A 288,358-nucleotide genomic window follows, 5' to 3' on the forward strand; every position below is an offset into this window, starting at 1 on the left:
CAGACAGCTGGGCTTTAGAAAAAGGGGGAAAGCAGAAAAAATTAGATCTTTATTCTGTACTTAGGCAAATTCATATGATGGGAATCATCTCCCATTCTCGCTGCAGTTCACTTTACTCTCTATAGACTCTGAATACATTCACTCATCAAGGCATATTGAGTAGCTGCTTATTAGCACAAGTTCAGTTCCCTTTCTGCATCCCTCAGACACACACACAAATACTAGTCCTCAGTGCAGCCCATCTGGAGTAATTCTGTAGCTTTCTCTTGTCTTGGGGAAGCACAAGATCATATTTCTGGAGCATTAAATTTGGTCTGATAAAGGCTTTTAAATTTTTTAGTTTCTATTACACATATATATTATATATTTAAAAAAATATTCTCACATATTTTTATAACCTTCTTTCATGCTGTCATGTCTCAAAGCTGGGAAATTTGCACTGCCCTGTGGTAAACCTTCTGGTGAATGTAAAAGGGCTCTGCTAAGATTCTAATGAAGGTAGTTCCAATCAAATCAAATCACAGCACTGAGGAAACAAAAAAAAAACATTCTGTCATTTGGCTCCTGATTTATCAGCTCCTACAAAGTATCTGCCTCATCAGTGGGATGTTTCCGTCGTGTAAAAAATAACCTGGAGCACAGCGACCTTTGTTTTCATCTCTCTTTTAGACAATAAAATCTGTCTTCCCCTTGAATAGGTGAATAATATTGAAAAAAGAGCTTACACTGAAACAGTGTAACAGTGCCATCTTCGGGGACCAGAGGCCCATACAATGCCATCATTGATGGAGGCATTTCACCTTGCTGCCTTTTCCCTTTTCTGTTCGTTTGGGTGGGGTGTTTTTGTGTTTTTTTTTTTTTTTTTTTTTTTTTTGTTTTGTTTTGTTTTGTTTTGTTTTGTTTTTTGTTTTGTTTTGGTTTTTTTTGTTTTGTTTGTTTGTTTGTTTTTTTTTAGTTTTTTTTTTTCTGTTGAATAGTACTGCTGCATAGAACGAGCTACAACCAGATACTTCCCTTCCCAAGCTGTACTCAGGTTTTCCAATTTTACAGGGATCATCGGGATACTTACCTGGCTTTTTAAAGTCTTATTTTTACACCCAAGCCTGCTTCCAGTGATCAGGCTTTATCTGTTTTGTTTCTCCCCCGCCCCTTTTCAGCAGTATTGGGATGTGACTGTCCTCAGACCGAAGCTTGTGAAACCCCGGGGTGCTTAAATCTCCTCTATCACAAAGACATAAATAACAGCACTTCGAAATAAGCTGAGTATATCAAGCGAAAGATCTGGCTTCAAGTGCCAAGAGGACTCACAGTATCCCTGGCTGGTACCTGGGGGTCTCAGCCCATCATTACAGGAATGCTTCTGTTCCTGATGAAGCTGATCTGTTTATCAGCTGCTTATCAGTTACAGTGATGAGGATCTCTGGAGCATGGATAATAAACTAGCACGAGGCAGGGCTCTTTTCTGCCCTTGTACCCTCTGCAGCCCAAGTCTGGATCTGAATGAGCTCTCTTGCCATAATTTATTAAGTTTCTGACCAGGGCTCTGGCTTTGCAGCTATTGCTGTCAGCCTTTTGTCTTTCTAATTATGCTAACAGCAGCACTTGAATGCTAATTGCCTTCCCGGATGAAGCAATCACACAAATTGGGGGTTCTAGGGAGGGATGGACAGTACTCGAGGGCTTTGATCCTGGCTGCAGGGGATGCAAATGCAGAGGCCAAGGATTCAGAGTCTCTTTGGCTGCTGCATAAAATGAGAGGCAATGAAGCACACCTTGCAGGGATGGGAGAGGGATGAAGCTTTTGCAGGACTGATTTCTGTGCCCTGAAGCAACTATTCATGTTGATTTGGGACACTGCACCTCTAGCACTCCCCTCCCGAGGGACAGCCCAATTTTTCCTCTGCCAGAGCCAACAATATTTCCCTACACAGGATATTTACAATTGTTTTATTTGTTCATTTTATTTGATTGTTTTCTCTGGGATATGTGAAGTTGTTGCTACAAAAAGATTTTGTCTGTACAAACCTGTTCTCTAAACCCTGGGTTTCAAAGGGATGAAAGGACCACTCATGCTTCCCTTTCCCCTCTCTGGGCCAAGGGAAGGGCTCACATGGGCATGTTCAAGACCTGAAGTCACTCAAACCCAGGTTTTAGCAGCTGCTGAGCAAGCCAGTCCATGTGTAGAGCTCAGTGTGCACTCAGCTGCTCACAAACTCTGACTGTGAAACCCTGGTTTTCCACTCCAAAATACTAAAATCCCCCAAAAGGGCCACTGCTTCCAAGTCAAATAAACATATTATTTTCCCACCTGGCCATCATGGATTGACCTTTAGGTCTGTGAGTGACTTTCAAGCCCAAAAGCAACGGCCACACCAGGATGAAAGCCATGCCTATGGCTCCCCTCCATCTAATTTCTCCTAATTTCTTGCCAAACACATGTTCCCAGCCATTTTATCCAGTCCATTCAATCTGTCCTTCCCTGCTTTGATGGCTGGTGACTGCCCAGTGAGATGGAACTTGGAGAATTTTAGCACTAGTGAGAACACACATCCCATCTGCAGCCACTACACTACATCCTGCAGCTAGGAACACTAATGAAGGCCAAATCCTTCCCAGTGTCACACCTTGATGATCTCTGTCTATCCCCCTGGCCTGGCTGAAAACAATTTTTTCAGCCCAGTCCAGTTTTACTCCTGGACTATTTGCTGCCATTCACCATTTATTAGCCATGCCCTGATTCTTGTCTTAATTAAGAGATTATCACCCAGTGCTTCTGCATGTGTGTGCACACATAGCCATGCATCTCTCTATATGTATCTCCATACATATATATATGCGTCCTTCTCCCTCCTCCTCCAATAACGGGGTCCAACCACGAATCTTATGCCATTTAAAAGATATTAGCAAGCCCTGAGGAAGTCCTGAGCTCCTACACATCTCATGGAAAGGGACCACAGGATGCCACTTTCACAGCATTTTGCCCACTGGATGGGAGACTGCTCCCTATATATTGTTTTTTAATTTCCATAAAGTTTCCCTACCTTCCTTTTTTTCTCCCAGTGAAATACTTTTATCTTGCATGCCCTTCTTCTCAGTGGCTCCACACACTGTGTTTCTTGAGGAGTAAGTAATTAAATTTTAGAGCCTGGAGTTTCATGTTTAAATGTCAAGCTTGAAACACAGACCTCAGAAAGAGAAATCTGTAGGATTTCTATTTTCTTGTAATAAATATGGTTTTTACTTGGAGCAAACCAAGAAAACAGCAGGAAGCGTATCTCACAGTTTTTCTGTTTTTTTTTTTTTTTTTTTTTTTTTTGGTTTTTTTTTTTTTTTGTTTTTGTTTTTTTTTTGTTTTTTTTTTTTTTTTGTTTGTTTTTGTTTTTGTTTTTGTTTTTGTTTTTGTTGTTTTTTTGTTGTTTGTTTTTTGGGTTTTTTTTTTTCAGCTTGGAAGATTTTTCTTTTGGTTTTGTAGTTAAAAAAAAAAGCTTTGAGAGAAATAAGTAATCTTGCACAAATGCATCCAGTGGCCATTTAAGGGGGAGCTTGAAGAGTTCTGGGGTCAAAGAAACCTGGTTAGAGCTTTTAATGGGTTATGAAAGCAGCACACCAGTGTAAGAAAGCACCTCCTTTTCTTACACTCAATTTGCTGAATAAAACTATAGCTGATGCTCTGAGTAACTGAGCTGATCCCAGCTAGAGGTGTGGAAATGAAGGCATAAGAATATCACCTACATGGGTGCTTCATTCTCCTACATGGCTGGCTCATAGGACTTTCTGGGAAGAAAATAATTAGCTATATGTTAATGGGTTCTCAAAGGTTACTGTTGGGGCCTGCAGCCACCAATATCCAGTGGCTCCCAAAGAAATTGCACCAGATGCTCCCACTGGCACTCATATTATAGAGACAATGGGTGTGTTCAGTAAGCATCACACACTTCACACCTGTTTCTCCAGGGCTTTTTGCCTCTGGAAACCCTATGCTGGCCACGGGTGGCTGGAAATGGGTGGCTCCCATTTCCTACCCAATCTCAGCCTGGGATTATTTTGATACCTGTCTTCATGTACATGACATCTACTCTCTATCAGCAGATACATTATTAAAATTGCACACCTGCTGAGGGAACTGCAATAGAGAACACCATGTTTTCAGCACTCACCCCTGCACAGAGTTTTCCAGTGGCATCCTCTTTTTCCAGTGTTACCTCACTCTGAGCTGTCTCTCTGAGCCCCAGTGTCATTCACTTTCTACACTGACCTGTTTGCTGGTGCAAGCAGCATCAAGTTGATGCTGGTCCTAGCATGTCAGTAAGTCCCACACCACATCCGAGGCATCGTGGATAAGGTGGTTTCTCTCCTGCCACCCACTCATTTTACCAAGCTGAATGAAGTGTGCCCTTCTCCCTTCCTCAAGATCCATGTCCCTTCGTGTCAGCAAAGATGAATTGTTCTGGGATGAGGTTGTGCTGTTTTGGCTGCTTCTTAATGTACCTGAGGGTGACTTTGAGCAGGCCCTGTTGACTTGAATAAATCCATCTCATTCTTTCATCTCTTCTTCTGCTTGCTGGTCACCCTTTTTTTTTTTTTTTGGTGGAAGTATCCAGTCACAGTTGCATGCTATTCATGCAGTTCAGCCCATGAAAAATACATGAAGAATCCTTCACTTTTTCTCCCCACAGCTTCATAAATCTTGCATTACTTTCTGCATGGCAGCTCAGCTTCATGGGGTGATGGGGAGCAGCCTCCCCGCTGCTCCTGCTCTGGGGCCACAGCATCCTCTGGAGATTCTGGTGAATTATAAGCTTGAACCATTCCAGGTTGGAAGAGGAGAGGAGAGATTCAGAGCCCCCTCAGTCTAATTTTTATATTATTGGTTAGGAAAGTAAGTCCTAGTTACTATTTAGCTGTCCTGCAATGTCTCCAGCACAGCCGTCATCTTGCTTTGCAGTTTGTTTCAGTTTTACTGAAAACAAGAGTGATGCAGAGAATATTTCCCTGAGCACAGCTTGTTGAGCATTCACAAAAACTGGTGCTTGTTACCTGAGATACTTTTTCAGGGACCAGACAGAGGTTGTACAGAAGAGCCACCCAAAAACCAAGTCAGGAATGTGCTTAAGGGCCCACTTTGAAGGTAAAGCACCTTACCTTTCTGTGCAGGTAAATTTACTAGCTGATGCCCACGAAGCACAAGTGCCTTTTCCACTCTGAGCCCAGGAAAATAACAGGCAGACACTGATTTGTGATTTGTTTAAGAGCTGATCCTAGGCCAATCTGAGCACAAAGGTTCATGGAAATTGCCTAATTCCTTAGTTCTCACTTAAGATGGAACATCGTGGAAGGAGTTTGCAGCCAGCTCTACTTTTTAATGCAAGTTTCCCCATGCTTGTATTTTCCCCTTAGCAGGCTCTCTGCCTCCAAGAATCTAATAAGGATGCTGTCTATATGGGCAAATTAACAGTTCTTCCCTCTGTCCTCAGAGCACCTCAGATTCCTTGCAGTGTCTGCCACCATCGTGATCCAGCAGCAGACAACCTCGACCTGAACAAGAAAACACTGACTGGGGACTAGCATATCAATCCAGAGAGATTTTACCCAAGCTGCTGACAACCTCAGTTTGCTAACCCAATTGATCTTGTGCTCCCTTTAATGTGTAAGGCAGCATACTCCTGCTGTTCCAGCCTATCATGCCTTTCCCTGCCACGGTGTAAGTGTACCACTAGCCATCATCTGCCACAGCTTCCTGTCATGTCAGGAGAAACAATACCTGTATCTCCACCTTTTCCCTTTGTCCTCTAGCAGTGGACAAGAAGATGGTGGCTGCCCACCACCACCTTCATTAAGACCTTTCTCAGGTCAGTCTTTTCCCCCTTGGCCCTTGGCCTTTCCCACCTATGGCTTTTCTCACCTCTCTTTAAGGCTGACCCATGCCCCTCTGCAGCATGTGGCTGCCCCCAGATCCATAGAGCAGGAGATGTGGTGGTAAGTACTCCGGCTGGTCTTGAGTTTGCTGGGGTCCCTTCCAAAAAAATTCAGAGAAAATCCTATCTTGGGAGGAAAAAAAATCACAGAAAAATTATATTTCTGAGGCATATATGGTGAGGGACTGATTTGGGGCTTGGTTGGTTTGGCAGGCCCTTTGCCCCAGAAACTGGACTGAAAAACCATACTTCCCCCCCAAAACAGAGAAAAGTGGGAACAGCCTGTAACAAGGCCAGATGCATTCACGTGGGTCTACATGTCTCATTCATCCCAAAGGCCTCTCTTTCCTTCAGGGACCACAAGAGTAGCACTAAATATGCTTTTAGGAGATAAAAAATGCAGAGAATTTATTTCCATTCCAAGGGGGAAATCCTGATGCTTTGTGGCAAGACAAGGGGTTAAGCATGTGTGATCCACAACTGGATGTTGCTGTTAGTCAAAGGCTTTTATTTTAATGAAAAAATAGAAAATTTTGTACCTTACACTACAAAAAAAAAACCCCTGTATGCAAACAAAATGTACAGAGAGCATCCAAAGAGGGGGAAAGGGGAGGAATAAATACAGCAATGCTACAGTCTCCTATGTGTTAATACCCTGATGCAAGGAACTGAGACAGAACTGTGGCAGTGCTGGATGCACCAGCTCTTGCTCTAAGGAATTACAATAAAAGATTGGCAGCTAAGTATTAATCTCAAGACTGCTTCTGATGTATTTTACATCTGCCTTAACATCTAATTTCAAGTCCACAGCAGCACAAGGAGTCACAATTTCTTGAGCACTGCGACTTTCTATATTATATTCAACACTGAATAGACAAAAAAAATTTACCTTCATTTTTTATACTTCTCCCTATTAACAAATAGGAGGAATAAAGAAAATTTTAAACTAATTTTCCCCTTTTATATCAGTCTTCCTTTTTAATGCTAAAGTAGTTTTTCCAAGTGGTAGCTACACAATGAAAGGGCGTCAGTCTACACAAGCCATTCTTGGGGACACTTCCTTCTCCCAAAATGAAAAACTGTATCAAAAAAAGCCTTTCCACCTTTTGGATCCTTTGAAATACCTCCATCTCAATTATCAGCAAAATGTACTGGAAAAACCAGAATCTGTTGGCTCAGCTGCAGCTGTAGCGAACTGGAAAAGCAAAGCACTTGGACCTACCATGGGCAGGAAACCTACCTACAGCCCGTTCCAGGAACATAACCAGCCAAATGTTGCTGTCATTTTGTTCTGCTGCACGCCAACACACATAATCACGCCCAACACACAAAGTTCTTGCAGTTCTTAGACAGGAGCTGAAAACCTCCTTTATCTCTGGAATTTGCTCCTGGATATAGAAGCTGTAACCTCTGGACCCTATACATTAAAAAAAGGTTTTGTTTTATTTTTAGCCCAAAGATAAAGTCTATTAATACAGAGATCTGTAGCAAGAATAGCACTTGAAATAAATAGAAAAGGTTATTTATTTATTTATTGGAGAAAGCAAGAAGAGGTGCCCTATTTACAAATGCAGTCTGGCTTAAAAACAGTTTTGTTTTCCACTGGTTCATCATTTTGAAGGTAACTCCAGCATCTGGTAGTATCCCAGCAATACGAATGATGAAAAGGGGATTTTGCTTTTAAGAGCCCATGAAAAAAAAGACCAAATTCAGCTCCTCCCCCAGAGTCAACAGGAAAGGAATGAGTGGAGATGATGGGCAGAAAGTGCTACATATTTGCTAATAGCATCTCAGTGCCACCAATGGATGCAGGCAAACAAATGATTCCTCCTGATGAAATGAGTTGTTTCTGTCTTCCTACATGTATTTTCCCAAGTGTTGCAGACAGGGAGGCACAAATAATCTCAAGACTCTTCTGCTGACAGCTCTAATAATCTTATTTATTATTTGACAAATCTCTTTTCTGTGCTGAAATTGTTATGTCTTGATACCCTCTTCCTCTTTTCTGGTCCAGTGGCTGCCAGAATGAAACAATAGGATGAGAAACGACGCTATCAAGATTTGTTAGGCCTTGCTGTGGCTTCTTTCCCTCCTATTTCTCCTGATCCTGAGGAACTCAGCAGCCGCTTACAGAGGCAGAGGGGGCCATTTCAGAACAGGCAAATAAAACATTCAGCCTCTTCTAGATGCTTCGCTTCTTAAAAAAAAAGCCATTCTGTGTATCAAATCTCACCCAAAGGCTGGGAGAAATGAAAGAAAGACTTTTAAACAGCTTCAGGTGCCTTGCAACACCTGTTTCTGCAAGACATGGACACAGGCCTCCTTTTGGCAGTTTGAGCTCTTTGGGCTTGGCTCTGCAGCACTGGGATAAAGGAAGCTATAGCAACTCCATATATTGATGTTATTGCTAAGGAAGGATGCCACAAGATGCTACCCAAACTCCAAGGATGCAATACATTTACAGAAACAAGAAACCCTTGCAATCCACTGAGTTGATTTAAAATCCTTATCAAAGTCTTCACAAAATAAAAGCCCAAACTATGTATACCAAATTAACTGTGCTGTTTAATCTATCTACAATAAAAAGTGGAGGAAAACCCCAAAATATTTCTTGGTGTGATTCCCAGGGGATTGGGTTGCCCTCAGGCCCCTCTAAAAATACCAGTCATGGGCTTTAATGGATGCACTGAACTCTAGCTACAACAAAGTCCTGATCTGAGGTGTGCTAGCCCCAAACAAATGGCATTTCCTTGCCCTCAGGATGCCATCGCTGTGACCACGTTGGGCTACTCTGCTCTTCCCTCCCCTCTGTGCTCTGTCACAAAGTGGACAGGTCCACAGCAAACCTAGAATGCCAAGAGACAGCTTGGGACAGTACTGTTCTAAAAATAATCCCACTCCCACCACTATGGGAGAAATACTACAAAATCTCCACACTGGATGGCCACAGGCTCATTTCTACACTGTGCCTCAGGACTTAAGCCACATCAGAAAAGGAACAACAAAATTCCTTCCATCCAGCTAAAACCACCTCGTGCTTTCTCTCCTGGAACAGAGGAGATGGCTGCACTCGCAACAGCTACTGGGCTAAAGCATCTATGGAAAGGCAATCTTATGCTGTCTTTGGCCACACAGAAAAACTGATGCCACGTTGTTACTGGAGGCTATCAAGAACCAGATATTTTACTTCTCTTCTTCTGGATGTTCTCAACCCATAATCAAAACTCCTGAAGCCTCTATGTGTTGCTCAAACCAAACTGCAGCAAAAATACAAAGAAGCACAGGGGTAACATGAAAGTGAGACTGATAAAAGAGGGAGGAAAGATGGAACAAACCAAAGAAAGAGCCCCAATCTTGTACCTGATGCGTAACAAACTGTACAGTATATACATCTTCATCATCTATTATCCTCCCCAAAGAGCAAATAAAAAGAACTTGGTAACACAGAAGGAGGAAAACAAAATATACACCCTATATTGTATTTGCCATGGAGCAAGCGACATATTTATAGGCTAGTCTCTATAACTTAATGCTGTGTAACAGCATTTTTTTTCTTTTAATTTACAAAACAAAATATTTATCGAGAAATCATCTAATCATATTGCTCTTCAATACACTTCTGTAGACAAGTAAGACTCAAAGTTAACTTCAGCAAACTGCAGCTATTGAGAGTCCATGAATGGCCACAAAAATCCTCAATTCAAGTCAGTCCTTGGAAGCATTACCACGTGCTGCTGTAGTTCAGTATATAAAGGTGCTATAGATATATGTACCTCCCATGTACAGACAACATGTGGTGGAAGGCTTGTCATCACTTCTGAAGCTTAAGAGACTGGTTAACCTCATGTACATCAGATTCATTTCCATGTTCCATGCATCTTACATTGACTTCATGAAAATGAGGACACAAATAGGAAGAAGAGCAAAACTTTAGTCAAACACTGCTTTAGAAATGCTGCAGCAGAGGCCAATGTCCTCCAGTTATAGAAACCACTGAATTTCCCTTTTTATCTTTTCTTGGTTGTTTTTTTAGTCAAAATAAATCTCAGGGCTAGAGTACAAAGTGCAGGACCGACCCACTTGAGGAAACAACTTTAAAAACTGTGTTACAACGGCACCATCCCATTCACCAACGGGACCTTCATGTCTTGAAGGCTGTTCATTATCTTCTTCTGGTGACCAACAAGTGTCACGCCCAGACGTCTCAAATCCCTGTGGGAGAAAACAGACGTTGGTTCCATGGACCTCTTAGGCACACGTCACCATGCATACCACGCACTGCATGCACTGCTGCTGCTGCCAGTGCCTACCTGTTATCACTGGCAGCTCTCAGAGCCAAATTGGCACATTTTATTTTCCCCATTTGTGAATTTTTTTTTTTTTTTTTTTTTTTTTTTTTTAAATGGCTGACAGTATCTCAGAGAAGTGATGTGATTTGAATGAGATCACCTTGCTGGCCAAGGAGAAAGGCCAGACAGCAAACTGTTAGCATCATCTCTGGCCAAGGATTCTGCTAGGTGTGTAAAGTCCTATTTCCAAGAGAAAAGCCATGTAAGAAAGCCCATGCTGCTGTTTCCTCTTCTCATGGGAGAGGCTGGTATTTGATCTTGGATATGAGCAGTGAGGAGTGAGGTCAACTGTGGACACACACATTTAAAGAGCTAGGAAATTGCAGCTTGGCAATTCCTCTCAGGCCTGGATTTCTTCTGTCTCTCAGGTCCATTCCCAGGCTGACAAGCTGACTACAGCTTCAGTCAAGGGAGGTAGTCTCCCAGAGTGATAACTTGGTGAAAAACAGAAGGGAATTCATAATAAAGATTAACACCTGGTGTCTTTCCCATGGGACATCCGGACATGCTGTCCCAGGGGATGTTTGTCCCAATCGTCCAGTGAACTACTGTCCTGTCCTAGCTGCACGTAACACACTTTAAATACGGGATGTCCGTACAATAAGGTTGGCCTTTTTTCCCCAAAAGAGGTCTGTGTGTGTTGCTGTCCTTTCTCTCTCTTTGCAGTGCAGTAACCATAGTCAACCTGCGCTTTCTTCCTCTTCAGATGAGGGAAAGCCAAATAAACACAAATGGCAAAAGCCTTGAGCATGGCCACCATCCCAATGACTCCTTAAAGTCAACAAGAATTACGAAACAGCTCCCCTTTGGGTCTTTGCAAATCTTCCCATAAACCCACATTTGGTTTTGCTTTGGGGAGGTGAGTTCTAGAAGCCAAGGGCATTTGTGTTGATTCTGCCTACTGGGCTACCATTACAGGAAAGCTGTAAAATAAGACAGTTAATGTAAAAGACAGGATCAGGAGGAAACATTGTCATCAACTCCATCCTCCAAAATTCAGGTGTATAGATGAAAGTAATCACTTTCATGTGATTCATGTGAATGGCATAAAAGAGGTACATGAATAGCACCAGGGTACAATTTATCCCATCCAAAGACAGGAGTGGGACAAATCATCTCCTGGAGATATCACAGCAGGATGTTGGGTTATCAGATTCAATGACACCTCTAAAGCCAGGTAACGCCATCAGTTATGGTAGAGTGTAATTGTAGAGATTTCTTATTGGGTAGAAAAGTGTTAACAAAGAAATTGTAGGAATAAAAGCTCAGCAGAAATATCAAGACAGTTACATATATGTTTCCAGCACAAGATACAGAATCTGTTAGAGAAGCAGGTTGAATATAAGAGATGTGCTGTTTTGTCTGAAGACTTCCACTATGAAAGTATCAGTCCCTCACTTTCTACCTCCAGACTGGAATGAATTAAGGAAGTTTCTGCATTGTGCCCTACGGTCCTGCTGATACACTTGTGAATCCCCAAGCTGCAGACACCCTGTGTGCAAGTCTTTTAGGAGAAAGTTCTCCAGCAAAAGGCACTGAGATGTGACAGCTTCCTTTTGGAAACCATGCTGCCACATTCATGCAAAGACTGGGAATCCCCAGCAACACCTGGGAGCCCAACCATCACCTGAGACATAATTGCAATCCTGGCCTACAGTTCACAATAGGGCTGTGTGCTGGACTGCGGGTGAACAGGTGCAAGGAACACCAAAACATTTTCACATGAGCTACCCATGTGTGTCTCTCTCAGCAGCTTCACATTCTGCATAGAAACTCCTGTGCAAGTACAGCCAACCATCCATGTCCACAAATTGCAGGTGAACGCTGCTTTGAATAAAAAGCAGTCTTGAGTGAAGGCTAATACATTAACACATAAACTAGTTGAAGCCAAAAGCTATATTTGTACTTCTCCAAGGACTGTCATGTTTTCTGCCTTTTGATTTGGAAAATATCAAATTTTTTACTTTGGGCTAAACACATAATTTCATTAATGTACCCTTTTTCAGCAATGCTTCTTGATGATGCAAAGGGAAATCATAACATAGGGGGCACAGAGCAAAGGAGGTCAATGAGACACATCAGCAGTGCTCCTTGCCTGGCAGAGAAAAGGCTGCAGCACCTGAAAAAGGTGTCTACCTTCTCAGGGGGACATGCTTTCATTTCTGCCTCCACTGAATTGTGAAACTAGTTCATCAAGCCATCTTAATAATGAAGGAAAATGAAATAATGCTATTGTTACATGCAATTTATTTTATGTACACAGCACAGTTGGGAGTTCACACCAGAGATTAAAAAAACCACCAAAACCAAAAAACAAACCAAACCCCAAAACCAACACAGTATAGGACCTGATTTTTAAAAGAGACAACATCCATCCTCCCCCTGCTGAGTCCTGCTCTGCTGGCACATTTTGAAAAATCAGCCTTTTTTTTTCCAGGTATCTAAAGTGCAAGCTGAGCTCTTTTGAAAATCCAGTACCATATATTTCATAGATGTATAATTTCACGTTATGCCGGAAGAAAACAGCCGGAAACTCAGAGAAAAGGATGCATATCTTGCCCTTTCACACACAGCCTCATCAGTCCAATAAATCTCAGACCCAGTTCACTATATAGCCTTTTTGTCCCCCATATAGTATCCCCTTAACTCAATATCCTTGAGGACTGTCTCATTGATTTACAAGGGAGAAAGAAGGAAAAAGAATTTCTGGTTTCAATACATTAACTTCTCTCCAGAGGATCCAGTCAGTATTTTTTTTTCTTTATATTAAATCCTCTCAAATGTGAAGCCACCAGCCAAAAGCATGGGGGACTCCTCAGAGAGAGGAAAAACACTACTGTGGGGTCTTTCACCTCAGCAATGATGAACCAGAAGACACAGCTCCTCTACCAGATGCTCACCAAGTATAAAAATCAGCAGCTTTATTCAAAAGCCACCTTGCACATAGCAGACAACAACAAAACTTTCTAAAAACTGCTTAGAGAATGTAGGAGCTTTAATTCTGATGTTTCAAGAATGACTTACAGCACATTGCATGTTCCCATGCATCCAGTGCTGAAGGACTTAAAGCAGTGTAAGGTAGAAGACAATTTTGAACAGAATTTGGTGCACAAACCAGCTCCTTTGGAGACAGGAAAACCCCAACAACTCTTGTGCCAAAGGACTGCAAAAACAACTGCCTTTAAGCTCCAGTCCAAAGCTGCCTGGCTTATTTTACTGCGGCCAAGTGGACATTTCACTGTGCTCAGCTCTGCAGAGGAGATGTGTGCAGACATCCACTGGGGCTTTACAATAAAAATGTGCATTCCCTGCAGGAAAAAGCACAACTGAGACCCACAGGCAAACAACACCTGCAATCAGGATCCACTTCCTTGCCATCGAAGTCACCTGACCCCTGGTGTTTTGTGTGTGACTCTGCAGTGGAGATTTATGCACCCATGTGCTGGGTGGTCTCCCTGCTTCAAAATACTTGGCCTTCCCAGCCATGAGACAACTTTTATTCTTATTTAGGGAGGAAGTTTATCTTTTCACTTCTTTCATTCACGCAGGGCTGGAAATGAAAGCAGGCAGGGAATTTGAATCAGTTGTCAACAAGGTATTAAAAGGCTTACCTAACTTGACCAAAAAGCCAAGGAAATAAAGGGGAAAATTGGTGTCAGTTCATCCCAAGCAGCCTGTAAACAGCTGCATGTATGCTGCTCTCTTACCACTGCCTTGCATGGAAGCCCAGCTGCAACACACCAGTGACAACACAGTATCCCCTTCCCTGAAATAGCCTCCATTTGCAGGGGTTGAATTCACAGTCTCCATGTTATAGGAAATAGATTTAAAACATTTTATTTACAAATATAACTACTTATACACCATGGACCAGTTTGCCAAACGCAGTGTAGACTAGGACTGGATTGCCACATGCCACAGCCCCCTCACCAGCTGGTTTAGTCATACAGGCGAAAGGGCCACAGTCCTGAAAGATCTCTGTGGTCAGCAGCTGTCAGCCTACCACAGGTATTTTGTATTTCATCTCCCATCCAGGGCAGATCTCACCACTGTTCTGCATGTGGTGCAACTACAGTTGCTCATGCAGACAGGGAATTCTCACGGAGTTAGTTGGTTGTCAGCCTGAATGTGGGTAAACAAGAAGAACCTCAAAGACCTTCAGACGATGCTAAAGAGAGAGGAATCTGCTTGCTAGGGACATTTGCATGAAATGAGGACTTAAAAATTTTGTTTTAAGAGTTCATCTGCTCTTACTCATAATTCCCATTCTACTTGATTACAAGATGAGAATTTGTTCAGAAGCAGATACAGCATAACAATCCCAGGACAGAGATTTCAGGTTAAGCATAAGCATCTAGAGCAGGTGAACTCTTAAATGTTCTTCATCCAGTATAACTTTTAATAAATAATTTATTTTATTTTAGAAGAAAAATATATACAATGCAAAGGAACACAACACATATTATTACAAATATTCAGAGCTCTTCATCTAATAACAAACAACAGGGTGTCCTGAGATTCAGTGAGTACAGATCTTTCAAAAGGTGAAAATATGTAGTCCACGTGGTTAGTAATTGGTCCAGTTAAGGGTCAGACTGAAACTCATGCCATGGATCTACCTATTCTTGAATATTGTCCTGGTAAAGTTATTCTTGCAGTGGATTGAAAGAGCTCCAGACACACTCAAAGTCACTAGGTGGTCCACAAGTTTAAAGAGCAGGTCTGGTCCACTGGAAAGGTTCCTTTCAAGTCTGATATCCAGTTGGAAAGAGAGGGTGGAGGGTGAGGCTCCACTTTTCACAAGATGATTCATCCCTTTGCAAGAATTAGAGCTAAATGTAGAAATCATTCTTTGTTTGAAAACATACATTTTCAGGTCTTTGCTTAAGTAGGCAGAGCTTAGGACTTGGGGTGATATTCATCGATCTTAAGATTTTTAATCTTTTGCTTTCAGAAATTTGTCACTAATACTACTCTTTTCTGGAATAAATGCATCAAGCCTTCAGTTTGAAAGAACTAGAATAGTAATCAGGATTTTGCTTTTCATGCCAGGGGAGAGAGGTATTAAAAAAAAAAAAGCTGAACATTAACTACCTCAACCAGATCCTATAAAGAAGTCACAAGCTGGGCACCCATAATTACCAGTCCTGTCAGTGTTATAGCCAGCTCCTCCTACAGCACTTGTAGTTTTTTTCAGCAGATTTTAGAAATTCTTGATAGTTATCATATGTTTTTTTCCTGCTTTTTCTGGCAGCAGTTATCTACCTAATTTCTACATCTGTCTCCTGTACGGTTTGAATTTGGTGAGCACCATTTTGGGTGGTATTTGAAGGCAATCTCTTAAATTGTAAAGACTGTTTAACTGATGTCATTTGGGGAAAGCAAGCTACTTTCAGATGTTCAGATCATCTTTTCACCTGATCCCCCCAAGTCCCAGCTCTGGAATATACAGAACAGTTGCCTCTATTAAAAATGACAAGGAACATTAAATCTGAATTCTCCTTTGTAGAGTACAAAATGTTTTGTTGCTTCCTTTTACAGGGATTAAAAAAATTAAAACCTCCAGAAAACCAACCCCTTTCAGTATATCAACCTTTAAATAACTTTGCATGTTCTGGTGTTTATTTTCTGGAGAACCCATGAGAGTCTCAGCTGAGCCCACCAGGAGTCATTTTTCTCCCTTACTTTATTTTTTAAGGGTAATCTGCCAGTTTACATCAGCCTGAGTTCGGGACTTCAGTAAATGACACTTTTCCTCTTAAGCTGCTATGATGGTTTCTCTTTTTTCAATGAAAATGTCTCCTTCAAGTTAGAAAAAAAAACAAACCCAAAAGCTCCCCCAGGCTGCCAAGTATCAGCTCCTTTGCACTGCTCTGCTGTTCTAAAAGCTCAGAAGAAAGCTGAAGCTGAGCAGCTCAGACTGGGACCAGTAGGATAACATTTGTGCTATAGAGGACATCCTAGGACCTGGTGAGGGGCCTTCAAGGAGGTTTGCAGCTGGTGAGAGTCAGAGCATCTTTGGCAGCTATAATCTTATTTAAAGACTTTCAAACCAACTTGCCTTTCTGGCTAGAACTGTGCAGGTAATAGGTTTCTGGGTTCATTGACATCTGGTTAATTTTAAAGCTCTTTTTGCATCACCTGGAAATATTTTTGGGAACATTTTTGAAATTTCTGGAATACCAAAGAGTAAACATAGGGAAATAGTTACATTTTAAAGTCAAATTGAGGATCTTATTTCATAATTGGAAATGTTGCACTTTAGGAATTTGGAGGTTAGAAATCCTTTTGTCAGCAGCATGGGATGCTAAGATGGTGTAGGAGGGATAGTAAGATTGTTTAGAGTTACACAAGTAAGTAAACTTCTAATTTGCAGTTGAAAACACCCACTAAGTTGGGTTTCAAGTCGACATATTCTGTGACCCAAACAAAACCATTTTACTTCTGAGCATTTCGTGTAGAGCTCTTGAAACTTCAGAAAATTCCAAAGCTAAAAGCCTGATTTTCTTCTTTGATATGACTAATTAAGCCACACAGCAATAAATCTGTGATGGATTTTAGACAACTGGCATTTTCTACCAGAAGTTGCTTTGGTTATCAGATTGGGGTGGTACTGTGGAGGGGAATGCTCCAATGTTTCAGTTTTCTCATAAATTACTGCTTCATCCTATCCCCTTTCTTCCCACTCAGCCTCTGGCTAGCTATTTCTGCTATGTGGACTATGACCAGTCTGGGATGGATGCCTTCCTTCTTCCTTGGTCAATGTTTGTAGATTATCAGTCTAAAGTGTGGAGTCCTCAAAAGCCCAAGTAACATGACACATATTTCCAGGACAAGGCTGGGAAACAACATGTAGGGGTCTCAGGAGCTCAGAAGACGATCCAGGTAAGAATCCATGCACCCTGATTTCCCAGACAGTTGCTGGAGAGGACTTCATCCCTAGATCAGGGTTTTCATGTGAATGGCTGAAAAAAGACGGGATGAGTCCAGGTGTAAGGGGCAAATATTGATGATGTGAGTGGAGAGAATAAAATCAAAGTGAGAGCACATATGCTCCTCCACTCCCTCCATGTATGTAATGGAAATCTGAACTCCTTGGAGATGTCACCGACCTGAATCACACTCCTGTGCTGTACAGTGAGTTCCACAGCAAGCACTGTAGCAGACAGGAGGAAATGCTGCAGTTCTGTGGGATGGGGGGATTTTTCTTGGTTTATTCTTAATCCTCAGAAGCAATTCTGTATGTGCAGTGACAATCTGCATGTGGTCAGAGGAGACACAACTTCCTCCAAAGCAGCGTACAATTTTTCCCATTTTGCCTTAATGCCTACAGTTAACTAAGCTTGAATTAACCCAGCTAGAAAGGCAGGCTTTGAGTTTGAGACAGCACAGGCAGCAGCAGGAAAGTACTGACATAATTATACAAGCAAGGCAGGCAATCAAAGGTGGAGCTCAGCAAATTAGCAGCCCTGAGACATTTACCAAGTTATTTGAAGGCTGTTGCCTCAACTGCAGTCACACTGGTACAAAAACCATGGGCACATTCAGAAGAATGGATCTCATTCAGGAAGCCTGTCCTCTAGAGCTGTGGGTTGCTGATGCTCTTGCATTGGCATCAGCTCTTATCTCTTTCTGTAAATGCTGAATACCATTTCCACACCTTACTGGGCTTCACTGTTCACTTGGTTATATCCAGATCAGCCGTGAAACCAGCTCATCTGCTGTGAAGCCAGGATGTCTCAGCAGGGACTCTAGCATCTATACATTTACTAGTAAGGTAGAGGGTGGGTTTATTTTCCTGGTAACTCCAAATAATCAACTGCTATTGTGTCAAGAGAATGGCCTAGCAATTACAGAAACTCATGCATTAATTTCTGTGACTAAAGGAGACAAAGTACTGGCTGTCAATGTAGTGATTGTACATTTTAATCTTGCCTGAATTTATCAATAGAGATGCTATAAGGGAAACTGCTGACTGCAAACACAGGATGATGTTTTCCCTTTCTGCAAACTCATCCTTGCATATTTTTGAATGCTTTGTCTTTCTCCTCTCTCCTCCCTTTGCAATTCCATGAAATGAGGTGAAAATGATCTGGACACTACTCACTCTAGGGTCACCTGAGCCACTGCATCCATTGAACTGTATCCATTCTCCATGAAGATTTCTGTGTATCGGCCCATTTTGATGGCTTCCAGCCACTCACTCACGGACCTGTAGGCACCGCTCCCGACTGGACTGTGCTCTACCAACAGATTTGATGCTCTAAAGACAAGCAAAAACAAAGAAGCAAACATAATTAGTATTGAGCTATACACAACATGACTCAAGTTGCTTGCATTTTTTTTTGGTAAAGATGATTCTTTCTTTCAGTGATTGCTGCAGCTTAAATCCTCCTATCAGGCTTGATATGCAATGTATGAAACACAGCACTTCACCTGCAATTTCACCCATTCTTGAATTAGGTCCTGCCATTTCTGATCTGCACCACAAGCAGAAAGAGGAGGAGAGGAGTGGCATCCATCCCAGTTACCTCTTTGTCATATGTAGGCGCCCCCAGTCACTCCTACTTCAAAATCTTCCCTTTGATGACTCCTGCTTTCCTCTCTTCCTCCACTTTTAAAGCTCATAATTAACTTAAGACAGCGCAGAGCCTGGAAGCTGAAACCCAAATTACATTTCCCAGCAGCAGCCATCAATGGCAGGCAGCTGTAAACAGTCCAGGGAGCATTAACAGTCCAGGGGCTGCTCCTGCAAAGTCACGGGGTGGGGGGAAGCGGGGGGGTGGGGGGAAGAAGGGGGTGGGGGGATGGGTTTGGGACGCCGACAGCATCCAACGAGACTGCAGAGAGCAGCAGTGCTCCAGCCACGCTCCGGTCCTGCAAACAGAGGTACACTCCTGCTCCCACACCCTCACTCCAGACCCTGCCACGGCAACTGCTCCCTGCTCAACTACACCATGCACTGAAGAAGCAATAAAAAATAACCCTTCACCTCGACTGGTGCACCGATACAGTACCTGGCACAAGCAGGGTCCACCACCCACTAAAGAGGTGCAGAGAGCAAAGAGGACTTGTCCAAGGTAAGCCAGGAAATAGACCAGACCTGTTCCCTGCTTTGTAGAAAGGGACACACAGCTAACACAAGCCTTACCTAAAGATTATTACCCACAGGTAAAAAAAAAGTAATTTCTGGTCAGCCTCTGATGGTGACTATTACACTTAAAAGACTTTCAACTGGAAGGAGAGCTGGGGTATTATATTATTATAGCACTTCAGGAATCTTCATATATTTTATGAGTACATTAGTATTATTTGTTTATTTAATAGCAATGCTGACGGGTCTAATAAAATGTGAATACTTGCAGTGCCAAGAACATAATGGCTTCCCATAACATTTTATACACATGAGAAATTCCCAACTTCTAAGTAATCATAATGAGAAGTGGATTTTCGTGACTGTCAGGAGGTACCTAGTGATATCATAGCACACGCTGTAGTGTAGAGAGTGACTTTCCTCCCTTATTTGCATTAATGAGAATTTCCATAAAGAACACATCAGATATATTTAAAAAATCCTTTACAGCTGCTCTATATTGAAATTATGATTCATTTGGAATTACTATGGTCTGGACACAACAATCTATGAGAACAGAAACACAGCCCCAAAGCCTGACTATTCAGGTGCTCCATCCATATCAAAAATATCCACAGCAGCTCTTGAAAGGAGATGTTTGGAATTGCTTGGATCCATTCATGGATTAAAACATCAGCAAAGTGCTTAGCAGCTCAAGGAAATGGTTTTCTGCTAATTTTCCTCATCTGGCATAACAGTTTGGTATAAAAGAGTGCTGGAAACACCACGCAACAGGCCTGGAAAATAACTGTTTTGAGTTGGAAATAAAAGAGAAACCTCACATATTTTATGCAGTCATAAACATTTTCCTGCAGGTTTGCTGGCACTGACATTACATCTAATTGCTAATGAGAATAAATTCTTCAGATCGTAAATTGTACATGTAAAATAGCCCAAGGAACTAGATGTATCTCATACTTAAAAATTAACAGAAATTTAATGTTCTTATCTTTCAGTGCATGAAATGCCATGCACAGGGACATGCCACCATGGGGATGTCCAGTTGCAGCAGGTGAGATGTGCCATATCCTGCTGTACAAGGTTCACTTGGAAGGCATGGGCACAAATGACTATAAGCTCACAGCAGTGTATCTGTTTTGGCCCATACCACCATTCTAACCGAATCTTATCTCCCTTGTTCCTGTTTAAAGAAAACAACATATCTTATTTTTGTCTCTCCTCTGAGGATAAACTTTTCTGAAGAGCCTTTTCCATTGTTAATCTGGAGAACTCCACTGCCATCAGTGAAACAGCAATAATATACATATACACATACACATACACATACACATACACATACACATACACATACACATACACATACACATACACATACACATACACATACACATACACACATATATATATATATGTATAAAAAACTTCTTTATGACCTTGCAAGGACCTGCGTAATTAACAATACTGATGGCTCAAAAGTAAATGTGTGCTGTACTGGTTTGAAAACAAAACCAGTGAGAGACTCCAAGTTAGAAATACAATTTAATAGGAAAAAATGAGAAAAAATAAAATACATGCAATAGTATAAAAGAAAACTACTGACAGTGTCAGAATACAACCTGACACCCCGTCAGTCAGGGTCAGGGTCAGTCAGGGATTAAATGGTGGCTGCAGTCCTCCTGGAGTAACAGATGCTTCAATTGAAGCAGTGGTCCTGTAGAAGAGTGCAGTTTTCTTCCAAAGGTCCAGTGATAATGTGCAAAGGTATGATTTTCCTCTGGGATCCAGTGGAAAGGGCTGCTCTGATGTTCCAAATCTCAGTTTTTATCTAGGAAGGAAAGGCTTGGCTCCTCCCCCTGGCTGGAGCATCTCCCAATGGGATGATGCAATTTTATCAATCATGCAGTGGGACTCAATGGCCCATTAACAGAAAATATCCTCCTGGAGGAAGGATGGGTTGTGGAAGAGATAAAGAACACTGCCCCACCTCGTTTCAACAGATGGTGATAGAATACATACTTTTGGGCACATCTTTACATTGTAACCCAGGACATGTGCTTACATAGTAAAAGTATGAAAAAAGTGAAAACAGAAAAAGCCTCTCCAAGACTATTTAGCTCTTTCTCCCTGCATAATAAAGTGAAGATTTATTTCTTGATTGTGTTTACCTTACTTGTAGCTGTGTAGCTATTCAGATTCATGTTTAAATACAAACTGGCTGCTCTATTCACTTAATGTGGTCTCAGCAAAGGGGTTGTGAACAGCACTTTGGGAACCAGAGACTTCCTCCTGCAATTACCAAGACTCTCATGACTTGCAGTGGTGGCTTGCATGCCGGGGAATAGTTGGGGAAGGATGTACCTGGACATCTATGAGCTTTGCATATCCTAAGAGTTTCCCCAGGAGACACTCTTTGTTTGTATTACAAAGATAAAGTCAAGAGGCAGATAACTGGAGCAGTATTTACTATCTACCTCATGCACTCAAGTCTCGCCTTCTCTAGCAGGTAGTTTTGTCACAAAGTACTGCTGAAACTCCTGTTTGTGAAAGACAGACCACGTTAATTTTTTGTGGCAGCACTGCATTAGAGTGAATGAATTGCTCACTTGGCTGACAACTGCAACAGAAAAAGTTGATATGAGACAACTCCCCTGGACATTACAAAATTGAAAGAACATTCACCCAAGAACACGTGCAGGCTAAATAATCAGAGGGAATCTAACCTGGGTATTTAGACAAGGAACTTGCTCTGAGAAATGGTTCTGGGCTGAGTCTGTACCTGCTTGATGCATTAACCAATGTCTTCAGGCTGCTCGGGTTACGGATGAGCTTGTCCAACATGCTGACAATTTCGTCAAACTTGGGCCTGCTGTTGCGGTCTTTCTGCCAACAGTCCAGCATTAGTTGGTAGAGAGCAGCAGGGCAGTCCATGGGACTTGGCAGGCGATAGCCTTCCTCCACAGCTTTAATCACCTACAGGACAAAAAACACAAGGCTTTTCTTCCCCTCATCTTTTTCTCAAATGCAAATTGACTTTAACATAGAACTTTGGGATCAGCAATATGCTCACAAAAAATCCTGCCAGCTCCAACTCTGCACACAAGAGGCAAACTCAGTAAGCCTCTCTATCTTTTATATTTTCTGTGGGATGGGTTGACTAACTCTACTTTTAATCATTGCAAAATTAATCTAGAAAGCCAATGCACTGCTGCAACCAGGGGCCCAGATTGCCTGGTTGCATTTGTTCAAAGCTCAGTTGTGGTCTCTATGTTATATACCAGGAAACTCTTGCAGCCTATGCTAAATCCATGAAAAAGAGCCTTCAGGGCTTTCTGGCATCTTCTTAGAGTGCAGTGATTTTGTTTATTCAGATGTTGGGCTCTTTTTAAATGAAAAGGCATGTGCTAGACCACAAATTTGTATTACAGTAATAAAAGTCTGACTGTATTTCAAAAGAGACTTTGAATGCTAATTGATGGATGGATTCAAGGCAGAGGCAGAACAACCATCTCATATATCATTCAATACTGTCTGGGTCTAGCAGTTTCTTAGTGTGGCCACATTTCTGCCAGGAATTTACAATGTCAGCCCAAGAGTATGTAAATTAAAACCAAGGGAGCTGTTGCACTGATTTCAAATACAAACCATCTATGATTTTATATTTAAAACAAGTGGTATGCATATGTGTTGCCTGCCCTCTCAAAAGGCAGAAATTAATAAATGAGGGCAGAATTGAAGAATGCAACTTGTTTTCCCCAGTTTGGGGCAATTTTGTGGCAGGGCTTTGAGCCCAACAGTTCCCATTTTGAACTATTACAATTTTCAGGAGAATGTAGCTCATGTTTCAAGCCACAGGGTTCTGTATCTGTGCCAAGGGAGTCATGGCAGCCCATCTTCATGCCCTCCACTCCTAACATTCCTTGATGAAAAGGAGCTGGAAGCAGGTATTTGCTATGTCCACATAAAAACCACATGTGCTTCACTGTCCGTTCCCAAGACTACCTCAAATGCTATTCATTCTAGGCACTGTCTCACAATTTGAAAACATCCTGTGTTGAAAAAGAAGCCTCTGTGGTTAGCCTGGAAGTTGTTATCTTGGTCTTTAGTTACTAAATAAGTAGTACTGGATGAGCTGTGTCAGGCTAGCACTGCATTTCAGAAGGCTTCAAAATTCAGGAGTGCATGGATTGTTTTTAAACTGTCCTTCATCATAAAGCTTTTTGTTAAGTGTAAGAGTAGCAGGAATGAGCCAGGCCAACTGAGCAGCAGTAGTGGGAACCTCAAACTCTCTGAGGATGTGCATAGCAGAGAAGCAGTTAGGTGAGGCTTTATGATCTCCAAGGGTAAAAAGCACATCAGATCTGGGCCGCAACATGTGCAGTCCCTTTGTGCCCATCTGAGATTCAATCTGTCAGTGGAGCAGTTGCACCACTCTCCACCCAATCTGCACTTGCAAAGCAATCTCTTCTATTGCCTGGTTGCTGCTCCCAGGTCCATCACACTGTGCTATTTATACTTTCTGTTCTTCACACCATGCTTTTCAGCTAGTTCCTGATTCCAAATTTGCAGTTGTCCTATAAAGAAAAAGCTTCAGTGTGGCACAGCCATGAGAATGTTATTTGCTGTGTCCACGTCTGTATTTATAACAAAAATGGGTCATCCTCCAACTGTAGCAGAAAGAAAATAGTAGCAAGACAGAGAGCAGACCATCTGGCACCAGATCAGAATATCTGAACTATATCTGCAATGGGGTTATGTATGCTGGATATTCCTGGCAGTAACATCACAATCAATAGCATTAACTCAATTTACAGGACGTCATTTGTCCTGGTGATACAATGTAAATGGTATCAAAATACTGCAAGAAGCTAGGATGCTGAAATACACTCTTGCATTTGAAGGTGCCTTCAGGCATCTAGCAGTAAGAGGAGCAAAAAAACCGAAACAACAAAGACTGAGTCACTTGCAGCCACCACAGTGATTAAAAATAAGAAAATGGGACATTTGCTGCTCCATTCATTGGTGTGTGCTGCTTTGTAAGACTTGAAAATTCAGAATTTGCACCTAAGGAGGCATTTTTGTCTCTCTTCCTCTTCTGGACAAGCACTATTCAGTTACGGATCGGGGTGACTGAACTGGATGTTTAGGATAGGACAATTTGGGATAGTCTATTCCAGTAAACCAAAGCAACACGCAGTAGAGTTTTCATATATTCACCAGTCTGAACATTAAAAGTCAACTACCGCTATTATTTACCTTATCAACCTGTGCAACACAGGTCACAATATTCCTCTCAATAATTCTGCATCAAAGCCTTATCTTGTGGTCAATCCAAAGCATATTTTTAGAAGGCCATCCAGAAACCAGCATGACTTTAAAACGTGATTTATAGCCTTAAAACATTTCCTGCCCTATTGCACTTCACCTCCTTTAAAGCAAAGCATCTGTAACATGGTGAGAATAATTTTGCTCATCATCAGCTGTGCTTGAAAATGATGTGCTTTAAATACAAGTCATTCAACAAGAAACTTGTGCAAGAGAGTCCAAAATTTATGTGACCCTTTTCCTCTGCACAAAAGCCAATGCTGTATCTAACACCACTGACTCTTCTGTCAACACAAGTAGAGGAGGAAAGGAGGCCTTCAGTAGCTGAAGGAGGAAGAATTGCATGAGAAATGTGCCACAGCACTGAATTAAGTTCCTATGCCACCACCATCCAGGTATTTACCACCTGCATAAAGGGCAGAGGCAAGTAACACAGAGGTTATACAAGCAAAGGTTAAGCAGGAACTGATGCTCATAAACATCTCACTAATCCTTTGTTTTCTGCTTTCACTCCAGGTAAGTCTGTGCCCCATAGGACACGGAGGCATTTGGGCTTTTTGGAACAGTTCTGTAAAGTGTAGACGCTCATAGTGTTATGATTCAGACAAGGGACTCCCTATGTCACAGAAGATCAGTACACTGGCACCAGCCTCAGTCTTAGCCTGGCATTTACTGAACAACATCTGTGCTATGCCAGTGCATCAGCATTAAAAATAGTTACAGTGTGAATGAAAAAGCTTGGCTCTCAACTGCTGCATTCTCTGCACAGACTATGGAAGCAAGTCCCTGTATTTGATTAAGATAAATCCCTGTGTAGGTATATGCTGCTTTACTGAACTTCCTGCAAATGTGACAGCCTCAGCAATACAGGAGCAGTGGGGCATTCATGCCAAACAGTGTGTTCAGGTCCCTGGTAAGAAACATGGCATGACCATCTCAAAGGTACCACTTGTTTCCACACTTGGACTCAAAGTGAGATGAGACAGCTGCTCAGCATGACAAGTAGTAACATCTACTAATGGTAAAGCCTTGCTAACAAAACTCAGGAAGAGCAGAATGTTCAGCCAGAGTCCTTGCCTCCAGTAAAAAAGCAGAAAAGTAGTTGGAATAGGAATGCTGCTCAAAAAATCAGAAAGGATGAATCACCAAGTATTGTGACCAGAGGAAACCCATCCAGCAGTAGGATTTCCACAGGTAGCAAGGCTGTCCCACATACCCCATGGCGAATCTGACCTCGTGACTAGCTGGCATTCTCAGAGACCTTTACAAATCATAGTTCTCAGAGATGTGAAGAAGAAGGAGGGATCTAGAAAATCTGGCTACCCCAGGCTTAAATTTTTTTAGCCTTAGACAAGGACATATGTTGATGGTGAGATCAGGGTAGAATGCAGCCCTGCAGTAGGATCAAGATATCCTTACCCAGGCTGGGATTGGAGCTGCAGCCAGGTGGGAGAGAATACTCCCAGGCATCTCACTGTTGGGTGAGGGTGGCCTCAAGATCAGAGGCTTTAGAGGGCACAGAAACCCAGGAGCAAGGGGACACAACTCGAAGAGTACTGTACAATTGAATGAGAACTTGTGTAAGCAGAGACTTACAAGATGGTCACAACCAGAGCAAAACTATTCTCTTGAGATCAGCAATACAAGAACAACCAAGATGCAGCTCTGTGGACTGCTATCACTAGATCAAATCATTCAGCTTTTCTGCTAGGAAAAAAAGCCCTGACCATGACTCTCTTGAGTTTCTGCTTTATGTGGCAGCAGGGGTTTGAATACACAACTGAAATACTGCAGTTTATCTGCATCTATCCCCTGGCAGGCCTTTGTCATTAAGCAGAGGATGAACAGGCTCCAGCTCTAACATCATTAATGAAGCTCCAGAGGTCTGCTGGGGGAAGCAGGCTTGCCTCCGTGCAGACACATTTCCCCCTGAATACAGCCCGTTCTGGCTTGCTGCGAAAAAAAGAACATCAAATGGGAGGATCATTTCTGTCTGGCATGGGGGAGCAAAACCATTTTTACAGCAGCACTCCTCCTCTTGTCCCCATTGTGCCTCTCTGATAGCAGAATGAATGCTGAGCCCTCAAAGTCCCATCACACAGCTGCTCCAGCACGTGCTTACATCTTGGTTTGTCATTTCCCAGTAAGGTCTCTCGCCATAGGACATCACCTCCCACATTACAATGCCGTAGCTCCAGACATCGCTGGCAGATGTGAATTTGCGGAAGGCAATTGCTTCAGGCGCTGTCCATCGAATGGGGATCTTCCCTCCCTAAATGGAAAAGAAATTGAGAAAAATCCCAAAAAATGGATTGCAGAGGAGGGCAGAGAGCATGCAAAAGAAGTTGAAACAGCTCTTCTCAGAGCACCAAGGGATGTTATTTTCTCTCTGGAAAGAGACATCGAATTTTAAAGTAAATCTATTTGACAGCATGGGGCCCCTTTCCACATTATCTCAGCCCATAAGCATTTGTAGACTGCCAACTAATTGGCTGTCCTGAAGGTCTGTGGTTTGAATGTTGTTTGAATGCTGGGACATGTATAGGATCAACATCTCAATTATGTTGCACGGGTTGGTTAGGGAATACAGTTCCTCCATTTCTGAGAGCAAGCAGGGGCAGAACAGACAGGTCTGAAGCTGAGGAAGACTTTGATCTAACGAGGGCTTCATGCAAATTGTTGTGGAAGTAATTCCCTTTTTTTTTTTTTTTTTTTTTTTTTTAATGCAATCTTGGTTCTGCAGAGAGATCTGTGTAGCAGGCATGGAAATCTGTGTGCACAAAGACCAGGCTGCTTGGCCTCTGCTGTGGGACTGAAAATGATGCCACAGCTGTCAAATGTGCTTTGTTGTTTCATTTTCTCCTTTCTATCATTTAAAAATCAAACTTCAGATCAGCTCTGAAAAGGGAAAGGGGAGAGAAAGGAGAGTCTGGATTAAGGAATACTTTTCTCATTGGGTTTAAAGAGTTGTCTCTCTTGATTTATATAAAAAAATATTTTGCTGTGAAGTCCCTTCCTCTCTATGTTGAGCTAAATATTGGAAAGTCTCCCTGAATGCCCCCTAACAGTGTTTGTTATTGGAAAAAGACAGGATTTGGAACACATTTTCAAAGCAACTTTTGAAAAGTCTCTTCTTTCCATAATTACTTATTCACAAGCTCAGCAGCACACGCCTTAAGTGAAGGGCCAGATTCTCAGCAGTGCCAATTAGCATACGGCAAAACATGGGAGCTGCAGCAGGGCTGGCCAAGCCTTCCTTGCAGGGAAGAGCCAGTCCAGCTGTGTACTGAGTCCCATCACAGGGCCATAACTGACAAAAGCTGAAAGGCCCTTTCAAGATGTCCACAGGAACAGGGAACATGACTCAAGACAGCTCCCACCACTCACAAAACAATATCCTTGGAAAAACACATAAGACATGTCCAAGGTGTGCCAATCACTGCCATTAATACTGCAGGCTGTCTCCAAGTCTGTGCTGTTGAAGGTGGGTCCTGTCTAGCCCCTCTCTTCAATGCCAGTGCCATGTGGGCAGAGCAGGGACAGAGCACTGAGGTTGGAAAAGCTCTTTCTTGGGTTGGGAGAAGTTACTCTCAACTGGATAATGCTGAGGGCAATGTGCATTATTTGCAGTGGGCATTCATTACACACTTACTAATGTTTTAAAAGGGTCAAATTGTTCAGAAGACCATGGCTTACACCACAGGATGGGTGCCTGGCAAAGCAACTGCTCTTTCTTCCCTTTGGTATTCACCAAAGAGGACAGAGTAGAGCTTGGAAGCATGGCAACTATTTGATTCGTGTACCCAACTTAAAACTTCAGAGCTATTAGTTAGCCTCTGTGTTATTTGGCCATCCCCACTATAAAGGCATTTGCAAAATTAATCTGGTGATGATTAACTGTTATCACTTGATCTAACCCTCCTGCACAGTTTAGAGGCTCTGAGATTGTAGAAACTCTTTGCTAGAGAGCCTGCACACCAAAATGTGGCAAGAAATATGTTTCTCTTAAGCTCAATCAGTTTGGTATCCCCATAACTCACCCTGGTTGTGTATGCTGCTTCAGGGTCATCTTCTAGGACTCTGGAGAGGCCAAAATCTGACACTTTGCAGACCAAGTTGCTGTTGATCAGGATATTCCTGGCGGCCAGATCTCTGTGCACATAACCCATGTCAGACAGGTACTTCATTCCTGATGCGATGCCTCGTAGCATCCCAACCAGCTGGATGACGGTGAACTGCCCATCGTTCTTCTGCAAAAGGAAGGAGACATTTGACGAGTTGAGAGCCTCTGCACCCTCAGCATTAGTGTGTGCATGAATAAAAACGCAAAGGCGAGTCTCCAAAGAAGGAAACCAGGAAAATAAATAATTCATTATTTTCATGCTCTGACCACAAATCTTTTCTAAGTTTCACTGTTTAGATTAGGATCTCTAGAGACAAAGCTAAGGAAATGTCGTTCTTTAAATTTGAGATCAAGGAGTGAGCTGCATCTAGTGGTAACTGATGAAGAGACTGCGCCGGGGAGTGAACATGTGTATAAGGGCACCAGGCTGGGCTGTTTCTCAGTAAGGCAACTGAATGGCATCAAGTTGGATGGAAATCCTACCTTTAGGGGTTCATGAACACTTGAGGGGGTAAGGGCTTCTCCCCATGTTGCCACATTGCATTTCTAACCATTTCCCCACTCTCCTTTCTCTAGCTCTTAGATTTCATAGAAAAGCTCTGACAAGTCTGGGATTTGTTATGCTGCAGTATGGATCTGCTCTTGAACAACACCACATTTTGCAGGATAAGTTAATACTTCCACTGCCTTCTAAAATAATTGTAATATCCTCCAATTTATTCTTACCTGTTTCTATCATTGCATGCACCAGATCCTTCATGACGCTGTGTAAATGCAGATCGAAGAGACAACTGAGCTACTCCTGCCTCCAGACAGCACCAACACTCAGAAATAATTTTCACTGACATTAACCATCTACAAAGAATCCAAACCTTAACCAAGTCCCCAGGTCCCCCTGGAAAAAAGATCTAAGTAATACCTTTAAAAATGTATCCAGAGAGCCATTCTCCATGTATTCAGTCACTATCATTACTGGCTTGCCTGGAAAAGAAAAAGTGCATGAGTTTGTTAGGAATTTATCTAAAAAACATGAGCAATAAAAAAGTCTTTTAATACTGTCTCTGCATCTGGATATACAGCCATGCAACAGCAAATATAAACCAAGACGTCTGTCCCAGCAAGATGACAAAAGTTGTTCCCAGAATATATAGAGAAATTGAGGATATATATATTAGGTTATAAATTATATAGGAAATTGAGGAGGAGGGGATGAAAAAGTAATACCACATTGTGGATGGGGTACCAAGCCCTAGACTATTTAGATGAAGATTAAGAAGGATGTAGCAAGCTGAACCCAGGCAGCCTTGTTCTTGTCTCTACCAACAAGCTGAAAGCTTGCAGAGGCAAACTGCACACAGCAAAGTCTTTGGACCCTTCCCTCAAGCTTCAACACCCTGAAGTAAAAACAGGAACCCAAAAAGAGCAACAAGGATGATTTGAAGCTTGGGCTTGGTAGCCACCAAAACCAAGACTAGGCAAGGACTGGACTTCATTCCATAAACACATCTGGACATAAGAAAAGGAATATTACACTGCAGAACAAAAGCTCATTAATTGTGGAATGAGTGCAGGCTAAATCAAAGTAAAAGTTCTTAACCAAAGACCTGGTCTCCTAATGTTGACAGAAATAACAAAGTTTTTCCAAATCTGTTTGATTAATTTTCATGCCCGAGTCATTTTAATGATAATTATATCTAGTTTTTGCTCAGTTTTTATCTAATTTCTCACTAGCTTGCCACAATGGTGTAGCAATAATTAATGTGGTGTGCCCCAGCCCTTGTAAATTCAATGAAATCTTACACGAACATGTAAATTATTTTTTATTTTAATCAATATTCATTTGTTAGCATGAAGCACAGACAAAAGAGGAGCTGTCAGTTATTTGTAAAGTGCATTATAAATGTCTTTTATAGAAATGACAATGAGAGCTGCCATGTGTCATAACATGCACATAAAGGTAAATACTAAAAATCAGCACGTCCTACCTTTAGATAGATCTCAATTTTCCCATTTTCGATTACATTAACTATTTTGCCTAATTTACTGCTTAATTATGTACATAGCAAAGGTAATTGTGAACTTGTCAATCAAATACTCATTGCTGTGTAAACACTACCTTTGCAGCATGAAGAACCTGTGCTGCTTCAATTCTTTTAAGTTACTCTCACAGCTGTTGCCCAAGCTTGAAACTTGCCCAAAATATTACTTTTGATATGAGAAATGCACCTTGGGACCATGAAAAATATTGCTGAATACCAAATGAAACAATGGGCCCCATCTTTAAGAATGACAGCCATCTGTCTATGCACAACACAGGCTGAATGTAGGAGGATGGAGAGATCTCTGGACCCCCTGCCATTGGATGGCAAACATGCCTGTGGCTTTGCAGGGAAGAAAAATCCAGCGATATCTCAAATGTTAAAATTTTTGTTTGATTTTAAAAGCTAAACACCCAACTGTAGCATGGGGTCCCTTATCTCTGACACTTCAAGGCAGTGCTGCAGTGAGAATGATATGTTGTGCCACCGCCCTGGGGAACCTCCTCCACACTCCTGCCTTTGGATGCTGTCAGAGAAAAAAAAGTTAAGATTTCTGGCTCTTATGTTTCATTATCTGACTGCTACAGGTTGGCAGCAATCATGGAACAAATGAACCCCATATCCAAGAGCATGGAAATAAAGACAAAATAGGTAACTTTCAACAAATTAAATTAAAAGTAAACATCAGCCCTTTTAAAGTGCTGGGTTGATTCTCTGTGTCATCAGGGCTTCCTCCTGCTGGCATTACATGGTCATAAAATATATGTGGATGACACTCATGTCAGTGGTGTGCACCTTAATGCAGTGTGCACACCATCAGTACAATGAAATGGGATGCAAATGAAAACTGTCACTACCTTTGTAAAGCTGAGGGTTTGTCTGCACGGGGCCAATGATTAGTCAGAATTAACCAATGTGTGCATTTGAACTATATTAGTTAAATACAATGATATTCTCATTCAGAATTAAAAATGGCCTAATTCAATTAAACTTAATTTACTTCCAAATTAAATAATGATGCAGTAAAGACATTTTACCTGAAAGATCTGACTCTATGAAAGGCCAATGACTGAGATACTGAAGAGTAAAAGAAGTTAAATACTTTGAGAGAGCAGAATACTTTGCAATTCATAAAGGTTGCTTTCGTCCATGCAAAAGAAAAACCTATGAAGATGCTACAGATGTCTGCTGGAAAAAAAATTTGAGTGCAGTAAACAAACATATACTGAGCTAATGAGAAGCTCTGGGTGTGTACATCCCCCTGAATCCAAACTCCAGTTGCTCCAAGTCCAATTAAGAAGCAGAGCTCCCTGTGTTCCCACAGCCTTTGGAGCAGACACCCACTTTATATAAAAGGCAGCTTGCTAAGGAGGCACATTTTCACTACAAGTGAAATGGGATTTCCAACCATCCCCATAGGCCCCAGCAACCAGAAAGACTCAGGCCCATGCCAGCAGCAGCTTTCATGGATGTATAATCATCACTCGCTCCCTGCTCAATATTCCACATCCCTGCAGGGCTAGAAATTGGAGCTCTTACACAGGGTGTCCCCAAGAGACTTTGATATTTATTAAAATTTTGGGAGAAATCCATTTTGGTTATCTTTTTCTTAAAAGTTTTAGGAAATGCAATTTCAAGGAAAAATGTGAAAAAATCTGTTGGTTACAAAACAGCATTGATTTTGTGGATATTACAAGGACAAACAGCTGAAGCCTCTGTACTTTTTCTATTGCAGCTTTGAAAAAGAACTAATGTTGGATGCACTTCCTCTGAGGAATGTACTGAGTACTGAGAGCAGCACATGGCCCCAAATGCCATCATCTGAACAGTAGCAGCTAAGCAAGCTCTGACATTGCCAAACATGAAGGCAGGAGGGGAGACAATAATTCACACCTGTGAGGCTGATGCTTCTTCACTTAAAATACATCTTAAAATAAAGAAGTAGCTATTTTCAACAAAGTAATCCTTGATGCAAATAATGTAGATCCTCCAAGGCTCTAAAATGGATGAGTAACAAAATCTCTACATATTCTCCACGGCCTCAGCACAGCATCACCAGTCTTGTCCTGGGCACATTTGGATGTGCTGTCTCTTTCCCCACCCTTATCTTTAGTGCATATTGTAATTTGGAGAACTGAGCTGAAAAAGTTATAGAGGGCTGTTTTGCTAACTGAGCAGTCAGACATCAGTAACTCTCATGCTGGGATGCCTTCAATCCTTCCCATACACCAGCACTATGGACAATTATTATCAGGGGCATCTCTAGCAGATCCCAGAGGGAGCTTACTTTAATTGTGGTTTTATATATTCCTGTCATCTTCACCTACAGTCCTGCTCTTTTTCCTTGCTTCTGGAAAGCAAAACTTTTTTCTGGAAATTATGAAAAGTGTATTCAGAACAGGCATCACCTAAATCTTCCTCTCTTAATCAACTCTCCCATCAGACAGAATTCACAGAGAGCAGTCCACAGCATGTTGTACCTACTTTTTGTGACGACACCTTCCAGGTGGATGATGTTGGGGTGGTCAAACTGCCCCATGATGCTTGCTTCTCCCAAGAAATCTCTTCTCTGTTTCTCTGTGTACCCCACCTTCAGGGTTTTGATAGCCACTGGAAACTCCCGCTTTCCCTGCAGCTTCAGCCGCCCACTGCAGACTTCTCCAAATTCACCTTCAGAAGAAAATGCAGAAGAATGGGATCACACCACATCAAGGGAACACATGATGTGCCCCTGTCTACATGATGCAGCACAGCCTTGGCTAATGAAAAGCACAAAGGGCTGCCCTGCGTCCATGGATATGAACTGCTGAACATGGCAGTGATGACTACCTCAAACAGCCACTGTACCACAAGCCAAGTAATTTATAAGCACAAGAAAACTTTGAGTAAAAATGTAATTTTCTTATATTTAAAGAGCTATGCTTTATATTCCACTGGGCTTTTTTATAATTTGTATCATTTTTGTCTACTACATGAAAGAGTCCTCTCATATCCTATATCACTGTTCTGTGTGGATAGCTGTAAAACTCAAACCACTTGCTTCTTAACCTTCATTTGGTAAGTTACATAGATGGAAAGCTGTCAGCCTTTCACAGTAACTTATCTTTTTATAGACTATAAACTCTTTACAATTTTATGACTACCTTTCCCAAAAAGTAACCTAAATGGATTTTTTTCTGATGAACACTAAATTACGTCCAAACCCACAATTTCAGAGGATAGAAAATACTCCTAAGGTTGGATGCAAGTTGAAACAAACAACTTTATTGGAAACAAAATGGGAGTTTCTTCTTTTAACCAAAGAAGTTTAAAGCTTTGGACTTTCGCTTGTGCTTTTTTAATGTCTCAGGTGACCTCTTATTTTTAATTTTTGCTTCAAGACTGACCTTAATGTTGGGGGATAAAAAGGTTCAAATGCTAAAAAGAATGTGAAATTTACGTGACTCCTTTCCCTTAGCATCCATTGAAACAGCTCAGCTGACCATTTGGGACCATTTTCTGACATAGTTCAGCTCCTGAATTTCAAAACTGCAGACAATGACAGGTCTGTCTCAAACTTCAGCTGGGACATGCTCACTTTCACTTGCAGGGTATCTAAGAGTTCAAATATTTATCGGCCCTTCCCAGATCTCTCATGTTAAGAAAGCCAACCCTTCACATTGCTAAGGGTCGTGGAATGTATTTCCATACCAGCTCCAATAACTCTTTCAATGGTTATGCATGAAGCTTCAATTTCCTTAGCAAACTCATGAACAGCTTGATTAGGGTCCTCGTAGGTGTGGGGGTCAACATAGGTCCTCACTCCAGGCAGCTTAACTGCAAACATAAATTAAGCACATTTAATGGCACAAGACATCACAGAAAACGGGCATTACACACGTCTGTCCCTTGCACTCTGCTCTGCTGGAAATTTATTTCTATGATGAAAATGAGTATCATTCTTGAAAAAAGACAGTTAGTTTATATGTGACATACGTGCAACTTCAGCATATTTAGAAAAGCACAATAGTGCTCAGCTGGAATGATGTGCAGCTAAAAATCTCTTTTGGTGCTGTGCAATGGGTTGGTGTGGTATCTGGTAGCAAAGAAGCCCTTTCTGGAACTAGAGAGGGCACACCAGGAGGAAAAGTACAAATAGCAAAATGCTACAGTAGGAACTTGCATAGCAAGCTGGATGGACGGCGGTTGATGGAGAGCTGAAATAAATTATGCCCTACCAGTCACACATCAGCTAATCAATCACCCACATTATTTCAGACAGAGTTACTGAGATGTAAAGGAACTGCATATTTGCAGTTGTTCAAAGCTTGTGGGTTCTATCAGTATAAATATAATCAATAGCAGGCTTTTTCTCCGGGACTTGAGAGGGAGAAGTATTTTCATTATCCATATTATAAGTTTGTTTTGACAATCATTAAGGCTACTCACATGAAGAATTGTTCATCAGTCTAATGAGACAGCTACATTACACTGTGGCTCTTAATTGATTTGCGTCCTGCTGCCTTCATTACATAGCACTAATGGAAATTTGACTTTCACTCATGATGTGTTTGCCTTTTCCATCCCAAAAGGCAGCTCACCGTTACCTATCTCCAGATTCCACAGCTCTTGATGAAGGAAGAACTGATAGCAACCATGAGATTTACTTTCTGGCATGACCGCATAGGGGTTTTCTATACAAGGGCATTAACACAGCATTTCTGAAAGCTCCCTAGGTGCAGGAAATAGGTGTTCCTCACACCTCTGCAGAGACATCCAAGTTGAAGAACTGCAGTGGGCTTGGCCCTCACAGCTGGATGGGGTGAAGCAAAGGTTTCAAACAGGTATTTTGGACTGATGCATCCAGACCACGAAAATGTTGAGTATGTTATGTGCTGAGTAGAAAAAATTAATAATATCTTGGTTCACACAGCAAAGATGGAGGAACAAATCAAAAATGGCTCACTAAAAAGATCTGGTGCAAACATACAGGTGTGAATAGCTCAGCACATATAAGGACTGTTCAAATCTTCAGTTCTCTGTGGGGATTGCAGCAGGTGCAGGTGGGGACTGCTTGCACAAAAAACCCTTTTGTGAATTACCAGCAAAAACAGATTTTTCTTTTTTTTTTCAGGAAACTACCTCTCAGTTGAATTTCTCATTACCACAGAAAGCCAAAACCTCATATATGTTTGCTCTTTACTCACTGTGGCCATTATGAAAATGCATCTTTTCTTCTTCTGGATCTTGCTTAGCCTTGCTATAACCACATCGCCTGGAGAAATAAAACAAAAACCACACACAACAGAAGGGTATTTTTGTCTCTGGTATGGCAGAACTCCTTTCTTTACTTTGAATCACACAATGCACAAAAAACCAGAGCAGTGACAAACCCAACCTCTCTAGCAGCTCTATTGCTGCTGTCCCAGTTTTAGCTCATCAAACTAGCTGCAATTTCCCTAATGGGATTTAGGGCTCAAGGCCCATAGATTTTCAATTGGACTTTTGTTTCCAAATCCCACAGATGCTTCTGAGCAACTCCACTCTACCTGACATTTAATGCAGCTATTATTAAGAAGAAAAGAAAGCAGGAACAGGAAGGACAATGAAAGGGAAATGGGATGAAACATTAGAATTAGGTGATAGTTTTGCATTAGCATTAACTGTCTGCTTTGGTGGCATTTCTGAGATCTGCTTCACTTAGACAACCACATGGAAGCCCCAGGATAACTGCATAGGCAAGAAAAATTGCCCCACACACACACACACACTCACACACTTACACACACGCATATTTAAAAATATGGGATGAGGTATGTAGGATGCCTCTCTTTCCAAGGACCTGATAACGTAACTGGATAAGGGAAGTGGAACATCCTTATAGCAAACTGCATGAACATGAGACTGAAGGACACTGCTTTGTTGAATGAAAAACCTGGAACAGACACCTGCAAGCCAGCCAGCATGCAGTGGAATCACTAGCTGGCACACCTCAAAGAAAGCCCCAGGCCACTAAGAAGCCACTTAAAGCTGAGAAACCTCTCTTCCATTGCTTCCATGATTTTTGAGCTAGGGGCATGTGAGCACTCCAGCACCACTCACAGCAAGGAGAAGCATATGATTAGCAGGAACAAAACTGCAATTAGGAGGAGGCAGTAACAGGCATCTGCATGAAACATGCCCTCAGCATGAAGTCCTATTACAGGGAACTGCTGTCTGCCCAGATGCAAAGGGCCAAGCAGCCTTTCGGCTGTAGGATTCTGGCACTGGGTTTGTGATATGATCACAGTTACAGACAAAAGCCCAGACACGATGAGACCCCACCATTGAGCTGGACTCAGCAGAGCTGGACGCTGAACAGTTGAGGAGAGGAAAAGCAACATGAGCCTCTGGGGCTATTCCGGGGAAGAGGAAGCTTACCTTGGGGACAAAGGGACACTGGTGCTATAGGGAGAGGAAGGAAAAAGAGATTGCAAAGGTTGTGCAAGTGCAGGGGAATGGATCAAAAAGACAAGGGAAGGCTGGTAGGCAGTCTGGGGATGCAGGCAGGGAGATAATCAGGTTGCACTTGATAAACAGCCAGGCTATACATGCAGGGCATGATCTCAGTAGCAGCAACCAAGCTGAGACTGTAACACTTGGAATGCAAACCCCACAAAACCAGCACTGATGTGCCCAGAGTCGTAGCTCAGCATGTCGGTGATCATTGCCTTGCTCTAAAAGCAGCAGTGCCATTTCCTGAGAGGGAGTCTGGCATTATTAACTCAAAACCTAACCACTAGGTGTACATGGAGACCCTGGGAGTAAGGGTCATTTCAAAGCACATTCTGGTGTTCACAAACCCTTGGTGAGAATGGATTCTTCTTCTCCATCATATGACCTCCCCTTTAACTAAATAAAGAGATGAGTCTCAGTATCAAGTCTCACTTCTGGCAACCCCAATTTTTTCTGCTGCAAGTTGCCAAAGTTACATCAGTTTTCTGCAGAAGTAATTTTTCTGGATGGAGCCATATGATTCAATTTGCCTTTTAAAAATACACAAATATGTCAATTCATCCTTCCACCAAATGCATGTATCTGATACTTCTTCTGCTTTGCCTTTTGGAGCAAATGCCCTTATCTCTTCTTCAGGTTTGGAGCACTTTGCCTGTAAAAATGCTTTGCTATCATCATCCTTTCTATGACCTGCATCACCCGATTCCTTGACCATAAATATGGAGGAGACAGAAAGACGCCATCTCCTGCATACAGTGATCCAAGCACACCTTGATGCACAATGGTCCATGTTTTACTGCCCATGGATACACTCCAAGGGCCAATGCAAACCAGTTGGCTGCAGCTGCCCCCTTCTCTCAGCTAGGTAACACATACAGCAGCACATCACATTAGCACATGAAATTAGGCTATGGGATGCCTGAAGCATCATTAAAACAAGCCTTGACAAGACATGTCAAAGTGAAATGGCAGCTAGTGGACTGAGACTGTCAAGCAACAGTTGGGTGTCACTAATAAAGCTTGCTGCAAAACCTGCCATCACTTGTGCCCTTCACACACTTTCTCAAACTACCTAGAGTCCACACTGACTGGGGCCAAACAGTGATTCTTCCATTCTTGACCCTCAGATGCTTTAAATAACACACACAAGCATTTCTTCTCCTTTCTTCCCCAACTAAATCCCACGAAAATCTGCAATTTTGGGTTAACAGTCTAGTGTCACTTTGTGAATCTTACTGGCAGATCAAAGAATCTAAATATTGATGCTTTGCAATATGTTTTGGGAGAAAAAAAAGCTCTCAATTGTTTGTGAAATAATCAATTTCTGCATGTGCATTTGCTCTTAATATTTATTGGCTAAGCTGTGAGTCAAAAGCTCTGATGGAAGACTTGTTCTCTAATTTATTATCACTGTACAAACCATAGATTTCCTATATCTTTTCTCTACCACGCACAGCAAAAGCATAAAAATCCTGACACTCACTTCATCTCCCACTGAGCTGGAGACACTCAGCCAAAGAGTTAACGTAATTCAGCAGCACACCTGAATCTCAGTTCATTTACTCCTGTTGTGGGGTTTGTCCCAGTTTCTCTAGGTGGAAGGCAGATGTCTTCCTTGCACAGCTCTGTATTTTTCAATAAAAGTCTTCCTTGCACAGCTCTGTGTTTTTCAATAAAAGTATCAGAGGTAAAAAAGAAAAGTGAGACTTTAAATATTCTTAAGGCATCATGTCTTATTTAAAAACTACTTGCAGATTGGCAGGCAGCTCGTAATATATTTATGGAGTAGATTATAAAAGTGAAGTTGTAAAATGATCCCTATATAGGTTTATAAAATATAAAATGGACAGGTAGAAAGATGAAGAATCCAGCTGGGAAACCAATGCCCACTACCTTGCATAACAGAAACCAATTCACAAAGAAAAAAAAATCCGTCACGAAGTGAGGCAAAAAGATGCTTGCTCTCCCTGGACTGATGGAGATTCTTTTGTTTCTGCCCTGTGCTTCAGGATACCTGTGTTGGGTTGTGTGTGGCCCTTTAGCCACTTAAGGCATTCCCCTGAAAACCACATAATCCCCAACAGAGAGAGTTTTCATCTCCCTAGCTAGGGCCACAATTCTGGTCACAACCCATGCAAGACACAGCCAGGGGACTGTGAACCTGGACCTCGTATGTCAAGCCCTAGGTGGTGATGTGAAAAAATCTTTATATAGTTTTTTTTACAGGCATAGGCCAAAGCATTTCAGCACACAGACAAGGCATTACTGGAAATGCAAGTGGGGACAGCACTGAGACATCCCTGATGAGGAAAGGAACTTCACCCTGCCTGGTGCAGTCAGTAGCATTGAACAAGTTGTGAGCTGTAGCAGCATGCAATCTTCCATCCCAGTCTTGCAGAGACTTACACATGAATTTAATATCTTAAACATGAGATAAAACTAAGCATATGCACTTCTCTGAAACAGAGACAAAACACGTTTTTTTTCAGGGGTGACACCTTCACTCAGAAGCATGTCTTTTACAATAAATCAACTTAGAGGAATGCTTCCAATCCATCTCAAGCTGTCACTTTACAGGGGGTTTGCAAGGACTGCAAAGTTGTTGTTTACAAGGAGCTAGTGCTTATTTCAGACTGTTTGTTCCAAGATGTTAAAGCAATAAAGCCCCATACGTGTTGCAGGGCAGGATTGTGTTCCATGCAGAGAAACAAACATGGATCTCTCCATCTGGTCAAGATCCTGTTGCCTCAGCTCATGTGTGGAGAAAATAACTTGTTCAGTAAATAGCTTTATCCTTCTTAAAAAACACTGATCCTGACAGCCAAAGGCAAAAGTGATGTTAGAATACCACTAGAGATGTTAGTCTGGGCTCAGCATTTGCCTTTGCTGCTTGCAATCCTAGGATAAATTCAGTATCAAAAAACTAGGGAATACTCAAGGGACTGGTGTAAACTAAGCAACTTCTATATTGGAAGTTGCTTTCGTTTTTCTGTTCACTTTTCTCTTGTATAGGATCAAAAGAGCAGTAAAAGGTCTGGTGATGACAAGTAAAGACCTTTAGCTCAGTTCAGGAGATACAGAAAATGGCTGGCCTGAGAGGAACGGGGCAGATTCTCTTCCTAAGGGCTGCAGGCTCACAATCTTTTCAGCTGCTTTCCCAGCACTGCTGTCCCCCTCTACACTGTGTGACCCTGTCTTTGACCTCTGATTAACTTGGATGCCTTACAAAGGAAGCTTCAGAAATCCAGCAGTGGTATTTTTAGCCTTTAGTCTTTCCTTGCCTTTGTACTGAATGACTCCCCACTTTCCTAAACCACCACCAGAACAATTAAAAATAAATCAAACATGATACTGTTTTCCTCTCTTGCAGGAAGCTCCCTCTGAAGTGATTTCCATAAATCTCTGTAAAGAGGTTGTTGTGCCTTCCCATAGTACAGCCAATGGCATCTGTGTCTTAAAGTAACTTTTTCCATTTCTGCTTCCTAACCTGCTGCCACATTAGTCCCCCTGCACCTTAAGAGGAAACTTGCAGAGGGTGTTTTCCAGGTCAGCTAAGTTTTCCTTATGCATCTCTCTTCTTCATAGCCATTCAGTCCAATCCTGGTCTTCTCCGAGAACTATTTTCCACTGCTGTCACACTCTGGTTGGGGGCCTTGCTGAGGGCATTTGAAGCATGTCTTGCAGCAAGGGACTGCTCGCACACTGGTGCCACAGGCATGACAGACAATAGAAGTACTGTAAGGTTTTCTTTCAGAGCAATCATTGCCAAAACAGTGGTCCACATACCAGAAAAACGTTTTACAGACACACACTTAGAGCTGAGCATCCTCGCTTGCTAAATCTACTCTTAAGCACTGAAAAATCACAAAAGACCAAGTATAAAATGCTCTACCAGGAAGAATAACCAAAACCAAAACTCAAACTCCTCCTTTATCAAAAAAACCCCACAGCACCAGAGGACCCAAAAATGGTCTGCCTTAGTGACTGCTGTGCCCCACAGCAAGGGACTACACCAAGGGACTGACCCAACTACTACCCATGCAAAGCCTCAGCATCCCCCAGAAAATACAGCAGAAGAGTTTCACACTTCTAACCAGCTATGCTGAGAAAACTTCCCAGCTTAACAATGCATATGGAATGTCTCAGAAATTCTGTGGTCTCAAGCAGCTATCTGATGGGGATGGTGATTACATGCAACTCTTAGGAGACTTAGGAAGATCTCTGCCCACACAAATATTACAGTTGATTCTTCTTTGGGAAGCAACTCAACTTGCATCTAGTCAAACCAACAGAAATTAAAATCACCCCTCCTTTGATTAGTCAGAAAAGAGGGGAGAGTATAAGAGAACAGAAAGTGTTGAGGCAGACCAGATGGTGGCAGAACAGGATGGCATGCAGCATGGACATGCACCTCAGGACACCTGCAGAGATATGTCCAATGCTGCTGGAGCATATTGTGCGCAAGCAGCACCATGTCATTGGTGTGTATGTCATACATTGACATGTATGTCCATGACATATACTTAATTCCACTGACATGCATATCACATGCCACTAAATAAATACCTTTCCGCTCTTGCCTACCCCCTGCCTTCTCTGGGGGCACATTACCTCCCCCCTGGCCCCTTTGGATGACAAGAAGCAGAACTTGATGGGTGTCCAGCATACATGGTGTTTTAGACACTTGCTGCAGTATCTGGATTGATCATGGCATAACACAGCGAGTTTTTGCCCCTGAGATCCCTGCTCTTGCTGAAGATACACTCTGCTTCAGGTCACGCTATTTCCAGTTGTTGAAATAGACAAGCTGGGTACAGAGATCAGATGAGAGAGTGATTTCCAGGCCAATAGAAGAAAGGAAGGGAGAGGCAGACTATGCACAAAAACATGGACAGAGGACACGAAGTAGGAGCCAGCACAGGTGGGAACACTGACCATGTTAGGCTCGGATAGGCAACAGCACGCAGAGAAGAAGCCCACCCATAGCCATGATCGCAGCAACTGAAAAGCAAACAAAAAGGCCCAGGATAAGGAATAATCCCGCCACCCTGGCAAGGTGCAAATACATTCACAACATTTTTATATGTATTTCTTCTTTCTTACTGCAATTATTACTTGGACCTGAATACCCTGGGCTGCAAAAATTTCATGGCATATGCTATTGTTGGTGAAACATGCCTTGGGGAGAGTGTCTAGATCCTGGTGCTGTAAAGCAATTAACTATGTGTTTCCTGTACCACCATCAGGATTAATGGGGCCACCCATGTGCTTAAACTTAAGCACCTGCCTTGAAGCAGGAAAAGTGATTTTTTCCACAAGCGTTCATGTGGTACAATTACAATTGCCTTTAAAAAAGGAAAAGCACTGGATGAATATGAGCCCTGCTTTTGCAGATCCTTATGCATGTACTCACAGAGCCCTTTCTGCATCTCCTTGTATCTGTGAAGCTTTGGACACGTCAGGTATCTGCAGAAGCAGGACTTTGTGAGAGCATTCAGCCTAAATAGATTCAAAATATGGTGACCTGAAAGGCACTCCACGCACCCAGAGCCTTTGAAGGCTGCTCAGCCATTACTTTCATCAGACTATGAGTTTGCCTGGCATCAGTTCTCAACCCAATGCTGGCTGCACCTCAGTAATTGGCCTTTTTCCTTGTCAGAGAACTTGCACAGACAATTCTTCTGTTACCAAATCTATTAAGGTAGTTCACCCTAGAAAAAAACATAGTGCAGAAGAAAAAACAGGAAGGACTTCAGTACAAGCAGGAGCCCAGTGGTGCAGGTATACTCCAGTTAAATTCAGCTGAAGATCTCTTCATTTCTCCTCAGCCATCGCAACGAATCATTCTTGAAAAAAAACCCTGTGCATGTCAGATTTTTATACAGTATGACTTACAATGCCTAAATACATTAAAGTAGTTTATTTAGACAAAATTAACACTCTGCAATTGCATTGCCTTAAATTATGATGCAAAATAACTTCAGGCATGCAATGATTTACAGAATTATACACTGGATTATGTGCTTACTTAAATTAAAACTGGTGAAGAATGTCTTCTAAGCTCCTTTTGCATCAGCAAAACAACTTGTTAACATATCTCTAACTATAATTGACAATACTTTCTATTTTCATGATGCTCCAGCTTGTTCAGTCATACTAATATGGAAGCAGATCTGCCTTCACTAAACCACTCCATAGATCCAAGTTAACATCAGAGATCCAAAACTCAAAGGCACACAAAGGGAATGCAAGCACAGCACTATATATCTTGAGTCAATTTTACCATTTTCTTCTTTTAACCTTGCAGGATTTGAGTGCAGGGAACTGGTGCATCTCCAGAAGATCAGTCTGGCTGTGACCCTTTAGATTATTTTTCAGCTAGGAGGCCCTTTTCCCCCAAGCATTTTCCAATGGTTGCTGCCACCAGACCTTCCCACATCTCCATACCACTCGGCATGCAAAGTCAAAGTTTTCCAAACCACTGTTCAATTAACCTGAAAAACTTCCTTAAAAAGAAAAGAGCTCAATGTTTCCCTGAACAAAGAAAACTCTTTGAGACCTCAAAAGCAACAGGGCTGCTCTGAGACAAAATCATTTCCCTGCACTGAATCCAGAGCACTTCAGATCTCACTCTCTTTATATGGAGTAAAAAAAAATTAAAGGCGCAAGAGAAATGTACTTCAGTGGAGCCTTGCTCCTACAAACCCATCAGCTGTGCACTTATGGTCAAAATACTCTGAGGTTTAGCATTAGGGGAAGTCTAAAGTGCTTAGAAACAAACTAAACTGGATCAACAGACAATAAAATTCACTTTCCGGTCCAAGGAGTACCTGGATAGGTAAGTGAACTCACTAATTGGTCTGAACAGTCATGACAAAGGAAGCTTTATTACTACGTGTGTTAAAACAATGGCTTGATTTGGCAGATAAACTTCAAAATATAAAAATCTTGAGGCAAATAAAACCAATGTTCAACTCAAGCAAAGCCATCATGCATCTTGTGGCCATCGGATTTGGGTGCCTAATGGCTTCTAGGAAAGGCTCAGTTCCCATCTCCTCATTTCCTGCATGGCTTTCTTAGTCTAGAAACTGAGGAGCTGAATGCAGACAAGATCAAATGCTATGGGTAAGATTAAAAAGCTGTTTAATGAAATACAGCCAGACCTCTTCAGGGTTTTAGATCTTTAGCCAGCAAGCTGACCTACTGGAGAGCAGAGTTGAATCAAGCACTACATAAATCAATTTTATATGCAAAGTCTCCAACCTCACTGAATCTATCAGCAAACTATGAGGAGAGCTAGTGGGGGCTGCTACTGCTCAGAGATCCTCTTATCTGCTGCAGGATAACAGATGACATGTCCATGTAACAGCAAAAGTTACTGAGAAAACACCTGCAGCATTCAATCCCCTGGGAAAGAATAGGCTCTGAGGTGACATCATCTCCAAAAGCCAAGTTTGCTTGAAACAATATGTGATACCTGCTTCTAGCCCTGGCTTCAAGGAAAGGGCTGCATATGGGAAAAAAAATGTAGAGGAGCCTAAAGCTGCAGTGACACCTCTAGGACCTCTGTGGCCTGCTGGCACTGCCCTGTTCCTTGGCCAGCCCAACTCTGCTGCTTTCAGTTATCTCAGGCACACAGAGACAACACTCCTCCAGTTCTAGCTAACGTGACCCCCACAAAGCTAATGTGGTTTGCAAACCCAACTGTCCAGAGAGCAAACTTTAATAAACCTGTCTGAGTAGCACTTATCAACACCCTTGCATTGTTTCAGACCCTGGACTTGGTTAATAAAATGTATATATATCATGGGCCCCAGCAACTGTGCCTGCAATTAATGTAATTGATTTACCTGAAGTCTGCAGACCCAGAGAACATTTGGAATTAAACTACATTTTTAATGTCTAGATAGGATTCAGAGAGACTCTGCTGTATATAGACGTAGCTTTTAAGAGTTATAAGCTGAAGTCTTGGAATCATGATAAATGAAAGTCTTGTTTGTTGCTTTCAATAAGCTATTCTAATGGGATGTTCTTCAGAGGCTTGCAACTAGAGACTTAAGTACTTGAGGGTGCCTGGGAAGATTTTTCTAATCCTTCATAGCCTTGAGTGATGGTAATGATGGCTTCCTGCATCTCCAGGTCAGGAGGCCAGCGCTACACCTAGCAATTCCTGAGTCAACATGCTTGCTCTAAACATCAGAGAAGTAGCATTACACACTGTGAGCTGCTAGGAATACATCTCTACTTTGTCCCAAAATACACGAATGTTTAAGGAGTCACCTGCTCTTCCTGCTGAAGTTCATACGTTAAAGCACGTCTCTGCACTGTTCGAGAACAACTGAGAATGGAGAAGGCCTAGCAGATAGCTATGCAGTCACTATGGGGAAGGAAAGCAATGCCCTCAGAGAAAGGGACTGCACTTGGAAAGACCTCTGGCATTATACTTATAAATCTAAGACTTAAGAAAGCAGAGATAACCTTTTTTCTAGGTAAGAGGCCAAGTGCTGCTACATGGCAAAGCCCCAGGAGAGGTCACACTCCTGATTTCAAAACAAGGTGAAACATCCACATATTCAGAAGTGCAGAAAGACAAGAATCTGACTTCTTCATTCTCTACCCGCTCCACAGTCAAGAGAAGACATTGTAAAATCCCACCTTCAAAGACTACATACACGAGGGGTGTTCAGCAGGAGCCTCAAGCTGCTACAAATTCCAGCTTGTGGAAATAGGACTTGCACAATACCATCAAACAAATCATCTGCAAGAAGGCAAGGAGGTTTCACCACTTACTGCTTCACTACCCCCCATTTTCCTGGCTCAGACAAAGCCTAAGCCGGTTACTTATCTGTTCATCACAGTCCTTCCAGCCCATTCCCTTGGCCACTGCCAGAAGAACTCAGAAATAACTTGGAGCTTAATTACAGATTTGGTCAACTCTCACCTTCTGTCTGGGCCAAAGTCATCCGAAGATTAACCTGGGTCCTTAAACCTGTCTCGAAACTGCAGAGCACAGACTACCTTGAGGAGCCCGGTGAGTTTGCATTAAGCCAGAAAGTGTTTAGAATAGAAAAGGAATGAGGTGTTGGAGCAGCCAAATTTGACAAGCTGATCTTGACAGGATGTTAGAGATGGGTGCTATGGGCAGCAGATTTCCACATGGGCCCTAGGAAGGTATGACCCTGTGCAGAAGGGTGCACTGGAGCACTCTCTCTCAGAGAGCAGTGCTGCTCCTCTCTGGGAAAATGTACCAGCAACGAGACTGTTAACAGGACGGAAGTAGTAAAAACCTTGACCCCAACAGAAGCAAGACCACACCCTGCCTGCTCTTGGTGAATGGGAATTTTGACTTGGCAGAGCAGTAGCTTCCTCAACAAAATCCTTTTGTCAGGTGAATCATGGGGAATATTTGGCAGTAGGACAGCATAATAAAGTGGCTATAAATCACAGGAGACAAAGTCCTGCAGGAAGAAGGAAGAGCAGGCAAGAATGTAGAGATAAAAATCCTTTAAAAAGTCCCAAATAACAAAAATTGTGAATCATGCTGGAAAAATTCTTAATGAAAACCATTATCTATAGACTGTCTCCCATTTCCTACGGAAATGTTGAAAAAGCAAATTATTTTATTTTAAGCCCTGACACAACTTGGAAAATAGGATGGGGGAGGCTGTGGAAAAATTCATCCCGTTTGACCTTCCACATCACAGAAGGTTGTAAACACTGTCTCAGGACCTGGAATATACACCACAATCTTTCACTCTCTCTATTCCCTGAAAGTCACTTTTTAACATCATGCACATATTTGTGTCCAGAAAGTAGCCCTCTACCACCACAGGCATGGATATTTAAAAGTCTGAATCACCTAAGGTCAAAGATGGATACACTAGTGTAAGAGCCTCTAATTGCCAATACCCAGGTGGCAAGATTTGTCTTTGCTTTGTCTTTCAGAGGCTAGCTCCTTGCCAGAAGGAGACTTTTTCTATATGCATGACACAAGGTAAGGGGCAGTTTTTTGTTGCTTCTATTTTTTTCCTAAGTTCTATGAAAAACTCCGATTCTTTGGAAGATCACTTGAGATAGAAAGGTCATCCATAATGGGTAGTTTGCTATAAATGCAGAAGGCACAGCTGACTTGGCTATTTTGAACAGCTTTTGCAAACATGCACAGCATTGACCTAATATCCTCCCCACTTTACTCTGTAAAAGCCCATGCTTTTGTTTAGTGCTACAAAGTTTGAAAAGCTTGGAGGACTGGAGGGACCAGTCTCTTAACATTCATCCTATGACCTTGTCTGTTTTGCAAAGAGGGATGGGTTTGAAGGACAAAAGAGAGGTACTGCTCTGGAGCAGTTGGTCTCCTCCCCAGACTGCTGAAAACCTGGCTCCTTACCTCAGTTTGTAGGGAGAAAGAGACTGATGCCACACAACAATAACTGAGGGCTTTACTGTTCCCTGAGATGGAGCACAAAGATCTTTGTCACTGGATTGCCCGACACAGACTTTAAAACAATAGTCAATACTGATTTTAGATTAACACATATTTAAATCAGGAACAATAATGGTAATGGACATCTAATTCACACATTGCTAGGAAAGCAAAATCTATAGCTTTGTTCTATCTGTAAAATGAACTGTGCTTCTGAGAACACTTAATCCTAACAAAACAAAGATAATAACAATTCTGTGTTCTTTAATTCAATACCTGTAGCTGTTTAAATAAAAGATTTTCAATCCACTTCTCTTTTTTATGCCAAGACAACTACAGCCGGATTTAGTGAATCTCTTTGATTTGTAATCCTGATTTTTATATTATTAATATACCCTTGATGCAAAGAGCAGGATAACTTAAAAAATGATCAGCTATTTGGCTTGGCATTTATGACTTTGGTCAGAGGACGTATTATGTACAGGAAGTTTTCTGGACCATCTGCAAGTAAATCAGCTCTGAAATGCAGCTTAGTTGTTTAGGGCAAAGCACATTCAGTTTCAAATTCCTAGGAATCTCCAGCTTCAGATGCAAAGTGCATTTCCACAGATGGACACTGACATGTGGAAATGCCACCACAACTACCGTTCAACTGACCTTTGGTTTAGGGCCAGCTGCCAACGGGAAATGCCAAGCTATTACTTATATTCATTCAAAAGAAGCAAGAAAACTGAAGAGGCTTGAAAGCAAAAAAAAAGGAAGAGGTGTGGTCCTGCCTTTAGGAACCTAGCAAAAAGTAGAAAGCCTGCAGACTCCAGCAAACTCCTCAGCCCTATGACTGGAAACTCCTTTCAGAACTACCAAGAGCAGGACGACATTCACTTTGCACTGCAGAACTGCTCTCAACCCTCTGTTTGCTGCAGCTTGGAACTTGGGAGGATAGGTGCAAAGAGGTACCATACAGAATCACAGGAAGGAATATCTTGAGGTGTCCAGGGCCTCTCAGGGACCTGGGAGCACCCTGAAGCCAGCGTAAAGTAGCCTATTTGCAAGAGCTGGCTAGGCTACATCCTCAGTGGCACAGAGCAAGATGGTTTTTCTTCTCCTGCTTGCTTACATCAACAGACAAGACAGAGCCTGGGCTTTTCACAGCTTGCTTGGTGTGACAAGCAGTAGTGATTCCAGCTGGAATTCAACATAGCTGTTTTCCTAATAGCAGATACAGGAAATAATTAGAAAAGAAAATGCAATCCCCCTGGAACCAGGCACTGGAACAACATAACCACTCTAGAGGCTAAATAGGAAAGCATCTTCCAGAAACAGGTTAACTGCTTCAGAAAGGGTTTATCCCATGACTTGGAACACGTTTATTTTCCCTACTGTCACAGCAGGAGAGTTACTCCACAAATTGTCTTGAATCCATATCAAAGGCAAAGCAGCATGAGTAACACATCTCCCTGGTATCTCTGCTTTCTTCCAAACCAGAGCAATTTCTTTGTTTTGCTTTGTTTAATTTCAAATTGTCTGTCATCTTTCTGGATTTTTGGGGTTTATTCTGCTGTTCTCATGAGTTACTCGATATACTAGATGGGCTTTAAAATTCATGGGAAATCAAATTGGTGGAGAAGCCCTGTGGTTTTGAAGGCAATTTTCTAATAATGGACCAAACCTTGGTGCAGGAGACTTCTCCAGCGGCTCCAAATGAGGGACTACGGTCTTTAGTTAGGGGAAGGGTTGAAAACATAAAAATGGATTAAGAGCTCAGCTCCCTGTGCCTGCTCTTCCAAGACGTCCAGCATGGCACCAGCAATAGAGAAGGTCCCAGAAACCTGCAGCTGCCCTGGGGTTCACAGAGGGAAGTGTGAGTACAAGGCAGGAGGATTAAGGTAGCAGCAGAGGTGGCAATAAAACTCTAGCCAAAGGAGACAAGGGCTTTTATAAGTATGTCAAGAGATAAAGAGCTAAGAGGAAGCACATCCTGGAAAGCACATTAGGCAAGAGGACAGAAAGACGTGACTAATGAGAACTGCTGACAAATGGCTCAGGATTTGCAACTACTTGCTGAGACTAGAGAGAGTAGCCGTGAAAAGGAGACCTGCAAGGGTACATCCTCCTCAGAGGTGTACTAGCCCTTGCCAGCCCTTGCCTGTGGAAAGAGCAGGAGCTACTGGCAGCCACACAGTTGTGATTACCTATGGCCACAGAGGGATATACATTCCTTCACTTGCCATTCACCGCCCAGACTCTTCCTTGCAGAGGTGCTAGGTTACATCCATAGCTTCCCTATAGTCACACATGCATTCTCCTGTTTGCACCAATATAAGCACACATCTAGGCTGGAGGAAGCCAAGGTTCACATCCACTTGCTCTGATTGAAGAGGAATTTTATCATAACCTCTAGCCTTTAAGGGAGACTTGAATCCTGTCTAGAGTGTTCAGTCAAGTCTTTTGACTACAGCTTTCCTGTATACCCTGGTGTGAATTGTCTGTAGCCATTGACTCACCCCCCCCATTCCTCTCTCCTGCTGCATGCTTCTCATGGACACAGGAGCATTTACTTTTCCATTTTTAAGCCCAACAAGTCATTCAAAGCAGACAACAGGAGCTCAAACAACTGAACTGGAAGAGACTGTCAGTCTCTGAACTTGACTGGAGATGAGTCTGGCAGCACACTTACCTTTCAAGACAGGAAATAACTTTGTCCGTGTCCTTCCACAGATGCCTTATGCCTAGGGACAGAGTTGCTCAGCCTGGCAGGATTTCACTGCTCTGCATTTGCAGACTGATACCTTACGTCCTCAACCAAGACCCTCAACCAACAATTCAGTGCAGTTCCTCTGCGTCTGTAGTATCTCCTCATGCTTACAGTATCCTGTAATTTACAGCCACCTTGCTAGACCTGAGCTTAAGACAGACCTGTATCATAAAAGCAACCATGGGCTGATGGGTACCTTAGAAGCATAAATGTTTATTTTGCACTGAAAACAAATTCAGCCTTATCAGTAGATGTACTTCACATTGCTTTGTGGAGTACCTCACATTGCTTGGTGTACTTCACATATGCATGAAGGATATTGCATTGTTTGACTGCTGCCACTGAAAAATGTACTAATATACATGTAGAATATAAAAAAAGTGCCTTCCGTGCTGGCTGCCAAACAAGTTTAATGTTGCACTACAAACCTTTCCCGATACAAGCCAGATTTTGACCCAGTACCACAATCTCTTGTTCATCAAAAAATTCCATCAACTTCCATTAGAGCTGTCAAAGATGGTATAGCCCAGGCTTTCATCACTTGCCTATGTTTAAGCACATGAGAAGTCAATGGGATGGTTTGAAGCAGAGTGTCTCCCTCTGTGGGGGAAGCTCTCTGTATGATTTACTAACACTTGGGGAACACATTAGTACTCTACACATGAGAAATGAAATCCAGCTCAGAACGAAATGTGGGACATTTAGCCATTTCGGTGGGTTTATTCTCATTTTCTATGGAAATGTTTTCCTGAAGTCAAGTTTTCTTCATGAGCAAAGTCCATTGCAAGCTCTGAGTTCAAATATATGGGGGTGAAGATATTTTACCTCTAATAACATGTTCTACTTATTTTTAAAGGTATGTGAACACTCTTCTGAGAATCAAGTCAAATAATCAGAGCCAGCCTATAGACTGATGAAAATGAACTACATCTGTGAGTGTCTTTGTCATTCCTGCTTGTCCAAACAGATCAATCAGCTCACCCTCGTGCTGTTTTACAGTGCTACCGCTTGACAGCTTTGTTCACATGCTGCTTTTGCCTAGATCACACTAAACAGCTGGTCAGATAAAAGTTATTACAAAAGTTGCAGAAGTATAAATACACAGCTGCTTCTCTTACCTTCCGCTGAGAAGGAAACCGATAACAACAGCCAGCAGAATGACTCCCACTGTTACAGACACAACAATTACAGGAATCTGGCTATCATCACTGGATGCAGCTACTGCTGAGATGAGAAACAGAAAATGGAGATTCGGGTTAAAATGACAGTCAGCACTCATATAAGTATTTCTAGTGAGGCTGCCAGTGAGGTTTCAAGTCTTACCAGTTCATTTCTTCTTTTATGGTTTGTATTTTCTCCCTTTTTCTATCTGTTTCTAGTTTGGAATGGATATGGGTGGACCGGAAACAAAACCACATGCAACACTAAGCCAAAAACTCAACAAGATTGCATCTCATTGCTGAATTCAGAAACCAAAGCTTTCCAGAATGCAGCCTTTAAGTTTGTGAACTCAAGTTTTTCTCTCTGACTTAGTTGCATTAGAAATCAGAGATAAAAGATGAAAACCCAATAGGCACTCATTTAGATGAAGACCCAACACTCAGAGAGAATATTTATGGAATGTTATTGCTAACAGACATAAGCAAAACCTACAAGATAAAAATAATTACCTTCACTTCAAGAAGCTATAAACAATTATAAACTTGTGGCATCTCTATCACATGGCCATAAGGCACCCTCTGTAAAACAGGAACTTGCTAAGACACATACACTGGTTGAATTTTTTATTGGCCAAAACTCGGGGAAGCAAAACTCTTCCAGTCTGTGCCTTGTAAGGAGCCCTCTTACAAAAAGGCAGGTGATAAAGATGCCAGCAGAAAGGTATCCTGGTTTAGGACAAATTTGGGAGGAATGAGGTTTTTTCTTGAAAAAGGTCAGGAGAGCTGCTTGACAACTGAGCTTTGACACAGGTCAAATAAGAGCAGGTGAGCAAGTTCCTGTAGGCTGTAAAATGGAAATGGTAATAACACTTGTATCTTGTTTATCTGCCCTACACGGCAGGAGGAGGAATCCATTTTCTCGCAGGGGTTTGTATGTGGGGTTCCCCAAGCAGCAACCAAAGTCTCCTCACCTTGCCCTCTTTCCTGCCAGCTTATTTAGCTGCATGTATATAACCACCCCAGGGTACAAATCTCACATCCTCCCTGCAAAACCAGCTCCCTGGCACAGGCACCACTGCTCTGTGGGGGAAAACCTCATTATAGCTCTTAATCTTGTGCCAGCCCAGGATGAAGCTTCATCCACCCCAGAGAGCAGCAGGAATTGATTGCATACTGAAGAAGCCTTTAACTAAATGATTGAACTAAAAAAGAGTCCTTAGCACAGGATTAACGTCATGAAGGCTATAAAATAACTGAATATAGTCCCATATTAATTGTTAAGAAAGACAGAAAGGTATGGCATTAAACATTGATGTGCACTGGGCTTCAAGTAGCTCTTCATACAGGAGCTCTCTGGTGCTTAACCACAAGTGGGGTGGACCACTACAGCAGTGTAAGTGATTTCAGAAGGATTGGTCCTGATACATTTAAATATTTAATTTTAACTGCTCCAAACTCCTTCCATCATCCAGAGATTTTATTGGCCTCACAAAGTTATGGGGGCTCCTTAAGATGGCGTTTTACTGCTTTCTTGACAAAGTAATTAAAAAGAAAAACATTTAAAGGATAACATTAAGCAGTGATTAGTGTTTTTTTGCACAGCTCAAGGGATGGGGAAATGAGATAAATTCTGCTGTCATCTATGGCAGATGAAAAGCCTAAATTCATAAGCTAAGCTGGGACTTGCTGCTTTTCAAAGTCAGGGACACACACACACACACACACACACACACACACCCACACACACCCACCTTCATTACCCTTTCTCAGCTTGGTGATATGTTCCTACTCCCGCCGAGCAGACTAGCTAGATTAGCTCACCAATCCAGCAAAAACCCGGCTCTTGGCAAGTTTAGTTTTTGGGGCTAGACGACCTTGGTGGCATTTGAAAAGGATAAGGCAACAAGTGGATACACCCAGCAACACCTTCTGCTCAAATAAAAAAAAATTCACTGAAAATTGAAGCCCTGGCTGCTTCATGGTGCTTTGCAGAATTGCACAAGCAGGGAGAAGTATTCAAAAATTCCTAAAATCTGGAAAAAGAAGGAAGTCCAAAACAGCTTACAGCTTTCCTCCATTGCATTTCTCAGGCTATTGTTGCAAAATTCCTCCAAATGTACTAAAGATAACTAAAGAAACCTTGCAAACTGGAAACAAAACCTGTTGTTCACTCCAAACAACTTTGAGAGCGTTTTTGTTTCAAGGCACAGACACTGAAAGTTTTTCATCTCTGCTTGAATAAAAATAAAAATAATTTGCTTTGGCTCTAACAAAAAGTCAGATATGAGTTCCCTGATGTAGCAGTGAGATTTTGATTTGTACTTGTTTTCAAAATCTCTAGGATGTGTAAGAAAGCAGTGGGAGTCTGGTCACGCTCCTGACACTAATATTGACTTTATATAGGGCTTTGGGGGAAAAAAATGCCTTTTATAAGGTTTTAAATGTCAAACAGAGCTGCATTTTGCAAGATACTGAGGCTTACATTGTATTTAAATAGTACTAAGTCTTAAAGTATCTGGTTAAGTCTGGCCTCAGCCAGAGCTTGAGTCCAACAGATCAACAATTCCCAATTCCCAAACTGGGGACCATGCAGTAGGTATTCCTCTGACTATGCCAGAACTCCTTAATATCAGAGAAGTACCTATTCCTCTGCCTTTAAAATGTGAAAAAGACTGGGATGTGGGTATGACTAAATGACCCACAGAATTTCTAGTGTTTAAAAATATTTCCATGTGATGTCCTCTAAAATTCCTAAATTAACATAGATACTTACATGACGGGCTTTATGAAAGTGCCAATATTTTTGGACCAGGATCATAGATAATAGATCAAATGTGCATATATTTAATTTGTTACTCATAAATACACCAGAACACTGTTACTCAAACAACTCTAAGCTTGAAACTTTCCAACTGAGAAAAACTATACAGAACAATTTTTTGGCATAACATGATTTGTTGCTACTTATAGGGAACAATTAATGGTTAATATAATAAGAAATACATTAAATAGACTGTCCTTACTGCATTAATGTTTGCATAGTGATGCAATTTTCACTGTATTAGCTTAATCACTGGCTCCACAGCTACGTTTGCACATGTATAATGATGCCTTGAAAATCTATTATGAGTTAAAAGGTAGCATGCATGAAAAGACAACTCAGCATCTTCTTCTCAAAGATGATGAATTTTAAAAAAACTGGAGTAACAGTAATCAAAGTATTGATGAATTTAAATGTCCAAGGAAAACACAGAAAATAGTCTTCCACAGGAATGATCAGAGTATTTCCACCATAAAATTCCTCCTCCGTGCACACAGTATAAAATAATAAATGACAGCTGTACAAACTAAAAGAGAGAAGACATTTTTCTGGTGGACAAAACTGTATTTGACACCTTGGCAAAATTCTGTATTTGGGACAAAAAGCATTTCCCTACAGCTGTGCCTAAACACAGAAGAAAGAGCAGCTGAGCCTCTGTGTGCCTCAGGAGTTCACCTTGTCACAGAAACTGTTCCAGAATCCAGCCCTGGATAATCAGATTTGTTTAGAAAAAAAAAATTAAAGAAAATTTAAAACCCCACAAATGTAACAGGCCAAGAAATCCTGCACCTGCAGTGCACATTTGTTTCCATTTCTGATTACAAGTCAACCTCCTTTTCTTGAGGCTGTGGCATTGGCAGCCAACAGAAGAAATCATTTAACTCAACAGGAACTTTCCCCAAAAAACTCAGAAGACACTAATGCTAGTTCAACTCTTCCCTTGCAGAGAGGCACTGTTTCAGGGTTTTTTTACCCCAGATGCAGATATTTAAGAGAGCTCAGCATCCTCTGCAGACAGTCTTTTTAAGGAGCAGGTCCCATCCCCTTTGTCTGTCCTGAGAGGAAAGACTCTCTTACAGCAGGCTCCTATAAATACAGGATTTTTCTAAGCATGGAATGCCATGAATTTCTGAAGCCTGAAGATCTCCTGCCTCACAGTGAGGAAGCAAAGGACAGATATGTCAAGTTCAGAGTCATGATGTGCACGATGTTTCCAAAGTCAAGGGATGAAGCCAATAAAAGGAAGTGCTTCCTGCAAAGGTATCGATCCCCTGACTTGTTTCTGGTAAGCGCTGCAGAGACAAGGGCTGACAGTAATTAAAAAGACTTACACAGTGGGCTGGTTTCGAACTCGAATCTTTGGCTGAAGCCCCCATAGCCGGCAGCTGTCCGGGCTCGGATCTGGAAGATGTATGCTGAGCCTGGCTTCAAACCATCTGCCGTAATCGTCGTCTCTTTGGACTTGATGATGGTGTAGCTCGTCTCTTGGTCCTTTTCCCAACACCCCCACAAAAACCACAAAGTTCAAATACACACAGAGTGGCTCCCAGAGAAGACATACTCTTAACAAACCCCAGAGAAACATTACAGAAGATGACTGAAGCATGCATTTTTAAGGATTTCTTCCTCAAAACCCCCTTTCTGAAGGTCCTTTCTGCAATATAAAATGTGATGTGATTTTCTCTTTTATAATCAACGATTCTAGGAGACATGCCACTGGCATTTGCAGTAGAAGCAGCTTTCCACTGCTCAGGATGAACATGGCCTGGGGCAATGGAAAGGATTATCATACAAAGATCAATCCCAAAGCATAGGGAAGATAAAACCAGTCCTATCACCTTAAAAAGGGATTTTGATTTACACCAAAATGGCTTCCCAGTAATGTAAGTAAGCCTAAATGAGAATAATATATTACACACTGTACAACTTTATGCCTGCATTTCTAGAACAACGAATTGGACCTTGGGAAGGGAATGATAAACCAAAACTCCAGGAAAATACCTAATTTTTGCATTGTTCTTCTGAAGCAATGAAGTTGAAGAAAAAGTGTGGTAATAAATCTTCATCTACATCAGTTTCTACTGTGAAACACTTCCTGTCCTGTGATTAAAATTTTGTTGAAATGCTAAGTAATTACCCTTAGAATTATTTACTGTAACACATAATCTAGACAAGCTCATAAATTAAGGTCTACAAATTTGGAAACTGCTTTTTATTCACCATATCTCTCAGATCCAAATTATTATGAGTTAAATCAGACTTTTTAGTAGTTCCTGACCAAGATTTCTGGATAGCTCTTAGATTCTGAGCTAATTTTTCCCTTTTCTTTTTAATTTAATGGTCAGCTTCCCATAGACAACAATATGTTTGGCTAAAGTGCTGGGAATTTCCTAAATGTAAGATTACAAAATTTCTCAGTTGAAGCCTGCTTTGGAGAAATGTGTACAGAGACATACACACACACACACACAAACATACATACATATATATATGTGCCCTTTTTTTCTTATTAAGGAGTGACCCCTCTTACAGGAATGCAATCTGACAAAACTTAGTTTTCCCAAACATTTAATATAAATCATTCCTATCCCTTGGAAATGAATGTGAATCTACCCTTATGAAGGGCTGAAAATTGAGAGAATATAAATTATAGTAGCAACAAAAGAAAAAGGATTAAGGGCAACATCCCCAGCCTATCTCAACTATTGGTTAAAAAGAACTAAGTGAATATTAGGTCACATCTTTGCTTGTATGTCAGACAATTAACTTTTCAATACACTGTTGACTTCTGTAAACATTTGGACTCTTGAGCTTTTCTACAGAAAACACTAAGCTTCATTCTCAGCCTGAAGAAAATAAATCAAGACAAAATGAACTTGGACTGGCTGGAGCTACCCCTCCACAAAGGACTCACTCTTGAAGAACTATTTGCTGAATCTATTTGACACTAGCCCTGGACTACAAATACAACATTTTAAGCACCCTCTCCTGCCAATTTGTTTGAAAACAAACTAAGGAAAATGAACAAATACACCAATTTTTTCACTTTAATTATTTTCTTTACCGTTTTTGTTTTCTAAAAGCTATTCTTCCCAAGCCATTCCGTGGTAAGGATTCAAACACCCCAACAGTTATTCAAACAAGTTAATAAAATAATTAGTAATGGATTATTTCCAGCAACAACATAACCTTGTTCTTGCTGTGTACTTTAATCTTCAGCCCTATTTAAGCAACTCACAAATCTATTTCACAAGCTCCCTCATCTGCAAAAATAACATTGATTTTATTTTGATGGAGAAGATCTATTAAATTCTTTTCCCTGTTTGCATGGACTGCTTGAGCAGGTCCTTCCCATACTCAGACAAAGAGGACAGAAGGAGTAAGGATCTAGTCCTGGTCCATGTTGAGCAATTTCACCTGGATCACAGATAGAGCTAATGGAATATCTTTCTCGAAATAGAAATTTAATTCCCCTAAAAAAAGTGAATTATCACTTAATTTCATTATTTTCCTCTTGTTTTATGTAGAAAGCCTGGATGTTTCCAAGGAAAAAAGAACACCTTACAATTCCAGATAAGGCAAAAAAATTGCTAACCAGCCAAATTCTGAAAACTTGATTTTTGGAAATTTAAGATTTCCAGAGATTTAAGGCAGTATCACTCAAAATACACTACTCTGATAAACTGCATTTATAACCATTTTCATTTAAAAGACATTAATTTTGCCGGAAGAGAACAAGTCACCATTTGAAATGAAGACTAGGAGAGGCAAGTTTTGTTGAGAGACTGCTTCCCTTTAAATCGAGAGAAAGAGCTGGAAAACCCAGGAAGTTTTAAGCCAATATGCCCTTTTCATATCAGAGCACATACAAATTCTCTCCACAACCCCCTTCTCTTCTCCTTTTACAGTGGATAGAAAAGCAAGTGAGAAATAGAAATACCAAAGGCAAGGGATTGCTTGATGTTTCTGGGAGGAGACAGGTGCTCAGTCCCCAACCCCTTCTATTTTTAACAAATGAGCAGGCTCTATCTTAATGTGATGAGGCTGGAGAGGAATTTGACACACAGATTTAATCTATTTGTTTGAGACAAGTGGCACACTAATGGAAAACAACACCCTCATATCAAGTATTCCTAATCATTTACTGCAAAATCAATCTGACATTGATTTACACATAAAGACTCTGCATTCCCTTCCATGACTCAAATAATAATAACTAAAAGAAGAAAACTATAAAGAGAAGGTACTTGGGAAGGTCAGCAATCAGTCCATCACACCTTTTCAAAATATTTGATTTCGTATTCCAGGATGATGCCATTCGGTTGATCTGGCTCCTGCCAGGAAAGAGAGATGCTATTTTTAGTTATCTTCCCTTTCTTCACAGTACTGACTGGAGAAGGTGCTGCAAGACAGGAGAAAAACAGATGAAAGCTATTGTTAGTAAGATGGTCTGCCTCAACCGAAGTTAGACACATCAGCACATCCTCAAATGCAAGACAATCCTTTGCTACTGCAGATCAGTGAGGTCTGTTTTTACCTTGGTGGTATTTTCCCATTTTTAACAATTGGACTCGCACAGATTTGCATCAACCCTGTCTTTTCAAGGAATTTTCAAACACATCAACTCCACAACTTCTCTTTTCAAATGTGTCAGGGGTCTACACTATCCGAATTACATATGGATTATGTTTTGCTTTCTTTTGCCTGCTTTCAAGGCATATATTTTTCAGAAGACCTCAGATTACACGGGCTCCTTAAATATTTTTGGATTTTAAGTAGTTTAAGCCTAGGCATCCTTTCAGCCCCCTCCTTCCAGAAGCAAGGAATATTACAAACTTTATAATTCAACTGCTCTCCATAAATGTCACTGGGGTGTTACAGCTCACATGGTGATGCTAATTCCTTGCAAATGGCAAAAGATTTTAATGGCCATCATAGTTCTGAAGTTTGCAGTGTGCTTGGGGAAGCCACAGCATGAGAGCAGCCATACCAGCTCTGCTCATTATTTTAAGATGCAGCCCTGAAAGATTATCTGCCCTTTGTAGCACATGTGCATCAGAAACAGGCCTGATCCTTTTTATTCACTCCAATGTCTGCAGAGACATTTAAAGTTGTGGTTGATGCCACCCCTGCCAGCTCTCTAGCAAAAGTTGCTACGGGCAATGCAACACTAACACCACAGGTATTTCATGCCAACGATTAAAAAACAACACCGAGTGAAAAGAGAAGGGGATGGGAGATATTCATAGTCTCTCATTTGCAGGGCCAAGAGCAGCTTCCTTAGAAATAAAAACAGGCCATGCCTGGATGAGGGACTTCAACTCACCCTCCACAGAGGCCAGCTCCTGCAAAGATGACAGGGGGCCTGAGAAGACCTATGGCAAAGACTTTTGTGGCCATATGGGGAATGGAATGCAAAGAGCAGCAGCAAACAACCACATTTCATTTTCCAAAATGTATGTGGAACTACAGAAAAAATTTCTTCTATATGCAGGACTAGCTAATTATCTTAACACTATAAAAAAGCCCAACCTATTAAGCAAAATGAAGATAACAAATACATTAATTTTTCCAAGTCTGATTTTAAGCCAAAAAGTAAGGGAAGAGCTCTAGACAATTATTCTTGGACTGAAGGCTAACAGCAAGACTTCTCTGTTATAGCAAGTTCTTACATCTCAGTCTTGCTTCAGCCGTAGTTTTTTACACTCCTGTTTACTTTCCCCACTTGGCTCTTGAAGGATCCTGAAAGGTGTTGGTTATTTCCATACTGTTTTCTGCTGGAGAGCTGGCATCAAGATGTACAGTATTTTTGCATTTTAACTATGCACCCACCACTGTGCTCTCACCACAGTTGTACTAGCAACTGCTCCACTGAGCGAGTAAAAACCATCTTGATTTGAATGATGATCATATTATTTATGCAGGCACTGCATGGTGATCACCAAAAATTTTTCATCTGCAAAAGTCACCTTACCCCTCTCTGACTGACGTCCTCTACAAGTTTTTGAGCTATGTGAAGGCAAATAACAACCTAAATACAAAATGCTAGTCTGGTAAAAGAATTTCTGTCCATCAACCCAGGTGCCCAAATATGCACTGTGCATACATGTGCACAGCAAGCTGAGTTGTGCATATGAGATACATGATCCGTGCTCATATGTATGGTCAGATATATTAGCTCAGAGAAGATAGAGTGAGTAGTGAACTCCATTAAAACAGAATAAAGCCCCTTCTGATGCAAGGAAGCTACATAGTTTTTAGGGGCATTAGATAACAAGCCTTGCTGTGTGGTGATGGTACAAAGTAAAAGGAGATTTTACAATCCTCATTAAATAGATTATACTGATCACTTACCATGAGTCACTCATATGCTACCATGTACAGGGAGGAGCCACCAAAGTACTCAAAAAAAAGGAACCCATGCCCTCTGGGACTGATCTCCAATGCCCCCAAATCCCTGCAATGCCTAGAACTGGCAGCAGAGGTCTGGCAGGATAGAGGACATCAGTGCTGAGCATTAAACCATTTTAAACTCCTACTAGCAAAAGTAAACTTGAGAAGAGCAGTGAAGGGACACCTCAGCCCTCCCTGGTATTGAATGCTTCTCAGGAAGGTGAAAATCATGCAATTCCCAGTATCAAAATCTCCTGATCAAATAGTGATTTTTCATCTACTTTATTGAGGTTTCCGAAGTGTTTATAGGACTGAGGTTTACAAGTGCTTTACAGCCAAGAAAACAATGTAAGCGCTTGCAAACTCTGCTGCAAAACCTTTCCCTAGGAGGTTCAGGGCAGTTTAGCTCTCCTTTACGTGCACCTGCACTGTACAACACAAAATGCACCACCAGCCACTCGAACACATCCATTAAATTTCTTACACCCCTAAACCAGAGCATTCCCTTTTAAAAGCGTGTGCAAAAAGCTTGCCTAGTGAGTAGCTTCGTGGACTTCAATCTCTGGGTGTGCAAGTCTCTAAAATGTTCAACTGTGACTCATAGAATGCTCTGCTCTACTGGGAAATGGATGGAAGATAAGAAAATGAGTAACCCAACTCTCGAAGTAAATTAGAAGAGGAGTAACCACATCCTTTTTGAATCTCCTTCCAAAGAAGTGTTAAAGTGTAACTGTGAGATAAAGGCCAATTAAGTAAATTCAATAAATCCCAGCGGTGCTCGTATGATACAGCAACTATTCTGCATCCTCAATGCACAGAGATTACGACGCTCTGAAATGAAGGAAGGAAGGTTTAAGTATTTTAGAGTTTTCTTTGTAAAAAAAAAGTAATCCAATCCAGGCAAATGGACAAAGTCTGCAATCATTCCATCTTAAAAGCCTGCAACTGGATACTGTGCTATATGATCTCAGAAAAATTAAAGGGTTACTTAAGACTTGCTTTTCAAAGGTCACTGCTTCTGCAAGGGCAGCATCCTCTTAATAGAAAGAAGTCAAACCACAGAGCCTTTCCATTTGGAGTACAACATGTAAAGAAACACACGTAAGAGTCAAGATACTTAAAGGTGTAATAGCTCACGTTTCTTTTGTAAGCAGACAGAAGTCTTCAAATCCCTGCCTTGACACAACAAAAGGTGGCTGTACATTGTGAATTGTTCATGTTCTGCATATATGCATTAATTTCTCAGCCACACAGTCAAGATCAAAGAGGGTTATTACATCATTTATGTTAATGTTTGCCATCTATGAAAGCAACCATGCATGTGATGAAAGCAAACAGAAGACGTAACAAGGTGTGAAATTGCCAATATACATTTCTTTTTTCCTGAGACCAAAAATTTATCAGGAAGCAAAGAAAAGCATAGAAAACTGATTCTTCCTTTTTTTGTGTGTGTGGGGGTTTTTTTGTGTGTTTTTTTTTGTTTGGGGTTTTTTTGTTTTTTTTTCTGTTTCTAATATTTCCTAAGAAGGGGACATACCAAATAAATAAATTAAAGTTTCTGCAGAAGACCCACAATTAGTCACATCTGAATAACTACAGAAAATTATTTCATGAGGAACAGACATTTTAGGACATTGTTCCTCTGCAACCTTTGATAATGACACTAGCACTGAATTAGCCATCTGGGCACCAAACGCCATATTTACTACACACTGTGCTGTGTCCCACTAATATCTAACATACAAAAATGCTTAGTGGAATAAAATGCTAATTATGTTTTAAGAGAAACTAATGTTATCAGGTGAACAACCACTGTACCAAGACAAAACAAACCAAGTTTCTACTTTTCATGGCCTATCTAATGCTCTCTCCAGGCCAATTACTTTTGCCTTGGTATTTTTCACTCTGGCAGAAACAACAGCAAATGGCTCCCCATCTCAGTCCCAAAGCCATAACTTTTATCTGTTATCATATAACCAAACAGTTATGTTATAATTAATGCACTTAATAAATCCAGGTATAATTGAAGAAAATAAAACTCGTATTAGAAGAGTAACCACAAGACAAGTAACTCTGGTTCTACTTCAAAAGCTTGATATATTGTAATTTTTCACTCAGTTTCTAATTTTTTTTCTCAGGCTTTTGATGACTTCAGAGTTTGAAGCAAGACTTGCCTTATTCACCAAGTCACACTAAATGCATTGCAAAATTGCAGGTGGCTTCAAGCAGTAGGTGAATTAAAAAAAGACATATTCGTTGAAATAGAAATATTGCATGGGGAAGGGGAAAAATGTTTTCACTGTATTATCTCTTTACATTTGTACATAGGAACTTTTAGGGCACCTTAACACCCAGTAGCTCCCTTAAGGATACTTTTACTGTGAATATTACACCTGGGTCAGAACTTAGGATTTAAGTCATAACGTGTCTTTTGTGCTGCAATTTTTCATATCCCAAAGTGTACTCAAGTTTGTCTGATAATGGATTCCAAAACTCTTTGTCCCTTGAGAACAAAGAGCAGCAAACCACATCTGGCTAGTTAAGCAAACAGGCTGGGCCCCAAGTTTGCAGGTGCTTGAAAATGTTTTTGAAAACTGAGTCTAGGGAATGAAAGGTCATTGTATGAAGCAGCATTAAATGTAATTTCTATTCTATCTGAGGTCTTTCATGGGATTCCAATCCTGCACTGGTCCTAAATAAGGCAAAGAAGTAAATTTTAGCCCCAAGATTAGATTAAATCCAAACACCTTGACAAGTAGGAGCCAAATCCTAAAACATCATTCATAGATGGAGATCATCTTCTTCTGAATGATTCTTCAAGGTATCTCTTGTGTAGATGGGGGACTTCATGCTAGTTCTTTTCATGCATCAAATATCAAAATGAGAACACAATCTTCAAATTGCTTTGGCAATGAATATATAGTATTTCTTCACAACTTCTATGTCCCAAGATGAAGCCCTGAGGTGCCAGGTCTTAGATCTCTTTGCAGTCTGAATGGACATTTTGAATGCCTCTGAAACCTGAGATGCCCTTATCTATACCTTGAAACAAAATAGGTCAAACAAGAAAGGGGAATCCAGCTGAAGCACTCCATGGTCCTGACAGAAGGCAGGGCCCCATTTTTGTAATATGAATCCATGACTAACCCTAGCAACCAGATCTATCTCATTTGAAAAGGGGTGATCTTTCAGGTGGCTCCCATCCTGGGTCCAGTAAGATTCAACACAGCTCTTTAAGCTCGACACCAGGACATGACTTGACACCTAAGCTAGTCATGGCCAAGGTGCTCCCAAGAACTTGCTGCCTCCCAGCTGGACAGAAGGTTGGGTTCGTGAAAAGTGAAACCCCAATTGGTGCCTAATTGTGTTGAAGAGCCCATTCTTTCTTTGACAAAGCTCTTCTCAGATAACGTCTCTCTAGGCTTCTAATCCTTGGGCCTAAGATACCAGAAAAGGACTTTTGCTAAAGGCAAAGAGAGCAGTAGGGATGCTGTGGTTTTATGGACACTATTAACCCAATGCTTTTAATTACCAGCACTCTTACTACAGAGAAGTAATCTTGTCTTGGCAAACACAAACAAAAAAAAATCACCTTCAATTCATATTCACATTAGAGAAATAACAGAAGTAATCTGCATGCAATTCGCATTAGCATAGGGATGATGGTTCATCTTTTACTTCTGATGTCTGTAACAGCTCAGGAGATCTGCCTGGCTATGCACCAATGTGGTCTAAAGCCTCAAGATTTACTGTGCCCCAATACTCTGTGTTCTTGCAGTAACTGAAGTATGTTTAGGGGAAGGAGAGGTGTGTGCACACTAAATTCAGTAATTCAAAGCTTTCTTTTCTCTGAGTATCTCCTAAAGGAGCTTGCAAGAGAATCAGCAAAGAGAGAAAACAGAGGAAACCAAAACAACAGTCTAATGTCAACTGACCCACTCATAAGGACCTTCTGCTTCTTATTGTAAATCTTTAGGTGAACACTCAGTGATATCTTGCTACTCCTGTAAAATGGTATTCAAAGAATAGCAACAAACGTCTTGCGGCATGTGAAAAATCATTACTGAAATCCTTCCTGCAATAACTTATGTTATAAAAATGTGTCTGTAAAATATTCTTTGTTATTGAGATCAAGTACTAATTATTGATATATAAATTGTGAAAACAAATCCATAGCTTTAAATGTTTGTATGTAGTCTTTTCCTTTTAATCAAAATATATTGTTAATTGTGAGACAGCAGGACTCAACACATATTCCTTGAAGGACAGAGAATGCAACCAATGAAAGTTTTGCCATTCACAAAATATTTTGCCTTAACAAAATATTGCTAAGATTCACCTACCTAAGTGCCTACCCTTGTGGAGGCAACCCAAGAAAGCATAGAAACATCTCACCTCTGGCACTCCTTTCTCTTAGCGACTGCATGAAAGTTTCCAAAATTCACCACTTACACTAAAAAGCAAGCAATTAATTTCTAAAAAATCTACCATAAGGAAGTTACTTTGTGTCGGGGCTATCATATATTAGAACTGCAACAGGATTACAAGCAAAGTCTAAAGACACCACAAAAATCTAGACACTAAACCATAGAGCCTTTGGGATGCCTTGTCATTCCTCATGTGCACACCATCCCATATAGAATAGAGCCAGAATATTTAATGATGCCTAAAGTGTATCACTGCCATCTCAAAGAAACACATAACCTTTGGCAAAGCATTTAGAAGCACATGGTTTCAAAAAATAAATTGGATTCTTGCCATTTGTCTTCTGTTTACAGAGTTGCACAGACATGCTCTCGGCTCCTGCCTATCATGGATGAGAGATGCATACTCTTAAAGAATGGAAGCTGTCTGCAGATCCAAAAAACTTGAAGGTACGAGGCCTGAGGACAAGATGACCAGATATCACAAGAGAAAATTGTGTTAATATTGAGCGCACTCATCTCAAAGCAGGGAAAGTATTACCTCCAGCTTGTTCATCAACAAACACATTCAAGTCCTTAGCAGGAATATTGGTATACAAAGTTTAAAGGAATTTTAAGGACTCTGTATAATGAAGGCTTCAAAGGTCACAATCTGCAATGTCAATCAAGGTAATTTTTTTCTCTTGAAACCTGGAAGCTTGCAAACACCAGTATTTTGCAGGTGCAAAGTCCCCTTCATACAGCTACAGGCTGTTTAGGGGAAAAAAAAAATTAAAAAGTGGCCTGGCAAGACTGGCCCTGACCATAGCTCACTGTTTGAGAAACATTTTTTCAATTGCCAGGCCTAACATACATTCATTACAGCAGCATAGCCCTGTGTCCTGTAAAGCCAGCTCCTATTAAGCTGCAATTTATTGTGATCCTCAGAAGTGAGAGAGAGACATCACAGGATGCCTAGGCTCAGAAAAAAGAGGCATCCCTGATGTCCCTAGCAGATACTGGCACTCAAAGCCAATGTGTATTTGAGACAAATATTTGTTGGAGCAGGGAAGAAAGACATAAAGAAATATCTTCCTAGAGGGTGCACCTCCACAGGAAATTCCAATACTTGATGTTGTTTTTCTAGCACCTCTGGAAATCAAGATAGTAAGTTTTTCTGAAAGCTGGGGAACGGTTTGTGGTTAAGACCAGACCCAGATTTCTTCACACCACAGAAAAGGTGTAATTTCCCTATATTCCATGAGTGGTTTAGTTGTGAAGCCTAAGAATAAATATTATTGAATTACAAGACTCTCATAAATTTACTCCTAGCAAGGCGATAAGGACTCCAGCTTTGATCCACCAAAGCATTTTTGGAAAATGCTTAATTTTAAGCGCATGAACACTACCACTACAGTTAGCATTTTGCTGGATCGTAACCACAGGGCTCAGCATTTTGCCATAGAATTCTCATTATTGAGTACATTTATCAGACTAGCTTCCACCATGCTTACCAAGGAGTGCCTTCCCTATTTTTAGTAACTTAACATCTGATTTGCATTTAAGCAAAAACTTCCTTTTAAAAAACCACATACTATTAAGAACAAAACAAAGCCAAACCACAGCTACTGAACTAAATGTAAAGTGTGCATGTTCCTGCTCCCTACCACCATACCTTCTTAATTCCTAAATTGGCTCCTTTCTTTGCACAAGACTTGCTGTGTCCTTTTTCTAGCTGCTATCATAGTCTAAATCCTGCAAATTCATGGACCTTTTTTAAACTGCATGGGAAATTTCCTTCTCTGCCAAGCCTGACACTCTGTATGATAGAGCAATCAGTCTTGTTGATGAATTCTAACATTAAAGCCAAATTACTAAACACTCTAGTGAAATCAGGGGCAGGCAAATTAATTCCTTACATTTCCACTTGAAGAACAACTACTGAATGGTGCATCAGGTCAGAGGGAAGAACAGGGAAAGTTCTTAACTCCCACTGTAGCTTGTTTTGGATTTCCTGCGGTATTTGGTCCCTCTGAATACCACCACTGTTCTTATCTCACCTCCAATTCAGAAATGGGAGAAAAGCGTGAGCCCACCACTTGTCACAGGACCTTGAGCTGGTTACAGCTTTGCAGAACCACAATCTAGACCTCTTCCATAAGTGAGCTCCCCCATGAAGACTGGAAGGCTTGAAATAAAATTCTTAAAAACAAATAATAATGTATTGAACAGGCAATACTAGATCAAATCCCTATATCAAAATTACTAGAGCTGAAATGGAAATGTTTATGTACCTGTGATTATAGAAAACCCTCGGTTTGAGACTGACAGTGGACTTTCTGGATCAGAGCAAAGGCTACCCAGACTCCTACTGTTTTTAAGGGAAATGGCAGACAAATAAAAATATCTAATAGATCTCATCTTTGCTGCCAACTCAGTTATTGTACCAAATCTTTTAGCACTTAAGTGTGACTATGGGCACTGTTAGTCCTAAAATCTCAGGTTCCAAACACTGAGATGAAGCTAAGTACCAAAGTCAGCAGAAATCAAAGTTTTACTACAAGCGCTTGGGAAAACACCTCTTGGTACAATCAAGGGAAATTTGTGTACCTTCAGCTTCCTAAAGAGTAACATTTGCAGTGTGAAATATGGGAGCATGCAATGCCCCTTTGGAAGGGAGGAAGAAGATGCAGCTTCACAGAATCATAAAATAATCTGAATGGGAATAGACCTTAAAGATCATCTAGTTCCAGCCCTGATGCCATGGGCAGGGACACCTTCCAATAGACTGGGTTACTTAGAGCCTCATCAAGCCAAGCCTTGAACACTTCTAGGAAGGTCACAACCACAACTTCTCTGGGCAGCCTGTGCCAGGCACCTCAACACCCTCATTGTAAAAAAATTTTTTCCTTATATAAAGTCTGAATCTACCCTCTTATAGTCTAAAGCCATTACCCCTTGTCCTATCCTTATAGGCCCTTGTGAAAGTCCCTCTCCAGCTTTCTTGTAGGTCCCCTTTGGGCACTGGATGGTGCTGTAAGGTCTTCCCAGAGGTCTTGTCTTGCTGGCTCCATCAAACTGGTAGGAATGGGATGAACTGAATTTCTTCTGCCCTTCAAGTCAGCAGACTGTGGCCTCCCTGTGCACCCTCCCATATAAACAGTCATGGCATGCCCCGTTTCCCCTCCTGTTCATTCACAGCTCTCCCTGAGGCTGCTCTTTTTGGCAGTGGGTACTCCTAGTCCTGCCTGCTCATCAGACACTCCTGTACAAGCTGTGGGCTTCTGGTGGGTCTTAGCAATCCTTAGGGGTGTCCCTGGCTCAGTAAATCTTTCTATATGTCTTGATGCCCTGCTTGGTACGGAATGCACCGTGTCCATGCTGTTTGCTTCGGCAAGTCATCAACCCATGGCTTCCCAGTAGGCAAAGTGATTTATCACGTCCTTGGGGAGAAGGAAGAAGCACTTGGGGGGATCTCCATACTGTGCCTGTTTTGAATGTCAGGAAAAACACAGTGCACTTTTATGGAATCCAAGAGGGAATTGGAGAAATCCCACAAGTTAAGAAAGCTATGAACAGAGACTGTTGTGTCCTGGGCAAAAGGAGACTGAAAGAGAAAATGAGTCTCCAAATAAGTAAAAGGCTGCTGTCCCTGGAGCAAGACAAGCACGGTTTTAAATTTAGGAGCAGCTTTCTAGGAACAAAAAGAATGAAGCACTAGAAAAAAAAACACCCAGTGAACCTGTGGCACGTGTGGAGGATTTAAAGCAGGTTAGATGAGCACATCCTGAGATCCTTCCAGACACACAGCTCTACACAGACACATGGCTATCACAAGATAAGTGATAAAAAGAAAAAAGATCTTGAAAGGCAAAGGTCCAAGAGACATTTATTTAGTGCCATTTACCAGTTGGCTTGTTTGCGCCAGGAGACATTATGGAAAAATCTAAATTACTGAAAGTGGCTAGTCACACAAAAGGATGGCACAGGGACAAAAACATCAGACCAGAGGAAACAATAGTCTGCTTTCTGGTTCTGCCAGAGACTCCCAGCATGACTACGGGCAAGTCACTTCATCTTTCCATGCTGTTATCTGTGCAATGAAGATAACAATAATTCCTTTATCTGTATAGACTTGACGGGCAGGAACTAACTATTCAGGTGCTGCCAGCACAATCTTTGCTTTGGCCCACAGGCACTGCTGTAAGGCAAATAAAGAAAAGAAGGAATACCTGCAAGCATTACTCCTGACAGCTGGCTTCTTCTATTTAAATCACAAGAAACTTGCGATATCACACTGAGCTCAAACATGGAATAAAACCCCCATGTGAGTGACAAAGAGGAAAATTGTGGGGAAATTTGTGGCAAAGGCTTCTTTTCATAATTTAATAACTCTCTCCAACTTCTGTTTCCAAGTAGAAGCACTAGTTCTGTGCTTAAAGACAAGCACTGAGCAAAATTGCTTTGCTGAGGCAAAACTGCAGAGATCACGATTGAGCAACACAAGCTTAGGATGAACATCAACCTTTCAAACAGGATAAATGCAACTACATATGAAAGCTTGGCTTTTGACTCTCCCACCCTGCAGAGGTATCACTTTTCTGCAGGAACCAAATACAGACTCTTCTGACAAAATATAGCAGGCTTTTTCAGTTATTTTCTGAAGGTGTTGATAAGGATTTAGAGAAAAACTCAAGAATATACCAGAACATTTCTGACATGAAAATCCAATTTATGGATCATACAGGGACTCTCTAGTCCAATTTTTCCCCTTACTGCTGAGAGGATATGTCCAAAGCCCTGCATCACCACAGGCTCTGGTGGTCAGGGTAATGCTATGGTACTAGGTGTACAGCCTGAACATCTAAAGGTGGGATTGCCATCCAGAAGCTAATGGTCCCAACAGAGATTTTAGCTGTTTCAAATGGTAGCTGCACATGCACTCTAGTCCGTCCAACTCTCTCATCTTCATCTTTATTGAGCGTGTGGACTAGATCACTTTACTGAGGAATTAAAATACATATATGTATGTTTTCATGGATGCAATACATAAAACACTTCCCTGTTTGGTATCACCCTGCACATTTGTCACTCTCCTTTGACCAACCCTAATGCTGCAAGTGCATCTAGTGGCTGGCTGAAATTTTGCCTTGAAGACGTCTGAAAGTAGTCCAAACAGCAGATGACAGGATGAGGGGTGCTACTAGAGCTCATTGCACAAATACTGGCTGCTCACAGCCATTTGCCTGTATCCTTCACAGGTCCGTGATGATGTCCACTTGCTCCTGGAATAAAACAGTGTATACCACCACTGAGAACTACCCACCCAGTACAGATGAAGGTTTTCCTTCAGATGTTGCCTTGAGTCATCCACAGGGGTATCATCTCAGTATCAGACACATACAACAGTTTGCATGGGCTCAGGCTGCTTAGATTGAAGAGACAGAAATCAAACCATATGGGTTATCCACTATTCTGTTCCCAGATAGTTGCCTATTAGCATGACTCTCTCTCCCTAAATGTTCCCTGCATAAATGCGAAATTATAACAGCAAGTAGCATTAAAAAAGTGAACGATACTTCAGAGAGGATGATTAAATAACTATGTGTAGATTCTGGGGCATATTAGCTTCTCTGCCTTCTGACATGATAATTGATCATTCCTAATCTATAGCAGAAACAAAATCGAGATTACCTCCTCCCAAACAACTCAGCTTCTATTCTCCTTCGTTCATTCCCTCTTCCTCTCCCTCACACAAAGGGGAAGCCCATTAACTAGCTCTGACTTGTTTTAATTTTTTAATTCTGTGGTATCGAAAATGGGATCCTAGCAATGCAGGAAATCGATGCCATTTCACAGGACTGCCTTCCAAGGAGCAGCAAAGGTGAAGCATTCACATTATCAAGGTCACTGCAGTGAATGCAAGAATAACAAAGACTTGGATTTGCATTAGGAATCAATTACAGTGAAGTATACAAATGTTGCTAGACTGCCCCTCCAAAATGAGTACTCTAAGAGAGCTAAAAACAGCAAAGCAGAATTAATAAAAAGAACAATATTTAAAATGGCTTTGTTAAAACCCTATACAAATACAGTGGACTCAAATAGAATGTGTTTTATGTTAATTTAGCTTGAATTTGTAAATTTATAGGCAGCAGGTAAAGCCAGATAATTTAAAATCAATATATCTAGGTCTTAAGGCTAAAAGAGATCATTTAGCCCTCTCACAAAACACCAGTGACTTTTCATCTTCCTTTACATCAATAACAATTTACTTCTGAGGGCAGATTACCCAACTTCACCATGCAGTGACTTGCCCTATTGTGCCACTTGGTTAAAAATATAAAACATTTTAAGAGATAACTGAACTTTGTTCTAGAAATAAGTACTGAAGAAAAAAAGTTAAAAAAAATCAATACAGCACTTATGATCTGAGAGCATGAAAAACAAGAGAAAAGGACACTTTTAAATATAGATATACAGACATGCACACTTCCATAAGCCACACAGAAAAAAGAAGAGCCTTAAGTAAGGATGTATGCTTCAAGTATAATTTTAAAAGCTGAATGTCCCTTGAAGATTGTGAGTAAATTTCCAAGCAATTTGGCAACATTTATCAGTTCATAAAAATTACAAATACAGCCCGATTTTAAAAGGCCTGCAGATAATGTACTATCACATCTGATCAGTGAGAACTGCCCACATGCATTTCTATGCTGTACAGCACTGCAGTGTACAGAATTCAGCTCTGTGGATTAACCTCCTATGGGCCTGTTTCTGTCAGTGGAGAATGCATCTAAGGAAAGAAATAAATTTTGCCCAGTGTTATCTACTTGAACTTATCATACAGCTAAGAAAACTTCCGTCCAGTCATTCAATTTCCAAGCAACTGCTTGTAGAGACTGCTTACTTTGTGTGGTATTCAATCACTTCATTTACAGTACTCCAACCAAAATTACTCAAGTGATTAATGCCTAACTTCTTGTGCATCACTCTGATAAGAACTTCATATTACTTCCTTCCTTCTGCTGCTAAATTAAATGAATGCTGATCACATAGGCACATCTTACCTTGTATCTCAAGAAAGACACTGCTATCATCCTTGCATGGTTTCCAGTGGCTGCTTAGTCTGGTATCTGCTGCATAAGTATGGACCACAGGCTCCCTCTGGATCACCAGGATGCTGCTCACTTTAAAGCTGCTTGAGCTAGTTGCATTCTCTTTTGTTTATTCTAAGACTATGGCCTTTAAAGTCTGGATGTGACATTTAAAAGGCCCAGTAAATGCCATATCCTCTCTCAACCACGAGTCTTGTCTAACACAGCAGTATATCATGTTCTCAGTGATCTAATTCTCAAGATCATCTCTTTACTAACAAGACCCAGGATGGGCACTATGATAAAGCCCTGGGAACTCAAAAAATATGTCAGTCAGTGACTCAATAATAAATCTGGTGTTTTCTGCTTCATCTTTTCCTCAGTAAGGCATGTCAAATCATATACTACAACTATATACTAAATGACCTGGGCAAAAGGATTTTCAGAACATGGGGAAGACGCTGTATTGATAAAATAACAAAAATCAAAATGATGGTATTTCCGTGAACAAGATAATCTTGCTTCCTCAATACCCTGGGGAAAAAAATTATGTTTAGAGCCAACATTTCTAGAGCCCAAGCAGAAACACAAGAGCAGGTGTGAAGACATCCAGAGAAGTAAGCGTGATGATCAAATCTACCTGACACATCAGTCCCTTCCTTGCATTGTCTACATGAGAGGCTACTCACCGTCTTCATCAAAAGTAGCTTCCATACAAGCAAGACAAGAATCTGATCCACTATGGAAAGACAAAATATAATATATCCCTCCAGGTACTGAATTAGCCAAAGCAATGAATGAAACAGAGACCACTTGCACCTATGGTCAGCTGCAGGATAACACAGAGAAAATCTGCCCTTCCATTTTGGAAGAGATCCTATTTAGGTCTTGTAATTCAGGCCTTCATCAGGAAAGACTCAGATGTACACCAACAGTCAGTCCCTAACCCTGTATTCCTGTGTTAGAGCTCTAAAAAGCAGTCAAGAAACATGGGGACTAAAGGAAGGACACAAATAAATAAGTTACTTTTATGTCTCCACCTTGAATCCAGTGAAGTGCAGTGCCACTAGACCCTGGTGAGTTTTGGTCTCTTCCTGGCCCTGCTTATGAACTTGGGAGAAATCACTTCACTCTTCTTTGCAGCCTATAAATGCAAAGGCAGGAGGGACACTCCCTCACAAAGCACTACGATGTTTGCAGTAACATTTACTGCAGCATGTACATCCTCATCTTTGGTGGTAGCCTTAGGCCTGTGGCTGAAATGATCTCTGCCCTGAGATCTTATTTGCCCATCCCTTCCCAAACACACTTAATTAAAAAGCCCTAAGTGATGAATTTCTAGCTATGATCTTTTACTGAAAATCATCTTCTCTTGGCAAGTTGCTCCTATCTTGTTCCTAGACACAACTTCCAGACTTGCTTATTTCTGCAACATGCTACTTCTACCTATACTTTCTTTGATGGGCTGACAAGGGAACATGTTTAATTCCCAAAAACAATTTTTTTCATTCAAGGTGGCAGAGCCCTGTGCCTGTGACATGTATCTGGGATTACTTCAGGCCTTTGCTCAGAGTCAAGAGTCAAGGTTTCTCTCCTCCAATGCTGGCATGCAGAAATACCCTGCACAACAGAGCACAAATGAACACTCCTTCCTCCTGGACCTGACCACTTTATTTTTTTTTTTAATGTGTGTAAATAAAACAGGCAGAGGTGAATATTGCAGCCAGCAACAGGCAAACCTCTGGAAATGCACGAATATCTGGAACCCACAATATTATTGCAGCAGGGCTATGGAAACAATCTGGTGCCTCTCTAAGTGCTCTCCTACCACCTGATGTTACAAATGCTTAGATGATGGAAGCATATCTGACAGGCTCTTAAGTCTCCTAAACTAGATTAATCTATATGCAGCATACAGCAAAACTACAGATAATTCCTAACGGTCTGAAGTGACAACTTCCATGATAAATATATGCATCCTATGTGCAATTATGCCTGTATCTTAATAGCACTGAGATTGCTGCAAGATACTAATTACCAAATAAGAATTTGGTAATTATACTCCATCTTACCTTCTGCCTGACATAGTTACTTTTAAATAAATAAGGATTTGTTTTCAACATCGCCAAAGAAAGAGGAGTTTTCTCCTTTGCTTTGTACTAGCTTACCAAGTGTGATCATGGAATTAAAATTAAAGAAGCGAAAAAAATCCCATTTGCTGAAGTACTGCCACTGCTTCACTGAAGCCATTTCACTGCTGTTTAAGAAACATTGTTAACCCTTTAAATAATCAGGGGAAGGAACAATGTTACCTGAAACAAAAGCAGGTATTCTGGCTATTCTCCAGCCAGAATTTCAGTGTTTGTCATGAACTGAATGACAAACATCTGCAGACTTACCTTTACTTGAATTACCAATACCACAAGATCCAAAGTATTGCCCGTTCGTCTAACACCGATGTTGAAAGACAAAACCTCTTACCTGCATCATCTGTGGAGATACTGGCAAACAGCTTACACCACAAGTAAAGAGTACAGAGAAGCTTCTTTCTGAGGCATGTGAGAGGGATGTAATGAGAGAATTGTGCCAGTGCCACCCAGACATAGAGGCACTGTCCTTGCAGTGCAGTCAGTGGCAAAGTCCCTGGTTTACTACAGTGCAGAGGGAATTAAGCCAGTGCTGAGCAACTGATACATCTCCCCTTTGAGTGTTACCTCCTGACATAAAAATAAATGGGCATCATGGTCATCGACATAAGAAGCTGGTTATGTGAGATTATAGCAAGGATAATGCAAACCAGTCCAAACCATTATTCTAAACGTGAGAATCCACAGCAATGTGAAAGGATGTGCTGATGACAGCAATATTTTTCCACTATTCATGCAGCATAGAGACAAATGTTATGATCTGTCTCTGTCTGCCTTTTCTGGAGTGCCATTTTATGATACAGTTAACGAATTAGCAAAAAAAAAAAAAAAAAAAAAAAAAGAAAAAGGAAAAAAAAATTATCAGCCCTGTATCACACCAATTGCAAATCATCTTTGGAAGAGCAGTAACAGAGACCTGTGTTTGACCCCTTTCTATGCATTTTGCTTATGACAGGGGGAGGTGGAAGGGAACTTGGAATAAATATCTAAAAATGTAAGGGTGCAAATGATGCCATGATGTATGACTATCTTATTTACCATAGTCCTTAGCCATAGATTTATCACCGTGCTCTTAACACATGCTGTACATCTCTTCATTCATCTTCTCACCCCTACTTTCCCTTCTAATTGAAACTCAGTCTGAAATGTAATTAAAGCTCTCATAAATACTGCCAGCAAGTGCACCCTTTTTCATCCAAGTAACTACTAACGTCTTGGATGAGACATCATCAACCTCTGATAGAATACAGACTAATGTATCTTCTTACACACCCGACTCAGGATGGGGAAGTCAATCTTCCCACCTTCCACATAATTAAAGTCATCCACATTATGTACTTTTCCTTCACCACTCCCTTCCCTTCTCTGATACATCTATTACCCTGTCATCATCTCCTTTCCTTTCATCTAATTTATTCTGTTTCTAATCACTGAGCAAAATCCAGTACTTTCAAGAAGACCTGGAGCAATCCTAGGCATCAGTTCAGTACCACGTTTCTTATATTAGAAGACAGGACTTTCAACTCTCCTTTAAGAGGGATTATTTCCTGCAATTTACATAGTTTATTCATACCTGGGAGTAAAAAAAATACACTTTTCCATTCAAAGTAAATGACTGTGACATAAACAATGAAATTCAATGGTACTTCAAAGACTCCTATGGGCCCTAAAGGTTGTACAAGGCAGCTTAGGGACTGAACAAAGCCCAGTTAACTCAACAGGTGGTTTCATTTGCTCTGTGAAAAATAGCTGCTGCTTCTCTTGGAGAGGAAAACACTCCTAGACTCAGCCAAATGGCAGCTGTAAAATTGTCTGACTTGCAGCATCTCTAAAGTTTTCAAGCACCCTTCATGGCAAAGGGAGAAGGTGGCTGTGCATGCCAAAGTTCTCCTGCTAAGGCAAAGTGCACAGAACTTCCATGATCCACCAGTTCATGAGCCATGTGTATGCCTTGTCCCCAGAATCATTACTTCTATGAGGCAGAGTAGCTGGAGATGGAGACAGGGAGGCAGGAGACGTGATAGTTCCATACTTCAGATATATGGATATTCTCCCATTCAACCCCTGGTGCAGCCCCTTGGGAACCTGAGGCTTTTCCTGGCCCTTAAAATGGGGTCTTCACCCTTTCCTCCGGTCTAGCTCAACTGTTAGGGTGAAGCCTCCCGGGCCCTAGCCACAGGACGTAAATAAGATAACAAAAGAAGCTCTTTCCCCTGATGAAGTTGCAGGGTTTATTTCTTGTGGGTAGCGAGGAAAAGAGCGCGAGGAAAGAGCAAGAGGTCAGGGGGGCACAGATCTTTTCTAGGGTCTGAAAAGGGGGGCGGGGAGAAATTGGATCCCAGCCAGCCCTGTATGGCCAGGAGGGGAGAGGGACCAAGCTACAGGGCATAGCAGGGGTCAAGGAAAATACCATTTACAATGTATCTAGGGAGATGCAACAGGAACCTGCCTGAGGCTCAGCCATGAGGACCAAGGAGCAGAGGGCTGTGTGATCCCAGAACTTGACAAAGCCCTGTGCAGTGATTGCCCCTGACTAGGAGGCAGCCACCTCACCAGTCCCTGGCAGATGGGCTCATGATCCAGGTCAAAAAGTTGAAGAGTGGCAGAGAAACTGGGAGGAGACCTTGAAATCTTTGCTAAAGTGCTCAAGCGGATAAACACGGTGACAGTGTCTCTAGCAGTTTATTACTGCTATCACTTGATTTTGTTAAGTGTTTTTTTTATCATCAGTGAACAGTTGCCAAGCCACTCTAAAATACTGTTACTGTCAGAGGCCAAATAAAACTCAACTGAATTTACCGAACAGGTAGCAATTGCTCTCTTGCTAGATACCAAATCAAAATAATCGGGATTTTAGCTACATTTAATTACCTGGGCACTGGAATTTGTAACAGCTTGGAATGGACACTATCACATTATTAAGAGCTCCCTTTCTAGCAGACAAAGCACAGTTCACCAACCAGATGAATGGAAGGCAACACTTTGCACTCAGCTGGACTTGGATCAAAGGCCGTCTCTCCTGACAGAAGGTGCAAAAGAGGAAAGGAGGAAATTTTCACTATTGCAAGCAATTAAGACTGGGAGCAAATGGGCCCCCGTCACACTTTTCACCGAGCTATTCAGCACACTTTAGCTCACTAAAATGCTTTGGACTGTTGACTGACATTTCTATCTTTAAAACTGCAGTGAAACTGAAACCTCAATTATACTGAAACCAATTCAGAAAAAGCAACCCCAAACCCAACAGCCCATCTCCAGTGGACTCTGGCAAGCCTCTCTTTTCTGCTCTTAAGTTAGTCTGGCAAACAGGTTAGGAAACATTTCCAATGCATCTTAGGGCTCCAGCCCTATGGGAAGAGTTCAGCAGGGCCAAGGAGCAGTAAAAAGAGTCTTAGTCCTAATGTGTGTCCTCTAGCCTGTCACACCACACCTCCATGCCTCAGTTCCCCCATCAATGAACTCGATGCCTGAAAAACCTCCCCGATGAAGGCAATGTGTAAAGTTTTAGGCATTGAAATAGCAATTTACTGACAATAGGTATCCCTTGCAATGATGCTGTATCTATCAGATCAGACAGAAGAAAGCTGAGCCAATTTACATTTATTTGCATAACGACCACGTATTGAACGTTCCAATTTTGTCCTAAATGAAGAACTAGACACTGTACAAACCGAATTTAAATAGCAGTTCTCATTCACTGACCAGTATCAGAAGATAGAGGAAGAGTGCAAGGCCACAAGAGATGCACAATTGTTACTAGAGCACAAACAATATTATCAACTGACTACTTTATGGGGGACTTGTTTTGCTATATAGAGATGTTCTGCAGGGGTTGCAAATAGCACTCAAAGCCCTCAGGGCTATTTAACTCTAGTGAAGTCCCCCTTGAAGCTTCAGCCAACATTTTTCAGAGGGTTTGGTGCAACACCTCTGTGGAAGGTACCAGGCATTTTGTCCTTCATGCATGCCCAGCTTTGCTAGTTGCTGTCTGAAGTTTTGGAAAAGACAGAGATGGGTCTGTGCTCTCATGTGCATCCTTACCCAGTCAACCTCCAGTTCCTTTCCATGTCCTTGCAGGGGCTGAGCTGCACCTGGGTCAGAGTGATGCACAATAAATTAAATAACCCAGTCATTTCTGCAGTGATAGTCTTCCAGTTTACTGAATTGGGTGAGTGTATCTCTCTGTGGAAACTGTCCTTGCATGGCCAGGTGTTTAAAGGCTCAGACCATAAGTTTCCAGCAAGGTCAGCAAACAATTTCATTCTCTTGGTGCCACCCCTCAGGAGAACAAGGCAGAACCACGGAGATTCATGGCTTAATGATCCAAGGCAGGAGCCCACTGTGGGGAAGGTAGAGCTCTGGAGATGACAGGATAATGGTGTGGTGCAGATCAGCCCCCCTGCTGAGCTCGGTCTAATAAGCCACACTAATGCTGAAATGTGTGGAAGGCAACTCAGGAAACAGAATAATTAATAATCTACTTGGCTGAGCAGAACTTTTGCTCCTTGGATTGAGGCAGACTGCTGAAAGTGGGAAATAAGCTATTAAGAAATGGCATAAAGGATCCCATAAACTCTTGCAAACCAAAGGAGGGAGGGCAAGTCCAGTTTTCTGTTTTTACTTGATTCAACTTTGCTTCCTTTTATCTCATGTAGGGGCAGAGAGCAAAGATGTATAAGTTTTGCACAGCAGGATGCAGAAGCATGTTGGGCAATTGCGCTGTGTATTCCTGGGAAGGCAATAAGCAGTGCTAGCGCCCTCCACTGGCATTTTCTACCTAATTTTCCAAATTTGCTTTTGAGGCATTTTTCTCTCTCTGCAAAGCCCAGGGGCCAGATGCAAAAGGTCCCTTGTACCACTTGGCATACCCACCACCCTTGGCCAAAACCCATGGGGCAAATTTTGTCAAATGTACAAGAGAATTTCCTATTTTTTCCATCCATTTCCCCAGAGCAGTGCTCTCTCCAAGGCTTGCCAAAGCACTTAGAGGGTCAGTCCAGTGTGGTCGGCCCCTCTGCACAAAGAGCAGTGACTCGCCCCAGTTTGCTTCATTGCAGCAGAAAAACCTTCACCCAGCACCACCATAGCAGCGGGTACCAGTGGGCACATTGATTTGTACAGGGCCTTTTGATTAGAGCCTGTATTTTTAGAAATTGTCAAGCCAGAAGAAATAGGAAAATAAATAATACTTTCCTTCTGGTGATTTCTATTGTACTGATCTAACTGGAAATCCCATTAGCTACTTACTTTGATCAGGGCTGTTCCTCCAAGACCAGGAGATGCAGTAAGCATTCCATCATGACGGCAAAAGAGCACATCTGAAATGTGTTTTAATTAAAACCTTACAACTCTTGAGCTTTTTGTAGTATTTGCATGTAGCTGACCTTTGGCCCAGCTGCTGTGGAAGAAATATCATTTACTGTTGGGTTGTCTGTCACCTTAGTGCTACTCTTGTCTCTTCAGATCCGAGAGCTCCCCCCTCCCTGTCCCCATGTTCCCCCCACAGTAGGGAAAGAAAGAACAGCAAGCTGGGAAAAAGTACTAGCCAGCCCTAATACTTCTATTACATTAGTCCTTTGAAAGAAATACAAGTGCCAGAAGTAGCATTTTGGAAATCTTTCAAGGAATGAGCAAGAGGTTTGCTGTTGAAATATTTCGTAACAGCAACCACAACAGAAAATGTGGAAAAACATTCTGAGCTTCACTGAAACACCACTTCTTCAATGAGAAGCAATCCAAGGGAGAAAAACATTTCAGCCTGATACTGTAAAATAAAAACTGGTAACCTGTAATTCATGCACATTGAGAGCTGGAGCTCAGTTCTGATACAGCAAAATCCGTCCTGGGATACAGAAGCCAGTCTGCTGTGTGGGTGCAGACACCAGGCACAAAAGCAACCAAGGACAAAAAAATCTGGCCATATGAACAAATAAATATTACAAACTGCTTATTAAAGAAGGCTCATGCTCATGGCAAAAGAAAATAGACAGAAGGAAAAAGGGATGAGGTGGCCTTGCAGCACAGAGAGCCACCCTCTTCAGATGTGGGCCCAGTTAGGCAGGAATTTGGCACTAGGACACGAAGAGTGAAAGGCACCCGAACTGAATGAGCTTTACCAAGCTGTCACAGATACCCATATAAAACAAGGGTGGGTAACCTCTATGCTCTGTCCAGCACGTGTCCTGCATGTTCATACACACATAAATGCACACAGAATCACTAGGTTGCAAGAGACCTTCAAGATCATCGAGTCTAATCCATGTCCTAACACCTCAACTAAACCATGGCACACACACTGCCATGTATGTACTTACACCTTCACATTCCTACAAATTCATTTTATTAGTGTGATGGGTGCCTGGGAAAGGAGAAATGCCCTGTGAAGCTGCTATATCCTGAGCAGTGTCTCTATAGCACAGCTCTCTGAATGCACAACTACTGAAATGCAAATGTTCAAACTTCTCTGTTTCCTCCACTGTCATATTTAACTTTTGAGGGAGATTAATACAAAGAGCTTACTTGGTTTGGTAAAGAAACTGTAGCCAGAGAACAAGTGGGTTGTTTATTAAATGCCTGCAAGTCCACTGCTATTTCTCTAACAGCACTGGAAGTATTTTTACATTCTTTTTTGGCTCTTTTGGAGTCCTGATGTCTTAAGAGTACTCTCAGAAGTATCATTTATGCAGACTCTTAAAAATGTAAAACTCCTTTTAATGTTAAAATCAGAGAAATTACATATCAGGCAATGGAATTATCAGCTTGCAGACTGAGATTAAAGAGCTGAATGGGACTTTATCAGCAGTGAAATTCAAACGCAACATTGGGAGCTGGGGGGAATCTATAAATTGATGTCATTTGGGCAATGAAACCATTTCAGATGCTTTACTTTTGCTCTCTGCCAGGTACTGTGCTCAGCACAATACAAAGATAACTCCTTGGCCTTGAAGACTGTTTTTAAGGGAATTAAAATTAGATTAATATAAGACTACTTGGCAATCCTTTAAAAAATATACCAGCAAAATGAGAAATAAGATTTTTAACCATCTCTATGACTCTTGTAATGTAACATGAGTAATGCCCTGCAAAAACACAAGTTTCTTAAAGCTCTGACCTCATGCAGCTCTTACTACACCTGCTCTATGTTTTTTGGAAAAAAAATCAGTATTTGCTACCCATGCACCTATAAAAACCTGGATTCAGATTGCCCAATTATCTGCTACTTTATCCCAAGCCTAAGGTGATGTTGCTGGTGGGGATTCTGGTGGCTTGGGGATGTTACAGTCCAGTGTCAATCCTGCTGGTTGCAGCATCTCAAGCCAAATATTTGGGCATCTCTTTCTCCCTCACACCCATCTGCATGGCACCATGTGGGTGCAGTTCATGAATTCATTTTCCCCAGGTATAACCCAGCATTTACTTTTTGCACCTCATGTCTCATGAGTAGCACACTTTGAAGAAAACTAATTGCTTCACCATAAAGACGTTTGTCTCACTGCCACTGATGGTAAATGGCAGATGGTAAAAACTGCACCCTACTGTACAACACACAATGGTTGTCATCAGCTGAATCTCATAATGGAATCTTCAGCATCTTTCTTTTTCCCTTTTTCAGGAGGCAGGCGGATGCAGACCACTATTTCTTGTTATTTTTATTTTCATCTATAAATAAAATGTTTTCATTTCATGTCAGAATTGAAAGGTCTGTCTGTAGATGCAGGAAAATGGTTTTTATTTCATCTTTTAATGTCCTTATATATCAACCATGGGGCTGTCTCACATACTTAGAGAAAAAAAATACCTCTAACTAAATATGATATTGTAATTTGTGGATCTTTTTTTCATATTCCAAAGACCTGTCTCAGTATTCAAGCATGTATTTCTAATATGTGAAGTACAACAAAAAGACTTATAACAAACCATGAAAAAGTAGCAATTACTGATAGGGGAGTTATAAATAAAACTGTAAAATATTAATTTCATCCATAAGTCATTTGGTACTAGACACCCAGCCATCTGGGCTGGAGTGAACTCATGACTCTGGAATAGGACACTGGATGAAGATTTTGCATTCCGTATAAATTCAGCCATCACCAAAAAACAACAAAAAAATTCAAACAATAAACCTTTTGTAGAACACTGGCTTTCAGGTTTACTTTGCCAGTGTGCTTGCTTTTTACAACCTGCGATTGCATGCTCTGATTGCATGAGACCATGCTTCAAAAATATACCAAAATACTTCTTGAAGCTGATTATCAGCATATGCATGGAGCCTCACAAATGAAATTATTCTCTTTCTGGTTGAACCTTCACTGGCAGCTCAACGCTAATTTTCATCTCCCTTGACATGAAGGGTGCTCACAGCCAGCAGAAAGATCCTGCAGCTAGGGGCGGTGCACTCAGTTTTAAATAAAGACTATGGTCTTCGAGGCAGTACAGTTTACCTGTGCATATTAAAATACCCCTGTATTCACCCATCCTGGTATGGAAGACATTATTTTTTTTAAGAGTACTTTGTTCTTGGTTAAATGCTGCAATACCAGGGTTAACAAATTGGAAGCCAGTTACGCATCTCTAAATGGAAGTGCTTTCCACAGAGATGGGTAATTGCAAACTTTAAAACATCTATTTATGCCACTGATAGCTCCTCTCCGGCCAGTGTGAATCTAAAGAAGAGTTTAAACTCCCTGACATACCAAATTTATAAAGGATTGCCTGCAGCCATTAGAATTTTCTTAGAGTCCATAAAATAATTAGATAAATTCATGCGAGAAAAATCCATTAAGGGCTATAAATCAAAAAGAGGTGCTCCCCGGAGGTTGGAGAGCACTCTAAGTAAGCACTGGAATGTATCTGCTTCCTGGTCTTAGTCCTTTCATGGTATCTAGTGATCGCTGCTAGGAAAGGGATGCAGCCCAGTGGCTCAAGTATGGTTACAACAGATGTTTGAAGGCAAGCCCTGCATAACATGCTGGCTGTGGAAAGGCAGTTTTCCAGAAGTAAGCATCTGCCTAAGCTTTTGTAGACCCTGGGCCAGCAGTTCTGGCTGAAAAGCAGCAAGACCAGTCTTGCTTCTTGCGTGAGATGCTGGAACATGCTGCCTCTACTGGAGCATCCCCTTGGAAATTTTCTGTTATTCCTGAAGAAAATAAGTAAACTGCTCCCTTTCCCATGCCAAACCAAAGAAACCTGTGAAGACTTCAAAGCTGGAAGAATGAGATTCTGAATGTTACAGCACTTGAACCTATCAGTTCCCAAACGCAATCTCTGAAAATGTGGTTCCCATCTCTTGCCTCATTCTCTGATGTCTTCTTCCCAGACTGTGCAGGACTGCAGTCTCTTGGTTTCAAGAGCATGCAGATATTGATGTAAGATTGCGGCAAGCTCTGCTTTGCAGATTTCCCTTTCCAGATCACCCTTGGCTGCTTTTCAAAGCCGGTACACATCCTGACTTCTAAGGAAAATACCTTCTCCATTGCTCCCCTCCACTGCAGCATCCCAGCCTGTGCAATTAGTGAAGACCATGGTTTTCAGCATACTTCCCTGCTCCATGAGCCTTCTAGCTGCTCCAAGCATCCAGTGGTTTTTAGTCAAGTAAGAACCTAGCCATGCCTTCCAGACCACACTACAGGTTCTCTCCTCCAAAACCTTTGCTTAAAAAGCACTGCTGCTCCACAGGAAGCAACTTCTATCTCTGGTTTGGCCTCAGGCACATAGACTCCTTGAGGCATTAGACACATTAATTCCTCCTCCGTTAGCAAGCACATCTGTATCTTTCTCCTCCTTGCCCAGAAGGCCCAAAAACATCATACAGGTCACAGAAGGGGATTGAACATTGGCTTCTGACTTTTCAAACAGAAAACAGGCAGGGGGTTTATCTAAAAACACACACACAGAAGGTTTTTAAGTGCAAAGGAGTCTGTGGCATTTGGGATGCCAGCAGGACAACTGCCTCATTCTCATACCCCCCACCTCCGGGCCAGTTCCGTGCCTGAAGCTATACTCAGCATGGGACTTGCTGACATCAAAAGCAAAAAAAAATTGCTTGGCTGTTTAGGCTGGCTTAAAGTGAATACTCCTGGCAGGTTTTAAGCCTAGAAAGGTTTCAAACATTGCATCTTTCCAGCATGCTCCTACAATGATACAACGGGTGTGTAGGCAACCATGAATCAAAACTGCTTGCTCCCTATGGACCCATTACAAGACACGTCTCTGTCCAGGATGTCATGGGATGTGTTTTCTGTATACAGAGCAGATAAGATGAAGGACCTCAAGGGAAATGCACATCTCTGTCCAGAGTGACAGCATACCTTAATCATCCGGCTTGGTGAAAGCACTGAGAATAAAAGGACAAGTTGCCACTTGAAAAGCAAACTTCAATATTAGCAGTACACAAAGACTGCCCTCTGGAAACTGTTTAAATACGTGGAGATTTCAAATATATGAAAACTTGAGCAAAACTATGAGCAAGTGAAGGATGGCTAACTCAATCATCACTGCAATTTATGAATTATTCACTGTGCTCCAGCCCGCATGCATGAGGCACACTTTTTAACACACTGTGAGACTACATTAAAGATGGCTCCCTTTCGTCTGTGCTGAGAAGTCCCTTGGACACATATTTTGCAGTAATGCTACTGGGAAAAAACATGCTTGGGTCAACTCCTGTGCCTACAAAGGGAAGGTGGTCCCCTATCTGCCTGCTGCAGCTCTAGGGTAGCCACAATGGAAGCCAGCACAATTTCTATCTCTCATGGCTTGTGGCATTGCTCACCCTTTCTAGACACATGTTTTCCAGCAGAAAAACACCAGCAAAATCCCCCAGAAACAACAGAGGTTTGCCGATTGCAAGACGGTTACAGGAAAACTAGTCCTGTATTGGAGCCTAGGGCCACTGCGTCCTGCATGGATCAGCCCCACCCTACGTACTGTGAGGTCTCCAAGGACTGAGAGAACAGAAGAATGCTGTGGTCACCAATGGAGATCAGCAATCAGCCTCTTCTTGTGCATAAAAGTTTACTGTTTCCTCTCTGTATTTCCAGATCTGACTTTAAAAGTTCAGAGGAAAATTACATCACTTTGAAAATGCCAGATGGATTGATAGCACCAATTCTTTTACTCATTATTTAAACAGAGGAGAGAGGAAGAGGGACAAATTATTTTGGCGAAAACCACTATTTCTTTCTCAGGAAGTAATCCCTTTGAGAGTTTCACCCAGAGGTAGTTTCTGCTGCCAAAAGCTGCCATGCCCAGAAGAGGTGCTGCACATGAGGACTTACTGCCTGCACATTCTTTGCAGTTCTGAAATGACCACGGTCTTCTTGGGATGGACAAAAGCCAAACTAACAAAACAGACCCTAGCATTTCTTTGCAGTGCTGGGTTACTGCATATGTGCCAGCACGACTCCAGCAGCCAGATCTATCCCATGGCATGTATTTTTTCAATTTCCTGCAGCCAACAGATCTTGCAGCAGGATTTCTCCTACTGCTGCAGTTGGCCATGTGTCACTGATTCAACTTCATTAACCAGCCTCTGTGAAAATATAATCACCATCAGAAAACCTGTGCAAGGGAAAAGATGAGACTTAAGAGCTGCACCTCTTGGAGGTAATTCCAGGAGGAAGGTGGGTGGCCTGAGACTCCCTGAAGCCACATGAGCCCTGCCTACTCTTACTTGAAAACGGACTGTTGAAGCGAGTCTTTATATCCAGAATCACTGGGCATAGACCACTCCATTACTTGCCTCAAAGGACATTTTTTGTAGGCACCTTAAAAAAAACAGATACTCACTTTCCAAGTTTGGCAGTTAGTCTGACTTGCCAAGTCCCTCTTTCTGTCTGCTTTATTTCTGGCATGGGCAAACTGACGATGGCCCAGGGGAGTGCTGAAAGAGTACATTACTGGGAAGCCCATTTGATGCTACAGCTCCAGAAGACAGGCCTGGCTCACCTCACAAATGCATGGTGGGACCAGCCAGAGAGACAATGAAACACAGTCACCACTGCTTTCCTTATACAGCAGTTTGATTGAACCACCTGTTGAATGCCTGTTGAATCAACCACAAGAGAAATGTCAACACCACACAGTTATTAAACACCCATGGCTTGATCCACTAGTATCTCCCATGATTGTGGCTCCACTAAGATAAACAGGGAGACTTAACCAGAAGCTAAACTTACCCACTTGTCCTTAGCACGAGACGCATTTGTCACAGGTTTCCCATCTCCTGTAAGAGACCTTCCAATACTAAGCTGCAAGTGATAACTGTGCAAGGGGGTTATTCTTGGCCTGAAGCACAGAAAGGCAGCTATGTGGATAAACTCTGCTGCAGCTATGGAGAGTTTGGGATATAAGTCACAAATCAGGACTTTTTCCTCACCATCTGCATTGATCAGCAAGGTATCATCTCCTCATGCACAGCTACATTTACTGAGATTTATGTGGATTTAACACCACACATCAGGGAAAATCCAGTGGCAGCAGTGAAATACCAATGCTAACCCACTAACAGGAAAATATACTTCCAACAGCAGAGTTTCTGGCAGGAGCCTTCACAACAGGAAAACAATAAACAGCATTAGGACTGTGACATCCACTGATCTGCAGTGGGTGATCTGATCTGAGGTGCCTTCAACGGTGTCATACTGCTGTCCTCTAATATTCCTCCATCAGATTCCATGCCACATCTATCAGCAGCATTCCCAGCATGCCTTTATTTCCTCTCCTCAAGAAGCATACAAACGATCTGTCCAACACTTCAACAATCCAGTTTAATTACCAGCACTTCCTTGCTGCTGGCTGCCAAGCCTGTACGCATACACGTGGGTAGCAGGAATGAGACGCAGCCCTGCTCCAACTAGTGAGGATCTGCCAATCTACATCCAGCTGTCACACTGATTTGCTCACTGGGTTTCCTGGCTGAACCTTGTCTGGAGAAGGTGGGGGGTGGCCCCAGTGATCTGGCAGCAGAGTCCTCACAGTCTTAAATGTCACCTGTTTACAGTCCTGGAACAGCTTTACAGTGGATAAATGCCTCTGGGGAGCCCTGAATTAAATGGCAGGAAGTAAGCCAGATAGGAAAAGGGAGAGACCCTGAAACACAAAGCATGAGAGACAAGAGAAGGACAGATCAGTCTCCATCTCCAGGGCTTTACAGAAGCTGTGTGATGTGCCTGATGTGTTGATGCACACGGAAGGAGATGTAATCATGTTCTTGCCTCCTATCATACCTCCAAGTGACAGCGGACAATGGCAACTCCACACCTGTGTCCAAAGTAACAGGTCATTTCAACTTTTGAGCAAAGGAAGGGCAGACATATCAGAGCCCTGGACTAAAGGAATAAACCAGTCTACATGATCTCTATCTGTACAGTGCAAAACCAAGAATAACACAGCATGAGTGAAATCCCAGCCCTATTTTGTTGGAGAAGCAGTGACAACGTACCACCTCATCAGCCTGAGCCCAGTCACTTTAGCATCACAATGTAGAAGAGGGATTAAATTTCCCAAAGTCACTAGAAACAATTTTCTTAGGGTAACTGTTTGTAAAGTCAAGATGTTTTAGCCATTTTTAATCAAAATGGACTCTTAGAAATTTCCCTTTCCCAACAGGAAAGACAGCCTTTTTTTTCCTGGTTTAGTGGATGCATACACCAATATGCAAATAAGTGGAGGTACCTCCAAATAGCTTAGTGTAAAAGGAAGAAGTCACAAATCCTAAAAATGTGTCCTGCTGAAAGGAAACATATGGATGACTGCAGTAATTATAACCTATAAGACAAGCACTGCCCACCTCCCAGCCCCCATATTCAAAGAGGCTATAATCCAGCCTTCCATGCTGGAGACTTCCATCCATTCCAAAGGGAGCTCTGTACTGGGTCTCATTGGTTCAGTCTCCCACCCCAGACATTCCCCCAGGTTGAAGATCCACTTACCTGCCTGGTTTGTCGTTACATTTACAGACACAAACTGCCGTGCTCCAGGGCTCTGGTCGGACACTCCATTCACTGCCTCAATTTCAAAGGTATAGTTTGTATGAGCAAGCAGATCCACCATCATGACAGAGGTGTTTTTCAGGCCGGTTTGCTGGGGGAGGTACCTGACATGACCACCACATGCCTCACACAGACCCGAGTGTGAGCTGCACTTCTTGCATGCAATATAATAAGATACATCTTGCCTTCCACCAGTATCAGCAGGGGGAATCCATTCCAGAAAGACACTAGTCTCGTTAATATTTGAGATGGCACTCCGAGGAGCAGAGGGGGGTCCTGGTTTGTAAAGTGAGAAAAACACATAGTAAAAACAGTATCATCAGTCATCCTGCTCACTACTGCTCTCTAGACTGAAAAGAGATGCCCTGTTGCTCATGTGTCAGAAAGTACACAGGGATCATTTGCAACAACACCTGAAGAACCAGGAAAACAAGAATTTGATTTTAGCACTCTCACCTCACTCAAGAGATTTGTGTTGGGATGCAGTCACCTATGTGGCAGGACAGGACACAGGGCTGTCTCAAACCCAAGAGGAGGAGTACTGCACCCTGGGGCATTGTCTCTGATGCTCTCCTTGCTCTTCCTGTGAAGGGATTAGCAAGTCTTTGCCTTGTCCAAGTCACTGTTGGCTTCACCAACAAGAGGCAAGATTCCTCCTCCTCACCCCGTTGCCCCTTAGTGGTATCAATACCACAAAGTCCTAAAAAAAAGACACATACTGGGGTTTTCACACCACCCAGGTACTCAACTCAGACACCAACTCTTTCCTCTGTATGCACCCGCCTCTTCCCATCAGTCATTTGGCAGCAATGAAACCAAAGCTTAGGTATCCAAATCACACTTAAGAGAGACACTTGATGTAGCCCAAAGCAGATGGTGATCTACATGGGCCACTGGAAACATGGCTGTATCCAGCCACTCCATGACAGCCCTCCTGGTCTCCACCAGGCTGTAGAACAGCTGGTTACTCATACAGCACTTGCTTACTTTGCCAAGCCTCTCTGTTCAGGATGCCAGCCTGGCACTGGCAAGGCTATCCAAGGAGAAACAGCTGCTGCAGAGGTACCAGAGCACCTGCAAAAAGTGGGCTGCTTCTCTTCATCCTGGTGGGAAAGGCCATGACTGGGCAAGCAAAGCCCACCTGGAGGCACCTTCAAGACTCGCTTCCTTGCAGAAGGTGCTGCAAGGCTTTTGTTTTTAACAGGCTTGTGTTGCAGATGAAGGGCAAGCTGAAGACAATGAAGGACAAGAAGGAGTCTCATGCAAGATATCCTCATGTTAATACTCAGGGAATGCTAACGAATGAAGTAGAAAGAGGAAATTTATCGAAGCAAGCCAGGATGGATTTTAGTCACAGCACCACCAGAAACTATACAGCAAAGGCTGGGATTTTTGCAAGGGAAGGCAACACAACATACTCCTCTTCAGTTTGAATTAAGTTGTCAAAACCCATGGGCAGTTCCTTGAAAAGAGTCCAACAAGCAGCTTCACTAGGTAGACATCCATACGAATCTAACAGGCTGACTTAGACTGTCATCTTCTCGTTTTGTTGTGATAACTAAACTTCATTCGTTATTTAAAACAGGCAGTGTTGTAAAAATGAAATCACCTTATAAACCAGAAGCATTCTCCTCCATGTCCTTTTTCTATTCCTCTCTCTGAATCTATAAAATTTGTAACACTGCTGAACTGAAATATGTCATGCTTTTGACTCAAGCTCTTCTGATTCAATGAGAAACTCATTGCCAGAGGAAATACATAATCCTGATGTGTTTTTTTTATTTTTTCAGAGGAAAAGGAGAAGAAAAAAGCTAAGTTAGCTTAGGAAATGCCAGATCATCTTTGTTTTGTTCTGTGATCTCTTCAGATCCCTACTTACAGGGAGCAATCCACTCCCAAGCTGCACTCCAGGGATCCAGCACTATATAGCTAATGACATCAACATACAGTCCAAGTCAGGACTATTTTCTGCAGTGTCATACTTGTACTGATATAATGGAAACTATGGAATTCATCACCGGAGCTGAATGGAGTTATATGTATTACACTTGAGGATTTTTTATATGTTTGTTACTGCTTAAATTGCCCTATTTTTTCTTCCACTGGATGAATGCCCTTTTGCTGATGCCAGTACTCTTGGAAGAAAGAAAGAACTCAGGCACAAGAAACACTTACTGGGCAATGTGTCTTTAATGGGGGATAAATCATTACTTTAGTAATGTCACCAGAGATTTTTACTTGCTTTGTACAGAAAAGTCAGCTAAGCTTCTTGAAGGCTTAAAAACATCAGCTTCAGTGATTTAAAACTGTGGGACTTATAACCTATAAAATTAGCATTCTCACAGGGCCTCACAGAAAGGCCTTTAGTATTCTACAGATATCTAACAAGACCTACTTGAAGAATCCTGCAACTGTACCTGAATAAAACTTGGCTAAACCCCAGCTGGGAGAACAAAAAGGTGTTTTACCTTCAGAATAGGGGGCCCTAGATCTGCTAAGGTGGTCTGCTTTAATTTCCAAACCCCCATTGTCAAAGGCACAGATATTAGTCTACAGACTTTTAAAAAGATATATATAGTTTCTGAATTTGCTACTTTATACCCTAAGATTCACCCCTTTCACATCACTGTTTTCTGACAACAGGCAAATACTTTCTGAAAACAAAGATATCGGTGTTTTTCTTGATGGATAGCAAACCTGTTGTTTATGATGCACATATTTTAGAAATATAACCTAAGAGAGAAATTACTCTCAAGATATAAATATATGCATAAAACCACTCAAAGTTAACTGTGAACTTTTTGCAAGTATACTATTACAGTAAATATAATAAAGTCTTAAATTTGTCCCATGTGTCATAAAACTACAAATATTTCCCCAACATGCTCTGAACAACAATAAGGCTACTTCTTAGACACATGAGGAGAAAAGAAAAAGGTGCAATTGTTTTGGTTTTAAAGAAATGTTGTGCAAGGAACTGAAGCTAGGATTACTTAGTTAAGAAGAGAAAAAATGCAATTACTTCATGGAAGATACATAATAATATCAAGAGAATTCTCAAACGTCTATCAGGACCAAAATTTTTTCTTTTTTGTCTGAGAGCACTAATTATTTCAGACTGTATCACAGTACTATTAATTTCAAAATTACCAGTCATTACTTATAAAACATACTTAATGATCTGGAAAAATTGAACAGAAATGTATTCCTCCCTCGCCCTGTATTTAACTGAGCAAGTGACAGTGATATAGCAGCTAGTTTTCTTCAGTGATACTGCTGGTGGTGGTGAAGATTCATGAAGCTTGGAACTGAAAAACACTCACTTTAAATTAGGAAAATGTGATTTTACAGCTATACTGAGTGGCAAGGGGACTTTGCAGGTGTAGACCTGAAAAGAGACATTGATGTATTCTCTAAAATTAACTGCATTTCTTATTGAAGAAATCCTATGAATATTATTAATTTCTGTGACAATAAATAATAAAAACATTTTAAAAAGCCCCTTGCAGTATTTTTCTACCACTCATGACTCAAGTCTCTCTCACTTGTGTTCTAGTTCATGAAGCTGTTGCCTTCCAGATGTAACTGGACTGATTTGAAACACCAGTGTCACTACCTATCTTTACTGCCCCGACAAAATTTTCTACCCCAGCTGCTGAGCTAGTGCATCACCTTCAGCACAAATACAGCAGTATTAGAAAATCCTAAGAAAAGATGCATAGGGAAAGTGAGGTTGACAGAAGCACATGGAGAAGGCTCAGATATTCCACCCTGCTTTTGGAGTGATAGGCGTGAATGCTAGCAGAGGTGCTGCAATGTCCTCAAGTGTGGCTCTAGGGTTTGCAGAAACAGAAGCTGAGCTGTGCTTTGATCAGTATTAAACTTCTCATCTGCCCCAGAAGGACTCAGTACTCTGCCAAGCCATATCCTAACACAGCTTCAGGCACCATGTCTGGGCTTTAAACTAGCTTACCATAAGCTCTCAAAACAAAAGTAAAACCCACCCTGAAAGAAAACCACCCAATGAGTAAAAGCCAGCAAACTTAGACAGTGACCACCAATAAATAAGCACAAAAACCCCAAACAAACATAAAAAAGAAAATCCCATGGCATTTGTGGAGTCGGAAATTACAGCCTTCACTAGAGAGTTTGAACTGCGCTATAAGCCTGGGACAGACAGCCTCCTGAACTTCATTTGTTTTTAACAAGAGTTGTTCACCTCACTTGCTTGTGCCTCTCTGAACCCTGCTGATGCTGCTCAGGCCATAGGCATGCATAAACATCTTCCTCTGGGATGGCAGTTCCTTCCCTGCTCTAATGCAGCAGGCGAGATTGGATGTGTACCCTTCCATTCTGAGAAGAGCAGAGAGCAACGTCATTGATGGTGGGCAGGAGGCACAGTAGTCTGGCTTAACTCTCTCTCAGTTGTTGGTTTTGTTTCTGTCTGCACAGAAAAGCCTTTATGAGTGTTCCCAGAGCTCAGTGTGTTTTCCAATACCATGCCGGACCACATTTATCTGAGTTTTTAAAGTCAGGCTAAGTGGCAAAATGAACATCAAGAAATGCTGATATCAGTTTTTTCATGCCAAAACTCACTCCGGCTACGTCTCCAAAAGACTCCGGCATACCTATTTAATAAAACTGGGAAGTGCTTGCATGACTCACCCCCCGCCCAGACCTCTTTGATCTGACAGCACCAGTGACTCCAATGCTGCCTAAGGCTACCTTCTCCTTCCCTGCAGCTGCATCCCTGCAGCTTCCAACAGTCACGCTCCTTTGCCTGGTGAAAATCGAAGGCAGAGTTCAAGGGGCCTGATTCTGCTCCAAGTGCTTCCTGCAGGCAAGGCTGTGAGCTGCCAAGGGCAATTTTCTTTGAGAGAGTGTGTCTCCAACAGGAACAGACCTTTTCTTTCTCTTTTTGAAGTGCAAACTTTGGAAGCTAGGAAGGACATCTGTATTAACTGGGAAACGCACTAAAACTGCTGCCATCCCTACATGATGCAAAATACTTCCTTACAGTATGGAAGTCACCACTGCACCATCATCCAGTAGCTCTGAAAATGTATGGAGTAATTTTCCTCCATTGCTTAAGTTTTTCATACTTTCTCCCTCCATTGCTTAAGTTTCTTGGAAGCTCCAAATGGTCCTGCACCAGTAGTTCAGCTCCATTTCAGTAATTTTCAACTACTTCTGCACTACAAAAATTACATTTGGAGTATGACAGTCCCAGCTCAGATCTGCGCTATACTCAGCAGGACTAGCTGGAGGCATGGAAATTGTGGTGTTAAATAAACTGAGCAAGGGACTTACAAGGTACAGCTGAAAGGACAGCTCATGGATGCAAGGAGAAAGCTAAAATTAGTGATTCTGATTACACCAACTCCACTCTGGACTCCCTGTAACCCAATGTGCCTGTTATACTGCGTGCCTCTGACACCCAGGGGATAAGTTCTACATTTTGGAGAAGCAGTTTCCATCACAGAGTTTTGAGAAGAGTGACCATCTCCAGGCAGACGGGAAAGACAGGGCTCTCTCTCAGCTTGTTTACTGAAAATGAAATACAAGATGACACCAAGCAGGACCATGGAGATTCTAGCCATGCCTATTGCTGGCAAGGACTACCTGTTGTTTATTCCGTGTGTGTGCACCACGCTAGTACCCATGCACACACTGACACGGATATCTGATGCCATGCTGCTGGCTGAGTCCACCCAGGAGTGAAGGGGGGACAGATTGAGCATTTGCTCATTACAAAAACTCTTTCTGACTTGGTTGCCAGCTTTCAAAGCAAAAAGCACCAAAAAGTCCCTTCTTGTGTAGTCAGAAGTACAGTAGACAAAGACAGTAGCATTACAAGTGTATCAAGACTAATTCAGACTCCAGAGCCTGAAAAAGAACATTAGTAAGTATCACAATGTCTAGTCACAGTACAGGAACAGCTTGAAAGGATTAAAAACAACCCTATAAGCACACGCTTACTTGTACAGGCCATTGTAGGTGGGTCTGATTCCTTCCTAAAATAGTGTTCTTCACACAGGCAAGACGTGGATGCTTCATCAAGTGTGTAGCTGTGAGGGGGGCATTTGCTGCAGGATGGACTGTGGGGTGAAGCTTTGAAGAACCCAGGTCTGCATACTGTGAAAAGAAGAACCACAGGCTAAGCTCTCCCATCATAAAATTAGTCTCTTCACATTTCCTTTTAAAAAAACCCCATATCTTCAGCTATAAAACTGACAAATATTCACGAGCTGTTTAGTTCACATATTTTAAAACAGTCTATGCCACTAACAGATAGTGCATACTTAAATATCTGCATGCAAAGAGAATGTGAATTTGTTGATTATTTCTTTTGCCTAGCCTCTGCCATTGCTGGGTATTTATTTTTCTTGTTGAATGCATTAGAAGTAACATCATCTGGGCTCTGCTTTAGAAAACATTACTGTGATTTTTTTTCCTTTTTTTTTTTGTTCAGTCTTAGCAAAACAGGTAGAATGCGTTTAATGTTTTTTGTTTAAGATGTTCTACACCCAGAAGTCAATGTCTCAGCAAGCAAATAACAACACAGTCGTGGAGGGGATCTCAAGATCGACATCTTTAAGACATTGTGATAAGGCTACTTCCCTAGGGTCTTCCCCCATGCAAACCTGTGATGAATTTTAAAGTGCTCCATATGACAGGCTATTCTGGGTATAGTCTGAACCAGGCATGCTCACCACACAAGACATTTCTTCCAGCTCTAATACATATGCATGACGAGGCACAAGGACTTGATCTGAGATACTTTTTTTCTTATAACGGCTTACCCATGGCTTTTCTTACCCATAGCTATGGGTAGTTTGGGAATTTTTTTTAAGTAGTTTGAGATTAATACAGTAATATCTTGTTTCCATCCTCCTGAAACAAGTGCTTTTTCACCTATGCAAAGCTCTCTGCACTTCACCTGTGTGTGCAAACTCAGCCAGAAGCAGTGACAGCCACAGGTTTGCAAGTGCTTTATTTTTAGGGAAAAAACCCATCTGGCTCTGTATAACATTATATATAGAATTACAAACGCACTGTTAACAAAAGGAGGAAATGCCGATTTTCTGTTTGTCTCAAAAAGCACAGACACAGAGACATGTTAAAGCAGCTCTAAAGTGCTGTTACCTTTCTTCCTTCTGAATTGCTTTAAAATATTTCTGCTTACTAGGATATTAATCATCTTGTATTAGACTTGAAGAAGTTACCTGGAAATTTCAGAGCCTTTCCACCTGCATTCAACAACTCTCCCAGTTGTAATTAGCTTGCAAAGAAAATGGGTTCACGGCAAAAGCATTAATATTATCCCATCAGGTATGTCCCAGACAATCACGTTTTAGCATGTGCTAAAACTCAGCAAGTGATGACAGAATTCATCTTCACGGTAGGTAAAAGTACAGGTTTTTACTAGTGATGCCTTTCCTCCGATGGACCAACTAGGACAACTATTTCTAAGGTTGGCTCTGCTTTCTGCAGTTTCAGAAAAACTCCCTTGGCATCTTCTCTTTTATGTCAGTAGTTTCTTCACCGAAGGTGAGACACTCGCATATCAATTCCCAACTCCCAGAGCTGAACAGAAGTCTTTGGTGATGAAGATCACTCATGCATCGAATGTGTGATTCAAGAGCATCCAACAGACCTCCACCGGGCCCCACCTCCACAGCCTTTCCCAGATTACACACCTCTCACAGCAGGCACCACACAGCCCTGAAGCAGGTCCCAAGCTCAGCACAGGCTGCCAGGTCACCATCATGGATCTGCAGCCTCTCTACCCTGCTGTAGGGGGTGATCATCCACTCTACCTCCCCAAACCAAGCATCCTCCCACACTCTTCTACAGCTTTCCTTTCTTCCCACAAGATAGGCAGAGAACAACTGGTTGGACTGGAGGGATTTACAGGTTTTAAAAACCCATTTTCCAAGATTGCTCATCATCCTACTAGTGTTCCATTCCTAGGCTGTGGTATCCATCTGCAGGATGCAGTTGTTCTGCTTTGTGCCCAGACACCAGGACCAGTGAACAGATCTAAGGCTGAATCTGTTCTTGATGGCTTTTAGCAGACATGCCACAAGATGCCCTCATGCTTGATGGCACATCCCTCAGTTTCCAGCATATACTTAAGTTCTTTTATTTACTTTATGTTGGGGGTTGAATGCTTCCCTTTTCTTTCTGTGGAATTTCTCCCATTGTTATGCTAAGTAGTTGTGGCTACACCTTAAAACGATAGATAATGTTCTCTAGTAGGGGCTCCGATCTGGCATCTCCCCCTGCCATCCCAGCACTGAGATCCACGCTCCCTGCCGTTGGACATCGCTCTGCTGCTCTCCGACCTCACCCTACTATCTCCGGACACTCTGCTGAGCACCACGACCTACACCGTGAGGGGGAGTCACTTTCCCATCCCTCTCACCCCTGGGCCGCTGCCGCCATCACCCAGCCCTCTTCGACTGCGCGGGACCTGCCCTGCCCCCACAGCACCGGTAACTGAGCGCAGGGAGACGGCCTGCGGCCAGAAGGGACTGGAGCTGAGCTATACTGTTCTGTTCTGTTGTCAATTTTTATAGCTGTTGTTTTTTTTCTGCCTTGTTGGATATCAGTAAAGAACTGTTACCCTTATCCCCGCATCTCCTGCCTGAAGGCCTCTGATTTGGACCTAAAATAATTAAAAGGGAGGGGGTTGCATTCCGCATCTCAGGAAGGGGGCTCTTGCCTTTCCTTAGATCATACCTGTCTTTCAAACCAAAACACTTTACAATCACCTTCAAATGCTGCCCTACCTACAGCAAGGACTGTTATATAGTCTCTGGAGAGTCTTCTGGGATAGCAGACCACCAAATGGTTCCTCTCAAGCCTACAATTTGTATTTCAAAGCCAAATCAAACACCTTGCACATGCAGAAAACAGAGATGGGGAAATGAAAGCATGAAAATGTGCAACATGTAACGACAGCAGCGCACATCTAGCGTGCACTCAATGTAATTAGCCCTCAAAAAAAGGACCAGAATTTATCTCATTATGTTCTATCAAGACAGACAGAAAATCATTACAGCACAAGCGTTTACTGTGCTTCTATTTGTGCAGCAAATGCAAAATAAGTCAGTTTTTCTTGACAGATTTTAAATGAGGTGCAGCTTGTTGATGATGGTATGATACGCAGCTCAGCTCAAAAGGAATGTGTGGTTTTCATGAATAAATATGGAGCCAAGAGTTGCACAAGGCAAATAATCCGTGTTTTAATGAGAGATGTGAAATAGAACTGACTAATTTTTACATAAACCGCAGGCTCTCATGTGTCAGGTAAGTCCCATTTCTATTCAAAAAGTATTAGGAGGAATACTCAAGAACATTACATTAAACTGAAGATTTCAGCATGAGTCCTCAAAACAAACAGACAGCGGAGCAGCATCCTGCTGGACCAAGGTGAAATATTCCAGTTAGAAAGGAAGAATTCAGGGACAGGAGATGGAAAACGCAGAAAAGGGGAGTATAGAAAATAAAAATAAATGCATGAAATGCCACATGAATGGTGTTGGCTGAATCCACACACCCGCAGCAGATGCTTTGGGGACGACAGGGGGATTTGCAGGGTTCCCCCAGCACAATCTTCCAGGCTCTCGTGAACAGCTGCTCCTGATGGAAACCACACTTGCACTAACCATGCTCAAGAACAGAAGCAGCTGTAGCTGCATGGGTGTCTCAGGCACAAGTTATATCTATTACAACACTTCCCTCTGTATCCTTTCCTGTGTTTGTTTTGTGCACAACACAAAGGAGAGGACAGCCTGTGAAATGGTTCAAGCAGCAACTGTCCAACAGACAGAGAAGCCGTGATGAAACGGACCCTGTTTAGATGAAAGCTAACCCAGGAGCACCCTACCCTCCACACTGCAGAGCAAGTATCACAGTAGGTGGATGAGCTCACTTTGGCTGAGCTGAACAGCCAAAAGCAGGAGCTGGTACCCTGTCCGTTTTCTGCCACTGGTGGTAATGTCTCAGACATTTTGCAAATTTGTTTCAGAGCAGAACAGGGCCAAAACCAACTTACCTTGCAGGTATCTTGGGTTTTGGTCTCTATCTTACCATTCCTCTTCTGACAGTCAATCTTATAATCTCTTAATGAAGTATACATGACTTTAAAATTATATGGGTGTCTGGTGTTTAATTCCTAATTAAATCTTATTTTAGTTTTCTTATATTTTTCTCTCAGTATTTCCAATTCATCAGCTGTTGAAAGGATACATAGAACTGGGACAGTACAGTCATACAGATAATGTTACTATCTCTCTTTTAAAGGGGATAGGAAAGAAGGAGAAATAAAATGAGCTTAAGACTCCCCATAATCTGCTGCAAACCAGCTGAAAAGAAATGAAGTCAAGTTTGAAGCTGTTGAAGAGATCTGTTTCTTTCTTCTTAATATTAAAACTGTTTAACTGAGTAACAGCCAGTGGTGTGTGAAAACAGACTTTAAATTAAATTGGTCTCTAGAAAAAAAAAATTATTTTTAGAGACAGCAAATATGCCATAAACAGCCTGCTAGTGTCAGGTACAAGTGGGATGTGTTTCTGTTAGTAGCACATCCATTATTAGCAAATAAATTTCACTCATTTTTAATAGTAACCACAAAATGTGGCATGCACAGAGCATTAACATCTCTGTACCCTCTTGCTGCACACTTTAAAAGGACCAGAGAGAGATACCATGGGGAAGGATGGCAGCAAGAGCATCTTGGGATTGCAATGGCATGATCTCTTAAACCAACAGCAATTGGATTAGAAACTGTCTTTGTACCTTGTAGAGGGAAGTCCACAAGAGCCATGCTGAAAGACACTGGAAGGAATGTGGGTGGATGAAAGTAGGACCACTGGTCCTCTTACACTGAAAACTGGCCTCTGCAAACAACATGCTGAATGTGCTAATACCAGTAGTAGAAACAGTGAGTACCAGTGAGGAGACAAAGCAAAAAGAGGGGAGAACAAGCCAGTAACACCAACCACCTGGGACTACTTGCCAGATTATTTTCTGCAAGCCTTAACATCAAATGATTTGCGGCTGCATCCCTGTAACCATCACTTCCCTGAGCTTTGACTGAAGACTGCAGCCAACAGGCAGGGCTACTCTCCTCTCCAGCTGTCCCATGCCTTTGCTGCACACTTACCCAAGGCAAAACATGCTGGAAGCAAGGACCAGATCTGAAACTTTCCATACTGACATGACCATGTCAGTAAAACCATCCAACTATCACAGAATCACTAAGGCTGGAAAAGACCTCCAATATCATCTAGTCCAACCTTTGACTGAACACTGCCATGTCAACTAAACCATAGCACCAAGTGCCACATCCAGTCATTTCTTGAGCACTCCTAGAGATGGTGACTCCACCACTTCCCTGGGAAGCCTGTTTTAATGTTTGAAAACCCTTTCAGTGAAGAAATTCTTCCTTATGTCCAACCAGAATCTCACCTGATGCCACCTGAAGCCTTTTCCTCTCATCCTGTCACCAGTTGTCAGGGAGATGATTTCCCTCCTAAAGTATGTCCAGCCTTCCTGGACCCATTTGTCATTAAGGACTGTATCTGAACCAGTGTCCTGAACAGGCCACAAGTCCAAGGCAGGTTTTGTAGACCCCTTTCCTTACTTCACCAAGAATCGAAACTTTGTAATTCCTCAGTCACAATGCTCAAGGTGGCCTCTGACCACATCTCCCACCAGCCCTACTCTCTTCCTAAGCAACAGGTCTAGCAGGGCACTGCCTGGTAGGCTCACTCACCAGGCGTGTTGGGAAGTTAATCCATATACTCCAGGAACCTCCTAGACAGCCTCCTCTCCACTGTGCTGAGTTTCTACCAGACATCCGGGAAGCTGAAGTGTCCCACAAGAACAAGGAATAATGTGAAACGTCAGCCAGCTGCTTGTAGAATACTCTTATCAGTCTCTTAATCCCATAATTAGTATTAGTGGGAATTCCAGTTTTGTCCCTGTAGAGAGAGAAGCTAGGAAATAGGGCCCTATAAGCCTTGAAACCCCAGGAGATACAAAAAAGGTCCAACTTATTACTCTCTTTGCAATCTCATGATGCTGGGAGGATAAGCTCACACTACTTAAATGCTTAGGATCAGTAAAGTGACCTTTCATATGTCCCAGAGCATAAAACTCAAACAGGAATTACACTGTCTCCCTTGCAGAGCATCAAATTAAGTCTCCACACTAATCAGAAACCACAAATATAACTCATAAAGTAGTACCACTAATCCATAAGTAAAGCCAAAGTACTAAATCTAATGAAAATTAATGAGGATAAGGATGCCTACCCTAGATGGAGCACAGGTTATCCAGCTGAACCTGAGGTTTCCTCCCCAGCCTGGAAAGCCCCTTTGCTTCTCCTTCACATCCTCAGTCCCATTTACTTTTCCAGAGTGCCAACTTCTTCAGACAGGGACACACAGCTCAAATTGTCACAGCTTTTAAAATAACCACAGTGTAAAACTCTCTGCCCCATGGACGGATCCAGAGTCCACAATGAGACAGCTCTCAGCTGAAACACAAGGAGGATATGGAGGGATGTGCATATGTGTGTGTTTTCGTGTGTGTTTTCAGCTCTGTAGCTCATCAGCGCTGCTTTCATTAGCACATTGCTCTGGTGCAGGGAATATGCCTTGAGATTTGAAAGACCTGAGCAAAAACAAACTACAAATAAATCAACCCCTCTTCTCCAGAGCTGCCATGCCCTGAAGTGTTTGCTGCCTCTTAGATGCGTCCAAAAGCTATAAAAGGATTTAGCGAGGTACAGCCTTTACAATGTAGTATCAATTAAAATGCTGAGAGGCTTCAAGCCTCAGCTTGTGCTCCTGACACGCTCTTTTACTTACAAGAAGACACAAAACAGAAAACCACAACTGTCTTCGTGTCTCCCAACAAGCATAAACATATGAATGCCAAGTTCTTCTAAGAAGTATTTCAAGAACTACAGCAACCCACCACAGAGCATCTTTCTGCAGAATTGACAAGCAGGCTCCCAAGAGCTAATCCAGCCCTGTCTATAAGCTTTCCTGAACTGCAGGCTGACACTGAAATTGCTGCCAAAGCTACAAAGCTACAGAAAAATGTGTAAAATGTCCCAATTATATCTCTTTTAGGCTTGGTCTCTTCTATCTGCAATCCTTCTATGTTGCTTCCTGTCACATGCTCTGGGGATTTAAAGGGAATTAAATAAATACCCACTAATAAAACACTGTAATTCGAAGCTGCCGGTTCGCTTCAGTTCAGTAAACTTGCCAGCATCTTTCAGGAAGTCCAGCACCCAATGCTGCAGTCCAAGACCTGATAAAGGTCCTTTTAAATGATGTCCTGGAGCTTGCTGGACAAGTGAGGCATCTACAGGCTCTGCACTTCAAAAAGAAAAAAAAGGCTTGGCCCCCAGCTTGGATCTAAACCAATTCATGCATATCAAATGGGAAATATTATTTTTAGCTTTTTTTCTTTTGTTCTAAGAAAACGTTGCCTTTTGATGCTGTCCTGCCCAACCCCACACCAACTCAGGCTGAATTATTTCCACTCTGCACTGAAATCAGCTCTAGCTCTGAATATAAAAAACAACCTTAAAAAGTAGAATATAAATAGTACTTTCAGTTCTTTTCTCTGAAATACCACTTTCTTCTATCATGTGGCTCACTAAATTGTCACACAACAATTTATGACATAACGGTAGTTGCTAGAAAACTAAGAATTAACTGCCACTAATGACATTAATGCCTTTCTTCTAAATGGTATAAAGCTTCATCACATGGCATCACTCTGAAAAATTCATCAAATTTCCAAGTAAACTACATTTTCAAGACATCAAAATACCTAGAACACAACACATTTGAAAATGCTCATGCTTACATTAGTATCTTAATGGGCTATATTTCTGCACATTCTGACTTTGCTCTAAAGAAGATTTTAAAGCAATCAATGAGGCAAAACCTGAGCCAAGCCTAAACTCTCAGCAGTGTGATGGAGGAGCAGGGAAAGAGATTTATCCTAGCATAGGCAAACTCACACTATCATTTGGATTTGATTTTGCAGAAGGAAAGCAAGCTATGGAAAATAAATGCTCTTAGGGGAAACAGATTTTTCAAATGCACTTAGCACTGTGCAGGCTTGCTCTCTCAGGCTGTGTCAACTGCATGGCTAGATGGCTGTGCTTTTGATTTTGTGGCGTCTTCCTTTCTACCAAACTTTCCTGTCCAAAAAAAAAAAACCTGACAGAAGCTGGTACATTTCTAGAGAAAGCACTTAAGATGAAGTGACATTTCCTAGCAAGCCCAAAATTTCTGTGACCAGCAGCTGCATGGTCTTGCAAGCATGTAAAAGGGCTCCTTCAGCTCTCAGCATAGGCAGCACCTGCCCTTGCTCTCTGACTACAAGGGATAAATCCAGGCTGATCTCACTGAACCCCAACTATCTTACAATAAAAAAAGGAAGTCCACATCCTGTTGCTACAACTTTTCTGCCTATTATATTTATAAATTATGTATCTTCACAAATCTCTATTTCTGTAAAAATCTGTGTATCTTCACTTTGTTTTCCGAGATCTGTGCAAAGATGCACTTAAATTACTCCTAAATTAATGTCTTTGGTTTTTTAACGAAGACAAACTGAAATCATTTTACTCCCTTAAACAGAGGAAGCCATGATTTACAACGCTGCACCTAAAGGTAAAATACAATTTAAGACACAGCAGGCAGCAGAGACACATTTGTTTCCACACACTTGTAAACATAACTCAGGATGCCCGTCTCCACACATAATCCAAGAGGCACAGGAGTCTATTTTGGGGGTTTCTGCACACAAAGACACCACCCGGGTTATCCTTTGTTATGCGAACTGCGACTTAAACATTCAAGCTGCATTGTCGTGCTAAGCGAGTGGAGGATTGATGGACAAGCCACAGAACTCCCTCGAGTTCGACAGTAGCATTGACTGAACAGCAGTAGCAAGCATTGTCCCTAATGGCAGCTGGGGGACAGGATAAACCTGAAAATGATGCAGCCAAAACCCCCGTGTCCATCTGTATACACCTATTACAGACAGTAGTGCCAAGATCAGTTGGCAAAATCTCCTGGAAAACAGGGCTCTACAAAGCTACATGCTTGCTAGCACAATACTTTAATGAAAGAGTTTCAGACTTTTGGTTCAGTACACCCATAGGGATCTGGAGCCCAACCAGCAAAGAAAGAAACATTCTTTAATTATGTTTAATTATGTGGTTTGGACAACTGCAAGCCATTGTGGTTAAGAAATATGACGACTGGGAGGATTTATTTTGATGATTTATGCCATGTGTGTTTACCAACATTTTAAGGTTTTACCCTGAACTAATGAACTGTACATTTGCAGACAGTAAATAGAATTAAAAATTCTCAAAATATTTCCCTCCAGTTGGCTCTACCTTGCTTAACTTCGTTTGTGTGTGCAAAATTTCTTGCTGGTATAAAATCAGCCCTTCCTATGCTGACTATTTCATCCAAAATAGGCAGCATCCCACCAATCTACACTGATGCTAACACCTACTCAAAATAATTCTTTCAAAGCTGGCGTCAAATGTTTAAGGGCTTGTTTGCTTCTAGCTTTATGACCATCTGTCTCAGGAGGTGGATTCGACAGGATTGGCTGTAGACAATTTGTTTTAAAATTGTTCCTCTGAAATGTATGGCTGAACATATGTCACTTCAGACACATCTATTCAAATTCCATCAGAGAGCAATGGAGATGGATCTTTTACAGTTCTGACAAAAAAAAGATAGGAAGGATTTATCCAGGGTTGACAGAACTAAGTGTGCTAAATGGGTTTATGCAGAAAACAATGATCCTGGGGAAGTGATGTTTCTTGGAGTGTGGTTTTTGTTGGGGTATTTTGTTGTCACTGCAAATTTAAGGTACAGGAGATGCTAGCAAATTTTCCCGTGGACAGGCAGCTGAGAGGTGCACAGAAAGAAGCACAGCCGTATCTCTTGGGGAATACCTCCCTTCAGCCTCCTTCCACAGAAGCTCATGGGTTTTTGCACCGGAGCACACTTGTTGGAGTTAACAGATGGAGGTCGCACAGAGCTAAATTCTATATGCCAATATGCATACCACAAGATGCTCCGGCTTGTTAGAAGGCCACAAATCAAGGACTGTGTGCAAGAAAGACATGCTAAATATTAATACCCTGAGAAATGTAACCAGGAAAGCTGAGCAAGCTCTAAACACACAACCAAGTACAGAAACATCAAGCAGTTATCCTGTCACATGCAGATAGAATGCTTCATCATTTCAGTTTAATTAACCAGACATAAAAATACTGAGATTATTTGTTAAGGTGATTTAACTACCTCTTTGGGTCAAATGAACACTACAACATTTTACATTATCTGCCTTGCCAATTAACTCCATCAAACAGCTACTCTTTACGAACAAGTTCAACAAAGGGCAACCTCAAGCATTGGTGGCTCTTCCCATGCCAGCCTGACAATACTGGGAGCTTTTCTTCTGTGTTGCAATCGGTCAGATAATTTATTTCAGTACTAGCTCTCCTGTTTCTGGAGGAAAACTTGCTGCATATAAAAAATGCTCAAACACAAGATAAAACAATGTAACTTGACACTTTAAACCTCCTGGTTTTGAAGCCAATCTCAATACTATTTGGGCAGGGATCCTCCTGGCTTTTGGATCCTGGAGTTGGGTCATCCTTGCCATGATCTAGGTAGAACTTTCATGACTCCAGCCCAGTCACAAAAACCCCAAAACCCCAGAGGAAAGAAAAACGCAGTTATATCCCAAGGAGATGTTTTATCAGACATATAAACATTACTTTCCATATAACATAAACATTACTTTGCATAGAAACAGTACTTTTCTGAGACAAAAGCATCTATTGGGAGGGGACATCCTGCTAACAACCCTGTCCACTGCCTCTTCTCCCAGAAATGGCTGTTTGACATATGCAACCATTCCAGAAATTCATATATGAAGCAAAAAGTAAAGCAAAGCAAAGCAAACAGTGCCTTCCCTCTTGGTACACGAAGCCTTACCTTGATGTCCTTCCAGCCAAATCTATTTCCCCATACCGTAAAGTACTAGCCTGAAGCACACTTTGCAGCAGCAATGCTGGCATTCTCACAGGCTTTTTATTTAAGTTTGTGAGCTGCCAAAACTTGATTTAAGGAGATTTAATTCTCAAGCTATTATAAAGGAATACTGTTGCTCACATGTAGGTCACAGCTACAGGCTCTTCAGCTACATCTAAAGAAATAAGCACTGCCTTTATGAGCTTGTTTACCCTGGAAACACAGCACTGCCTTTATTTGTAATTTTTGCTGCATCTCTGCACCCTTGCATTGCATCAACTTTAACACTCCTTCTAAGGCAGCCTGGGGGAAAAACCAAACCTAACCTTCTGCTTTACAGATACCATTAATGTTAGATTTCTTCAAGGGAAGACTGGAAGACAACAAGAGGAGAGAAAAGGGAGCAGCTGGCATGGGCTCAAGGGCACTGCACCCTTGGTTTGGCATACCTGTGACTTGCAAGAAAAAAGATTGTAAATTGCTTGTCTTATGTCTCAAACACAACCACCCTCAACAGCTTGCCACTCCTCACTGCTGGCTCCAATTCCAGACCTTGTTTTCAAAGCCTTGTCAAGTGCTGTGGCATCTCTCCTGTGATACTCAGAAAGTAAGGGTGGTACAGGAAGATACTGCCTGTCCTCTCAGCACCCCTGAGATGTAGACACTGCAGGAGAATATGAAGATTCAATCTTGCCATGAGGAAGAGAAGGCCCAAAAACACCTGAGAGGGAAAAAGAGGTTACTGGCCCTTTTGAGAGGAAAGTCTGCAAATGAGAATATCAGCAGCAAAGCCAGCAGAAGGCAAATGTAAAACATCCAGTATTAATTATTTTCTTTGAAGAGGTACACTTTGCACTGAAAGACCAAACTGGAGTTTCTGGACTAAGAATGGACTGGTAATATTTTCCTCCCTGTCATTCCTTTGCCTCCCCAATATCTAGCATCCATTACATATGGATGCACTTTTGGATGTTGGTTTCTTTTCTGTTGCATTAGGGAGTATCTAGAAACTTCTTTGGTTCTGACACTTAGTCCAAGTACCATTTACAATTTATTTTTTGCAAATCTGTGCAAGTGGTAAAAATACAAGGTTCATTATTCAATGCAGAAATTCCCTCACCATCCAGTCAACTTTAAAAATAAATACTTGCAATTAAATGCTACATCATTCACGTAGATGCATTCAATTTGCAGAAAGCTGCTATAAAAATACTCCCCATTCAATCCATGGAAAATTTATTGTACTTTTATTGTATATTTTCTTCTCCCTGCTCAAATGTATGTTGCTCCCTGCCTTTTTTTCACCCATGTTACTTAACACATTATTTTCCAGCCACTGTTTCTCCTACATTTGTCTTGAAAGAATGGGAGATGTAATCTAAATCCAAATGTTTCTTGATTATTTGCGAACAAGGCTGCTAAATGATTACTAGACGGATAATTTCAGTATTTCCCTTGCAATCAAGCACCACTCCTTATCTCTGCATTTGGCTCTTACAGCTGTTGGGTAAATGATATGCACCAAGGCTGCCCAAGGTTTCTGAGTGCCTATTAATTCTATCAGAAACTCCAGACACTCCAGAGAATTGCTAATTTAACGACAGACTGCAAAATTATTTTTACTTTCTTTATTAATTGCTGTGCTATTTGAAAGTGACTTCACTGCCCTGCCTGTATTTGGCATGAAGAACAGGGAGTATTTAATCATGTGAGGAAATAACTGAAAGCTTTCTCACCAGCAGTCCTGTATTCATAACCAAATATAAATATGTGAAAAAACTGCTAATAAAAACGGGTAAACTTGCTGCAGGTGTTCCTCTGTCAATTTAGCCAGGTGATATTAGCAAAATCTGACAGGGAAGCACAGCGATACATTTCATTTGTGCCTTGACATTTTGATTCTGTTTGTTAGTGAGTATGTGCAGGGATCTGGCTTTTTCTCCAAGACCTCTATAGCTGTCAGTCTGTACAAAGAGGATTTGACAAGATGTCCATTTAACAGGATGGGAGGGCAAAGGAAAAAAAAGAGATGGAAAGACCAGGTATCTGGGTAAAGTTGCACTACAGTGCAAAAAAGGATGCTTTTCACACACAAAACAACTCAAAAAAAATAGAGTAGCTTGATATGCAGGATCTGAGACAGTTTGCGTACTTTAATCAATAGCTCCTTTGAGAAAGGTGGCCAAGAATAACATAAATAGATGGTAGAAGAGAAAGAAGACAAAAGCAAGAGCTGGAGAAGGCATAGGATCACTGTACACTCATCCATAGAAAGATTTTGGGTGAGTCTTAATTATTTTTTTAAGAAAGAGATAAAAAAGGGATACTTTCATTTGTTCGAGAGAAATCAGATTTAAGAATAAATCTAAATGGGAAGCTTTGCTTTCCAAGTCTGCCTTTTTCCAGCCTGATGAAAGAAGCAGAAGGTGATGAAGCTGTCTCTTCCAGGAATAATGCAGGAATTTAGAAGCCTTCAGCTTGTTTCTCCCTGCAAAGAACTTTGGACCAGAAGCAAGCAAATGATTTACAATGAAACAGAGTACAAAATAGCTACGAAGATGAAACAATAGAAAATGAATGCAGCATTAAACCAGACAATAACTAGAGTTTAGAGATTTATGGTTACTGGCTGGTGTATAAAGATAAGAAAGAGATTCTGATAGTCTGAGTGATTCCTGCATCTCTGCAAGCATGGTTTAAAAGCAAGACTAAATACACAGCTGTGGTGGTTTGCATAAATTTCCTGAAATAGTTCCCTGCCAGGACCTGGGTAGTTTCCTTTGGACCTGACAAGGACCAATTGGTATCTGATTTTTAATACTGACATATTGCTGCATCAATGAGAATGTGGTCTGAAATACTCCACCCCAACTACTCCAGCTGCTGCCTGCGCAAGATACTAATTCTTGCACTGTCCAGAATGAAACTTGCAGACACTTTGTTCTCTCTCCTGAGGGAAAGAAAAGGACCAAGATGAAGATATGCACAGAAGCAGCATGAAATGACTGAGGTCAGACAAAAGGAAGAAGTCAAGGTCCCAGATGCAAGGGACTGTTGGAGATGCCTCATTCTTCAACTGAGATTTCTCTTTTTTTAAGCTATGGAGAAGAGTCTTGTTTCCCTGTAACTCACAGAAATGCATTATGGGGTGGATGAAATGTTCTAACTATAGATATGAGCAGAGGCATTGGTGCTGAAGTAAGCAAATGTTGAAATGGCCGTGATCTTATAAGTTTGAATAAAGAGAAGAGATGAAGATCCCTGCTGCTCCCAGGGAAAAGAAGTAGAAAGGCCTCTGTTTACAAAGATGAAAAGAGCTTTTGTTTGAACTGTTATAATCCTTAAAGTATGTCCCATAAGTTTATATGGTCCTTAATAACAGTTATGAGAAGACTGTTAGTCGAGGAAGGGATTTTTACACAGTGATCAGATTTCCATTCTACCGGGCAGCTGACTCACTGAGACATCGAGGCCATGAGAAAATTGTTTCTTGTGGAGAGATCTCCATAGACTGAAGAGAAGTCTCCTCTCCTAAGTAATTGGTGAAAGACTATTTTTTAGAGATGGTAATCTGACTGATTTGTTTCTGTATGTTGTCAGTGTGAAAGAAAAGAAGTTGTGGGAGAGGAGAAGTGTTCTGAAAGTTTTATTCTGAGTTTTATTATTTCTTTTCTTGTAGTTTCTGGTAATAAAGGTTTTCTTTTAACCCTTTAATTTGGAGTCTGTTTTCCTTCCTCCTAATCCTATCCCACAGCAGGAAATGAGTAAATAATTCTAGTGAGTGCACTGGTGATTTGGCCAACTCTAAACTGATGACATAAATCAGTGCGTTGGCTGGGAAATCTCTAATTGGTGAACGAAAACCACTACACTAAATGATGGTGTTTCTGTCTGGTTGAACCAAAACCACGATCTAGTTAAAATTCAGAAAAAAAGTATTAATTAGTAGGGTTTTAACCATACCTTACCTTTCAAAATGTGCCTGTACAGAGCATCAGCCACACCAGTGCTGCCTGCAGGCTGCACGACCAGGCAAGGGCTTGCCTCTTCCTCCTCCAGAATGCATAACAGCTGTTCCTGCCACATCTACACCAGGCTGCAGAGAGGCATCTTCCTCTTGCCCTCTCCTCTCAAGGTCACGTAGCTGAACACACAGTTTTCATGTTCCAACACATATGACAGATCACAGGACGAGTCCAGCATCCAGCCACTCCTCAGCTCACATGAGACCACATGGGTGCTGTCTGATGGATAGGAGAGCTGGTCATCCCATGGCTACAGGAGGTCACATACCATACTACCACACACACATCAACCTACAGCTCAGCCTGGGAGCAGGACCAAATCAAAACACCCACAGCTGGGCCAGAGACCTCCAGATATCAGGCAGGTCTGCAAATGACCTGTCAGTCCCCAAAAAGGGAAGGCTTGAAATAAGTTTGTGTCAAAAAGAACCCGTGACAGATGTCCCTGAGCAGTTTTGCACCTTCACAGCACTCCTATATATCATCTCTGGCACAAAGTGCTGAAAGATCTCTGTTGATCAGAGCCAGCCGTGTCCTCCTTACCTTGCTGCTCCACTGAGGTAGAAAATATGTATTAGTGAAGCCATAAAGTGCTTACAATTATGGCTGCAAACCCAGTACTCTCCACTGATGTAGGTAAATTGCTGACCTCTCCATCACTGTTTACTTTAGATGCAAAAAAAACCTTGGGTTTTCTCGGCAGCTTAATAAAACCTGTGGGGAATTGGCACAAAGTTTTCATTCCTTATAGCCAGCCTTTAATGCAGAAATCCAGATTTCCTGGAGGGGAACTGAATAGTTTAGAATTAGTCATTTACATATAGAGCTGTCAACTAAGATACATGCTATTAAGTTACCATGATGAAGGGTTCCACCTTCTCAGTTGCTACATTGGGCTTGATTTTATTTTAAAATTCTGTATTTTAATTCTGCTCACATTCTGCAATCGCTAGTAAAGTGGCCTGAAGCAGACAGCAAGAGGAGAGCACTAAATTGAAGGCTTAAATCACTTCTTCCTCAGTTCCCCCTGGCAGATTTAAAGAGCAACCTGGCACTAATGCTTTCAAATAATATACTGTTGGACCTGACACAGCAGAGAAACCCTGCTTCAAATCACACAATGGTCCAGATGACCATGCAATTACAATTAACCTCCTGCCTGCTGTGCCTAATGACAAATGATCATGATCATGAATGATAGACTCAGGAAGAGACTCAGGTATCAAAAAAATTATTTCTGATTCTTACATATTTAAAAAGCCATTTTCAGTTAGGAAAAAGCCAAGGGACACTAATTTTAGTTTTGCATCCAAAAGAAATTAATAACCCTTGATAATACACATGCAGGCATAAGCACAGGCTGTCAGCCTTCTAGCAGCAGGAGGGACGCATGGAAGCTTCTTTCCGCCAGAGTGCTGTAATCGGAAAAGTACTAATATACTCCACGGATATAAATCTCAGCCCAGACCACAGAGCATGAATTTTGTCCTCGCTGGATAAAACAAGGTAATATAACTTCAAAGTAGCAAGTTTTTTGGGACACTTTCTGGGCCCATCGGGTTCGCATTACAAGGTCACTAAGTAGGGAATTATCCTATGTTGTTCTGTCAGGTTTTGTGCTTCTGTTTTACATTCCTCATCTCCTACTTACCTCGAGACCTCTCTTTTTCAGGGAGCAGCCTCCTCTCTCTGCTCACATAGCATCTTCAGAAGAAAGCAGAGCTACGTTCCAGTCTGCTCCCTCTGCAGAACAGGGAAGCACAAAGATCACACCGTCCTGGGAAGTGCTGGGGACACCTGTTTCCTTTCCTGTACTCAGCTTTAAGAGTAAGAGTTTATTTGCCCCCGTGGTGCTCCTGGTCAGAAGATCTGTCAGCAGAGCACTTGAAGTGATCTCTCCCTCACTTGCTTCAGTGAAGCAAGCTCATTAATTTAAATAATTTTTTAAGGTTTTTGAGAAGTCACTCATTCTAATTAGTGTCCAGACCTGATGGGGAAGAAACCTCCAGCTCAGGAGGAGCAGGGCATGTGTGTGTATACATATCTTTTACATTGATATGCATAGGACATGCTTACGCAAATTCTATCTCCCTTTGTTCCTAAATATGGCATTTTCTACATCTCCCAAGAATGACAGAAACAATATAGATATGGCCACTCATCACTTTCACCTGAAAGCATCAAATCACTTGTAGGCATTGCCAAGACCTCTTCTGAAGCAGAAGCAAGTCTTTAGGTCCTCCTTGCTCCAGAGTCAAAGGATGCAGCACCACCAAACACCTAGGGGCTATACCCCCAGCCAAGATAAATGGGCAGCACCATGCTTGGGCAGGCCCCTCTTGTAGAGCCTGTTATGGTTATTTATGAAGTTGTATGCTGAGCTGTTTCGTAGAAGCCAATCGCAGGCATAACACAATTAGGAGATAAGTCTTGTAATGCAGAACACTATGTATAAGGGTTTCTACATGTATTTATAGCACCTGTTTCAGCATGTCTTCAGACAGAGTCTTCTCATGTAAAAGAAATATACTGTACCCTGGCAATTTATTCTGATAGTTGATTAGGGTTCTATTGCTTCATGAATTCTAATCCTTGACATTTCCACTAATCTTTCCATTTAAACAGCACAGAATTGAATGTCTTTCATATCTCCATGCTTATCATTTTCAAGCTGAGTATATTATCTGCTTGTCTCTGGATTTACTCGATAGCTCTAAAAAAAGCTAAAACAGACCACCACAGTCTGTGAAACTTATGTGTGGCTTACTCAGAGAGCTGTATGCCATTCCAAAGATGAACAAATGTCTAAAATATGCAAAATATATAAAAAACCCAGATTGCTATCTGTTATTTCCCTTCAATGAGACTGCGGCTTGAAAGGCTACAAACAATTATGTCTTTGCTTTTGCAGAAGGCTATGCATTAAACTTCTCATATTGCCTTGCAGGGATCAAATAGAGGCTGTTTGTTGTTAGATTTCTTAAGCTTGCTCTTCTGCCCCGCTCCCCAGTGCAACAGCTACCACTGCTCTCCCTACCAGTCTGTCCCTGGGAGACCTCATCTGCAGCACCCCTCCTTCTCATCCCCAACCCCGCAGGCATTTTAAAACCTAAACAAATAGTCAGGAGTTCCTCAGCTGTAGTTTCCAAGTTATAGATTTAATTTTGTGTTGCTTGTAAGGTCCCTCAGCAGCGTGAGCCGTTCTTGTGTGCCACAATACCTTGTCCCCTCACGGTTTTACCTAGTACTGCTCTCTGATCACTGAGCATCATATGGACCTATAATCTAGGACACAGCCCATCAATTCATGAGGGGATTAAACTTGACCCGAAGATGTGTCCTGGGAGTGCACTGTTGCTCACAGCGCCTGCTCCAGGTTTTTTGAAAGGGCCAAGCTACACCCAGCACAAAACAGGGGCCTTGAAAGATTCACAGCACTTTGCTTCAGCCTATGAATCCATTCTCAAGACATCATCCCACCTGCTAATGCAGAAATAGCCTCTGCTATCATTAACTAAAGCAATCATGCCTTTTGTTCAGCCATAATACACACCTATAGCAGCCTTTATTATATATTCAGACCCAACCTGTCTTTGGAATTTGCTTTCCCAATAGCTGTCATGCTCCAACACTTGTCAGTTGACTCAGATAACAAAATATTACCCTGATATTCACAGCACAATTTACAAATTCCCTACACAAACTACAGGGAATTCTGTCAGTTCTGAGATAAATTAACTGCTTATCAAAGGCAAAACTGACAAGAGTTGTCGGTTTGGGTTTTTTTTTTTCATGAATCCATGGTTTATTACTTCCCAGCCCTGTAACGCTGCTTAGCTTTTTCATGATCCATGCACGAAGACATTTAGATATATCACCTCGGATTAATAAAAACACAATTACAACCAGTTAATGTGTTTAAGGGAACAGTCTCAGCTTAATTTCCGGTAGGAGCATGCTCTGTTAGCAAGTCAAAAACAATCAGCCTGCGCTCAAACTTTCCTTTAGCTGCTTAGCCAAAAACTTCCCTGTCCACCAGCATCAGGGTAAGACTTAGTCCCTGATCCCAGCTCCTCAGGGCAAAGTCCAAATGGCTCCTTTCAGTTGACTGCAGCTCTTCCTCTTCTCACACTCAAATTTATACCACCACAGCTCCTCCTCCTGACATTATGCTAAACTCTGTAAGAGCTTCTTTCTTTTTCCTCATGAAATCAGCCTTCTGGGTCACATTTTGGAGGTTATATCTAAAAAGCCCTAAATTGACCCTGGCAGCAATTGAGTCCCAAGTCCCAGAGTTTTCTCAGGACTTAAACGCCTGAACCATGTATTGCCAATTAAATGCCAAAGCATTTTGGCTTCCCATGTCCCGGGAAAAGAAACTTACTCCAGAAACCTCATGGGCACAAAGATGCCAAGTCCTCTTGGCCTGAAGGATGTAGAAAGCTACCAGAAGGTTACCAAAATCATCCCTACACATACAGCAGCCCAGGCTTGTGCTCAGCAGCCTGCCTAGAGAGAAGCTGGCACCCCACCACTAAATAACCCATTCCTCTCTGCCATACATAGACCATTATCCTTCCAACCAACTTCCAAACCTCTCTTTCTGGGGTGTGTGTGGGGAAAAGTATAATGCTTCCAACATGGAACAAAAGGGTGGGCATATTGCAGTCTCAGAGCAGAACTGATACTGCCCACACAACCTGAGGTTTGGAAATAATGTATTTATAGAAGTACATTAAGACCAATTTAGAAAAGGTTGATTAGATAAAGTAATGCTCATTCAGGCAAGCCTAAACAATTTTCTTATTTCATTGAATCAGCAATAATGTACTCCTACAAATGCAATGAATAGATATCTAATCACCTCCTCCTTCAGTAACTTCTCCCCTTGTTCCTTTCAGTTGGCAGCATTTGGTTTGGGTTGTTTTCAGAAAGGGAAAAAAACCCCAGTAACTCATTTATAAAACCTTCCCTTCCTGGTAATTTTATTTTATCTCTGTAGCATAAGGCAATCTAGCAGAAGTAAATATTGTTTACTTGTTAATACCAAGCCAGAACTCTTAAAGAGAGTCGATGAGACCACAGAGGAAAACTATTGTTTTCTTTGCTATTCTGCTGGAAGACCTGCAGCAACACGTCAGATATTGGTAGATTCTTTTGGGGAAAATGCAAAGAGTTCCTCTGTTTTCATCCATATGCATGGGAAATCGTGCTGGTCTACAAGCACTGGAAGATTTTGTGTTGCTGATCCAGCTACATCTTCTCACACCATAAGAACACTTGCTTTAAAGAAAAATTCACTGCAATTTCTAATTCAGAAATCAACGTATTTTTAAAATCCTGACTGTTTGATTGTTTTACTGACTCTACTGATTATCATAAGGTACATCTCAAGACATACACAGTGCTAACTGCAAACCAGGCTTCTGTGCCTGAGTCCCGGCACCCCACAGCCTCTGGGTGAGCCCCAAAACCAGGATCCAACCCACTGGCACTCAGATGAACTGAGAATTTGAGGAGCTGTAAGCAAGTGATGGTCCTAGCCAGACCTATGCATACAAAATCCTTTTGTTTTTGTTGTGTGGTGACATCATCTGCTATAGAGCACTGGCTGTTTACCTGGGGTTCCATGCTTTCTGTCTTAAGAGTGCCTTCAGCTCAGAACCACATTTGGATCTCAGACTCCCTCCTAGCCTCTCCCTTCTCTTTTCATTAATTACCCTCTACCCTCTCCATTATTTTCCTCTAGCTCTAGGAAGAATTAATATTTCTTTAAAGCAACCTGAGAGGAAGAACTGTTTGTTACCTCCTTTCTATGCAAGCATTTGCTGTTGAGGTATAAGGGCACATATATGTTCCTTCAATGACTTCATGAAAGATACACAGAGAAATTTCTGCTGCTGGGCAGAATTTTTGCAGCTGTGTTTATGCCCAAACTAAATTCCCAAGCATACACTCTGTATAAAGCCTCTATCCACCACCAGCACAGAGAATTGACTCATCAAGTATACCCCTTATGAAGAGAGACTTTTTTTTATCCCATACTACAAATTGAAATTTAATCAAGGGTACTGCTTAAGCAGGCTTTTCATTTTCCATAACCAAGTCCAGAAAATTTTTCTATATCACTTTTGATTCAGTGAGAGGATGTTATTGGGCTGCTACCAGAGCTCACTCCCTCCTAGCCAGAAAATGGAATATTTGGCCCATAAAAACAAAAAAAAAGTTTCAATTTAGTTAAAACTTAGCATCCTTTGCAAACAATAATCTACTCCAGCAAGATGCTAGGTAAAAACTTTCAAAGCCGGAACTGGGTTTTTAAAAGTCCTGTGTTGTACACTCGTAAAAGCCCAATCTTTTAACAATTTGGTGAGCAACGTCTAAATCACTCCCAGTACCACTAACTTTTTGAAAAGTCTTACACTTAAGCAAGAAATGCATGTGGGGTTTTGTCTTGTGCTGTAAGTGTAAGTGCCTAGTCTCTCCTGGGGACTTAATAAATGCTCTCAGAAAACCAGGAATGATTAAAGCCTCACCAGTAGCTTCAATGGGATTGAGGTTTTACTTCACATCTTTCACTTATGTGCCTGGATATAGGTTTAATTTGCTTCTCTTGGAAATCTAACTCTAAAAATTCAAAACAACCAACAAGAACTTAATGAGGAAAACAAAATTAGTCAGACTTGCACAGCTATAGAGCAATAGACAGCTGAGCAGCTACTTCTAAAGAGTCAGCATGAAAGCCTGGAAGATGATTTGCTGGTTTAAGGCTTGCACTATAATTTTGATTGACTCAGGATTAATTCTGCTCAAAACCGAATTGAAGAAAAATGAATATTTACATTCTTTGTGCTACAGCCAACACCCAAAGCAAGCAGTACATTTGCTCAGCTCATCCTGAGTGTGGTATGGATGTAGCTCAAAGACTCTGCTTGTGGTATTCAGCAACATGGAAAATAACCTGTTCTTTAATTTTTCCAGCAATGAAAAGCAGGGAAGTAAACAAAATCCTACTGATAAGAGAGGTTCAGTCAGGAAAAGTTTAGCTGATCCTCCAACTACAGCCCCAAGAATAATTACCATTGAAAAGGTCTGGATGTATTTTCTTTACATAGTTGCATCATTTTTCTGAACCATCCCTGGTAAGCTTTTCTCCACTATGTATACTTTACATCCTACGGGGAATACCCTTTCCTTGATGTTTTCCCCTGGAGCATCACCCCATCCTGAGCAACAACGCTCAGCATTCCCACCTTTGATGTGACCAGGACAAGAGTCAGCTATGGTACTCACGGGCAAGGAGCCACTGCAGAGAGCAAAAGAATCCATAGTGAGAGAGAATGAAAATCATGATGAAAAGGTGTGAAACTTTTGCTGGAGAGAGTCAAAAGAACTTTCCACAGAGAAAACTAAGGAAAAAAATTAAGCGGAGAACAAAAAGAATGTAGGGCCAGGAACTTGCTGGTAGTGCTGCTCTCTAGAACTCTGCTGGCTTTCTCAGACAAATTAAGATATTTATGCTTACTACCTAGCGTTTTCCCCCTGCTTTTTAAGGATTCTCTTACAATAATAACCCCGCAATACCTTGCAGCATTCACTCTTCACATGCATGCACAGATTAGGTCTAATATAATGCACTTCCCATTACTGAGCGAAGGTGTGAGTGCACCTGCTCTGCATTGCTTCAGGCAGACAATTGCCCTGTCCTAATCCCTTCTGCAGCCAATATGGCAAGCAATTTATCACCATCATCTAACTTCATTCACTTCCCTGCTGAGTGACAGCCATCAAAAGTCTCATTATTGGCTTGCTACTATGTGGCAAGGCAATCATATCACCTAACAAGGTCTTAAAAAGGACAGAAACTTCCCAAATCCCATTACCTAGCGGCCCTGCCTCCCTCAAGATGAAGATTTGAGCGTGTTTGTACCACAGATGTCAAATACATTTCTGACCCTTTTTAATCTTTCAACCTTGCTTCCAGGTAAATAAAGCAGAAGAGTCCTCCTGCAGATGCATGGATTTGCTTTGCGGAGCTTAAAACCATCAACAGTTGAATTTGCTGGATGTTTTCAAGGCAAATCCACCTACCTGACTAGTAAGTAAGCCTTCTGGGCAGAGAAAAGTCAGGCAGAGATTTATCCTTGGCAACTCCAGCACAGTGCTAGGAGTCTATTTCTCTACAATGCAGGAGGACTATTTTCGTGTATTTGAGCCTATTATTAGAAGCAAAGACAAAACCCTTCCAAAACTACCTATTCTATTAATTTCTGTGAGTGAAACGGCAAGGGACACTTGTGACAATGGAAATCACAAAATCTGAAATAAGATTAACAATGACAACAGTGACAATCAGCAGTCTGTAACTCAGTGGCTCACATCATCGGGCAATGCTACCAAGTGTGGTGAGGCAACAGCTGCTGCCAGCCACAGCTCAGCACGAGTCATTCTGGGTTCATTGCATGGTTCTGCTGCGGCCATGTCAGTCTGAAACACCACCTGCAGATTCCTCTTGACTTCTCCATGGTAGGGACTGGAAGGGGGGGCTGTGCTTTTTAACAGCTGCACATCAGGGAGAGACAAGACAGAGACAACAAACCAAAGCAAACAAATTCAAGACATCAGTTTTTGGCTAGCTCCCATTAGTGCAATGCAGTAAGAAAGGCTGGCTTAGTCCCTTAAGCCTATGTAGTTCAGCTGCCAGTCTGAATGCCAATATATGGTCCACCTCTGTATCACACTTGCATTGAACAGGGTCCTGTTGAGTAGGTCAAACACCTCCTGGCCTTTAGCGTACACTGCTTACAGGACATCTCTGCCTTTGAAATAAATACATTTACCTTTCAGGAGCAAGCAGACATGCCTACACCTAAAGGCAAGCTGCAGTTTGCATGCATCCTGCACATCTCCAAACATCAGGACTCAGACTTACTGATTATTTCACTTGCTATCACAAACCGGAGGCTTTTTTGACGCTGTTCACATGTGGGAAGATGTGAGCAACAGTCCCTGTGAACATGAGAGCAGCAATTGCTCTCTGCCATGGGCTGGAAAAACTGTCCGCTTTGGCACCAGAAATGTGCATCCTGGTATCTTGGGTATCCAAAGGAGAGGTGCTGAAGTATTTTCATGCTGGGACTATTTAAAAATATTTTTATTTTCTCTCTGCTTTGTTTTTCTTTGAGTTTAGAATGGAGTAGTCTGGTGCACTATGCTGACTCCACAAAGCAAAAGCATTACTTTCAAACTTGAGGCCTTATAACGCAGATTTATGTTAAGACAGACTCAGCTAGTCCAATGGACGAGAAAAAAACCTCAAAAAATCCTGTTCTGTTTTTTTTCCAGTGTTCATTTGACCTTCAGGATTCCTCCCTTTGAAAATCAGAATACCCACACAAATGCACAAGTGTGCATACATGTATATATACACATGTTAAAAAATATGCAACAGATACCACTCCTTTCCCATTCAAGATGTTAGTCACATCTTTCTGTATCTCAGTGCACTGGAAGAGTAGATGGTTTTGTTTCCTGCTTTTTGTTCTTGGCTTTGGTACAAGAAACTCAGACTGACTATTTTTCATGATGCAACACATGGAAAAAAAGGACCTGCTTAGCACAGAAGGGCTTTCCATGTGTGGAAAAGACAGGCATAAAATGGTCTCCAATGTATCTGCAAAATTTCTAGACTTATTTTAAAGAGTTACTAGAACCCATGAGTTTATTTTGCCGAGAGGAACAATGGGCACTGAGGGAACTTGGACACACTTCAGTTACTCATCATCTGGATTCCTTTACAGCAAAACAGTTTGATGCACCTATAATTATAGCTGCTAAAATTTTTTCACTGGAAACCATTTTTTTCTAAATGATCTTTCCTCTAAGAATGAGTAGATAATTAACATGTTTAAATAACTTCCACTTCTTGTCCAAAGCTCAGGTATTTTCATTCTGCAAAAGGTTATCTTAGTCAGTTATGAGAAGAATTTTAAAACGTTCTAATTCCATTCAGAAACATTCATGGAAAACACTTAGTTGTTGCTGTAATAACTACGTCCACAGCATTAAGCCTTGCTGATGAAGCACGTACTTCATATACTCTCAAACCATTTAGTTACATTCTTCCCATACAGCACCAGCAACCTCTTTAGGCAAATTTATAGCAACATTTGGGACTTTCAGTCAAAATGCCTCTGGGGAACAGATGGAAGAATTGGATAAGGCCTGAAACAAAGCCATATCATAAGAACAGCTTACAAGGTGTAAATTAACCTTTTTTCTTCACCAAAAACACAACATCCTCCAATTGACTCTGCTACAACTGGTCATCAAACTGCAGTAGATACCAGGGCAAATTAATGATTCTTTATTTTTGTGCAAGCCTGCTAATAAAGTTCACTCCCATTGTTAGCCAACATGATCTAAGCTGAGACTGGTAGATTTTTCTCCTTTAGTCCAGAGAGGTTTCATGCCAGTTGGGCCTGCAGAAATGGCCAAAAGAACAGAAAATGTATGCCAGTACAGGAATCCACTATATTTTCACCTCAGGTCTGAAATCCCTCTCTTCTATCCACAGTACTAAATCCACAGCACACCTGCAGAGCACTGCTGCACAATACCTGTTTATCAACCAGGTATTTAGATCTTCATGTCCTTGCCTAGTTATGAAACATTATTCAGAGGTCATATCTTAAATATATACCAGACAGCTTCACAGACTCACACATACCTAAACACACATCCATCCAGAGCCCAAATGTGTTGGGATATTTTTGTAGGGTTTGTTGTTTTTTGTTTTGTTTTTTTTTTGTGGCCTGTTTTGGTGGCGTTTTTTCAAGAATATTCAAAGTTTAGCTTCTGCCAATTCATTATTTTATGTCTCTCTTTTTTTTTTATCAAACTGCATTTCAAGTACAGATCATTTCTACACGAGTCAGTTCTTATTATTGGTGGACTTCTTAATTAATGTTCACCCTGTCTTTTTCTGTTGCTATATTGAATTTGAGTGCATATGGCTTAATAGATACACCAGATGCTGCTTCCCTAGATTGTTTAGGAGCTAATACTTCATCATTTGAAGGTTTCATAAAAAAGAGATGCTTGTTATTTAGTAAATTAGCCATCAGTTCAGAAGAGGAGAGAACCTGGAGGAACTACCTTGCCTGGCTGGAAACTGAAGTCCTGACCTTAGGAGGTCTGCTGCTGCTTCACTGGAGAAGGAAGTGGGCACCCTGGGCGCCTTCCTTTTTTCAAAGCCTACTGACAGCGAAATAATGTCTTCCAGAAATAGCATAATTTCCTCCCTGCCTTCTGCAACCAGGTAAAGGCTGAACCCAATGGACGCTGGAGACTTCTGCTCCAATCATTTACTTCCCATTTCACCCTTCCTTATCGTTTAGGTGGAGATAAAAAACCACTCCCTTTAACAGCTGCCTTGCCACCCACAGAGATACCAGCAGTCAGCCATCAGTGACATCTCAGACTTGGGCACGTGACAGATTGAAGCATCGACTATGGTGATGCCTACCCCAACTCTCCTCCCCCTTGACCCAAACAGGTCAGGTAGAAATGAAAGCAATTCCTGCTCTCTATTACTGATAATCCCAGAAGTATCTCCCATGTGTCACTTTAAATGTATGAAGTCACATGTATTAGCTTAGGAAGAAGACAGGTTGGAGTCCAAATATCTCTGGCTGCAAGAAACATGGGTGATGCAGTAAAACACGTGAATGAAGGGTTAAAGTTTATAAAAAGTTTTATAAACCAGAATTACATCGGTAAATACATATAGGCAATCAGAAAAAAGCTTGCAGTACATGTTGGTAGACATGGTTTTAAGTATACAGTCAGACAACCTACTTGTGAAATGCATTGAAACAACAACAGCCTTTGTAGCATCTTTAGGCTGAGCCAACTCTAAACAATTTGTATGTTTGAGAAGATAAATATGGAGGATCTGACAAATTTACATCCAATGTGGTCATATATTACAACTACAATAGAGCCTCATTGCAAACACTATCACTAACCTTGTGTTGGATTAAAAAAAAAAAAAAAAAAAAAAAAAAAAAAAAAAAAAAAAAAAGAAAAGGAACAAAGAACCCAAAAGCCAGCCCCCCATCCCATATTGAACTCCAAAAATCCCAGCCATGGTCCACTGCCTTCTCACATGATGTTTGCTGGCAGAATGCTGACACTCCTAATATCAGAAGCTGCTCAGGCTGCTCTCCAAAAGAAGAGAGCTTTTCTCTGTCTGTCCCAGTCTCTTTAGAAAGCCTCAGCAAGCCTGCAGGAGCTGATACAGATGGGCTGCAAAGACACACTGTGAGACTGATTTATTTTTCCCATTACAAGCAGGCCCCCAAGAGCAGAGACCTAAGTTCTGCACATGAACAATTTCTCTAAAAAAATCATCTCTTTTTTGCATGCCAGCAGCAGTTCCTAATTATGAATTCATGGTTCACAATAATGGTTCATAATTCTTCCAAAATGGACAGGCTGATGATACAGGGACATACAGAAAGAGCTGAATCAGCATTTCCCTTGATTTTTCCTTCATTTCACGAGGAGTCTCCATATGGAGAAAGTCTAAACTTCAGCTTTTTGTCTCCAAATGAGTTAAAACCATACCTCCAGTTTATTTGGAGCAGGTGGTGCAATAAAAACGCTAAAATCAGTTTATGGACAGGATTATATTACTTAGTGCTTCTGGCGGACCAGGACTAGCATGAGAACAGTGGAAGCCCTCTCTGCTCTTCAGTCCTCTGCTTTCTAAGCTTTCTTCCTCAAACCAGAAGAAAAATACTTACTTATAACCTTTAGGCCAAGCCAGCCATCTCCAGGCCTTGCTGCCAGGCTCTGCAGCTAAGGCAGAAGCCTGTGCTGGAGCATTTGTTCACTCCCACCCAGCAAAAGAGGTTTTCACCCACCCAAATGCTCATCACCTGCATCAGGCAGCCCATGGCTCAAATGGGTTGTCCTTGAAAGGCCAGAGCTCATTACTCCACATGAGCATGCCAGGCTCCAGTCTCACTGTGGAGAGTGTTAAATATAAGCAGCTTTAGACTTCAGCTTCTGGAAACATGACATGCTGACAACAACATGAGGAGAGACAAAAAATTTGTGCAAAAATACCTTACTGCAGCCCAGCCAACTCCCAACACATTTTTGCCTCTCCAGTGCTATACACAGGAATCTTTACTTTTAAAAGGCAAGAGTTAAAACCAGCTAAGAGAAAAGGACACACAGAACCTTGAGGCTTACTATAGAAATACAGAGGGGAGAAAACATAATGACAAAGTCTTCACAAAACATACACTGGTCTTGAAGAGATCTCTAGGTGTGTTTCACACAGGCCAGGACAAGCCCCTCAACATCAGGTTATAAATATGCTTTCAAATAGATAAGGCTTCACATTCCCACCACCAACTCAAGAGCACTTTGGGTAATTTCCCAAGCCTCACTAATGCCAGCTGATTAAGAGCCACAACTTTAACAGCTACCTAGAGCTTGATCATGAGAGTTGTACTGAGCTCTGCAAAGCTCCTGCAGTCCCAGCAAAGCCTCCTGCTGCTGCAGCACTTTGACTGCCTGGCCATCTCTAGAGGGGTGGATCTGTCACTGCACAGGTGCCTGGGCCAGTCCCTGTGCATTTGGTGTGTAAGATGGCAAGTGCCACCTCTGCTGCCAGAGAAGGGAGATCTAACAACACAGTTTTATAGGGGGTATTGGAGCCCTCGCTACATCCAGTCCATGGTATGGGTGCTTCATTGTGCTGGGACTGGAAGACTGGCTGATGATTTACAGAAGACACGCAATGGCCTTTGGCTCATTTAGTATCTCGCTAGATAATAGTCAGCCTTTGATGTACAAACTCATTCAACAAATTATTCCTCCAAGGTGTCTTTCTACCTCTAGTGCAAATAAGGCCAGAGATAATAACAGAAACATGAACATATGCTTTCTTTCAATATGCTCCTTCAATGCTTCCTGATACTTATGACCTCACAGTTCCCATCCCAGGGACATGTATGGATAGTGCCTCGTGTATTGCATCAGTGAGGTATTTTCAGAGAATAAAGCTGTGCACAGGCATAGCTCAGGGGGGCATGCATCCGTGCATGTGCATGAGAAGCATGTGTGTTGAGAAGCAAAAGCAGAACAGCACTTAGAACAAGAAAAAATACATAATCTTTTAAGTGCAGCCACCTGATCTTTTTTCTTTCAGGTCTGTAAGGCACAAGATCACATTGATAACACCACCTTATCAAGTCACCAACCAACACTATGTGGTGTTGTTGCTATTTTTTTATTCTCAGAGAAGAAAAAATCTCCTTAATGAAGCTGTTCAGCTTTATGTTTGAACAGCAAAAGCAGGAGCCAGCCTCATCAGTGTTTAAGGAGTTACAGGGGCTGAGAGTGTTTTCTCACTGAGCATCAATTCCAGCTCTTTGAACCAATTGCCACAGATTCTAGGAGCTTGCCTACACTGCAATTTTCACACTTAGCAACTGTAAAATTGTTAAAGTGATATCTTTCCACATGGTTGCTCTGTTATTAGTGCTCAGTTTGGCATGCCACCTTAGTTACGGGCTTTAAATGCCACTTTCCGGGGTAACCTTGGCCATGAAATCAGAAAATCAGATCATTTTCTGGTCTGTTTTTTTCTTTTTCTCTGGATGAGATTAGATTTTGCTACGCCTGACAGACAAATCTCATTTGGGATTCCAGAGGAGGCTGAAGCCCTGACCTCCTTAAGAAGGAGGAAGCAAAGACGTCTCAAGCTATGATAAGAAAGAGCTAATTTCAACACATCACATAACAGTCAATTAGTAATTCATTTGCAATGAGAGACAAATATGCTTGCAAAATATATTCAGAGAGTGCTTCCCTGTCAAATCAGGGTGTTTAGTTTTATTTCTAGAAAAAAATGCTAAAACACAGGAGATTTTCTTCTTTCTCTGTGTTATCTATGTCTGTTATATTTATCTCAGAAAAACAGAACTATGGGAGTTAGGGGCTTTCTTTAAATATTTTAGCTAAATGCAATGAAGCATCAGCCCAACAGCATTTTTAAGAATTGTTTTTTAACCATGTTTAAGTGATTATTTGACCTTTCTGTAGCTATAATCTTTTGACAGCTCATTATGTTCCAAGCATGTTATCTGTTCTAGATGCAGTGTTACTTAAAAAGGATCACAAACTGCACATCAACTGTAATGAACAACAGACAAATGTAAAAAAATTTCATTTCTAGTGTTTAGTCATGCTCCCATTGAAAGTTAACATCACATTAAATATTATTCTAGAATATCATTCAAAATGACAGGGCAAAAGCTCAGCTGCTCCATCAAGTAGTATACTTTAAACTGCAGGACTTCAATGCCTGGTCCACAGAGCTGTAATAACTGATTATATGCAAGACCACCCACTGACATCCTGAGACTTGCTGCTGGTTAACTAGGAATAAAAAACCATATCAATTCAGCCGAGATGCCCTGTACTAAGATTTTCATTCTGGTTATTATTCTTAACATCCCCAAAGAAAAAAAGAAATCAATCAATATGCGGAGGCTGAAAATATTATAGATTACAAGGATTAAAATACAAGGCACTTTAGAGAGATTGTAATCTTTGCCAGGAGTTATTCTGAAAGCCACATCTTCAACTAGAAAGGCTGTAGCACAATTTGAGTACCCTCAAGAAGCACGGGGTCACAAGTTTACCTCCCTTCAGGAAAACTTCCTGGAGTTCCATTCAAACTTTAGTGCAAGCACAAGCTGAGGAACCAATTTGAAAACTTACACATATGGACTTATTTCAGAGCTATAAGCCCTAAGAAGGCTTCTTCCCAAAGAAGCACTTCCGGCTCTTTGAACTGACCTTCACAGAAAGCTGTTTAAGACAGGTTTGCAGAGCTGGGAAAAAGGACGGTCTATCCCAGACAGCAATTCAGAGAGGGGAGGCTTTTCTGAGCAAGAATTAGCTTGCAACAGGAACCACTCCTCCAGAGCCACCTTCAAAACCCCATAAAGCTGACAGGCCAATGTCATGATAGGAATGCCTGTTTTGTGCCTTTGCAACCTTGCTGACAGTTGGAGGCTGCTAAACTTTTCCACTGGTGCCAATTATCCCCAGGCACTTGAGGCAGGGTAAATGAAGCACACTGACAAGTGACAGTAATTGATTTTTCAGCATGCATTTTTAATATTTAGACAGGGAGTGCAAAGCTAATGAAATGAACTACTAAAGTACAAAAGTGGATTACAGTATGTCAAATAGTCTGTGAAAAGCACCCATCTCAATGTCCTTCAGTCTTTCACTGCTACCCTGCCTTGCAACTACTGCTTGACTTTGACTTCAGTCATCTTACCAAAGCAGGCACACAGGCAAGAGTTCCTTCAAACACAGCCAAAAGTTCCTTCAAACCCTTCAATCATGCCAGGACCACCCACTGCTGACAAGGTGACCGCAAGGAGCCCCAAGGAACAGGGAGCATCAGTTCTGGAGAGACCCTGATGAGGCAAAACCTCACAAACACAGTACAGACAGACAGACAAAAAAAGCCTCAGCCATGACCTGCCAATATTAAATGCCAGAAACCACAACAGCCATCAGTAACCCACTCCAACATCTTGGAGTTCTGAATTCAATAAATAAGCCAATGCTACTTTAAAAACCTGAAATCCTTTCGTTTTAGTGGTTACTGAACAAAATGTAGACTTGGGGATTACAGCTTAAGGACCTCCTGTCAAAAGTCTCTGCAAGTGTCACTAAATGCAGATATGTGAGTAATCATATGGCTTAGCCTTTCTTGTCACTACCAAATCTCCATGAATTTTGTGCTCAAGGCTCACATCACAACTCAGAGAGAAGTAGGAATTTGGAGACTTATTTCACATCATCGCTGTCCAGCTCACAAATGCTCTACGTAGTGCAAAACCTTAACAATGTACTTTCTCATTGGACATTCACAGCTTTCCCTCAGACAAAAACCAGCCACGCCATGCTTCAAGCCCATCCCAATGTTGATGTTCAAGCTAGGATACAGCTTGGTTTCCCCACCTATATCACAGACCAGCACCTGTCTAGAGAAAATATGAGCTGGCAGTTTCATATGCACAGCTTGCACAAAGGACATCCCTTATGGAGTATTATTTATAGGCAAGGAATGAGACATGGCAGTTTGTGAACCTTGTCCAGCTAACACCTCACTCTCCCAGATCTGCAGCAGAAAGCCAGGAGACCAAATTCCTCAGGCATTTGTTTCTTAAAAAGTAAAAGGTTTATTTGACTGTTATCCCAGTTACCAACAGAATAAAGGATTTCTACAGAAAAGATAAATGTCAGTAAATTTCATCATTCCCAGATACTTTGCTGCTTAAAGGACAATCACATGATTCAGACTCTTTTTCCATGAATAAGAATCCTTTCCAAGCCTGGTGCTCATCCCATATCTTTTTATTTGTCTCCCCCGATTGATTCACCCTACCTGCTTCCCATGTGATCAAATATTAATAGCATGAAATTTCCTATTTAATGTGACAAAGTTTTTTATCTGTTGGCAGGCTTTTTGATCTTCATCTTTTCTGCTTATCCTATGTTTTTGTTATGAATAAAATAAAAATTAGAAAGAGCAAGGTAATAAAATGAAATGACATCAAATAATGAATATCTGGGCATTGCACATAGAAGGAAATTAGAAGGAGTTCTATAGAGATGCATTTGTATTCAACAGGAAATTAACACACACGTGTCTTCAAAACATAAATCAGAGCATCTTGTTATCACTTGCAGTGACACAGGGGACTTGCAGGAGAAAGAGGATGTGGACAGTGCTGTAAATAAACTGTTCAGCAATGGAAAATATAAACAGGTAATAAATACCAGTTTGATAAAGCTCAAGTTTCTGCCTGTTCTCAGATCAGACATGGAAATCGAAGAAATCATACTCTAGTATGGCATGATGTTCAATCCTATTGAAATGCAGCAAGTGTTGGAAGCAACTCCTACAGGATGGAAAGATCCAGTGTTTTGTCGCCATGGAGTTTGCTTTTAATCAAGAACTTTGCTCTATTTTCTTATGAAAGAACTGATGCTAAAAAAAAAAGATTCAGTATTTCTATCATGAGGAGGATGAATTGCAAAGGAGAGATTTGCACAAAGCACTGCTATGTACAAAATGAATTGGTTTGAGCTTATCTTTCCCTCTTAGATCTAGAAAATGCTACAGTTGAGGAAAAAATTGATTTAGAGTTGAGATGACTGCTCTGCGCATAGCTTAACAGCATCTTGGAGAGCAGAGACATGAGGAAGACGCTGTTCTTCAGGTCCTCCTCCATAACACAGGCACTCTTCCTCCTCGGATCTGCTATGTCCTTTTGCTCATTTCTGGCATCTCAAGGAATTCATCACAAGCTATACTCCTTCTCCTTTGCTGACTTTTCTTTCTACAGAAACTTTCCAGATCTTTTCTTCAACTCCTCCTGCTTCTGTGAGAAATTCCATAACCTCAGTCAAGGCTTTATGCTTTAAAAATCAACCCTCACAGTTGTTAGCCTTGCAGCCAAGAGGGGAGTTAGTGTTATTAGTCATATTGCTTTCCACCATTCATGTAAATGCATACGATGGATAATAAAGGGTATTTTAGTATACTAAAGATATTTGTAAAAGTTTGGAATCTGTAAGGCTCGGAAGTGTCTGAATTGTTGCAATCCATCACGCCTGGGGCTTTCAGGGCCAAGAGGTGATCCTCCTCTCAGTTCCAATTTCATAAGAACTTCAGGTTTTGGAAATGAATTACAATACTACTCACCATGGACCTGGTATCATTATCTTCAAAGGAACTCCATAAAAAATAAACAAAGTAAATTGCACTTAACCTTTTTATCTACTGAACTTTTTTATTTTAAAAGCTAATAAAACTAAAACTATGTGCTGCCTGTAGTAGAGCACTGTATTTTCTTAGCATAATAAACAGTCTATTTTACAAGCTCCATAATTTATGAATATGGTAAACCCAGCAGAGAAAACTTACCATGATTAATAAGTTTAACATTTTTACTTAGGTCACATAGTCACTTTCCAAAGACATCAATAAAATGTTTTAGAGTTAAATAACGAATCAGTCACTGACAAGACAAATCACTGTAATGGGCAACTACTTTCCAATTACACTTTATTTCTGCAGAAGTCATTTTGGGGAAACAGCATTAATTGCCATTTGGAATTGATAGGGCATTACCAACAGGCAGGGAGAGAGGCATCTCAGTTCAAAACTGTAAATGTCCTGTGTGATGCCAGCATGATACTTAAGTTGCAAATAAATCACAAGCAGCATGAAGATAGCAGGAGTAATAGTTCCCCCACTCCCCATAACAGATGACCTAAATAAATGAGAAACACAGTTCCGTAAAAGGTAAAATGCTTCATCTTTTTTTTTTCCTTTTTTTTTTTTTTCCCAAGGACAGGCAAAAATGCAGGAAATATCAGTGCTGTGCAGTTACAGTTACAAGATGGCCAAAAGGAGCCAAATATTTCCAGAAAAAGCTTCTTGTATCAAAATAACCAAAAGAGAAAGAAAGTCAGAATTGGTAAACCAGATCTTTAGTCCTACAATTTAGACAGTACAGAAGACAGAGCTATTTTTGGGACAAACCCAACACAAGACTGAAAAGTATAAATTACAAAATATATAAATATTAAACATATAAGAAATACCAACATATTAAGGAGAGAAATACAATTAGAGAACCCAAGTTCCTTCGACTATGCCCCTAAAACAGCACTTCCATTCTCCCATCAGTTTAAGTCAGAGGTACCTAACAAGGTCTGGTACTTCCAAAGTATGATAGTGCCACATAGACAAAGTGTGGGGAATAGTGAATAGTCTTCTAGGGCTTAAATCCAAGTCCCTTTGTAGATGGTGAAATCAATTTTTTTATTTGACCCCATCTACCAACAAACTCCAGAACACACCTGCACCACAGGCTGGCTATCAGGCTGGTGACAATAGCTCAGGTCAGCACAGCTACCTGCTGTGGCTTATAAACTCTCAAACTCAAGTATCTCAAGAGAATTGGGAAAAAATTGTTTAATTTCCAGTTCAGTTAGGGCTTTATTAACAAGTCATAAAATGCCCAGTTGCAAAGTATTGCTTTTTTGTCTGTTATACCTTTTTTAATTATTGAAGCAAAGCAAATTTCTGGACTGCACTAAAACCTGAGGAAGTTTGAATCATTTCTTTACCCTGAGTTTTGATCTATAAATATTGTAAAATTCAGCATTAAGGACAGATAAGAAGAAATTAAATTCAGGTCATTGTGGCTTTCCATAACACAGTTAACCAGAACTATCAATTCACCAATTCGGCATTGGGCAGCACCTGGAGGTCCAGCTGTAAGAACTCCAAGGGGAAGCATTAACTTGTCAGCACCATTCTGCTACAACGTAAGCAGCCAGCAAGGTGCATTGTCCTGCCTGGGCAGCACTGAGAGCATGCTCCACAAACAAGCCAGGCAGCTCCTCAGCAGCAAATCACCCATTTCCAAAGGAGCATCTGTGATCTATTGTCCCAACAGCTGCCCTCGGGTCTCTCCAGAGTCTTTCCACAGTGCAGTGAAACAGAGTGATTTCACAGGCTGTTCATTTTCAATAAATATTAGCCACCCAGGCTACCCATGCTGCACATGTTTGTGTGCTGCTGCATGGGGAACACGTGCATGCGAGCAGGTCAGACCATCTCCTAGGAGTTTCAGCAAATTCCAGGTTTACCTACTAATTGCAAACCTTGTTTTCCAACAACCCCTCTCCTTTCTCATCACTAATTCTTTCATGGATATAAACATCCAGGATGTGGCAGAAATGCTCTTGGACTCTCAGCTGATAGCTAGCATTAGTAAGGGCAAACAGATGGGTATGCAAAAAACAAGTGCCAAGCACACTATTATGTGTAATACAGCAGTGCTGATATGCCCCAGGTAAATATCTGTGCCATTTAGTATACTTTACCCCAAAAGACAGTAAAATCTGGCTGAACTGACAAGAAGGTGGAAAACAATAAGGAAAAAAAACTTGTCCAAGGTCAGAAGCACTGCTTTAAATATCCCAGCTTCTACTCTTTGTGCAGAGATAGATATGTTCACAGGACAGTGCAATGCCTTCTCCAGATTTACATCAATCCCATGCACTTCCTATTTAGTCCTCAGAAATCTGGCTGTGCATATTCCTAAAAATGCACTTTCAACAATACATTCAAGTCATAAGTCTCCAGAACATGCCTGAACTTTCAGAGGGAGATGCAATTTTGTCCTCAGTGCTGCCTTTTGCAAGACTCACTTGAAATTAGTCTTCTCAACACTTATTTGGGCACCTACATAAGTCACCCAAGTAGAAAAAGCCCTTGTGCTCTCTCAACTTCTACGCACTTCAGTACCAAGTCTGACCATCAGGGCAATTGTACAGGAGCTGAAACATGGATATAGGTCTCACAGAGGAACTATTGTTTAATATTTTGCCCTGATGGTGATCAGTGTTTCTTCTGAATACTTCAGCTATTTCTCCAGTTGCTTGTCACAAAGGTGAGAAAAGACCAGAATTTTTTCTTTATCCTGAACAGCACTACTTAAATTTTCTTTGATAACTAACTGCATTTCAGCATATGGAAACACTGTGTAAGTAACTACAGAAATACATGATCTGCCTCCTTCCACTCCCCTTATCATTCTCTCGTCCCTAACCAGACTGGCAGGGAACAAGGTGGCTTAGGTTCCCTTTAGTGAAAAGGGAGAACACCTCCACTTTTACCGAATTTAATGGACAAGATGAGGCTCTCCGAGTAGCCAGCACAGGCTTTATATGTTCAGACAGACAAAGCATCCGAATACAACCACAGGACCCATGCCCCTGCCCAGGGGTTAGTCGTGCCCACTCCCACGAGCACCATAGTGCCTTATGCTGCTCGTGCCACAAGCATGGTTCCTCATCACCATATGGTCCTCCTGTGCATCACTGAGCACTGCATGCTCCTCATTTTCCTTCATCCCAGCAGGATGCTTCAGCAAAACCTGCTGGGTTACTCTTAGAAAGATAATTTACTGCATCGGATCTCTCTATGTCACGTCATAACCAGCCTCAAAACAGTCTAAGACTGATCTGAGTAGCCTCCAAGACCAATGAGGCATTCAGCATCCTGTGTTGTGAAAGATATGAAAATTCAGGCATTTGAAGCACTATACAGTAGACTGAGTCTGGAGATTAAGATTATTAAAGTCACAAATGCTTTTAACAGGTATTTTTGCTTAAATCAAGAGAAGTGTTTCTCTGTCATAAGAAATTCCCAGTTTAGACTGTTCTTTACATGGAAATTTGCTAACCATACTGTACTGCCTAAAGGGCTTTTAGATATGTACAAACAGATTGTTTTGGGAGCAAATCAGGATGCAACAGTGTTAAAACCTTTGCTCATATTTGTTCCACGATTTCACCCATGCCAGTTCAGTACCAGATCCAGCCACCATCAGTTTCTTTAGGATTTCAAGTAAGTTCTGAATCTATTGAAAGTAAAGAACATAATTCTCTCAATATCTACTGGATGCAACCACCTCAACTACAATGTTCAAGAAAACACAAAAAGAAGAAACAATCTTAGGTACCTTTTATTTTATGAGAAAACTTTTCAAACAACTCCCACCAAATAGAAGACTGATGAGAGACAGAGTTTCAAGCTGATGAAGTGCCTGCAGCTCCCCATCAGCTGCAGTGCACCATCATGCAGATGGTGCGGGAGAGACTGTGCTGCAGAGCTCTGGAACAGTCAGCATCTCCAGGGTCTGGCATAGGTGAGCTTTGAAAACCCGAGGCAGAGACCACCTCCGCCCCAGTATAAAGTCTTAAAGCTGGAATTTTCAATAAGGGAGGAAAGTAGTCAAGCATTTATAGATCAGAGCTCAGGAAAGAGCTACAGCTATAAAGAAATACTACCAGTTGTTTCAGGACTTGCATCTGCTCCAAAGAAAGGCAATACAGGACTGTTACATGCTCATCACTCCCTAAAATAATGAGATGTTTCATACTATTATTCACAGGAAACAGAAAAACACTTCTAAGCCAAGGCTAAACCAGTTAAGGCATATATGATACGTGTCATAAATGATACAAATGATACAAATAGGTAAACTGACTGTTTGCAGAGTAATGCCAACATTGAAATATCTGAAGTGTACCTCAGCACATAAATAATAGCAATATGACTAGGAGGTAGCTTACAACTTCTCATGAGCAGGTTCTAACCTGGACTGAGTTTGGAGTTGCATGGAGACAGCTTCAGTATCTAATATCATAGTTATCAAAAGCCCTAAAAGTTTTCTTCTAGATACATCACTACACAGGCGTTAAAGCCTGTGTTCAGCTTAGAGGTGCATGTCCCCATTTAGAAAACTTCAGCTGCTCTCCATTGTTTTTAAAACTGAACATTTGCTTCTGCACTTTGGTCATTTTGAATCATGGTTTTAAAAAGTTAAGATTTTTGCTAAGAGTAGAAGTAGTTTCCATGACCAAGATGTAAGTTAGGTAGGTAAATGGTAGGTTAATAATTACTAGATGCTTAGGCTAGAGCTAATTGGTATAATTATCTGCTATTATAAATTTACGTACAGAAGAACGTAAAATAAGTAAACTGCTAACCATGAAGCACGGAGCCTTGGATCGTGCCAGAGGGTCACTGAGACCTGATGAAGACTCTCCTGACTTCATCCTTCGAGACCACTGACCCAATTCAAGAGAAGAACTGCGCACGCGTGAAGGACTAATGGGCTCATTTTAATATGGGGTGGGGATGGGAGGTGCTGGGGTTATGCATGTGTATTGTATGTAACATCTTAGGAATAAATAGAGGGCAAAGAACCTTGTTCAGGGCGGTCACGCCTTTCGGAGGTGACTCCCATGACGCCCGCCGGTGAATAAACATACCACTTTCTAACTTTAATTAGTTAGAGGGTCTTTGTCCGTGATTATACCGGTTTTTTTTAATGATTCATTTGGCGAGTCAGCCAGGAGGAAGCTCTGCTCGGCTGTGAGACCAGCCCGGGCAGTGGACCTCTTGAGGCACCCCCGGGATATTCCTGGAAGAGAGGGGTCTGCTGCCCGAACTGTTCATCCAGCAGCAGACAAGGACTCCTGACTTCCAAAACTCTGGACAAAAGGGTATGTTTAAAAATTGAAACAATTTAAGTTGTGACCTGTAAGGCATACGTGTGGTCAGGTAAGGCCATTGGTAAGTCGTGGGAGACGTCCCATGCACAACTTGCGCCTCTGTGTGCTTGCAAGACTTGTTTGGTATTTGGTTGTACTTGCTTGCCAGCAGAGAATCTTGTTATACTGAGCCGAAAAGGCTCGGTCTGTAGTTGCTGGCAGTAGATTCTGCCATTTGTTATGCCATAGAGGGCTTTGTTTGCTAGCATTGTGGGGCTAGCACTTGTAAAGGCAAAATCCTGGTGTATGGTTCTTGAACTGTGTGAGTGATTGGGAAAGAGAGCTTGTTTGAGATGTGCTTTTAGCATGAAGTGAGTGGGAGTTTGGACCCGCGGTTCCATTCTCGGGCAACTGAAACGGCCAGGGAAAAACGAAGCGAGTGGGGTGCATGAAACCCTTAAAAACTCCCTCCCTGCTGTGACTGGTGTGTGTGTTCTGGTTACCAAAGACAGTATTCACTATAACTGTATTTCTGAGGCAATAGTGCCTTCTGACTTGTGCAAAAAGTTATAAGGGAAGCACAGCCTGAGTGAAAGAGTTTATTAGGAAATGAGGCATGAATATGATTTTAAGTACAGAGGCTATTGTTGAAATCAGAATAAGAGCAGTGTCAGTTTAAGGATTCAATCTAACCAGATGAATAGAAGGAATTTCTTTACCTCAGTGGTTTGGGCTTGACCCATAGGAGTTTGTGAATTCAGTAAACTAGTGGACAGACAGGAGGAATAAGAGAACATATTTTAAAAGTTTATGTCAGACATCTGCTGGAGAACTTGTGGCTTTGGATTGGGAGCAACAAGCTGTGGAAAATTTAGAGAGTTAAGAAAGAGTGAATGAAATAGCTTGTATTTACAGGAATTTTCCTGCAGTTTTTGGTGCATCTAGAGGTTGGCCTTGTGCCTGGGTGCTGTTACTATTGTTCTTCTGCTAACCAGCACAGTAAATGTAAACAACAGCTCCTTGATCGAGCTGATAAGTGGAAAGTTACATTTAGTACCCAAGCTGTGGGCTGTAAGAAAAAGTCTAGGAAAGGACTGTAAAGATCTTGTCTTGCTGAGTGAAAAGCAGGACAAGAAGCAAAGGACAAGATAATAGGAATTAAAGCAGAGGTACCAGTTTTGTTAAGGAGGGATGACGGGAACTAACCAGAGTAAAGAGATCCCTAAAACCAGTCCTTTGGGGTGCGTTTTGGCACATTGGAAGGAGCTAGTGGGGTATGGAGGCTCAGAGAACCAAAAGACTCTTGTAAAGTTTTGTACACAATGGTGGCCACTTTATAAACTTGAGGGGCGAGCCAGGTGGCCCTCAGTTGGATATTTACATTATGAAACTTTGTTACAGCTTATGTTATTTTTGAGACACGGAAATGGGAGGAGGTGACTTACGCTGAGTGTTTTGGGGTTTTTTTGTTTTTTTCTCTCCTGAATCACTCTGAGTGACAGAAAGATTGTGGACTCAGAGCCCCCTCTGACCCCTTGGTATTGGTCTTAGAAAAAGAAAATGAGGCTAAATTAAAATAATGTTGTAGTACATGCTCCATAAACTAACGCTACACACACCCTGATAAGGTGTATCCAACTAACCCTCTGGAATAAGAATTGGGGAATTTGTTTGAACCACCCGCTAAAAGGCAAAGGGGGGGTGAGAGGGGAAGCAAATTTAAGACGGTTATTAACCTCAACTCCCGCTTTACCTTCTACTTCTGAAAAAAAAAAAAAAAAGACAGCTAGAGTTACTTCAGCTCCTATTCCCTCATTCCACCTCCTGAAATTTTTATGTCCCATCCCCCACTCCAGTCCCATTCCACCTCCTGAGATTTCTTCTTCTATCCAGACTCTGGCCTATGTTCCATCCCCCACTCCAGTTAAAGCAATTTCTATTTCAACTTCAGTATTCAGAAGGAAGAAAATGTGACGATCAAAGAAGAGGAGATTGAAAAGAGGAATGGAGCAGAGGATCTTATCCTAGGAGACCCTCTGGTTATAATAAAAGTAGGGAACAAAGAAAAAAAAATTGGATAAACACAGGAGCAACATATTTGATATTTGACAGATGATTATGTCATGGTAAAGGGGGCAACTGGCCAATCTGAAAGGGCTTATTTTTGTAGCCCATTGAAATATAAGTTTGGGAAACAATGGGGGATTCACAGGTTTTTATATATGCCCAATGCTCCATTAGCACTTTTGGGTAAGAATCTATTGGAACTATTAAAAGCAAAAATAATATTAAAAAATGGGGATATTAGTTTGGAGGTAAATGATCAGCAATACGTGGAACTGTTAAATTTAATGCTAATAACCAAAGATATTGTGGCTGAAAACAAAGAATAAATTATTAAGAAAATAATAGATCAGCTGCTCCCTGGGGTGTGGGCCTCCAATATACCAGCGAGAGCAAAGAATGCTCTACCAGTACAAATCCGGCTTAAAGAAGGAAAACAACCAGTTAAAATTAGAAAATACCCCTTAAAAAGAAAGTAGGGAAGGGATTAGTCCAGTAATTAAGAACTTTTTGCAAATAGGACTACTAAAAAAATGTCAATCTGATTTTAATACTCCTATTTTGTCCGTAAAAAAGCCTGATGGATCATACAGGTTAGTACAAGATTTGCGAGCTGTTACCAGTGGTAGCCAACCCCTACACCTTGTTAACTCGTTTAACATCCAAACTAACCTGGTTTACTGTTTTAGATTTAAAGGATGCTTTCTTTTGCCTTCCTCTCTATGAAACCAGCCAGAAAATTTTTGCATTTGAATGGGAAAATCCCAAAACTGGACGTAAAACTCAGCTCACATGGTGTGTACTACCCCAGGGGTTCAAGAGCTCCCCTACCATATTTGGAGAACATCTGGTAAAAGATCTAGAATCCTGGGAAGCTCCATCAAAAGAAGGACAGCTGTTACAGTATGTGGACGACCTCCTGATAGCTACTAAAACTCAAGAAGCATGTATGGAGTGGACGGTAAGCCTCCTAAATTTTTTGGGGTCTACAGGGGTATCAAGTATCTCAGAAGAAAGCCCAGATGGTGACATGAACAGTTGTCTATTTGAGCTATGAGATTAGTGCTGGACAAAGAACCTTGGGACGGGATCGCAAGGAAACAATATGCCAGACCCCAAAACCCCAAACAGTGAAAGAACTGAGAACCTTCTTGGGCATGACAGGGTGGTGCAGACTGTGGATTTACAATTATGGGCTGTTAGTCAAACCCCTATATACCTTGATTATGAAAGGAAGCAGAGATCTCCGGTGGATGAAAGAAGCAACACGAGCCTTTGACCAACTAAAGAAGGCTCTTGTCAGCTCCAGCCCTGGGACTTCCAGATGTGAGTAAACCATTCTTTCTGTTTTCTCACGAAAAGCAGGGGATTGCTCTGGGAATAACAGCACAAGACCTGGGCCCGTACTGGAGGGCAGTCACCTACCTCTCCAAACAGCTAGACACGGCAGCCAAGGGGTGGCCAGGGTGCCTCAGAGCGGTTGCACTGAACATCCAAGAGGCACACAAATTCACCCAAGGCCAGAAGATGACTGTGCTAGTATCCCACACAGTGTCTGCAGTCCTGGAGGTGAAAGGAAGACATTGGCTTTCCCCACAAAGATTTCTAAAGTACCAGGCCATACTAACAGAATAAGATGATGTTGAAATTGTGGTAACTAACACTGTCAGTGCAGCTTCTTTCCTCAGCAGGAGTATGGGAGAACCAGTGATCCATGACTGCCTGGAGACCATTGAAGCCACTTACTCCAGTCACCCAGATCTGAAGGACACCCCTCTCGGGGATGCTGAGACCTGGTTCACTGATGGGAGCAACTACATCATCAGTGGAAGAAGACATGCTGGGTATGCAGTTACCACAAGCTGAGAGGTAATAGAGTCTGGACCATTGCCAACAAATACCTCTGCACAGAAGGCTGAAATAATCACCTTAACCTGGGCCTTAGAGCTAGCTGAAAGAAAAAAAAATCAACATGTATACACCAAAAAGTGAGCTCTGAATTGGAAAAAGGAAATGGGCTGGTGGACAGAAAGGCAAAAAAACCAGCTAAAGGTAAGGTAATTATTAAAACAATTGAGGCATCTTTAATTCTAGATGGGCAAATTTCTATGAAAGGTAAGCCAAGACACAATAGAAGGGACAAAAGGCTCATTAGAGAAGAAAACAGGAGTTATAACCAAGAGGGGTGGGCTATTAGAGACAGAAGAAAGGGAAGGCTTGTGATCCCCTCTTATATGTTATGGTTATTAGTGAAAAAAAAGAACATGAGAAAGCACATTGTGGAATTGATGCTCTGTACAGTTATTTGAAAGATCAAATCATGGCCAGAAACTTGCAAGGTGCAGTAATTCAGGTGACTCGCCAATGTAGCCTTGCCTCCAAACTAATCCCAAGAATATTCCTAAACCAAAGCCTGGACAAATTGAAAAAGGCTATGGGCCTGGGCAACAATGGCAAATTGATTTTTCAGAACTACCCAGGAGAGAGGAGTACCAATACCTATTGATATTAATAGGTACCTTTTCAGGGTGGCCAGAAACTTTCCCTACCAAAACTGTCAAAGCATGAAAAGTAACCAAAGCATTGTTATTAGTAAAAGAATTTACTAACTTTGAAGAAGGAGTGGGGAATGAATCATGGTTTTAAAAAGTTAAGATTTTTGCTAAGAGTAGAAGTAGTTTCCATGACCAAGATGTAAGTTAGGTAGGTAAATGGTAGGTTAAAAATTACTAGATGCTTAGGCTAGAGCTAATTGGTATAATTATCTGCTATTATAAATTTACGTACAGAAGAACGTAAAATAAGTAAACTGCTAACCATGAAGCATGGAGCCTTGGATCGTGCCAGAGGGTCACTGAGACCTGATGAAGACTCTCCTGACTTCATCCTTCGAGACCACTGACCCATTTCGAGACCACCGACCCAATTCAAGAGAAGAACTGCGCACGCGTGAAGGACTAATGGGCTCATTTTAATATGGGGTGGGGATGGGAGGTGCTGGGGTTATGCATGTGTATTGTATGTAACATCTTGGGGAATAAATAGAGGGCAAAGAACCTTGTTTGGCATGGTCACGCCTTTCGGAGGTGACTCCCATGCCGCTTGCCGGTGAATAAACATACCACTTTCTAACTTTAATTAGTTAGAGGGTCTTTGTCCGTGATTATACCGTTTTTTTTAGATGATTCAATTTGATACTATCAGTAAGGTAAAGAGAAAAAAATGCATCAGTCTCAAGGTGTTCTACAGCTTCACTTCACCTACGCTGGCCTTGCAATGCCATGTTTTCCACTACCACATCTGCTTTAGTTACTCCTTCATGGCTAACTGCCTGGCCCTGGTAAGAAAGATCTGCTATTTTCATGAGGCAGTACTAGCTGACAAAATAATTGACTCCTGGGAGCTGCATAGATATAAAGACCCCTAACGTATTATTAGGTATGATGTCATCTGTGAGGCACAATTTAATGACTATTTATCATGTATGAAACACTTCGTTTGGAAACATGCAATATAATTTTTCATCTTCAGCCTACTGGACAAGATGAGAACTCGCCAAGTGTATTGATCTTAAATAATTTACTACACCATGGGTAATATCTTAATTTGCTGGGAAAGAGAAGTGACAGAATGACAGCGCTGGGGACTAACATTTTTTTTCCAATAGAGAATTCATTTAACCTAGATAAAAGCAGCATGTATTCCCAAAACTCACCTCTATTATTTCAAGTCCTCTCAGAGCCTATTTATATGATAGTCTCTGATACAGACAGCAAAACTGATCTTCAGATGAGTACGGCTGTTTGCCTCTCTGATGAAAAAGACATTAGACACAAAGCACTGAGACATTAAAGGCAAATGGGTTTCATTACAGAATCACAGAATCAGAAGGTTGGAAGAGACCTTCAAGATCATCGAGTCCAACACATGTCCTAACACCTCAACTAAACCATGGCACCGAGTGCCACATCCAGTCTTTTTCTAACACATCCAAGTAATGGTGATTCCACCACCTCCCCAGACAGACCATTACAGTACTTTATTACTCTTTCCACAAAGAACCTTTTCCTAATATCCAGCCTGTATTTCCCTTGGTGTAGCTTAAGACTGTGTCCTCTGGTTCTGTCAGTTGCTGTCTGCGCTCCTCTGGATGCCCTCAAGCGTCTCAACATCCTGTAAACTGAGGGGCCCGGAACTGGACACAGCACTCAAGGTGCAGCCTCACCAGTGCCAAGTACAGGGGAAGAATGACCTCCCTGCTCCTGCTGGCCACACTTCCTGATCCAGGCCAGGATGCCATTGGTCTTTTTGGCCACCAGGACACACTGCTGGCTCATGTTCAGCCAGCTGCCGAGCAGTACCCCCAGGTCCCTTTCTGCCTGGGTACTGTCCAGCCACACCGTCCACAGCCTACAACGTTGCATGGGGTTATTGTGGCCAAAATACAGGACTTGGCACTTGTACTTATTAAATTTCATCCTATTGGGCTCTGCCCATCCATCCAACCATTCCAGGTCTCTCTGCAGAGCCATCCTGCCTTCCAATAGATTGACACATGCTCCCAGCTTAGTGATGGAGATTATAGTAATTTCACCTCATCTAGTAGTGAATTCAAGTCAGATAACATAACCCAATTATTCCTGGAGCCAAACCCCCAGTTAGAGCACTGAGAAATCAGTATTAGCTGCAAAAGGTTTGTATATATTTTACTGCCACTCTTGACAGGACTCTCATCTTCATCCTATTTTGCATTTTTACATTAAATGACCCATCCTAATCGCAATCTGCATCCTTGTTTTTCTAATTAGGTTTACAAGCTTCACATTTGCCAAGCAAAGCTTTAAAATGAAAACTAAAGGCTCAAAATGTGAGGCAAATCAAAGAATTCAACAAATAATTAAGATTTTTAATTCATGATTTTCAAGAAAACTGCACTTCTGCATGCATACATTCACAATATTGTGATGCTGATAACTGCAAGAACCAACAACACACAGCCAGTACTCTAGACATTCCCTCATCTCTCCCTCTTTTCCCACACTCCCATATCTATATACTGCCATCATATGATAATTACATGTGGTCATTCTTGGCTTGAGACAAATTGGGACCTATCAAGTGGAAATGAATACCAACCCCTAAAACCATACTAATTCATAGACTGCATTCTATGAAACCACCAACATGAAAAGGTGAGGTGAGGAAAAGCCTCACAAGTTCCTAAATCCCAAGGATTTTCCCACATTTTTTCCAGAAACTGAAGGAATATGTAGTCTGAAACTTAAACTTTTCCAAGATGAACCTATATTTAACTTGTCTAAGCCCATGTCTGGAGTCATATCTCTCACCAAGCATGGATGTTGCTGTCTCCCTTTTGGCTGCTTGACTCATACACCAACCCTTCCCCAGTCACTATGTCTTCCTGCCTCCAGACTAGTAAAACCCAGTGAACTATGTGCTTACTCACCACCTTTGACAAATACTTCTTGTTAATAATTTATCAGGTTTGTTCTACTAACCATCACACATATTTTTAGGGATGTGAACATCTTCCCCTCCTGCCAAAATCCCTTTGATCAGAAGAAAGATAAAGCCAGAGCACAAAAACTGCAAGCTATATGCAACTCAGGCTTATAACATTTTCAGCATGAATTCTTTATGTCCCTAGTTAATAAGGTAGGTTTTCTTGAGACAAATCAGCCTGTATCCAGTTCATTATCTTCCATGAAAACAAAGCAAAAAGAAAATTAGTACTTTTTAAAACAGACCAGAAAATTCTAGTCAATCAAAGCCTGCAGAGAAGATAAACTAAAAGATATTTTTAAGTGATTATACACTGCACCTAGCAACTTCCTAGTTTTCAACACTCCCTCTTGATTCTCCCATGTTATATCTTATTTTACCTCCAGCAAGATCCCACAGTAGTGTATTATTCAAAGCAGTATCATGACTGTTGTTTTCAGTGCACTAGGTGCATCTGGTTAATTTTGCAGACTCTTCTTTTTGCACAGACTCACAGTCATAATGGATAGCAACATCTCCCAAGGGAGCTTTCCAAGTTCTCTTAACAAATCTGATAACCTTCCCTTCCCTTTCCACAAACCTACCAAGAAATAAGGAAAATAATTTCTACTTCAAGGCTGCTTTATCAATTTTATTGCTGTGAAGAGTGAAAATAAGGTTTGTGTATTTCTTTCAAGGTGAATGTCTCTTGCCGATGACATGAAAGAACTGATTAAAAATAAATTAATACACAGGATATGTTTAATTTCTCTCTAAAAGGGTTGGCCTCAGAGACTGACCAGCTACCACTGGAAGGAGAACACCCAGTAAGTAAAAAGTTTCTTACAATTTTGCAAGCAACACGGTAATATTTCTTGAAGCCCAGGCACCAAAAAATCGCTTCCTCCAAAAAGACTGACTTTTCCAAAGGTACAAATGGATACTTTCTCAACTCCAGGAAAAATCACAAATGACATCTTCTGTAAAAAAGCAAATGACAGGGCATCCTCAAAGACCCAGACCACACCCACACTCCTCACCCTCACATGCACCTGCAATAAAGCTCTGAAAAAACAGACTCACATGCTTTATAATATAATCCATCCCTCATCTAATCCAAGTTGTCCCTTCCCTCCCTCTATCACCCTCTGAGGCTCACATCATTATGCACCTCCTACTCAGCAGCTGGAAGACTCTGGAGTTTTCTCCAGTCCCACTCACTGAGCTGCTCAAGGGAGGAAGTGCAGATGCTGGGTCCTGCCACTCCATTCATCCGAGCTGCCTGGGATGCTGCTGGGAGCAGGAAGGGTATTACATCTCCCTTTTTCCTGCACACACAGAACAAAACTGCCTGTTGCAAAATAAAATTTTTTTAAAAATAAAAGATGCATTGATTCCACTTGCACAAGACCCTGATGACGCTTGGGCAAACCTGATCCCAAGGCAAAAGGCAATCTCTATGCAAGCACATTTCTTCCTGATGTGGATACCACATAAAAACTTCACCACGGGTGGGGGCTCGGAAGTGCATAGGAAGGGCTGTAGTGTGCAGAAGGGGGATTATTCCACACCCTGGCGCATCAGGGAGGAGGGAGAGGGGCAGTGGAAATGCTAGGAATGAATGGAGGAGTTTCAGGAAAAAGCAGAGCCCAGCACAAGGTACTAGAGGGTGAGTGGGAGGGAATGAGAGCAGACATATACTCGACAATTACAGCTGCATTTTGAGCAGCAGAGGGAAGAGACAGAGGTGCTGAGGAAGCCGGGTTTCATTCCACCTCCGATTTCAAGAGGGACAGGGGCAGGAGGCGGACACAGGAAGCCAAGGAAGGTGGTGAAAATGAAGAATCCTATTTTTGTACCTTAAGAGGAGCTACGGGTAATTCACTTCAACATGCACTTGGTGCAGAGCTCTTCACACACCATCTGGGGGAGGAGCTGCATGGTCTCCACTCCTCTATCACCATCCCCAAAACAGAAAAACTCCCTGAAGCATCATCCCCTCTCTTGTGGTTCAGCATTGCTCTGCTCCAGCAGCACCGCAGCACTTTGTAGCCACTCTCCCCTCAGTTTTTTCCTTCCCAGACCAGATTTTTTATAGAGGAGGTTATGAGAACCAGCAGAAAACGTGCTGGTTGACAGAGGCCAAGTGCCACAAAGTAACAGAGCATTTGCCACAGATAATTTATCACAGCTACACAGCGGCACTGCTGAGAGAAGGCACACACCGTCTTTGGCAGTCTTTGTTTTTTGATTATTAAAAGGGACAATTAGCACATAAATTGAGCTGTGAATACTGAATGGGATTTGAAAACAGTAATAATTAAAGAGCAGGACAGCAACTGGGCTCATGAGCTGCCCCTCATCTTCCCTGGCCTGCTTGCCAAGCTGCTCACATATCGATGGAAGAAAAGTAGCAGTGCTCATTAAGCGCACCGTGGTACTCAGGAGCATCCCTGCCCTGTCGGCCCCATGCTTGCAAGTGCACAGACTCTCTGCCCCTTGCTGAGAGAGAGAGTATTTATTTGCACTTCTCTAACTTCACACAGCACCGAGTCCCCAAGAGAACTTCTCACCTCCATGCCCCAAAACCCCTTAGGTTCCACAGATATTCCCTCATCTCAGCTAGATGGTGGGACCAAACCCTGAAAAGGAAGGGGTGATAATGCCAGGGAGAGGAAAAATGCCAAAGCTCAGCACCCTACTCGGCTTTCCCTGTCTCAGCCACTGACTAATGAGGAGTATCTAATGGCAAAGGACATTCTCAGTCCTTAAGCTGCTGCCCAAGGAAACTATCAGCATTTTTTATTTACAGACTGCCGACAATCCCTAGGGAAAACAATGCCGACTCCTACGTGGAGCCTGGGAAATGTATCTCTTTTTAATCACCACAGTTATGATTCATCTTCAAGGCTGGTGCAGTTTCCGCTCTTTGTTGCTCTGAAGTGATTGCAGTGATACACCTCCCCTGTGAATATCACTGCCTCTCAACAACATTTACAATTACGATGGCTAAAAACACTCACTGACATGCAGGCAGTTCCATCCTGCCTCCAGGGGCAAGGTCCCCTCAGCTCTCCCATACAGGGAAGCTTAGCAAGGAAGGGAGAAGGAAGATGGACCCACTGTGCACTGAGTATAAATGATGACAGGTCCACAAAGACCTGTGGATTTCCATACATGTTCCATATTTATAAATTAGAACACCAGTCAAGGAATGTTCTCTCTTCCTCATTTGAAACCTACCAGTTTGATTACTTGCTATAAAAACTACCTTTGGCTAAAAAGAGGGAAAACTAAAATACCACAGGAAAAAAAAAAAGACTGGAACTTATTTAAGAATAAGTATCTGTAATCATGAAAACAATGGCATTATTTCTACTCCATTTAGTACTATATGATACTTCTATGTGCCAGGCTGATGCAGCTACAAAGCTCCATCTCCCAATGCCTTGCAACCAGCAATATCAAGTAGTGTCACGGATACACCCCTGTTGACAAGATAAAAAAGTAACTCAGCCTGTTACATAGCCAACTCCACCAAAACAGGAGCAAAACACTCACAGGTAAGGCTTAAAATAGAGTAAGACTCAAACCTATGAACTCTTTCAGACAGGCTGCAGACATCTACAGCAAAACAGAAAGGCTGAGGTTTTTCTGTGGTCCTACAGAAAACACAGGACAATTAATACCATGTATAGACTCTGCCACATCAGTTTCCTGGCCACCTCTGATGTTAACAACTTTCAACAATAAAAGTGAGAGTCCATCAAATTCATCCAGGCAGTAAATAGCTTTGAAATTAGTGTGAGCCAAGTTCCCTTGAAGAGAGGTACATGGTTGAGAGAGAAAATTACAGAGGAGCCAAGCAGATTTATATCGGCTGTTTTAGCATTAAATCTCTTCAGAGCTTTTAAAAACAATAAATTGAGACCCTGTTAAAAACTTGGTATTTTTATTTCACCAGATTAATGACACAGTACTAAATTCAATCTGTAGTTTCAAACACCACCAATAAACACACCTCTATCTAAGTGTAATTACAGAACTAGTCATCATTTTTGAGAAAATTTCTGGAGGCACACAAGCAAGCTTGATAAATGAAAGGAACTTACCCTCACATGGGAATTTGAAAACATATATTTTAAGATTTTTTTCCCTTTCTGTGTACAATGAAATATCTTGATAGCATTAGATTATAAAGCAGTTTAACTGAAGGGACCGAAGGCTCACAGCAGGATTCACTTCTGCCTGCTAATTTAATTATCACTTATTGGAGACTTTGTGCTTGTATATTTTGGCTGCAGAAGCTGCAAGTCTAAGAAGTTTTGTCTAAACAGTAGATTGCCAGTTTTACACTAAGTCAGGAAGAGCTTTTGTTTTCATTTACTTGAGGGGAAGAGATCTAGTCCTGTTGCAACAGAGGCATATTGCTTTGTACCACATGGATCCACTTTCACTCTCTTTTCAAGATATAATTAAATATGTAGAAACAGCATGCACAGTTGCATGCTATTTTAAAGCAAACAATGGAACATGTATCCAGATCTGGTGTTTCAGCAAAAGAGAAAAGGCTGCAAATTATCCTTTTTAGTAAGTCAGCAAAGAGTAAAATATTTACTCCAGCCTGGTCCAGAAGAGAAGATACAGATTGCTCAGTAATATCATGCACTTTGTAGTGGAATTTCTACATTTTGAAGATCTCCTATTTCTCCAATAGCCTAAAACATAACAAATTAAATACTCATATATTGATGATGTTGTCCTTCCTCTAGGTTTCCTAACCTAGTTGAGAATATCCTTAGACTGTAAGAACATCTAATACAAAATGTAATCAAGTGTTTGAGCTACAGTTGAAATCCTGGCCTACATATATGGGAAAAAAAACCCCCCAGCTGTAACTGACAAATCACATCACTAAAGCTATTGCCAGGAAACCAAGTGACTTAAGATCAGCTAAAATATAGAAGACACATGCCTACACTCACTAATGAGAAGGAATAGCAGTCATGTATCTGCACAGGCATGCCATTTAGAAAGTACAGTACAAGATTGGGAGGTCTGATTTTCCACTGATTGATACATGATTTTGGCAATTTCTCTCTTTGTTTTGCTCCCCATTACCAAATGAAGATAATGACATCTCTAAGGTACAACAGGTATCTGATCTGGTGACAAAAGCCCTGAAAATTCCATCCCAGAATGTATCCAAGGAGCATAACCGAGACTGACTGCTCAGTCCTTTTTTTGCTCATCATCACTCATGAATTCCCTTGTGTTTGAAGAAGCCACATATTAGCACTACTGACATTTATGTTGTTGCTGTTTTAAAGCCCAGGAAATCCGACATTTCCTTACTGCCTTTTACAAAACACAAACAATCTATTTACAGCAAGCTATTTATTTTTTTCCTTAAGAAATGAAGATTCAAAATATTTTCAAACATGGTCATTTTAAAAGCATCTAGGAGACTTTAATTTCTTTCTCCTCTCAAAGCAGAGCCCAAAACAACAAAAAAAAGAGGATAAACCTTAGTTTATGGGTAATTTTCAGGAAATCACAGGTCAGTCCCACCTAGCACCAGCACAACATGCTTATTAAACAAGAAGATGTAAAACATTTATCAGATATAAATTCAAGGAAAAGATCCAACAGAGTACCCACAATGCCTGCCAAATGCCCATCAGTAGATTTCTGGGTGTGCTGTGTCCCAAACCTGCAGCTGCTTGGTGGGACAGACTTCTCCTCCTTTGGGCACAGCCTCAGATATACATATTGTTTGCATGTTTAAGGACATCTGAAACAGAGGCAGATTCTCAAGTGGCTGGTTATATCTGTGTGGCTGAAGCAAAGATGGGCTTTTTCCCTTCCCATGCATACTCTTAGATTTCATGGTTCTTTCTTTACTCATGGTGTCAGACAGCTGTAGCAATAAATAGCTTTTTCTTGCCTTCAGACTCACACACACGTAGATAGACCAACTATTCCAAAACAGAAATGCAACTTTTCTCTGGAAAAACTATGGCTTTTGTTACATTCTGGAACAGATGGTACACCATTTTACTTTTTACAAGCAGTGCTCATGTCATGCAAACCTAAGAAAAGGGAGCGGAGGAGAGGGAGTAAAGATCTTCTATTATTTATCAGCCACATAGTCTAGTGTTTGCCCCCACAAGCTATTTCAGAGATGTATGGATGCAGCATCTGCAGATTTGCTCTCATTAATACTTTCAACCATGATGATGTACAACACAACACCTAAATTTACACACCACTGAATGCTGTGAATTTTTGGGTTTGTCCTCAGATATTATTAAAAAAATTAGACTCTTTTGCCTTTATGTTGTAACAGTGCTACAAAGTAGGATATATACACTGCACATTTATCAAAGCTCGAAAGTTATTGATGTGACTCTTAAAGACTAAGCTGATAAAGCCATTCCACTTTTAGTGATTTACATAATTATACTTTAGGTACATTTTACTTATTGTTCTGTTGCCTACAACCAACTTTTAAGGAAACATTGCGTGTATTCCTTTTTAACTGGAAGCAATCAGAATTGCTCTACAAATGCAGTTTTACATAAGAGCAGAGGTCTCTTGACAAGAATCTCAACTACTTGTTTCAAAGCAGTGGGTAATAATCAGGAGAAAAGAAAAATACTCATCATCATCTCTTTACAGTCCTGTGACCGCTCATTTGTTTGTATCATAACAGCATCTAAGTCAAAGACCACAGACATTTGCTAGCTGTTTGACAGATAAGTGCAATTTCGGCACTTATCCACCTGCCTGTTCTTTCTAAAAAGCATTTCCAAACTGCTCCAGAAAGCCCTGGACACACCAGGGGTACTTGCTTTCAAAGCATGTGTTCCATTTCTGTTACCTGACACAAACCAAACATTTTGTTTGGCATTCGACTGTGAAAATCGTGGCCTTGGAATTCCCTTTCATGCCAGTCGGGAGGAGGCAAGCAGAAAAGCAGTCACCTAAGCTGGTGATCGCTAAAGGTTCCTCCTAAAGGGAAAGTCAGGAGGTGAAAACAATGCACATACAAAACAAGAGGGGCAGACGGGAAGTGAGTAAGGGTTGCCGGAAAATATTTACTTGAAGATTTGAACACAAAGGAATCTCAAGCATTCCTTGCTTGTGCAGTGGATTTGTTGCCACAGACTATTTAAGGTAAAAATCTGCCATATTTATCCTCCAGCCATGTCAGTTCAAGTTACTCCCCTGGGGCCCTGACAACACAACATCACTTTGCAAAACATGCGCAAGGAGGCTACACCATCTTATGTTAGAAAGGAAGTTCATGTCTAAATCCTTTACAGGACAGCAAGAGAGATGAGAAAAATTGCTAATGATCTTGAAGCAAGGATGGCAGAAGTAGGAGGCCTGAGCCTCCTAGCTCCATGAAAATTAGTTTGTGGGACCTTCAGCAAGTCACCTAGTTTTGTGTTTCAGTTCTCCCTCCTAATACCTATCCACACACTGTAATATACATGTGTAGAGAAGGCTGGAAAACTCTTCCAGAAGGCAGCCAGGGTGAAACATCAAGAGCTTGAATGCAGCAGTGATAAATCCCAGAGATCTTTCAGACTAATATTATTCTTTCAGTAGGTGTGGTGGCAGAGGGGGATCACCACATTTTCCAAGTGCTGCTCTGTAAGCTATGCCAGGCATCTTCAACACAGTAATCTCAGGATATGGGATTGACTGAGACTCATGAATGCTAGACAAAGAAGGCAGCAGGTCTCCAGGAGTGAAAATGAGCAAGGATAAGACGAAACACTTCACTGTGTAACTCCTCCTCCTGCATGACTCCTCTCGTGGACACACTACCAGCTGAGGATAAGGCAGTGCTGGTTACTCCAAGTGAGAAAGAAAGGCCAAAGGCTCTGCACCACAAACACACCTTGCAAGAGAAAGCCACAGCCTGCTAGACCTTCTACAAACCTGTCAGCCAGTGCTGACAGCTGCAGCCCACATGGTATCCTGGAGCAGGGCAGGGACCCTGGCACTGCAAAGTAGCCAAGAGCACCTCAGGTTTAGCCCTTCTGCTTTAAGGAGCCCTGCAATAAAGTCTTCCCCTGCCATAAATGTCAGGGTGGGAATGGAGATGCTTGAGATCTGTGCTGGGGTATCGCAAGCAGCCACAGTACCACAGCAGCAACACTTCAGCACTTCATGCCTGCAATGAAGTACTGCTGATAATTAGCAGTGAAAACAGTACTGCTATAAACAACTACAATACTCATGTCACTAGTGCTATCCCCAGTTCGGGGCAGGTTGAAGATGGACATTAATAAAATTATCTTGTATCTTTCTTGGTCCTTCAGGTCTATGCCCAAGCAAGCCAGGAGTTAAACATTAAAATTATACTACTTTTAATACCTGAAATATTTTCCATCAGTATCAGAGTGCCCAGATAATTTATATATCACAAATATGATTTGGCAGGATTAAATTTGAAAATGATATATCAAGGATTTGTTACTGGAAGGGAAAACATTTGCAGCATACAACAGACCAACAGAAGAAAAGCCTGATTGCCGTGATGAATAATGCATATTTCCTATGGTATTAATTAACCTTGTACTCTAGTAAGATATTATGGAACAATAAGTCTAATCTGAACGTCGACTGACACTCTTCCCAATGGCATCTGGAAATCAGTCTTTGAAACATCTAAAATTTGAATCTGTTAAACTAGAAGCCTTTGCTCAATAAACTTTCAGGAGTATTTTTGTTACTCTGTATTCACAGCCCACTGTGTTTTCATGCACATACTCAGCACAAAACACTGAAGGTGACAACCAGAAATGTTCTAGCTCCAATTTCCAAGGGCCCTCACCCACCTGTCAGCAGCATGCAAGCAATAACGTGGTGCCTCCCAGTAAATCCCACAATGCACATTAGTCCAACAGACAGAACTGCAGTGTGACTGTTGTGCTGCCTCTGCTTCTTTCCAACCAGAGTGGCAAAATACAGTAAGCTCACTGAAAATGAACACTACAACTTTAAGCTGGTGCTTTTATGCCTCCAACATAAAAGTAAATGCCTCAACCAAAAAAACATTCATTCTAGTTTGGGCTGGTTTTGCTTTTCTTGTAAAATACTCATTTTCTTAGCCCAGAACTACACATGGTATTAAACATGGATGCCACATTAGAGACATCGTGTTTTTAGTTGTGTGCACAGTGCCCACAAAAAACAGCAAAATGACTTGCACATACCTGAATGACTGAAGACACAGAAGGATTCATGCACAGGTATCTTATCACTTTTCGTGTCAGTTTACACTCATGGAACCAAGTTTCCAGACAACACTTGCCAGTGTTTTACACACCAAGATTTGATCCAGCATAGTCTTTTATTGGGAAAAAAGCCAAAAACAAACTAAACCTACAACAACAAAAAAAAACCCCAAACAAATTAAACAGCAGAAAAGAAGAGGCCACCAAATCAAACAGTCTCACAGTATTCTGGAAGGGCAGGATTTGGCAGAGGGCACTTTCCCCCATCTGCCAGTGCACTTAACATGCTACATTTCAGAGCTACGGCATGATCCAATGTCTTCATCATCGGGATGACACAACTCATCAATGCCATTAGCCACTCTCAGAGCTCAGTCAATAACAGACTCACACAACCATTTCACTCGTCCCTGAGCACGAGATTTCCAGCTGGCAGCCATTCCACACACCTCAGAAAAAACACACCAGGAGATGTCTGACATGACTGCTGAGTACTGTGTTACTGATGCATCCAGGAGACAAGAGCCTGAAAATATCAATGATGAGGATGCCAAGTGCAGAATTCTTGCTCAGTTGAGCACACAGCAGCACCTTAGGGAAGGCTTCCTATGATGCACCATGTCCTGCAGCCAGGCTCAAGGCTTGCTATGGCACTTTTAAACTAATTAGAGTGAGAAGTGACTGAGAATTTCTTTCTTACTCTCTTCAATGGAGAAGAGTGCAGAAACAGGTGGATGAACTTTAGCCTGTGTCCCCCTGCATCAGATAGAAAAAGACAACCACAAAACGCTAGAAACTGATATTCAGGAAGTTTGGAGGAGATCAGGATCAGACTACTTGCTGACAAATAGGTCTGAGTTACACCAATTATCATGAGCTGAATTTCTTTCCTATAGGCTGTGTTTGCTGGAAGTCAGTGAAACGCTTAATAAAGATCTAGGCCGGGAAATAATTTAGTTAACATATCATAAAGGATTATAATTACCCTCCCACCAAAATCAATGACAAAATCCCCACTGACTACAGAATGCACAAGATCGCACCGCAACTCATTTTTGCCAGGAAACCGGCAACCAGATGTATCAGTCTAGCAGCATTACCCTACAGCAAGGTCTCTCAGTACTTCTGCTGGGCTCACTAGTGCAGGCACCATCAGGATGGTTTCCTTCTCTCCCTAGTACTAGCTAGACCCTCAATCTGGACCAAATGCCTTTGCACATGAATGATGGATTAAGTCTCTCGAGTATAAGCTTGTCTCTGCATCTGCCTGTGTGGGCCCACACTGCCCTGACCCATGCTTGACTGTAGGCATTACCCCCGTCTAAATTCCCTGCTGACGCTTTGTTAAAGGATGCTACTGCTGTCACAACACATGAGCAGGTCCTAGCTGCCGTGACACTTCATTTGTCTGGGGAGCAGCAATGCCTGTAAGGATGACTGCCCTGTTTTAGTGGAAGTATGCACGACAATCAAGGCCAGCTAAGCAAACTAGTTTTGACACATTAAATCATGCTTGAACTGTGAAAGCAAAGAAAAATAATATAAAAGCTTTTCTAAACAAAACCAAAACAAAACAAAAATAAAAACAACAAAAAAAGAAAAAACAAAACAACAACAAAAAACCCAAACAAAAACAAACAAATCAAAACAAAACGAAAAAACAAAAACAACTTTACAAATAAATAAATGATATGGGCCACTCTTGTGCCTGGGGGTGGAGAAAAGTTTTTATCTGAGCCTGACTGAAGACTTTGGGTAGGCAGAGAGGGAAAGATTATTTTGCAAGACAGATACCTACCTTTTACTTCATAGGTCTGTAGCCATTTCCATGCATTTCACTTCTAGAAAGTCTCTTGCTGATCATCTGCTCTGGCAGTGAAAGAGCATCAAGTGTTCGTTAAAAAAAAAAAAAAAGCAGACCCAAAATCAGGTAGGACAGGAAGAGTAAAATCCCATCACCTGTCTGTTTACCCTTTATGAGCATGTTCATGTGCCTACAAATGGCCTGACCAACATCTGACTTGGTACTTGAGGGTCCCATGATTGGTTTTGTGACAGTACTCTGTGAGCCTTAACCTATTTTTGCCTCCAATTCCCTTTGCAGGCACTTTGCTCTAGACATTGCAGCCTGCAATAACAACACTCAATCTGCTGCAAGTCAACCATTAGAGGAAATCCCAGCAGCACAGGGTCACAGGGCATCTCCCCATCATCTTGGACCTCTTCCTCCCTGCTGTGAATTTCTCCCAGTAATTAACATGCCCAATTGCTTTGGATTTATACTAATAAAACACTGGCTCCAGTCCCAAGATTCCAACATTGCTGTCACTTCTCGAACCTGTGCAGAGTCCCAGCAGTAATGAAGTCCACAGTCCACGCTCTATTACTGCCTGGCTTGCAAGTTATCTGAGAAGCAGTTTGGAGCTGGGAAGCTGCAGCCTGCAGGTTGCTTCCGCAAAAGTACAAATTAGCACATTCCCCATGGTCTGCAGTAATTAAAAAACTTCCTTTCCAGGCTGCTTTCGAAGGCAACATTGTGACCTCTGTCCCCATTGCAATGGGATGACAGACTGCCCAACTTGGTGTAAGCCCTCTAATGCATTATTTGTAGTATTAGTACTGTACCAGAGCGACTTTTCAGGCCATGCAGGAGACAGTAATTTCACTTTGGGGGGCAACTGTCACTTGGAATTCAACAAAGATCATGCTGACTCTCTAGACAAGCTCACTTTAGTCAAGTAATACCAGTCACACACATGCAGAGGGATTGGACAGGCTGCTGGGTCAGGGGATGCTTTTTTCTACACATGCAGAGGGTCTGGTACTCAATAATGCTGAGGTTTTGGCAGTGAAATGGACCCTTAGGCAGAGACGGATTCCCTGGCACAGCTGCCACACTAGGCAGAGCCTCTAGTTGATGTGAGAGACCTGTTCAGAAAATGCACCACCAGGCCAAGTGGTTTACTGAAAGAAAACATCTAACTGAGGTACAAAAGCAAGACTTGAAATGACAATTTCTGTTCAAATTTCATCTCTAGAGGAATGCTAATTTCATTCTTATTTCCCAATGAATCCATCTGGAGGTGATGATCTTAAAAGGACTTTAGGTTAGTCTAAGAGCATAAAAAGAGCACACGAGATCAAGTACAGCACTGATACCCAAAATCCTGGTTCAGGTTCTAATCTCTGAATGGGATTGCATAACTCAGTCTCCAGCCCAAGGCTGTAGTTTGTAAAACCAGGAATAGTGACTCTGACTTAGCTCATAAAGTGAGTAGTTCAAGATCCAACAGAGGAAAGCCCTTCACGTGACCTGGAAGCAGTTTTAATAGTCTGCATTAACTATTTCCTTCCTCACATTGAAACACCCACTTCTCAAGCAGCAGCAAAACTACTCATAAGCTAGTCAAAGCCTACCATGAGGACCTGGCTCAGGATATCCCTCCAAGTATCACTGCAAGAATGGGTCACATCTCAAGTCAGCACTAAACACTAGGGCCACACTGGTCAGGCAAACTTGTCAGGAAAGCTGAGCTCACCACCATCACTACCACAGCAGGCTCTACGAGGACCATGAAGATGCAGTTGAAGATGCTCTGCTGATGTGTATCCTCTCCTACCCACCCTGCTTCGTCCTGATACTACCACTTACCTGCAGCTCTCAAAGCCTGAATTTTCAGGAGAAGGGAAGTAGAATTTTTCTTGGAATTAAATTGATTGACTGTCATTTTCAGTGAGAATAAAGTTATCATCTTAAATCCCAGTTTTTCAAACTTCAGATTTTTTTTTCAGGGACATAAATTTATAAAGATAGGTGTATGAAAGGAATAAGGGGCATCCACAAGCCTGGAATTGCCTCTTTTGTCTTGGGATTTGTTTTTTTTCCTCTAATATGTTTTGTGTATACATTTTGGGGTTTATATAACACCTACCCCTCTGAGTTTGCTCCAGTATTAAAAACCTCTTAACCACTTTGGAGGAAATAAAAAATGGAAGCTCATCAGAACCATGTTCAGTACAATCTTAAGCCTGTGTTGTTCATATATACAATTCTGTCGATACTAGATTAACTTCTTCAGTGACAGAAAATTAGCAATCTTCCAGCAAAATAAATGAGTGTCTCTTTTATCATGAAGAGCAGATTCAACTCTTTCTACAGACATATGTATCACAGTCTCTTTGCTTTGTTCATTCTACTGAACACTTACCTTGTAAAGGATACAAGTTTATTCAGCTAAAGAAATAAAATAAAATTTAAGATGTGAATCTGTCCATGCATAGCACAATTGTAGCCTGCTTTTGTGAAGCCTGGATTTCAACCTCAATTTTAACCCAGAGAAAGTGAAAACGGTCAAGACAAGATGTAAAGCATGGAGGGAGGAAAGCTTATTACTGAAATGTGAACACATCATTAACTACTGTTAAGTGTTTCTAAATGAGAAATACAAAACTGAAAACCCAAATTATGAGCAAAACAATAGTACCACTTTATTTTAATATCTCATATAATTAGGTGGAATGAGGGCTCTGACAAACAAACTCTAGCAGACCCTTGGCAGTTCAATGGTTGCAGCCACCCTTCTGCTACAGATCACCATCTAGGGAGAGTGTCCCCAGGCCAGGACATCAAGACAAGCACTCCATTGATCACATCAATCATGGGCAAACTATCCAGTTTTACAGAGGCAGCAGCAGCTTCCAGCACTGGGGCAGAGTGGGCAGCTGAGAACAGCCATATCTTAAATGAAGGCAATTAAATTCACTGCATTGCCAACAAGCATTCATGCACTTTATCCTTAGTGTTTCTCCAGAGTCCTTAATTGTTTCTAAAAACCACAATTAATAAGTGAGCTGTTTCCAAGCCATTCAAAATCAAAGGCAGCAATCAGAAGAATCTAACAATGGCCAATCTAACCATGGCCAACACTCCTGCAACACCTCTGCCATCCCATAATTTAACAAATTTCCTAATCTACCAATGGATACAATATCTTCAAGAATGATAAAACCAAACAAAGACACCATTCAAGTAAATACCATTTAGTTATCTCGGACCAAACTAAAAAGCATGCCCTAAGATCTGTCTCAAATATCTTATGGCTAAGAAGCAAGCATGACCTTCACAGTTTACACTTCTGAAGCCATTTCCAAACCTTATTTTATTTGCACTGCTCAATCTCTACTTTGTGAAGGGAGTAAAGTATGTCCTTCTGAAAGGTGACTGCACAGGAACCAGACTGCAAAGAACAGAAAGGTTAAGTTGGTCAAAGTAGCAGCCTAAAAGCATTGCTGCAGAACAAGGAAAAGATCTTCAGTCATTGGGGTTATGAGTACACAAGGTAGTGCAGAAAGTTACAGCTCATTAATAAAGCATAAAGTATTGCACATAGATGGACACTATGCCTCCTATAATAAGGAGGGCAAATATACACACACAAAACAAAACAAATAGCGTAATATTTAATCAGCCCTGTTGCAATATAATTTTGATTTGTGCAAAACATTTCCCTGCTCTTGTTAATTATTTCAGCTGCAGAACAAAACATCTAAATATATACATGCACACACCTCTCTACAGAATAAAACCCATTCTCCCTCCAGTGACAACTGCCTTTTGCATTCAAATGGCCAAAAATTCAGCTACTCTGACTCTGGCTGGGTTTGTGACTAATTAAAATTAACTAGATACTTCAGCTCATAATTATATAAACACCTAGCATGCTATACTCCCAGCCAATTTGGTTTTAATCAGAAAAACACTCAAGAAGTATGAATGATGGGCAAAGAACTCCCTGGAGGGACAACTGTATTTCCAAATTCAGTATTCTCCATACACCAAATATTTCCATCAATATTTTTCTTGCCATGTAATAACCTCCCAATAGAACAATTAAAAAGAGATTTATTTTTTTTTACCCTAGGCTTTGCTTGCTTTCCACTCCACTATGAAGGTAACAGCACACTTTCCTTATCCACCTGAGTCCCAGCTGGGAAGTCTCCCACAAGACAGGCAGAATTTAGCAGTATGCGGCCTTTCTAGCATAGGTAATAAGGAGAAGAAAGATAATTCAGCCAACATGAGGTAGAGAGGCAGGCAAGTTGTGGAATGGACTAAAGAAAAGTTGCCCCCCCTTCTGCAGCTATATCAGGTGTAAAAACAGAAACACTGTTTTCTCTGGAGCAAAAGACCAAGTTTCAAAATAAGGTTACCTGTGCAGCAGCATGTTTCCATTTTTAGAAATAAGGGAAAAGGGAAGGACATGGCTCAGGTGCTGCACTGTGTCACCTGAGAAAACAACACATAATATGCAAATACACAGGGCTCTCTTTATTGTGGTATCAGTTATCTGTTTTATTCACAGTCAGGCTTCGGAGAAAGCTGCTGTGCAGACTGAAAAACACAAGAGTCATAAAGCATGGCTCTGCCATCATTACATTTGTAAGTCCTCAGTTGTCTCCCAACCCTCCACAGATATTGCCTCTGCTCCTTGCCAGCCAAGGGTCACCACCTCTGCCTCCTTGCTCCTGGCCCAGCTCTAAATAAACAATTGCCTCTGAATATCCTTCTAGTGGCTGATCAATGGGATGGCAATCACTGCTCTGGGAAAGTGCCTTCAAACAGTCTGCACTGATTGCTCCACTTTTGGAGGAAGATGAGTAACTGTGCTTCACCCCCAAACAGCCAGCAACAAAATCATCCAATAACTGATTTAGCAGGTAAGCTTCTAAACTACATAAGTTAGATGTCAATTAGTTTTAATTAAGTCCAAAATAAAAGACACAAGGTTTTTCTGCAGCCCTTGTTTTCTGTAAGAAACTAATTTCTCTTGGCAAGAGCTCAGCTGAATCACCACACAAACAATGAACAATCAGCAAAAATAAATATGATTTTGTAAATGCATTGAGGTATGCTCAGCAAAGTTGATTAAGGGAAAAATAATCAAACAAACATCAATTTGAAGACAGCAGAAGGGCTTGAACATTCTAGAGGTGTTTTACAAAAAAAAAAAATCTAGCTATTTTTTCTGGCAGCAGCTCCTTTCTAAAACCACAAACTATACCCCAACCCATCTTTCCTCCAGCCCTCAGAAGACAGCAAGGGTAAAGAAAGATATCACTGAGCTTTCCTCCATTATTTTGTCCACCTCTAACATCTGTAACCTTGTCTATACATTCTAGCTAGCTAAAACCAATTGTACTCCTCCTGATGTCTCTTCAAGCGGAAGCACGTACCAATTCTCAGAAAGGAGAGTGTCACTTTGGCACTCCTCCTGTGCAGTTTTATTTTTCGTCCATTTTTTCTTTACTCAAATATTTAATAAATTTGTGCTTCAGCTCTCAAGTAATCTGAAAAAAGATCAGGCTCTGCAAAATCAATTACATTTGCAGTTAGTAGTCTGTAGCCCACTGGACACTAGCAGGACCTCACCACTACAAATGTGTTTGGCTCTCATTAGCTTAACATGTCAACATCCCCTCTCTTCCAGTTGTACAGGCTCAACTGTCCTTAAAGGCATAAAAATAAGTACTTCTTCCTGCTCACTAAAAACATATTGGGCTGAAGGTGAGGATGAATACAAAGACAAATGCCAGAAGGTACCCTTGTTGTGGTATTCATTTCCTACACAAACCCCAATGATGAGCACTGCTATTTACAGTAAGCAACTAAAACTGAAATTACAATAAAATTCACCTATGCCAGTGCAGGAAGAAAGAAAGCTGAGACCAGGTAGATAATTTTTTTGGTCAAACCCATAAATGGGTAAAATCAGAAATTTCAGCGGCATCAATTTTTTTACACCAATTTTAACAGCATTTTAAGATCTGTCCCTCAGCTTTGGTTGAGTACTGTCTGCTAGCAGGCAAGCTGGCAGAGACCACCATTAGGAGACATGAAACTGGCCAAGCAGACTTTGAGAGTGGGCATTTTCCTCAAGGACCCATTCAGAAAGCACCAGCTGAACTGAGGTAAAGCCCATAACCATCAGTTTTTCAGTGGTACCAACTGACCACTCTGGAAACCAACACAGAAATTCACAGAGCAACTGCTTTCATTTCTCTAATTAACTAGTACAGCAATATATTCTTGTGAATAATGAACCTTAACACTGGTCCTTTACAAGCATGTCCTGACACAGTCACAATTTACCTTTAGCTGTCCCTAGCAGTTGCTGATAAATGTGCCATGTTGCCAAAAGAGGTGTAAAAATCCAAGTAGTTTGGGGGGTTTTTTTACGTAACTACTACCTAGCCGCCATATTAATTGAGTGAGCACGTTATATTAGGAGATTACACCATGTCATATTTACAATCTCAGAGTCATCAGTGAGAGAAATTGTTCAGCAGTTACGGACAGTGCCTTCTTCAAACAGGAACCCTGCTGACAAGATGACGAATTCTGAACATCATTGCGAATTAATGATTTGAAGGCAGAAGGGATTTCAATAGTTCTCATATGTTTTTGAGGATGACTGGGATTTACATCACCTCTAATAAAAAAGTGTAGTCTGCTCTGTCCAGATATGACACTAGAGATTGGAAAATGTCACCTTTGAAGTAGAAATTTTAATTTAAAAAGCCAGGCTCTTCAGGGTTGAAAATGTTTCTCAAAGCATGGTCATGAAAAGCTTGCTTACTAAGTGAAAGCAACTGGAAGACCATTTGCAAGATGCACCCAAGTGATTCACAAACCAAAGGTCAGAAGTTATTTAGGTGTTTGTGAAAGCTACACAGCAAAGTGCCAAAACCATCATTATGTCACGCAGGAGCATGGAGTGCATTTCCTTAGAATCAATCAGACTGTGAAAAAAAAAGTTCAACATTTACAAATACATAGGACCTTTCTTGGTCTTACTTACTCTGCTTAGGGATGCAAAGTTTAACTTCACTGTCCTAGAAGACAATCTCATCTTTGTGAACGTAACAATAACCAAACCAGAAAGCATTTTACTCACAAGGGATATTGACATGAACTCCCGTACATGATGAATACAGACCTCCTGAACTGCCTAAGGCTGAATGCTTCCTATCAACAGAGCATCTTGGAGTCAACCGGCAGGGAATGCTTGGCATAATGACCTGGGTTAAACAGTACATACAAATGGGGCCCTCAAACAGAATTTGCCATAGGCACTCAAGTCCCATTGATTTGGTGATGGAATTTAGTGCTATCCCACAAAAAAAATTACTGGTTTTAACACCTCTAGAGAAATAAAATGATAAAAATTCTGTCGAGGGTCAGCTGTAGGTGAAGTAAAGAGCAGTTTATGTGGATATACCTTTGGAACAGGGCAGGGATACACCACCACAAAGCATCTTTACACTTCCTAGTTGTGATCACAGGCCTACCCAACACAGTCATAAATTGAGAGGCTACATACTGTCCCCTTGATTAAGGAAAAAAATTTAAAAAAACCCCAACATGCACCCAAAACCATAAAGAACAACCTTTAATCACTAAGGTCTTCTCAAAACATATCCCAGATTGCTATCTCAACACTGCCAGAGATGCAACCTCTCTACAGGCAGCACAGCTTCTTCAATGATAGTCTCAAGTTTCTGGTTTAAGTCCGTAGTTTTTTGGGTTTGGTGGTTTGCTTCATAGCTGGTTTTTTAAATAGTGTTTTGGTTTGGCTTTTTTGTTTGTTTGTTTCTTTTCTTTTTTGTGAGACCTCTAAGAGTGCTTTGAGAAATGCAGCATCAGAGGGCAGGACTTGAAAGGTGACTAATAGAGGACTCCTTTCCTACAAAAATTCTTACAGGTGGACTGACCTCAGTGTCTAGACCTAGCACCAAACCAGTGTCTTGTCACTTTGTGACATGGTATTTTCTGCCATAATTAAGCAAAACCTTGCTGATCTATCAACCAACATCCCTCGTCTGTGGCAGTCTAAATTTCCTCAACTTGAGATAATGTTGATCTTAGCACCCCCTTTGTACAGTACCAAATATCGAGTCAGTCTCTTCTTCTCCCCTAAAAGGAGAAATATCTTTATTAGCACAGACACATTAGCACATAAAACACATTTTGCTGTACTGACTATACCTCTAGAAAAAGGACACTATTCTGGTAAAAAACCTCATTCCATATGCTGTTTAGTAGAGTCTTCTCCAACACAAACATTTATCTCAAACATTACATCTTCTCTCCATGTCAACCTTTGAAGAGATTTGAACTATCTTCAGGGTCACAGGCATGTGACTGAGGACTAAAGGATCAAGGCCACAGTTTGTTGCAGATATGCACTGATCTATTCTTTGCACCACACTACAAATACCAATAATGAGTTTCTGGAGTGAGGCGAAGAGAAAATGCAACAAAGACTTCAGCTGAAGTGGAATTCCTCTGCCTTCTCCACAGTATGTATTACTATCCATTATTAAGTAGCTGCAAAGACAAGCCAATTAAGATGGGACTGATAACCAATATATATTAATTTTGCAAAAAGCAAACTGTATTGAAAACTTTGTTTACCCTTCTCTTTTACAAGCAAATTAGTTTTATGTATTTACAACAGAAGGGCAAGTTTTATAAACAAGCATGCAATACAGAAAACCATAGAATGAGATTATACACTCAGAGTATATTGTTGTTCTTTGTTAAGTATTCTTTTTAAGGTCTTGAGCTTTAGATACCCTAGATCTCTGGCCTCTGATAATTCAGGAGACCTATGCTGACCAGCAACTTGTCAACCTCAGCCAGCTACTTGTGGGAAAACTTCAGGATATGTGGAAGCATTTTTATCAGTGGGGCTTTAGGTTTAACTCTGAGCAGATGAGCAGCTTTGTATTTATTTACCAGAGAGGAAAATCAATCAACTCACACCACATCAAATATCCAGCCCCTCACAGAGAGATAAAGACAGAAAAACACACTCCTTCACATAGAAAACCAAAATGCATCTTCTATAGAAAGATTAACTTCAAAAATTCCCTGGTACAGTCCAGAAAAGAAAACCAGGCTTCTAAGACTCATAAGGAAACGCTGATACTGAAGAAAACATAAATCTCTAAATAACAGATAAGACTACAATTGTCTCATGGACTCAATAGTACAGTGCTCCAAAAGTAAGAGCAGAATGCCAGATGCTCCTTGTTGGCAGCTTTGTAAGCACCAGAAGCAACTGCATATAGGTGTCATCTGCATGACATCCAGCCCAGGCCTCTGTCTTCCTGCTGTAACACTTACTCAAAGGACCTCAGTGGAAGTGAGAACCTGACCCAACACTGTCAACCCAACCAGGCACAGAAAACATGAAAGAGAAGAAAGCCCAGACTGGCCATCACCTTGGAAGCACAGCACAGCACCCTTCCTGCAAACCCTTACCTTGGCAGGTGTTGTTCTTCTCCTCATACCCTGCCTTGCACAAGCACTTTCCGATGGGCACCAGCCATTCCCCCTCTGCACTGCAGTGCATCTTCGGTGCCTCCTCAGTCACTGAGTGGTTGATGCAGACACCTGACACCTCCAGGAGCTGCGAGGAATCCGCACCCGTGATGGTGTCAGGGAAGTGGGCCAGGTTACGTATAACTGATGGGCATTTCTTGTAGTACACGCGCACAGAAACCAGGGCAATGCAGGCACCCACATCCTGGAAAGCGAGGTAAAATCCCTTTTTTGTTAGGGGCCCAACATCTCTCACCTCCGTGTTAAGCTTCATTACTCTGTCTCCAAGGTCTAACTCTGTGAAGCTCTCATCAGCAGCAATGGTATCAATCTTGATGTACTGGTTTTCTTTGATGTTCCTCCCATCTTCATCATCTGATTCAAAGTAATACATGTTAAAAGTCTCCTTGCACGTCCCAAGTCCTCCTGGAAGGCTGTTACAATCCCTCAGGGTGAATTTGAGCTCAATGAAGATGCGGGATGCCCCTTCATTAGAGATCCAGCTGGTCAGAAGCCAGTTGTTCTGATTCTGTTCCATTACCTTGCATACTTGGTATGTGTGTATTGGAGCATAGTTTTCATCCACTTCACCAATTTCTTCCCACTGCATAAAAACGAAAAGTATTTTTTAAAACTGTCACAACTCATGCATACTTTTAGCTTTCCCATTTAAGAGCATCTTGGGCTTCAGAACTCAGGACTTGGGGGGGGGGGGGGGGGCGGGAAATGTTTTAATTGCCAAGCTTTCTGTACTAGAGGCTCGATACATTCCTGGTAAAGTCTGATAAGTGACCCTTTATAAATAGGAAAGGATGCCAGTTAAAACCCTCTTTTATACAGTTCAAAAGTGGGAAAATATATTGCTGGGTTTGGTCACTAGTATTCAGTTAGGAAACAAAACAAAAGCAGATGGGGCTATTTCTGTGAGCTTTTCCAATGCATCCACAGTTGTCCATCCCCGTGCCCCCAGGCTCCTTTCTACCACATCCTCAAATCACTGCCCCACAAAACAAAAACCACACTTCTACAAGCTATACTCCCCCACCAAACAGCATTCCAGAAAATCAGTGGAGTAATAGAGTAAATAAATGGGCCTTTGCTCTCCCAAAGTGCGCTAGTTCTTGCTCATGCAAAGAAAAGATTACAGGTTACAGGGATTTGCAAATCTTGAGCTTTTTATGTGCTACACAGGTTTTTAAGCAGAGCTCCAGGCAACTTTTTGCAGCTCTTTATGGGAATTGTAGCAACTGTTTGTTCATTTTATTTTAGCCATACTCTGAAGGGCATCACTTGGAAGAAATGCTTTTTCCTGATGCAGCTCTGAGTCAGTAGCATCACAATTGTACCTACAATAGATATACACATTAGCGTTTCTTCTCTGCTTTTGACAACCATAGTGTTGCATTAAGAGATTAGATTAACCATCTAAGTGCAGCAAAGAACTCAGGAGAGCCAATGTTGGCTTCAGTTTTGTTCCCTTCTACTTTTAACCCACTCATCTGCAAGAGCTAAACTCCCAATGCCTCCTCCATCCTCTGCTCAGCATTGCTTCACACACCTGATCACGGCTACGGATGCAGCACAGAGGAAATGCACAGAGCATAATTCAAAGGTACTCCCGTTTCACGCTGCGTATCTTCTAAGCGCCAAAGGCCAATTTTTTTCCTTGGAAGTACAGCCCGAGATAAAGTTGAGAGCGTTCTCAGCCCAGATGCCATTACTGCAGAGCCGAGGTAGAACACCCTCAGAGTCAATGTAACAATTAAGATTTTTTTAAAATTAAATGTTGTTGTTAGATTTTAATTTAAAACAGCGGCAAGAAGCAACATGAGAACATAACCCAATGGTACAGTCCAAAATGAATAATAAATATCACTACCAGAAAAGCGTTTCTTCTCCTCCCTAACCTGGGATGTGAAAGTGGGGACTTGTGGAGGAACACATGCCCACTGTGATGTGCAGAGTTCATATGTACCACCAGTCTTCCAAGAAAGGAACCTAACCCAAAGGCATTTTTGCCACGGCAAGCAGTACTTTAATTTCTAACGCTTTTTTGTGTCTCTGGGCTTAAACAGGCCACGACTCTACCATGATTAAGATGTACTTGTCAGTGGGTAGCATCACAGATTTGGACAAAGATATGTTTGCAGTGAAAGCCAGGCAAATCTGTGCAGGATTCATGCCCAACTTCAGGAGAAGCAGTTTACTAGGAATGTCACAGAGAAAAGATACAAGAAAAGCATGCAACATAGAATAATTTAGCAGCTAGATTTTCTATGTTCCAATAAACAGGGAGTTTTGATAGATGAAATTAATAGCAGAAAAACACGATTCTTCAATTAGCATGGTTAATTTAATTGATAAATATACTGTACATACATACTTCCAAGTGAATTTGTCTAACATTGTACTAGGTTTCAGCTAGGATAGAGTTAACCCTCTTCATAGTAGCTCATTTGGGGCTACCTTTGGAATTGTGCTAGAAACACTGTTGTTGATACAGAGATGTGCCAGTAACTGCTAAGCAGCACTTACACCAGTCACTGCCTTTTCTGCATCTCAGCCCATCTCACCACCAAGGAGGCTTAGGGGTGCACAAGAAGCTGGGAGAGTACATAACTGGGACAGCTGATCCCACCTGGCCCAAGGGATATTCCGGACCATATGGTGTCATGCTCGGCACATAAACCTGGGGCAAGAAGAAAGAACTGGGGACAGGAAGAATCATGGCATTTGCTTTCGCAAGTCATGGCTTTTGCAAGCCATTATATGCGAGGACGCCCTACTATCATGGGGATAGCTGAACACCTGCCCACCCATGGGAAGCGGTGTTTCCAAGGAATTTCTTGGTTTACTTTGCTTGTGTGTGTGGCTTTTGCTTTACCTATTTTAGTGTTTTTATTTCAACCCATGACTTTTCTCACTTTTACCCTTCTGATTTCTCACTCAATCACTGCAGGGGGAGTGAATGCTTACCCGCCAGCTGGGGTTAAACCACAACAGTCCTTTTTGATGGCCAGTGTGGGGGTGGAAGGGTTTGAGATAACGACAGATTTGATTTGAATGTGCTAGATTGCATTTATAGCTATTATTGTTGTTTAGCTATTCACTGACTGGCTCCTGGACTTGCCATGGGACTTGACTGCCTTACTGCACACTAAAGCCTGGTGCTTGTTAGCGGCTGCTCCTTGGTTCTGCTGCTTGCTTGAACTGCTGACCATCTTATTCTACTGGGCCTGAGAACATCTTGATGTCAGCAGTGACAAAGCACCATGCTGGCAAATACTCAGGCCTTCACTGACATTTCTGTGATGCTACTACTAGATACTACAGTGTGAACTCAAGTTGATGGGAATACGACCTGGGGATTAGTCCACATGGGAGAACAGCCCTAAGCAGCTGTAGATACATTCATGCTGGAGCAGGTGCATCTCAAACATCTGTGGTTATGTCAGTGTTGCAGCAGATACACTCCTGAAGAGACTGTGGCACATAGATAAGGCTCCACTTTGAGCAGGCAAAACCCTAAGGGACTGAAGTCTGTGGCTAAGTCGAAAAAAGGAGCAGGGGCAAGGAGAGGAGTTCATTGCAACATTACCCCAAATGGTCTGGTCCAAAGGGCCCATGGATAGAGACTGTAATGAAAATACTACCCTGCTTACCTGGAAATTGCTGAAAACCAGCCAGCCCACGAGAGTGGTAAATTAATTCCTTGGTTTGCTTTGCTTGTGCATGCAGCTTTTACAATACCTATTTTAGTATTTTTATCTCAATTAATGAGTTCTCACTTTTACCCTTCTGATTTTCTCACTCACTGGTGGGCAGTGAGAGAGGGACTGTGGAGTGCTTAGCTGCTGGCTGAGTTTAAAGCATGACACTATATAAAGTTCCTATTTTTATAAAGGTGGTGGTGATTCTCCATTTGATGAAAAGGGAGAGTAAGCCTCCACTTCCTCCGGCCCACAGGAAGGGCCCTGCCAAACCAGCCCAGGGGACAGGTAAGCACATCCCAATATAGCCCAGGAAAGACATAATGACTTTACCTTTGCTTTTTCTGGCTGAAGGTCAGAGGATAACTCAAACAACTGCTCACATCAATGAGCATACATGAAGAAGTGTTAACTTCCAGCAGGAAGTGGTGCAGAGCATTTCAGGACTGGAAATTGCTCACACCAAGTTTTGTCACAAGGAGATGTTTATGGATGGCCACAAGGTACACAGCATAACTCTATACAACATTTAGAGAGCATTAATGTATATTTCTTTCACAGAACTGACATTTACAATGGCTGTGATGGTGCAGTAATATCATTAGCGACCTAACTTAAAGGCATGCTGAAAAACATCACTTGACTTTTTTCATACTTGCCAGGTCAATTTTCAAGAACCCAACCGTGATGCTCCCCAGAGTTATGCAGTTAAGGTCATTTCCACTGCTGCTTCAGGAGTTGTGCTTTTGGGAGTGAGTACAAAGTTCATCTGTTGAAAAAGTAAGTGCAGTGATTCTAATGGTCGCCTTCATGCACTGAGAGCACTAAACACCATGAGGAGAAAGGTCCAAGCATAAATACATCAATGAACTCAGCTGACTCTAAAATCAGCTGCAAGAAATGACACCTAGCCCAACATCTCAGGCTTCAGGATGTGCTGCACTTCCAGTACTGCTCCCCAGATCAGAGCAAGTCCTGTCATCACCACTTGCCATCAAACCTAGAACAATCATCAGAGCATGAGAAAGGGAAGGTGCTAATGAGCTAAAGCTGCTTATCTTTGTATAATCCTCAAAGGAAAGCCAGTCAGATTTTATCAGAGCAGCCAGTATTGTGCTAAATCTCTGCTCTGTCATCTAATTTTCTTCTCTCCTATGTGCATGGAGGACATTTCTTTCTCTTCAGCTGGATCTGCCTCCCCCCAGAGACTGCAGGCAAGCTGCTACCCTTCTGCTTTTACATTCCTCCACAAAATGGAGATGGCAGTAAGAGCCCCTGCAACTTCTACCCGGTCCCAGCTTCCTAATCACTACAGACCTCAGAGAAGTATTTCAGCCAACAAAGTACAAACCAGAGGATGAAATTCAGTGCCTTACAGTTAATGAGAAAGAAAACTCACCACATTAAAGAGACAGCATCTAGATGAAAATTATTGACATGAAAAAAAAATTAAGTACAACAGAAAAATTGTGTAATATTATAATTTCTCTCTGAAGCACATGTTTTTTGAGATTTAAATCAACCCCATCTGCAGGATTATGCAGGAAAATGCAACCATTAATTTGGTGGTAAGTGTTTCCTCTACATCTTTAATAGCCCTAAGAAGGAAAACACAAATGCATTTCAATGGCCTGATGTTAAATAATTTACAGAAGACCTATTTCAGAATCAGAAATTTCCAGCACACTACTGCTAGTGAGTAAAAATGCAGCTCCATCAATAGGAAGCACACAGTTCATACAGGTTGTCTGTAGAAAGGCCAAAGATATCACACATCTTACTAAAGATGCAAGAGTTAAAAATTCAGTGGAGCAGCCTTGGGTTAAATGGACAATTTTAAAACACATTCACCAGCTGTCTGCTACTCAGATTTGTTTCTAATCTTGGAGATTCCAGGAGTGCAATTTGCTACCGCAGCACAGTGAAAGGCTGCTGCCCCAAAACCAAATACTGACAGCAAGGATGAAAATTTCAGAGCTTTTGTTTATTTGGTTTTGAGGGGATGGGGGGGTTGCAGTATGTGTTTTTGTAACTGGACTTCACTAATTCATTCACTTTCTTTAGCTTCTACTAAAGGCAGTACAGACATTTCAAATGTTGTTCCTAATTCCACGCATCCTTGCACTGCTGAAAAAGAAATTAGGCATTTAGCAAAATCCTAGGTATCTTAAGAGGGAAAGGAAGCTTAAGAACATTAAAGAAAGGTGTTTCTAAGACTTACCTGAAACCTTCCCAGCAGGACTCCCTCACTCCAAGGGCTGTCAATCTGCATCTCTACCCATTACATATTTCACAGGCCTCATCCTCTCCTATTTAATTTTTCCACCCCACCACACAGAGCTCTGCGACATATACATGTTAACTCAGGTATCTGCTGGCACAAAGATGTAAAATTAGAAAAGGATTTACGTATTTTACCTTTTCTTTTGGAAAAAAGCAAGCATGGCATGGATTTCTGATCTCAGGCTTTGAATGGGTGAAAGCATCAAAGATGCTCTATGTGCTCTGCCCACAAAAAGGCAATTTTACCTCAAAATACTGCTGTCAGGGCTACCACGAGCACATACTGGTGCAGAAGATAGTGTGGCATGGTTCTAGGCAATCCCTATGTCAAGTCAAAAGGGGACACCTGATGCCCTTCCAGAAGGGCAAACCAGCCCGGTGTTCATCTCAGTATTATTTATCCTGCCTTTCACCCAGGTATTTTTTTGGGCAGACACTTTGATTTCCTTTTATGCAGCTGATGTTAAGACCTGGCTGCCAATCAATAGCCTCCAGCTTAGCTCCCTCACAAATGTTCCCTCCCACTACTCAACTTTATCTTGCAACCTGCTTCTTCCCTCCCATCACAAAACCCAAAAACTTGAGGGTTTGTTTGGGTTTTTTTAGCTGCCTGCTGGTTTCCACTTGCTACCATATTACACAGTTTTAACAAACAAGCAGTACGCTCTCCTCTGTGCAGTTTCAGTGACTTCAGCGAGGTCACGTAAGGCTAAATCTCTAATGAAAGCCAGGCAGAGCACCACACATCTTTTCTTCCGCCCTGCAGAAGGTTTTGCAGGGCTGTGCTAGTTGCAAAGTAAGGCTGACTTTGTCACTATCTTGCCTATTGCAAAACAGCACTTAGAAACAGGCCAGTTTCAAGATTAAGGGACTTCAAATCCTGCCACCAAATACTGCCAGTGTTATCAACAGAAGCTGCGATACGTGGCATTACTCAGATTTTCAGCTTGAAAGCTGTATGATTAAGCAAGAGCCTGATTTTGCTGGAGGTGTTTCAGTCTTCTTAAATGGGTTTTGCTTGCTCAAAGAATAAGAACACAAAAGAAATAGCACCCAAAAAAGTCATGTTACTTTTAGCTCCCTCTATAGCAATGCTAACCTCAGGATTGGCAAGAGCAAAAGAGCTTTGTCTTGAACACTGGCATCAGGAAGAGGTTATGTATAACCTCTATGACCTGGATGGGTCCCCTCACAGCAAGGGACAATGATCTAAACCACTCTCAAGTAGTAGAAAAATGCAGTAACCTGGAACAATGCTGCATGTTTGTCTGCAAGCCTGCTCTTCCCAATGGATGAGCATTGTAAGGAGCAGAGATGAGACATCAAAATAGCCTTGTCCAGATTTTTCCATCAGTACCAAGTCACTGGACTCTGCTTAAAACAACACTCTCGGGCAACAGCTTTTAAGCATTTGTGCCAGGGTAACCACACAGGTTTAAAACTCAAATTCTGCTTTGGGGCAGAATGCCTGCTCACTGAGATAACTCAGTAGCTTCTCCCCTCCTGCTCCACACCAAGAGGTGGAAGGACACCAACTAGAACCACAAGACTTTTCCCAGTAAATCACAAATTTGAAATACAAATAATCAGGAAGCCAAAGCAATTCATGTACTTGGATCAAGTTAGGGAAGAAGGGGAGGGAACAAAAAAAAATCTAGAACAAAGGAAATCAGTTATTTTGAGAGTCTCACAAACCATGTCTTTACCATCTTCTCTTCTTGAGTTTAAACAAAATAGAGGGCAGATTAAAAAATTATAGAAAAACTGTTCTGGAGTAATACAAACTAGTTCTTTCAGCCTCAAACACAATGCTTTAAATTTCCACTACCAAGCAACAAACTTTATTAGTTCTGCACGCTTCTCCAATACCAACTTCCACATTTATAATGCAATAGGTGAAGCTATTTTTACACATTCTTAGGCTGTTTTTAGGGGCTTTGGAGCTCATTTTAAAGGCAGGAGCCAGTGTCAAAAAGAAACTGCAGCGAGTTCAATGCGAACAACATTTGGCAAGAGTTTACTAAAACCTTTAAATACCAGAAACAATTGCAACTGCCTGGGATCCTGCTATTTCCATACATCTGACAGTGCCCCCACTCGAGGTCTAAGCCTCATTTGGATCGCAATTTTACAACTGAGACATTTATACATACAGATACATATTCCTACTGGCAGCAGTTACTAGTTAAGCAAAACATAATGGATAACAGAGGATAGAAAGCATCTGATTAATCTCCCTACTCAGAGGGAAATCTGGCCTAATGAAAGCTGAGTTTCTGAAGAAGGAACTTAACGTTTTCTGGTAGCTTGGCACATTCCAAATTTCTCCAACCAGGAAAATAAAACAAAAATAAGAACACTATAATTTTTGGGCTACTCTTCTTATTTTACTACTGGATTGCAGTTTCCTGCTGTTTCTTACAATGCCACTCTGGTCACTAAGCTGCATAGTCCGGTTAACACACAGCTTCAGAATATCCTGAGGTTAATTAGCTGAAGTAAATATGAGTTTCCTCACTCACTACTGGAGATTTCCCAGGAAAAAGCTAAGGATCATTTTTCATACACTAAAGCATAAGTGGGGGAAGTAAATAGCGAAGAGGTATGAGCTGGAAATTTAAAAAATGATTGTGAGATATGCTACATCAGATTACTGAATATTTTTCCTCCATTTCTGTATTAGCCAAACACATATTCCCTAGCCCACATGTGATACTTGCCCAGCAGAAAGCAAACTTAGAAAGTCACCTCCATTACCACCCCTTCCAACCACCTCCCACTAAAGGGTAAATTCTCACCTCAGCAGAATTACAGGAACCGCCAGATGAGCTTCTGAATGACTCCTTGCAATATGTGGGCAGCATAAATGCAAAGAGGAGAAAAAAGGACCTTGCTTCATGTTAAAGGCTACTCCCCACTGCATCAAGAGTTAACAAGACTCAATTTCCCTTAGTGCCAAGGTATCACATTTGGCTTTGCACTCTGACAAAGGGCAAGAGAGGGAATAGCAAAGATAGGGAGATAATTGATGTTTCATCTACACTCTAAAAAAACCTACACTGAAAATGAGCTGGGTGAATGTTCACAGCACCATCATGCTCCATCCCAACTCCACTGCTGCCAACAGCACATTCCAATACTCAGAACTGCTTGTCAGCAGACATCAGCTTTAAAAAAATGCAATTTTTAGAACTGACAGCTTAAGCATCTGGGTCGATACTTCGGTGCCTTACAGTGTTTTGGATATTTTTAATTCCACCCAGGTCAACCTTTCATCATCCTGTGTGCAATCAGGACTGCTAGAAATCCTCCTCCTTCATTAAGTAATGCCAAGAAAGTTTCTCACGGACACACTGCTCAAAGCTGAGAGTAAACACCAAACAGGAGAGCCTCATGCTGAAACTATGAGACAAAGCATGACTGCTCCTCTCAAGAAGAGCTACATACGAAGACATTATCAGTCACCTAAAGTTACACGGAGAACTTCATAATCATCAGCTCCTGTTGTGTAAACATTAGAATTTACTACTTGAACAATTTTTCAATATTCTTTTTTATTTGTAGTATGCAAGGTTTACTGCCACATCTTCCATTTCTGCAACAGGCTGTGCAGGAGACTTCTCAGTGAAACTCCCTATAAAGCGAAAGCGTTGACAATTCCTGGATTGCTCTGCACTGCTAACTATCTGAGTAACAATGCCAAGTTCTGGAATGCTGTGATTGCATCTCAAAACACAAGCAGCAATTTGCTACACAAAGTATCACCCAAGAAAACAGGTAAGAAAGAACAATTAAAACCTTAAAAATTATTTTCAGTACATGTTTATGAAATGTATTATCTATTCAGAAACCTGCACAATTCAAGCAGTTGAAAAATGGAGACACATCAGGACAAAGTCACCTAGACTTTTCAGTCTGCACACCAAGATACATGGGAAAAAAAAAGAAAGTGGAACTGAAGTTTAGCTCAGACTTTGATAATTTGCATGATCAGTGAAAGATGTCAGCACCAGAATCCAAAAGGAATGAGAACCCAGCTGGAGTTTAGTGGAACTGAAATGAAAAGGAGCACCAGCCTCTCTTCAGCATGCCTTATCAGCGACTGTGCTGACCTCCTTCTCAGAACAAAGCAATGTGCTATCTGGAAACCCCACCTCCCCTCCCACCGGTTTATTTTTTTAAAGGTTTGAAATTCTCTGTACATCTGAATTAAAACATCCATTTCAAATCAATTTCAAACAGTCCAGCAATTGAGGGAAAGACAATAGAGATGAGAGTGAAAGAAACACAATACCATTAAATCATTTTTTACTGCTTAATGTAACACTCATTGCAGAGAAATTTAACAAAGGCCAGAACAAACAGTATTGACACCACATGGTTTAACACTGGAAGGCTGATGGAGCCAGATTTTCAGAAGGACTCAGAGCAGGACATAAATTTTAGGTTTGTAACCAAATGCTTGGATTTTTCAAAGTTTTTGGGATATTATTCATATTACTCATCATCTGATGACACCAAGAGGTTTATAGAACAACTTTGAAAAGCAGGAAGAAAGGAAGTTTTCCTTGTTAATGTTGTCCTAATATTTAAATAAATCAAAATCTATGTGGTGATTCTCTTTACTACAATTGAAATAACACAAAGCATTTGGTTTCTTTTTAATGCATAGAACAGCAAAAATTTGCAAAAACTAAATTCCTAATCTTTATTATTGTCATTCGCATTTTATAATTTCTTGCGAGTACACATTTAAGAGTTTCCAGTAGAAGAGAAAAAATACTTGATCTAAAAGTGCATTTAATGAAAATAAATCAGATTAAACTTCTTGGTTTTCTAGTATTTCAGGCAAAGTGATACAATTATCGACGTGCTACACTGGCAAAGCCTAACCTCTCAGGCGTACAGCAAATTTGACTAGATTACAGACACTGTACATACACTGTATCAGACCCTTCAGCAAATGCATTCTTTTACCAGTGCTCCCTGGTCTCTAATCTACCCAAAGCTTTTCACAGAGATAATATTACATTCATGGCTTAGGCCTTGACAACTGCACCCATAAATCAATTTTAAACCTCACATTAATCATCTTTCTGTAATCAGTGGCTATTCAGCACAAATTTACATCTCATTTCTGTTGGCCAAACAGCCACATTAGAGCTTGGAAGCTTATTCAGGCTTAAATGATTATATTTCCCTAATAAACACTGAAGTCCTCTCAGTCCAGCTGCCGTGAGCTGCATTAATGACATGCCGTGGCAGCAGGGGCCATCTGAAGCCAGCCTTGTGCGATGCTACAAGCAGCAGCCCTCTTGCCAAACACATTTTCTGCATTTCCAATACTCTCAGAAGACATGAGAAGGCTGCTCTGCCTATGCAGACCCTCCTACAGGAACTGGTGTGCACAGCAGACAAACAACATGAAATTTATTGCATCTCCCCTTAACAGCTCCATTTGCCACCTCTTGAATACAGGGGGCTAGGAGTAAAATATCTAAAACCAGATTTCCTGATTCCCCACATGCTGAGCACCTTAGCTTACTTTGGGTTTGGTGACAGTTCTGTTGAATCTGAACCATCTACAAAACCACTTTTCCCACGTGTCAGACAGCTCTAACTTTGTTCACAGCACCACCAAACAGTACTTAGCATGCTTTTCTTTGATCACCTCTGAATTAGGCATTACATTTTAATATCTGACTGCAACATTTTTCCCTGTTTTTCTGTGTGATAAAGATTATCACTCAGGATTACAGTAAGCAGCTAAAACATTATCAGTTCAGGGTAGATTTTGCATGTACTGCCTGCAATCCCTATAGTGAAACAATCTATTCTGATTGAATAATTATTTAATTAAAGAACCTTAGCAGGCCTACATTATTAAACTTGCATAAAAAGTCTGACAATGATTGACTTTCAGTCAAGATCTGAGTCAGTATGCTAAGATCTAAAAACGAATGAACAGAATGGGTTTATTATAACTGTTGTTAAACACTTACCCCACTATAGGTAATGAATTATACATGTGGATGCCTGGTATGCTTATTCCACAACATAATGGAACTTTTAGTTACTTTTTATTCTATGGGATTTAATTTCCATTATGTCAGGTTTATGTTACTATTTAAATAAGGCACCAGAATTACATGGGTGTAAATCTGCTGGACAAAGATGCAACCTGGAACTCAATGTTTCTTTTAATCTGGAATTGAAGAAACACAGATGTGCTCAATTGTTTGCGACAGATGTCGTATATCCTAACAATTTCACAAAGAATATGTTTCATACCTGCAACCTCCACACTTTCCTGGTATCTGATAACCACTGAAGCACCACTTGAAGGTTAACATGCTGCGGCCAGGAAAGCAAATACAATCATATACTAAATCCTCAGCTGAGATGTCTGCAATGCAAAAATAAATGCTGTTTCGGCAATCAGCTGTGATAATGCAAAGTCTAGGAAAGTTGCTGAAGTTTTCAGAAAAAATTGAAAAAACTCCAACTCTTTTCTTAAACAAAAGGTAAACCATTGGCTTAACCTGATGGTAATACTGCAAAGCATACACAGAGAAAAAAAAATCTGTAATTAGCTTGCTTTTGCCTAACCAACAAAAGAATTGAAATTGAATGCTTTTGAAGAGAAGGGAATGTAATTGTTATTGGGTGGCCACAGTGAGAACTTGCCACAGGAGTCAAACCATCATTCAGAACTTTTAAGGGGGATCCATGGAAGTTTCAGAAGAAAGTATCTGATCAGGTAGCCAAGCCCATAACAAGCCACATAAATTTGTCATGTAAGGTGGGTTAAAGCCAGCACGAGCATGCCTATGCCATGTGGGAGTAGAGAGTGGGTACATAAATAATTAATCTTGGTGTATATTGCCCTCACCAGTAAGAGCCTCTTCCAGACCCAAATCCCTGAGGCAGAGATGTGAAGAACAGAGAAATGCTGAAGAAGTTCCTTAAAGAACAAACTATCAAAAATAGTTTAAATAGAAAATGAATTAATTGGTCTAATGCTACATCTCTGGCTGCTCAGTTAAGCTGCAAACTCTTACTACTGCTATTTGCTATCCAGGATGCACTGGAATTAATGGTGGGTTAGAAGTTGGAGAGGCAGAATAAAAAGAGGAAGTAAACATACGGACATCGGAAGGGCCTACAATTCCCTACGAGAAAAGAGCTTGGCATCAACCAACCCTTCCTCCAGCAGATTTGGATTAAGGTGGGCAATCACAGTTTGCTGATGCCTGGTGGCAATGGACCTGCTGTGTTTTGACCACCTTGAATATTCTGGTCTGCCATCCTGCACAGCTCCAGGCTTTGGCGTCCTTTCTGTGCTTCTTCTACCCTACCAGCCCAGCAGGACAGTCAGAAAGCCACAGGAAAGGGCCTGTGACTTGGACTTGCTTATCAAAGAGACATTCTCACAGTAGGGTCCTCATTGAATGAAACACTCTCTCAATTTTGTGTAGCTTATGGACAGAACTCAGTTAAAATTCAGCATTTTATTGCTAGGCAAGATAATTCTTGTCTGGAGCCTGAATTTCTGGTAAAAAAGTTTTACATAATCTGCAGGAGTCCCTGAAAGGCACCACTTGGCACAGAAACTACAGATGATTATTTATCCAGCCCTGTCCTAGGCCTTGCTCTCACTCTACAAAATGGACTGATTGGCCATTTCAAAGTAACATGAAATTACAACCACAGTTTCATCATTATTTAGCAATTAAACCATTAAATCAATCCCCTTTCAATTTTTGTCTTGTCAGCATCAGAGCCTTTTGGTAAACCTAGATGCATATTTCACAAAGTGTTGAAGTTTGAAAGGAAAAGGATGAGTGAATGCACTTTGAAAAATAAATTAAAAGTACAGTTCTCAGAGGAAGAACTAATTAGCATAGGAAACACCACTACTACAGGTTATGCGCTTAATTGACATCATTCTTCTTACCAAAACACATACTCACTGAAGACTGCTGAAGAAATGATATTCTAATGCTGAAATGTTGCCCCCATAGTGCACAACTGTGTTGGTTTGAAAGTAAAAGCAGTGCGAGACTCCAAGTCAGTAATACAATTTAATAGGAGAATAGAGAAAAAATAAAATACATGCAACAATATAAAAGAAAAACCACCGATAAAGTCAGAAATACAACCTGACACCCTGTCAGTCAGGGTGTTGGTAGCAGTCCGTATAAATGGTGGCTGCAGTCCTCTTGGATGACGGATGTGGTTCCGTTGAAGCAGTGCTCCTGTAGAAGGTGCAGTTTTCCTCCGAAGATCCAGCGATGATTTGGAAATGGTCTGACTTCCCTCTGGGATCCAGTAGAAAGGTCTGCCTTCGCGTCCCAAACCCCAGTTTTTTTATCTAGGTAGGAAAGGCGTGTCTCCTCCCCCTGGCTGGGGCATCTCCCAATGGGATGATGTAATCTTATCAGTCACACAATAGGACTCAATGGCCCATTAACCGAATATATCTTCTGGAGGAAGGATGGGTTGTGAAAAGATAACGATGATCATCCCCCTGATTTTATCAGATGGCACATCAGCAGAGGATATCTCCCACAGAGATAAGGATCACCACCCCTCCCACATTTTAACAGATGGTGATAGAATACACGTTTTTGCATTGCAACCCAGGACAACAACACATAAAGCTTTATAATGTTTGCTCTCATCCATAAATTATTGTGTACAAAGAAGCTTAAAACAGTAAGCAGTGAAAGAATTTTGAACCAAGTAGGTATTAAGCACTTAGTGGAAAGACATAAAAATCTGTTATTGCTTCTGAATAGCTTCCTCTTGCCTAGTGAGCAAGTGGCACTGGACCAGGCCCAAAAGAATTCTACCACTCATACACACAAAAGGGGAATTTTCGTATTTGTATTGACTGAAGCAATCAGACAGGCCATCCAAGCACACATTTGATATTTGATTTGTGATTTTTTGGTTCAGTCTTCTCAGGCATGAAGAGTTCTGACATGGTGCAAAGTATTTGGCTTTGCAGGCATACCATCTTTACTTGCATAGAAGCTGGTGCTGAGCCACGACTGAATCCTACCTTTCCTAGGGCTTTAGGAGGCTCCAAGGTTTATCTTCCACTGTAACAGGAACCTGTCCTCCTACCAAAACCTGTGTACATGGTGCACTTATGTATTAGCACATTCACCTCCTATGGATTCCCTTTACCACATAACCATCCCACAGGCTCCCTAATGACAGCCTTCAGCACAGCTCTAGCCTACATCCTCATGTCATAGAGCATCTTGCACTGTTCTCCAACTCCTACCTGCCACAGCAACCAGCTGAGCAATCATTAAGATTCCCTCTTCACTTTTACCTGGCTCCCATCATAAGGATTATTTTCTTCTCATTGTGATCCATTTGCTGCACAGAGCAAACAAGATAATGCAACAATTTACTAGTATCACTTTCAGAAAGCTATATTCTTTTCAGATGGCATCACTTCAGCTAAGATAAATTGCAAAGATCCCACAAGAGAAACCACAGCTACTCAGGAGATCAATGCCCTACTTTATAGCACAAAAAAAATTAAAAAATTAGAGAAGGCTGGGAGGTAGCTAACTTACCCGTGGCCTCTTTGCCTGAAAAGGATTGTTGGGATGAGAAGAGAGAGATGAGTAGTCTGTACCTGTAAAGCTAGCAAGAGGAGGCATGGAAAGATACATTGACTGAGAACTGAAGTTTGATCAATTTGAGCTAGAAAGATTCATTTGTCTTACAAAAAGGAGAGATAGATGGCACAAGCTACAAAGGGATATGGACTTAGCACAAGAGAATGACTCAGTCAAAGAAATCTCTCTCCAGAAGATGCACTGTGGGCCAAATCAAGGTTACAGAACTGCTTCAAGGCCCCCTGAACAAGTTTTTACACCATACGTGCCACAAGAGATTCAACTACACAATGTTAACAGAAACAGTGGCCTTAAATCCTATGAAGGTACACCACCATTACCTTCAGCTACACTCACAGATCTGCTCTTCTTTTTAAATAATAAGGACTAGCAAATACTATAATCTTGTGCTTTTTCCCAGCCCATTGTTTCACCCCACCAGCACTGAAACTATAACCCACTAACAAACAGAAACAGCATGTCTAGAATGTCAATGATTTGCAATCAACATATTTGAACAGCAGGGTGTTGCCCAACTTTCTTCCTTATTATCATTTTGATTCCATATGTATTTACTGTAATACAGGGAAAAAAAACCCAATTCTCAGTTTTAAAACTCTGCAGAACAAAGAAGGAAGGAAATTTGCCAAGTAGTATCTTTGGTCGCAGCACTGTGTTAGAAAAAATCGTTTGCATGCACTCTATTTTGTCTCTTTGCTGCTTTATTTTTGAACAGACAAAACAAATGTTGAAAAAAAGGAAAGGAAAAAATCTATTTTTTAAAGGCAGTAATCAAGACTATGCTAACTTAGGTCATTCCCAGTTCAAGAAAACACAGGACACCTATGGCATTAGCCCCCATTTTGGATTTTAGTTGCTTGCTTTACACTTGATCAATGGGAACACTATGGAGCCTTCCAGCAGAGTCAGAAGCACCAGGGAACTCATTTGGGAAAAGCTCCCCTCATACAAAAAAGCTCAGCATAGATTCTGGATTCTGACAAAGACCCTCTGCAACACCTGGAGAGATGCACAAGGACTTCTGCATATCCAGCTTCAGCAAGGTCAGCCTCTGGAAACTGCAATGCTGAGAAACACCCCAAGTTAGCACTGGAGGAGATAGCCCTGCAAGCAAAAAATCTCTCATAGGGCTGTGCTCAAAAGGGGCAGAGAAGTCCAAAAGGTTTACCTGGGCTACTGGCATCAAGCAAAACAGCTTTGCAAACACCAAGCAAGGACTGCTTAAGATTCCCTGCTTTCTCTTCAACACATTCACAGCAGAAACCTTTTACAAATATTATACAAGGCAGCATCATAAGCAAATCCCCTGGGGTCTAAAGACATTTGCCAGGTCAATACAATTATATACAGCTCTGAGAAACAGGCTCTGCCAGACTTACTTACTGTGACTCCAAAGGATACAGTAGCTCCTGCCTATCTGTACTGTCTGTCCACATCGAGACCACCCCTCTGACTTAAATATACCAGACTCTGGAGAAGCAGTGTTTTGAAATTGAATACACAGGGCTCGGGAAGCTTAGAGCCTGAGTAATCGGCATGGATATTCAATTATCATTAAAATTAATAAGTAGGAAACAAACAAATCCCTGGATGGGTTTTGATTATCTCAGTCTGGGTATTTATCAGAATTACTCTGACACTGAGTCATTGGGTTCTGGCTGACAGACACAAGTTGCTCCTTAGCCCACTGGGGTTTCCTTTGCACTAGAAGCATCGGGACATCCAATGGCAGGAAAAGACAAGTATCACACAAGAAATGAGATGGGTATCTAAAACTGTACAAAAAAGTTTTGATTTGGTCTGAAATCCATTCCCAAGTGAACTGTTCATTTTGTTCCTGTTCAGCAGCTGTCCTCTGCCTCACTATAATTCTGCAGACTGACAGAAGTCACTGCTTTTGCAGGAAAGCACCAACGTCCTTCCAGTCACCTACCCAACAACATACCAGCAATCACAACTCATTTATTTCTTGATCATGTGACAAAACAGCTCTAGTGATGGACATAACTAGCAATTCTTTTCTAAAATTTCATCATTTTAAAGTTGATTTTCCCATCACTGGAGTGAAAATTAAGGCTTTGCCCAATTACTATATTAATAAATATCAGAAATTTTAAGAATGCAAAAATAACTCCAGAATTGGCAGAGATATTAAAAGTATGTGTGTTGCCACTTAAGTTAACTGCATAGAAATATACAGTTATTCAATCTGTCATCAAAATAAAGCAAACAGTAAACCAAACGGAAATTGTATAATGAAATAACTTTATCTTACAGGATTATACTTGTGACTATGACTTTAATTGTGTAGTCTAGAAGGATTTGTGACAAAATGAATAATCTCGCATTATTGCAATGATTTGTAATCACAACACTGGCTATGATTTATGGGCTGACTTTATATTTGCACTGCAATCAATGAAATAAGTCAGTACATGCCCTACAGTTCTAACCACTTAAAATTTTGTCTTGCAAGGAGCCTCAACAGCCCTCCAGTTTGGAGGTTTGAAACCAAGGCAAAGCTCTCAAGTGTATCTTTCAATTTCTGAAGCAAACATAGCTAAAATAAAACAAACCTCAACACCCCCAAGGCTTCTGAACAGAAGACCAAAGGTCATATTTTTGCTATCCTTTACCGTTGACTGGACCAGGAGCAAGCCACGCTGAACAGACATCATACAGAACACAAGTTATTTGATGACCCTCAGCTTTAAGTGACAAACTTAAAGAAGGACCTCCAGGCTCCAGCAGGAAACCAGGAGAATCACATCAGTGCTGTACCTGGAGTCTGCAGGCTGTATATGGTAAAACAATCTTCCTGTCCTTGTCCCACCCCCACTACCCCAAATTAAAGTATGAGGTCCCAATGAAAAAGGCAGCCAACACAGACAGAAGGTGCTAGTTTTTCTGAACAGCTGGAGGAAAAATCCCCCAAATTCCTAAATCCTCCTTTTCAAAAACAGACAATTTCCACCTCACACCTCATATCTGCTAAGAACAATTAGGTCTTGGGATTATCATCCCAGAAGGGGTGGCACCTGTGCATCACAGAAAAACTCAAACACCTCAGAAAAAATCAATTAATTCTAAAAAGCACTTCAAATAAATAAATATTTTAAGACATCCTGTCATCACCTCCTCTCCCACCCTGCTCTCATCAGTTCCTGGTCTAGCTCACAGCCTAAGTGAGACAGGGGAGAGGCTGACTTGCACTAGAGGAACACCAAGCAGCTCTTTCTCACAACTGAGACAAAACTGAAAATGGATTAATGATCAGGATATCTCAAATCAAAAAAGAAATACCCAGTGCCATCTTCTCTTGATAACTGCATCTTCCATACCACATTCAATACTGTCAATATCATGGGAAGAATCACTGCAGTTACAGGAAGATCTCTGAAGACAAGGATCAGGTCACTTGTCCCAAAATATTTTTGCTGAAGTCAAATGCAAATTTCTGCAGCATTAAAGTTCAGTCCTCCCCCCACTACAGGCCAGAAGTTCTGATCTTTGCAAAAAAGCATCCCAAGGAGAGCAATTATCCACAGAAAATACACATCTTTACACGATTCTGGTTTATCTTATTTCAGCAACAGTAACAGATCTACAGGACACTACATGCTACCATATACAGGTAGTTCATGTACATGGAAAACAGTAAGAACAGTAAGTTTTAGTAATGGGGAATTTATCTAAAAATTTAAATGCATCTACTTTTTTGACATGGTTTTTTAAATTCTTTTTTTCCTCACTTTGTAAAGTCAAGAATTAAATATAATCAAAGGAGTTGCCTGGCACTTGCTTGAATAATGATGACAAAGAGAAATAAATAAGAATACATAAGCTAAATGCTTATCTAAGCATTTTGATAAGAATAAAGTATCTAATAATACTTTCCTTTCCAGAAGGCAGTAAAAGAGCAAATAAAGGACTGTGTGAAGGTTTCAGCCTGATCGGACAGATTCAGGCTTTAGAAAGCCACCAGAAATCTATACTCCTTGCCATCATCACCCTCCTCTGAACTGTTCCAGGGATGCCCAGCTCAGCAGGCAATTTCTTCTCCTCCTCTTCTATCACACCATGCTGATCCACAATCCACTCTTCTCAGGAGACCTTGCATCCTTACCAGCCCCAGGGCCCAATCCTGCCTCCTCCCTGCAGCTAACTGGCAACTTGTCCATGGATTATTCCTTACTAAGACCATTTCAATCATACAGGGGTAAGTGAGGATGAAACTAACACGCCAGTTGTCATTCACTCCTAACTATAAATCACTACTACATCACAGATGTGTCTTCAGTAAATCCTCTTGAAATAGAATTAACAATCAGTGATGTCCCATTACACATAGAAGAAATAATTGCTCTCTACCCTAAATACTCACAACTCCCCTCAGGATGGCACAGTCTTTTTTGTTGTGAGATGATATTGGTAGGGTTTTTTTCTCTCCCAAATCCTCTATCCTGGCAGAAAAAGCAGCAGCCAAACCATGTTCTGTAATTCTTTTCTATTCACTGTTCATCCCATGAGGTGCAGACAATCAATCACAGTGGCCTGACAACATACAATATCACAGTGGTATCGCAGAGATGACTGATAGCCAGGTGTCACCCACATTCTCCTCAACAGTTCTTCATCACTCATGTTGAAGAGCCTAAGGCTGGTGAGAGGAGCTACCACTTTTCTTTGGAGCAGAGTTAACACAAAAGCCTCCGAAGCATGATTCATATCCATGTGTACTGCTCATACTTAATCTTCAATCTCTTCTGCTACACTATTTTCAGTATTAAACCAACAGACCTCATGGCTACTGTTTTAGATGCACACGCTAAATCATACAGTTCTGTATGCTTTTTCCCCTCAGAAAGATGTCTAAATTAAGACTATCAACACAAAATATATTGGGACAAGAAGAGCTTTAAAATAAAACGTCGGCATTTTCTTTCAATAGCAAGGACCCAGTCCCACCTTCCACTTTCATACATGCATGTATCCTTCAACAACTGAAAACACCATTTCTTTTGTTTTTCTGATCTGGACAAGTAAACAGAAAATCCTGAATGATTACCATTAATAACTTGAAAAATGGATGAAAGTTTGTTCTAACAATCCTAGATATTCAGCTGCTGAATGGTTTCTTAATAGTAGGATAACTACATACCAGGACTTTGCTGGACAGTCAGTCAGAAAGCTCTCCTTTCAGGTTTCAAGCTAGGTGAAGGGTCTTCAAATAAGCCCTCCAATTTTTATTGTCTTGATTCACTGTGTACACACAAGGCAACAGCTTGCCATGAAGATAAAACAGCAGCTTCCATCTTGACACTATTTTAAGGAATTTTGCATGTAAAATGTTCTCCTTCTAGACACACCTACTATGTGTTTACCTTTTTGAAGCTAGCATTCATTTTTTTCATATTTTTTTGGGCTGGCTTTCTTGAATGAGTAACATAAAAAAAATAAAACAGGACTGCATTCTTAAATTCAGTTACCAAAAAAAACCACATTAACCTGAGGAAAAATGTATCCTGTCAAATGGGGCCAGTGCATTTGAAGTCTTATAAAAGGATTATGCAATTAAGTGATAAGTAGCCTACTGATATATGTATTTGGCACATGAACCAGTAAGAAATAGACTTCAAAAATTCATAAACATAAGCTGTAAAATTCTAATGCATGTTTTAAAAACCCTGGGCTGTTGCATATGCATTCCGTAATGGTAATATTTTATTCTGTACAGTTTCAGATTTTCCATGACTGCAATACATTAATACATTTTAATTGTATGGTTACTAACTGTTGGATACCAATATTTCTGAAGTTGGCACAAAAGTAACAAAGAAAACAATGGTTTTAGAAGATAAAGCTCTTCAAAGCTCTTTTATCCCCCAAAGTAATTCCTAGACACTAGAGAAAAAAAAAGACATTTTAGCATGAAAGGAGATTATTGTTTGCCCAATGAGCCTGTGTGAAGGAACCTAATGTTGACAACAGTATTAACAAAATGATATACTGAAGGATCAACCTTTTTTTTTTCCTGTGTAGAATATATTATTCCAGAAATACAGTTCTAGCCAAGATAAAGATTTGCTTTATTCTTAATCTCACTAGTATTAATTTAAAGTACCCTAGAGTACTCTAAGCATTTTAGATCTCCTTTAAAAAGACCTACACCTCGCCAGATGCTGCTCCCAAATAAATGCTGATTTATGTCTAGGCAGCCAGCTGAGAGGACAGGACAAGAGCAGTCTCAAATGGAGTGAAAAGATTAAACTTCAGCTATGAAAGGAGATATGAGAAAGGACATGAATAAAATGGTAAGGCTGTACGATGAGAACTCTTGTCTAGCATGGAGGCCTTTGTTTAAAAGCAGATACATACTGCAGCTAATACGTTCTAGGTATCAAGAGTGGATCTTAAATGCAGGTTGCTGAATGAGTAACCTGATTTCATCAGGCCAAGATTAAAAAACAAAACAAACAAAAAATAACAACAACAACAACAAAAGAAAAAAAAAGGGAAAGAAAAAAACACATACTAAATTTCAGGGGGAAACAGAAACAGATCTCATCTCATCCTAGAGAGAGTCAGAACAAGTTTTCAGACAGAATGGCTTCAGACTTAGGGCTGCAATAGGTCAGAACAGACCACCTAGTTTGTTCCTCCAGAAGAGATGAACTCTGCTTGACCAGAGTAGCAGAGATAGTCCAACCTGCTGTCAGAGACTTCCTGTAACAGAAACCCCACATCTGCCCCACAGACTAACCATTAGAAGCCACATTCCATCAAATTTAACCTGAACCAGTTTAGATGAAACAAATTCTGTTTCTCTTGTCCTACCCTTTGCAAACCTGGATGAGAGCTTTTTCCCTTCCTCTCTGGTGGCTGTGAGCCAGTTCAAGACTCCGTGCTACACCCAACTCCATCAGCCTTCTCACACAAGATGCATTTCCTCATTGCAAAGCTGATCTCTTTAGATTTGGATTGGTATAATAAAGCTCTGTGAAACAAATGCAGCTCTATGAGCACCACCAACTCAGCAGGGAAATCCACCAATCTGGACAGTAGTCTGCTGACCAAATTCACCTCTCATGGCAGTGCCCTACTCCCATTGAACTCCAGCATCTTCATTCTTAGTCTGGGGTTTCAGAGTTGGAAACATGAAGTCAGCTCTGCTTTAAAACACAGTTTAGTTAAATACCACAGGGGTCTCATACGACTACATTATTAACCTCTGGTGTCTTTTCTGACCCAAAGCTCAAGTTCTTTTGTTGAAGTTATGCTACACAAAACAAGCATGCATGACTCTGGCATGCTAAGCAGGCAGCATAACTAAAAGAAAACACATCATTGTGCCCCATGGGATAAGTAAAAATGACCATGGATATGAAGAACCAGAAAGAGAGTCACAGACGAGTCACAGAGGACAGAAGTTTACATATATATAGATACCGCATATTGCCTTAAGAAATCGTAGTGGGGAAAAAACACCCCATATGTTTCAACTCTTGAGCTCAGCATCATCCTACACATGGTTCATGTAAAATTCCTTTATTCAGTATATTACGGAAAACATTAAGTACTACTGCTTGGGTTTGGATTATGCAGGTTACTTCAAACCCTAAGACATGCAGTATTGTTTCTTACTAAACCGTGCAGGTACAAAAATGTGTACATATAAACAAAGCAGCCAAACTGCAGGCTTTTTGGGTGCCATTCACATTTTTTCAGCTACTTGGTATTACTTATTTCCATCATGCTTCCTGCTAACGTATAAATTGCACTCTTGCATGTTAGCACATGTGCTGGTTTTGGCTGGGATAGAGTTAATTTTCTGTATGGTAGCTGGTGGGGGCTATGTTTTGGATTTGTGCTGCAAACAGTGTTAATAATTCAGGGAAGTTTTCTTACTGAGGTTACACAGAGTCAAGGTCTTTTGTGACTCTTACCCCACCCCACCAGCAAGAAGGCTGAGGATGCAGAAGGAGCTAAAGGGGACACAGCTGATCCCAGCTGACCCAAGGGATATTCCACACTATATGGCATATGGAGCATATAGAGCTGGGGACAAGAAGGACATGAGGGACATTTAGGGTGATGGCATTTGAATCCCCAAGTAACAGTTAGGTGTGATGGAGACCTGCTTTCCTGGAGATGAGTGAACGCCTGCTGGCCCTTGGGAAGTAGGGAAGAAATTCCTTGTTTTGCTTTGCTTCTGCACGTGGCTTTTGCTTTACTGACTAAACTGCCTTTATCCAAGCCCATGAGTTTTCTCACTTTTAACCTTCTGATTCTCTCTCCCATCCTACTGGGGAGAGGGGCATGAGCAACCAGCTCTCTGGGGCTTAGCTGCTGGCTAGGGTTAAACCACAGAGCAGATCCCTCTGAATTCCTTTTCCATACTGGTCACAGATGAACAGCAGCATTTGCAGGAAAAAAAAAAAACACAGACTGCCAAAAGTACTGACCTGAAAATGCCAATTATAGTCATAACTACATGACACAGCTCAATGGTGCCAAGAATCCTCCTTCTCCTTTCACTACCCCCTATCCCTCCCCTTTTATTTTGTTTCCATTCCTGAGGGCAAGCACTGCCTCCAGTCCAGGATTCCTGTGTTAAATCTCTGTCTGAACTAGGATTGACAGAGAGCAACAAGAATCTATTCCCAAATCATGCTGAGTAATCTAAAATTGCTGAAGAGGCACCCTAGGGTACCTGTCCCCAAAAAAATATGCCAGAAATGCTGCTTGGGAAAAAAACCCTAACCAAACCAAACAAAACAGAAAAAAAAAAAAAAAACAACAAACAAAACCCAACAAACCTCAAACCAATCAAAAAATCAAGACTCCCAATATCCTACATAAATTAGAAGCAACTTGTAGAATCTGTCTAGCTGAATTTACTCCCCAACTTTCAGTATTTGGCCTTACCACTCAAAGGAGGGGAAATTGCTGATCACATGCAAGAAATCATCTAGCTCCCTCACAATTCTTTATTTATTACAGAAAATTAACATCTCCACAGGACCAGGTTCTTCAGTACATGTTTATTTTCCAGTCTGAGCCTAAAGAAAAAACCAAAACCAACATATGGAGCTGTGCAATGAGCCACAGCAAAGAACTAATACCCCAAGGACCACAGAGACTTTCCTGTTCTCTGCTACAGGAAGTTCAGGGAAATCAGTACTAAATGGGGGAGATGGAAGAAAGCCCTTTATGCAAAAGCAAAGCAGGTGTGCGTCACTCTGATTCCGACGGAAGAAAAGTACTTATAATCTGTAATGGAAGAAGTTTTAAAGTGTGCTGGGTTGACCTGGGAAGAAGAAACTCAGAGAGAAGTTCTTTCTAAGGGGGCTTCCTCTGTGGGTTGATTGGGACCAATTGAGGGCTGGTTTAGTTATTGACAGCCTCAACAGCCAATTAGAGAAAGTTAGTTCGCTCCGTGAACACACATTTTGAAGGAGGTAAACCGGAACTGAGGCTCTTTTTCTTTCCGGCGGCTGAGCAGGTAACTGGGCTCGGGCCTGGTTCCACTGCAGGCCTGCAAGCCTGGCAGGGGACAGGGCCGGGCCGGGCCCCCTTGTCTGGGGACTGGCATGGCCCGGCAGGGACGAGGGGTGGCCATGGACAGTGGCCAGAAAGACTCAGGCTGATTTAAGATCCCATCTGCTTCCCTCCCTCACCCCCCCCCCCGCCACCCCCACTTCCAGTGTGGCCGGTTTTGGAGATCCTGGCAAAGCTCCAGCATTGTAGCCTTGGTTTTTTTTTTCTTTTCTCTGTTCAAAATCTTAACTCTTTCAATGCTCAGATAAGACTTGCAGACTTTTCAATCCTCCCCGGAGTGAAAGGGAAAAAGGAGATATTCTGAAGTCAGTGAAGCAACACCTAAGTTTTTTATATGGAAGGAGAATGAGGAGATGCTGTGAAGATGGCTGAAATGCCCTTTTATAAGATGCCCTTTTTGTAGGGATGAACTGATGTACTGAATATTCCAATAAACCATGGAGAAAGACATGGGGGTTGGAGATGTTCTATTTGATAGATCATTTGACCAAAAAGCACCTGTGTTGAAAATCTTTTGCCCCGAGGAAAGAAGGGGATCTCAGTTTTTTGAGGATGAAGCATGAGCAGAGAGAAAAGAGATGAACAGAACCTCTGTTTTGGAACATATTAAAATACCCCATGAATCCGACATGGCCCACATGCACAGCTCTGGGAAGGCTGTGGAGTTGGAAGGAGTGCTATGATTGCAGGTTCCTGGGCGGATGCAAATCATGAAAATGAAACCAAAAGAGGACTGTTTTCTTCCTTCTTGTGGAAAAAATCCCTATGGCTTGACAAGAAGAAACTTCTCTCCAAAATGAGCTGGAAAAAGGACTATTTCAGTTGGGAACTGACTGAAGTAGTCTTTTGTACCTTTGTTTTGTTGTTATGAGGGTTGGGAGAGGGAAGGAAGGAGTGGTGTGAAAATCTTATTCTGAATTTGGTTTTTTTTCCCTTCTTTGTGTAGTTAATAAATTTCTTTTTATACCGTTTTAAATTTTAGGTCTGCCTTGCTTCTGCTCCTGGTTCTGTCTCACAACAGAAAATGAGTATATTTAAATTGGCAAATCAAAACCATGACATAAAGTGAAAAGAGGGAGGGTCTGAAACAAGTAAGTCAGCCCTATAATAACCACTGGAACAAAAATCAGACATAATTGCTGAATAAATCAAACCAGCTAAGAAAGATTTTGTTTTAATCAGCAACTTTGTTTTCACTTGGCCAGACCACGTAAAACTGCACAGCATGTGTTTGCAGGGTGCCCTGTAGCTTCTGCCCCTGCTATGGCTTTGCAGCAAGTTGAAATGCATGATACAGCCTTCTGCCAAATCAAGGGAGGAAGAGGATACAATACAGCCTACAAATACTGCCTGACCTCACCTGACTATGTGACAGCACTATGTGACTATGACTATGTGACTAAGTGACAGCACTTACTCTTGCTCCTACCCTGCCAAGCTTCCATATGATAAAAATGTATGTTTAGCACAGAGAATTACAGGCAGTTTCTGCAGGTCAGAGCTGACCAGTGTCATAGCCATTGTGTGTACAATGCACACACAAATCTCTGAGGTGCCCACTTTGGGCAATCCTAAGCAGTGCCCCAGGAATCAGCCCAGAGGTAAAAAATTTTGCAGACCTGCTGTACAAGCCTTTAATAGAAAACCTGGCTGGTTTTGTTCATGTGCCTGGTGGGCTTCCTGTTACACAAGAGGGACCAGACTTTCCTGATATAGCCTCTGGTAATTACAGTAACCTCCTTCAAGTTAAAACAAACTTACAAGAGCTGCAAAAAAAGGTCAAAATAGTCCCGTTGGCACATAATAACAGGTTCAATTTCTAACTTGAGTACAAAACGGACAGCATTTTCCATGCTGACCATGCTCTTTTTTCAGGGAGAGTGTCCCTTTTCTGAGCTCCAAGGCCTTGAGGACCTCACAGGAACTTTGCTCATGCTTTAACAGATAAAATGCATATTTAAGAACTGACTTCACAACTGCTGCAAGCTGCTGAACCCACACAGGGCAGCCAGGAATCCACACTACTGAAATTTACTTATCCTTCAGGGAAAAGCAGCAGAAATAAGAAAGCCCTTTCTCCTGCTCAACAGTTGGTTATTCACACCAGGAGGCATTGTTTCAAAGCCCAACTTGACCATAACATGTTTCAGTCATCTCATTCCTATGCATCCCTCAGTACTCCATATGAAGGAAGAGGAGGATTTTTCTTACCTTCTGTGTGCATAGGGAATATGAAGGCCAACCAGGCTGCAAGGATAATGGCCACCACCCACACCAGTACCCAATAAGTGCCTCGTCAGACAAAGTGCTTCAGAGGACACCCTTGACTGAAGTGCTTGTCTCCCTTCCCACTTCTCACAAGATGAGCCAGCACACACTATCTCACAGTGGATCAAGGTCTGATCTTGTGGGGACTTAAGCAGCTGCAGTGATTCTTCATTTGAGATGACAAGCATGAAACAGGTCTACCTTTAAGCCTGATCTGTTTCCAGGCTGGAGAGTCAGCCTCCTTTCCATACAATGCTGCTTTCATTTCCCAGGTTAGATCACATTTTCCCATCTTGTTCAGCAAAAGTGAGGTGAATAATAGACTATACAAGGGCAGCTGGACCTTTCTGGAACATGGAATGTTACAAGGATTCAATACACAAAAATTACCACAGGTCACAGCTGTAACAGAAGTTTAGACTACGATATTTAGACTAAGGATCTGCCAAAAGCAAGTTCATTTGGATTGTCTGGACCTCTTATCCCCATTGTCTTGATAGGGGCTTTTTGTTGTTTTTTTTTTGTTTGTTTTACATGTGGAAATCTGTTTTCAAAATCTACCAGCTTGAGGCTTTGTGATATGAAGATAATGTCTCCCTAGCACTCCCATACAATGCCAAAGACTAAACACTCGCTTTCTTTAGCAGCAACTCTGCCCTGTACAGTCTCCTACTTCTAGCAGTTATGGTTCTAAGAAAAGTATTTAAGTTCCATTAAGATTATAATAAAAATCAAGTGGAGAAGCAGCAACACTGGAAGAGTACTAATGTATCTTCAGTTGAAACTCCACCACCATTGAAAAGTAAAGTTCACAGGATGCTGTTCACAGCAATTATAAAACACCATGCATCAAAAAGCTTACCTCAGTACATGGTTTGTATCTACACTCTCTAGTGTTGCAAAATGTGACACATCCTGACATTTTTGCTTCTTTCCTTCATGGGGGACTATGCAGAAAGATGCTTGAAAATTTTCCCTAGGAGAACATCCTGAGATAACAAATTCATATGAGAATGCTTCAAAGCACATGAGAATGCCTGTCTCTGATGTCAATTAAAGCTCCCTCCTTTTCCAAATTCAAATCCTGAAGCAAGAGTGGCTTTAAATACTTATATTAGGTAGATCCTGTAAAAAAATTAAGCAAGGAGTGTGTAACTGCAGGGCAGCTGATTGCAAAGCAGATATAGCAGTTAAAGAAGTAACTCTGGGAAGACTTTTTTTAGAGCTTATAAAATACTGCAAGTATATTAGTAGAAAAAAAGACAGTTGGACTAACCTGGATTTTTATGATGTCGCATGAAAACAAAGAAGAGTAAGACGAGATTTCTGGAAATTGGAAATCCAACTGCCTAATTCACTTTTAAATACAAAGCAGAATTTAATTAAGGAAAAAAAAATTCTCCCTATTGAGTCAGTAACCTTTAATTTGGCATTCCTGAGTGTACTTTTATGTGCTCTTTGGAAACTGAGCTTGTAAATACAGAAAAGTTTCTCTAAATAATGAAAAGATACAACTGCAGCTTATGTATAGGATAGTTAGCTTTTGATTTATTCATCTATATATACAGTCTCAGAAGTATTCTGAACTTCTCAGCCCTGTTTTTCTACTGACATTCTTTTAAGGGTATTGGGATATACCAGAACTGTGCTTTATACCACAGGAAAAATACCAGAAGATGTTAAAAAAGTTAAAAACAAAATAAAATCATCCTTTAAGAACTGTACATTGGGATCTTTATGGTGTACCATAGCACCAAAATATTGCTTTGCTAGCATATCTGACTCTGGTTATTCTGATGCCCACACAAGCAAGCAAAGTAAGTTTTATTCTCAGCTTTAAATCAATAGATTAAAATAAAAAGGTTATAGACTAACCATAACAGGATTAGATCTTGGAATGAATTGAAAATCAAATCAGATCCCTGTGTAGCTTTCATATCCCTGCTGTAACCAGTGCCTGTTTGTGCAAGTGAAGCTGCCATTTCTACAACCTTTCATCCACACAGAACATATGGAAAGCCAGACTTCAATTTACTGTCTAATATACATAGATATATTTTTATTATTTTTTTCCATGGTTGGCTGAATTTTATATAAACACCATATATATAAAAATTCAACTGGAGTCCAAGACAATTATGCAATCTGTTTAATCTGTTGACTAGAAATCTGGAATAACACATTCCTGAGACTTGCTCTGTTGGAGGGCTCAGTCATGCAGCATTTCTAACTTAGGATGCTTTCTCACCTCACACATGGCTTTCAGGAACTGACAGGAATACCCAGTATGGTGCAGAAATCAACCTTTCAAGACTGCACCAAATCTCTTTTACAGCACAGCATTGCGGATGCCCCAAACCAAAAACCAAAAATCACAGCCAAGACTGCTCACATGATGCAGTCAGGTCAAGCAGATACACTGGAGGGTATTAATGCATCTAAACTCCACCATTTATTTCAAGTATAAAATTAGGAGGCCAGGTTCTTTCAGCTACAGAATCACAAGAATGGATCAGGTTGGAAGAGAACACAGAGGGCTCATCTGGTCCAACATCCCTACTCAAGCAGGACCATCTCAGATTACATAGCATAGGATTTTGTTAAGACGGTTCTTGAATACCTTCAGTGAGGGAGACTCCACCACTTCTCTGGGCAACCTGTGACCCACACAATAACCCATAATCACCCATACAACAACCAAGTTCTTCCTCATGTTCAGGTGAAGCTGTGCATCAGTTTCTGCCCTTTGCTTCTTGTCCTATTGCTCGGCACCACTGAGCAGAGCCTGGCTCCATCCTCTTGGCACCATCCCTTCACTCACAGGCATTTCAGTTGTCTTTTCTTGAGGCTGAACAGTTCTTAATATAGGTAATGGTAGGGATAGAGGCTCTTCAAGGTGCTTAGAACTCAGTTTCAGTGTTATCAGGTCCCAGAACTTTACCATGAATCTGAAATGTATTTGTGAACAGCCTTGTTCATTTAAAGCTAACAGTCATCTTCCAGATCTTTCTTTTCAGATGCTAACTTCCAAAAAATTGTGTTCCACATTTACTGCAAAGGCTCAAGAAAAACCCAAGAATTTATAATTTAGGAGAAATTTAAACAACCTCACAGATTTTCTTGGTGAGGGGGGAGGAATGAGGAGGCTGACTCATTATTATTTTTTTAATATTTGTGGCTGGCTCTGCTGCATAAATAAATCAATCCTCTAGCCATCCAGCTCCATTTCTTCAGTCACAGCTTCTTGTTTTATTTATTTTTTTCCTCCATTGCCAACAAATCACTCTAGAGAGTTTTTAAACCCAGTAGTATACTTTCCAAATGCAAACAATTAGTACAATCTGCGAGAGAGAAAGCAAACAACACCAGAGACTTACCCCATTTTTTGGGTAGGCTATCCATCCCAGATCCCCCATTACTGTACGTGAGTCCAGTAAATTCACTGAAAATAGAAGGAAAAAACTGTTAAATAAGATGGATGGATTATAAACTTCAGCATATATTTCAAGGTATAGATGGATGGCTCTGGTAAACAGACTGTTTATCATTAACCAAGGAAGTTGGATTTCTGTAAAGTAGAATAACAACGCAATGACTCCTCTAACAATGAGATCATACAACGGAAACAATTCTATGCAAGCATTAGCTTATTCCTTTGAGATCTGCCACTTCTGTGGCAAGTTGCAAATACATTGAACTTCTGTAAAATCCAGATCCTTCCCATTCTTAGGACCTTGATCTTCTGGGGGGAATAAGTACATCATACACACTGTGTGTTTACATGTATACATAAGACATACAGTATGTAGGTATAAATATACACTCACAAACATCTATGCATGTTGATACACAAATTTCTTCTAAGTTGGCATGTATTTTTTGGCATAATCAAGCCCTTAGGATAAATATGAAACAAGAATTTAATTTTAGAAGTATTATATGTGCAAGTATTAATCTCATCAGGAATGTATTGTCTTCCTCTTCCACATTTTCCTCCAAGTCTTTGACATCTCCATTATAAGTTATGCAAGAGATCTTTTTTCTTCTACACAGAAAAATTAATGAGTAGTTTTAAGTCACACAAGCAACCAACAATTTACATTAAACAACCAAAAAAACCTATTCCCAAGTTTGTAACCTTTTTTTCCTCTCTTATTACCTGAAATACTGAGTAAAAAGTAAGAAGTGACTAGCTAAGTAAAATTGTAGCAGCTTCTGGTGCTGAGCTTTCACCTCCTGCACCCAGGGCTCTAAATCTCCTATGCAAAAGATTGTCTCTGAATCATCAATTGTCATCCAAAATCTCAATTTAGGAGCTTTCGTCTACCATAATAGCACACTTCATCAGATTCCAACACTTTCTTCTCTCAGTTTGCCTGCATAAGACCTCACTTTTTGTACTCATGTCCTTGAAAAGGAAGTGACTTCCCTGAGTCTTCAATTCCTGACCTCCACTCTGTGTGCTCTTTAAAAATCTCACTGGAAGTTTTGGTAGTTGGACTTTCAAGACTATCTAGCAGATGATTATCTAGACCAAGAACAAGCTTGAAATGGGTGCTGAGGCTTTGTTCTCCTTCCTTTAGAATTGCAACAATGTAGGTACTTAAAGATTGCTACAGAAGAAAAACGAACTGCTTGAATGGACAAATTTGAAGAAGGCATGTATCATAACCCTCAGAGTTACACCATTTACAGAGGCATAGTAAGAAAATCCAGAAGTACACTATACTGCAAAGCTTGTTCCTTTAAAATATTAAGGAATATTTATAAACAAATTAAGACCAAGCAACTGATTTAGTTTGAAAAAAACCAAAGTTTCTAAATCAATTTGGTCTTTACTATTGTACTGCACTGAAGGCTGGCTGCTGTAGTCCCTCACACACAAAACCAAAACACAAAAAATACAACACAGAGTCCTCACATCTGGCAAACATCTATGTTAAAAGTGATTTGTCTATCCAGATATTTTCACAATGTATGCAAATATTAATGCAGGACCCTATCACAAGGCATACATGTTCTGCCTGGTCAAATACATTTTTGTGATGTTGAGCAAAACACATTTGGTGGCTCAGGGTTTTAATTTCTGGATTGCTTTTTCCTGCCAAAAGAGGAAACAGTTGGAAGCTGTCAATGCTACCAACACAGAACATGTGGTGAAAGCAATACTCAGAGACTACACTGGACTATATTCACAGTAAGTAAGCATACAATCAGGTGGCTTTCCACCCCAAAGTCCATGCAAAATAAAAATATTGCTATCACCTACCACTAGATATGCCACTCAGTTATGCCCAGTCACTCCCCTTATGAAGTCTCCAGGTTAAACGGTCATTAATTTCTCCTGCTTCAGCTGAAGCCAAGCACTGCCATCCAAGTGCTCCTGAACTACATTGTATTTTCTTGGGATAAAAAGAATGACCTCAAAATATTCTTCAAAATAAGACACACATAAATAACACATCCTGTATTATAACTGTATACTAATTTAAAAAACAAGAGACAGCATTAAAGTTGCTAAAATGGCAGGTTTACTCAAATTCCTTCTATTACAATCACTGTAATTAAACTGTGCAGAACAGTATATTCCTGTCGTTAAGTTGCAATGGATGCAAAACAAGTATTGATCTACATTGTACAACTTAATTAAAAGTTGTCCTGGAGATGCTACTAATGAATGCAATTAGATGCTGTGTTTGATGTCACAAGCTTCTTCATGGCATGCTAATAATGAAAAAAGCAGGAAAAGTACTTTATTCAAACACCAGATCATAAAAAGGACATGATACAACTAAATATTGTATTATCTTTCTATCAATGACAATTTTTAAATTGCTGTTATAAACTTCAAATTCAAAATCATTTTCTGCATATGAAAATTTAATACAGCCCATTCAACTCTAAGTCAAGTCAGTGGGAATTTTCTGACTAGTGAGTCAGCTAGCAGCAATGAATACCAAATCCCCAGCTCAGAAAGACTCAATTCTTCTTGTATCCTCTCGCATTCTGCATAGAGAAAAATAAATAGGATGGAATACTCTTTTTGACATGCACAATGCAGTAACTCAAAACTGACGTGCCAGGAAGGCAAAAGTGACCAGTGACATGAAGCTGTCCCTGTGTCTGGGCTGCTGTGGAGACCAGAGGGGCTCCCACCACAGCTCAAACAGCTCTGATGGGCTGTAAGGCACAGCAGACACAGACTGCCCCATAAGCATCTGCTCAGGGCTGCTTTCACAGTGTAGCATCTGAATCACCACACTGCATCAATCCGCTCTGATGAATATATTTGGCCAATAACCTAAGCCACCTCCAAGGGCAGAGATGTCTTGCTTTGAGAAGCCCCAAAATTCTAATATATAAACACAAATTATTGTTTGCTCCATCAAGATAGGTGTCTGCATCTTCGCCATCACCACCCTCCCCAGTCACTTCCAGTATGTCTGTCCTTCACTTGCATCATTTCCGATTGCACCACCCCACCCCAATGCAGCCTCAAAACAGGGCCTCAGTATCCCCCACTCCAAGGGGGGCTGTCTCCTCCAATAGTCCAGGCGCAGGAGTTTCCTGTGGCAGTGGTGCTATGCATACTATAGGGATGTTCTCTCAGGCAGCCTTCCCGTTCTGCACTGCCAGAGAGGTCACTGGAACACACACTGGTCCCACTACAGCAGCCCAGACAGGCTCAGCACCACTTCTCTTTCCATCACCTTCCAGCCTGGCAGGCATATTACTTTTGCTGAAATGGTTTTTATCAAAACAAATGCTAATTGGCCAAGCTGGGGAAGAATCAGCAAGCAAGCAGGAGGTAAAATAGATACCTGGAAGAGAGGAATACGGGAACAGAACCAGTTCTTCCCTATTCAACCTGTGATGACTGTCAGCACGTATTTGGCTGTGGCTGTTTATTAACAAAGTAATCCAAACACTCAGGAAACCAAAGGAGGTAATTCAGGAACACCTCCAGCTATGTGTGAAAGGCTCCATATTCCAAAAGGTCTAGTGCCAGCTCCTGTGTAGCTGGTAACTCCTGAACTCGCCCCAGCACTGCCTACTTCATGGGCATAACCCAGAGCTGTATCCAAGGAGCAATTGGGATACTGTGGACCTAACCCCGCTGAAAAACAAAAAAATCTCTTCAGAAGTTACTAGCAACTCTGCTTGGCACATAATCTTCAAAGGCTCCAAAATAACATAACTCATTTATTCCCACGTCCTTTCTCCTCAGCAACAGCTAGCTTTATCTCAACAAAAAAGCAAGAAACCTCAGACCCCATAAGCACACACTTAGTACCTGTATCTTTGCCAGCAAACTTGGAAGATAATATATTTTTTGCTCATCTCCACCCTAAGTGCATCCATCCCACAAGCCCTAATTATTTCTAATGCTCAGTCAAGGGGAACACAAAACCACACAGATCTATATCATCATTAACTTCCATCCCTTCAGGGTAGGATAAATGATGATTAAGTCTAAAGTCATACCACAGCCCCACCCCCCTTTTTTTTTTAATACAGAATAATAGCCTGGGGAGTTTGCATAGACTCTTGTTCTTAGACAGGCTGGTTACTACAGGTGAGCAATCAAGTTAGAGTAAAAACAGATGTGATCCAAACCTTTGCCCTGAACTCTAGCTGGTGGATTAACTGTGGTTTTTCACTTCGGAATCTCTGTCAGGGAGCTGGATATAGCTTTTTACACAAATGTCCTTGTCACACAAGATCACACACATTTAGCAGCTTAATCATGGCTACACAGGGACCGTAGTTGGGAGGAAGAACATAAAATGCCTGGGCTGATGGCATTCAACGTTGACCTAAACCAACACTCCACAGTACAGTAGAGCTCCCACCTGGCACAGCCACCTAAAACAGGTGGCAGCAGTAGCTTGCCCAGGAGAATGCAGGACAGGCCTTTCATGATGGTACAATGCCTGAAGTAGAAGCTACCCATTGATGGATTGCTTTGATCACACCACTGAAGTGAGATGGCTCTTCTGGCTCTGGGCTGAAGCAGAATCACCTGGAGTATAATTTTTTCTTCACTCCAATTTCAAGAGGGGAGAAAAAAAAAGCTAAAAATCAAAAATGCCCCACCAACAGTCTAGAACACTGAGTATTTCTGATCCTACAAGCTACATATCCTCCTGCCATTTCAGTATCTAAAGATCTTCCAGGAAATCCTCCATTGCTTATACTATGGCAGTCTTTGTAGGCATACAAAAATGGAACTCTTCTGAGTTGCCATGGTCTTTGAGCTGATTTCCAATAAATCATACACTAGAATAATCCTGCTCTTCAGTAGCACCATTTGCAAGCTAAGGTTTACCACAAAGCATACTCTACCAAAGTATACTCTAAGAGCTCTAGAATAGGCAAAATGGTCGGGATAGCAAAAGCTGATGGAATTTATATCATGATAAAGCCATATGTAAAGCCCTAAGAATCTCTTTTTATTTCACTGAAATATACCTAAAACAGGGGGGAAAGAAAATCTTCTTTGACCCTAAAAACCACTTTCCATCACAAAACAAACAGGAGTAAAGAAACCTTCCTTAAAGCCTGCATAAATATTTCAAAACATCAAATGATCTCTGAAGTAGCACATTTGTAAATAACAACACTTAAATAAAAATGCTTGTTTTTAACAACTGAAGGAAAACTCTTCTTTAATAAACTTGTTACAAATTGAACAGGAATCTGAATGTTATTTTTGGTAGCCAGAAGCCGAAGTCCGTTATGAAAGAAAGTGTAGTCATGCTCCTACATCCTCCTCCAGGCTCCTCCTGCAGCTCCTGTACCCCTTTATGCACACACTGCAGGACATGATGTAGCTCCAAACTTTTCGTTGGAAACTTTTCGTTTCGGGTGGTCAAGGTAGCCCCAGTTCTGACCCAACACTCACAGCTCATGGGAACAACTACATTTAAAGAACTTGTGAGCAACCTCTCACAGGAACACACACTGACAATTAAGCACAAGGTGAAACACTCTGCTGGATGAGGGTCACGGTGCAGGACAAGATGTGACAGCAGCGCTTTGCACTTCATCAGAAGGTCTCCTGAATAGCATCACAGACTTTCCACCAAGCTTCACGCCTTTACTCCCCTCTACCCAAAGGAGGGGACATAGCTGCCAACATATCATCATTAACAGAGCGGGTTTCTCCTTAAAATGCATACATCCTCATCCTTCCTCCAGTACTTCCAGGGGTCACAGCACTAGCAAGACACATAGACTGCAGAGGAATCTTCATCATCATCATAATGACTCAAAGTTTTCCTGCTTCATAAATCTTCACTGATTTTATTTCAGGTGATTGTGGCAGTTCATTCATTTTCCAACAGTTTTTCCTGTTGTGCCAAGTGTTTCTCTGAAAAGTATATATCCAAGGTACTCCAACAAGTAACAGTCAAAAATAACCCAAGTAAGCAAAAACAAATGAAAAAAATCAAACTCTCAAAAGAAATCAAGGTCATCAGGGAGTAGATGCCTTGAATTAATTAGCTACATTGAGTAGGGACAAAACACAAAGGCAAGAACCTCTGCAATATTTCCATCAGTGGAAACAAGCTACATCAGAGTGCAAGCTGTAGCAGAACCTATTATTTATAGCCCACTGGAGGAGGAAAGTATACACTACTTAATGAACTTGCAAGCTAATATTAACTGCAGATTTATATTTTATTACGTTGGCTTCATTCTGATCCAAGTTGTCATGATTCCCTTCTATAGCGAGAGCCAAAATGCTTGAATCTGCATCACAGATTCAAAGGTTTTTAAGGCCAGATGGACAATTGGAATCATATCATCAACTAGAGAATTTAATCCAGTAACTTCTGCATTACATCTTGAACACACTGTTTACAAGGGAATGATATTGCCCTTTGACAAAGTTCTTCAGGTTGGCTGCATTTTTCCCTACAGGCATAGAACCAGCTGTAGCGCCAGGGAGAGAGACCCAAAGCTCACTTCAACAACCAGACAACATTATACCAACGCAACAGCAGATTTCTGAGCTGGTTGCAGCACCATTTTTGTGTAACCATCTGGGCAAGTATCACTTTACCACTAACAAAGAAAAAGAAGTTTCCACTGAATGCAACATGCAACCTGACAACCAGCCTGCATGGAAAAACAAAATACCAGTGCTGTCCTGCAGATCAAGGCCTCCAACTACTGTCAAGGTATCTGCAAGCCATTGAAGGAGGCAGTTTCTTCAACGCTCTACTTTAAAGCTAGTACTTTATCAAGCACATACACAGTCAAGCCCAATGTTAGCACCCCAACAGTTTCTCAGTGCAATCAAAACACCTGCTAGAGGGCTGAGATGAAATCTCACCTTCTTCCCTCAATTAACAACTAAATGCAATATGGTATTTACAGTCGCTGTTCCTAAAAGGTGTCCTAAAAGGCATGGATATCAAGTTCTCTTATCTATATAACTAAATTGAAGAAATTTGGCACAGATACATCCAGACCTGGCAAGGTTGTTAGCTTTCACCATCAGGAGACTTGCAAGACCTCACTATCCACCACCAATAAAGCCTTCCTGTTGACAATAATGACTATCCTGCTGCCACTGAATTCATTCAAGTAGAAAATAAAGGGAACTGACATAATGCTTAGCAAGCATGTGGGAGAAAAAAATGTTTCAAATTATCTATTGGCGTTGCAGGGGGGTTGACAGTTTATCCCTTCTATTTCTGTTGAGGGAAGAGGGTGGAGGTTGCTAGAGGGAACAGCGCATTGTCAACACATTTAAGTAAGAAACTGCTTTTGAGTATTATTAAAGAAAAGATGGATAAGCCAAAACGATAATTTTTTTAGAAATTATCTTACAAAAGCAAGTATGCAGATAATTTTCCCAAATAGTTTCACTGTTTTGGGACATGCAAAACAGTTTAAGAAGTGATACACTCAGAAGCATCAAGAAATTCTCATTACTAATGCTGAAGAATTAATTTTCTCTCAGGTGCTCCCCTATCCTCTCTGGGAATCACAAAGTTCAGACTGGTTGTTCTGATCTCTTTCTAACATTAAGCGATCCAGGTTAGAGAACCCAGTAGTTAACATCTTGGTAAAACACTTCAATACTGCCCCCTGCACCAAAATTACTTGAAAGCCTGCAAGCCCAGGGTTCTATCCTCTCTCCTACAGGTTCAATACCTGCTACACAGCCACCTAAACCTCAGCTTCTGAAGGTACTGTTTGTCCTCCATGCGCAACTCCAAGGCACAGTTTGCTGAACCAAAGCTCAGGAGCTTGCCAGCAGGAAGACAAGGGGCAGGAATCCCCTTCGTCCTCAGTGATGCCAGATGAGTTCGCAGGGGTATTCCCAGATCTGCTGTCATAGTATATGCCATATCACCTTCTCCAGGAGGCAGTACTCCTCATTCCAGCCAGTGGTCACCTGAGGAGCTCTGCCTGGTCAGACTACTCCTAACGTACCTGCTGCACAACTCAAATACCAGGGATGAGGGAGAGATATGGAGCATGTTTTCCCACCAACACCAACCCCAGTGAAACAGCATGCACTGAATGTTCCCAGGGCAACTATTCTGGCCCAAAGCATCTTCAGCCCTCTCTGCAGGGCAGAAGCAGGAAGGCTGTGCTCATACACACATCCCAGGGCAGCCTGCAGTTCCCAACACCCTTGTCCACAGCAGGATTCACAGCACTTACATCTCCTCCTGACTGTCCACTCTGGACCAGCTTCCTTGCAGGAGACAATGATAATTGTTTTACACCTTCAAGAGAATAAGCACATTAAACCTTTGGAGGGGTTCAGATAATGCACTGACTAAAGCCATAGCAAATACCAAAACTAAGACTGTAAGAGATATAATAGGTCAAAGAGACAATTCAAAGGGTAACAAATCCCTAGAGAGAACTAAGCTACTGAAGGCCAGCGCTCAGGTTTGCCAATACAGCTGGCTGTGAAAGCAACAAATGCTTTCACCTGTCACCTCAATGTCCAGCTAGTCACAGAGCAGAGCGAGGGACAGGCACAATGTGAACACAAAGGACAATCCAGCTCTCCATTCTGCCTGTGCAGAGGTGGATCTTAAGAAAAAACAGGCATATCTTAAGAATAAAATGTATTTTCAAAGGAAAAAAAGAACTCTCTAGAAACTTTCTCAATACACAGCATTTTTTCTAGCAGAGATCAAAGAAAACCAGTGTAGTGAAGAGAAAGTTTTAAAAAATTGTTCATTCCAATGCAATAATTAACACATTATTTCTGCAACATTCTCTGAGTAAAGAAAAACACCTAGTTCAAGTCCATCCCGGCTGAAATGAGGCCTCATCTCTCAGCAGCATTTATAGTCACTGAAAAGGTGCACTTGTGAGAGATTTCAATTCTGTGTTTACATGTTTTACTATAAGAACAACATTATTTTTTAAACCTTTTTAATAGACACTAGTAGGTTGAGTATCTACTGAAGAGCTGAGTGAATACTCTTTCCTCCATAGAAGCAAGCACTCAAGAAATTCGGTGCTTCTGTAAAGTGACCAATCTGTGTGCATTTGGGGTTTCTCTCATTTTACCCTTATTCCATATACAGACTTCAATTTATTCCTAAAGAGGAAGTGAGAATATATTTTTAAATTGCGAAAAGAGTTTGTTTTCTTTTTATTTTGGAGCAGGGCTTAATTTCCCTGACATCCCTGAGCAATGTTTAAAGCTCATCTCTACTCAAGTATATGCATACTTTCACACTTACAGGAATGGACCAGCAGTAATGTAGCTCCAAGTCAGAAAGACTGGGGGATCTAACAGACCCACGTCTGCTCAAGACCCTAAAGCCAATAGGGTCCAACACCATCACTAAGATGGGCTAATTCAAGCTAAGTCAAGGGCTCTGAGATGCTCAGCACAGGCTGGACACCAGGATGCCTGCAGAAGCAGCATGGAAATCCTTAGAACAATAAAGCATAAAACCAGCAAGAACAGAGTGCAGGGCACCATGTCAGAAGCTGCCCCACCTTTTCAACTTCTGCCAGATTTTATGAAATCTTGCTCTTACCTCACCAACTGTGCACCCCCTCAAGCCTGCTGCAAAAAGTTGTATTTTTTAGAGCAAAGAATAAACATTTCACCATGGGCAATATTTTGTTTTCTCATTTAGCAGAAAGAGAACAGCAGACGTGTAACTAGACTTTATAGTGGAGCGAAAAAGTGAGGCAATGGTGAGAAAGTTACCAGTGGAAGGGGAAGAACCTGTCACACAAGCCCACTCACTTCTTTTCCTTCCGTGGCAGCTAGCCAGTTAGCCCCTCTGTATTACTGACATGCAAATACCTGCTTTATACATCAAATTATAGCATCAACATTTACCACATTATAAGCAGTCAGTTGAGACAGTTTGCCTGTTTTTCTACTAATTATCACAATTTTTAAGATAAGCTTCGAAAGGAAACAGGCACTATCTTGGAGTCAATCTTTGCTATTGTTTATTTCCCTTTTTTAAAACACATCATTAGGAACAATGTCATATATTTAAAAGTGCTGAGTTTCAAATGTTGTTTTACTGTCAAAAGGATAGTAGTTCCATTTTAAAGCAATGACTGAGTCATTCTAAACCTCTTGAAAAGTCATAAATCACACATCAGACAGATCCCAAAAAGACCATTAGACATAAGCTGTCCTTCTTCATACCAGTAATTCCACTGCAGTAAATTTAAAATTTAATGGGACTACTCCAGTGAGTAAAATAGACAGGTGGCACTGAGGCTATGCTCTGCTCTCATGGAAAGCACACAAGAAACCATTCCAATACACCAAATACAGAACTGGTAACTCCTTAAAGCCTCCTTAAGGCACTGTGAGCACAATGAAATGAGTCCAGACTTACCTGTTCTGCATACACAAAACATATGCATGCTAGCAGCACTCAACACCTATAGAACTACACAAAATGCTATAGTTGTGTGAATGGATGACATATTAAGCCAAGCTACTAAGTGCAACCTAATAAGTAGAATGTTCTGAGTGTGTATTTTGATCTGAAGCATTAGACTAATTTAAATACATTGATGTGAAAATTAAGACAATTTTCCCACCTGCTTTTACTAAAATGTTTACTTTTTCTTACAAAAAAAATTTCCTGAAAAAGAATTTATTTACTAATTAAAGATAAACATTGTGATATTATAGCTAAATATGCATTTATCCAGTGTGCCATGACACAGAAATTATATACCACTATGAGACATCACATACACACACAAGTCAACACACTGAGAACAGGTAGGCTCATTTCAGGCTCTGGCATGAATAATTTGCAAATTACAACCTTCCTTTATTTTTTGCCAGCACCAGACCCACCCCTTTAATTGTACTCATTTATTCATTCATTCACTAAAACAAAAAATTATATATTGAGATAAAACAAGCTTCAAAAAACCCTGAAAGAATTAAGAGGGAAAGGACCAAAGCAGGAGTTAATAAAAAACAATAACATCCTTCTAGTCTTAAAAGAAATACAACACACTCTAAAGATCCATTTTGTCTTTCTCACCTTTGTCTATTTAAGTCAATGTCATTCTTTCAGACTGCATTTCTTTTGATTTGCTTAACAGTACACTTCATTGTTAAGCATTGCCTCATCAGCACTTCTGCTGAAAAGCCCTAAAATACAATATACTTTGTATTTAATTACAATTATGCAGATATCTTTTGGAATTACTTTGTTACAAGCAATCAGATATAGGGCATTCCATGATTTTAATAATTGTCCCACATGACACTTTTTAAGGTCATCTAAGTGATGACCAAATGTGATCTGCAAACCTCTTCAAATCCAGAGGTGATGTGTGACAAATCATATAGTTTAGGGTGAAGGAGGGAGTCTTCAACAAAATCCATCATTCATTGTGTTTCACATAAATAATTTATACAAAGCCACTTCCCAAACCCTAATACTTACAACAGAAAGATTTAAAACACATGCATTTAAAACCAAAGGCAGCGCAGAAAGCCCAGTTGCATATGGCAGGGCTGCCTCTCAAACACTATTATCATAGGGAATTCATTTTAAAGCAATAATCCACTTCTGGAATACCAGCACTTCACAAAATTGTGCGATACTTTCAGGGTACTCTTTGGAATATTTTCATTGGAACTAATTTCTGAATTTTTAACATTACTCAAAGCAAACAGCAAGTATCTGGCTTTAACAGTGACCTCTGCTAAAGAGTTAAAAATTATGGCAAAACAACACTTGAAAGTGCATGAAATAGTATTGAGCCTTCATCTTTCACTGCATGTTTTGCTTTTAACATATAAACAGAGGAAAGGTGATTAAAATTTAAAAAAACCTGTTTTATTTTGCTATTATAGGAAAGGCTGGAGAAAAATTAATTCATTTTTCCCAATGCATATCCTTCAATCCATTTTTGGAGATATCTATGAAGGTGACCAGATTTGTGATAGAGGTTGGGCATTCAATACTTCTCCACAAAAATGGCAATAGCTTCTGAAACTCAGCTGCCCCATACAAAGCCGACTTCCATGATAAGGAACTAAAACAATGAATTTATTTTTTCTCCCCTCTGAATAATAACCTAGATTTTTAAAGCATTTTCCTGTAAGTTCCCTCCACTAGAGGGTAAAATAGAACATCACGTACTGTGAATTGTTAACTGCATGTATTTTATCCAATGCAGTCATTGTGGGTTATAGTAAGATTTAGTGAAACAAAAAATATGACGCACGTGTAAAGAAAAAATTTATTCTGAGAATGTCATCATCTCTGCAACTACTTATGTGCCCCTTGACTACACAGCACAGGGTATTGGCTAGTTGTTTAACCACGCTGAGTAGGCTGAGTGATAATAAATAAAAAATAAATCCAGAAAACCCAATACCACCAACTTTTGAAAACATTATTCACCGGTCTAAGATGGCTACCTCCATCTCAGCAAAAGTAAACTTCCTAACCAGCCGAAGAACTAGCCCCAGGGGAGAAGCTTTCTCATCAGAGCTCAGAAGCAGCCAAATGAACTTTTCAAACCCAAACAGGTAACAAGTGTCAACTCGTACGCAGCCAGGTAGGTGGGCTTCAGCGTCTGAGATTTCTCATGCACTGGGCTCCACATTGCAGGATGAGCCGTTCCCATGCACGGAGCTGTTTCACAGCAATTGGCACAGCAGACATGCTGTGAGAAGCACTTGTCAAATAATTCTTGTTTACAAATAAATCTCACAGCGAAGGACAGCACTTACTGAATTAAGTTCAGGTCCACAGTCAGACCCCTCCTAGCAGTAGCTTTTTAGATTTGCATTTACAGAAGAGATGGAAATTAGAGAGCAGCAGTCAGAAAAGTAGCAGCAGAGACAACGTGAAGCAAGAACTCACGCTACTCATCATTACTGTAACATTCTTCTGCAACCTCCCTGTAAAGATGCCACTAAACCCATTTGCTAGGCAGCTTCATTAATCCTTTCCAGCAGTTTCCTATCGTGTAAAAGTCCTATTCTGCAGCTGCCTGTTCAAGCAGAGACACCTCTGTGCTTGGCAAATGGTCTCATCGTCTCAGTCAGTAATATCCAGCATTTCCGAGAACTGGCAAGGATGACTGAGACGGGGCTTAGAGCATCTGTTGGTCTCTCAGCATGGTATCATGGCAGACTGGCTCACACAGGAGAGCATGCTTCCTAAAAGGAAGGTGAGTAACCGGGAAAGCCCTTCTAAATCAGCCACGCCATCTCAACAGCATTGCTCCCATGGGAGAAATCATCTGAAATTGCATGGGGACAGAAGGATTGGGCCCACTGTTATCTAAGGCAAAGCCAAACCGTTTCAATCATTTCCCAAACCAATGCACTTCCTGAATATTTGATATCTTTGTACACAGAGGAACAGTATTTCCCCCTTCCTCTACACCTTTTTTTTTTTTTAAGAAAACTGCAATTCACATTATTCTTGCTCTCGAAAATAAATTATAGCTGGTTACCTCAGGCCACATCTTTGAAATTCTGGTACGATTTTCCTATATCAACCCCTGCATACCTCCTCCTTCTTCTAAAGGAGTTTCACAAATAATTACGGTGCATCACGACGCCAGCCTGCTTCGAGCCGCTGGCAATCCCTGCAGATGCTGAACTTCTCCACCCATTGCTTTCACATTATAACCTGCCTGTGGATCCAAAAATATTAGACTCCACGCAAGGAGAAAAAATCCCAGCCTGATTTCAAAGAATGGAAGCACCCTTCTATACAATCAGCCTGGACGCGTTTTTGGCCATTGACTTCACAGAAATCAAAGGTATAAAAAAATCCGTCCCCAGCGGCCGCGCTCCGCTGCGGGTTACACACCGCCATCGCCACGGCTTCCTTTTATACGTGTATTTTAAGCCACGAAGTAAGCGCACTGCGGCCAGCGCTTGCAGGGCTCCCCACCGAGAGCCTCCCGTGCCCCGCCGAGTGCCTGCCGGCCCCCTAGACCCCCGGCCCCATGCGAACTCCCGGTCCCAGCGCCGCCACCCCCCTGCACCCATGCATCTATGCGACTCCCGGGGCAGACCGCGAGCAGGCACCACCGTGCACACTCACCTGCGCAAAGGCACCCACCCCGCACACATCCATCCCTCCGCAAAAAGGGAACACCCGCTGCCAAACGCGCCCGTGCCAAGGCATCTGTGCACACCCACCCGTGCCAGCCTGCCCGCGCCCCGTGCGGGGCTGCCGCCCGCGCTCATCGCCGCCTCCCTGCGCCGGGAGCCCCCTGCCCCATCGGCAGTGCCATCCGCATGCCTGCCGAGGCATTCGCCTTCCCGCGGGTAGAGCCCGTGTCCACTTCCCCCAGAATGTCCCAAAATTGAATCCGCCGAGTCTGAAGCCGCGCGCCGCCGGGCAGCCACCCTCCCGGGTGGGCGCTGCCCCGACGTCCCGGCCGCCCCGTCCCCGCTCACCCTCGCTGCCGGGGCTCGCCCGCAGGCTCCGGAGCGCTGCGCACAGCAGCAGCGGGAGGAGGCACGTCCGACCGGGAGCCGGCGCCCCGGCGGGGCCGGCCCAGCCGCCGGTGCCCCGCGGTCCCATCCCGCCGTCGCTCAGCGCATGGGGCGGCGGCTCACCCCCAGCGCTGCCCTCTCGGGTCGGCTCAGGACGGGACGCGGCGGGCTGGCAGCACGGATAGACTTCCCCCCTCCACTCCCGTCCAGCCGTCAACGCGACTGGGGAAGCAGGGGGCGGTGATGGGGAGGTGGCCCCGCGCCGCCGCGGAGACGCCCCCGATGGGGCGGACCCACAGCCACAGCCACCGCGTGCGAGGGAAGGCTCCCCCCGCGCCTCCCGGAGCCCAGTAAGCAGCGGGCACCGCGCCGCAAGTGTCCGCCGTGAGGGAGATCTCTCGCAGCCCCGTGCCAGGGAGCGGGAGGCAGCGCTGTCCCTGCGAGGCGCCCCTCGAACCCGCTCAGGGGAGATGGGGAACACCAGATCTTCCCGCACCAGCCACGGGTCACGGTTCCAAAACCTACACACGCACACCCCAGCCCGGAGCCGGGGAAGCCGTGATCTCACAGGGCTGGAAAGCCTGAGAGGAAGGCTCACCCCGGCCGGGTAAGCAAAAATGCCGCAAATTCCGTAATGGAGCCGATAGAAAGATGAGTTTCAGATGTATGTTACCCTGAACCACCACCAGAGCACAGCTTTGAATCCAGCACAGCTAGTTTTAGAGAATCACAGAATATGCTGAATTGGAAGAGACCCAAATGATAATCAAGTCCAACTCCTAACCCTTCACATGACTATTCTCAAGAATCACACTATGTGCCTGAGAGTATTGTTCAAACACTTGTACAGTGAGATTAATTCTAGGATGTTTAGTCACTCATATTAGTTCCTTGCTTCAGGAAACTTCTTCCAGATGAACCAATAAAGACCAAACTCAGCCTTACAGGTGCATAAGCGGCAAGTCAAGGTTAACCAGAGCCCTGCTCACCTCCTGCTGCCCCTCCATTTCACCCGTGTTAATATATATTATAAAAAAGTTAACCAAAGGTTGAGTATCTGCAACAGGCTCTCTCTGTCTCCAAAGTGCAACGTTCAGGACTAGGGTTTCAAGCAATTGGCAATTAAAATATACAATCCCCAGTATTGCCAGTTTGAAGAGGACAAGTAGTTTTCAACTGAGGAACTTCAGATAACTTAGCTCTCTAAACTGACATTACTCATCTTTTATTCCTTATTAGCTGGAAAGTGTGTTTCTCTGTCTTTACACATTTATACACCTCTGCTACTTCCATTAATATTGTTCTAAGCTGTTCGTGGATATTATTTCCGTAAGTGTTGGCTCTTGTCGCGAGAGGATTTTCTACCTCAAGCTAGTTAACATTTTTACTGCCACCAGGAGGACAAGGCGAGGACTGTTACTTTACATGAGGTACAACAGTAGAGTCGCCAGACAGATGTAATGTGTGGCATGCATCTCTTCACTATTTGAATACCCTCCTAGTCCGAAGTTCAAAAGCAGGTTTGCTATCACACCGCTCCTCTAAATCGCACATGACTGGATCCTCAGCTGGAATAAATCACAGCTGAGAATGTCTGACCACATCAGATTAAGTAGGGGAGCAGGGCAATGGGGTATAGTAATTTCTAGAGATTTGCCATCTGTAAAAGCAATGGTAAGTTTTGCCATCCAGAAATCATGGCAATGCAGGAAATCAGAAACAGCACCTTACTAGCATAGTAAAAAGGATCAGATGGCAAAGAACAAGTAAAATGGTAAGCTGGATGGGCACCTCTGCTGGCCAAGGGGCAAGTCTGCTGTAGCTAGACAAGTATCTTAACAGAATGTCATGTCAAATTGCTGTGTGCTCCCGATTTTCAATGCTGTTTGACAGTTACTAACTGCTGTTCGGACTGCCAGAATTATAATTTAGAGGCATTTCAGATGATATGTTATTGACATCTTAACTTTCTAGGAAACACTGAGATGATCTTTGTATGATTCATATGAGATTTAAGAATAGCCACCATGCTCTAGGTTTCGTTCTAGCTGCCTCTTTTTTTCCTACAGGAAGCAAGCTCCTGGTCCACAACATTTGTTTTGGTTCCCACTCTGGCTGTGGCATAGCAAGAGTATCCCACCTCATCTCACTGGACATCATTGACTACTGATAAAAAAGGAAATGCTGCCTTATACAGGGGGTATTACCTTGTTCCCAAATGCAGGATATTGCAATTTCATGCACCTTATAATGATATCTGCTGGGGTCTCAGTCTTCTAAAACTCTCTTCCTGGTTTTGCCACCAATCTTATTAGTAATCTGCAGCAGGCAACTCCTCACTGGGATTTTGCCTCATCAGTGCACCCAGCAGGCTCTTAAACAGAGGACAGAAATTCTAGCAAAGTGCTGCAGCATCTCATGTAGCCTTGATGGGTAATCAGAGAGAAGCTGGGCAATCTGATGGGATTCCTTCCTATTTCCCATCAAAGAGTATGTCTTCTATTGCTTTGAGCAAAATCACTGTAGAAATCACAAAGGGTTGGTCACCTTGCAAACTATTCAGGAACTTAAACCATCTCAGAATCATGCAATTTCTCCCCATATCCAGCCTATATTTTGTCTTAGTTTCAAATATTTCTTTCTGCATCTCATTAACTTTTTCCTGCTCCTTGCATTTGTGTCTTTTCACCTATGCAAACAGCATTTCCTCTTAATCATCACTCAGCTAAGATCTATATTTCATCCTTTATATCTGTTTCTCACGAATCATTGCTGTAGAGTGTTAGTAATGCTGTTATACTACAAAGTCTCTCCAGTTTTCCCAACATCTCCATCATAATATTTTGCTCAAGAGTGTAATCATACTAGTGCCATAATAAACAACTGTCTCTAAAACGCTTTTGAATATAGTGTCTGAAACTGAAATGACAGCTTTGCCCTGTGTAACTTGCCACTTCACATCTAATTTGCTGTCAGCTACTACATGTGTTTTCAACTATTATTAAACCAGACATCTTTGGAGTTAATGCATTTCCAATTATTTCACTTAGATATGCAAAAGCTCATTTTTCCAAGTTTAATTTCTCTCCTGTGTAGGTAATTCCCTTCATATAATTTCTGTGTTCTGACTGGCTTCTAATTCTGCATTGCCAATTCATTTCATTAGTATGCTATTTTTCCTATCATCAACAAGATACACTTGAAAAATAAATGAGTCCATCCTTCAGATTATTTCAGGAACCAAAAACTGCCAGCCAAATCTATTCCCTATATCATTATCCTTTACTGAAGCATAAGGGCAAAATATTTATTGCATCTCCATATTTAACAGGGCCTTCATCTGACAAAAGAGTCAATTTCATTCTTGAAATTTAAGCTTAAACAGTCCCACTAAGCCCACGTCTTCATTGCAATAGTGGAATAGGAGACCCACTGCAATGTGGCAAACTGTTTAATTAGTTAGGCATATAAGCATTTCCATTTTCCTTTGAAAAGTTCTTTCAAGAGTCAGAGAAGATGACATCTTTAAGGAATACCCTAATGAAATCTAGTAATTTGGTTTTTTGTTTTTCTCCATAAACCTCTTTGAAACAGAAGAATTATTTTCTGTTCAAAAATTAGATTCATATTAAAAGAAAAAAGCAATCCAGGAGCAGCTAAGCAGCTTTGCATAGTAGATGTGGTTGCATGACTGCAACTACAATTTGAGCACAAAATGGCTGTTGTTCAACACACACCATGGCAGCCTTTTCAGGCTGCAGAAAACAATAGTCAGAGCCCCAGTGGACAGCAGACAAATCAGTGCCAGGAGCCAGTGGGGACAGGAATGTTACAGAGCCAGTGCAGGTGGGCCACCACTTGGCCAGAGGAAGTATGTCCGTGACTGTGCCCCTCAGGCTGCTGAAATCTTCACACTGCAGTGCAGAGAAAGATGTTCACCAACGAAGTGGTAATCTGCATTAACAAAAATGAGCAAGTGGTAAATAAAGCATTGCCTGTGCAAGTTCACAACCCAGTCACTTGTGTGGTCTCAGAACCAATTTATCTTTTGCCACCCCCACAAGACACAGGAGTTATTGGCAACCGTGCACTAAGGAAAATCTGCTCACTTCATTTACAGTCTGAAATTAGATCCAAACCCATGAAAATACATGGGAAAAACATGTGAATATTTGTTTCAGTCAGAAAAGGCTTGGAGAAAGCATGACATTTCAGCCTGGCATTTTCTTTCAGAGCACTTCATCACCAGCCCTCAGTCCTGATAAGAGTCTTTCCAAAAGCCCATGACCTGGCAGCACACTCTCCCCTTTGCAAATGCCATGTCACTTCTTCCTTTTCACTGCCTTACAGTGACCCCCATGGAGCCAGATCCCAGGCTTTAGAAGAACACTGCAGGCAGAGTAATGTTCCCTGTCTTGGAGGGGACAGTGTATATCAATATCACTTCACATGCCAATGTGGATTAGATTGATCAGAAAAATAATCCAGGTTAGATATGGAAGTATACATTTGTGAGCACCAAGAGAAGCAGACACAGCTGGCACTACTTGCAGCCCACTTGCTACTTAGCAAGTATCAAGGTGTTTCTTTGCATCACACCAGAGGAGAGCATTAAAGGGAGCAAATGAAATGGCTTTGCAGAGATTTATGGAGCTTTTCTAATGCAGAAAGTGAAGCACAGGAGAAAGTGCAAAGGCTAATTTGATTACACTGTTAGCTCTGTATAAATTTAATAATGGACTTGCTTCCACATTTCTCATGATAACCTATTTACATGCATCCACTAACTGCAGTAGCTCTGCACCTCACACTCCTGAGCTAGTATTCCCAACCCACCCCTGTGAGGAAGAAAAATATTACTACTTCTGCACAGACAGACAGAAACAAAAGAGATGTTAAAGATTCAGATAAACATTACTGAATTGATTACGGCTTCTCTAGATCTGGAACAGTGTTCTCTAAATACTAATGAAATTATCATATTCTTCTATCAGAATAAGAATCAGCAGATATTAAAAGGAACTGCCTTATCTCCTCAGGACATTGAGTCATGAGATATAGCAGACACTGCACAAGCTTGTGCCAGTGACTTGGGTGCATTTGCAAGTACCAAAGTCCTCTGTGGAAGTCCGGCCCTTGAGTAACTTGCTCAAGGTCACACAGAAGGTATGTGGCAGACCTGAATCAAGTTGAAAAGCTATTAGAGCATCCATTTGCTTTTAATTCTCACTTTTCCTTTTTCAGCATGTCATTTTTGATCAGGATCTATGCTATCAAATGTAGACATTACTGTAGGGTTCACATTCAGCACTTCACTCATTAAATGCACATTCTTTCAGGGTACAAATGCAATAACAGATATAATGATGAAATTCAGTATATCATTTCATAATGAAATACCTTAATCTCCTGCATACAGTACTGTCCAGAACTCAGTTCCTTTCTGAACTATGTTTCTTAAGGTCAATAATGCCTTCCTTAATTTCTAAGAGCAGGCTGGATGGCTACCCTGAATTTCTTTGATTATAGGCAGACTAGTTTCATTAACTTGAGCTACTGCCATGCATTCCACATTGAGGTCAACTATGTCTATTTTCCTCTTGTTTGAGGAAAGTGAATCCTTTTCATCTCACCTCACTTCTCCTAACAGAACTGTTTGATACTGACTTCTTTATTTTAATCTAACCCTAATGATTTCTTAAATAAATCACATCATTGTCAATCACATCATATCTCAAATTCTTGCAAATGCTTAGCAATTTCAGCTGCCAACACACTAATTTATGTTCTTCGGAGATGCCATCTGAATCACTGCTATCATCTTTGAGTCCTTTCCATCAGTTAATTGCAACTGTTTGTGAAATGCAGGAGCATATTTATTTATCTCCTTCCTTTGCAGTGCTCAAGTTGTGCCTTTAGGTAAGTATTCCATTCCAAACTCAGAAATACTTCACTTGCAAAACTCCAGTGTCTACTCAGAGAACTCCTTCAGTAAGTATGAATAATTTTCTGGCATGTGTTCTGTTAAGAATTTTTTAAACAACAGAATGATAAAGTAGGATCAATGCCACCTTTCTGGGACAGACTGCTTCATGTGACAAATTCTGACACAAATACTGCACAGTGGCATACCATGTGTTTCCTACTGTCACTCTTAGCTTTCAGTGTTTCTTTCCTTATCCCACTCAAGAATCACGAACAAAATACTACTGAAAAGAGCTTACCTGTGTTAGATTTTTAAAAATGGAAAGAAAAGGAAAGAAATCCAGCTGACAACTTTTAGACATTCCCAAATAGAGGGTTTACCTACCATAAAGGACCAACTCTTCCTGACAGACTTCTGCTCATTATGAGATAAAATGTCCACACCAGAAGAGCTAGAGCAATTAGGTGGTATTGCAATCAAGAGATAAGAATCAGGTACATTGGTATAAGTTTTGCTTCACAGACACCATGCGTGATCCCAAGGAAGCTATTTCTCAGCTGAGAATAACCCTTTTCTCAACGCTCAGTGATATGATCTCAAGATGCAAATAATGTCCTGTTAAAAGACATGTGCTGTAAAGGGTCAGCATTAGACACGAAGTGAGGCTGAAAGGGATCATCAGCCAGCCTGGCTCTTGCACCGTGACTGTTCCAGTAGGATTTTTTCATTAATGTTTGTCAACGATGCAGTTTAACAAGCCAGGCACTGATCTCTTCTCTCTGGTGACCAGTGACAGCACATGAGGGAATGGCATGAAGTTATGTCAGGGGAGATTTAGGTTAGATGTTAAGAAAACATTCTTCACCCAGAGGGTGGTTGGGCACTGGAACATCTCTCCAGACATGTGGTCACAGCACCAAGCCTAGACAACTCTGTCAGACACATGGTGTGATTATTCTTGGGATTGTCCTGTGCAGGGCGTTACAGAAACTTTCCTGTCCGACTATTCATGGGACTCTGACAGTCACACTTCCACTACCAGACATTTTAAGTGCTGGGACTGAAGCCCTTTCATGGTGTGTTGCTCCAGTGACCCAACAGGTGCGCCACTTGACTGCCTGCACACTCCACTCACACACAGTCAGACCAGATTTCCTTACTGGCTTGATCCCTTGTTTCCCATAGCAGTCTCAGACTCATGGCACAGTAACACAGAAACCTGAAGCCAGAGCCTCCGAGAAGGACCCCAAACAGTGAAACTTCTGGGCGTTTATACCCTCACAGTCTCTGCTCTTCCTCCTCAGATACGAGCTCCAGCTGTGTCTCTGAGTGTCCAGTCATCTGGCTGAGCCACAGGTCCCTGTGCCCTTTGTTATGCAAAGGGATAGCATCAGCTCAGGACGTCTTGCCTGAGGCTCCTGCCCACCCTGAGCTCAATCTGCAGCTGGCATTGCAGCTTACAAACCAAGCTTCCTGGACCAAAAGTATTCTTCAATAAGGACCAGGAGTTGGAACCTGAATTATCCATGTGGCTCCTTCCAGCTCAGGATATTCTACCATTCTTAGCAGTATCCTGGCAAGACAAATCCAATGCTTGCAATCACTGGTGTGCCTCAATTCACCTCCCTATTCTTCTGAATACCCTTCCCTTGCCACACACCCTTTGCCTCCTCTTTCAAGCATGAATGCCTTTCAGGATAACCATTGTCCATCCCTACTTGTCACCCTGCTCCTCATAGAAGCCAGCCTTCTCATAACCTCTGATATCCTTTGCTAGAGCCAGTTCCAGTAGGACATTGGCTTTTCTCACATCATCTACGTGTTCAGACAATGTTTGTATTCCTCACAGATTTCACTGAGGTATTACTGGACAGTACTGATGTGTAAATACACCATGTATCATGGCATGCCTATAAATGAGAACTGGCAGCTTATTTCCTGTTATTTCTCTTTTATAGCCACATCTTCTCCTTGCTCTCTAAACATTACTCTCCTTTCTGTCTCTTGTGAGATCTGGGCTGTAGCACCTTTGCTCAATCTCCACTCAGTTCACCCTGAATGTGCTGTCCCAGAAAATGGCTGCCTCCATTTTCTGCCTCTAATTCTGCCCCTAGCTAAACAGAAGAGTAGGTGATTACAATTTCATTCAATAAGGAGGTGAAGGAGATGGGATATATGCACAGCAAGCCGAGAAAGGAGTGGCAATCAGATTACAGCTATAGCCTAGAGCACAATACTTGTAATGTGAATTTATAATAGATCTCTGGTCTAGGGCACATAGTAGACATTTTACCCGGAGTGCCATACTGAGCCTGGTATAAACATTTAAACTTTAATAAAACAATTACAGATGCACTGATTGCATAACTCCCTTAGACAGTGAAGTCTTTAGACATAGGGAACTGAGCAGAAGACAGTATCAGGCCATTTACCTAAAGATTACCTATTCACCCTTAGTTAGGTCAATGCCTCATCCATATCCAAGAACTACTCACTGAGCAAAAGCCATCTCAAAACATATCCCATCTCAGACACACTTTGTCTTTTACAGGATCATTGTATTTAAAGAAGTTAAATCAAGAACCAGTATATTCACTTCCATTTTGTATTCACAGTATCCAGACCCCTTACACATCTCAATATAACATTAAATTAAAAAAATAACATCATATTTTTGGGGACTTCTTGCTGTTTCTGCTCAGAAACACTTTGACACTAACAAGCAAGTTCTATTTAAGTATGACAAGTTAGCTTGTCATATTTCAAGTGACAAACATGACTCTGTCCAAAGAATAGAAAGATAAATAAGCATTTACAGCAGAGAGAAGAGTCCAGTCAGGAGGAGATGCTGATATACCACTCTGTCTTGTTAACTGAACTAGTTGACTATTTATGTTTCATATTTCTGAACGAATTCAAAGAGAATTATTCCAAACAAACATTTTAATAATAAATATGCTTTTTCTGTGTTCTGAGGGAAGCATCAAATCCACAGCCCCTCCTTTCTGGTCATGTCCCCCTAACCAAATTACAATTACACAGAACATAGGAGCATCTCAGAACTACAGGGATTTGTACCAGTCATTATCCCCTGGCCAGCACAAAGGCTGAGTGTATACTAAAATTCTGTGCACTGTGCAGCTAAACCTCTGTTCTCTTCTGCTTTGTTGCTGGTGGTATTGCATATTAATTTCCTCCATACCAGGCTTTCCCCAGTTCGTTTACAGCAAACTCCATCCTGCTAACTGTTTTCACAACCACCACCCCAAGGAACTGGGCACCTCTGTATTGGTACCTCTATGTGTCTGAGCTAGCCCCCAATCCAGAAGGTTGTCCAGAAGGTGTCCAGAAGGCACATTCAGATAGTGTCACATACATGGAAAAGACGCTGCTGCAGGTATGCCCACACCTCCAGGAGAATGGAACAGGCTTTGTTTATTTTTAGATTAGTAGCTACTTTTTCAGTATTTGGGTTTTACTACCCCACAAACCCTGGAGGCAGAAAAACACACTGAGTGGAACAGGAGAGCTATACCAGCCATAAGATTTCACTTGGGCACTGCTGAACATGAGAGAAAAGACTCCTACTTCCTAGGCCGCATTTATACATCAATTCAGCTCTCTCCATTCTGCAAGTGACCTTTTTCCTAGGACTGATTCGAGACCTAACATTAGTATCTAAACCCCAAAGCCCTCAACACCTCCAAAAACAGATTCAACACTGATTCCTTAATTTCTTTCTCTAGCATCTCTATCTGAATCATTCCTTAGTCCTCTGCTGGAAAAAAGCTAATGGTGACAAGCACAAAAAAAAAAAAAATCCAAGACACTCAAAGGAAGTGTGTTTACACTAGAAAAACAGTATAAGATGCTTGAGGTCGCTTAACATGGTACTACGTCATAACACACTGTATTGAATACAACTATTCAGCTTTTACCTAGGTCTATTCTTTGTCCTGAGATCAGTGCAAGCTGGAATTTCTGCAGCATTGCTACTTATTTGTCTTGGTCTTGGAATATACATTGGTATAACTAGATAACTTGAGAATCTATTGGCAGACTGCAGGTCATAGTTATCTTTTATTGCCTCCATTGAGAACAAAGCTTTGTCTCTATTATATATCCAGCTCCTTGCACAAGAGTCCCTGCTTTCACTGGGATCTGTTCTCTCCTGATACTCCTACCTTACTAGGTTATATCTGGGTTCCACAAGATCAATCTTAGTTTAATTGCATTCAGCTAGCAATTCAGTCATGTCATCTCAGTCAAGTTTTATTCACAGAAAGCTTAATCTTCCATTCAGTACAGAAATCCACTCTTCTGATAGCTATCATATTTCCTGGCCTCATATTAGGAAAGTATGTGCTTGCTTACATGCTGAGCAGGGCTGGATTCTAAGCAGAGGTTTCAAAGCCATTTAGAAAACAGTGTCCTTGAATTGACTCAAGAAGTCCATTTCTAGAAACTCTGTCCCAGGAGAAAATCTTATTCAGCTCCTGTTTCCCACCACATACCTCCTTTCAGAAGAGAGCTTTCTCACTCCCTCCCAGCTCCATGCAAGCACTAAGGTAAGGGCAATATGCAGCAGAACAGATGCTGTGGCAGGAGTGTGTTTACATGAAGATGCTGACAGCAGATGCTAGCTTGTAAAATTAGCCAATAAAAATACCAGCATCATTGTTTACAACTACTCTGAGCAAGATAGTCTGCCAGCAAACTGGAAAGCACATTGTACAGGCATACCAGGTTAAAGTTACAGAATGTGGAAAAAGCATCATCATTTTTAGGCTAGCAGAAGTGTGATTTTCATTCAAGTACAATGGAGTCAACCATGAGCTGCCAAACGGTTTCAGTCCTTCTCCCTTTTGTGTTAAAAAAAAGTCCTATTTAGTGTTAAAATATTAAAGAACCAGAAATACTGTAAATACAAAAGCACGTGTATTGCCAGCTATTGAAAGCTTTTAATGTTCTATTGATGCATTTTATTGCTGTTAAAAATTGAGAGCCAGAGACAGTTAAGGGATAAGTGGTTTTTACCTCGGTATTTTAATAAGGTGCACCGTTTATGGTGCACCCTTTTGCCGAGGTGAGATGCACCGTAATACACCCCCATGATAGATCACGTATACAATTTACAGACCTCACAAATTAGTGTATCTAACAAGGATTCCCCGATGAGAGGCTTGAATGAATAGTGTGATATCCTCCCATCCTGAGGAATTCCTCCCTGAATGTGCCAAATCTCTAGTTTACAGGATCTGTTCTAGAGAGCACCTTGGTTTCTCAAGATAGTGTAGGGCTTTCCGGCCTCCAACTGTGAGGCCTTTAGGGTATTTGTCTCCTGGACTAACAAAACACTAGGACTATGCTACCTTATCAGACTTAAGGAATTACAAGTATGCATGCTAGGAGTACTGAGGTAAAAGGTATATAAGGTATATAAAAGAAAAGGCAAAAACTTATCTTGGTATCACTATGATTCTGGTCAAACTTGAAATTTAGTGACATGTGCACTGCAAATGTTATAGACCAGGAAGTTGTTACTTGAACTTAAACTTCCTCTAGTTCTCTTTGCAATCACAAGTATAATTTTTAAAAAAGTCTTGATTTTTTAAAAAAATTGTTGTCTGAATCTTACCCATGTAGATCTGGAGATACTAGACTGATCCTTTCAGAATGTTCAAATAGTATTAAAATTTTTCACCAGTTAATTATCATTAATTCTTCTGAGTAATTTAAAATACCATTATGACTAGAATCTAGACCAAAATAAAGACTATCAAGAAAATTATTAAAATTGTGTTTTTAAAAATAACAGACTACCAGATAAACCCAAGGTTTAGAACATTTTTTTTCCTGTCTACTGAGTTCCCTACATTGGAAAATATCAACCTTCATTAAAATTTCAATTATACATTCTGTAATACTCCTAATTAGAAAACTAGAATTATAAAAGGAAACATAAAAGTAATTGAGATATTTCAGAGATTAAGTTTGAGAACAAGTTTTGACAGCTTTTACTTTCATTTTAAACAAACACTCAATTCTCTGAAAAAAAATTCATTTTATGAATGTTATTAAGCTATTAATGACTTCTGTAAGCCTATTGGAGGTATAAGCAAGAAGTTAAAAAAAAAGGTAAGTAAAACCGCTAGAAGAATTAAACATATTATATATAATCCATAATTGAAAGTAGCTTCTTTTGCTCTATAATCAAAGGCTGATATCAGTTAATAATATAACATACCTTTGGGATGCATCCATGAAACTACTAGATAAACCATATGCCTGCAATGCCTTTTCCACAATAAACAGTGGAAATAAACAGCTTCAGTCTTCTGCTTTATGGACTAATACAAGATAAATGAAGCAAAAGGAATCAAAGTGCTGAAGTCCTGTTGTCAACAGAATTCAAAGACTTGAATTTAAACCAGCACTTTCCTTCCATACACTGAAAAAGCAAACAAATGTGACCTACCCCATCATTAAATACAAAAAGTAACAAATCACATTCTACTCTATGACTCTCTTGCAAAGAATAAGCAAGAGCCTCCAACATGCACCCAAGCAATAAATAGTAGATGGTATCGTATTTATTTTATGGTTTTAGGCAGTAGGGAGACCTTTACAAGAGATCTGTGGTTGGTAGCAATGGTGTTAATAAGCTCTTTGGTTTCTCTTTTGTCAAAAATATAATCGGGCTTTCTCCATAAGCAGCTGTTGTTCATGAATAGCTTAGGGCTTCTCAGCTGTGTAGGTGAGCTCTGATACTAGAGCATGTTTAAAACATAAAGTGGAGAATAAGGATTCTCTGTTTTGGGAGCTGATGAAACCTTTTTGTCATATTCTAGTAAGTAGAGATATTTTTTCTCTATTCAGATATCTTAGGTTGCAATGCAAGATGTAACCAGAAGTATGTATTCTATCACCATCTGCTAAAACCAGGTGGAGCAGTGTTCCTTATCTCTTCCACAACCCATCCTTTGTCCAGGGAGATATCTTCTGTTAATGGGACATTGAGTCCCACTGCATAACTGATAAAATTGCATCATTCCACCGTGAGATGCCCCACCCAGGGAGCAAGCCAAGCATTTCCTACCTAGATAAAATCTGAGATTTGGAACACCAGGGCAGCCTTTTTCCACTGGGTTCCCAGAGGAAGATCAGCTCCATCTTCATCACCACTGGACCCTCAGAAGAGAAACTACACCCTTCTCCAGGATCATTGCTTCAACAGAACCACATCTGTCACTCCAGGAGGACTGTAGCCATCATTTAATCAGACTGCTACCAACACCCTGACTGACAGGGTGTCAGGCTGTATTTTGACTCTGTCAGTGTTTTGGTTTTTTGTATTACAAAGTACTTGTATTTATTTGTATTTTTATTTTAATTTTCCTAGTAAAGAACTGGTATTCTAATTCCCGTATCTTTTCCTGAGAGCTCCTGAATTTCAAAATTGTAATAATTTGGAGGGAGGGGGTTTACATTTTCCATTTCAAGAGAGGCTCCTGCCTTCCTTAGCAGACACCTGTCTTTCAAACCAAGACATCAGCTTATTCTTGAGAAGTAGCACAGTAGTTTAAGGCCCTCTTTATCCTATATGTTTTTCTAATAAGTAACATGCTTTTTTTTTCCTCTGGGACAGTAGAGGGGGAGAGGGTGGCTGCTGGGATCCCTTAGAACAATTGCTGTTTCAGAAAATTAGTTAAAACTTTGTGTCTTCCTTGGGCAGTCTGATTGTTACCCTAACTGTTAGTTAAGCTTTGCCTGCTAGATACAGGTGAAAGCTATGTGCCTGCTCAATGCAGAGAGCTTCTATCCAGAGCTGCTAATATATTGATCAAGGTTTTTTTCTCTGCTTAAGAATATGCAGAACTTAATGCTGAGGAGAATTTTCTCTATGCATTAGTGCTGGTTTAGGTGCATGAAATGAAGCATATGCAAAAAGCCACAGGAAAGAGACTTAGGTCTTGGTGAGTACAGAAGAAATGTGGTCTGTTGATAATGCTTGATGTGATTAACTTAATTGATGCATATTTTTGCTCCTGTAAAGTTCCAGATATGTGATTCAGACTGTTTATCATATTATGATATGACCTAGAGACTTCATTCATGCTCTCTGTTTGTCAGCTGGTGTTTTATGGCAGGACTAAGGAGTCTTAAGATGCATGTGGTCATACCTATGAGTCTGAAAGGACTATTTAAATCTTCAATGGTCCGTATATTAACTTTCCCTTTTCTGGGGTTTACTATGTCTAAAGCAGAGACTACCACCAAGACTTCATATATGTTCTTTCCTAAGCAAAATTGTGGAAATGGTTTCTTACAGATATGGTTGCACAGAACTGAATGGCTTTCCTTTTGCTACTAGTGTGCTATTTTTTGTAAGCTTGTTCAATAACACTTAACCCTTTCACTTAATTTCTTTCTGGTTTTGATCTGTTTATATGAAATCATCCATCTAGATGTGTATAGAGGCATTTGAAGAAGTCTCTAGTGATTGATTCTTTGCTCCCTTATGTGGTGTGTGTGATAAGGTGCTTTCTTGCCAGGATCCCTAAGGACTTGTACTGTGCTGACTTTAATTGGTAAGTGCTTTAAACTGCTCCATGAGTTATATGCTCCTGGATGAGGAGGGTGAGTGGTATGTATGTGGGAAGGATAGGGCTCATAATTCCCCAGCAGGAAAACCTTTTCTTGGCCAAATGCAAGTTTATGAATCTATTTGTCTCACCTGTGGTAAATAGGTAAATGCAGGTTGTAGGATTGTAAAGATGGACTCTTTCTGCTTAGCTACACATATTCATGTTAAATGACACCGAAGGGTTCAGAAAGCAACTGTCATGCTCTTCTGAAGAGTTATTGTCTCTAGGTGTTGAGTCCAGAATTGAAATTAAGGCCTCCCAAATGGGAAACCTCTCTGAAACTTGCAAAAGACAAGCATGGATTTACCTGAAGGATTTAAAAAGGTAACATATAGAAGCTACATTAGACATCTTAAAAGTTATTTTTAGTGCCTTTGTCTGTGAAATGTGCAGCATTTAAGGAAAGTTTCATTTCACTAGAAGTGCTTGTTCATGCTGTAAAACTCAACCCCTTCACAGGTTTAACTTCAAGAAACTGAACTCATGACTGGGTTTTTTTTTGACAATTTTACTTTCCGTGTTGGTAATGTTTCCAAAGTATTTCTTAAATTAGTAATTAATATCTGAAAAAATTATCTTTTATAGAAGCTACTCTAATGAAAAAAATAATTGACTGTATAATGTTCTTTTAGCATACAGCTGTAATGGCGAGTTGATTTTTATGGTCTCACCATTTCGTATGGGTCCTAGAGATTCAAGGTTTTTTTCTTCCTCATACTATTGCTGTATCTACTAGTATAAATGTGGTCTGTCAGCAGGCAAATAATTTTAAAAAAATAAGCATTTAATTCCTGTAGTGTGCTGCTAAGGTCTATTTTGTGTTTTACTAATCAAAGAAATACTGATTCGGGAGCTAGCTCATCACATCAGGCATAGCACAGACCATGGAAATGCCTCATAGCCTATGAATGTGAAGTCTGAGTTCTGACGTAAATGACCACCTAAGGCAATATCTTCTATTTAGACCTATAGAGTGTATAAAAGGGCAAAGGTGTAGGATTTCCATCTCAGATGTCTAGTAAATAAAAAAAATCATCAGGTGATATTTGTCAACCAAACTTGGTGCATCCACTTGGCATATGTGTATGGGAAATTGCATTCTTCAGCTGAAGTCTTGCTTTTCAGTTTAATATGACTGTTTGGCTCTATTTCATCTGCTTTTATGTTGTATTTAACTGTCCTTTGAGGGACCAAAGTGGCATGACTGCAACTAGGGAGGGAGCAGGTAGTTAAGTAGTAGTGTGATTGAGGCTGGTGTATATGTCTAGGTTTGATAGGTGTTTTCAACTGCTTTGTGGAAGTGGGATGAATATTTAGGTAGTATTGGCTTCCCTGTTTTATGACTAAGAAGAGCAGAAGTTGCTGTCATGGTGTCTGTGATGTACAGGGTTCTATTTAAAAGAACAAGCTGCAAGTATTATCTCCTGTCAAGTTTCTGATTTTTCTCTTGTTTCTGTAGACTTTGCAGTCTAGCTTCAGGGCAAAATATTCACCAACTTTCATCTCAGATGGTGAGAATGCTCATGGGTTTTTCCCAAACTATATACTCCAACTTGAGGGAAATTGCAGTTCTAGTGGTTTACTAGTACGATATACTTATTGGTGAAGTGGAGAGGTTGGCCTTGGCTTAGAAGGTTTGCCTGATGTAAATATTAGGTTTGGAAAGTCATTGGACTGACACTCTTACTCTAATCAGTCAATGGCTGACCCAAACACCCATGAGGTTTTCCAAAACGGAGACTGACTGAAACTGCTTGTAGTGAAATATATGACTTAAACCAAAGCCAGAGTGTCTTCTTCCTGGTTTAATTAAATGGACTTCTTTTTTGTCTATTTGGAATTCTAGATATGGTGAGCTAAAAGTTATTTTGAGCTTTACTCACAACAGGAAGCCTGGATCACATGTGCTGTGGTAGGCAGTTGAGGGACATCCAGAGTGCAGGACCTAGGTTTATAATTAGAGCAAGTGACTAGCCTTTGTTTTAGCCAGCAGGCTGTTTCAGAGGTGGGACGTGGCTTGGGTTGTGTAGTAGAGGGGGCTACAAGGATGGCTTTTGTAATAAGGAGGTATCAGCTTTCCCCATGCTTGATAGAGCAAATGCCAGCCAGCTCCAAGATGCACCCACTGCTCGCCAAGGCCGAGTCCATCAGTACCACTGATAGCACCTCTGGGATAACAGAGTTAAGAATGGGAGGAAATAGCTGTGCAACAGCAAATGCAGCTGGAGAGAACAGTGAGAGAACAGAGAGAACATGTTCTGGAGAGAGCAGTGAGAACATGTGAGAGGAACAGCCCTGCAGGCACACAAGAAGGAGGAGCAGAAGGTGCTCTGGGCACCAGAGCTGTTATTCCCCTGCAGCCCATGGGGAAGACCATGGTGAGGCAGCTGTGTCCCAGAAGGTCCATAGTGGAGCAGGTGGATGCCCAAAGGACACTTTTATCCCATTGGAAGGCCATGCTGGAGCAGCCTTCTTGCAGGACCTGTGGCTCCGTGGAGAGAGGACCCCACACTGGAGCAGGTTTGCTGTCAGGACTGGTGACCCTGCAGAAGAGTCATGCCAGAGCAGCCTATTCTTCAAGAATTGCATCCCATGGAAGGGACCCATGCTGGAGCAATGGCCCTCTTTGAATACCATTGTATGAATGAAGGCCCAGACACGGAGTCATTTTCTACAGTAACTTCTCTGGTAGCTTACAAGCAGGTGTTCTACAAAAGCAGTATCCAGAACCTTCAAAAATAAACCTTCTTAAATGTAATTCTGGCTTGCTGTATAGTTCATTCAGACCTTGGTCATAGAAGGCAAGTTAAGGTGACTGTAAGCACTTAGCTTACAGGGAACTGTAGAAGGCATTCAAATCTTGTATGCAAAAAACTACTTTGCTGGAGTACAAGATAAATGTGGTTAGAATGCAGGCAAGCTGCCAGCAGCCTGCCACAGAGTGTTGTGTAACTGCAGATATAAATCAAATCAAATCCTTTGTATGCTTTTTCTCATCCAAGGCAGATGTTAATCCCTTAATATCTTAAGGCAATGAACTCATGAGGTGTTAGGTGCTGTATGTGGGTTAACAAAAAGCATCTTAAGCAACTTTGTTGTTAACTATTCTCACCAAACCAGCAATGTTCCTAGACTTTGATTTTACTCCAAGATATCCAGATTCTGTAGCTCATTACAAACCTTATGTTGTATTAGTAGTGATCCTGTTCCTCATCTTAAACATATTGGAAGCATCCATAACATATTATAGTATGTTATCAGAACAGATTGTGACCCTCATGCCTCTTGATATGAATCGGATTCTTGCAAAGTCCAGTTCTATACAGGGACTTATAATTGTATTCTTAGTAATTATGTATGTTAATTAGCTATAATCATGCTGTGTGGAAAAAAATTGTGTGCAATATGTAACTTTCTTCAAACGTATGTCTCTCCTAGCCACTTGGTAATGTTTCTTTTTGATGGCAGCTAGAGAGAAATCTTGCTGACTTTTCTCCTACTAGTTTATTTCTCTTCTGAAAATGAATTGTAAGATCTCTGTGTTTCATTGGAAAGCTACTGAGCTGACAGCTGAAAAATACAGGAGGATGATGAGAAAGTCATGTGCCGTGGGCATTTGATAGCTTAATCTGTTCGTCCATGAGTGAATAGGTCTGTCTTGTAGGAATTTATCTGTGGAGGCCTGTGTCTTTGGTAGTATGGAGACTGGATAATTCACCTTTGTTCATTAAATCAGTGTAAGAATGTATTCAAAATAGGTTGGCATGGCATATGCTGTGATCTGTGTGGTTTGATTCAGTAGTGGAATAATAGAATTGTTAAAGCTGGAAAAGACCTCTAAAATAGAGTCCAACCATTAACATTAGCACTGCCAAGTTCACCACTATACCTTGTCCCCAAGTGCCAAATTCACACTTTTCTGACTAGAGATTGTGATTTCACTGCTTCCCGTGGCAGCCTGTTCCAATGCCTGACCACCCTTTCCTTGAAGAAATTTTCCCTAATATCTAATCTAAACCTTCACTGGTGCAACTTGAGGGCATTTCCTCTTGTCCTACCATTTCTTACTGGTGAGAAGAGGCTGACCACACCTTGCTACAAGCAGTTTTCAGATAGTCCCCCCGAGCCTTCTTTTCTCCAGACTAAACAACCCCAAGTCTCTCAGCTGCTCCTCATCAGACTTATGATCCAGACCCTTCCCAGGCTCCATTGCCCTTCTCTGGATACGTTCCAGCACCACGATGTCCTTCTTGTTATGAAAGGCCCAGAACTGAAAACAAGATTCAAGGTGTGGCCTCACCAGTGCTGAAGAACAGGGGGATGATCACTGCCCTGGTCCGGCTGGCCACAGCAGTGCTGATACAGGCCAGAATGCCATCGGTCTTCTTGGCCACCTGGACACACACTGGCTCATGTTCAGCTGCTGTTGACCAGTAACCCCAGGTCCTTCTTTGCTGGGCAGCTTTTCAGCCACTCTGCCCAAGACTGTAGCAATGCCTGGGTTAGTTGTGGCCAAAGGGCAGGACCCGGCACATGGGCTTGTTGAAACTCACTGCAATTACAGAACCAAATTCAAATGTTGTGTCTGGTCTTGTGTTTTGCTGGGAATGCTATGTGAACTTATTGGCATGAAAAATCACATGGAAGTCATTGTGGGACAGATGGACATTGATAAGGGATTGATGGGTTTTTCTACAGAATATTCAGGAACTATCACAATTCCTTCTCTGACAATATAACTTTTATTTTAGACCTTTGTCCCCATGAATAAATGTAACTTACCAGTTTCTCATGATGACTTATTCTGCATTTCATATGGTTGGCAACATTAGAAGCTGAAAGTAAACAGTGATAGCTTTTCTTGCTCATTCTTTTCAGCTATTCAAGAAAAGGTAAACACTTCAACAAAACTCTGGAAAAAACCCTTTTTAATTAAAAATTTGAGACTTGAAAAAAGAAAAAAGCCAAATAATTGGGAAAAGGTGCTCTGCTTTTTCAAGAAGATAGTAGTTAAGGCTGCCCAGCCCCTTTCCTTTGGCTAATTTTTGCAAATTAAGTTTTCCCAATTATCTAAATACAGGCTGTTTTTTGCTGTGAGGTCCAAAGTATACCAAGATATGAAGTGGACTCTCTGAGACTTGACCAAGAGAAGACAGCTGGGAGTACTTTTACTTGGCTGGCCTGGATACAGATTCCTCATTTTCTATATTTCTACTGGAGATCTGTGGGTCTGACTCTCATGTTGAGGTTGAAGTTGATGGGAGTTATCTTAATTAGACTGTATCATAATATATGCACAAACTAAGTCCTCACTTCTGTGCCTTTAGTCAACCTAGTCTTTTGAAAGCAAATCAGATTGAGTCAATGGCATCTGGATGTGTGGTTTTGATTAGTCTGGAATTTGACTGTAGCAGCTCATTGTCCAGTTCATAGCAGTAGTGTTATTGACTGTGGTATATCTTGGCCCTGAAGAGCAATGGGCCTTTGGCATGGCAGAATGTTTCACGGGAGGTTACTGTGGGTAGGGGGAGGGTGAGCTGATCTTTTCTTTCCATTCCAGGCCCAGGAACAAAATGGTTTTTGCATGGTCAGCCATTTGACTGTAAACTTGGCCATACTACTTTGAGTGGTCAAGCTCTGCTGTGTCCTGGCCAGCTCCTTTTCAGGATGATCAGTCCTGTTCTTGCTGGCAGGAAACTATTTTAGCATCACTTGCTTCTACAGAGAGACTTCTTATGTCAGGTCCAGCCTATTTGACAATTTTGAACTAATGTCTGATTTAAAACTATTTTCAGCCTGTAATTACTACAATAAAAATACCAAAGAAATTGATTTCTTATATTCCTGACATTATATTATTCTGGATTCCTGTCTAAGTGCCAAGGGGTTAAATATGATTAATGTAATCTACTTTCCCACTAGTCATTTATTCAATTACCTATTGGAACTCAGGCAAGAAAGACCAAAAAAGGAAAGGGGAGACACCAACCTGGAGTATAGATTCAATAAAATGCTACAAAAAACAACAGATCATTAATTATATAATCAGAATTTGGCAAGTCTTTTAGCCATGATCTCATTACTGTAATTAATTGCAAGAATCATTTTGTAAACAGAGCACAATAAAAGTATATGCAACATAACAGCATCCAAATTAAATCTAAATCCCAGAATGAACAGAGAAAGCTGCAAGATATTATTAAGGGAGGGTGTCATTAAAGGAGATCATATTTCAATGTCAAAAATCTGGTGGGCTACTTGTGCTGCAGGAATAAATCAATAGTGTTGCAAGGACTAAAAGGACTGGGACAGATCCACTTTGGTGCAATTAATCACTACTCCATTAAAGCTTGGAGAGCTGAGGTGGCTACTTAGCCAGTAAAATTGGATTTTCTTTTTGCCAGCTGTCATGTTGGCAGAGCTTCTTTGCTTGGCTAGTTTTCTCGCACCAAATAGGTAAGATTGTTCATGTATGTGAAGGATTTAGGAAATACGGTGCCTTTCCTTTTAGCTGTGGAGAAGTTCTTGAAAGATTTCACATGTTGAATGTCTTCCCTTTAGTTAGTTTTCTGTAGACCTCCACTTCTGATAGTGGTAGCCCTACTCTATTTTTTAAGACTGTTTTTACAATAAATAATTAAAGTATGCAGACAGATCCCACAAACACCTGCCAGGCTTCCAGCAAAGTTATTTTATGATACTTTCAGGATTCTACATTTAATATTCCAGCAGCACAATACATTACTGTCTTTGGCCTTACCAGCCTTTTGACTGCAGCATTTTGTCATATTTTTCTCTTTTTTATTTAATTTTGCATTATTTTTTCTGTGGATCAGTGTCAGGATTCATTTAAAAGCTATAAAGCACTATATATAAAACAGTCTCAACAACCACAGACTTGGTTATGCCATTGATTTCTTTTCTGAGTAGAATTCCCTGCTGTCTGCAATGGTGAGTTGCTCAAATACACTGATAATGTGTATCTCTCTACAGGGAATTTAGATTTAAAATATGATACCTTCTAGTCAAAAAGGTCTGTGTGGAGTACATTAACTTCAGGGTAAAAGCTGTATTGTACAAAAAACCCCACCAACTCCCCCCACCTCCACCCCAGCAGACTCTAAACTTTCCCTGACAGTAGAAATGAGTGTTCCAGCTGTAAAGTCAGGGAAACCCCTCATTAATGCTTCCACCTCTCCCTGCTGAGACCTGACAAAGTACTGGGCTGAGGTCCAAACTGAGCTTCTTGGGACAGTAGGAGGCAAATATATTGATGATTTCCAGTGTGGAGGATTCCCCCTTGTCTGTCACTCAAAGCCATGTTCATTTTATCCAGACAGATTGGCCAAGGTCCAATTTTGAAAAGCTTTAGGACCCTGTCTTGCATTGTACTGTTCCTTGCTAGCAAGTGCTACATGCCTGCCTTGCCAATGTGTGAGTCAGAATATGTTTTGGAAGGTTTGCTGAAATGTATTTATTGAGCTACTGCATTCAGAGCACCCGTTAAATCCTCCCTTAAAGAAAATTCTACAGGGGAAATGCAGAATGCCTTGTGAATTCAGATTTTAATGGTAAATGCCCTATGGATTTCCCTTTGATAATCACAGTTTGCTTCCATGAGCAGGCAAGCAGGTCATACCTTCTGAAGTCTGCAAATTCCTTCAGGTAAAACAGTGTTAGCCACTTCTGTAGCTGAGGGGAATAATAAAAAGTGGAACTTTGGCCTCTGCCTGTTTTTCAGGTATATAAATAGTGGAAATACAGCTGAGCCAGAGAACTGCATTTTTTGTGACAAAGAGAAGATGTTTTAAGTCACTTACTAATTTTGTTTTTAAAGATTTAAATGTCCTCAAAGCATTTTTTGTTTTGGAAGGGTGATTCTGATGTTTTATAGAGTCAGCCTCATGTTTAAATTAATTTGTCTTCAACAATGCACTGCTGCTGCATTTAACAAGTGTGTTTTAGTTGTAGGGTTTAAATAAATGCCTTTTTTTCCCCAGTAAACATAAAAGTGCAACATTTATATGAATTAATAATTTCCAAAGTAATAAATATTATGAACTTATTCTAAGACACACTAGGATTTTTCTGGGTTTAGACCATTAGCCAATTTTTACATATGCTCAAGCATGCTGGAGAGATTCCATAGAGAGGTCTGCATTTTTTTTCTAGTGCAGCTGTTAGATCAGTTGCATTGCTTGATTGATGCATCATGTCAGCAAGCCCTGAGGAATATGTCCATTTCTCTGGCTAGAGTAAATATGCCAGGACCCTTCACAGGATATAGGAATGACTCCACCTGTGCTGAGTCCTTGTTAAGGCTGGGCAAGGAACGTGTTTGATTTTTTTGTGCTGGGAAAGCTTTGGCATGTGCAGAAGTTTTTCATTCACTTCAGAGTTTTGGCGGACTGTCCTGGGGTACAATGCAAAAATGTGTATTCGATCACCATCTGTTAAAATGTAGGAGGGGTGGTGATACTTATCTCTGTGGGAGATATCCTCTGCTGATGTGCCATCTGATAAGATCAGGGGGATGATCATCGTTATCTTTTCACAACCCATCCTTCCTCCAGAAGATATATTCGGTTAATGGGCCATTAAGTCCTATTGTGTGACTGATAAGATTACATCATCCCATTGGGAGATGCCCCAACCAGGGGCAGGAGCCAAGCCTTTCCTACCTAGATAAAAAACTGGGGTTTGAGACGCGAAGGCAGCCCTTTCCACTGGATCCCAGAGGAAAGTCGGACCATTTCCACATCATCTCTGGATCTTCGGAGGAAAACTGCACCTTCTACAGGAGCACTGCTTCAACAAAACCACATCTGTCATCCAGGAGGACTGCAGCCACCATTTATACGGACTGCTACCAACACCCTGCCTGACAGGGTGTCAGGCTGTATTTCTGACTTAGTCGGTGGTTTTTCTTTTATATTGTTGCATGTATTTTATTTTTTCTCTTTTCTCCTATTAAATTGTATTACTGACTTGGAGTCTCGCACTGGTTTTACTTTCAAACCAACACACAGACTAGGTGTCCAAGTCCTGCTTTGGGTACTGAGGTGTAGTAGTTATGTCCAGACAGACACAACTGGCACCAACACCAGTCTTTTAATAAAACTTTTCATGCCTTCTCTCAGTGAACTCTGGCTCCTTTTCTTACAGGCAGCTCCATACAACACTGACTCCTTCTCTCCTCTCTGCAAGTTTCCTTCTACAACTGACTAAACCTCAAGCTGTCCTTATCCAGCTGCCTAACTCTGTCTATCCCTCATGCAACATCTTCTTAACTTATCTGTCCCTTGCCTCCTCACAGCACAGCCCATCCCAAACTACAGCAGACTCTGGTTCTCAAGCTCCAGTTATAACTTGTAGTCTGCTAGCCCACACTTTTATAACACCCATCTTCATTAGGCAGGCAAGGCTGTCTCCACTCCTCGGTAATCAGTACAGCTGTAATTCATTGAGGAAAATTGCCCTCTGCTCTATCCTTACAAACTATTCTCCTACACTGAGGTGCTTGGGATTTGAAGGAGAAGTAATACCCTTCATGTAAGGATGTCTGTTTATTTCGATTATATGGCATGGAAAGCATTTGTGGTTATATTGACCTTTACTTGTTTGCTGCTTCTGTGTAGTGTTTGAAATTAGAATATTTTTTTAAATTTAGCTGCTTAGGAAGGTTTGGGAAAATGTTAGCTGTCGTAAAATGTAGGTTGTTTTGTATTGGAAAGAGGTATTACCTTCCAGGTAGCAGTAATAGCTATTTTTCCTCAAAGAATTACGTGGTACTTTCCATTGGTTTTAATCCTGACCCTCAAACAATAGAATTCACCATCTGCATGATAACTGAATTTGGGAAATACGCTTCTAAAGGAATAGTAGATGCATCATCTGTCCATGTGGGATTATTAAACTGGAACAGCTACATGGTATTTTTTCAGTTGTCTCACATCTTCAATTTGAAACACGGACAGCTCAGTTTCTCCACTTGCAGCTTTGAATATACTTGAGAAACTAATAAACTGAAATGACAGATACAGAAGAATTACAGGATACCAAGCAGTATTTTCCAAATGGGGTAACAACCGTTATGAAAAAAATTCTGTTGCAATAATGAAAGTTATCTTCTTACATCTTCTGGTTGCTCCTCTGGAATCACCCAAGAGATGAAAATTTCTCTGACAGCAAAATACTTGGCAAACCTGCTGTGGGATGCAGTGGTTACTGCTCTGTATAACTAATGTAAATAAGCCCCTCACCATTGCACTGGGAAATATTGGATGAAGCACTCTCTGCTGCTTAGGCTGACATGAACCTTTTACTTTTCTGAAACCTCTCTTTTGCTGCATTTCTCTTAAATTAGTGAGCTGTTAGTGATTATGGGGGCATGTCAGCAGGCTCTGGGACAGTGATGAAAACCACTGGAATCACTATCTGTATTCTTTCAAACCATGGGTCCTTCTGAGGTGTGTGCAAAAAACTAGAGAACAGATTTGATGGCTGTGCAGAACAGTCCCTTCCAAAGCTTCTGTGGGAGCTGGGAACACTGCCTCTCTGACTGATGAAGCCTTACTGAAAGCAAGTGAATACTGAGGCCAGGGCTAACTGAACTGAGTTGCTATGAGTCCAAGGATCTCAGAGCAAAAGGTACTAGCAATAGCCCCGTGGCAAGTGTGAAAAAAGGAAGGACATCTTAGCAGTGAATTCTATTTGGAGGAAGTACCCTAAATTACACTAGAAAATTTTCCCTTGTAGGACACTTTAATCTTGCTGGGTCTTGCTATACTTAGAATCGAAGAGAAGAGAAGACTTTTTTCTTGTTTGATTTGATTTCAATCTAGAAAATCGTTATTTAAAGGGAATCTTCAGGCATAGCTGTAAATAAGTACTTGCTTAGCAACCTTGTATTAATGGCCTTTCTGAACAAAGGTGACCCTGAGTATATGAGTATTTTTCTTTCTCCATTGTCTCTGATTTTATGACTCAGCTAGTGATGAAATTTAACACAGTTTTCATAGAATTGCATAAGTGCATTACAGGGACACTCCACAATACATAAGAATAAATTAAATTTAACAAGAGCAAATTCTGGATTCTGCTCTGGGATGGAGTAACTCTGGACGTGTGTACAGACTGGGGAATGAGATAATGGAGAGCAGTACTGTGGAAAGGGACCTGGAGGTCCTGGTCAACGGCAAGTTGAATATGAGAATTTTCAGAGCAATCACGTTCCTTTAAATTTCTCCATTGCCCATGCCACCCCCTCTATAGCCTCCCTTCCTCCTAAGGAAACAGATATAAACAAGAAGGAGATACTACAACTTGCTGGAGAAAATGGGTTTTGCAATTTCATAGGGTTCTAAATTTTTGGTAGACTGATTGAGGAACTGGATGTAGGAGGGAGATAAGAGCCCTGGAAGTGGCCACCAGCATTTTGAACTGTTGTGACTGCAGGCAATGAAAGGCAGTTAGATCTTCTCTTGTATCCTGCCCCACATGTTCACATCCTCCTCTCCCTTTTCTGTCCCTGATGGGCAGTGTGAATTGTCCCAGGATAAGAATACCAGGTGGGAATTGCAGGAGAAGCTGTCTGGATGCTCAGATAATAAATGCCTTGCAGAGATGGGGAAGCTGTGGGGATTGCAATTGCCTTTGGTACACATCAGCCTTCCAAAGGGTATAAAATGCTGCTGTAGATTAAGCTAACTGTGCAAACTGGTCTTCCAAGGTAGCAAGCAGCTTCCAGGTGTATTCCTCACCTTGACAGTGGTGCCTACAGGGTACATCCAGACTGAAGATGGGTAACATTCATGAAGATGAGGAACACTCACTTTTGGATGGGTGAGTAAAAAGCAAGCTCTAAGACTGATCACACAGAGATCAGATTCTACAGTAGCTCCATAGGTGCTTTGTTATTGTGACTTCTGCAGGACCAAAGACTGCAAATCTGTACATTTCTAGCCAAACCTACTTATAATGTAACCCATTAGAATATTATATACTGCATTGGCAACATTTAGATACTGTATTAGCCATAAATTTTATTATAATCCTCCTCACAATCAGTGTTAATTTCTTGCACCCTCTCTATTTCTCTGCTGTTACTGTGTAAGAGTAGGTGAAGTAAGGTGATATCCCCCTCTCCTACCTGATGGGCCACAGGACGTTTGATAAAGTTATCAGGAACTTTCCTGATTAGGTAAAACTTCTTCATGTCATGTCTTCAGAGGCAGCTATCCTGAAGGAGAAAATTCACTTCCAGATCAATTCACTGTGACTTGTTTCTGTTGCTGCCCTTAAATTAATCTTTTCAGGGTTACATGTAACAAATTTGAGAATTTATAGTATTATACTTGTGGCCAATATATTAATTTCTGTTTTGTGATTTCAGTGTCTCTCGTCCCCCTCAAACAGTGCCAGTATAAAATTGAAGCTGTCTCTATAATTCAGGATTGTTTAATGCACTCCTGCAATAAAGCTTTTAGAGCATGGTATCAATGCATTTGTGGTGGCTCCTCAGATACCTCTTATCCATCAGTTTTAGCAATATGCCACCGTCTGTGTTATAAAGCACATGTAATGAACATGTAAATTTCAGCTCGGCTACAAAAATATTTTTTCTTAAGCAATATCCATAGGTTTTTAATGCATTACAGACCTGAAAATGCTAAATTCAAATATAAAGAAGGGATGTGTTTTTTGTTTTGTTTTGGGTTGGTTTTTTTTTTTTTTTTTTTGAGGGAAAGTTATTTATTCTTTGGCTCTGAATATCAGATAAGACTAATTTCTGTTCCATGACTTTTTGAAGGTTTTGCATTGCAGAAAATCTTGCAATCCTCAACATCCTCTCTATTCTCTGCAAACTTTTAAAACAGTTATTTTCTCCTTCAAATGACAATTTTCATTTCAAGCAGGCTACAAGAGGTCATTTAGCTAATTTATGTGGAGATGAGGGAGAGTTAGTGGCGCAAGCTTGAGAAATCAGGAAGATATGCAGCAAATAAGACTGGAAAAATAGTTGATGAAGTGTCATTGCTGTCAGCATTTGCAACTGTAGATTAAGGTGTTCACATCCTAATTTAGCCTTGTGCTTGAGGCACACCATTAACCTCCTGACAGCTAGCAAAGTGCATGCACTATGGATCACCTGACCCATTTTTTTCCTCCAAATGTTGACTGTTTAAGTGCTGCAGAAGTCTTAAAACTCTCTGGCCACAGGCTCCTATTCTCATTTTAAACTAGAGTGATTATATGGAGATATGGAGCTGATGCTATTGAAAGGGACGGCATGTTGTCTTTGAAATATAGACAACGTTCCCAGCTATTGTCACACACATCAACAGCCTGGATTCTCCTCTCCAAGCTGTGTGTTTCAGCAAATCCCAGTAAAAATTCAGACCATGTTATTTTCTATGAGTAATTCTCCTGCTTATGCAATGTTATTCCAGGGACTGTACTCTGCCAATGCCAACAATTGGCACAGATATTGTTCCAACTCTTGCCCTGCTTTAAGCAGATTTTAGCTATCGCAGTAGATTATGCTGTGTGGGCTATTTGTTTTCTGTGACAGTTATGTGTTAAATTTGATATTTGAAAGATAGCTCCTGTTACAAACCTTACATGCATTCATCTTGATATGGGGTGAATAAGAATAGAATAATTTTCTCATCAGTCACACAGATTCCCTAAAATGTTTTAGCTATATCCAAATCCAGCCAAAAAATTGCTTTCATAAAAGTTAGCTTTGGCTAATCCTTGGATTTGATGGGCAGTTAATGTGAGATCCCAAAATCCTGTTCAGTAAGGCACAATGGAGAAATAGCACCTGTGGGCTGTTCTGTATTCAGATGACTGTAGCAGCACCTTCCCTCCTCTTCAGCTTGTTGCAAGTTGATCCTAGAGCAGGTGTACAGTTTAAAATGGCCAGAAAAATGCTTCCAGTGGGACTTGCTATATGAACAGGTTAGCTTCAAACTGTTGCCGGATTTTTTTGTTTTCCCCTCTAAGATGTGGAGGTTTTCATAATACTTTGATCCTGTCAGTATTTCTCTTGGTGGGAAGAAAATATCATCTTGCTTTCATTGTTCTGTCTTGAACTTGCTGAAGTTTTTAGCGGCCTCCTGCTGTGGAAGAGGTTTTTTGCTGAGGTGCAAACCGGTAAAGATCTGCTAAGTGCAGCATTACTTCCTGCTCTTCTGCCATCCCTTTTCTCTGTGCTACAGCATGATAAATGTTTGCAAGTGCATAAAACTTTTCACTTCCATGAAAAAAACAGCTTCTGGTTTTTATCTGGGAACTCTCTAAAAGAAAACAAGCTAACTGATATATGCCTTGGATTCCTTGATCCTTGGTGTTTGACTAGTGACTAGTGAGCTCCAGGAGGGTGAATGAAAATCAAAGTACCCGTGCTGCTGAACTTCTTTTGAATTTGTGAGTTGTGTTCAGATGCAGCTGCTAAAGGCTTGCTTTAAATTTTGACGTCCATGAGGGAGTTAAATCACTGCCCTCATGGAATGAGTCACCTCCTAACTAGGTGAGTAACCCAAAAACAGTGTTTGAGTCATCCTTTAACTGGGTACTGACTACTGTACCATGAGGAAATGGTCCCTACCAGAATACCAGTGCTACAGTCCACAGGCTGAACCTCTTAGAACCTGTTTTTTTGCAAAGGACACTGGGAGCCTGGATATTTCTCCATGTGAAAGAAGTATGGTTACATGTCAATTCTTGGAACTCTGTATGTAAATATATGGAAAAAGAAGAAAAACCTTCCACAGGTTCCACCCTTGGAGAATGACTCAGGAGCTGCTAGCATAATGGAATGACTCTTCCATGACAGGGAACAGTGGGAAATGGTGTTAACGCAGGCTTTCCAATGTATTTTCTTTACCACGATCTTCTCCTTCAGACATCTGGGCTGTTAAGGATGCTTGAGAAAAGACTGGCAGTCTCTGAGTATGCTTTGTCTCATTCTCAAGCTGTGCTATTCACAGTGTCATTATCCTGAGCTGTGTTAGGGTTATGCCTTACTTGCTAGAAAATATTATTTCTGGTCATTTCTGCACAGAGGTGGCAGCAGGGCAAGATTTTTATTCTAGCCCTTTACAAAACTACAGTGGACGGATGAAGACTAAGTCAGTATTCTAATATCCTGTGTTTGTGTCTCTACTTTCTGCAGTGGAAGGGTTTTGTGCTCTTAAGAAGCATGAAGATAGAGAGGAGGAATACATCTGAGTGTTCCTTGATACTGAACCATCATTGAAAACTGCTTTGAATAAAAATGCAAATAAATGGCATTGTTAGGGCATGATCCAGAGTCTGAAAGAGTGCTAATCTTTTACCATTACATTGACTTTTGGTTTGAGATGGAGACCAGAAAGCTCCAAATTCTCATATTAACTTTACTGATTGTAACAGATGGCTTATAATGGTTGGGCACAAAGGGTTAGAGTGAATGGAGTAACATCAGGCTGGTGACTAGTTGGGTTCTGAAGGGCTCCATCCTCATCCCAGTTCTCTTCAACGCCTTCATTAATAACTTGGATGCAGTCCCATGGACAGGGACCTGGTGGTCCTGGTCGATGGCAAGCTGAATGTATCATTGTTCCCTGGCAGCCAGAAGGGCCAAGCATGTCCTAGGGGGCATCAGGCACAGCATCACCAGCTGGGAAAGGGAGGGGATTGTCTTGCTCTGCTCTGGGACTGGGGCAGCCTCACCTTGAGTGCTAGGGGCAGTTCTGGGTGCCACAATATAAAAAAGACATTGAGCTACTAGAGAGCTTCCAAAGGAGGGCTGTGGGGATGCTGAAGAGTCTGGAGAATAAGACTTATGGGTACTGAAATGTATTATTTAGGACACTGTCTAGGCATAGACAACTCATTCTCAGTTCCACCTGTGGGCCAGCATGTCTTATTAAAACTTCCTGCACAGTGCCTTCCAGGATGTCAACCTCTGCTTAGAAATAACAGATATTACTGTGAGTTTCTGCAAGCACTTGTTCAGGAGAGCAACTTACACATTCTAACTTGGAAACCAAAAGTTTGCAAACTGAGACTGTAGACTAGAAGGAAGATTTCTGTCAGTATTTCCCAATGAATCCTTTCTGAGAAAGAAAATACAAATTCCCAATTCTTCTAGAATGCGGTGTTTCTATTCTATTTTTTTTTTTTCATATTCTGTGCTTTATTATGCTTCTAGCTTCTGTGTCACATGGATTTCTGTTCTGCTTTTGTGGAGCACCCATTAGAGATGTTTACTGAGGAGGTGAGGTTAGGATTTCCTCAGGCTGTGGTGTGTCAGGTAACAGTTTCTATAGTGGTTTTGAACCACAGTCCAGAATATTTTTTTCTGATGATGTAGGCAAACAGAATCTCAGATTACAATGAGTTAAGTATAAAGAGAACATTGTTAAGCTTTTGTACGGAGGATTTGTTAGTTTTTACTTTAGTGATCCTCTCATAAATCCATAAAGTTAATGTGAATGTTCTTGGTTCCCATTAACTTGTCAATACATCAGTGTCAAGCTAAGAAAAGCCTCTCCAGCCTATTTTTGACACTACTGTATAGTGCTGCCTCTCTCAAGCCTTTATGCATTAAAAGGCAGTGCAGAAAGATGATTTTTAGTAAGGATTTTGTCCAACCTACGTGGTAAGAAATACTACAGTCTCTATGTATGCCAGTTTTGTGTGCATATGTATTTACGAGCAGCTGACATGAAACATCTCAACGACTAAAGGCATTTCCATACCACTTTACAATATATGCTTCCGTCCTTTCCTTCACTTATCACTACCTTAATGTTTGTTTTCACATACCTGAAAGTCCACAACCACAAGTATTTATTCTCCTTAAATGCCAATCTAGCCCTGTTTTATCTATTTGATCTATTTATTATTTATTTGAACAACACCCCTGAGTTCTAGATAAGGCAAGGTCCTGCTGAGACAAGTACTGTGTAAATACATAGTAAAAATCCCTGCTTTGAAGAGTTTCAATATCAACTGTATTCCTTTGATCAATAATACACAATGGACCGCTGTGCCAATCTTGGTCCCCTCTGAGACTCTCAGGCCTCTAATTTATCCTCTATTTGATCCTGTAAATTACAGAATGGGGGCCAAGATTGACAAGATGGCTGAGGTGGGAGGAAATATAGAAGTACAGTGGAAATAAGAGAAACAAAAATTATGGAGTAGTTTTTGTAACTGAGCAATGGCTAAACATTTGAAAAATGACTGGAGGTGTGACAGGTACATAGTAATGAATTATATGGTAAATGAAACTAAGGGTGAGATGTTGCCTCTTCTAGCATTACAGCTTCAAGGCATAGTGGTAACCTAGTAGGTGGCTAGTAGCTAAAAGTTAAGGGAGAGTTAAAGGAGATAATAATGTCATGCAACGGGTAGTTAAGCTGTTGATGTACTTGCGACAGGATACTGGACATGCAGAAAGCTTCTATGGGCTCAAAGTGCCACTGGACAAATTAATGTAATAAAAATACATTGCAGGAGATTACACAGAGATGTTTCCTCTGGCACAGGATTGGGAAACAAATTTCCAGTGGGCCAGGGAGTAACAACTTTGCTCTCTAGTTTTAACCCCTTATGTTTGCAGATATCCATGCCTAGCTTCTGTCTGTCATGGAACATTAGTCCTTGCTGTGGCATATTTTAGTATTATTGTTCTGTGCTTTTTTATTTATCATCATCTTCTTGGGGAAGTCTGGTATGCTAATGTAATGGTAGCCACTAGACTTTATTACTGTTAAATTTGCCAAATTTTTTTTGCTTTATGAACAAACATTGGCCTTTTTGCCCTTTCCTCAACATACAGTTGGTCATTTCTGTGAATGAGTCTGCTCTTGGGCAGCTTGTCATGGCCAAGCTCTTAAAGTAAATGGACATGTCCCTACTCTGCCAATCAGTTGGACCTGATCCCTCAGCTATTTTCAAATGCTATCTCCTGTTGCCATTCCTAATGTCTACTGATCCAGGGAGGTGCTGTTTGTCCTACACTGAATTCAATCTAACTACTTCAGAGGTCCAGAAAGTCCTATAACAAGGCTGGAAACAAACAAATGAAGCTTTAAAAAGGCTAAAAGCAGATGTAGATATAAATTCTAGTTGTGCATAAACGTGCAGATAACTTTGGCAATGAATAGTTTATAGTGGTAGATGCCTCAAAGGAAGTTTGCATGTATCGAGATGGATTCATGACCTCTCTCTGTTGGACCCACTGAGATAAAATAAGAGAGTGCATGCATACTTCATTCCCAGGCCAAAAAGGTAGATATTTGGGTGCCTCTGGTAAAGGAGAGGCTATCTCAATTCTTCTTACTCCTGTGCTCCTCTCTTATGGACCTGCCATGCTTGCTGCTTTTTTCTAGTTTCCATGTACTTTTAACAAGTTATCACTATTTTTGCACAAGGTGCAGATTAGGACGAGTATATAGAAATCAGATAATAATCTAGAGAAAGATGCAGGAATATAAGTAATACCAGCACTTTTCATGAAAGCAATATCAGTACTGTACACTAAAGAATATTCTGCATACTGAATACCTTTTCCTCTTTGAGACCCGGTGGGTAACTTAGATGAGCAACAATACCTGTAGAGACACTAAAATCATCACAGCTGTCAGTTAGGCCTACGTTAATGTGTCTTGAAAGAGTGATTAATGGGTTTTGACAATATCATTGATTTCATATTTAATCAGATTATGCATCTGTTAGGAATGGTGCACTCCTAACATCTGCAGTCAGAGCTCCTGATCTGCATCCAGATCATCGTTTTGGCAGGAGGCTGAAGCATGGTCTGTGGTGGACTTGGGACAAGTTAAAGCTATGTGCTGTATAGTGTGCTTTTAATATTGTCTGTGTTCACCTGCATGGCTCCTGTATGATGAATGAATGTATGCTCATAGGCTCCTTTCCCGGTGAAAATATCCGTATGGCAAAGCATAGAGCCTGAAGAAAAAGTAAATGGAATATTTCACTACAGGGGAGGAGTGGTAAATATAGTGTTAGCACACATGTATCAGTATATATGTGCCTGCCTAATGCTTGCTTCCCAGCTCTGCTAGGTGCTTCCTGTGTGACTTCTCTCATGTTGGCTGCAGTCCAGCCGTAAGTTTACCCTGATTTCTCTGAGCCTTATGTTCATCTGTAATTTGGTTGGTAGTGCTCTTTGATACTATGGAGCTGTGGAAGGATGCGGGCAACATCAGGTACTACAGTAGTGGGGGTTTATCTGGCCTACAGAAATTTAAAGCTTCATGATTATATCTATTTGAGAAGCTCTTAAAATACATAGGAGTCTCTGCCTGGAAATACATGGAATAAACTGAAGTATTTTGGCTGAAGGCTGTCCCAACACTTATCTTTATTATCTTTTAAAATAATTCTGCTTTGAATTCTTTCTGAAACAAAATAAACTGCCTTGGCTGTCAAAACACTCCTCAAGCAGAGAACCTGAGCATAGTATCACAAATACATATGATCTGAGAATTTAAAAAAATTCCATATAGACCATTTTTCTGTGGTACATGCAGCATGAATGACCTCTCTAAATGCTGTCATAAATTTAACTCTGGGGTGTCCTGCTATGCTGTGCAGTGACTGTGGATAAGGTAGTCCTTGTCAGCCAGGAGTAGCAGGGAAAAGTAGTGGAACTAAACACGGGATGCAAACAAGAGTGCACACAATAGTTTTGTTTTCCCTAGTCACTCAGTAGGAGCACCCAGTGACTGAGGAGCTCCCCTGACAGCAAGTTGGGGGATGTAGCAGGGGATTAGCAGTGCTCTGGAGTCAAATAACTTACTGGCATTCACAGAGTGGGGAGCAATATAATTCTGACCAGGCTCATTCTCTCATCTTTGCAGATACGTCCCAGGTGTTAAAAGCAGGCTATGAAAGTACAATCCAGGGTGAGTATGAGCAGGAGCCAAGTGTGAGCCTTCACTGTCAGTAAGACACAGTCTGCCTAGGATTTGTTGGATTGTCACCATTGTTACATGAATGATACTCCTCTGCTAACCTGCAGAGCATAACCCCCCCCCCACCCCTGAGCATGTGGGAGCATGGCTTGCAAGGGAGCTGCAGCTTTCACATGGAAAAATAATTTCTAGTTTCACCTCACTCATTTCTTCTTCCTGTCAGGGCCTTCATGGTGTGCAGAGTCATAAGCAATCTAGCACTTCCTTTGGAAGATGAGGTCCCTGCTTTGACAGACTGAGATGAATTAATTTTCCATTTAAATACCAGCTGTCACCTCAGACCGGTTGCATGACCAACTACATCTGCAGGGCAATTTTCTTCTCAGAAAAACAAATCATCTTGCTTTCTCTGTGAATCTCTAAAGTGGAGGATTATTATTTTTTAAAATAAACAATAAGTAGTTAAAACACAATCCGGTCAACAAATATAAAATAACAGCCTATAATTCCCTTGTGTTGTGACTATTGTAAAAAGCAGTATTTTATTAGACAGGCTTATGCCATCTCTTGGTATATATTTGCCTCCACATATGTCAAAAGTTGTCCAAATGTCCATGACCGAATGCAGGGAGATGCTTTGAGGAACAATTATACACTGGTACAACAAAAAGATATAAATGATTAATAATTTTGTTATATAAGTCATCATTCTCATTACTGGGGGAGGGGATTAGAATCACTTGTTCCACAGTGTTGTCTCAAAAATGGTCTTAAGGTTTTCTTCCATGTTTCAATAATTTCTGTTGTATTCTGGTTATGCAGCAAGTTTGGAACCCTGATGTGGGAGATCCTGTTTTCATCTGATGTGGAAATAGTTCACTGAGTGAACTATTAGTCTTAGAAAAGACATGAAACAAAGGCACTGCTGGAGAAAGAAGCAGGATGAGGCACCTGCTTGAGAGAAGCCATCCCTGTTCAGGAAAGCATATGAGTGCCTCTGTCCATACTCTCAAGCAAGGAGCAAGGCAAGCACTAACAGGAATGATTTTCTAACTCAAGACACTTCTGTGTTGGTTTGAAAGTAAAACCAGTGCGAGACTCCAAGTCAGTAATACAATTTAATAGGAGAAAAGAGAAAAAATAAAATACATGCAATAATATAAAAGAAACAACCACCAACACAGTCAGAAATACAACCTGACACCCTGTCAGTCAGGGTGTTGGTAGCAGTCCCTATAAATGGTGGCTGCAGTCCTCCTGGATGACAGATGTGGTTCCGTTGAAGCAGTGCTCCTGTAGAAGGTGCAGTTTTCCTCCGAAGATCCAGCGATGATGTGGAAGAAGGTCCGATTTTCCTCTGGGATCCAGTGGAAAGGGCTGCCTTCGCGTCCCAAACCCCAGTTTTTTTATCTAGGTAGGAAAGGCTTGGCTCCTGCCCCTGGTTGGGGCATCTCCCAATGGGATGATGTAATCTTATCAGTCACACAATAGGACTTAATGGCCCATTAACGGAATATATTTTCTGGAGGAAGGATGGGTTGTGAATAGATAACGATGATCATCCCCCGATCTTATCAGATGGCACATCAGCAGAGGATATCTCCCACAGAGATAAGGATCACCACCCCTCCCACATTTTAACAGATGGTGATAGAATACACATTTTTGCATTGTACCCCAGGACAACTTCTCTAAGAGTTTTGCTTGAGGGAGGGGTGGGCGAGGTGTAAGTTTTGAGGAAGATGGACTGTTTCCATTTTTGTGTAGTATGTTGTATTGGGTATACTGAATAAACTAGGGAAAATCTTGAGAGCAGAGCTCGACTGCATTTGTCTCTGACTATGGCATTGTCCTAACGACACCAGGTAAATGTTAGCTTAGTGAATACTGTTATCTAGGAAACCATTCCCCCTTCCTCAGCCTCCTGTTTGCCAGCAGGGAAACCTGTCTGTGTGAGCTAGCCTGAATTTTGACAGTTGAGTACTGGGACTTAATGTGGAAACTGTGCCTGGAGCGCTTTCAATATATCCCTTACAGGCTGTTAGAATGAGGACTGCAGTTGGATTTATTTTCCTTGAGCTCCACATTTTACTGTTGAAGAAATTTGAAGTGCTCCCGACTTTTAAGGTAGGAAAAAGCATAACCGCAAAGGGTTGCTGAACTTAAAAGTCTGAGAGCTAGTGTAAGAACTGGTGCAGGGCTTCATTAGTTGTCTTTCATCCATTAATTTCGGATTGAGTCACTAAAAGCAAGTCTTGTGCCTTAGAGAGTGAGACCTTTCTGCTTGCCTGCCCTGTAGTCACCTAACACCTCAGAGAATAAATCAGCTCCAGGTTTTCCAAAGCCTCTGGAAATGGAAATTTCCACATCAATTGTTAGTCTACCAAACTGGGACTTGGTGGGTAGATATTTGACTGAAACTCAGTGTATAGGTGTATGAATATGCGCCTATGGGAGCTCGATGGTCACAGCATATTTCTCAAGCCTGGTGTAAAAGACCATACCTACAGGTGCATGTTTATGCCTATTGTGAAACGACCATTTGTCAGGTACCAGGCTCTGGCAGTGTTGGTGCTATTTTGAATACAGCTAAGACCAGTTGTAGGCTGTGGGGTGCATTGTTGTGCAGTTTTATGTTTAAGCGTCTTGCCTATGTTTTTCTTGTTGATCTGCCTCCTTCAGGATTCAGTCTAACATTGCAAGCAGCTTTAAATACTGCAAGATAAAAGCTGTTAGAAGAGTAGCACCTTGCCTGGCAAAGAAAAGTTTTGCTGGGCTGCTTAGATCCAGTCACCAAGTTTGAATTTAACTTTATTTCAAAATATCTCTAGTCTAGGACCTTGAGTGGGTAATGTAAAGTGATGGCATGAAGATAGGTTTAATAACATCCCATATGCTTAGAAAGAGCAGTAGACTCTCTATCACTGGGAAGCTACTACTGTCATGTCTATTAGAACAAAGCACTGCCTTTCTTCCTGTAACATCCTGCAGTGCTGTTACAGTGATCTACTCGAAGGAAATTTATCTTATTTTTTCCCTTTTTGAGTTCTGTAAGTCCCCATATTATGTCAAAAGTTTAAAAATGGATCAGTGAAAAGAATAGGAGTAACTCCACAATGAAACCAAGTGTTTACTGTGGAGCAATATGGTATCAAGGTTTTAGCACTACTGACTTGAGATTGTGGAGTTGCCTTCTTTGGACACAAGAAAAAGTTGTCTGGACAAAATTCTGAGCAACATGCTGTAGAGTATCCTGCTTTGTGGAGGGAGCAGAAACCACTCCCAAAGTAGAGACCCTCTCTGAGTCCCTGGAAAGGGCCCCATGGAAAATGATACCTTAAAGATAAGAAATTGCTTGCTTAGAGTGATGAATACCAAGAAGTATTTTGTCCCCCTTTACAGACCCCTGTGTTATCTTTCTGTAATATTAGTGGTTCATTTTCCTCTTGTATTACTGGTTAGTTTCTCACCTAAAGTCCTTTGTAGATTGGTTAGTTTTAGAATTCCCTTGGTAATTGGTGCAAAATGCAACCCCTCCCGAAACATATAACAAACCCCTTAGAAACCCCACCCAATGAATATGTTAGACTGGATCCCTTCATAGAATAAAGCTATGGAATAAATCCTATCTTCATATTCCAATCTCTTGTCTCTGCTGGCTTCAGGGGCACTTTGCAAGCCAGATTCTATCTGGGCAAGGCTTGGAAACCTGCCCTGTCGCTGAGAACTGCTTGGGCAGTTTTGGGGTACCACAGAGGCCCCACAAACCGGCGACACTGCTTGAGTGAAGAGGTTGGACTAGATGACGTCTGGCGGTTCCTACCAACCTTGGTTAGTGGCTCTGCACAACTGCTTATTCAAGAAAATTAAATTACCTGTGTATATTTAATTTCAGTGGTATTTAGAACTGCCTCACTCAGGCTTTTCAGAAGATTGCAGCCAATATCTGAGATATGATGTTTTTCCATAGTAATTTCCATGTAATTTCTGTGTCTGCAGGGAATTCCCCATCCCTTGGGAGTTAGATCATCCTTAGAGAACTAGATCTGCAATTTGAAATTTGTGCTTCCTATGTATAGCCAAATACATTCAACTCATCTGTCATTACTTTGTCTGTATTTCCTGGGCTTTCCAGTGTTTTTCTTTAGCAGTGTAGCAGCCATACTTGAAAATAATACTGACATTTAGTAATTAAGATGCCTGAGCTATCGTATAATATTGTGAAGCCCATCAACTACTGTTCCACTTAAAGATAGGTTTTAGCAAAGCACTGCTACGAAGAAGATATAGTTCTCAAGTTTGCTGCACTTTGGCATCTTTTGAATTGATTCATCTTCTCTGAGCATTACATATATATATATGTGTGTTCATGTGTTCATATATATATAATGGAATGTCTGCCAGCTGCAAGGAGTACAAGGCTTTTGTGAAAACTGAGGAACACACCGATGTGCATTATAAGAGCTGGAATTTATAATAACTACAGCAATGCAGAGCTGTTTTCTTTTTCAAAGAAATCTTCCATAAAGTAAGAATTGTGTTCCTTTTATTATGCAGCCACTTATCATGCTGGAAAACTTTGAAAAATAACACAGAATAGATTTGACCTCAGAGAGGACCATGATAAATTAGAGTTGCTTTCAAGAATTCAAATTAAATTTGCAAACTGGTTAGTTTGACTGAGCCAAGATCATCTTGTAGAGGAAGGGGAAAATGATGGTAGCAAGATAGATGGACATTTGGCCATTAAATCCTACAGAATGTTCTTTTTACTTTCTCCTGCTTTCCCCCCTAGTTTTGTAAGTAAAGTCTTTCTACAGTTTAAACTAGAGAGTGGATTTTTTTTTTCTTTAGGGATTTTGTCTTTGCTCCCTGAAACTCTTCAGGACACTGAATAGGGGATCTGTGAAGTTTTTGTTTTCCAAACGCTACAGAAGCTGAAAGGTACTTTTCTGGCAAACTCATAAGGGAGAGGAAAGGAGACAGCTAACTTGTACGGATGACATGGACTGAGGGGAAAAACTGGGCATATTCATTGTGAGCATCTGGTGTGACCCATCAAGGACAGGAATGTCTCTCAGACAGTGGGCACTGTTGTGGGCTGAGCACTTCCTGTGAAAAGGCATCCTCCAGCCTATCTCAAATCCTTCCTAGATAGATAAGCAAAACTGACTGAGCTGGGTTCCTTCAGTCCAATCTTTTACCTAGGATGAGGAAAAAAAGCTGTCAATGCTCAAAAAAAAAAAGACAAAAGCAAGCTGTTGCTTAAACTGATCACAAGGGTCTGAATCTGTCTTCTGACTAGTGGATTTGCTTTTAATTCACAGACATTTAACAAAGCAGAAGTATTGTAATAGGGTGAAAAGAAGGAATGGAGTGAAAGATGAGGGGTGCTAATAGGCCTGAAAATGAATTAAATGTAGTACAAAGAATGACAACTGCAGCAGTTCCTCCTTCAGCAAGAGTTTTCCATCTGTAATTCAGCTTGATATTTTGAGAACCTATTTGGCAGCTGAAAGAGACTTCACCTGCTAATTTTTTATTTTAGAGAGGCTGACGTGTGATGGGAGGAGAAGCTTCTTCTAAATCACAAGTATAAATCAGTTGGACAAAATGGTTTCTCTTCTTATAAATGGCTCATTTGCAAGGGTAGCTCCTAATTCCTTTCGCTGATTGAGGAGAGAGGGATTAGAGAATGAACAGTAGATTAGGTCAGGAGCACTGGTGCTGTCCTAGGAACAAGGAGCAATTGGATTTCAGTCTTTTAAGATTGATCCTGTAGGCTCCAAATGCCTGTGTGGTACCCTAAGAAGGCAGGGTTCACGCCTGATGTCTCATCTCATGCCCACTTCTTCCACTCCCTTCAGTTTTGTGTGGATCTTTGTTGCTGGGTTGAGGCCAGGGCTGCCTGCTTGCATGTGTTGTGTGTCCACCCTGTTTAATGTGTCCAGCATCCCCAGTTAAGTTGCTCGACGCTCAGCTCTAACTGTATCTCCCTGTCAGAGCTTTGCAGCTGGAAATAAAGCTGAATTGAAGTTGTCTGGATTTCAAATGTAATCTCTTTTCAGCAATTGCTCAACACTGATATCTGCTTCTCACTCAATACTTGGTTGGATTCTTGGTGTCATCTTGAGCATCAGCTAAGTGAAAAGTAAGTGCTTGGGGAAACTCTTCAATTGATCTGTACCCTGGAAACAGTATAGTCCCTGCTTGTGGCCATGTATTTGAACAGCCTAGGCCATAGTTTATACCAGGTGCACCAGCCAAGCCACTTTTAGTTATTCTTATTAAACATCTGGAATTCGTCAAGGCTACTGAAACATATCTTGTGCTAAATTGGGAAAGAAGAAGCTGAAAAACAGAATACCAAGACTGCAAGAACTGAGATAAAGAAGGGCCATGGAGCACTGGACTGTAACCAATCATATTTCCTGAAAGGTGCATGCAGATCTCGTAGACAAGATGGAGGCACCAATCAAGTAATGCTTGGACAGTAGTTTTAGAATATATAAGTAGAGCATAATGTAAACAATAAAGTGGATTCTGCTTAATCACATTGATTAGTTGTTCAGAAGTTCTGAGTTCCTGCACCTGCTTTACCAGGAATTTGGCTTTTGACTTAGTAGAGACATTTCTGCAAAAGCTCAGTGCAGCCACAATATGCTTTTAAAATGAGGAGGAGCAAGCATACACCTCTACACTTTCACAGCTGTAAACCAAAATAAAAAGCATTGTCACAGTTGTAACTGGCTGGGGTGTGTGCTTTGTTCTTTTCCTATTCTAAGCTCTCAGCAGTTATGAGGTCACCACTTAGGCTAGCATCTGAATTTTCAGGCAACTTCTCTTTTGCAAGGAAAGATTTTAAAGCTATTTTAATGTGTTTTCAGTATGTGACTAAGTCAGTTTCTACTTTCTGCTTTCATGGAGGAGGGTATAAAGAAATAAGATCTCTGATCTTGAGTGCCCTGTATGAATAGCAGTACAACACAAAGGTGAGTCTTATAAAAACAAACCTCTAACAGTTTAGTCTAGATTATCAAAGACAGCTTCTTAGAATTTCTGTTTCAAACAAATGTTTAAGGAAGTCTGAGGCTTTTGTTGGATGCAACAGCTACTTGTGACATCAGGAGTGTCAGCTGTGGACTGGATAAAGTCAAGATCCCAGCTAAGTCTTCACTATCTGCCAGTGGTAATCAGCACTGGATGCTTCAGGGAGAGATGTAAGCATCATGCAAGCAAATTGTCTATAAAGAAAGTTTTACTTCTATGTCTTAATAGGTTTTGACTTATCTTCTAAAGTAACTTCATTTACCTAACCTATTCCCTAAACACTGATTATGTTTTGTATCAAAGCAAATGCTTCTGCTTTGATTGCTTCTGTGGTATCTTCTAGAGACATCTTATGGTAGAGCTCTGCAGACTAGTAATAGGGAAAGTGTTTTATCATTTCTTCATCTAGCGTTTTTCCTTTTCACATGGGCCCCTACTCTTATTCACAATTTGAAATTCACAATTAAATCTCAGAGGAGCTGGTTTAGAGTTATCCGCTCTGCAGCTGTTTTTAAAATATCACAATTTTTTATATAGCTCGCAACAAACATTTCTTCTCTGGTGCATTTTCTTACATTTGTGTTTATCAGATCTCTGGAGTTTTGTTGATGGGGTTTTTTATGAACACTTACTTTAGAATAACATATTTATATTTAAAAACTGTATAATACAGTAAGAACTTAGGAAACTGCACTCAGTTTAAACTTCAACTTCCAAAGACAGAAGATAATCTTATATTTCAGAAGCCACACACTGCAGTAACTACACTGTACTGGCACTGCTATTTTTAATTTACTCCAAATGGAAAGTGCCTATGGTTTTAGCTTAGCAGCTGCCATTGATGAAATTGTGGGTATTATAGTTCATAGTTCTGAAGGGGCTGAAAAAGCAGGGATAAGTCTTTTAAGAACTTCATTCTTAAGTAAAAGATGTTTCTATTTTTCAGGGACATAAAGAAAAGCTGAGTGCTACAGGTGGAAATGGCCCATATTGTAATTAATGGCCCAGACTTGTAATTAAGTTATGAAATTTCAGATGCAGTTTTAAAGAGTTCTGAGCTTACATTTATTATGAGATTATTCTACCAGCATTATGCTGGTAGTAACCCTTTAAAAGCTCCAGTGTAGATCCAACGCTGAAACACTTTAAGCAGGAGTGCTTACCAACAGTGCTCTTTATCAGCTAATCTTGGCAGTAGTGTTTCCTCTGCTTGCTTGGTGTTCATCTATTCATCAGAATCTGCTTCTTGGGTCTGAAAGCCAAGAATACTCTTCGGAAGCTGCATTGCTGATAAGTGAAATGGATGATATGGGTTGTGTTTAGGTTTTAATTCTATGCTCCCCATATTTCAGTGTGTGATATCTACTCACCAGACAAGCTTACTTAATATTGTGGTTTCACTAAATTAATCCTTATTTCTGCTTTAGTTAACACTGATGTGGCTAGAAAAGAAAAAAGTAAATACTGTCATTTTAGCCACTAGGTAGTGTGGATAAGCAAACAAAACCAGATTGTTTAGTATTGTGCAATGAGACACTAATGCTAATGAGAATACTCTGAAATAAGGCTGTGCTAAGGAACTGTACAAAAGAAGCTGCTGACAGCTGTCAAAACTTCCATGTGATGCTGTCCACACTTCAGTCCTATATCCAGACTACAGATTTCCATGTATGTAGCCAAGGGATGCTCTTGTAACAGCTGCCTGTCAGTTAATAGATATATTTAGGAGGATGGATAAATGCACATGGCAACACAAGGAAGAAATGCATGTAAGGGCCAAAAAGTATTCCTCAACAAGAGATCTTTGGGGCTTAGTGTGGAGAGGTGAGTAGGAAACCCATGATGAGATTCCTGTGTTTGAAAATAGCAGTTAACAGGATAAAAAAGATCAGAGAATGAGTGTCTGTATTCCCAGAAGCTGAGAAAATAAACCCACAGCCTAACATATCTGAAATTAGGGAGATTGAAAGTGGATTACAGCAGGGAGAGAAATACTTAGATTTTTCCACCAGAACCAGGAGGTATATGGAGTGGAGGGTCCTGGGCTTTTGCAATATCTGACCCAAATGATGTCTGAGATCTGTGAATATGGAGAGAAACCAGAGGTAGCCCTGTCCTAACTGTAGCTGTGCCTTTCTCTTGTTGTCCAAAGCGCTGAGCAGTTGTTAGGAGCATGGCAGTCAGTTTTGTGAGGTTCTAGCAGTGTGTCCCCAGAGGCTGAGGAGCAAGCTGAAGCAGTCACAAAGCTGCCCTTGGGAAAGACCTTCTTTAGCTCACTGAGCTTGTGGTAACAGCCACAAGTCATGGGGAAAGGGGCTTTGCTTTCAAAAGAAGCACTAGAAAGACCTCTCCTCTAGAAGGGCCTCGGAAAAGACTGGTGCCTGGGTTTTGCTTAATCTCTGAAAACTTGACACCCAACTCTTAGGCCATATTAACATCTATAGCAGAGCTATTTCAGGCTGGTGGTAACTGCTCCAGGACAGGTCTCTATAGACACTATTCAATGAAAATCTCCTCTGACACCTTACAGCTTTCATTAAAAAGAATTGCAGTGAGTCCCGTCAGCCCTGTCCAAGGCACAGCACACATTCAAAAAATTCACAGCTCTTTCAAACGCCTTTATTTTTGTAATATTTCTGGTTGCTAGCACAAGTAAGGTGCAGCTAATAGTTAATCTACTGAGGGCATTGCAGGTGCTCTAACAATCATACCCTTCCTATCTGGAGGCAAAATGTCTAACTGTGCTTGGAGCATTTTCCATTGAAAAAACACTCTTTAAGAGGAGTGCTGATTACACCCTTCCATGAAAAATTAAATCTACAGATAATGTACTATTTGTAACTTGCCAAGAACCTTGCTCATAAGTAGTGCAGGAGAATCAATTCCCTCATTAGTAGAAATGAGTATACATATTTTTATGAATGCTGAGGAATATTATGTTATATGAGTTTTTGAGAAAAAGGTCTTTTGATTGAGGAGGCAATTTGTATGTCTGAAAATGTCTTTTCAGTTCTTAGACACATTTTACAATATATAAAGTTCCAAACATGCAAAAAAAATGAAGTTGCTAATGTAGATGAATTTGCTGAAGCCAGGCTGATAATATTTTATCTGTAAATGCAGGAACTGAGGTTCCACTGAGGAACCTGCATTTGTAATCCAAAGGTTATGAAGTCATATTTTTTTAAGTGCTTCTGAACTTATTCTGTGTATTTTTTCAGTGCCATTCACATTGCTGCTGAGCTGAGGTTCAAAAGATCAAATTGTAACATCTTTCAGTGGCTTGAATAGCAATTCAATCCTGCTTAATGTGCTTATTCTAAAATGTTAGAGGGGAGTAACTGTAATTAGTATTTAAAAATATCAATACTTATCATGCCATCTTGAAAACGAGACAGCAGCTTTGTCCGAATCTGGCAGTTATTATGTACTTAACAGCCAAGGAATTTTAAAATTCGCCCAAACCTGTTCTTTCTGAAGCAAGTGGTAAAACTTCAGTTTAGTCAAATAGAAGGAGGATTAGATGATGACTGCCTGTAAAGTTCCATCCATTAACATTCAACTTCAGTAGACATTTTCCATATGTTCTACTTGCAAGACTAGATGACTGTGTTAACTAATTAGAAGCACTATTCAAATATTTACTATCTTAACTTTCAAACAAATTAGATTAATGAAATTCTACTGATTTTTCAGAGTTTTTGTGGGAATAAAATCTATACTTTTCTAACTGAAAAATAAACCTATTAGACCAATCATTGTCAAAATCTCAATACCTGTCCTTAAAAGTTCTGAGTAGCTATGAAGAAACTCCCGTGATGCCTGAATATCTGAATACTTGTGGAAGGAACCTCAGTGTTAAGGGATCCTGTGTTTTTACACTAAATCTTCAGTAGGTGCAAACTAGCTCCTGAATCTAAGGTTAGCAGCTTGAATCTAAGGTTAGCAGCTCTAGCGTTGATTGATATTAATCTTTCTGGTCCTTACCCTTATCGATTCTCTGAGTAGAGGCTTTCAGTCTCAGGCTGTGGCCAGCGCTCTAGACTTGATGGTTGTGAGGTGGTCTTACAAGTCCTGACAGGGACTCCTCAGTCTTTCTGCATCTCTCACCCTAAGCAGTTGAGCAAGTACCCACAGGTACAGTACCAAGCTGCTGGGCTGCAGACAGTCTGACAAAAAAACCCAAAAAAACCAGAACACCACAAACTGAACAACTTGAAAGGTCTGCTGAACTTGAAACTCTTCTACAACGTGTAATATTGAAATATCATTTGTTCTCCAACCTTAATGCATATGGTATTTGTTGAAATTGATTGTAAATGATATTTTTACTGAATGGCAAAAGCACTGAAGGCAGCCAGATGTTAGCAGAAATATATAGTATATTCACAGACCATGACAATTTGGTCCCCTAGCTTTTCTTGTTGGCAACTGAATCTACTTTTTCGAACTGAGCATCTTGATCTTAAGGGTCTTTTCCAATCTAAATGATTCTATGATCTAACTGCACTGGAAAAAAAAAGCAAGTTCTTTAGAAGTAATAGTACAACTATTGTTTTCAGATGTCTTTTCCCTTCCACCTCTCCTGAGTACTACTACTTCTAATAGAGTAAGTGGAAAAATATATAACAATTTAATTTACTAAATTATAATATATTAGACTAAAGTTCCTTCTTTCCATTTAAGAGAGTTGGCTTGTGTCTGCATACTAAACCATAGTTTTATAATCTCAAAGTGAAATCATATGTACCAGGAAATTTTTAAAATTAACTGATGTTAGAAGGCAAAATAATTGTCATTTAATCTTACATATTTTTTTTTCTCTCTGGGCTAAGTAATCCACACTCTCCCCAGGACAAGGCATGCTGGCCATTAGCACAATAAAAAAGCTCTTCTTGCAAAATGCCTCGTTTGATTCCATTGAAAACTATTCTTGAGGTGGAGATGTCTTTTGCATGTCTGAGCAGCTCTGTCATGATATAAAGCAGGTGAATATCTGGAGTAAGTAGTTAGAAAACACCAATACACAGGCTCTGGATCTGGCTTGCAGCTTTCAACATTTTGATGACACCCTGAGAGGGAGAGAAGATAGTATGAGCATTAGTTGTAGAGCTCACTGCCACACCAAATCAATGGGGGTTTTTCTAAATAACTCAGTAAATCATTAACGTGTTGCTGTTAAAAAAATCCTCAGTAGTAAGATGAGTCTCATTGTGAGATGATGCTTCAAAGAAATAATTTGGAGTGGTTCATTGCAGACACTTAAATTGATGCCTTTCAACTTTGCAATACAGACAAAAAGAAATTAGGGTTTAGAAAAAATAATAACCAGGATCTTTAAATGATTCAGTCAACTCAGACACCTGCTATGAGTCTTATAAAAAGAGAGAGTGAATAATGAGTGAACTGTTGTGAAAATCTTGGTATTTTATTGATGAAAATAGGCAAATTACACAGGAGATGACATTATTGATTAGGTGGACACTAAGGTTCAGGAAATCGGGTTTCAGTTCCAGTGTCTGCTGCAGACTCCATGTGATGCTGCTATCACTTCACTCCTGTGCTAAGTTTATCATTCAATCTACAAATCCTGACTGAAACTGGACTCACATCATGCTACACACAACACCAATACCCTGGAAAAGAGCCTCTTCCTCCAAGACCTTCCTGTGCAATCAAGCCACAAAAGGGATAAAAAGAAGATAGGGTTGCACAAAGCTGCACAGCAGCAGTATTGAATCCTGAAGCAGCAGTTTCCTGGTGCACAACTCACGGCCATTGTGCTAGATCCTAGCAAAACCGTGATTTGACATAGGTTTGCTCAGACAAATAGACCACACATCTTTCTTTGTTACTGCAGTGAAATCTTACTTACAGGAGAATCATGAGAAGTAAATGGTCTCTTCAAATACCTTCTTGTGATCATAGGATAAGGTTTATCTTGGTTTATTTGTTCCAAGACTTTGGGGAAAAAATGGAATAGAAGACATTTGCTACCTCTTCTGTAGCAGGCAGGGCTGAAGGGGAGGATAATATCTTTAAAATGGTGTGGCTGTGGAATGGCTGGTAAACTCTTGCTTGACGTAAATAATAGAGTCAAACTTCAGTCATATCTGCATATACCATTACTTGGACTAATGTGCAAGTATTTGTCTTATATTCCTTATTACTTGGAAATGTCTTGGATATCTATCATAATGCTGCAATGAGCCTCCAGATTTTTTTTGACTGATTGGGTGCCAAACTTCTTTCAAGTATTTCAGTTTATGGTGAAACTCTACTCAATAGCTTCTCTTATAACAAAATCAGCCAACAAGACTTACGCTTCCTGGCATTGTCTTACACAGGCAGTGGAAAAGAGATCTAGCACTTGAATACAGCCAGCAATTATGGACTGGGACCAGAGTGCTGATGTGACAAGGGTGTAGCAGTCTGAAAGACAGCTTCATTGCAGATCTGACTTATGCATCAATCTTTATCCAGCAAAGTATTTAAACTTTGCTGAAGTTGTAAGTACATACTACACCAAAAGATGAACCTAATTATGCTTTCTGCTACAATAATTTAGAGATCATCTTCAGAGAGCTCTTCCCATTTGTCCAAATTCAATATCCACATAGATACAGGAGAAAATATTGCAAAGGGTTTGTTTTGCTGATAGTGAATTAGACTGTGTGGTATGTGATAAAAATGTGGTGTGATACATAAAGCGCTTGCATCCCACACTGCATGTGAATGCACAGCTTAAATTAATATGGTGGTGAATAATATTCATAATGTGGTGCAATAGCTGCTGAACAGCACATGAATCTTTTGCTTATGTTCATCTCACGCTGGAGTCGTGACACCTTGGAATTTAGACAGAAAACAGCAAGGGTTATCTGCCCAAATTAACTCTTTGTGCATTGAAAGGAAACAGACCCCCTGCAATGCATCAAAAGTTACAGCCACTACAGAATGATGTGTGATGAGCGACCTGCCAGACAAGGAGCCCAGTTTCAGAGTCTGCTGTGGGACTTGCCTGGCCAATGGACTCTCACCACTTGGATTAGTGGTTGCTGAAGGAACCTGAGGCATTCAGGCTCCAGAACCTGCAACTCCAAACTGAAGAAAGATTTTATTCGTGGTGCTTGATGGCTTTCGCAAAATCATGATTTAAGATATTTTCCCAAGAAAAATGAAGCAATTTCAGCTGAAATTCAGCTTTCTATGTGAAAGCTTTCTCTATTATGGCTGCTGACAAAATATTTTGTTGCAGTAGTTAAGCTCCTTCACTGTTAAAAGTGGCACCCTCTTTCATTTAAATTTGTCTCCCTTCTTCTCTCAGCTACTGTCTTAATTCATCTTTCTCCAGTAGTTAAATGTATCTTCGATATCCAGAATTTTATCCACATCAAACTATTCCATTCTTAAGTCAGATTTTGATCTTTGTTTTGGTAATTTAAGCTGAGTACACTAATTAAGCTTATTGATGCAAGATTTTTTTCTTCTTCAAACTGCAAAATTCTGCTTCCTCTCCAACTTTTATAGTATCTTTTCTGAAATGTACAAATGGCTGCATGCAGTATTTTAGTGGTGGTGTCAGACGTGCCCTAGCAAACACTGCTTTTCATTTGCAAGGTGCAGAGTTATGCAGAAGCTTTGTGGCAAATAGTTTAAGGCAAAGCATATGTAGAACACATTTTAAGAATCCTTTAAGGACCCAAAATTAGATCCTTCTACTGGTGACAGCTCCTAAGTGCTCCCACGTAATGTCTTCCCTGAAGTACTTGCTTGTAAGAGTACTTAGCTCATATGCAAGCTCACTTGGTGGGGTGCTGTTGTTGTGACTAAATTACTACAAGGAAAAGCCTACCCGCTCTAGAAATCCCAATGCATAAATATGCTTCATAGGCTCCAATTCTTTTCCTGAAGTTAAGACAGGAAAAGACAACTTTGCACAGGTTGAGTTTTCATTTTTCCCCTTTCCTCAGTGAGGTGGTCTGTGTTGCCATTTTGGCTGGTACTTTATACAATGAAGATGCACCAGCATGACATCCTAGTGCAGACATCTTTCTTTCAGTGACAAAGTCCTTTTGAGCATTCAGGGTCTGCTTTGATGCTGGTCAGTTTTCCCAGTGGCTGCCAAAGGATTTAGGAGTTCCAAGCTCACCATTTCTCAGTGGTATTTCTGCTTCTAACTTCCTTCAGTGCTTTTTTCAAAGCTCTGCAGCAGCACACTCCCATCATGGCAAAGGAGCAAAGCGCTGAAAGCAAGACAAAATTTGCTGTCTTGCCTTTGTACAAAACAAGCACAGAAATTAGGAGAGATTTTTCAGGACAAGAATCCCAAGTAAATACTGTCATACTGGGCAATGTGCCTGTTCCCAGAGACACTGTGGGTTTTGAAAATCTTCTGATTTATCTAGTCTGTTTTGTAAGCCACAGGGGACTACATGACATGCTGCAGTTCTCCTTGCTGAGACGGAGGCTTTACCACTCTGCTGCTCTTGTCTTCCTGACAGTATCTCTGGAAGCCTGGTTTAGGTTGTGCATTGTGACCACAGAATGGGGTTCCTGGGAATACCCTTTTCAGGGAGAAATTGTGTCCAGCCTTGCATCCTTGCAGCAGCATTTCTTAGGTAAACAGTAAGGTCTACATGTGGTTTTGCACACATAAATCTCTACCTATCCCTTCACACACAGGAAAATGGAATATTTATCACCAGCCAATTCTTTCAGGCCTTTAAAGCAGACTGTGAACACGTCAACCACTCCCAGTGCACTGGGAGCAGCCTACTGATGCCATTTCATAGAGTGAACAGCAGCTCCAACAGTCTGAATCCAACCGGCACTCTTTGTTTTACTGCCGGGGGAAAGGACAAATCCTTGAACAAAATGGCCCACTTCAGGGACATGATATGGTTTCAGTTCAGCTTGTTGATAGGGTAAGAAGTCAGAATTGTTTTGCATGAATCTATGGGAGCAGAATTTCACCTCTGAAGAGGAAGACGGAATTTATCCCTCGCATTCCATTTATCCCTCTGTAATAGTTTTGATTTGCCAATTTAAATATACTCATTTTCTGTTGTGAGACAGAACCAGGAGCAAAAGAGCAAGGTAGGCCTAAAACTTAAAAGAATATAAAAAACTTTGTTAACTACACAAAGAAAGAAAAGCAGATTCAGAATAAGATCTTCAGATCACTCCTTCCTTCCCTCTCCCAACCTTCATAACAACAAAACAAACATACAAAAAACTACTTCAGTCAGTTCCCAACTTAAATAGTCCTTTTCAGTTCACTTTGGAGAGAGAAGTTTCCTCTTGTCAGGCCATAGGGACTTCTCCACAAGGAGGGAAAAACCAGTTCTCTCGTGACTTCACTTCTCACGATTCGCATCCGCCTAGGAAAAGAACTTACAAATCATGAGGCTCCTCCCATCTTCACAGCTTTCCCAAAACTGCGCTTATGGGCCATGCTAAACTCATGGGGTATTTCCTTTTAACAATGAACTGTTCCAAACCAAAAATTCTCTTCATCTCTCTTTTTCTCTGTTCATGCTTCATCTCCAGAAAACGAGATCCCCTTTTCTCCTCGGGGCAAAGGATTCTCAACACAGGTGCCTTTGGTCAACAATCTATCAAATGGAACACTCCAATCCCTCCATGTCTTTCTCCATGGTTTATAGGAATATTCCATGTAATATCAGTTCATCCCTACAACTTCACAAAAGGATTTTCAGCCAACCTTCATAACATCTTCACATTCTCCTTCCATCTAAAAAAACCCAACAACTTAGCTCTTGCTTCACTTACTTTGTACCTTTTCTGGTTTTTTTTTTCCATTCATTCAAAAGAAAACGGAGGTCTGTAGGTCTTATCCAAGCACTAAAGAGTTAAAGTTTCACACAGAAGCGGCTAGAGTTGGGCCAGGCCTGGGCCTGCGGGCTGAGAGGCAGCTGAAATGTCAATCAGCCTTTCTGGGGCTTGGCTGCAGCACCCACCCTGCACGTGGTCACCCCTGCTTCCCAGACAGGGCCCGGCTGCCTCCCCGCCAGGCCGTGCAGGGGCTGGGCGGGCTCAGCCCCTCCGAAGCTGCTCCGAGCCAACAGCAGGAGCAGCCCCCCCTCCCGAGCCGTGGGCCCACGGGGGAGGAAGCAGGGCTAAGATCTTATCAACGAGCTTTTCTTCCCCCCCAGCCATCGGGTCCCTTGGTTTGCAAACGAGGCCCAAGCGGCCTCCAGGGGCCCCTCCGCATGGGAGGGAGCCCAGGCCGGTGTTACCTGGTCAGCCACCGCAAATAAAAAAAGAGCTTTTTTTCCTGCGTTACCTCCTTCAAAATGTGTGTTCACGGAGCAAACTAACTTTCTTCAATTGGTTTTTCAGGCTGTCGATAACCAAGCCAGCCTTCATTTGGTCCTAGCAACTCATAAAGGAAGTTTTCTCATAGAGAAAAACCTCTGAGTCTGTCCTTCCCCAGGTGAAACCAGCACACCCTCTTATCGGGTGATATGTGAATGCTGCCCCGTGGGTGTTTCACCCCGTGCTGGGACAGCACTGTGTCATCGTATCAGTTGCCTATATTTCTTTCTTTCCGGACTGCAGACAGGGAATCTCTCCCCTAAAACATGTAACACGATCCACCTTCCCCTCATGGCTTGCCTTATCTGTTCATGCATAGTGTACACAGTGCATGTTCATTTCTTCTTGTCCAGCTCTTTGCTAGCTTTGCTACTCTCAGAAGTATCTTGGTACTGCATTGCTGAATGGACTCAGTTGAATTCCTTGGAAAGAAATGCACAGCTTTTTCTTCTTCGCATATATCATATGCTCTGAAATTCATACCCAGGTGATGTACAAGAAAGAGACAACTTAGGTCTTCAGTGAGAACATTGGTGGAGAGCCTTGGCACTATGTGCTGCAAAGCAAGCTTGCTCATGCTGCCTCCATGCAAACATAAGCCTTCAAAACCAGAGCTAAGATGCACAGAAAAGCAGGCTTATGTGGGGTGGGGAGGTTAGAAAGACAAATTAAGGAAGCAACTCTCAGCTATTAAAAGTGCAGAATCCAGCATGAGAACTCACTGGCAGATCAGGGAGTACAATTTGTATGAACTAATGATCTAGCAAAAACCCACACTGCAGAAGGAAATTTTGAGGTTTTGGGATGTCTTAAAGTGGGTGGTTCAAAGCCTGAGGACATAAAGCTACCTCCTGCAAACTAGAGACTTGCTGGAGGTTTTGGAAGGTCTTCATTTGGGGGAGGGGGGAAATGGATTAAACAAATCAATTTATACGAATATCCATCCATATATATGAATCCAAAAGTTTCAATATTACATGCAGATTGCAACATACTGCCTGAAACTACTACTGAGGGATTCAATGAGGAACTGGAGAGGCCAAAATAACCTCACAGCTTCTCAGTGTCTTGGAACATTAATCTCCTCCAAAACAAAAGAAATAGTGTTTCTTTCTGCATGCCCAGTAGCCTACTGGATTACCAGTTTTGCACTGATAGAAACCTGTTGGGATGGGAGTCCTTTGAAGGCAGTACCACTTATTCACAGCAAAGGCATCCCTTTGCATACCTTGCCCTGAGTATGGTGTGCAGGGTGACGATTGCAGTTCGTGTTCATTATCACTGAGCCTGGAAAAGACCATTAAAATCACCATGTCTGATCAAATCCAGTGGCACTACTGTAATTTTTCATTTTTTTTCCAGTGCAATAGAAAAACTTGCTCTCTTTATACCTTCTGATCCACTTGTACAGCTAGGAGAAATGTAGGATTTTGTCCTCTCCTACATGAAGAGCTTTGAAACCCAGATTTACAGCACTAGAAAGCATTTAATCATGGGACTGTGATCTCTTTTGGAGAGGATATAGCAATCCCTCTCCTTCTGCATAAGAATTGCATGGAGTAGCTAAGAATCAATGGATATCATGGAGGGAGAGAAAGCTTGCATGCCTCTTTACTCTAGGAAGTGGGACTGTCTGAGAGGAATAGGAACTGGTATTAGCTATAGGATTTAAATGCACTCATGCTCGTAACCTAAGGACTATATCACCCTTCCCCTTAAGCAGTTGCTTCTCCTACAATTACAACCAGCCTGGACTTTTTAGTTATGATACAATTCACTGCCACTGAGCTGATCAAATTATCACAGTATCTGGTTTACAATATCACTGATTAAGTCACAGAGGAGGAAGCTAATTATAGAGGAGCATGCTATTTGCACACAGGGATGCTGTAGCAAGCTTTGCAGGAGGCAGATGGAAGTATTTTGAAAGAAAAAAAAGGCAGAAAGGCATATGGCAGCGAAAAAAATTTTTGTAGGAAATGCTACAGCTCTTCTTTCTCTTGAGACATTTCTTTTGTATAGCAGAGATGGCCTGAGAAACACTCTCAGAATTTGAGGGTAGAATTCCAAGAAGCTGCTTTAATTTTATTACTGGAGATGTGATCATTATGCTACAGACTAGAATAGCTCAAGCTTGGCTTTAATGCCAACTTGTCAGTGTATTCATCACTGAACAAGCATTACACAATTATACTGAATCACAAGATTAGAATATAGAAGATTTTTTGGGGCAGGCGGAGGTATTTTAATACAGAGTAAACTAATTTGTATTGATCCTTCTGTCTTTGACATGCTTAAGAGTAAGTGTACTTAAGAGCCAACCACGTCATAAAAACAAGGTCTGGAGTCAAATGGAGGAGAGCTGTGGCAAAACCAGGCTGTGGGTACTTGCTCAGAAGATTCATTGAAGCAAATGGAACCATTAACTATGTACAGTGCCCTTGAAGTTAAACATTTTAAATACAAAACAATCTAATACTGTACTTACAGCTGACTTTTTCTACAATGACCAAGGGTGTTCTTGCATTCCAGCTTTCCAATGGGAAGTACAAGTTTCCAGAATGTGAATCTGCCATTGCCTTGCTTTGTCTCTTGTGTGATGGCTTATAAGGGAGTGTAATAAAGAACTGTTGATACAACAGCTTTTAACCCCATTTGTATGTATGTCTATACATATACATACACAGAGAAAGAGACAGGGCCAGCAAAAGTTATTCTGCTTTATAAATCCTGTGGAATAAAGCTTTCTGACTTGTCACCATAAGATTAAAAAAAAAAAAAAAAAAGCTCTGTTGACAAGGATTTCATGGAAATGCTGCTTTGACAGCTTTTTTGGCAAAAGCTGTCAGAGTTTAGCTCACAAACCATAACACGCTACTTTTCTTAGAGAAGAATAACAGACAAGGAGGACTGAAGTGAGTTGCCTATAAGGTATATATGAATCCCCTGCAATCACGTCATTAAACCCCCAATAGGTCAGCAGAAGTGTAGGTAGCACAAGTAGAAGGAGGAATCAGATTACTCCACTTTGGCTAGTTCTGGAAGGGCATTTAGCAGACCATTCTCAGTTTGACAGGATCAGTTAGTACAGTAGGATGGGAGGAAGGCCATAATTTCCTCTTTGTGGGAATGACCATTGAGAAATCAGATGGTAGGAAAGGTATAAGCATTTACTTTGTGAGGGTGAGCTTTGAAAGAGGAGTTATTTATTTTGTCTCTCCTGTAGAGAGCCTAAATAGTAGTCAGCTGGATGCTGAGATGCCTTTTTGTCTGCAGACTGGTAGGTAATTTTTTGAAGGAAGAGTGGGACTAAGGAGTAGGAGATGTTTTGTGTACTACCTCTGTCTGGAATATCAGTAATAGCACACCTTCCACATCACCAGTGAAAGCCTGAGCTATCAGCAGACCGTTGCTGCTTGCAGTACAATACCCATGCCTGCAATGCTGAAGATTAGACAGAGAGACAGGCTGTCAGCACGTGTTCACACAGAGGAAAGAACAAACTGCTTGAAAAAAATGTATCTGAGACAGGTGCAACTTTCCTTTTGCTGGCATAACCTTAGTTTTGTTTGGACCCACATGTAACTTGGAAATGCCTGGTGGGAGCATCCTGCAGCCAGGGTAATCGGTAGTCTCCAATTCTCATGGTTTAACCCCAACCAGGAATGAAGTACCATGTAGACCATCATCCACTCCCCTGCCTCCGAACAGGGGAGGAGAATCAGAAACAAAAATATAAACGTCGTGGGTTGAGGTAAGAACTGTTCATTGATTGAAAGAAAAGAAAATATAATAATGATGTTGGTGATAATAGTAGTAATAACAGCTTTAAATGGTTCCCTTAAACTCAACTATTTTATGATTCTCTGAATTGTAATGAAAAAGAGACAGAGATAAAATCTGAGAAAAAACAAGTGATGCTCAATAGAGCTGCTCACTACTCACTGACTATTGCCTAGTCAGTCCCCAAGCATGGATTTGCATATCCCAACTAATTAAATCCATTTTACAGACTGAGCATGATGTTCTGTGATGTGGAATATCCCTTTGGCCAGTTTTGGACATGCTGTCCTGACCGTGTTCCCATCCCATCTTCATGAGCAATTCTTTACTGGCAAAGCCTGGGAAACTGAGTAAGTAACTTATGGGGAACACTACTGAAGAACAGCCAAAACATCACCGTGTTATCAACATTATTCTCATCCTGAATCCAAACAGAGCACTACACTGGCTACTAGGAAGAAAATTAAACCTATCCCAGCTCAAACCATGACAGGAGGGAACATCAATAGCTGGCGTCTAAACATTTGGTACATTGCAGCACAAAGTTTGAAGTGAACAGAGAATGAGGCTAACAGATTTTTCTAGCTAAAGGTAATTAATTATGTGGGAAAACCCTGGCATGGAGAATGCCAACACCCTAATGCATTACTCCTGTGTCTGTGACAGAGAGGTATCCAGTGGTGCCAATTTGTGGCAATACTCAGTGGTTTGCTGTTGGAGTCAGTAAGTCAGGAGTCTCTCTGAATCCTTCAGGGAGAAATCAGAATGCAGGGATTGAGTTGAAACCTTTAGATGGATTGAAGTATATTAGGCCTCTTACTTATAAGGCAGAGGTAAAGATTTAGGTTGTAACATAAGAGAGAGAAAATAAGTAAGTAAATGGAATAAGTTTTAAGTGCTTTTAGTAAGCAAAAGGTCTTAGATGCCTGAGAAGTAGTACATGTTCTAGTGAAGGTTGAAAAACATGCTAGTGTTTCCTTAGAGGCTCTAAGAACCTAGCTTCAGACAGAGTTAAGAATATTGCTTACATTTTTCAGTTAGAACAAGATAGGCCATGAACGTAGTCTATACGTAGCCTGGCATGCTAAGAAACTAGAATTCTAATAGGTTAAGAAGTAGTGGTCCAAGTTTGTGTCTTAGCTGTTAGAAAGTTTCTATAAAAGAATATGCATCAGGGAGAGCTGGGGCTCTATGCCATGGTGTAAGGGTCGGTCCGAAGTTCCCCTCGATTTTGCCTCCCGACCATTGCAAGGAGACCTCGAGGATCCCCACCCAGGCTGACTCCCAACAATGGTTTCCTGGCCGGGCCAGGTGGATGCTCGTGACTGTGTGCTGGTGTATTGTGTTCACTGGACTGTGCTGTTGTGACACCAACCAGAGGTTGTGTTGTATCAACTGAGGACTGCTTGTCCGTACCTGTCTCCTGCAGCACCACACAATGGTCCATAAATCTTCCCTCCTCTTGGCCAGAGGCCACTCGCTTTGGAGAAGGACTATAAAGAGCGACCCTCTGGGAAAGACCCTTTGAGATCTCTCCACTGATGAAGACCCCCTGGAGAAGACCCCTGAGATCTCCCCACGGATGAAGACTTGTCTATCAGATGACCCGTGAGGACACCCGTCTCGTCTGTTGGTAACTATTTTCCCATCCCTTCCTTTCCTTCCCCTTTCCCTATACTTTGTTTCCTATACTTCTCCCCTTTACTGTAACTGAGTTGTTGGCATTTGATGAAATGCATTGCTGTTGTTGAATAAACTGATTTTCTGCTGTTGAATAAACTGATTTTGTCCCCTGCATTTTGCCTGTTTGCACCTTTAAGATCAAAAGAACCATCACGACCCCCGCTCTGCATTAATAGCGGATTGTGACACATGGCTTTATGCCATGTGTATTTTGCCATTGCATTTTGCCACTGCAGCTTTGCCATTGCTTTATGCCATTGCTTTGCTTTGCTTTGTTTTTGCTTTTAAGACTGATGTGATTCTACAATAAATAAATTTATAACAACTATTAGCTGCTTCGCTTTTTACACAAAAAGAGAATAGGCCCGACAGTGTGGGTGCACAAGAGGTACCCAGAGGTTCCCCGAAACCTCACAGTTTGCCTCTGTGTGAGTTGTTTTTCCTCATGTAGTATCTCTTCCACTAGTGAAGGTCTCACTTGTCTATTAGAGATGCTTGCAAGTCCCAATAACAGCCATATGGGCTGTATTTTCTCTGGATTGAATGTGTTCAATTGTGCTTCTCTTTGAAGTGACCTGTGGGGCACTAGAAACTGTTAACTGGAGTAAATTTTCTTTCACAATAGCTCATATGAGCTGTGTTTGGGATTTGTGCTGGAAACAGTGTTGATAGCACAGGGATATTTTCAATAGTTCTGACTACTATTGAAAGGCTTTTTCTGCCTCTCACCACACCCTACTAGAGAGGAGGCTGGGGATGACAAGAAGCTGGGAGGGGACGTTGTTGGGACAGCTGATCTTAGCTGGCCCAAGGGATATTCCATACCATATGGCATCATGGTCAGCACATAAAGCTGGGGAAAGAAGGAATGATGTACCTTGAGGATGATGGCATTTATTTTCCCTTGTAAACTCTACAAGCGGAGGAGCTCTACTTTCCTGGGGATAGCTGAGACTGCCCATGGAAAATGGTGGATGAATTCCTTGTGTTCACAACTTTTGCTTTACCTATTTTAGTGTCTTTATCTCAACTCATGAGTCTTCTCATTTTTATCCTTCTGATTCTTTCCCTGCCCCACTGGTAGGGGAGTGAGTGAGCAGCTGTTTGGGGCTAAGTTGTTGGCTGGGATTAACCCATGACACTGAATAAGTGTGTGACCCTGCCACTGGGGTAAGAAAAATATGTCATGTCGAGTTTTGGCAAATTCAGCATTCTAAATAGATTATAAAATAGATACCAATTTTCAGCTTTATTCCTCAGTACAGTAAGTTGCAAGACACCTGTAACATAAGCTTGAAAATAAGGCATGCTAGATAATAGTGTCCTAGTATTTACTTTCTGAACTGGTCTAAGGAGGATGTTTAAATGTAGAGAACAGGCCTGCTTAAATGATCATAAGAGTCTCAGTATTAAATCCTAATGAGCAATAATCTGTCTCTAATTCCTCTAATGTAGTCTCTGGTCTGAATGATAGCACTTGTATTACTTTCTATAAAACACATTTACCTCCTGCAATTCATTTGACTGTAATTCTTTTGCAGTTTATATTTGGCTGGTTTTATTTTATTCTTAATAGTAACTCTATCTAAGCACAGATACATTTCTTTTTTTAAAAAAAACCCTAAACATATTTAAATAGTGCTGAAATAAGGTTCTTCTAGCTGTAGCTATAATAACACCTCTAATGTTTAACAAGCCACAAGAACTGTGAAGAACAGAATAATTTACTTGGCTTATAAAAAAGCAGAAGTAGTTACATAAAATGAACATATCAGTCTGCTGTTATTCCTATTCCACACAGGGCCCTGTGGCTTATTTCATTTTAAGCTTATTTTTCTTTTTTTGAGGAAAATTAATTCAATGATGATAGTTTCTTCTGGGTCAGAGAGACTAGGTTAGCCAGAAAGAAATGACTTCTCAGAAACAGAAAGATTATATGCTTCCTGGCTTTTGGCCCTGTTACTAGGACAATAGATGGATATAAATTTCAACAAATACAAAATAAACCCAATTGGAGAGCTACTCCAAGAGGGATTCTGAAATGAGACAAAAATAAATGGGTTTATAAGAACTGTAAAACAAAATACTTCATTACTTATATCACTTTTCCTGAAGGCATAAAAAGATATTAAAAAGTCATTAGCCATCCCAGCTTAGTCACCTGAGAATCTTTGGGAATGACACTTCAATTCCACTTTCTTAATGACCATGTGAGTTTGTGAAGGTGGAAAGACAACAGAACTAATTTTTCTGGAGTGGTTCATTGCTGGAAAGATGGCAAAGTATCCCTAGCAGCTCTGAGAAAATAATCTGCTCCACATTTAAAGGTCAGGACTTGTGTCACATTAAGTCATTGTGGCTGATATTCCAGCCTGTGCTAGGACTGCAGAGGTAGTGCTGGCAGCTTCAGTGGGAGTCTCATTATGTATGTAGCAATTATTCCAGTTATCCCATAGTTTTATGCCTTCTCATTTTCTAAGGCTGTGCATTGTACCTCCCTAATTTAGTGCTCTTTTGGGGAAAGTGTAACATTTGGGGCAGAGTGAAAAGTGCTACTAGCTGTCTGATGTTGTCCCTTGACAGTCAGAGGTCTGTCTTCCCAGGAGGGGACACTTGCAGTGTTTTCAGGAAGAACATGATATTGGGACCAGATCTGCCTCACTGAGTGGTCTAGTGGCTTACAGCTGGTATATTGGTATTGAGTACATACATAACTCAGCTGCTATTGGCTTGTCTCCACTGAAGTGCACAGGGCTCTGATCACTTTCCTTTGTGTTAAATAGTTTTGCTACTTGTCTAGGATGATGTAGGGGTAAAAAGGAATTTGTTGTTGCATATTCTACATTTTAGCCCAACCCTTTGTCCTGTTTTGGTGAGGGGAAATAGTGAACTTGTGTACAAAGTAATTGCATTCTGTGATTTGTTGACTGGAAGCAAGAGCAATTTTCATAGTTTATTTACTAGAATGATTTCCAACTCTTTGAGTGAAAGATGAGCTTGTTGAATCGAAGCCTATATTTAAGGCCTATAAAACATGACACGTTGAGAGAAGGATGTGTATATATGACTAAATTTCCTCCAAGGGATTATGCAGAGCCCCAGGCTAGAGCTATCAACACTGTAGGGAAGTGTTTCTTTAGCCAGAAACCAGATGCAAGGTGATCTTCCTACTGGGAGTTAGCACTGCTGGTGCCTTCAGTTCTGGAAATTCTTATAGTAAAGGGGATTGCTAAGGGCAGCCCTTAGCTCTGTTTTGTGAGGCCAAAGGTTTGGCCTTTGATCATGTCTCTTGCTCTCCCTCTGCACAGCCATGCTGAGACTACAGTTTTGCTGTGGCTTCAGCCATTGACATGGTACTAGAGTATCTGTGATAGCATGGACAGCAGGAAGCCAAGGCAATGATAGGACTAGGAAAATAGCTATTAATTCTGAATATAGTCTATCCTCTGCATAGATCTTATTTATATTGCTTCTCTCAGTCAGTTTTAAGCCCTCAATAGCCTGTCATTGTTGATAATTATCACAGCTGAGAAATCATTGCTGAATAATAAAATGTTTCTGAAGGAGATTGAGGGGCAACAAATAGGAGATCTGGTGTTCTGCGAATTATGTTTGTCTCTGTACTGCTTTGCTCTACTGGGAAAATATCCTGTGCTTGCCTTTTGGCTTTTCCTCCCAGTCCTCCACAGCGAGGATGAGGGAACTGGCCCTTGCGAGGGGACATGCTGGGCCTGGACATCATGCAGGGCTTTTCCACAGGTGAGGGATATAGCAGGGTTATATTTCCCTGAAGTACAGAGGCTGCTTTCCCTGGCATGAGGGCTTACCTACTCCTGGTTTAGCCAGGCACAGTGCAAATTCCTCTTGGCTATGCCAGCCACACAGAACCAAGTGCAGGGGCAGTGTGAGAAGCAGAAAAAGCAGTGACGATGTGCAAGCCATGCTTGCACAGGGTTTTTTGTGCAAGAAATAGGGAAAAAATCCCTCTGTTACCACCATTGTTTCCAACAGAAATCCCAAACACGGGCCCATGCCACCTCCCGTGAAGAAAATTTTCTCTACCCCAGCCCAAACCAGCACAGTGGGCTGGTGCAGAGATTCACCTTTCCACTACCTCCCCTTGTGTGAGGCCTGCAGGACTGAGTCATATAGCTTTCTGCTGGGCAGAGCCAAGGTGTGGGAGCTGGCTGACTGGAGCTCTCCTTGCAAAATGAGGGCTTCTTTTTCCCTCCTGTCATTTATTAATGGATTTGGGGATGTGCAGGACGATAGGGAACTCTTTCTTCATGCTTAAATTTGCCTGGCATCTCACTTTGGACTTCAAATATACCAGCAGTACAACTGGTTATGCTTTTAACTTGGGTTGCAGATGCAGTGGGGGTTGTTGTGGGGGATGTTGTTGACTGTTCTATGGGGTTTTGTTTGGCTTTGTTGTTTTGGGTTTTTTTCAGTAAAGCCGCATCAAATTGTTATTAAACAGTGGCCATACTTAGGCGTTTAGAAGCTCTAGTTCTCTTAGGACTATGGTCTGGCAGCAGTGGGTCGCTCCGGGAATGTGCCAAGATTTCTTGCTCTCTCCAGGTTTCCTAGAACATAAAAGTTAAGTGCCTGAAACTTCTTGGGATGAAACTGGCCCTCAGGACCTGATTCAGAGTCAGATGTTATTTCACAAGAGTGGCATCAAGTTTGTATTTATTTTGGTATGATTTCAGGATATCTTGTGATATGGCACCAAGTGATACTTGGTGTCTCCTGCAGGGCTGTGTGAGCTGAGTCTGTCCATTTAATGACTAGCTAAAGGGAGACAAACTACAAGGAATTGCAATTATCAGGTTGATGAGGATGAGGCAAAATCAATATCTGAGGCAGAATTTTAGTATTGGGAAACAAATGTCAGCAAAGTCAGGTAATATTCAAGAAATGGAGAATGTATAGGTAGGGAGAGGGGAAATTGTGAGCAGTTTTTTCCCTTTAAAAATTTTTTGGGGTATTTTTATTGTGCACTTGTTGGTTTTGTTGGTTTGTATGATGGTTGGGCTTTTTAAAATAGCCTTTAAGTTCTGCAGGTAATCCATATTGTGGGTTACAGTCCAAATTGATTTTAAAGGCAAGATTTTATCCAAAAGGTGCATCTGTTGAAAACAAATGGAAATGACTATTAACTATGAGGGCAATGGAGTAACAAGGTATCATAACTTCAGATTTGTATTTACGTGTAAGAAAACTTCATTACATTTGGGTTTTCACTGTTGTACAGAGCTGGGGAAAAGATGGCCCAGCACAACAGCATCAAATGAGGTAAAAGTGAAATAAATCTATAGAGTAATAGAAAGCTATTGAGAAATGCAGAGTTTCAGTACAGGGCAATATCATAAAGGCCAACATGGCCTATGGATTCTGAGTAAACTTAAATTTCAAGCAACTTTTTGTGCAGTAACAAGCTGAGCAGAAAAGAGAGAGAAGGAGGATACCAGACAATAAGGACTTGTCTGTAGAGTGCAGCTAAGTTCTAAATCAATTTTATGGTGCTTTTGAAATGCCAGTGAATGCTCCCAAGCATTATATTAAAATTTCATGATCAATAATGCTGAAAGCTGCACTACACACAGGATAAAATTAATAAAAATTAATAAAAGTGTTGTTCACCAGTGTTAGCTGCAATGCACTGTCCAGGTTATCCTCTTGATTAGAAATTACCTGTCAAAACAGTCCTTTTTTGTTAGGTGAGCATAGATCAAAGACAGCAGTGCTTGTTCTCTGGTGTATTCACTGCCAGAAATAGGTGGCTGTTTATTCAAACTTGGTCTAGCTGCTAAGGAACATAGCTTTTTTTCCTTTCTGTAAACGTATGCCCACAGGCTCAGCTGAATTCAGGACTCTCACATTCCAGTCAGCAGCAGTCTCTGTCCTAAAGGCTTAAAGTATAAATAGACAAGAGCCAGAGGGCAAGGAAGTGGAAGCAGGTATTTTAAAAGAAGGTAGAATTGAATACAAAGATTCCTTTAGTTATCCTTGGAAAACCCAAAGAATTTATTATTAAACCTATTTTCAACACATGGTTTTATCTATCCAAGATGCTTCTTTAAATGGGACTTAATTATCCAAGAACTTCTTTTAAGATTTGCCTGAAGAATTGGATTTATTGTTAAAAACATGAAGATTTTGTAGATTTACCAACTTGAATATAGACAGCAAGTTTGTGTGTTATGATACTGAGTCCTAAATTACTTAACTTTTCACTTCTAAGTAAAGTCCCTTTACGATTCTGAAGCTAACTTTGTGTTTACTTGCTACCTCAGTGGTTTGCATCTTTTTTTTCTTACTGTTTAGCCGGTATGTGAAAAACCTTCAAATCCCTCATCTGACTGAGAGATTTTGAAAGCAACTGTTTCCCAGGACTTGCAAATCTCGGGCTGTCTGTACAGTATTTTAGGATGCTTTTACTGGTTTTTATTGAACCCCTTCCACTCCTCATAAATGAGCAAGAATTTGGTGCAGTGCAAGTGAGGGCAAGACTATCTTTCAGAGTGGCAGTGAGGGTGGGTGAAACCAGGCTTTTTAGCTGTGCTGTTAGAGTTATTTCTACTTTTTCATATTTCAGGGTTTTTTGGGAATGGAATCTAGAATGCAGTGACCCCTCTGTTCAAGGTATTGGTTTCAGAAATGCAGGTATGCTGTTTGATTTGTGGATAATTAGGTCCACATTAAGCCATATGAAATAGCTCTATTTTAGGAATAAAGAATAAGAGAATTTCGTCACATCTTCTTCTGACTAAAGGCATACTATCATTTAATGATGATGTATTCTCCTGACATACAGGAAAACTGGATTTACATCACTGTTTATTTTTACAAGTTGTTATGCTTAATAAACAAAAAATGAGAAAACAGTCTTCATGAATGTAACACTTGCATTCTCTGAGGTATTTAATCTTCATTGATATGTTAGAGCTTTTGGTAATTCTGCAGCAGCTGGCAATTCTAGATGGTAGTGCCTGGAGGATGTGGGTACAGGCTTGTCTAATATTGGGGATTACATGATGATGTTGAGTAATGCAATAAAATATTACATATTTTGTACTAGCAAAATCTTTTATTTACGCCAAGTGACCGACCATTAGAACCCTTAATGCACGCCCCTAATTAGTTGCTGAAGCCTCTATTTTGATTAGATATTCACAACTTTAGTGCATTGATTCTTTATGCCTTGTAATGGCAAAGGCTGCTGTCCAAAACAGTTATTTTGTGGAAGTTTGTGTGTCTTGATATATTCTGGTGTTTCTTATATGGTTGGATATCTGCCCAGGATTTGCTTTGAAGTATGAAACATAAAAAAAAAAAAAAAAAAAATCTGTTTTTATTGTATTTGTCAGGGATATGGTAAGCCATAAAAATAAAACATATTGTAGGACTACACTAACTCACAGTAATGGCCTTGAATCCTTCTGTGGGAAACTAGTTGTTACAAATTAGTAAGAAAATGTGCATTCGCAGATAAGCAGTATGTTGCTCATTTATTTGGACAATTGTTCCTTAAATAATTTATGGCAACACTTCATAGTGATCTTCATGTGATCAAGTAGAACTGATACCCCAGTAACATGTCTTGCAAGAGTAAAGAGGGAATAGTAATACACATTTACTACTAAGTCTTTTCCTAGACATGGGCTGAGTCTAGTGGGAAAAATTATTCTTGTGGAATGTTCATGAGTAGTGGTCTGTACACTCTGGAGATCCTGATGAACATATAGAGAAAACTAGGGAAGACAGGATATCCTGCTCTATATGGGTCATGGTCATATCATGTCTCACGGTTTTCGCCTGGTTAATCCTGCTTTTTGTTATTGCAAAGGCAGCTGTTTGGATTCATATTATCAGCTGAAAGACTGGTTAGATATTGGAATAAGTTGCCCAGGGTTGTGGTTGAGTCACACTCTCTCCAGGTGAAGGAAGTGTTTAAGAGGTGTCTAGATGTGGCACTTGAGGATATGGTTTAGAGGTGATTATGGTGGTGCTGGGTTGATGGTTGGTCTGGATGGATGATCCTGAAGATCTCTTCCAACCTTGATGATTCTGTGATATGTAAAGTTATGTTTAGATTCTGCTACTAAATGTGAAACATATACATAGATGCCCTCAAAGCTTATATTTTATTTTTAATATAACAGTTTTGAAAACTGTCAATGAGAGACAAGTTGGTGCTAGACATTGGAAGATGTGAGATGATTTCCTCTGCTTTTCTTGAGTTCTGTGAGATGGGACAGGTGCCAATATTTTTCTGTGCTGCAGCTCACTCAGTAGCATCTTATCTCATCTGATGGCCTGGGAATAATTACAACAGGATACTATATGGATGTATATGCTGTATGTATTTCAGAGTAGTCCAAAAGCTGCTGCTAGAGAGTTTGGCTCTGAAGCTGTTAGAAGCTTTGATATTGCAAAGGCAGATTCCATTACCTATGGGAGTCTTTGTTCAAAACACTGGTGTTTCATTTCAGAGATTGTTTGATCTGGCCAAGAGTGGAAAGTAGTATTTGAAAATTGCTACACCCAAATAAATGAACTACTATGGCAATCTGGCTGTACCTTTCACAGAACAGAAAGTGTGAGAAAACATTTTAAGACAAGTATCTTCTCCCCCTGCCCCTTCTTTGCCAAGTCACCAAAAAAAAAAAAAAACCTGATACACGGTTCGTGTTTCCAAAGCAACAGCCGTTCTAATGATTTTTTTCCTATTTTTGTTCTTCCACCTCTCTAATGAGGAGGAAGAATGGTGCCACTTAGAACCACAGAATGGGTCAGGCTGGAAGGGGCCACAGTGGGTCATCTGGTCCAATCTCCCTGCTCAAGCAGGGTCATCCTAGAGCATGTGGCACAGGATTTTGTCCAGATGGTACTTAAATAGCAAGGGAGACTCCACAACCTCTCTGGGCAATCTGTTCCAGTGTGAACTTCTTCCAGCAAGGACTTCTTCTAGATTTGGGCTTTTTTGGGTTTTTTTGTTTTTTTAAATAGACGCTGTTTTAATACAGTCTTCTGATATCAAATTTCCACTTTCATAAAAATAGATTTGAGCCTTGTTTTGATACTGTGATAGGACCCAGGAGGTATTTTTTCGTTGGAGAAACCCTTGCTGGATCAAAGCATTTCAGCATGGTAGGGCAGAGCAGTACAACATACTGTTAATACAGAGGAGTGACACTCACAGAAAATACTGCAAGAGACAGGGTTACATGTCCTAACTGTCACGTGTTCATATTCAATAGCATATATTTGCTTACAAATGCAAAAGATTTTAAAGAGTCTCTGGAGGATCTGGCTGCCCTCTAGGTAGAGTTATGATTGAGGGACTGTGGCACAAAATGTGCTCTACAGCTCCAGTTTGAATCCTGGTAAAAAATGGCAGGTGAGAAAGTGGGAAATGTCAGGCTATAACAGCTACTTCCAGCCAAATTAATTGATTTCAGCTTTTTTGTTGCCTGATATTCTCTGTAGGCTTGTCCTACCCCTGCAGAAAAAAAACAATTTTTTCTTTTCTCTTTCGTTAATGCCATGCTTATTTGAAAAATGGAGATTCAAGTGATTAGAACCTCTCCTTTACTAAGAGAATTTGATGTAAATTTGATTTAGCCAAGTTGTTGAGTTCTTTTGTTTGTTGTGGTTTGCTGGTGGGTTTTCTTGTTTGCTTGTTTTGTACTTTAACAATAAAATCTCTGGACAGTGAGCTAGCTTGAAGTTTTCTGGCTCAAGGGGACTGCAATGCCTTGAAGCATCTTTGCTTGACCGGAACACAGAATATAATTCCTACAATAATAGAAAGCAATTTCATACAAGCCTAGCTGCAAATTTGACAGGTTGTGACATAAGAAATGTAAGCTCCTTTTATCAGCTGGTCCAACTGAAAAGCTACACAACTTCCTTGTTGTCTCTTTGGAACTTTCTGCCATCTTCAGTATTTGCTAATTCACAATTGCTCATGCTTGGTTTTGGGCCATCACTTGTTTGAATTGAATATCTTTTTTCTCCACAGGATGCTCCCCTGTAGTTAAGATAAAGAGGATGTTTCATTCATTTTAGGAGCAATGCTCATCTAAAGTCCTAAAGCACCCCTTTCCTTTATGCCAGGAGCCTTCCTTTGTAGCTCTTCTTTTAACTAGTTTATCCTAAACTGAAGACTGATTCTGAATTACTGCTGTCAGGAAGGATCTTGGTCTCAAACTGACTTTCACTCTCCCCTGCTTATTATTGATTGCCCTGTGACAATCCATGTGTGGCATATGGCTAAGAAATCCTAATCTTAAATAGTGCATAGATTATTTATCTGCAAAAATTTGGGCAAAATAAAGTTAATTTTTCTGTTAGCCAGTGTGGTGGCTGTCACTGCAGAATCAACACTTGCTCAAGGTTACTGTGCATTGAGATTTTGGGATCTTTTTTCCTTTTCTTTTTTCTTCGCAGTATGCTAAGAATAGGGACATATCCATGGTAACTGTATGTTATGTCATGGCAAATGTTGAATTTCTGTGTGTATGTGAAACAGTGACAGCTGCATGGTACCATTTCTAAGCATTTTCACCTTATGTGTGTTGGGCAGGATAAAAAGGTTACCTCATATATTACCAACTTTAAAGCATCCCTGTGTTTGTACTTCTCTTCATGCTTGACTTTTAGCTGTAGCAGTGAGGTGCTGGGAAAATAAGCATTGCCATTGAGCTCCTAGAGCTTGTGAATCTCTGGAGAATGTAATTAATGTCCTTTGAGACATTTACAAGTGAGGAGAGAAAGAGAGAAGTGTAAATTTACTCCTACTCTTTATTATTTCTCGACTCAAAAGCTCTGTGTCCTGCTGGTTTTATCAGAATCAAATGTCACTTCAAAACATCCTGGAATTATTGACAACGTCCAGATTGCTGAACAGGTCTCTTGCTCTGACAGCCAAGTCACACAGGTTAGCAATGGCTGCCTCTGGAAACAGCAGTATGCAAATACAAAGATGAACTCTGAATCAAGAGCCCAGGCTTATTAGGCGTGCTCCTCCATAAACTGCCCAATGCAGGTCTAAAGGGACCCTGATTCCCTTTATAATGGACACCTCCACAGGGTGGTTCAGCCTCATGGAGTCAGAAAGGGTTTTCCTGGCTGTTAGGTGGTCCTAGGCTGACATGGATCTCAGCTTGGACCCTTAGCAGGTCTCTTGTAGGGTCGTCTGCACCAGATGTACTGCTACTTCGTAGCAGTGGCTGGCTGTGAGCTGAATTCTAAAGCTTCAGTTTTCTGGCATCCCTCAAAACTCCGTGGTAGATGAGAAACCAAGACACAATGTTTGAGACAGGTTTCAGTTACTGCTCGATGCCTGGCACAGTTCATTGTGTGTCTACCTTCTGCAACAGATTTCTTCCAGGCAGTGCAGACAAATGCAAAGAATTGAGTGTGCTGCTTTGTTTTGAAGGGGGAAATTGCTGCTGACTTTAAAATCTGAAGGGTGCAAACAGTGCTTTTTGTGAGAGGCTGCAATAATAGGACAGCTATGACAAAAACCATGCTATAACAATTTGTTGGCTTTTTGACTTCAAATGTTATTTAAAATAAATATTTTTTAAAATTTATGTTTTAAATTCTTAATTTTATCACTGAGCACCTGTTACAGGGCTGCTTCACTTATATCCTCCTACCTGCTAAGGTTTTATAATCAAAAGTCACTAAAGATAGATTTTTTATGAAAATAGAGTATGTCTGTGAATTCTCCTTCTTTGGTCCTGATGGGCTTTTTCTATGGGATGTGCATGTGGGAAATACAATGCCAGTTGGTGTTTCCACTATAGTTATTTTTTTCTCCTGGTAAACTACTAGTAGCAGTACAAGTAGATGACTTTCTGCTATTCTCTGTTGCCACTGAGGACACTAAAGGTTTTGGGATATAAGAGAATGTGATAGACTCTTCTATGCTGGGGTAATATTGATTAATGTTCAAAACCAGGTACATGGCTTTTTTGATATTTTCAAGGACATTGTATATATAATTTTTAGAATTCAGTGTACTTCTTTCCATTCCCATTTGTTTGACTATGGGTCCTACAAATTTAGCTAGGACCAGAAATACTCCAAGTTGAATAATAATACACAAATTTCATTACTTATATTCACTTTTTGTCCCAGCCCAGCATTTAAAAAGTAGGCAAGCAGTGAATTTCATTATAATGAAATACTGAAATTATTTCTGGATATAATATTGAGACTCTAGGGACAGTAACTTATTGATTCTTGAAGTACAAGAAGCCTATTTAGGTAATAATTTCATCTTCAATGTTACTTGCTTCTTGTAACAGATTTCAAGGAAGACTCAGCTACTTTTCTTAGAGGAGTGTTGTACTGTACAGTACAGTGTGTTTGGTAGATGATGACCCAAACCACATTGTTGCTGTGTGTTAAGGAATTAACCCTTTGACCGGCAGTAATAAGATACACAGCAACATGTTCATCTTTCAAGATCGGAAAAAGACAATTTTATTCTAACACACCTTGCTTAAGTACAGTCATTTGCTACTCTAGGGACAGAATACAGCTGATTGGTGCAGAGAAAGTAACACCACTTTCCCAGGCTTTCCTCACGTATCCAGCAGGTGTTTATCTTTGTTATTAATTCTTCTCTTATGTTTACATTAGAGAAAAGCAGCTAGCTTTGGGAAAAAACCCTAGCAGAGCCTGAGAAAATTGGACTGGAAAAACTTTCAGAAGACATTTTCTTGGGCCTGAAAGCCACACCATATGGGTTCAGAATTTCTTTTTCTCTGTTCCCAATGATATTAGTGGATTTACATCTTAATGTGAATGTAGATGTTACTTGTTTGTATGAAAAATTAATTCATATTTTAGCTTTCAAAGAACAATAGCCTATAACCTGTAAGCCTTTTAAAAAATGAGGAGATAAACTCATTCACAAGAGTACTTGTCTTGCTGAAATATGTCAGGTATTACAAACAAACCTCTGAACTGTGATTGTGTCATAGAGAACTGCAACAGGAGATCTGAGAGTCAATTGATTGGATTTTCAGGATTCTTTGTGGAAGTTCATATGTATAAGGAGACTGTTCTTTGGAATATTACTGCCACAAATGAGTTACGGTACGCAATGGTCTGCAGCACCAGAAACTTCCATCCCTACCCACTGCCCAGTGTTCAGGATATAATTTGTATGCCTCAGTTTGCACACGCAAAGCAAATGGGTGAGATTGGTGATTGCCTGTTAACTTGCAACACACTATGAGAATGTGATATTTGATGCTTTTAATAACAAAAATATGCTATTGCCTGCGACCTCAAAAGGTTCTATCAACTGCAACTTTCAATATGGTCAAATTAGTTTGGAATGTAGAATCCCCAAGCCAATGATTGTTGGGTTTTTTTCGCTTTTTTTTTCATTGGGGCCAGGACTCCAGGTGTCTGCAAAGGAACAAGTAATATAAAGAAGTATAAAAGTATTGAAGGGAAGGGAGACATGTTGCTACTTGTCCTGGATAATAAAAGCACTAGCTTGACCTGCTATAAGAAGACCAAGTGTGAGCTTCTTGAATCTCTTGATGGTTAAGTAAATTATGTGAATGTGTGTGTGTAGGTGGGTTATTTAGAACTATATAATGGATTTAATTTAAACTGATATTCAAAGGGATATCAACAAATGGTTTCATTTGCCAAGGGAAATCACCTTTTATTGTCTTTAAATGAGAATGGTAATTAGGAGGAAGTTTGGGTGAAAATTGTTTCTTGGCCTACCTTGTTACTTCAGTATTCACGGCATTACCAAAGGGAAATAGCCTCGTCCCTATCTAATCTGAACTCATCAACAAGTGCTCAAAAACACATGTGGCTTGTTATTAAAGCCTATAATGAAAAGGAGGAAGGGAAAGTCTTCCTAGGACTAGCGTGTAATAGGATGGAAATAAAAGGATTAGCTTTATGCCTTGCTGCCTCTTTCCTCCAAAGTTCAAATGGTCAAGTCTTCCTTCAGAAGTGCTGATCTCCTAGAAAATGTTGTTTGCCCCTGAAGTAGAAGAGCAAATTGAGAACTACAACCTGAGCAGGTTAAGAAAAATAGTGCTGTGTTCTATGAAGTTGAGAAGCATATAGTGATGAAATACCAAGGTTGCTGTTGCCCTGAGTGTATGTTTATAATCAGCAGTGTGGAATGGTAAGGGCGAGAATTTAACCTAAAACTTATTATGTAATAGAATTTGTCAAAGATGTACTTAAATTTTGACAGCAGCTGAACACTTAAAGACAGGATCATCTAATGCCTTTGCATCTCTAAGATATTTATCTTCCTTTTTATATCTTAATAGTGTTGACTCTCATCCTGGCAACCTTTTTAAGAAAAGCTGCAAATGAATGTATCCCATTTTAGGTGTATATGATACTTGTGTGCTGAAGTTTTGAGATGGTCCAAGGTGACCTCTGTTGGTAGGGCTTTGTGGTATAAAGAACCAATGCCTTTGGCTTCATTTGGTATATATGTTCTCAAACATCCCTTATATGTTTTCACAGCAGCATAATACATATATCTTAAGGAGGTTTTAATCTTCTGTGGTTTTTAAAGTATGATTATTCATGGGGGAAGAGGGAGGCAAGGGGTATTGTGGGCATTTTAACATACGTAACTGTATTTCTAAGTAGCTTTATCCTTCAAACACAATTCCTCGCTCCTGTCAGCAGTGACTGTCTGATTCATACATAGAGGAGAAAAGGTATTTTGATAGGTGTGGCTTTCTACCAGAATGCACTTTTTGAAACATTAGTGACATCTTTTAAGTGTGCATACTCAGCAAAACATACTCATTTGTGAATGAATATGTTCATTCTTATTCTTTTAGATAATTAAAGCAACTTATTTGGGCCTGAGTATGCAACAAAGATAACTCTCAAACGATTTTTCTTTTTTTGTTCTATCTTGGTTTAGAATGTAGTCTCCATATTTTTTTTCCCATATGCCATGCTGACTACTAGCACATGGTTTTTCATGTTGTAATCTTGCACCCTGTTTCTTGAATGGCTTTGATTAAAGCCTTGCACTTTTGTGAAAAGCTAATGGTGTGGGAAATTACTGTGGAGATATTTAACGGTAAGCCATGGGGGTTTTCAACACTAATAACTGAGCAGGAAATATAAAAATCTCAGGTATGTATTAACTATAGTACTGCATTAATTGTGCAATCAAGAGATTTAATTGTTAATGGTGCATTTTTTTTTGTCTTGCATCACCAGAAACTTGACACCCTGGAAAACACACATAAATATAGAGCAAGTAAGCAGATTTGCTTCGGAAAGGCATCTTAATTCAGGTGGAAGTTGAGAATCATTTGTATTCTGCTTTTGTTGCTCTTGAAAATTGCTGTAGTACTCTGGATATAAGAGTTTTTGTTGTAAGATTGTGGACTGTAGATGTTGCACTTTTATAATGTCACCTTGTCAGCATGTACCTGATTCAAAGAGGACTGGGAATATTGTTTATAGGTGTTGGGCCACATAATGAATGCCTGTAACTTAAGTCTGTGAAGTGATGCCACTTTATACTTGACTGTCCAGAATGGGTGCTGTGGTTGCTGAGTGCTTTTGAGGAAGCAGCATGCTTCAGATCCACTGCCAGCAAGAGGCAGAAGACAATTTAATGATGATACTGTCCATGCAGATTGGCCAGCTGGATGCTTCCAAAGCAGGTGGTAGAGGTTTTGTACTTGAAAGAGAAAAATAGTACGTGAGAACTTTAAATTGGACACATCATTCCCTAGTACATGCTTATGCAAATTAGAAGCCTCTCATTAAATGCAAGCTAGAAGGAGCAGCTTCCCCCTGTATTTGATCAGATCGTGTGGTTTGAAATTGAAATAATTTCATTTTGTACTGAGGATTTACCTTTTTGTAAATTATATTTAGTTAACTTTAATGTAATGTGCGATGTCTATTCCCGGTCTCTAGATAACACTGGAATTATACTAGTTACAATTTGACAAATCTGGCAAATCCCTAGTAATTGTTATCTTGGTTGAAATCTAATTAATAGTAGAATAGCATTACTCTTGTACCTCTTTTGCGAAATTTAATAGTCGCTTGGTGACTTCCAGACTGTAACTGCCTGGTAGGCATACATGCTGCAGTGGTAGAGATGGAATATGCAAATCCCAAACACCTAGCAATATGCCTTTTAGTTTGACGTGCAGTGCTTCTAAGGAAGCTTCTCTTCCACAACGAGGCATTGAAAAGAGGTTTTTTTTCCTTGGGTAAGGGGAAAAAAGGGGGCTAATGGAATATCAGTACACCCTGGGGAAGTGTTTCTCTAGACTTTCTTTGCTTTAATTCTCTGCATGTGGCATGTGTATAAACTGGAGAGACCTGGTTTATTTTTTTTGCTTTCTATTTCCAGATCTTTGTGAAATACCTACTATTCCACATATTTGCAGGATTATGCTGCTATGTTGTCTTAAATTCCTTAGGCAGAATAAGCATCCAGTACTGTTCAGCTGAAGCTATATTTTCCTATTGAATTTAACTGTGTTTGTGCTTTGGCTCAGAAAGAGAGTGAAAGGTTCAAGGCATAAAACATGATACAACTATTCAATGAAAGGTCAGAATTTCAATTCCCTCATTCTGAATTTTAAAATGAGTCTGAAACAATGCATGCTGATCATCAAGTTCTCTACCAAAGCAATGGGGTTGACCTGAACTCCTGCAGTATAGGGAAGAAAAGGGGAAGATGAGCATTTGGCTTGGCTTTCTGATAACTCACACCATAAGGTCTGAAACGGTTCTAGCCTATTTTCAGTGCAGGCAGTTGAAATTTTGTTTGTAAAGGACTACCTCAGCCAACCAGCCAATTTCTGTGTGTGGGGGGGTTTCATTGCAAGCACAGTGTACAACAGTCTGGGTAGACTGTAGGAGAGCTCAGCTTTGGAATATGTATCTGTGATCAAAATAGAACTATGACCCACCTAGAAAGATTACTAAGGAAAAACTGAACAGCAAGAAGGGGCTTTTCTTCTCCAGAATCTGTTGCTATCTCTGGCTGCTATTGGCTGGAGGTTTAGTTAGTGACTCATTTGTTATAGCTGACTGCTTGGACTGACCTTGTGACTCTCTGGATCTGTTTCAGACTTGAATATGCCCTTTGGGATTCTTTCATTAAGGTAGTGTGGCAGAAAGGAATGCATCATGTTCCTATGCAATGAAGTCAAGACCACCTGGGAGCCATGGCAGTAACCACAGTGTTGCATAATTGCAATAAAATAATTAAAACTTGGTAGGAAGTATATGGTCTCCCATGATTGTATTGATAATTTCTCAGCTGATTAATTGTTGCACATTCAAACGCTAATCGCTGCTACCACAATGTGGTTTTCTTGCTAGGCCACCTAATACTGAATGCAGTAGCTGGAAGGCTACCTGCTCATTTGCCTTGTGTGCTAGCATTTTTTGAGGTAGTAGAAGTTGATTGGTGACAAGCAACTTCTGCTAATGCAGATGTAAAGTTGAGTGCTGGGATACTGATAACCAAGGGAAACCCTTTGCAGATAAGCAAGCTTTACGTTAGGTGGAAGATGGCATAGTATAATTACTCATGAGTAGTACCTTTCCCTAAGCAGTTGCATCTGCCCCATTACCAGTTCAGCCCATTTCAGATGTAGGCAGAAGCAGCAGCATCTTTGCAAAAATCTTAGTAAATTAGTTTTCATTTTAGTCCTGATGGACACCAGCCTGAAGTGAAACAAGAGGAAGAGAGGAGATGAGCAGTAAATAGTACAACCACTTTGAAAGTATCTGGCATTCTAAAAATATGGAAAACCAAAGAAAACTAGTCACAACCTACAGGCAAACCCAACTTGTCTCGAATGCACATCTAGTTTGGAATTTCATCGTACTTCTGATTGAGGAAAGAAAGACCAATTATCGCAGGAAAACATAGATTGCATTACATATGCATACATTGCCAAAGGGGGAGAATGTCAATTACTTAACACAAAACTACTGAAGCCATTAGTACAGCCTTTTAAGAGTTGAAATAAATGTGTATTATATGCCTGTAAATCCCAGTGGACAGCACAACTGGTGTCATATTCTGCAGAGCATCCATTAGCAACATAATGTCATCTAACCACAGGCCATGCTAATGCTTTAAATAGAATGTTGTGTGGATTTTTTAATTTATAAAAGACAGTGCTGCCTGATTAGAATAACCCTCTTCAGCATAAAGCTACTGCTCTTGTGATGCATCACTTCAGGCAATATCAATGAATGGGAATGTGTGAAATTAAGCTTTCTGAGTATGCAAGGACCAAGTGTTGAGCAAAATCAAGTGTCCATGCAGTACTTTATAGCACATAAAAAAAGGGCTGAGATGTCTTTAAAAACAAATGAGATCTAGTGTGAGGAGGTGACAAAGGGTGTACAATGGCATGTTTGTGCAAATCCGTTTATAGCTGAAGATAATTGTCTCCACTATACACTGGGCAACAGTGCCCCACTGACAATACTGGTGCTAATTGCTTGAGTAGAGAAATAAGCAATTGTCACGGATCTGATGCAGAAAAGAATCTAAAGCAAGTGTAAAGCAAGACTTTAATAATCAAAATGATGAACAGAGAAACAACAGAAAACAGAAGGATGCGTGAAATTGGGGACTGCTGTTCTTCTTTTTCATGATTGCTATAAATTTCTCTGCCAGAGGTATGGAGGCTACTGCTGTGGCTTCAAACCTTTTCAGAGAACATGGCACTTGTACTAACTATACAGCTTTCTACACAATTCCTCTGTGAAAGCATTTCACTAGACATCTGTGTTACAGTAGGACACTAATAAATCATTCTCTCCTATGGAGCTGGAGGGCAGACTGCTGGTCTTGATACTGTATGGCTAACAGTACTGAAAGCAATTCTTGCCTTAAAGTCTTCTATCTACATAGTACTCTTTCTGTCAGAAAATGCATATGTATTTTCTCTCCTCATCCTCTGTATCACTTATGATCCTGAAAATTCATGTTCATGTAAAGTGCAATAAATAACAAGCTTCTTGCAAAACATCTCATGCAGTTTGGTTGGGGTCGAAGAGAGGGATAGAAAGAACCCTCTTGTGATGAGTAGAAGAAGCAGGATGGGGATCTTGTGCTTTTCAGTTACCTGAAATACTTCTCAGTTCTCTTAAATGAGATGCTAACTTCACCACAGAGTTCCCCCCTCTGGAGGGGGCTCTAGAATGCCAGTCAGCTTAGCTCTGATATCTTAGGAGCACTCGTTCAAAGATGATTTGATCATAATGAGAGAGGTCTCAGTTTTAAATGCAGCAGTGCTCTTACCTTGGGCTGGCTGGCAGATTGGAGAGCTTGAGCAGAGCTTACAAAGTACTTAGTGAACAACATCCCAAGCTTTCTTCACTGCTGTCCCAAGAGACACAACTTTTCCTTTCTCAGTAAAAACATTGTGTAGTGGTGATGCCTTGAAGGCTATCTGGAACAGAGGCTACATAGTGTTAAAGGAATAAAGTAGATATTTATTAAAAGGCCTTCAAAGGATAAACCTTGGGCAGTACAAGAGCCCAGCTGCAGCTCCACCCAAGAGGAAGGCCTGGTTACAAGTTTTCACACTTTTATGAGTTTTGGGGTTATTTGTCCAATTACAGCTTTGGGTTATGAAATCCCATCCTCTCAGATTGCTCTCCTCAATTTGCTGCTGTTTTTTACTTTTTGGGCCTTAAGATGCAATGGTGTCCTTGGTTCTTTGGCTGGAAAAGGATTGTTTTGTCTAACTAAACTGTGAAGAGAAGTTGCCAACACTTTATAAGAAGTTCAGAGTTATATGCTAATGCAGAACAGAATCTGGAAAATATGAAAGCTAAAACTTAAGGCATCAGTGGCAGTACCTATTTTCTAAATGGGTGTTCATGGGTCATTTACTAGAGTGGAACAAACCCATGCTGTGCTCACACAAATCAAAATTTTTAAGTGTCATACCTCTGAGAGGAGGAAAACTATAATCCAGTTTGTTGTATGGATATGATGGCAGAGGTTCAGACAGGAGGGCAGGTGGAATTGGGGTTGGGAAATGGTCTTCTTCAATCTGTATTGGAAAAGAGAGTAAGAAAGCCTTCAGGGGAATAAATGATGTAAGTATTTCTGCAGTGAAATAAGCTCTATGCAGATAAATCATAACTCCTCACTGTACAGGGTCCCTCTATTGCATTTTTGCCTCTGAAAGGATTTCTGAATTCTGCTGACTATTCACATGTTTTATGTATATATCTATGCATGTTTTAGTAGAGCCATTCATGAGACTGTTTTCATTTCCTACCTATGTGCAGTCAGACCTCCCATACATTATTGTTTGTATATATCCTTTGGTGAAAGCCAAGCATACCTTTGAAATTTGATCTGATGTCTGTAGCTGAAATACTGGCCTCTCACTACAATGAAAGGTGACACTTGCTTTATTTTAGTCACTTTCCTAAAGCCCAAACCAACTTTCAAAACCAATTGTTTGCCTTTCCCCTGAAAGAGCTAAAAGAAGCAGAAATGTTCAATTAGTTCTCTTCAGCACAAGGGGCAGGTGCTTTCTATGAAAACATAACAAGGACTTTTAAACTGTAGTGGACACCCAACACTGTGTAATTTCTTTTGGACAGGCTAAGAAGGTTAAATTGCAGCCATTTGCAGAGCTGTGGTACTGTATCTGTGACTCTTGGCTCTGGGGCTAACTCTGGTTCCTACCAGGGATGGCTGATAGGACTGGAGGAGACTTCACCAGACCCATGCTGAGCTCAGGTAATGACGTATTTCTGGCCCTGCCCTGTGAAGCTGCTCTGTCAAGTGCTGCTCTGTGTTGTGCTATTTTATCAATAGCATAGAATCATAGACTATCCTGAGGGGAAAGAAACCCACAAGGATGATTGATCCAGCTCCTGGACAGGACAACCCTATCCAACCTCCCAATGTATAGAAGCTGGGAAGTGATACTTCCACAGCCAGCCTCGGTTGCTTCATTGGTAGAGGGCATTTCTAACCATGATTCGAAGCCTGTTGTGGCAGCTGCTGTCAGGTGTTGAGCTGCAGGCTTTAGCTGCTGAGGTCTTGCAGCTGCCTTTCTGGGCTACTCCTTCACTAGGGAGCATGTCCCTTTCCATCCAAGAAACATGCAAAATAAAACGGGAGATAATAAAGAATTCAGTTATTCACTAGCATCTCTGATCCTCTTAGGAAGGCGCATAATGCTTCACTAGCACCTTGCTTTTGCTGCGGGAGAGGAGATCTGTGACTGAGCTGTTTAGATTGTCATGTCCAAAGTTAAAAGTAGCAGTGGCAAGATAAAGTTTCTCTAGGCCAAATGGGAAGATATTGATGGGGTTTGAGCTGTGCATGGAAATGCTGTATTCCTTTTGTGATTTCTGAGTGCTGTTTTTTAAAAGCTCTTGCAAAGCTCTCTTTACTTGGCTTAAAGCAAATGCTCTGATTTTGCTGTCTTCATCCTTGAAAGCTTCTGTTAGAGTGGTAGGCCTTTCCATGGGGCTTATGCCAATCTTCTTGCTGGTGAGTTAGGTTGCAACCTTGGGAACTGGGAATTATGTTTTTTAAATTCTGGGAAATGCAAACATGCAAAAGCTGTATTGGCATCCACTGGGGGAGAAAGTGTTAAGCTAGTTGAATACAAGCTTGGGTTTCCATTTGTTATAGTTGTTTCAGGATTTATCTCATGACTGTGAAGAGTCTCATGTAATAGACTTTGTTCCATAATACTACCTACCACGTGCACTTTCTACTTCAGAGCCTTACAATCTGCTTGACATTTTCAAAATTGCCAAAGGGAGCTGTGCAAGAATTAGACCCCAGTTTCTTGAAATGCTTGAAAAAATTAAATAATTAAAAATCAATGGCAAGCCATTGTGAGGTATAGTCAGTATATACTGAGTATATAAGGAACATGTCTGAGTTTTCTGTGAGTCTGGCATCCCATCTTTAAAGTGAAGAATTTTCAAGTGTACCTTTTCCTAAAGAGGCTAGATTGCTATTAGTAAAGCAGCTAAACCCATTCTCTATTTCCGGCTTCAGCATGTAATCAGTATTCAGTGTTGTTTGGAGTCTTTAAGTCAGCCAAAAAATCAGTCTTGCAGTTCACATTTGCATGAAAATACTTAAGAAATGCATATTCCTGTTTTTTCCTTAATTTGACAAACGTTACAATTGAATTTGCATTTTCCCATTTAGGGAATTTGTTTTCACTTGGGTTAGGAAGATAAAATGTCAAAAACTGTTTTCACAAATGGGAATGCAAAATAAAAATTAGCAGCATGGCATCATTTTCTCATTGTATTCTTCAATATCAGACATTAATATGTAATGTAACAGAGGTGAAAATAAGACACTCAAAGTGAACATTTGGTATTGAAACATAGTAGAGATAACACCGATCAATCTTTTTGTTAGTTGTCATGTTTTTGCATATTGTTTGAATATTCCCTCCCTAGGGGGGAAGTTGATCTACCAGGGAAATTTGGGATAGCTTGTAACAAGAGCAAATGCCAAGTTTTCTTTTTTTTTTTTTTAAAAATTCTAGTTTTCGTTTTCGAAATTCTAGTCTGCCATTTCTTTGAGTTCTGGTCTTTTCATGGGACTCATGTTCAAAAGGCCTATGTTACTTTTTCCCACCACGTACAGCTCCAGTGGGAATCCCTGACACGAGATTATTTTAGCTTGGTTATCCACAGCTAGAATTCTTTACACATGAAAACCATCTATAAGAGGCAAATTAAGCACAGATTTGACTTGAAGCATCAAAATCAGCCAGTGAAGTAAATCTAGAAGAGCAGCAGGATTTTCTTTAAATGGTTTTCCCTTCTTTAAAGGAGTCATCTTTCATCAAATGTCTTCTTTGGCACCTATGGTGGCAGATGCTTGAGGTTCTGGGCATGGTAACAGCAAGGAAAAGCCAGGACAGGCAGGGGAATTGAGGCTTTGAAACTGCAGTGAGGGCCCACCATGGGGTGGATTTGGAGTATGAAGCTGATGTGTTTCATTGTGTTTGCTTGAGGCAAAAGTAAACTTTTGAGAAGTTTAGGAAACTTCAAAACAAATTTTATTCCCTGGTTTTTATCATGGTGTGGAATGACTCAGAAGCCTTCAGACACTTCACTTTCTCATCATTAATGAGATCCCCACTAAGCTTTTCAGGGTTGGGTTGCCGTAGCTACAACTGAGCACAATAAAATGTGAGATCATCTGTATTATTTTTTTACCATTGATCTTTATGACTTGGCTGCAGTAGTGATGTATGGGACTTTCTCTTCCATAGTAGATTCTTTTCAGCATCAGACTTGGAGAGCCTTCAGTGCCCTTGCTGAAGCTTTCACTGAAGTGACAGCTTAGCAGAGACCTCTCAGTTCAAATAATGTGATAGATTGCTATGGTGACAGTTCTGTTGTGCAAAGCTGCCAGCAGGGATGGGTTACACCTAAATGGAATGAATTAAAATAAATTAAACAGTGCATTG

At 41.0% G+C, this 288,358-nt stretch overlaps 1 protein-coding gene and 1 long non-coding RNA gene across 20 annotated transcripts; one reads left to right on the top strand and one right to left on the bottom strand.

Moving 5' to 3' along the window:
* Nucleotides 1-7,421: 7,421 nt before the first annotated feature.
* Nucleotides 7,422-207,565, bottom strand: EPHA5 (EPH receptor A5). 19 transcript variants are annotated; one of them, XM_088163773.1, is made up of 18 exons: nt 207,439-207,565; nt 192,896-192,960; nt 161,975-162,638; nt 94,486-94,641; nt 88,447-88,782; nt 58,753-58,877; nt 55,807-55,966; nt 51,613-51,718; nt 42,252-42,317; nt 36,029-36,096; nt 34,533-34,658; nt 33,327-33,512; nt 29,723-29,784; nt 28,721-28,930; nt 26,803-26,952; nt 22,135-22,328; nt 18,372-18,527; nt 7,422-10,127 (listed from the first exon to the last, which is right to left on the bottom strand). In XM_088163773.1, the coding sequence occupies exons 1-18, from the start codon at nt 207,563-207,565 to the stop codon at nt 10,022-10,024; spliced, it is 3,063 nt and encodes a 1,020-aa protein (XP_088019899.1). In that variant the 3' UTR covers nt 7,422-10,021. The 19 variants fall into 19 exon arrangements, with proteins under 19 accessions (XP_088019899.1, XP_088019901.1, XP_088019908.1 ...); XM_088163775.1 differs by lacking the exons at nt 42,252-42,317; nt 207,439-207,565 and adding exons at nt 38,860-38,976; nt 207,080-207,113; XM_088163782.1 differs by lacking the exons at nt 42,252-42,317; nt 207,439-207,565 and adding exons at nt 38,860-38,976; nt 166,404-166,513 and having other exon boundaries at nt 192,896-192,934.
* Nucleotides 19,113-36,131, top strand: LOC148223994 (uncharacterized). The gene is made up of 2 exons (XR_015803238.1): nt 19,113-19,344; nt 32,578-36,131. It is a non-coding gene; the product is annotated as an uncharacterized LOC148223994 (long non-coding RNA).
* Nucleotides 207,566-288,358: the final 80,793 nt, after the last annotated feature.

This window comes from Sturnus vulgaris, chromosome 4 (assembly GCF_052056855.1).
Source record: "Sturnus vulgaris isolate bStuVul1 chromosome 4, bStuVul1.hap1, whole genome shotgun sequence".
In the NCBI taxonomy this organism is placed as follows: Eukaryota; Metazoa; Chordata; class Aves; order Passeriformes; family Sturnidae; genus Sturnus; species Sturnus vulgaris.

Excerpts from the sequence above, each read along its gene's own strand:
- EPHA5 (XM_088163773.1), bottom strand. The coding sequence starts at position 207,565 with ATGGGACCGCGGGGCACCGGCGGCTGGGCCGGCCCCGCCGGGGCGCCG. Across the intron at positions 58,878-88,446 it reads TGTAACGACAAACCAGGCAG|CACCTTCTCCAGTCAGTACT; the intron begins GTAAGTGGATCT and ends CCTGTCTTGCAG. Across the intron at positions 51,719-55,806 it reads GTTCGAAACCAGCCCACTGT|CAGTAGCTGCATCCAGTGAT; the intron begins GTAAGTCTTTTT and ends TTCTCATCTCAG.